The sequence below is a fragment of the Siphateles boraxobius genome, unplaced genomic scaffold, assembly GCF_051911475.1.
Source record: "Siphateles boraxobius isolate OS27281-9 unplaced genomic scaffold, OSU_SipBor_1 63, whole genome shotgun sequence".
Lineage (NCBI taxonomy): Eukaryota > Metazoa > Chordata > Actinopteri > Cypriniformes > Leuciscidae > Siphateles > Siphateles boraxobius.
Genome location: NW_027509190.1, coordinates 2,410,409 through 2,698,766, shown reverse-complemented (window position 1 = coordinate 2,698,766; position 288,358 = coordinate 2,410,409). Strand labels below are relative to the sequence as shown.

The window sequence follows — 288,358 nt, the reverse complement described above, 5'->3', positions numbered from 1 at the left end:
CTCGAGAAGCGTGCGTGCTGCTTCGGAACGCACAGCAAAATGAATCGTATTGGCGCAGAAAAAAGAGTGTCCTCCAATGCGTTGCGTTTCCTTCTTCGAAGATTCAGAACGTCCCAATTGCTTTGAATGGGGAACGTTATGTGAACAGGGAACAGAGTTAATGGACTGGCAACAATCTCCATAGAACATGAATTGGCACAGAGAATCGAAATAGAGGATGTAGTTAAGACCTTTGCTGCGATGAAGGCCTGCCGTGCGCGTTTCTGAAATGTAAGTTAAGCTTCATTTGCTCTTTAGTCGTTATTTAAGATGGTGAACCTACTGATGATATAATGTGCTTGCGGACATTTCATTTGTGTGTGTCTATACGCCCTTAAGAAAGTGGTGTAAAGAGATTTGCAACAGTAATTTGAGGAGGTGAAATGTGATTATTTGGAAAATTCCTGTCATGACTGCTTAAAGAAAAATGCCAGCAGGCATTTGCCTCCTGCATAAACTTTAAAATTGTTGACATTTTCGGCACACGAGCGTTGCGCACTATTTGCGTTATATGTAGGCCTATGGCTTATTGGTCTTTGTGTGTTGTTGCTGGTTTTGCATTATATGTATATGGCATATTGGTCTTTGTGTGTTGTTGCTGGTTTTGCGTTATATGTATATGGCATATTGGTCTTTGTGTGTTTGTTGCTGGTTTTGCGTTATATGTAGGCTATATGGCATATTGGTATTTGTGTGTTGTTGCTGGTACGTTGCAAATAGAGGGGCAGCACAATTGTTTTTCGCCTAGTGCGGCAGAAGTGCACTCATTCGAAGTGCAAAAAAAGCTGTAAAGCACAGGGGGGAGCTTCACAGGGGGTATGGCTTATCTAAATGAGATGTATATGAGCCCTATTGTCACTCCCAGCAGCAGAGACAGGTGAGAACTGCACAATCTTTAGAGGTCGTTTTCTCATCTTTGAGCTTTTTTAAGTGCCTACCTTCAAATGGCCACAACTTCTCCAAATATGATCAGATTTCCACATGTTACATGTTACACATGTTTCAGCTGGCTGAAAGGGGCATGTCGTTTGGCTTGGTGCCTTGTAGCGTCGCTGCCCGAGGCCAGTGTAGATCAGCAAGAACTCAACAACAAAACGTACCGCTCCACAAAAAGAGGCTCATTCACCCGAACAGGGACTTGAACCCTGGACCCTCAGATTAAAAGTCTGATGCTCTACCGACTGAGTTATCCGGGCTCTTGCTCGAGAAGCGTGCGCGCTGCGTCGGAACGCACAGCAAAATGAATCGTATTGGCGCAGAAAAAAGAGTGTCCTCCAATGCGTTGCGTTTCCTTCTTCGAAGATTCAGAATGGCCGTCAAAACGTCTGCTATGTCAAAATATATTTGCTAATTAGTGGGAATGCAGCCTAGTAGACTGATGATAATAGCAATTAAAGGAAAATAATGCTAGGAAAAAGAACAAAAACTCACTGCTACTTGTCTGGAAAGCCTCTTCACACGCTTCAATGCTGTTGACTGGCCGCGCTCTTATAGTTATTGTAAACTTGTGTCAAAGGCGCAGTTGTTTGTAGCAAATAGCAAGCCCGCGGCACTCTAGGTAACAGCCAGCGAGTGTACTGACACCTAGCGATTAGAAAATGTACACGCACCATATTCTCTCTGAAGCAAGATTCTTCCGAAATAAATAGGAGCGTTTCGTTTTCAGTCTTTTCTCTAAGGGTTCGAACCTGAGAGCTCATGCTTTCAAAGAAGGTCCCAGTTTCAATTCACTCGAACATCCAGAGCACATCAAGGGCACGTGCCGTGCACAAAAAGAGTAGTCCGAAGGACGGGGTGAGGAGAGGTGGTTACATGGAGCTCAATTTCAATGGCACCCAGAAAATCTTGCCGTGACCCGGATTCGAACCAGGGTTGCTGCGGCCACAACGCAGAGTACTAACCACTATACGATGACGGCGAGCTACCAATCTACCTGGCGTGTCCTTGACTACAAAGGGGCCTCGTCATCTTTAGCTTGCAGACAAAACTGTTTCTTACCAACATAACTCTTTTCAAGGGTAATCCTGTAACAGTGACTTTTTTTCCTTTAATAAAGTTTAAGCTAGGCCTCCAGAAGGTTACAAACTAAAGCAGGCGCATGCTGTCAACATAGTCGGCATGATTTGTACCTGCGCGGGGAGACCGCAATGGATTTCTAGTCCATCGCCTTAACCACTCGGCCACGACTACAAGCTGGCTGAAAGGGGCATGTCGTTTGGCTTGGTGCCTTGCAGCGTCGTTGCCCGAGGCCAGTGTAGATCAGCAAGAACTCAACAACAAAACGTACCGCTCCACAAAAAGAGGCTCGTTCGCCCGAACAGGGACTTGAACCCTGGACCCTCAGATTAAAAGCCTGATGCTCTACTGACTGAGCTATCCGGGCTCTTGCTCGAGAAGCGTGCATGCTGCGTGGGAACGCACAGCAAAATGAATCGTATTGGCGCAGAAAAAAGAGTGTCCTCCAATGCATTGCGTTTCCTTCTTCAAAGATTCAGAACGGCCGTCAAAACGTCTGCTATGTCAAAATATATTTGCAAATTAGTGGGAATGCAGCCTATTAGACTGATGATAATAGTCATTAAAGGAAAATAATGCTAGGAAAAAGAACAAAAAAATCACTGCTACTTGTCTGAAAAGCCTCTTCACACGCTTCAATGCTGTTGACTTGCCGCGCTCTTATCGTTATTGTAAACTTGTGTCAAAGGGGCAGTTGTTTGTAGCAAATAGCAAGCCCGCGGCACTCTAGGTAACAGCCAGCAAGTTTACTGACACCTAGCGATTAGAAAATATACACGCACCATATTCTCTCTGAAGCAAGATTCTTCCGAAATAAATAGGAGCGTTTCGTTTTCAGTCTTTTCTCTAAGGGTTCGAACCTAGGAGCTCATGCTTTCAAAGAAGGTCCCAGTTTCAATTCACTCGAACATCCAGAGCACATCAAGGGCACGTGCCGTGCACAAAAAGAGTAGTCCGAAGGACGGGGTGAGGAGAGGTGGTTACATGAAGCTCAATTTCAATGGCACCCAGAAAACCTTGCCGTGACCCGGATTCGAACCGGGGTTGCTGCGGCCACAACGCAGAGTACTAACCACTATACGATGACGGCGAGCTACCAATCTACCTGGCGTGTCCTTGACTACAAAGGGGCCTTGTCATCTTTAGCTTGCAGACAAAACTGTTTCTTACCAACATAACTCTTTTCAAGGGTAATCCTGTAACAGTGACTTTTTTTCCTTTAATAAAGTTTAAGCTAGGCCTCCAGAAGGTTACAAACTAAAGCAGGCGCATGCTGTCAACATAGTCGGCAGGATTTGTACCTGCGCGGGGAGACCCCAATGGATTTCTAGTCCATCGCCTTAACCACTCGGCCAAAAACGGGGCAAAAGGAACTGCCCGGCGGGGGGGAGAGAAGAAAAGAGAGAGGAAAGAGGGGGGAAAGAGAGAAAAAGAAAAGGAGAAAAAAGGAGCAAAATGTACACATATATCAATTTTTATCTACTCTCTTATCTTCTCAACATTGTTTACACCCAGTTCTGTACTTATTGCAAGGTTTATCATCACTTTAATTTCATGTATCTTGTGGGATTCGAACCTGTGCCGTGGCAATATCGCTTGCATCTTTGCATACCAGAAGTACTACATATAATGTATTTTGGGTAACGTTGTACTTTTTAACACAGGACCTCTTTTCCATTAAATCACCACAGTAATAACCCTGTGATTATGCAATTATGGACATGCATGCATTTAAAGCAAAGAGTGTTGGGTTTTGTGAATAAATGTAAAATGATTCTGCAAGTAATTCTGGCTTTAGTTTTAAAAATCACCTTCAATGGTCCTGGTATTCAAGAGGAAAATAAATAAAAACATGAAGTCTGTTCTTGGCTCAAATAAAATTATGAAACTTTATTGTAACAAACAGACAAACCACATAGAGACAGACAGAGAGATAGAGACGAACAACAGAGACAGACAGAGAGACAGAGACAAACAACAGAGAGAGACAGAGACAGAGACAAACAACAGAGAGACAGACATAGAGACAGAGACAAACAACAGAGAGACAGATAGAGACAGAGACAAACAAAAGAGAGACAGACATAGAGACAGAGACAAACAACAGAGAGACAGGCAGAGACAGAGACAAACAACAGAGAGAAAGACAAAGACAAACAAGAGAGAGACAGACAGAGACAGAGACAAACAACAGAAAGACAGACAGAGAGACAGAGACAAACAACAGAGAGACAGACAGAGACAAACAACAGAGAGACAGACAGAGACAAACAACATAGAGACAGACAGAGACAGAGACAAACAACAGAGAGACAGACAGAGACAGAGACAAACAACAGAGAGACAGACAGAGACAAACAACATAGAGACAGAGAGACAGAGACAAACAACAGAGACAGACAGAGAGACAGAGACAAACAACAGAGAGAGACAGAGACAGAGACAAACAACAGAGAGACAGACATAGAGACAGAGACAAACAACAGAGAGACAGACAGAGACAAACAACAGAGAGACAGACAAAGACAAACAACAGAGAGACAGACAGAGACAGAGACAAACAACAGAAAGACAGACAGAGAGACAGAGACAAACAACAGAGAGACAGACAGAGACAGAGACAAACAACAGAGAGACAGACAGAGACAAACAACATAGAGACAGACAGAGACAGAGACAAACAACAGAGAGACAGACAGAGACAGAGACAAACAACAGAGAGACAGACAGAGACAAACAACATAGAGACAGAGACAAACAACAGAGACAGAGACAAACAACAGAGAGACAGACAGAGACAGAGACAAACAACAGAGAGACAGACAAAGACAAACAACAGAGAGACAGACAGAGACAGAGACAAACAACAGAGAGACAGACAGAGACAGAGACAAACAACAGAGAGACAGACAGAGACAAACAACATAGAGACAGAGAGACAGAGACAAACAACAGAGACAGACAGAGAGACAGAGACAAACAACAGAGACAAACAATAGAGAGACAAACAGAGACAGAGACAGACAGAGAGACAGAGAAAAACAACAGAGAGACAGAGAAAAACAACATAGAGACAGAGACAAACAACAGAGAGACAGAGAAAAACAACATAGAGACAGACAAACAACAGAGAGACAGACAAAGACAAAGACAAACAACAGAGAGACAGACAGACAGACAAACAAACCATAGAGACAGACAGAGAGACAGAGACAAACAACAGAGAGACAGACAGACAAATGACAGAGAGAGATACAAGTTATACAAGATTATACACTCTTCCTCCAGTCATCCAGGGTCAGTCCTGAGGCTTGACAGTACCACCGCCCCTTCAGCTGGGTGTGTCCAGTTCTTTTATTTTTGTCCTGGCCACACCCCTTGCAGGTGTGGTGGTAACTTTCTTTTGTCAGCCTCTTCCGTGGCGGTTCCCCCCTTGACGCTAGCTCCTCATCCTCCTGTGCAGCTTTATTCAGCCTCCAGGCACGTTGCCTTGGCTGGGATGGAAGGCACTCTGGAGGAGCTTGCTGCAATGGAGGAGCATGGGTATATGGAGGAGCATGCAGATATGGAGGCGCATGCGGATATGGAGGAGTATGGGTAAATGGAGGAGCATGGGTAAATGGAGGAGCATGGGTAAATGGAGGAGCATCGGTAAATGGAGGAGAATACGGAAATGGAGGAGCATGCAGAAATGGAGGAGCTTGCTGGAATGGAGGAGCATGCAGAAATGGAGGAGCTTGCTGGAATGGAGGAGCTGGCTCAAATTGTGGAGGGAACTGGGGAGGTGGAGATGGCGGAGAGAACACAGGCTTGCTGCTAGAGTGCGCTGGCGGGGGAAAGCTTCCCCCTTGTGGTTTTCAGGCTCCTCAAATGTCATCGCTTCATGTGCATATTGCACAGGGGCAGCTGGAAGTGTGTTCATTGCAGGGAGAGGCTCCTTGGCCAGGTGCAGCTGTTTGGGAAGTACAGTGCCTTGCAGCAGCATGTCCCTGTCCTTCCTTTTATCCCTCCTAAGCAGCCTACAAGACAAACATTCATTATTTTATGCATGTAAGCCTATCCTCCCTCTCTAAGGTTATTACATACTTTCTAACAAGCATGGAGGTGGAGGTTTTTCTTGAGGTTAAATCTTTATATACTGTCTTGACTGTATGGGAAAGGTAAATGAAATAACACATACCATGAAGAGACTGTGGTGTTGTTAACCGGCACCAGAACCAGGTTTGTCTGGTCCAGGACAACCCTGGTGTCCTCCAGCAGCTGTCTGATGTGGCTGTAGACGCTGACAATGGACTGAGGGATGGGCATGGTTTTCCCCTTTGTGTCCTTTGGCCTGTTGCGTGACTGCTCAAACTCTTTGGCAAGTCTGAGGCAAACACACTCACTGACCCTGTATACTTCGGGGTCCTGGCTGCTTGGCCGTGAGTCATGTATTGTCTGTGGGAGAGAAGGATTATATGATCTGGACTGTGAACAAGGATGTTAAGTGATGAACCACCAAGTTACAATGTCAATAGGGATTGCAATAAAATAATTTACACTTAATAAATACTTTTCACAGTGACACGTGCTGTCTCTTAATCAATGATTTGTATTGAACCAAAATGATAGCAAATTGTGGTCAAGCACCTCTCTGCCGCCTGCTGTCCAGGAGCAGAGCCACTCGGCTTCCTGGGTGCTCTCCACGGTCCTCCTGACACACATGCTTTTTTCCTTAGCCTTCTGGGTGTACCTGAACGGTGAAAGAGACATCCATATGCTTCATTCATTCCATGGAATTTATGTTTAATTTTGGTGTACAAAATAATTACTATTTTGTACTTTGAAGGTTTCTTGTCCATGGCATGGAGAGCTGTGTACAGGTGGACTATGTCCGCCTCCTCCTTGGCTGACAAGGCGGTGATGGTACGATTCAAGCCAACTAAGTAGGCTGCAAGGGCATCAACTGCCTCCCATCCCACAACGCCCCTCGAGTCACATTGGCTGGTCTGAAAAGTGATAAGTGAAGAAAAAAAAACAAGCAAATAAATGTAAACTCTTGTTTCTAATATGTGAGTAATGCTGATTTTACATTCATGTATGTTATTAAAATGTAACCACATTAACTGCAGTTAAATATTGTGTTTTTGAGTAAGGTGTTACAGAAAGTGTTATTGACCTCTGTGACGAGGGGTCCAGGTTCAGTGTCACCCGCCACAGCACTTGGGGGACCACCAGCCCCTATCTCAGCTGACTGGCAGACAATGTCAAGCATGCTGATGGTGTCATCTGGCTCATCCTCCTCCTCAAGCACCTGCGAGGGGATTTCAGAGACCTGCAATGGCACCCAGAAAACCTTGCCGTGACCCGGATTCGAACCGGGGTTGCTGCGGCCACAACGCAGAGTACTAACCACTATACGATGACGGCGAGCTACCAATCTACCTGGCGTGTCCTTGACTACAAAGGGGCCTTGTCATCTTTAGCTTGCAGACAAAACTGTTTCTTACCAACATAACTCTTTTCAAGGGTAATCCTGTAACAGTGACTTTTTTTCCTTTAATAAAGTTTAAGCTAGGCCTCCAGAAGGTTACAAACTAAAGCAGGCGCATGCTGTCAACATAGTCGGCAGGATTTGTACCTGCGCAGGGAGACCCCAATGGATTTCTAGTCCATCGCCTTAACCACTCGGCCACGACTACAAGCTGGCTGAAAGGGGCATGTCGTTTGGCTTGGTGCCTTGCAGCGTCGCTGCCCGAGGCCAGTGTAGATCAGCAAGAACTCAACAACAAAACGTACCGCTCCACAAAAAGAGGATCGTTCACCCGAACAGGGACTTGAACCCTGGACCCTCAGATTAAAAGTCTGATGCTCTACCGACTGAGCTATCCGGGCTCTTGCTCGAGAACCGTGCGTGCTGCGTCGCAACCCACAGCAAAATGAATCGTATTGGCGCAGAAAAAAGAGTGTCCTCCAATGCATTGCGTTTCCTTCTTCAAAGATTCAGAACGGCCGTCAAAACGTCTGCTATGTCAAAATATATTTGCAAATTAGTGGGAATGCAGCCTATTAGACTGATGATAATAGTCATTAAAGGAAAATAATGCTAGGAAAAAGAACAAAAAACTCACTGCTACTTGTCTGGAAAGCCTCTTCACACGCTTCAATGCTGTTGACTTGCCGCGCTCTTATCGTTATTGTAAACTTGTGTCAAAGGGGCAGTTGTTTGTAGCAAATAGCAAGCCCGCGGCACTCTAGGTAACAGCCAGCAAGTTTACTGACACCTAGCGATTAGAAAATATACACGCACCATATTCTCTCTGAAGCAAGATTCTTCCGAAATAAATAGGAGCGTTTCGTTTTCAGTCTTTTCTCTAAGGGTTCGAACCTAGGAGCTCATGCTTTCAAAGAAGGTCTCAGTTTCAATTCACTCGAACATCCAGAGCACATCAAAGGCACGCGCCGTGCACAAAAAGAGTAGTCCGAAGGACGGGGTGAGGAGAGGTGGTGACATGGAGCTCAATTTCAATGGCACCCAGAAAACTTTGCCGTGACCCAGATTCGAACCGGGGTTGCTGTGGCCACAACGCAGCGTACTAACCACTATACGACCACGACGAGCTACCGGTCTACCCGATGTATCCTTGACTACAAAGGGGTCTCGTCATCTTTAGCTTGCAGACAAAACTGTTTCTTACCAACATAACTCTTTTCAAGGGTAATCCTGTAACAGTGACTTTTTTTCCTTTTATAAAGTTTAAGCTAGGCCTCCAGAAGGTTACAAACAAAAGCAGGCACATGCTGTCAACGTAGTCGGCAGGATTTGTACCTGCGCGGGGAGACCCCAATGGATTTCTAGTCCATCGCCTTAACCACTCGGCCAAAAACGGGGCAAAAGGAACTGCCCGGCGGGGGGGAGAGAAGAAAAGAGAGAGGAAAGAGGGGGAAAGAGAGAAAAAGAAAAGGAGAAAAAAGGAGCAAAATGTACACATATATCAATTTTTATCTACTCTCTTATCTTCTCAACATTGTTTACACCCAGTTCTGTACTTATTGCAAGGTTTATCATCACTTTAATTTCATGTATCTTGTGGGATTCGAACCTGTGCCGTGGCAATATCGCTTGCATCTTTGCATACCGGAAGTACTACATATAATGTATTTTGGGTAACATAGTACTTTTTAACACAGGAACTCTTTTCCATTAAATCACCACAGTAATAACCCTGTGATTATGCAATTATGGACATGCATGCATTTAAAGCAAAGAGTGTTGGGTTTTGTGAATAAATGTAAAATGATTCTGCAAGTAATTCTGGCTTTAGTTTTAAAAATCACCTTCAATGGTCCTGGTATTCAAGAGGAAAATAAATAAAAACATGAAGTCTGTTCTTGGCTCAAATAAAATTATGAAACTTTATTGTAACAAACAGACAAACCACATAGAGACAGACAAAGAGATAGAGACGAACAACAGAGACAGACAGAGAGACAGAGACAAACAACAGAGAGAGACAGAGACAGAGACAAACAACAGAGAGACAGACATAGAGACAGAGACAAACAACAGAGAGACAGACAGAGACAGAGACAAACAAAAGAGAGACAGACAAAGACAAACAACAGAGAGACAGACAGAGACAGAGACAAACAACAGAAAGACAGACAGAGAGACAGAGACAAACAACAGAGAGACAGACAGAGACAAACAACAGAGAGACAGACAGAGACAAACAACATAGAGACAGACAGAGACAGAGACAAACAACAGAGAGACAGACAGAGACAAACAACAGAGAGACAGACAGAGACAAACAACATAGAGACAGAGAGACAGAGACAAACAACAGAGACAGACAGAGAGACAGAGACAAACAACAGAGAGAGACAGAGACAAACAACAGAGAGACAGACATAGAGACAGAGACAAACAACAGAGAGACAGACAGAGACAGAGACAAACAACAGAGAGACAGACAAAGACAAACAACAGAGAGACAGACAGAGACAGAGACAAACAACAGAAAGACAGACAGAGAGACAGAGACAAACAACAGAGAGACAAACAGAGACAGAGACAAACAACAGAGAGACAGACAGAGACAAACAACATAGAGACAGACAGAGACAGAGACAAACAACAGAGAGACAGACAGAGACAGAGACAAACAACAGAGAGACAGACAGAGACAGAGACAAACAACAGAGAGACAGACAGAGACAGAGACAAACAACAGAGAGACAGACAGAGACAAACAACATAGAGACAGAGAGACAGAGACAAACAACAGAGACAGACATAGAGACAGAGACAAACAACAGAGAGACAGACAGAGACAGAGACAAACAACAGCGAGACAGACAAAGACAAACAACAGAGAGACAGACAGAGACAGAGACAAACAACAGAGAGACAGACAGAGACAGAGACAAACAACAGAGAGACAGACAGAGACAAACAACATAGAGACAGAGAGACAGAGACAAACAACAGAGACAGACAGAGAGACAGAGACAAACAACAGAGACAAACAATAGAGAGACAAACAGAGACAGAGACAGACAGAGAGACAGAGAAAAACAACAGAGAGACAGAGAAAAACAACATAGAGACAGAGACAAACAACAGAGAGACAGAGAAAAACAACATAGAGACAGACAAACAACAGAGAGACAGACAGAGACAAAGACAAACAACAGAGAGACAGACAGACAGACAAACAAACCATAGAGACAGACAGAGAGACAGAGACAAACAACAGAGAGACAGACAGACAAATGACAGAGAGAGATACAAGTTATACAAGATTATACACTCTTCCTCCAGTCATCCAGGGTCAGTCCTGAGGCTTGACAGTACCACCGCCCCTTCAGCTGGGTGTGTCCAGTTCTTTTATTTTTGTCCTGGCCACACCCCTTGCAGGTGTGGTGGTAACTTTCTTTTGTCAGCCTCTTCCGTGGCGGTTCCCCCCTTGACGCTAGCTCCTCATCCTCCTGGGCAGCTTTATTCAGCCTCCAGGCACGTTGCCTTGGCTGGGATGGAAGGCACTCTGGAGGAGCTTGCTGCAATGGAGGAGCATGGGTATATGGAGGAGCATGCAGATATGGAGGCGCATGCGGATATGGAGGAGTATGGGTAAATGGAGGAGCATGGGTAAATGGAGGAGCATGGGTAAATGGAGGAGCATCGGTAAATGGAGGAGAATACGGAAATGGAGGAGCATGCAGAAATGGAGGAGCTTGCTGGAATGGAGGAGCATGCAGAAATGGAGGAGCTTGCTGGAATGGAGGAGCTGGCCCAAATTGTGGAGGGAACTGGGGAGGTGGAGATGGCGGAGAGAACACAGGCTTACTTGCTGCTAGAGTGCGCTGGCGGGGGAAAGCTTCCCCCTCGTGGTTTTCAGGCTTCTCAAATGTCATCGCTTCATGTGCATATTGCACAGGGGCAGCTGGAAGTGTGTTCATTGCAGGGAGAGGCTACTTGGCCAGGTGCAGCTGTTTGGGAAGTACAGTGCCTTGCAGCAGCATGTCCCTGTCCTTCCTTTTATCCCTCCTAAGCAGCCTACAAGACAAACATTCATTATTTTATACATGTAAGCCTATCCTCCCTCTCTAAGGTTATTACATACTTTCTAACAAGCATGGAGGTGGAGGTTTTTCTTGAGGTTAAATCTTTATATACTGTCTTGACTGTATGGGAAAGGTAAATGAAATAACACATACCATGAAGAGACTGTGGTGTTGTTAACCGGCACCAGAACCAGGTTTGTCTGGTCCAGGACAACCCTGCTGTCCTCCAGCAGCTGTCTGATGTGGCTGTAGACGCTGACAATGGACTGAGGGATGGGCATGGTTTTCCCCTTTGTGTCCTTTGGCCTGTTGCGTGACTGCTCAAACTCTTTGGCAAGTCTGAGGCAAACACACTCACTGACCCTGTATACTTCGGGGTCCTGGCTGCTTGGCCGTGAGTCATGTATTGTCTGTGGGAGAGAAGGATTATATGATCTGGACTGTGAACAAGGATGTTAAGTGATGAACCACCAAGTTACAATGTCAATAGGGATTGCAATAAAATAATTTACACTTAATAAATACTTTTCACAGTGACACGTGCTGTCTCTTAATCAATGATTTGTATTGAACCAAAATGATAGCAAATTGTGGTCAAGCACCTCTCTGCCGCCTGCTGTCCAGGAGCAGAGCCACTCGGCTTCCTGGGTGCTCTCCACGGTCCTCCTGACGCACATGCTTTTTTCAGAGACACACCTCTGAAAAACAACCATTCTTAATAACATAGACCACAACACCTGTACTTACACCATGATTAAGTAAACTCTGTGTGTGTGTGTGTGTGTGTGTGTGTGTGTGTGTGTGTGTGTGTGTGTGTGTGTGTGTGAGAGAGAGAGAGAGAGAGAGAGAGAGACAGAGAGTGTGTGTGTGTGTGTGAGAGAGAGAGAGAGAGAGAGAGAGAGAGAGAGAGAGAGTGAGTGAGAGTGAGAGAGTGAGTGAGAGTGAGAGAGAGTGAGTGAGAGAGAGTGAGAGAGAGAGAGTGAGTGAGAGAGAGTGAGTGAGTGTGAGAGTGAGTGAGTGTGAGAGTGAGTGAGTGAGAGTGAGTGAGAGAGTGAGAAAGTTTTTCACCCACCTGACTGGCTGCAGCAATCCCGGTCGACATAGATGACCTCAGGTTCAGCTTGGCCCGCATTCTTGTACCTAGTGACGATGCCTTGGCACAACTCTTCCAACCCTGCACCATCACCCGTCGCAGGAAGAGTTTAACACCTGGCCAAACTCATTGCCGATGTTTGACATCCATGCAGCACTGTCCCCGATCCCGCCAGCCAGCTTTTTGGTGATCTGTAAAACAAACACAAGCAATGTCCAATTTCCAATTTCCTGTTTTGTTGTAATTATACATGTTCTATTTGATATACTTTTTTACTGTTGAAACCCTAACCTTCTTTGTTGAATCCATTTTAAGAATTCTAGAAGTGATCACTCCCTTCATCTCATCCACATGGCTGAGGATTTCGTTGGAGTGGACCGTCTCGAACCATTGAGCAAGTGGAAGGGGCCTGAAGGGTGGTGGAGGAAGATATACAGCTGCAGAGGGGACGAAGGTAGCCATCTTCATGTAATGCTCACAGTCTGAGAGGTAGCGGATAGTCTGGCGTGCCCACTCTTTGCTGTGCGCTTCCTCTATTGCAGACTGGAGGTAGGAGGAACTGTTACCACTGGTCCTTGGCTTCAGGAAAGTCATACATTTCCTGTCCAGAGCCAGCTGTGTTGTGAGGACAGCGGGAAACAGGCTCCTGTGTGCCACATCCACCTGAGAGAGTATATCCTGGCTCCATGGACAGACCGGCTGAGAGCACTTGCTGCAATGTGGATAGTCCCCTCCCACTAGGTAGTAGCGGCTATCTACATCAATCACCTCCCTGACCTTTCTGTAGATCCCTGAGCTGTTCATTTTACGGGAACATTGTGGGCATTTTAAAGGAATCCCCCACATCCTCATTGGTGCCCAGATGAACATCCTCTGCCGGTAGTACCACCCAGGCTCAGGAGGAGATGGTTTGGGCTCCAGTGAGGGGTGAAACCAGCAGGCTTGGATTTTTGGTTTCAGCTGGCCTGTAGGCTCATATAGGCATTTGTAAATCCACACCTGATCTGCTTCCTGTACTACTCTCTGAAACTGGTCAGGAAGAAAACCTTTCCAATTGTTTGAAGATGGTTTTGGTTTTGAAGTTGGTAAAGTTGCAGTGTGGTGTAGGGTCTGGACCAATCAGACACACACTAATTATTCATATTCACTATATTTAATGAATATAAAGGTCTATGAAACTCTCCCCCAAAACTAACCTCACAAATGAAGTTACTTTGTCAGCCGGGTGTCCGGTTACAGAACACTTTAAGACTGATAACAGACTTTACGACCTCAAAGGAATGTGGCCACATGCGCCACATGCTTAAGAGAGAGAGACCATCTTTAATTAAATAAACTTTGCGGTGTTACTCTGATCTATGAAGGAACATGCCTCACAGAAACTGTGATGATTTACTGTCTTGTGTACTATTAGGTATAACAACATGGTATGTTTGATTGGGGTGTATGTGGTTGAACAACCACCCAACGGTCAATATAACCTCACCTGTATCATGCTTCCTAGCAAATTAATCCTCATTTAATGACACACACTTTGATGTACATCACCTTCTCTTAGAATGCAATGTGAATTTGTTATGTCTATTTGAGCTTGAATGAACAGTCTAAGCATGCTGGGGACAAAGACCATAAATCAACTAAGAGCCGCTTCCCCTCTCGGACATGTCACCTTACTCATAGGTCCATTCAAACCTTAGGGGTTGGTTCTTTTCTCAGGGTATATCAGAGGCAGGCAACAGTGACCGCCCTCTCTTAGTTTTTTCATCCAGCCGCAACACTGTTCTGGTGAGACTGGGGAGCCCCCTCCCCCTCCACGGGGGCCCCAGGGCCCAGCAGGCCTCGATTCCAACCAGATCCGGCCTCATGGAAAAGAGAGAAGACTCTCTCACAAAGAACCAAGGACAATCTCAGGAGTTTTGGAACAAAGACTCCAACCAACAACGACTCCAATCACCCATCCTTCCGACTTCCTCACTTCTCCTGGGTGCTCGGCGTGGCCTCAACAGAGTCCCAGGCCTTCACCAAACCAGTCATGCGTTCCTGGAGAAAGAGAACGCTCAACCAACTTCCACTTGACACTGCCGGAACCATCAACGACTCCAATTTTCAACAACTTCAAGAATTGTTCCCATTACAAATGCAAGTATTTAATTCAATGAAATGTGAAAATGAAATTCTGATGGTTCTTCTCATAGACCCTCTTCCGGTTTCCAATTTCATCCTATCACTAACCTATTTATGTATTCATGTGTGTATGTTGTTTAGTTTATTTATATTCATATAAATATCTATATTTAGTTAATAAAACTTGTACATAATATGTATTTGGTTCTGTTTTGTTTGCAATACAAGTCACTTTACGATCACGGTTTTTGCTACTGGCTCAAAGTACTGTACAGGCGAAGAAATAATTATTCTTCGGTGGCCATGGAAGATACCCTTTATTAGAATAAATTAATAATCAAAATAGTTCGTTGGAAGAACTGATTAATTGATTGTAATATTAATTCAGCCACATCAAGTTAATCCAATTAACTGACCCAAATATTTATAATTAATAATAACAAGATATTATTGATTATTAATATTTCCAAAAAGCTGAGTTCCTTACAGTGGTGTGGCATGGCAGAGCTACTTAACGGAGGGAGCAGAGATGGCGTTGTCTGTGATGGTAGCACTTTTGTGGTGGTAGTGCTTTTGTAGTGCTTTGGTGGTAGCTTTTGCGGTCATGGCATTATGAATGCTGCATAGTGAACCAGTTGGATATGGTTCAAAAGACCAACAGTACCCTGCACCTTGGCCCCACAGGTGTCACACATCTCCTCCGTGTGGTGGTCAGACAGGTGCTCTGAAAATTTCTCTGCCTCCACAAGCTGGTTGCACTTGTACCACTGCACTCCCTGTCCTGCCACTGATGCTCCTGTGTCTGTGTCTCCTCTCCCTGTCTCTGTGTCTCCTCTCCCTGCCTCTGTGTCTCCTCTCCCTGTCTCTGTGATATCTCGGACTCTCCCTGCCTTTGTGTTGTCTCGGACTCTCCCTGCCTTTGTGTCTCATCTCCCTGCCTCTGTGTTGTCTCGGACTCTCCCTGCCTTTGTATTGTCTCGGACTCTCCCTGCCTTTGTGTCTCCTCTCCCTGCCTCTGTGTTGTCTCGGACTCTCCCTGCCTAAGTGTCTCCTCTCCCTGCCTCCGTGTCGTCTCGGACTCTCCGTGCTTCCGTGTCTCCTCTCCCTGCCTCCGTGTCGTCTCGGATGGTAGCCTCCGTGTCGTCTCGGACTCTCCCTGCCTCCCTGTCGTCTCGGACTCTCCCTGCCTCTGTGTTGTCTCGGACTCTCCCTGCCTCAGTGTCTCCTCTCCCTGCCTCCGTGTCGTCTCGGACTCTCCGTGCTTCCGTGTCTCCTCTCCCTGCCTCCGTGTCGTCTCGGGTGGTAGCCTCCGTGTCGTCTTGGACTCTCCCTGCCTCCCTGTCGTCTCGGACTCTCCCTGCCTCCGTGTCGTCTCGGACTCTCCCTGCCTCCGTGTCGTCTCGGACTCTCCCTGCCTCCAAAAAGAGGGACATGCTACATGCAACTAAGAATCCTACACTACTAGTTTTCTCCAGAATTGTACAGATACATATTGTTCAATAAATAAATCCACATGCTACAGTGACTCATCATGACTTAAAATAGAATAATGAAATTTTAGGACTTTATATACTTATAAGAGTGTTGTGTATGTAATGCAATTACATGTACACATTTCAAGAATGTAATTAACCCTTTTTTTTGGTGAATCAGTTATTTTTCCCCATGAAAATTCCTGGGTAACGTAATGAATTTTTAAATTAATTACATTGCTACCATTGTTGGCATATACAAATGTACTGATATCCATAATTGGAGCTCAACAAACAATTAGTGCTTGGAAAACTACATTTTAATAATAATTAATATAATCAATTTGGGATTTCATATAGACATGGGCTCATTTTTGGCTGCTGATAGCTCACAATTTAGAACCAAATAAAAAAAAAAGCTGGGAAATGTTTAAAAATGTTTTCCAATAAAGTAAATAAGACTTGTTTTATCCTTAACTCAACAAAAAAAATGAATTGTGTAATCTAACACACAAATACGGGTTAAATTAATTTCCTGTGTCATTGTTAGCCGGAATGACATACTGTTAGACGGAAGGACATTCTGCAATATTTTTCAGGATTACCATGAAAACCAGCCTCGGTATCATTTTTCTTTCCAACACTTAAACTTGAAACAAAGTAAGAAATACTAAAACTTTTTTTAAATCGTTAAAAACGTGTCAATCAACATTTGTTTATGTAAATTGGTTAATTCAGCCAACACTTAAATGCAACAGCATTTCATACATTTTGTGATAAAACATTAACATATTTTATAAATACAGCTATAAATGCTTTATTCTTGATTTAAAAGCATTTCTATAATGTTAAAAAATTGTATTTTCATACTTTTACATTATTTATCAATTTATCATTTCTAAATGAAGTATTGCATTATTTACAAACCAGTTATGTAGGAACTGTCAGTGGTTCATAAGATCACTTAGAAAGTGTATGTAAATGATTAATAAACTATTAAAATGTACATTTTAATACATTCCAAGACTACTCCACAGACTCTGGAAGATCCTGAAGGTGATTTGGAGGAGGGGAAAGGTAGTAGACCAGTGGAGACAGGCAGAGGGTGTTTGGATCCCGAAGGAGGAGAAGTCTCAGAAGATCGAGCAGTTCCGGACCATCTCACTGCTGAGCGTTGAAGGAAAGATTTTCTTCAGCCTCATTTCCAGGCGACTGACAGACTACCTCCTGAAGAATTCCTACATCGATACAGCAGTCCAGAAGGGAGGAATCCCAGAGGTACCTGGATGTCTGGAGCATACAGGGGTGGTCACTCAGCTTATCAGGGAAGCCAGGGAGAACAAGGGGGACCTGGCTGTGCTGTGGCTGGACCTCGCAAATGCCTATGGATCCATACCCCATAAACTGGTCGAAGAGGCACTGAACCGGCATCATATCCCGAAGAAGTTCAGAGACCTCATCCTGGACTACTATACCAACTTCCATGTGAGAGTCTCCTCCGGAACAACAACTTCAGACTGGCACAAGCTTGAGAAGGGAATCATCACTGGCTGTACAATCTCAGTCATCCTTTTTGCACTCGCCATGAACATGCTGGTGAAATCTGCGGAGATGCAGTGTAGGGGGCCCCTCTCGAAGTCTGGAGTTAGACAGCCACCCATCCGAGCCTTCATGGATGACCTGACAGTGACCACAACATCTGTCCCAGGCTGCAGGTGGATCCTGAATGGCCTTCAGGAGCTGATGTCCTGGGCTCGCATGAAGTTCAAGCCGGCCAAGTCAAGGTCCCTCGTGCTGAAGAAAGGGAAGGTCACTGATAAGTTCCACTTCTCACTTGGCACCATCAAGATACCATCACTGACAGAGGAACCTGTGAAGAGCCTGGGGAAGGTGTTCAATTGTAGCCTGAGAGACGCAGCTTCCACAAAAGCGACCAACCAAGACCTGGAGACCTGGCTGGCCGCGGTGGACAAGTCTGGCCTTCCTGGCAAGTTCAAGGCCTGGATTTACCAGCACGGCATCCTCCCTAGGATCCTCTGGCCCCTCCTGGTATATGAAGTCCCCATTTCAACGGTGGAAGGCTTTGAGATGAGGATTAGCAGGTTTCTGCGCAGGTGGTTGGGACTGCCTCGAAGCCTGAGCAGCATCGCACTATATGGGCAGAACAACAAGCTGAAGCTTCCCATGAGCAGCCTGAGCGAGGAGTTCATGGTGACACGGTCCAGGGAGGTCCTACAGTATCGGGATTCCAGTGATCCAAAGGTTGCCCAGGCTGGGATTGAGGTCAGGACAGGGCGGAAGTGGAGGGCTGCCGTGGCAGTGGACGACGCAGAGTCAAGGCTACGGCAAAGGGTGTTGGTGGGTGCAGTGGCACATGGGAGAGCTGGCCTGGGAAGCAGAAGAACTCCTCGTTACGACAAGGCAGAAGGGAAAGAGAGGAGGTCCCTGATCCTGGAGGAAGTGCGTGCAGGAGTTGAGGAGAAGCGAGCTTGCCAGATGGCTGGGATGCGTCAACAGGGCGCCTGGACAAGATGGGAGCGAACAGTGGAGCGCAAAGTCACATGGACTGAGCTTTGGAAGGCTGAACCCCACAGGATAAAATTCCTGATCCAGGCGGTCTATGACGTGTTGCCAAGTCCATCCAACCTCTTCTCCTGGGGAAAAGTGGAGACACCAGCATGCCCCCTCTGCCAGAGGAGAGGAACGTTGGAACACATCCTGAGCTGCTGTCCAAAAGCCCTGGGTGAAGGGCGTTACCGCTGGCGGCATGACCAGGTCCTAAAAGCCGTAGCGGATTCTATCTGCAGTGGAATTAGCCACAGCAAGAGCCTTCGCCCAGTGAAGACCACAGCCTTTGTCAGAGCTGGGGAGAAGTCAACACCAGCTGCCCGGGGCACCTCCTCTGGCCTGTTGGCAACAGCGCGCGACTGGGAGCTGGCAGTTGATCTGGGTAAGCAGCTGAAGTTTCCTGAAGCAGTTGCCATAACAACATTAAGGCCTGACATTATACTCACCTCAGAGGCCTCCAAGCAGGTAATCCTCTTAGAGTTAACAGTGCCTTGGGAGGACCGTATGGAGGAGGCCAATGAAAGAAAAAGGGCAAAGTACTCCCAGCTTGTGGAGGGTTGCCGGAGCAATGGGTGGCGGGCAATATGCCAACCTGTCGAAGTGGGATGTCGAGGGTTTGTGGGCCATTCCCTCTGCAGGGCCTACAAAATGCTTGGCATCACAGGGGCGAGTCAGCGAAGGGCCATCAAGTTGGCCACTGATGCTGCAGAAGTAGCATCAAGGTGGCTGTGGATCAGGAGAGGAGAGGCATGGCGTGTAGGGTAGTAGCGCTACCTGGACATAAGCTGGGACTTGATCACCCCGGCTGGGTCGCCTAGGGGAGGGGGTCTGATTGTTGAAAGACCCGAAACCCCCCGTGATCCTAGGTTACATCACCGATGATATGTCCAGGTGCACCAGACGGTGTATCAAAAACCTTAAAATGTACATTCATACATATGATTATTTAGACATTGTAATAGTTACTTAGTGTGTTAGTAAATGCTTTATTTACATGTATTTCTACTGTAATTTAGGGTTAATTCAAGTTGTTATAAAGCATTTAGTAGTGGTCAGTTAACTATTTTGTGAGCTCATCTAAAGTGAGGACTAGTTATGCCTCGTAAAGCATATAAAGGAGATTTAAAGACTCAGTTATCTTCTAAACAGAAAAAGGAAACAAACACAACACAGTGATTCAGAACATAGAAATATGACATAGAACTGAGCCTTTAAATCTCCTTTATATGCTTTACGAGGCATAACTAATAAACAAATAAATTAGTTATTATTGGTCTTCTGATTCTGTCATATCACCAATATCCGCACCATAGCCACCACATAGTGCTAGTATGTAGCCTAGCTGCTACAGCGAGTATTGAACAGCAACGCTATTTGTCCTCACAACACAGCTGGCTCTGGACAGGAAATGTATGACTTTAGACGCTAACTGCTATAAATATTAGCATGATATAACCCAAGTTTCCAAACCTTTTTCCCGTGTTTTGTGTTGATGTGTTTGTGTTGATTTTGTGTTTGTGTTGTAGAAAAAATGGCCGCCACTCTAAAGCGATAACCGCGCCTCCTCTCGCGTCACGTGACCTAGACTGTTTGGACCTGTGTTCGGACCTCGTTTGAAATTCTTTGATCTTGTTAGGAATGAGTTCGGACCTGGTTAGGAGCTGGTTCAGACCTCGGTCGGACCTCGTTCTACTGTTAGGAACTCGGAGGCAGTCCAGAACATGGAGGGTACGGCCACGACTACAAGCTGGCTGAAAGGGGCATGTCATTTGGCTTGGTCCGGGTTCGATCCCCAGCAAGAACATGAGTTTTCTTCATGCTGGGTCTAATGTCTTTTTTATTCATTTCAAGATTTATTTAGTGCAATATAAGGGATGCAGTTCAGCTTGCAGGCAATTAACCATGTATTTAATTATTAACACATTGCATTTAAATTTTTTCTTCTTTTGATCAAAAGGAGGTACTGAACCACATTTTTAGGGACTTCCCAATGATCTAACTTTATAAACACTCTGCATTGATGACCCAGTATTATCAAATGGTAGAATGGAAGAACATTTAGTGTACTGATATATTGCAGGAGTATCTAATAATGATTAATAGTACACTACCACCTATTACTGTAACCTTCATTTAAAAAATAAATAAACAGTATGGGCATTCTGCATGTATCTCTTCTTTTATGTAATTTGACTTCGAACACTCCACCTAAGCCTGCTATATCACATCACTGTCACTATCAGCCATTAACTAAACAATAAACATAAAACAGATCAATAAAATATTTAAAAAATATTTTTTATTCTTTTCACGTCGAAATATAAAACATATAATGTACACTTTATAATATACATACAAATATACAACATTCAACAAAATATGTACAAATAAATCACGTTTGGTATAGTATTTAAAATAAATCACTATTTACAAGTAAAAAGAAAACAAACAAACAGAACTGAACTATATACAACCCATTAACCTAGAACAAATACAATAGTTTGTGTATATGTTGTGGGCAGCACAATGAATCACAATCAAATTGAATAAAAAAAAATTATAAAAAATAAAAAAATCAAATAAAAAATAGTGCAATTATTTCGGTATTAGTTTTGCAAAACAACTAAATATTTTACTATAATAAAAACAAAATCTTCACAACAAAAAATACAATGATGTACTATTTTCTCATCATTCTAAGCCACTGCTCTTTGGTTAGGGTCTCCCTGTTTGGGCAGTAAATTCTGCCTTTGAACTGGCTATGGCCAGTGTCTGTGGTGCGTGGCTCTCCACATTTAGTGCATCTGTTGGATGTGACTGTTCTAGTGTATTTACGCTTTTCTTTTTGTGGAGTGTCTTGCATTTGACAAGGGCCAGTTGTGCTCTCAGAATGTGGTGTGCAAACTCTACTGGGTGCAGTGGTCTGGGGTGGCGGCAGAAGCAGAATGCTACTTGCTGTAGTGGTTGGTGGCACTATTAGTGGCATGTAAAAAACTCCTGGCTGAGCTGTATGTTGTTTTGTCTGTATGGTTCTCAGCTCAGCTCTATCTTTGACAACTAGCTTGGTTTTTGCCAACCCAGCCGTGTCAGGTGGCATGTTGTAAGTGTGTTCATGCATGTGTGGTGTGACTTGAGTGGGCCTAGTGTTTACTGGGAGTAGTGGTTCACTGGCAACAGGGCGTTCATCAGGCAGTACCAACCCTTGCATCAGAATTGCAACTTCTTGTGCCTTGAATCTTTTGTTTTGCCACTGTATCAACGTGGTCTGATTTACAGTAACAAGTTGCAGAGTTGTATCTTTCATAATAATGCCGTTGATTAAAATGAGCTGTCAAATCTTTTTATAATCTTTTAGAATTAGTGACCATCTTGAAAGGGTTTGGTGTCCAATTTTCTTGGGGCTATTATGAATGTTGCACAATCTGATAAATATTGTTTCTACAAGACGGCTGCAGTTTGGCCACTGAGCAGCTGAACCAGTAGAACCAAGTACACACCTTTTTGTGCTTTCAACTCCTGCAAATACAGCCTTCTTTTTCGGAGACCTAAACCGACCAGTGAGCAGTCTCTCCTGATGTCGAGCAGCGTAAGAAATCCGGTCCTTATCATGTTGCTCCAAGTTCTGCCAAAGACCCACAATGGTGCTGGCCTGCTGATTGGTAAGAGTGAGGCCTTTTTCATTTCTTAGCTCCACCAAGTATTCCGCAAGCTCATCAACACGATCCATTCCTGCCAAACTCTGTTCATCCACGGCCTAGAAGGAAGTATTACATTAGATTTGAAGTATTTCAAGAAGGTCAAACATCAATAAATATAAAGCATACTGGTATTTCTCTTACAACTTGCTCTGAAGATGTAGATTGTCCAGGTAACCCAGACGGGACCCCCAGCAGGTGAGTGGACTGGACAGGAGGAGCAGACGCATGTTGGACCCCCAGCAGGTGAGCGGACTGGACAGGAGGAGCAGACGCATGTTGGACCCCCAGCAGGTGAGTGGACTGGACAGGAGGAGCGGGTGCAGACGGGACCCCCAGCAGGTGAGTGGACTGGACAGGAGGAGCGGGTGCAGATGGGACCCCCAGCTGGTGAGTGGACTGGACAGGAGGAGCAGACGCATGTTGGACCCCCAGCAGGTGAGTGGACTGGACAGGAGGAGCGGGTGCAGATGGGACCCCCAGCAGGTGAGTGGACTGGACAGGAGGTGCAGACGCATGTTGGACCCCCAGCAGGTGAGCGGACTGGACAGGAGGAGCAGACGCATGTTGGACCCCCAGCAGGTGAGTGGACTGGACAGGAGGAGCAGATGCATGTTGGACCCCCAGCAGGTGAGTGGACTGGACAGGAGGAGCAGACGCATGTTGGACCCCCAGCAGGTGAGTGGACTGGACAGGAGGAGCAGACGCATGTTGGACCCCCAGCAGGTGAGTGGACTGGACAGGAGGAGCAGACGCATGTTGGACCCCCAGCAGGTGAGTGGACTGGACAGGAGGAGCAGACGCATGTTGGACCCCCAGCAGGTGAGTGGACTGGACAGGAGGAGCAGATGCATGTTGGACCCCCAGCAGGTGAGTGGACTGGACAGGAGGAGCAGACGCATGTTGGACCCCCAGCAGGTGAGTGGACTGGACAGGAGGAGCAGATGCATGTTGGACCCCCAGCAGGTGAGTGGACTGGACAGGAGGAGCAGACGCATGTTGGACCCCCAGCAGGTGAGTGGACTGGACAGGAGGAGCAGACGCATGTTGGATCCCCAGCAGGTGAGTGGACTGCACAGGAGGAGCAGACGCATGTTGGACCCCCAGCAGGTGAGTGGACTGGACAGGAGGAGCAGACGCATGTTGGACCCCCAGCAGGTGAGTGGACTGGACAGGAGGAGCAGGTGCAGAAGGGACCCCCAGCAGGTGAGTGGACTGGACAGGAGGAGCGGACTGACCAGAAAGCTCAGGAGCACAAGAAGCAGGTAGCACTGAGATCATATCAGATGTGTCCAAAAGTAAATCGGCAAGAGTGACCTCAATATGTTCAAGTTCTTCTGTGTTCTGTCTCTACTGGCTCTTCCAACTGCTCCAGCAATGTATTTGCCTCCTCGGAGTCTGGCGCCATACACTGTAGAGGTTCATTGTTCTGCCTCTAGACTATCCCACTCTTTTGCTGCGAGACCCCAGATACCAACCAAAAAACGCCAGGCCCCACAACCACCAAAGCCTACGGGCCCAGCTCGCCCTCTCCCTCCCCCTGTGAGAGCTCTTCGGCCTCTGCCACAGCGCCAGGGCCAACACCCTCCTCCAGCGGCTCGAGGTGAACCAAAAACAACTGATACCAGCTCTCAGTGATATGTGTCGGGTCCCCGCCATGATAACAATAACTTTCTCAAATGTTTACAGAACAAGCGGGAACCCAGTGTGCCTGTATCTTTTTCTATTGCTGTTCGATTACATGATAGAAAGTCTAATGCCTTCAAAAGCGGTACTGCAAACCCATCTAATCTGGTGCCTATTACACGACATACCAAGATTGCTGTGGGGACAAAAAGTAAGACTGTTAAGTTAGCACTTTTAAACATCCGTTCACTTAAAAATAAATCACTTTTAGTCAACGAATTAATAACCACATACAACCTGGATTTTATGTTGCTAAATGAAACTTGGCTAGAAGAAAGTTGCAGTGCCACAGTCCTCAATGAAACAGCCCCTCCTAACTTTACTTTTATGAGTGTCTGCAGAGCTGTAAGAAGAGGCGGAGGTTTAGCTGCTCTTTATAAAGATGTCTATCAATGTAAGCAAATATCATTTGGGAATTACCCGTCTTTCGAATATCTGGGTATTGTGTTAAAAGGTGCTCCACGCATTTTACTTATAATTGTTTACAGGCCTCCACAATACTCTCCAGCTTTTGCTGAGAACTTAACAGAACTGTTATCAACAATTTCCTCAGAGTTTGACTGCTTTGCCATTGCTGGAGATTTTAACATTCACATAGATAATGCAGAAAACAATATGGCAAAAGAAATCAAAACTGTTTTAAAAACTTTTGATCTGACTCAGCATGTACAGGGACCCACACATAATCGTGGACACACTCTAGATTTACTTATCAGTAAGGGTCTAAACATTTCATCAATTGTTATTAAGGATGTAGCACTGTCTGATCATTTTTGAATTTTCCTTGATATATTGATCTCTCCTGCCATTGAAGCTAGATCTGTGTCTGTCAAGAAGAGATGCTTAAATGAGAACACTAGTGTACTATTTATGAAGGCTATATCTTTAACACCAAGCATATCTGCTGACTCTGTTGATTTTCTCCTTGATTCTTTTAACTCAAAAGTTAAGAGTGTAATTGATGATATTGCTCCTGTGAAAGTCAGGAAGAAGAGTGGCAGACAAAAAGCACCTTGGAGAAACTCAACAGCAGTGCAAAATATGAAAAGACAATGCAGAAAAGCAGAGCGCATGTGGCGGAAGACAACACTTGTAGTCCATTATAACATCTACAAAGACAGCATCCATGCTTTCAATAAGGAACTAAGCAAAGCTAGACAGACTTTCTTCTCAAATATTATAAACAGCAATATAAACAACACACGCACTCTTTTTGCTACTGTAGAGAGACTGACAAAACCCCCAAGCCAGATTCCCAGTGAAATGCTCTCAGTGAGAAAGTGCAGTGAGTTTGCTTCTTTCTTCTCTGATAAAATCAATAATATCAGAAAGGTGATCAGCTCATCCTTGAGTTGCGCTGGGGTCAGGCAGATCAGACAACAGCCTGAGAAAGTAGCCACTATGTCTGATTTCGAAGAAATTGATGGCAAAATTTTGGAAGAAACCGTACAGCACCTAAAAACATCAACCTGCCCCCTTGACGCACTTCCCACATCTTTTTTCAAAAATGTGTTACACAGCTTAGAAGCAGATCTCCTAGAAGTGGTAAATGCCTCACTTTTCTCTGGGAGTTTTCCGACCTCCCTGAAAACTGCTGTTGTCAAGCCCCTCCTGAAAAAGAGCAATCTGGATAACACCATATTAAACAACTATAGACCGATCTCAAATCTTCCTTTTCAGGATTCAGAATGGCCGTCAAAACGTCTGCTATGTCAAAATATATTTGCTAATTAGTGGGAATGCAGCCTAGTAGACTGATGATAATAGTCATTAAAGGAAAATAATGCTAGGAAAAAGAACAAAAACTCACTGCTACTTGTCTGGAAAGCCTCTTCACACGCTTCAATGCTGTTGACTGGCCGCGCTCTTATCGTTATTGTAAACTTGTGTCAAAGGGGCAGTTGTTTGTAGCAAATAGCAAGCCCGCGGCACTCTAGGTAACAGCCAGCAAGTTTACTGACACCTAGCGATTAGAAAATATACACGCACCATATTCTCTCTGAAGCAAGATTCTTCCGAAATAAATAGGAGCGTTTCGTTTTCAGTCTTTTCTCTAAGGGTTCGAACCTAGGAGCTCATGCTTTCAAAGAAGGTCCCAGTTTCAATTCACTCGAACATCCAGAGCACATCAAAGGCACGCGCCGTGCACAAAAAGAGTAGTCCGAAGGACGGGGTGAGGAGAGGTGGTGACATGGAGCTCAATTTCAATGGCACCCAGAAAACTTTGCCGTGACCCAGATTCGAACCGGGGTTGCTGTGGCCACAACGCAGCGTACTAACCACTATACGACCACGACGAGCTACCGGTCTACCCGACGTATCCTTGACTACAAAGGGGTCTCGTCATCTTTAGCTTGCAGACAAAACTGTTTCTTACCAACATAACTCTTTTCAAGGGTAATCCTGTAACAGTGACTTTTTTTCCTTTTATAAAGTTTAAGCTAGGCCTTCAGAAGGTTACAAACAAAAGCAGGCACATGCTGTCAACGTAGTCGGCAGGATTTGTACCTGCGAGGGGAGACCGCAATGGATTTCTAGTCCATCGCCTTAACCACTCGGCCAAAAACGGGGCAAAAGGAACTGCCCGGCGGGGGGGAGAGAAGAAAAGAGAGAGGAAAGAGGGGGGAAAGAGAGAAAAAGAAAAGGAGAAAAAAGGAGCAAAATGTACACATATATCAATTTTTATCTACTCTCTTATCTTCTCAACATTGTTTACACCCAGTTCTGTACTTATTGCAAGGTTTATCATCACTTTAATTTCATGTATCTTGTGGGATTCGAACCTGTGCCGTGGCAATATCGCTTGCATCTTTGCATACCGGAAGTACTACATATAATGTATTTTGGGTAACGTAGTACTTTTTAACACAGGAACTCTTTTCCATTAAATCACCACAGTAATAACCCTGTGATTATGCAATTATGGACATGCATGCATTTAAAGCAAAGAGTGTTGGGTTTTGTGAATAAATGTAAAATGATTCTGCAAGTAATTCTGGCTTTAGTTTTAAAAATCACCTTCAATGGTCCTGGTATTCAAGAGGAAAATAAATAAAAACATGAAGTCTGTTCTTGGCTCAAATAAAATTATGAAACTTTATTGTAACAAACAGACAAACCACATAGAGACAGACAGAGAGATAGAGACGAACAAGAGAGACAGACAGAGAGACAGAGACAAACAACAGAGAGAGACAGAGACAGAGACAAACAACAGAGAGACAGACATAGAGACAGAGACAAACAACAGAGAGACAGACAGAGACAGAGACAAACAACAGAGAGACAGACAAAGACAAACAACAGAGAGACAGACAGAGACAGAGACAAACAACAGAAAGTCGGACAGAGAGACAGAGACAAACAACAGAGAGTCAGACTGAGACAGAGACAAACAACAGAGAGACAGACAGAGACAAACAACATAGAGACAGAGAGACAGAGACAAACAACAGAGACAGACAGAGAGACAGAGACAAACAACAGAGACAAACAATAGAGAGACAAACAGAGACAGAGACAGACAGAGAGACAGAGAAAAACAACAGAGAGACAGAGAAAAACAGCATAGAGACAGAGACAAACAACAGAGAGACAGAGAAAAACAACATAGAGACAGACAAACAACAGAGACAGACAGAGAGACAGAGACAAACAATAGAGAGACAAACAGAGACAGAGACAGACAGAGAGACAGAGAAAAACAACAGAGACACAGAGAAAAACAGCATAGAGACAGAGACAAACAACAGAGAGACAGACAAACAACAGAGAGACAGAGACAAAGACAAACAACAGAGAGACAGACAGACAGACAGACAAACAAACCATAGAGACAGACAGAGAGACAGAGACAAACAACAGAGAGACAGACAGACAAATGACAGAGAGAGATACAAGTTATACAAGATTATACACTCTTCCTCCAGTCATCCAGGGTCAGTCCTGAGGCTTGACAGTACCACCGCCCCTTCAGCTGGGTGTGTCCAGTTCTTTTATTTTTGTCCTGGCCACACCCCTTGCAGGTGTGGTGGTAACTTTCTTTTGTCAGCCTCTTCCGTGGCGGTTCCCCCCTTGACGCTAGCTCCTCATCCTCCTGGGCAGCTTTATTCAGCCTCCAGGCACGTTGCCTTGGCTGGGATGGAAGGCACTCTGGAGGAGCTTGCTGCAATGGAGGAGCATGGGTATATGGAGGAGCATGCAGATATGGAGGCGCATGCGGATGTGGTGGCAATTTTAATGATATTCATTGATCTTTAGTAAAATATAGATGATTCAAATAATGTCACATGTGTGTCTCTCACTTGTAGTGAGAGAAGATTCTGTTTATGTACCTGGGGAGGCAGAAGGGGGAGACACTCCAGAGAACAGACGAACAAGGACCTCTGACCTAGATGTCAGAAGGCCATTTGGTGCAGGGGAGCTTAGTGGGCCAACTAGTGACGTCTATGGAAAACTACTGGGAGGAAGGCTCTGGAGGGAAGAAGGCCTTGAAACTAAGATAAAAGCTAGTTCAGTCTGTCTGGGGGTGTGTCACTCTTCTGCACAGGGTAACAACTGTGTATTAGACTGCTCCTATTCTTGCAAGAATAAATACTTCTATTTTATATAATTTGACTCTGAGTGTCTCTTACGCAGTGATGTTTGTTTGAGATGAATTTTTGCCACAACAGATTGGTGTCAGAATAGTGGGATTCCTTGGAAGTGCCTTCTGGACCTGAGAGCGGACGGTGTTTGGCCACCTGGACTGAGCAGTTCCAGCTCTACCTCGTAAATTTCAGAGAGAGGGGCCGACCGCTATCAGGGCCAGGAGAAACTCCACTGGAATCAATTGAAAGAACCCGGTGGCAACAGAAGCATCGCTGGTAAGAGACAGTTCAATTTATTTTCTTTTGGGTAAGTTAATTAAATTCAGTTTAATTGGGGAGAAGAGTGAAATTGAACCATATTGGCTGAAGGCTGTTTCTGTGGTACGTAATCTGAGATTAATTGAGATCTATATAGATCAAGAAATTTCAAACAGATACGAGGGAAAATGATCTGAGATTAATTGAGGTCTGTAACAGAACAAGAAATTTCAAGCAGATAAATAATCTGGGATTAAGTGAGAACTGTAACAGATCAAGAGATTTCAAACAGATAGGTACCCTGAAAATTAGTTGTTCCACGACGGAGCAAATTGTTTTTAGGTACTGAGGCTAATTAGGGGGAACCAGAACAGTTTTTGGTAAACCTTAATTAGGAGGGCACTAGTAGTGCAACCCGACCGATTTGGGTTAAAAGAAAGAATCGGGTCTGTTGGGGACGCCTAAACAGATTAGAGAAAACGCGCGTTGAAGAGAAATCCACAGGGAACAGAAAACAGCCAGTATGGGAAAATCTCAGAGTAAGCATGCCAAATTTGATAGACCGGTTTTCTGTAGAACTAGGAAAGTATGGGGGGAAATGTAGGGGAGAGCGGGGCACAACCTAACACATTTTGGTTTTGGCTCAATTATTAAAAAAATAATTAAGTAAGATTCATCTTTCTTTTTACACAAGCAACATACACATCTCTGCTACAAATGAACACTTAAAGTTTTTTTCTAGGACCTACCATTTTCGTACAGTTGCACTGAAAGTGACAGAAGTCTAAATGTTACAACTTACCCCATACGCGGGGTTAATTGTAACAGACAGAGGGGTTAGTTGTAACACTTGTGTGAAACACACATCATTCAGTACTATTGTATCTGTATAGTTTGATATTGTTTGTGCATCTGTATAGATAGATATCCATACATCCATCCCTAATCCAATCATCATTCTGTTATGGATCAATATCATGGATAGAGATATAGGAAAGGGCTGCACAGTTTTGCAATAAATAAATAAATAAATCAATAAAATCATCAAATATTGTAATTGCAATAGAATTACATTTGTGTGTGGCAGCTGCATGTAAAATTATTATTATTAATAATAATAACAGTAAAAATAATAAAAACGAGCTTAAAATTAAATTTTAAATGGTTTATTGCATTAAAAACAGGCTAAACAAGTGATCAATGCATAGTAAACTAATAATAATAATAATTCCAACATTGTTTGTGAAAGTCCAACAAAGTTAAATATATAAATAAATACTCAAACCTGAAACGTTGTGTGGCTCCCGTTTTCATTTGATTATCATTGTACACTTGGCGGCTTAGTTGTAACACTGTGCTACAACTAACCCCGTTCTGTAAAAAATATTTTAAGCCTAGCTAACAGTTGCTAGGAGTTGCTGACATGTTTCAAAACGGTGCTATGTTTTAGCCAACAAGACAGTGATTAATGTCAGATAAAGTTAGATTTGGTGACGTACACACCACACTCAGAAACCAAAAAATACCTATGATGAAAAAATTTACTTGCATGGTGTCAAAACACTCTTTGTCCAGTATCTTCACGAAATCTTATCAAAACTTTCCACAAATTTGCGGGAGAGCGTCTTCTGGCAGCAGGAGAAAAAGAGCGGAAACACAATCTGCTTGATCCTGACTAACTATGTAAAAGGTCCGCGTTACATTTAACCCCGTGTTAGGTTGTGCCCCGTGCTCCCCTATGTTTTAGATATTGAAGTAGGAAGAAGCAATAAGGCTGTCTGTGTGAAATAGAGGGAACTGTAAGTGAGACTTGGTGGAAGAGGGAAGTGAAAAAACAAAAAGGTGGTGTGTGAGACATGTGTGTGTGGGGATTGTGCAAACAATCATGTACTGGTTAGATAATGAAGGAACTGGCATGTTTGAGAAAAGAAAGGAGAGGATAATGAAGGAACTGGCATGTAGGGAAAAGAAAGGAGAAATATAGTAGAAAACTATATGTGATGAAAATAGACATGGTCTGACAGAATTTATGGAAGTCAAATTAACTGTTTAAATGATATGAAAAGTTTTAGAATAAAATAAGGCATTGTATGATTGACAGGGATTAACATGATATGAAGAATGTTTTAAGCAGAATGGGGAACAATTCTAGATTTTGATAAAATAATGATTGAAATGATGATATATCTGCTTTATTTTATTAATGTTAAGAAAATAAGGGTATTGAAGCAAGTAGCTATAATGGTTGTCTGTGTAATTTACGGACTGAGTAATATAATCTGTTTTGGAGAAACAGTAGAGATAAGACTGAGACAATAATGATAATATTAAGTTGAATCTGCAGACTAACCATGTGATGGAAGGGAAAAGGCTTCAAACCAGTTGTAATGAAAATAATGATGTACAAATTGTTACACTTTATGAAGAGTAACTGAACAGTCCAGGAAAATAAATAAATAAATAAATAAATAAATAAATAGTGAGACAGAAGAGAGCAAATGCTGTAAACAGCTCTGCTCTGAAGAACTCATTTTGAAGAGATTTGCAGATGATGTTTTGTAAAAGATAAGCTGGGATAACAGCAACAGTACTTGTAATTAGTGTTGTTGATGATAATACCAAGTATTCTTATATATTATCAGTATTCTTTAGTAAGGTAAAGACAGAAAACAAATTCGAATATTTTGAGCATTCTCTGTGCTGCTCATGAAATTATGTTCTGCCAATAATAATGATGAAGAGTATGAGTTGGCTATTGTGATTGAATCCGCCATTGGTGGATGGTCAAAGGAATACAGAGAACTGCTTATCAGTGGGTCTGTTTACATTCCTGAATGGGACACACACTGCTTCAAGGGTGTGCAGTTAAGTTGAAGCCCTTTGGAAGCTCACAGTGATCAAACTGCAAGGTGTCTGATGCTGTAGTTGAGGCTGACACACGAACCAACCAGATGACAGAGAGTGTCTTGATTGTGGTCAGCAGGACCATTTAACACGTGACACATTTCTGATAATAATGTGGGGTTGAAAATAGATCAGTGTTTAAATGACGACAGTGACAATTTTTGGTCTGAGAAATAAGAGATAAAAAAACAAGGTCAAAAGATTGAAGTCTTAAAGTGAATCCTTTTGTGACTCCAACAAATGTGAGTTGCAAAATATGTAAAGGTAATGTAGAGAGACAGATCTCAAAGATGATTTATAATAACTGCAAAAGATGCAGAGTAGCCTTGTCAAAATTAGTGTGAATCCTAATTGGAGATTGATAAACTCCAAGAGAAAACTTAAGTCAAATATTAAACTATGGTTGAGAACTTGACAATTAAAATTGAGATTGAGAAATGTGAAACGTTATTGAGAACTAGAAGAATTATTTTTATGTAAGAACAAATAAGCAGAAGCAGTAGGCTACTGAATTAACAGTTGCTAAATGTAAAATGTGTTGAAAGGCATCTGATTAAACAAACAGCTTGAAAAGTTGACCATGAAAGAACTAGAAGCTGATGTTTTGCTTCCAAAAGATAAGTCTGCTATTGGCTGTAATGAAACAGTTCGCTTATCTAAATCTGATGTGTGCTGTGGCTGAAAGTGCCAGTGCGACAGAGACTCAATCTGAGTGGAAATTTGTAATGTCTAAATTCCCTGAGGTGGGCAAAAGACAAATATAAATAATATGTTTATTTGAAACCCAAATTAAGTGAAATGGGGTCTTGCGCACCCAAACGCACACGACCGCCCACACCGCAATATTTATGAATATTTATGAAGGCTATATCTTTAACACCAAGCATATCTGCTGACTCTGTTGATTTTCTCCTTGATTCTTTTAACTCAAAAGTTAAGAGTGTAATTGATGATATTGCTCCTGTGAAAGTCAGGAAGAAGAGTGGCAGACAAAAAGCACCTTGGAGAAACTCAACAGCAGTGCAAAATATGAAAAGACAATGCAGAAAAGCAGAGCGCATGTGGCGGAAGACAAAACTTGTAGTCCATTATAACATCTACAAAGACAGCATCCATGCTTTCAATAAGGAACTAAGCAAAGCTAGACAGACTTTCTTCTCAAATATTATAAACAGCAATATAAACAACACACGCACTCTTTTTGCTACTGTAGAGAGACTGACAAACCCCCCAAGCCAGATTCCCAGTGAAATGCTCTCAGTGAGAAAGTGCAGTGAGTTTGCTTCTTTCTTCTCTGAGAAAATCAATAATATCAGAAAGGTGATCAGCTCATCCTTGAGTTGCGCTGGGGTCAGGCAGATCAGACAACAGCCTGAGAAAGTAGCCACTATGTCTGATTTCGAAGAAATTGATGGCAAAATTTTGGAAGAAACCGTACAGCACCTAAAAACATCAACCTGCCCCCTTGACGCACTTCCCACATCTTTTTTCAAAAATGTGTTACACAGCTTAGAAGCAGATCTCCTAGAAGTGGTAAATGCCTCACTTCTCTCTGGGAGTTTTCCGACCTCCCTGAAAACTGCTGTTGTCAAGCCCCTCCTTAAAAGAGCAATCTGGATAAGACCATATTAAACAACTATAGACCTATCTCAAATCTTCCTTTCATAGGCAAGATCATTGAAAAAGTTGTGTTCAATCAGCTGAACAAATTCTTAAGCTCGAATGGATACTTTGACCATTTTCAATCTGGTTTCCGACCGCACCACAGTACAGAGACCTGTCTTTTATGAGACAGAGGCTCATAATAATAATAAATGAATTCGCTTAAATACTGATACAGGCAAATTATCAGTGCTGGTACTACTCGACCTCAGTGCTGCATTTGACACTGTCGATCACAAAATACTTCTTGACAGGCTGGAAAACTGGGTCGGGCTTTCTGGGATAGTCCTAAAATGGTTCAGGTCATACTTAGGAGGCAGAGGTTATTATGTGAGTATAGGAGACCATAAGTCTGAGTGGACATCAATGACATGCGGAGTCCCGCAAGGCTCAATTCTTGCGCCACTCCTATTCAACCTGTACATGCTCCCAATGAGCCAAATAATGAGAAAGAACCAAATCGCTTACCATAGCTATGCAGACGACACACAGCTCTACTTAGCCCTATCGCCTAACGATTACAGCCCCATTGACTCCCTTTGCCAATGCATTGATGAAGTAAACAATTGGATGTGCCAAAACTTTCTTCAGTTAAACAAAGACAAAACTGAAGTCATTGCGTTTGGAAACAAATATTAAGTTCTCAAGGTGAACGCATACCTTCAGTCTAGGGGTCAAACAACTAAAAATCAAGTCAGGAGTTTCAGTAGTCATGTCAAAGCAATAACTAAATCAGCATACTATCACCTGAAAAATATTGCAAGAGTTAGATGCTTTGTTTCCAGTCAAGACTTAGAAAAACTTGTGCATGCTTTCATCACCAGTAGGGTGGATTATTGTAATGGACTCCTCACTGGCCTTCCCAAAAAGACCATAAGACAGTTGCAGCTCATACAGAACGCTGCTGCTAGGATTCTGAGCAGAACCAGAAAATATGAACACATCACACCAGTCCTCAGGTCTTTACACTGGCTGCCAGTTACATTTAGGATTGATTTTAAAGTATTATTACTGGTATATAAATTTTTCAATGGCCTAGGACCTCAATACATTGCAGATATGCTCAGTGAATATAAACCCAACAGATCACTCAGATCATTAGGATCACATCGGCTAGAAATACCAAGGGTTCACTCTAAGCATGGCGAGTCTGCTTTTAGCTACTATGCCAGCCGCAGCTGGAACCAGCTTCCAGAAGAGATTAGATGTGCTCCTACAGTCACATTCAAATCCAGACTCAAAACACATCTGTTTAACTGTGCATTTACTGAATGAGCACTGTGCCACTGTTCGTCCGACTGTTTGCACTGTATTTTATTTATGTTTTAATTATTCTGATTTCATTTGATTATTTCTGTATTTTATCTTTTATTCTAAACTGTTTTAATTATTCTGATTTCTTTTGATTATTTTAATTTCATCTATGTAAAGCACTTTGAATTACCATTGTGTATGAAATGTGCTATATAAATAAACTTGCCTTGCCTTGCCTTGCCTTGCCTTGCCTCAACAGGTAATTGGCCAATCAGTCGGACAGGGCCATTCCCCAGACCACCTTCCCGTAGGAGGCGTATCACCCTGATGTCACAGGCATATCTGTAATAAGAAATAAATTAAATATACATGGATAAGCAACTGACGATAATCACACAATAATGTAACATACTGGCGGGTAAGAATGACCCTAAACTCAGAACGATGGGCCATGTCCAGCTGCTCAAGTATTTCCCTATTCCAAGACAGGTAGCTGCGGCGGCACTTGGAGCAAATCAGAGTCTCCGTGACCAGGTTGTAAAAGCGGTCAATGTCAAGGACCTGACGCACCCGTCTGTGAAGACCTCCACTAGTCAGAGGGCTTTTACAGGCTTGGTCAAATAAAGACAAAAAAATACTAACCAAACATAGTAACAAGTGCAATGTTTTACCACATTCACTCCTAAACTCTGCCCCTCCACTGGCCGATGCCGTTGTTTTGGAGGCGGTAATGGAGGAGCAAGAAAAAATGATTCTGCACTTGGAGGCTGTGGTGGAGAGATGGTTTGAGGAGGACCACCTGCTAGCACTGGAGCCTCACACACACGGGCAGCTGCATTTGTAGCAGTGGTTGAATGAGTCTAGAAATACAAGGTACAAAAAAAATTGTATCATTGGAATTTTTTTTTGTAGCAAAGAAATAATAATTATTCATTACTTACATGAGCTTTCCGTCCAACATGTAAATTTGGCTTGGCACTCTCCACATGCTTTCCACCAAATCTGGACTTATTAAACTTTAAAGAGAGAAGTATTAATATGACAACTGTGAACCATTTTAAAACACATGCCATCATATATACCGAGGAAAGGGTGAGCTTGGGCCTTTTCACCAAACTTGCGGGTGTAGTGTCAGCTGTGGGACGTTCTACTGGAGCAGTGGTTGGGAACTGAAATATGACAAGAATATAAAATATTTCCGTTATGAATTCTCTCTCACATAAAGCTATAAAATCTACCTACCATTAAGGAGCTACATTGACCACTAGTTGATTGGTCTGCACTGCTTGTGGGTCTAGATGAGGCTGTAGGCACTTGCTGCTGCATAACAAAAATGTATAAAACAGTGCATATATACAGTATGAAATACAGTATGAAAGACTTAGAAAGATGATGGACAAAATCACCAGTGAGTTAAAGAAAGCACAATACTACTGTTCTATTCTATGTTAATAGTATAAACAATAATGTATAAGAACCCCTTTCATGCAAATGACGTGACAAATTTAGATGTGGGTTTTTTATTCAGTTATTAGTGATGTAGTTAGTTTCAACCTTATGACCTTCTTTTACCTACTACGCAATTTCCTCTGCTGTGGAACAGACCTGTTGCCAAACCAACCCAGATAGAAACAACAGAAATTGTCCAAGAATACATTAATGTTAAGAAATACCACATCTTTATATTGTGTGCACACATATAACACACACATAATCTGTGGCTGGGAGAAAAGCGTTAGCTGTCCTCTCAGCTGAAGAGGGCACTTCTCTATCTGTAAAAAAAACAAAAGATGCCACTTATATTTATTTGAACAAGTTCTTGTTTTATGCTCATACTGTACATACTGAAAATATAATATGTCTACTACTCAAAATTAATATATATATATATATATATATATATATTCCTTTTGATACTTTTTCTACATACCTTCTGATACAGACTGTACCACTTCTTTTGCCTTGGAGCAGGTCGGTTACCTGCATCTGATGGCCAGACACCAGTGGAGGCAAAAGACCTAAAGCGCGAGACCCACTCAGTATCATCCATAGCCTTGTGGATTGTTGTTTGGACATTTTCTGTAATGACAGATACGCAGTTTTATTCATGTTATAGTGTAATTACATTAAGTCATCATGGCAAGGGCCCAAAATGAGGGATTACAGAGATGTTTTACGGAGGCAATCTTACTATTCCTAAAAAACAGAAAACGTAAGCCATTTCATTAACAATAAATACAATAACTATAAATAACATACCTGAGCGGAATATAAATAACAGCGGGATATAAATAACTTAAGCGGTGTTTGTGCTCAAAGATTGACAAAAATTGACTACGTAGTCATTTTTCCTGGTCCAAAATGACCGCCACATTATAGCAGTTTATAAATCCAAAATAATGCATACTGTATATATCATCACCTAATGTTGTGATAGATCTTGTGATAGAGTTTTTGTAAACATTACAAATTTTGAACTTCTATTTGCTATTTATGGCCTGTATGCCTCATTGACCTGGGCTCTTACAAATTGTTTTGTAGTAAAACGTATAATGTAACTGTTATGGATTATTTTGACTATAACAAATACTCAGATTAAACATTGTGTTATTTCAACTGTGCCCATGTGTTAAAATGAACATGTGCCTGAATTTTATTTTATATACTTATTGTATTCTCATCCATTCACTTATGACTGGTCATTTTTTACCACAAGTGTATAAAAGTTAAACAAACACCCAACAGTTAGAGACATTATCCAAATTTATTTTGTTACATTTTATGCCAGTGTTACAGTAGACTAGTACAATGAGATTTATTGTACATTGATTTATCCATTTCCTATAAAGTAACAAACACTATCAGATATGCTATTTTACTAGTTAATCCTGTCAGAAAACAAAATAAGTTCCGTTACTGACAAAAATGTACAATTGCCAAGCTCGATGATAACGTTAGCTATAGCTAACGTAACGTTAGCTAACGTTACCTATACAAAAAAATAAGGTTTGCTTGCTGACTGAAGTTACACAAAGTCAGACAAAAGCGTTTGACAATTATACCCTATTACTTACAATTACAGCTAACGTTAACTTACCTGATCGTTTTAAGGAGCAATCTTGCTATTCCTAAAATACAGAAAATGTTTATTAACAATAAATACAATAACTATAAATAACATAACGTTACCTGAGCGGAATATAAATTACAGCGGTGAAGCGTTTATGCTCAACGTGCGGTGATTGGTGTATGAAAAATGGACATTGCCATTTCATTGGACGGCCAAAAAAGAGAATATGAGCGGAGATTGGATGGAATCTGCTCAAACTCATAGATGGACAAAAATGGACTATGTGCGGTGATTTGTCTTTGAAAAATGGACCTTGACATTTCATTGGACGGCCAAAAATGGAGCTCGTAACGTAATTGGTTTTGTAAAAGATGGAGCTCGACATTGTATTGGGTAAACTTTACAGACGCACGGCGTTCAGGTCGCAGTCTCCCCTGGAGGCGTGGGTTCGAATCCCACTTCTGACAAGTTTATCCAGAAATGCAGTAATGTTGACAAAGCACTGCAATTCAGTTCATGCTAGAATTAACCAAACATTAAAGTAACACTGACCTGCAGTACATGACCTTTATAGTAACACTTTAGTGCAATGTATGGGATTCTATGGCACTTGGAATTTCAAGTCATGACATTTCAGAAAAAATGGACATGTTGATTGAATCGGATTCAACTGAAGTAGTTATAACCATTCGGCTTATGTCAAAATGATTTATGACCCTATGATTGACAGGTGGGCGGGGCTAACCTTTGACCTTCCGGAGGGTGTTCCGGAGGTCCTTTGATGTAGGGGATTAACCTTTGACCTTCCGGAGGGGTTGTTCCGGAGGTCGCTTAATTTAGGGATTAACCTTTGACCTATCGATCGATCAAGTTGACAGTACATTCCGGAGGATGTTCCGGAGGTCCTTTAATGTAGGGATTAACCTTTGACCTATCGATCGATCAAGTTGACAGTTGTCTTTGCCCTATTGACTTTTGTATGATATATGAAGTTGCCAGTTGTCTTTGCCAGTTGTCTTTGCCCCATTGATTTTGACCTATTGACCCCGGGGGGAAATAACTTCTTGGTGTGGGAAATCCCCTCCGTGTCGGGGTGAGAAAATAATTTTTCTAATGTTGCATATAGATTAGAATAGATTAGAATTACAAAAGTAAAATCATCTTACCGTTTCACTATGGTGAAGAATTGGATTAAAGTTGACAGTCTCCGCACTGTGTGTGTGTGTGCGTCTGTGAGTGTGTGCGTGTCATCCGATATCCTGGCATTCCTGAGCACGCTATATAAATGGGGATAGTGAGAAAATATCTCCCAGTAACTAAAGTTGAAACACATTCTGTTCTTTAAAAAGTATATAAATGAAATGGTTAATACAATATCTTTTCAAAACAAAAATAAATATCTTACTAAAAATCTACTGAAGCAGTCATTTCAGATTAAATAAGTTTAAAGTTTTTAAACACTCTGTGTTTTGACACACTGTGATTCAGAGTGGAGGAGGAGTGTGTGTGTGTGTGTGTGTGTGTGTGTGTGTGTGTGTGTGTGTGTGTGTGTGTGTGTGTGTGTGTGTGTGTGTGTGTGTGTGTGTGTGTGTGTGTGTGTGTGTGTGTTCATGACACCCTCCCTCCCGTCAGTCTCTCAAACACCAGCGCATGACAGCAATGGTCACCGCGCTAAGTGTGTGCGTCTGTCTGTGAGTGAGACACCACCCTATTCCTGCACCCCCTGCTGGGGGGTGAAAGTGAGAAAATATCTCCCAGTAACTAAAGTTGAACAACATTGTTCATTTAAAAGTATATGAATGAAATGCTTGCATCATTCATTGTAAATAAATAATATTCCAATTATAGCAGTCCAAAAATAAAAATCATCTTCCATTTAGACTGTTGAAGAAGCTATACAGTATGAACGGATGATCAGAAATAAAATCATAACGTATTTCATGCAGTTTACGAACCGATGACAAAAATAAAAATCAGCTTACCGTTTCAGAGTACTGAAGAATTGGATTAAAGTTGACACTCAAAGCGCTAAGTGTGTGTGTGTGTGTGTGTGTGTGTGTGTGTGCTTGCAACACTGGGAGATGTATCCATGGTCCGTCTTTAGCACCTGTTGTTTTCACGATTCATACTAATTTATGGTCGCGAGCATATCCTGAAAAACAACAACTGTATAGAAAGGACTCAAAGGAGCCTGTACCGCTGTACGTGCCACTTCACCCTACCGATACGCTTTCCAATTAAAAAAAAATCGTATCTCAAGAGAGGAGTGTCTCTTTTGTGACAGTTTTGACCTTCTATCCGTGAAATACGGCGACAAATGTTGGATAGATCTCTGAGAACGACCTCTCTGTGAACTCGCCTGTACCATTCATAGAACACGCGCGCCATCTAGCGGACACACATAGTTATATCTTTCCCATACATTTTCACTGCATCTCAGAATGTATATATATATATATATAGATGACGGCTCGAACCCTGGCAAACCATATCTTGTCCAAACTTCAAGACTGCACAGCTCAACTCATCAACATGCAAAACAGTGAGTATTTTCTCTTTGTAATTCTTTTATGCTATGGTGTTTTAAAGATTGTTTTTTCACATAGGGTGTGAAACAATAGATGTGAATTTTTAAATATGTAAAATTATATTAATAAAGTATGATTTTTAAAAATATCTGGGTACAGATATTAAGTATCATAAACTATGATTTTAAAAATATCAGTCTGCATATGTACATTTTAAAAAATCACATCAGTCTTTATTTCCATGCTTATGGGGTTATGCTACGGTGATTTAAATATTGTTTTCACATGGTGAAAAACAGTAGATATGATTTTTAAATAAGTAAGATTATATTCATAAAAGTTTGAAATTTAAAAATATGGAACATTGGTGTTTTTGTTTTGTTTTTTTAAATCACACCAGTCTGCATACCCATGCTTATGGGGTTATGCTACGGTGATTTAAATATTGTTTTCACATAGGGTGAAAAACAGTAGATATGATTTTTAATAATATGCAACATCACATTCATTTATCATAAAGTTTGATTTTTAAAACATGGACCATTGGTGATTTTAAACCAAATCAGTCTGCATATCCATGCTTATGTGTATTAATATGGATTATCATCGGATGTACTGCTTATGTGAAACTTTTTATGTGAAAAAGCTTTTATTATGAAAATCATGGATCAGCCGTCGGCTTACCGCAACATACTTCACTCTTCTACGAATGGTATTTGTGTGTTATAATGCAGCGCTATCTTTTAATGTGAAAAGACGGTGATATATACAGCGTTATAATTTAGTAAACCGATCTTTCGGATAGCTAACCATGCGGCATGGTGATAGAACATGTGTGTTGGTTAGCATCTCGTGCTACGCTGCTAACGGGTCTCACACATTGTTATGGGCGCTATATCATTTTGCTTTTGTCTGTATATGTTTCAGAAAAACATTGCTGATGCTTCTGACGGTATACTGGTATATATTTTACCATATAATCATCGTTTTAAACACTTTCTGAAGCGTCACATTCAGGTATGGAATGGATATGGTTGCCCATGAGTTCAAACAACATCCAGTTCACAGGCAAATAGCGCCCCCACCAGTCCCGGAGTTCAAACAACATCCAGTTCACAGGCAAATAGCGCCCCCACCAGTCCCGGAGTTCAAACAACATCCAGTTCACAGGCAAATAGCGCCCCCACCAGTCCCGGAGTTCAAACAACATCCAGTTCACAGGCAAATAGCGCCCCCACCAGTCCCGGAGTTCAAACAACATCCAGTTCACAGGCAAATAGCGCCCCCACCAGTCCCGGAGTTCAAACAACATCCAGTTCACAGGCAAATAGCCCCCCTAGTGCCCTGAAATGATATACAATGCACTCCTTACTGTGATAGGTCATACTATGGTTGGATATGATTTTGTTTAGAGCAAATTGTTTTAATCTAGCTATTTAAATGCTGATGTGATGTATTTAAATTTTCCAAGTTGTATGATTCATAAATTATAGGTGTGTGTGTGTGTGTGTGTGTGTGTGTGTGTGTGTGTGTGTGTGTGTGTGTGTGTGTGTGTGCGCGCGTCATCAACCATATAAAACGGCCCCACCAGGCGGCTTCAAATCATAATATGTTTTTCCCCCTCAGATTCAAACGTCGAGCGGAACGCCTTTGATGCCATTAATTCATGTGAGAACTTATTTTCTATTCTTTATAAATTAAATGTACCAATTTTTATGCGTCTTTATTTATTAATTTTAAGTTTTACTTATTTTTAATTCGTAGTGGCTACGCATGGGTTTGATGGAGACAGCACTGCCAATGGTAAGAACAAGATCCACCTTCAACGTAATGTTTTACGTTTAAGGAAATCTAACGTTTTATTTATTTTATAGATTTCATCCAATTCGTCACACAGCCTGGATTCCCGGTGGTCGACCTTACTGAAGACGAGAATGAACAAGACACCATCGTCGTAACAGATAGGCGAGACATAGTCGGAGATCAAATAGTTCCTACCCCCACAGCTTTAGACCAACCAAAGAAAAAGACTAGAAAAACGAATTATTCTGTACCCCCATTTAGTCCTGAGCTATTTAATGGTGAGGCTATCTACATGTATTAACATTTAAACTCAAATTTGTCATACCATTATGATTGATTGTTATATTTCCATACAGCAGGTTCGGATAGAATCCATGATGATGATGATGACGATGTGACTGACTGGGGTGTGGCTCAACTCCACGCTTGGGATCAGAGCTCTTGGACGAGCGAGCGTGGCGAAGCGTCGAACGCCGGTCAGACGCCATTTCATTTTCACCAATCGTCGGAAGAGATAGATGTTGAAGAAGTAGCACTGACCCCTCAACCAGTCGATGAACCATCCAACGATAAGCCTCTGATTCGCCAGCTCATTAATTCAATAGATGCATTTCGCAGTGAGTTTCGTGAGGCGAATGCGGATATAAACAGGAAAATTGATGCAAATTCTGCAAGGCAGGAAGAAAACCGTAGCAGAATAGATGCCTTACGTAACGAGCTACGATCCTTTCAGCCAGAGATACATAGCAGATTCGATGTTCAGGATCGTTTTTTTCAGAATGTGAGCGATGAAATATTTCACCGCATCCATATTATCCGATTAATCATGGATGAGGATTCTGATATAAACGAGCATATGTCAACGCAACACCATAGTGAAATGCTGCTCAGGCTTCGTCTTCTCCATACCCTCATAGATGAGATGTCTGCTACAATTAATAGTTTACTCACGATCCATTTTGTACCGCGTTAGATCATGTATTGATTGTTATATACACTCTTTGATTTTATACTCTTTGATTTATATTCCTTTTATATACTCTTATTATATTACATGTATACACTATGCTATTTTATCTATGCTCTATGATTTTGTAATATCTCACGTTTTATACTCTGTGATTGTTTTATACTCTGTGATGTTAGTCTGAATTTCAAAAATGGATGGATCAAAATACTTCTTTACAGACGCTCGTCAATCAGACCAATCTGACACAGAACTGTCTCCGGATGAGCTTGAAACGATAAGTATGCTTCCAGATTCTTTAGAACAGTATCTTAATGTAGAATCGTCACACCAATCTGCTGATTTGGATCTTTTTGAATTAGCCGTAAATCCAAATATGAATCTCTATGACCCACCCATACAACACGGTGCAGGGTTAAATACCGCCGAACCACCCCCAGATCCTGACGACGATAGTGTAGAACATCCTACCGACAATGATAATACTTTCCGCGAAGGTAATCCTCCTACACATGAGCGATTAAGTCCCCTCGACATTGATGCGTTGATTCGCCGGGGTGGGTTCGTTAACGGATATCACGTTTTACCACGACCTCGTTTCAATAGCGTATCGTTGAGAAGGAGCATGAATCTGAGAGTCATCAACTCTGCAGATCTGGCCGATTATCATCGTTACTTACACGACACACTGAGCGGGATTGTTACTTTTGCTAGAGATTTTGGTGGGGATGTACCCGTGATCAATTTGACCGTGTCAGCCTCCAGTCTACAAATACCCATCAGCGCTGTTTTAACCGATGGAAATAATTATGACCCCAATTTGCTTTACGACCAAATTGAAAAAGTTTTACAGAGCAACGATCAGTTATTATCGGACCAGGCCGTTGAGATAGAAGCTACCGTTGTTATGAACAGGCAAGGAGGTGGGGGTCAACGACGTAAACTTATGGATCTGGCCATTGGTGAGGTGATCAAACGAAAAAAAACCAGTTTATTTTGCCCCACAAATATTTCGAATAATTTGTGCTTCTCCATTTGTCTCGCCCGTTTTCTTAACCCACAACACCCCGAGACCGAGTTAGAAAATCTGGCTACCACCATCCAAAACAGTGCAGGCTTCTCAATCCAAGATCCAATCGCTTTTAGCGACATAGCCTCATTTGAACGAGCTCTAGGCATTAAAATTGTTGTATTTCACAGATCTAACGCAGCTGTCTTAGAAACGTACAAAACTTGTGATGAACCCCATCCGAAAACGGTGTTCCTCTATCACCATAACGATCATTACTACATGATAACGAGTTTGACAGGGTTCATCGGTTCGGAATACGTATGCGAATTTTGTTACAAAAGTTACACCAGTCGCAGAGACCATCGATGCAAACACGTCTGTAACGTATGCTTCGACTCAGAATGTTACACCTACCCTAAAACGACCATACACTGTCTAGATTGCATGCGTTACTGTAAATCGAGCTATTGCTTCGAAATGCATAAAAAAAACCCCCCTCCGGGTCACGAAAACCCCGCCTGTGATCTTATAAAATACTGTAAACTATGCAACAGACGCTACCAGGTTAAACCGGGAAACAAGAAAACCAAACACGTATGCGCTCCGGACAAATGCGACCATTGTCGCGAAATTCTGGTGGACGAGGGAGAACACCAATGCTTCATACAGCCCCTAGCGCCTAAGGAGTTTTGCGAAAAATACATTTTCTACGATTTTGAAACGCGTTATGAAAATGGGAGGCACGTGGCTAATTTTGTTTGCGCGATCACGTTCCAAGGGGAGAAATTTGTAGCTCGCGGTACAGGCTGTATAGCTAAGCTAATCAAGCGCTTCAGACAGCCGCGATATGAAGGCTGCTGCTTCATTGCTCATTACGCCTCCAGATTTGACGCCTTTCTCATTCTGGAGTATTTCTGCAAAGCTGGGATTGCCATCGAGGTTATCATGCAGGGATGTAAATTAATCTTTATGTATGATGAAACGTTTGCGCAGCGATACCTCGACAGTTATTCATTTTTCCCGTTTGCCCTAGCCAAAATGCCAGCTGCGTTAGACTTGACGACGACTGAAAAAGGCTACTTTCCACATCTTTTCAACAGAGTGGAAAATGCGAAGTATTTCGGACCTTACCCCGACAAAAAGTTTTACAACTACGATAACATGTCGGATAAAGACCAACAAAAGTTCGATGCCTGGTACAGCACGGTTGAGGGTAAGTTCTTTGACTTTAAGAAAGAACTGTACGAGTACGGCGTTAACGACGTTGTGTTATTACGCGAAGGTTGTATGAAATATCGCCAGTCGTTCATCGAATGCACCAAACTTGACCCTTTCAGTTTTACGACGATCGCTAGTTGTGCGATGGGGATCTTCAAAACACATTTCCTTAAGAAAAATACGCTGGCTCTCACGCATAACAAAGCGTACATCCGACAGAGCAAATGCTATTCATCTGGTTCAATAGAATGGCTGGAGTATGTCAAAAAGACTCGAAACGTCGACCTACACCACGCCTTGAACCATGGCGAAGTATCCTTCGGTAAGTACTTTTTAGACGGTTACTACGAACAGAACGGGTTGAGGTTTGGCTTAGAATACAATGGTTGTGTACACCATGGACACTGCTGTCGCTTTGAACCCCATCAGACACACCCCTTGTCGCGAGTACCTTACGGGGTTCTCAGGAGACAGTTTGACGATAAGGTCGAAATTCTGCAGAACGCGTACGGTTTGCAAATCGAGGTTCTTTGGGAATGCGAATGGAGCAAAATGAAAAAGACCGATCCCTCCGTGATAGAATTTATGGACAATTATTCGGCCCCCGAGAGATTGAAACCGCGAGACGCTCTGTTTGGTGGTCGAACTAACGCTTATAAACTCTATCACAAGGTGACCGAAGATGAAAAAATAAGGTATCTCGATTTCACCAGCCTCTACCCCTTTTGCCAGGCTAGGAAAAGCTATCCGATCGATCATCCACAAATCATTTTCAAAGATTTTGAACCGATTGAAAATTATTTCGGCCTTATCAAAGCGACCGTGTACCCTCCCCGCAAATTACTGCACCCGGTTCTCCCTTACAGATGCGAAGGAAAACTCATGTTCCCGTTATGTAGAACTTGCGCTCACGAGCAAAACCAGACCTCAACCTGTACCCACACGGATCAGGAAAGATCGCTGTCGGGCTGTTGGGTCAGCATCGAGCTTTTAAAAGCCGTCGAGAAGGGTTATGTGGTAGCCAAGATAGACGAGGTTTGGCATTTTCCTCAGCGGTCAGACGCATTGTTTGGCGATTATGTCAAAACGTTTCTGCGTTTGAAACAACAAGCGTCAGGGTATCCGTCGAATGTGGTCACGGAGGCTGAGAAAGAGACTTACATCCGTGAGTATTTTGAAAAAGAGGGGGTTCAACTCGACCCCGAAAAGATCAAGTACAACGCCGCCCAGAGGGCAATCACGAAATTGATTCTCAATTCGCTTTGGGGTCGGTTCTCGTTAAGACAGAACCTGCCTCAAACGACTCTGGTGAACGATCCCGAAGATTTCACCAGAATCGTTTTTGGTAATACCGACACACTGACCTATTTCACATTCGTCTCGGACGACGTAGCTCTCGTTCAGCATAAACCTGACAAAGACGATGTTTGTAAGGCGCACGACGTTAACGTGTTTCTAGGAGCGTTTACAACGGCTCATGCACGACTGGAATTGTACGAATTGATGGACAGACTCGGCGACCGGCTTCTTTACTCAGATACGGACTCCGTCGTCTTTGTGTCTAGGGAGGGGGACTGGGAACCGCCTCTAGGGGATCATTTGGGGGAGCTGACGAGCGAGCTAGACGACGGTGACTTCATAACGTGTTTTTGCGCGAGCGGGCCTAAATCTTATGGTTACAAGACGGCCAAAGGTAAGACGTGCATGAAAGCTAAGGGTATAACATTGAATGCAAAAAACTCCCGAGCCATCTGTCTGGAATCCCTGATTGGTCTTGTTGACGGTTATGTGACGTCGCAGGATAGCGCCAAACACATCCTGGCTCACACCGAAAATATTGTGAGGAATAAAAAGACTCTCACATTGCACAACAAATCAGTCGTTAAAAAGTTCAAGGTGGTGTATAATAAACGCAGACTTTTGCCCGATTTCACCACTCTTCCTTATGGCTACTGATCAGGTGATGCACAGAGGGTCTCAGGTTGTTTCCGATTTTGATTTCAGACTTCAACATCCATTTAGTTGTGTTATAAGTGGGCCGTCCAATTCTGGAAAGTCTTATTTTGTAAAACTTTTGTTGGAAAAGGGTTTGACTATAATCTCCAAGAAAATTGAAAACATTGTATGGTTGTATGATTGCTGGCAGCCTTTGTACGACGATGTACTGAAATTGTACGACATTAAATTTGTGCATGGAATACCCGAGAGTCTGAATGATGATGATTTACTCCCTGTTCATAAAACAAATCTTCTCATCGTGGATGATTTGATGCAGCAAGCTAGCGCCAACCTGGAACTCCAGCGCGTATTTACGCAATATTGTCACCATCGGAATCTCAGCAGCATCTATATAGTGCAAAATTTATTTGCACAGGGTAAGTCCAGCCGAACCATCAGCTTAAACGCCAATTATATGATTTTGTTTAAAAACCCCAGGGACGTCAATCAGGTAGCGATGCTAGGACGACAAATGTACCCGGGAAACACAAAATACTTTATGGAATGTTATCACGACGCGGTCAACCGATCTTTCGGATACCTATTGATAGACTATAAAGCTAAAACTCCGGAGCAGTACCGTCTCAGAACAGGATTGCTGTCCGACCGTCAAGTGGTTTATATCCCGAAAAAAAGGAGAACGTGATAAATCGTCATGTCCGCCAGACTTTGTAAACATCTGCCGGTGTTAAAACTGCTACATAAAGCGTCTCCTAAACAACGACGTGTTATTTTACAATCGGTGTCCGACGAATTCATTTTATCGCTGTGCGAATTGGCGCTAAACATCCTCTACGGCACGATCCCGGTCAATCGCCAGCAGTACCAAAAACTGAAAAAGAGAAAAGCGGAAATCAAATTTGTGGCCGATAAAAAAATTGGCATAGCGGCCAAGAAACGAGTCATCAACCAAAAGGGCGGCTTCCTTTTACCTTTATTAAGCGTCGCCGTCCCGTTCCTGACAAGCTTGATAGCCAATCGATAGGATGGAGTACGCTGAGAAGATGTATTTAGTCCCGCAGCATCAGCTGGATAAGATGAAAACTGAGAATGTACGCGAGAGCATTCAACAGACTGTGGAAAACGATTTGGACGGTGCCATAAGAAATATTTTACATCGCACCGATTTGAATCCGTACGAAAAAGCCAAACTTTACACCAATACCCTAAGCAGGTTTTTGACCATCGTTAGACAAGGGGATCGTGAGAGCGGGGTTTTAACCCTCTCGTTACCCCATAGTGACCCTGAGCCTAAAGATGCGCAAACGCCAGCCGCTCCCCGCACTGCTAATGTTGAAGACGGTGTTGCTGAGGGGGCTGTGGTGGACGAAGTGCTGAAGAATGTCCCTTCGAGAAGCGTGAAAAACAGTAGATACATATTAGACAAGATGTCTAAAGCTAAAGGACTAAGCGGGTGGAACGAATCGGGGGAGTTTGTGTTCAAGGGTAAAGTCGTACCAGGTTCACACATGGTTGATTTGTTAAAAAATGTGACGGGCCCCCAAAAGGTTCGGGATGACCGGAGACCTCTGGGATGGACGGAGTTTCTACAGGCTTTTGGCGAGTTAAACATTCCTTTTTCTACAGTGCCGAATCAGCAGGTCAGGAGCGTGATTAAGTCTCTAAAGAGTAAACCCGCCACCCCCGCCACCACACCCGATGTTAGACCTTATAAAAAGGCACGGAAATATTCATGCTACAGGACTCCGAAAGACTCTGTATTTAAAATATCGACCGGTGATCCGAGGCAATGGTTGGAATTTTAACGAATGTATCTTACGATTAAATAAAGACGATAAAAAATAAAATGTTTTAAGATTTTTTATTTATAGATCAAACACGTTTGCACACAGGATGACATTTTATCATTACACACATGCGGTCTTAATCTCTTCACAAATAGGGATACCATTTTATCATTTTTAATATAATCGTCGGTGTATAGTTTCAACACACGGTCATAGTCACAACCTTTAGTTAAATGATATAGAAAAAACAAACAGTGCTCCCCACAGGTATTGGATGAATAATCCTGGACTTGTCTGTCGGAATATAATACTTGGGGGTGGTTGGTCGCTAGAAAGTGATCGATGCTGGTTGGGAAGCGGGTGCTGTTGGGTGGATTGCCAAAGCTGTCGAAAAAACAAGCGGGCCCCTCTTCGGGTAAATAAACGGCGATCCAATGCTCACCGGGTAGCCGAGCGGGGTCGGTGTTAATGATCCCCATCGCAGGTAAGGTCCTCACAGGTTTTTTGGGTAGTTGATCGCTCGGTAGAACCCCAAGAAAATGTGTTCTGCACGTCATTTTATCCACGATAGCTGTGAGTTGAAGCGTGTTCATCTCTCAATAGTAATCGATCAGCACCTGTCTGCGGTTAGACACTTCAATGAGAGAATCAAAAACGGCGTAAATGATTAAGTTAACGGTATTTGGCAGCGGTTGTCTGAAACGAGCTTCGACTCTGATATTTCCGGACTTGATGAGCGAAATGTGCTGTCCACACTCTTCATCCGGGGTGAGGTTAAACGCATAAAGCGTGTATCCGTTTATGAAATCGTTACTGTCGATACAGAGTGCGCGGTCTTTAAGGTGTCTACCGGTCGCCATCGAAAGCTGATAAAATTCACGCGCCGCCAGACCGGCTTCGAAATTAGGTTGTAGAGGTTTAGCGGGGAATTGCTGAGAGTCGACGTAGACGGCTAAGAACTCCAGATTGTAATGTTTGAACGCAAATGGATTTTTTGTGTAGGATCCGGTGAATGCATCGTTGTCGACCATGGCGATGATGATAGACTTTGGCAATGTTCCTAAAAACAGATTTTCTTGATTCAGAACACGAGACCCAGTAGGGATTGAGAACGTTTTTAGACAGACCCTGTCGACGGCGTACTTGGCCGTTGTTGACAGTAACGCCTGTGCGTGAGCCAGTCTCACCGGGGGTGATACAGACACTTTCTTGACAAATAGGGATGCCGCCGTTATATTTAATTTGTAAGCAATGTCGTCGCCCCTCATCAGGCAGAATTCATCTTTTGCTCGAATAAATCGCAACTTAACATCCACCCCATTCAGTAAAAGTTTCTCCTGGAAGAATATATCGGCGTGTATGGGGGTAAACAGTTCCACCTCCCTGCTCCGGCTGGTATAGGTCGCCCTCTTTGTCAGTCCCGCGTTATTTCCAGGGGGGTCATGCACATCCATCTGACCCGCCGAATCTTTGTGAAACAACGATGTGGAGAACAGAGATTCCAACGTATCCTTACCGTAGTTGAGCAGACTCTCTATGATACAGCGATAAGGATAGGTGCTTGAGCTTTGAGATATCAGGCGATCACCCAGGGTTATGTCGACTTGCGAAAATATTGTAGCGCCCGGGTAGTTAATGAGTCCAACCCTAGCCGGATGCGGGATATCGTCTCCGTCAGGCTGCGTGATTTTCACCCGTAGATAGAGCATGGTGTTATTGAGATCCATATAATCATCCCCGTTTCCCGCGATAAAAAACTCTATCGGGGCAGAGGCCGAAAGGGCCGATAACGGAGCTACTTCTAAATAGCTGTTTTTCTCGATGATGGTCTGTGTCAGAGGTACCGTAAATAAGTCCAGCTCGGACTTGATGCACTCTCCCGACATACGATGCAGTAACGCCATGTTAGAATATGGTTTTTACCCCTCTCTTGACCGACGCGTTTCGCCTAACAGTCTTCTTACGCTTTCTACGTACGAGTGAGCGTTTGTTTGATACATGTGTTGTTTTCTTCCTTTTCACCCCCGATTGACCACGCCTTCTCACACCGGGAGGTTTGGACGTTCTCTTACGTGCCATGACCATCAGACCAGATCCGCCTTGAGCTTTAGCATCAATGTCGTGGGAACGCATCAATACATTTGAGAAGACGTCGGATACTATATTTTTAGCAGCCGATTTTAGGTGGGGCTTTGCAATGCTGAAGCCTCTTTTTAACAGAGGTACGGCCATCCTGAACAGACCTCTAAAAATACCCCCTAAGCCGCTACCATACATAACCCCTCCCCCGGCATAACCCGGTAAAGCTCCCCCGGCTTGGTTTTGATAGTAGGCGACATAGTCCGGACTCTCTCTAGGTCTATAATGATAATTCATTTTTTGGTTTAAAGTGTAGTTTTACGATGACTTTCCCGTAAGTGAAGGGTACCGGTTTGTTTTGATCGTCCTTAACCTCTATGGTGATGTCAGTGATGTGATCCTTGGCGATCGATGCGTAATGCGGCTTGTCGTATCTAGCAATGACCGTCTCGTTGGTTTTACCCGATATATGTACGCATCTCAAAAGGGGTACGTGAGAATCGCCGACCACTTGATATTGGATAATGTCCGTGTAGACGTAGAGTGTGTAGAACCCTGCGTTGATGTCGCATTGATGGGGGGCGTACATCATAATGGTTTTCGTCAAATCTGTTTCTTTATCGTAGCTCGATTGTCCGAGATACCCGCCTTTCGCTAATCCTAAAATAATGCCGAGTCTCCCTCGGAAGTAGAGTGAAACGTTGGGTTTTGCCACCAGAAACAGTTTGTTTTTTATTTCATCATGAGTCAATACCCCATGATTTAGGATAAGTTGATTTATAACACGTACGATGGCGCGAATATTCGGGTAGTACCCTCCAGCTATGTTTAATTGCTTCGCTGTGTTTTTTTTAACCGTATCACCATCCGACGCAATGTTTAGGGTGAAATATCCTTCTTTGTCGTTAAAGCTATACCAACTTCTAGGATATTCGATTTCGACTAGTCCGACTTGCCAGGGTCCTTTCAAGCTTATAGCTTTTGGTAGTCTGGTTGTATAGCTGGATATTCGATTTTGGGGGTAAACCCACGACGATGCATTGCATGGTAGCGTGACGTAGAACCCGTGCTCGTCCATGATGGTATGATCTCATCCGTTATGGTCGATGCGTTTTAAGGAGATTGCAAGTCCACCACAGTTTTTTTATCTACATAGCTGTTGAATTTTGAAGGCCATCCTAGCCATTTCACTAAAACAAGCGTAGATTTGCCTTGTTTTTTCTGACCTAAAATCTTTTCCACCTTAAAAGATTTGTTTTTACTCACAATTATTTTTTGCAGCTCTTTTTCATAAAAAACCCCTTCAAGGACTTCGCCGTCATAATCGCTGAGTCTGTAGACCGGGGGTTGGCGCGGGATACATGAGGATACAGTGAAAAACTCTTCAGTGTAGTTCTGCTCATAACCTTTGGCAAACGGACCTCTCACTTTAGAAATCCTGACGACGTCGCCGACTTTGAACTTTAATACGGGTTTCTCGGTCTTATTCTTCTTTACATCCCCATACAAGTTTTGAAACACTTGACCCTCATTGACTCTGCTGACGTCCACGGGTCTCATTCTGATACTGCGATGATAACTGGTATTGTACCCTTGAATAATGTCCTGTAAAACATCTATGTATCGTCGTGAATTGGTAGCCGTTAAAAATCTCCACATGCGACTTTTTAACGTTCTATTAAATCGTTCGACGACGCTGGCTTTCAAATCGGTAGCGGTAGCGAAATGATTAATGTCATGCTTTTTCATGAGATTTTGAAAATGTTTGTTAAAAAATTCCTTCCCCTGATCCGTCTGCAATTTCTGCGGGACACGCCCCTCTTCGAGTATAGACTCGAACGCTTTGGTAACCTCAACCCCGCTCTTATTCTTCAACACCCTGGTCCATGCGTGTTTGGTGAAAACGTCCACGCAGGTCAGCAGATATTTATGACCGTCATTATCCTTGGCATAAGCGGTCATGTCGACCAGATCGGCCTGGAACTGAGTATCGATTCCGTATACAACCACCCTATTTCGTTTGTATTTTATCGGCGCTGTTTTGTGTAATGTGTAAGCATCCTCACCAGCCAGCCATTCTGAAACCTGTTTATCGCTTAGACGGACTCCGCTATCTTTTAAGACGGCATCTTTTAATCGTTTTTTACCCCCTAAAGAACCTGGGTTGGACGGTGTATAATAAGCCTTTTTCATGAGCTCGGACATGATGATGATGATGTTTCACCCGCTGTGAAAGAATGAGAGGTACGGATGATTTGAATCAATCTTTTATTAAAAAAATATGGATATAATGACGTTACAGAATATACAGGCTAAGTAAAAATGGTTATAATGACATGTCTGTACACGCTAGGTAAAAAAATGAATATAATACAACAAACATTAAGTAAAAATGGATATAATCATGCTACATGCACACTCAAGGTTAAAATGAATATAATACAACATAGTAAAAAAATGGATATAATGACGTTACAGTTTAAGTAAAACGGATATAATACAACGGTCTAATCACAATCTAGCCAGAATAAAAAGTAAAATATAATTTCAAACGGGGAATCGGATGCGTCCTCAATAATCTTGTTCATAAGACCGATGATCTGGTCTTTGTAATGATCTTTAAACATGGATGCTATAAAGTGTGTTATACTCCCCACAACGCCCATGTCGGAGGAGGTTTGGTCACTCGCCATTCACGATGGAGAGACCTTCCCAGAGATCAACGACGTCGTAGATGATCTCCTTGCAGGGTTTGTCCAGAAGTCTCCCCCTGATTTCTTCTAGCTTGGCTGTGATGAATGGTTCGTCTTTTAATTCATGCAGAATACCCCCGACTGTTCCTTGAATACGGTGGGGTCGAGATTTTAACCCACACCGGTTGAGGATAATAGTAATGATGGTATGAAAATTGGGTTTAAACAGCTTGCCTGACAGTTCATCAAAGTGTGTGTCGAAGAAGTAGTTGGGAGGGTCAAACAGGCAGGAATGCTGCAGCTGGCTAGGATGATCAATCGCACACCCCTCACATTCCTCCTTGAGCTTATCACCAATGAGATGTTGCAGCAGCACCACGACCGCTGCTTTTATGATTTTGAATCCAACGTCGCTGAAACATCCGTCTGTAGCGTCTAAATTGGGTTTAGCATCGGGGTCGTCGGACTCGTAAGTCAGGTTCTGAGATCCAAGCTTTTTGTCGGATGGTGGTGAAGGTTTAGTGCAAGCGCAGTCGCACTCGATCTCCAAATCCCAGTCTAAGCGACGTTTGGTAGTTTTAGTCTGACCCCAGTCGTTTTCAAAGCACGGTGCCAAGGCTATGCGACGTCTGGTAGTTTTGGCCGGGGCCCAGTCTTTGTGGAGACCCGATGGTCCGGCGTCGTCGGTCAGAATATGGTCGATCACGCTATCGTCAGGGTCGAGAATGCTGCCGAAAGAGATACCGCAGCTGCACACGTGTGTGGGTTCTGGACCTCCGTCTTCAGCCATGGTTTATATGTGTTTGCTCGGGAGGGTCTGGTCGCTGGAATTTATGAGGTTGTAGAAGAGGGCGGAACATTCTAGACTTTTAACCACGGTTTATATAGACGCTTGGGAGGGTCTGACAGTCGAGCTTTAGGATGACTGTAGTGAATGGGCGTGGATGGCTTAGTAAACGAACTGCTGCGCGCGCATCTCTCGGGGTGGAACAGCTGCACTTTGATTTTGTTGTATCCGTCGTGCAGGTCACACCATTTGAACATTTTGTTGATGGCTGAAAAAACACTAGTCAGCAGATTCAGATCGCACCAATTGAACACAAATTGCATTTCGTACAGATCGTGATGCTCGTTAGGCCGGATAACTCCTGATCGAGTGCTGTCGAGCTTTGTCTTGTCTTTACAGCAGAATATGTAGACAGAATCATTCGGCTTCTTTTTAGTATGGTCACCTACCACACGGTACCGGGTGTTTGGGCTTACACCGTCCCACTCGGCAGTGTACAAAGGCTCTTCGCCGATGTCGTGCAGATCCTTCCAGACAAACGTGTAAAATAGAGTCCAGTCTTTTTCAGGAAATACAACACACGGATCTTCCCCAGGCTGAAACTCACCCACGCCGTCGGCGGTGTAGAGTATAACAATTCGTGAGGGTTTATGAAATTTGTACCCGAATACACGGTTACTACACATCATATATTCAGCTTGAGTCCATTCCGAAGTTTCATGGAGAAAGTTTGTCAAACGGACGTGTCCAATGGCCTTTCTCGGTGCCATAGTCAGACTTTCCATCATCTTGCTGGTCAGCGCCATCTCTGGGGTTTTAGGGGAGGATGAACCATCCATGCTCATGTAGCTCATGGTTCTCTTTCTGGTCTGGCTACAACACACTATCCCCATTTATATAGCGTGCTCAGGAATGCCAGGATATCGGATGACACGCACACACTCACAGACAGACGCACACACACACACAGTGCGGAGACTGTCAACTTTAATCCAATTCTTCACCATAGTGAAACGGTAAGATGATTTTACTTTTGTAATTCTAATCTATTCTAATCTATATGCGACATTAGAAAAATTATTTTCTCACCCCGACACGGAGGAAATTTCCCACACCAAGAAGTTATTTCCCCCCGGGGTCAATAGGTCAAAATCAATGGGGCAAAGACAACTGGCAAAGACAACTGGCAACTTCATATATCATACAAAAGTCAATAGGGCAAAGACAACTGTCAACTTGATCGATCGATAGGTCAAAGGTTAATCCCTACATTAAAGGACCTCCGGAACATCCTCCGGAATGTACTGTCAACTTGATCGATCGATAGGTCAAAGGTTAATCCCTAAATTAAGCGACCTCCGGAACAACCCCCTCCGGAAGGTCAAAGGTTAATCCCTACATCAAAGGACCTCCGGAACACCCTCCGGAAGGTCAAAGGTTAGCCCCGCCCACCTGTCAATCATAGGGTCATAAATCATTTTGACATAAGCCGAATGGTTATAACTACTAACTGAATTTCACGAAATAACATGTTGTGATGTTTACCGGAAGAAGATGCAGTAGAATTTCATGGCAAGGATTCTTGGAAATTTCTTGGAATGAAATGTCATGGGTTTGGGGGCATGGGGTGGAGTGTCATGACACAAGATTCAAGGAATGTCATGTAAAACATCACATTAGCATTAACAAGACATGCCATTAGAATGAAAGAATGATATAAGCCTTAACAAAACATTGTAACAACACTGACACATATAACATGAATATGAGAGTAATACTATTACTGCATTTGTTCAACATTAGTCTTAAAGAAACACTGGATTTCAATTACAGTGCATATGAAGAAATGGACAAAGGCATAAAAGGGAATACAGAAAGCAGCTCCTTTATTTACACTGTCCCGTGTATCAAAAAGCACCATTCTGCCCCGTGTGAGGCTCGAACTCACGACCTTCAGATTATGAGACTGACGCGCTGCCTAACTGCGCCAACGAGGCATGTGCTCTGACTCGGGTGAGCGGTGAAGCCCTAGATTCTAGATCATCTGCCATTCCGTGTAGGTGCAAAAATGCTGCTGACCACTGGCCGTCGTGTCAGGATGGCCGAGCGGTCTAAGGCGCTGCGTTCAAGCTGGGGAACAATAGTCCAACAAAGGTGGGGAAGAAGGGAAGAAAAGGGGGAAGGAAGAAAAAGAGAGGGGGAAGAAGAGAAAGAAAAACGAAGAAAAGAAAGGCTGAAATTTGATGTTCAAAGATATGCCTTCATTAGCATAGATCTTATGGTACATTTTCCGGTTTCTTCGTGTGTGAAAATCACGCATTTATATCACACTGTTTTCTATTGCAGGTGTGCACCAAGACAGGGGTTCGAATCCAGCTAAAGACAACTTTTTGTAATATTTATTATTTGAATAAATGATCATTATTTTTGAATGCATACTGTTCCCGTTTTAATAAAATATACATATTTAATTTGTTTGTTGTGTTTTTTGATATTCTATCATGAAAAATAATGTTATTTGCATTATTATGCAATGAACAAAGATGCAAATCATTAATTAGTAACTTATATGCTGTAAAATGTTTCACAAGAATAACAAAATGTACAAATTATATTTTTATATACAAATGTTATATTGTTGCAGTGTACTGATAAAATATTGTTATAATAAAGTAAAAGTAAATAAGCTAAATTTTTTAATGCATACTGTTCCAGTGTTTATAAAATATACATATGTAATTTGTTTGTTGTTTTTTGATATTCTTTCATTAAAAAAAAAATGTTATTTGCATTATTATGCAACGAACAAAGATGCAACCCATTAAATAGTAACTAATATGAAGAATGTCTGTCACAAGAATAACAAAATGGACAAATTATCTTTTTAAATACAAATGTTATATTGGTGCAGTGTACTGATGAAATATTGTGTTATATGAAAGTAAAAGTAAATAAGCAAATTCTTTTTGAATGCATACTGTTCCAGTGTTAATAAAATATACATATGTAATTTGTTTGTTGTGTTTCTTTGGTATTCTTTCATAAAAATATATAATTGCCAATGGAACAGTGTTATTATTTAGTAGTTGTTGTATTATTATTGATCTGATTAAGTATTTTTTTAGGTTACATTCAAACAAGACACTTGCAAATCTGTTATTTGTAATGAACAAAGATGCAACCCATTAAATAGTAACTAATATGCTGAAAATGTCAATCACAAGAATAACAAAATGTATAAATTATATTTTTTATATACAAAAGTTATATTGTTGCAGTGTTCTGATGAACTAGTGTTATATGAAAGTCAAAGTCAAAAAGAAATCACTTGCCAATTTGTTTTTATTTTCCAGTCATGCCAACAGAACTGTAATGAATATTAAAATGTTAAATACTGGTAACATGTTTTAAAAATAAATAAATAAAATGAAGAGTTAAATAGGTTTTCAAAAACAAGAAATAAAAAGTTAAAATGTTAAATAACGTTAAAAAAACAGTTAAATAATATTCAACACAAGTATTAACTATTTAAACAACTGTTCACACTATATACATGATGCTATATACATGAAAATATATACATTATTTGGAAATGGTTCTCCGCATTTCCTCTAACCACACCTCTTTTGAAACAGTCTCAGTCTGTGGGCAGTACACCCTGCCCCTGTACTGGCTATGTCCTGTAGCACTTGTTTTAAATTGCCCACATTTTTTGCAAGTGTTGGCCTCTACGGTTCTCCTGTAGGGTCTCTTGGGCATGGCGTCTGGATTGGCAGCTGGTGAAGCGGGTAAGCGGGTGCCGTGTACAGCTGTTGGCTGTAACAGTGGCTGTACCATTTGCATCCCCTGGGCCATTGGGATGCCCTGGATCATTTGCACTCCCTGGAACATTGGCACACCCTGGCACATTGGCACAGCCTGGAACATTGGCACACCCTGGAAACCTGGTGCTGATGGTATAAGTATATTTGGTACCATCTGCAGTGATGCTCCAGATGCAGATGGTGTCAGCAACGTCTGACTCTGCGCTGGTGCCTTGGGTCTGAGAGGGGGTCGCCCAACAGAAGTCTGCCTCTGCTTTGCCTGACCAGCTGTGCTCTCTGGTAGCTTGTACTGGTGCTGCTCCCCTGGTTGTTCTGGCTCAGTCCGTAGACGTTTGGCTACCTGGAGAGGCTCATGAGCTTCAGGGAGGGGCTGAGGCAACTGAATGCCCTGAAGCAGCACAGACAGCTCCTGCTTTTTCTGTCTTTTGTTATACCACTGAATCAGGGTGTTCTGGTTAACCTCCACCAGCTGCATGGATGTTCCTCTCATCACCAAGCTGTTGCCCAGTAAAAGCTGCCTTATCCTGCGATAGTCTTGCAGGATCAGAGACCATCTTGACAGGGCTCCCTTGCCTTTTCTTTTGGGGCTTGGGTGGACAGTGCAAAGTCTGATGAAGATGGTCTCCACCAGACGGCAACAGTCAGGCCACTGAGCAGGTGCGCTGCTTGCACCCAGCACACATCTGGTGGTGCTCTCTACACCAGGGTGAGTGGGCTTCTTCGGGACCTTGAAGCGTCCACACAGCAGTCTCTTTCGGCATCGACTGTCATACACCATCCGTTCCTTGTCCCGGTCATCCAGGTTCTGCCAAAGAGCAATTATGGTGTTGGCTTCCTGGTTGGTCAGGCTGAGGGCTGGGTGGTCCCGGAGATCCACCAGATATTCTGCCAGCTGGTCCACATGTTGATAACCCGGGATATTTTGGTAGTCAACAGCCTATTAAAAAACACAAACATGCAATACAATTATTACATCACATCTGTCTAATGCATAATTCCATAACTGATTGTGTTATTTTCCTGTTTATCACCGTAAAGCACTGTATAGTACAAAGCAGAGAGCGCCATTCTTGGCATTTTACAAAGCACCAAATAAATAAAGATGACTTGACTTGATGTGTATTTGCAGCTTACAAATGAGTTTAGGCTGTACTTTTAAATGTAAAATATGTGGAAAGTCTGGATTTAAAGCACTGGATGTTAATTCATCATAATTATTCTAGTTAATTTGAAAGACATACAAAGGAGTAGTATTTACCGTCTCTTCTTCATCAACATCCTGACCAGCATCCTCTGGCTCTGCGGGGAGAGTTGAAACAGATGTTTCAGAGGGAACAGGTGTGACAGCAGTCCCTGAGGGTCCAGGTGATGAAGGAGACTGTGTGAGGACAAGTTTGGGGTCAGGGATCAGTGAAGGGGATGTGGAGCCCAGTACAGGTGTGGCACTGCTGGTGACCAGGGTGGAAGAACCCAGTGTCAGTGTGGAAGAGGGTGGTGACAGAACAGCCTCCGGATCTGCTATTGTGTGATCCTCGCTGATGTCACAGAAGCCCTCATCTCGCTCCTCCACACTGAGGTCCTCAATGAGCTCTGCTGTCTGCTCAGAGTCAGGATTCATGTCCTGCAGTGCCTGACCAGTCTGCTGGAACAGATACTGCACTCCAATGAGCTCACCTGAAATAAAAACAATAAACAAACGGAAATTAAATAGAATGTTGTGTATCATATTTGATACATTAGGCTTTTGTAGTAGCTCATATAGTGTGAGAATATAGAGCTCATCGTCAAGGAGAAAAAAAACAAAACAGTTTTATTTAGAGGCCCAACACGTTTAATTATGTGGGCAAAACATGAAATGAAATGCAATACAATGATGATTGAGAGAAAAGTCTGATGATCATTTTGATATTTACATGTAACATGATTTTCTAATCAAGTGAACCCAAGCGGATTCAGTCTAGTAACTAGTCATTAAATATTAGTAACAATATAAAAGTTATTCTTACAATTACTTTATAAAATCAGTAAAGGTTTCACAATGAAAAGAAACGTGAAGCACGAGCTGAAGGTGGACACTTTTACAATTATACTAAAAGACTATAATCAATCAGACGACAGAGGGCATGTTTCCTAAAAAGTTTTGATCATGTTGATCATTTAGAGTCCTTTAGAAACTTGCATATCAATTATGATACAATCGACTCTATAGGGTTAAATCTGACATATAGACGGAGGTTACACAGAAATTGCAAGTTGATAAAATAAAAAATATATAAAATAATTCTCACCGGTGTAACACTTTTCATAATTGCCGTTTACACAGTGAACAAGTTCTCCTGTGTAGCTGCGCAAAGCTGATGGCTCCGATGACAGGGAAGCAGCCTCCCGGTCCTGGTCCACCGGTGTAGACCCTCAAGCAGATAAATCTGAAAGTTCAGACTGTTTGCACTGGTCCCTGTAAATAGACACAGCAGTGTTTAGGAGGTGTTAAAGGAACACACAAAAACACTTAATGCTCTTTCTTTACACATGCACAGTGTGTGTGACAAAGACAATACCTGGGATGAAACGGTTCAGGTGTAAATGAAAGGACTCGAGAGAAGTGGAGCCTCTGGCACATCTGTAGGTCTTTAGAAGCACACCTCCCTTGTTTAGGCTCCCTGTCTCTGTATAGAGCACAACACCAGGGGGGTCTTGAATGCATTTCACATGCTTCTTCTGGACATTCCAGATGTGCTCCATCCTTTCTCGGTCCAGGAGAGGAACACCCAGGGAGTCTTTGCCCTTGCTGCTCAGGAGCTCTGTAAGCAGCCGCTCAAGGAAAAGGATGGTAGTCTCCTCTCCACAGGTCCTCCTCCGGCAATGGAGTGCCAGCTCATTCCTGGTAAGATGCTTGTTGACATCTTCATCTGTCAGCGCAGGCCAACCCTGGGATATCAACAGCTCTCTCTTTGCTTTGCGAAGCATAGAAACATCAGCCGCATCCCACTCAAAAATGCACGCTGACAGCCGTGACATGAAGATGGGATACAGCTGATGGGCATCAGTTGTACACCCCATGGCAATCCTGCGCATAAAATGCCAGATGTCCAACCGAATCATGAGATCAGGCCACCCTCTGAATCTGGTTTTCAGCTTGGTCTCACCCACATCAGTGCAGCAGCCACAGTCCACGTACAAAACAGCAGGTGGATCCACACTAGCCTGCTGGTACCTTTTCACCAGACCATCGACCATCATGTCCAGTCCTGCTCCTTCCTGTGCTGTCAGCACACTCATGAGCACCTGACCAAACTCATTGCCAACAGAGGTAAGCCAGAGTCCCGTTCCCCTTGCCGTCCCAGCCAGCTTCTTAGTGATCTGCAGTAGATGACAGGAAGCACCATGCAACATCACACCATGTAGAATATGATACTCATGCTCTGACAATGATATAACAGTAAACACCATAAATTAATAAAAATCCCCTGCTAACCTTTTTAGTGGAATCCATCTTCAAGACTGAACCATACGTAGATGTTATCCTTGCATGGATTTCATCCAGCCTTGTCAGGATGTCTTGGCTGTACACTTGCAGCTTGGGACCACTGTAGGCTCTGGGGGTTCCTGGAATTGTATTTGCAACACCCCGGGTCGTTTGAGGAAGTCCACACATTGGGTGGTGTACCGGGCCATACGCTGGAGCCACTCCTCACTGTGGTTCTCACGCAGCTGTTTGATGACCCGCGTGGGACTGTTGCCTAGGCCACGCTCACGCAGCAGCCGAATGACTCTAATATCACAGGCATACCTTAGGAAAAGCAAAATCCACACATTCATATATTTTACATAATTGATTTGTAAAGTATTTGCAAACATATGTGATGATGGGCTATCAACTGGATGTGGAATTAAAGTGCCCTTACTTCCGCGTGAGGATGACCCGAAATTCAGAGCGATGGCCCAGATCCAGCTGTTGCAGGACAGTCTGACTCCAGGACACATGCGAGGCTTTACACTTGGTACAGATGAGGGTTTCTGTGACCATGTTGTACATCCTATCGATGTCCAGAACCTGCCGTGCCCTTTTGTGCAGACCGCCTCCAGTCAGCTGATGCTGCCCGCAGGCAGAATTGGGACAGAGAGCCTTGATCTTCCACAGCTTGTACGGCATCCACAGCAACAGAGCATGACAAAAAAATCTGTCTGGAGCTGGAGCCTGGTTGTAAATAAGTGCTGGCTGTGGTGGGTAATACCCGAGCTGTAGGTTGTCTCGAAGCTCTGGTTTTCCCTTGGGCCCCATTTTAAAAAGCCTGCTGGCAATCCACCTGTGATCCTCTGGTGGCAAAGTGTCCGACCACAAACGATGCAGTCGAACTGCAGATGCATCTTGCAGTAATGCCCCCGAAGGAGTAGTCTGTGAAGGAAAAAGACAAAACATTTAGTCTAGCAGGTCATTTATTTAATTACCGCTTTATCTATCCAAGACTACCCTCATATAAAATAGAAAATATTGGATGTCAAATACGTACTTAAGGTTATAGAATAAAATGTATACATTTGTTCCAATAGTTTTCAGAATTGTGTCAGCTGCTAGCACTAATTTGTGTGACTCTACTGAGTTGTGACAGTTAATATGCAAATTCAATTATTTTGGACCAATAAAATTTGAAATTACTTACCGAGACAACATGCAATGAAATATAATATATGTTGCATATATAACAAGAGAAAGAAACAGTCATAACTGTCCAATAATTTTAACTAATCCTAGATGGAATTATACAATACTGTTTAAAGGTCTATGTTCAGTAAGATTCTTTTTGTTTTTGAAATATGATTAAAATACAGTCAAAAACAGTAATAGTGGGAAATAATATTGCAATTTAGGATCGCCGCTTATTTGAATCTGTTTTCAAAAGTATTTACAGTTTTTTTAAATCGCTAACAAGCGCTTACCCATACTTCAGATACTTTTTCCTAAACTCTTAACACAGACTCACACCAACAAAACACAATTGGCCAAATGGATAATTTTCTTCTCAAGAACACATTTTGTTACAGATTTTTATGATTGTTTACACACTAAAATAAAAATTTCCACGCAATTTGCAAAATTCTACTCCAATGAGCAAAACCCCTCCACAGATTTGCACAACATTACACACAATGTCTGCTTTACCCTTTTAGCAAAACATTACACACAGTGATTTGTAAAACTCTACACACATTTTCACACCTTAGACACAGATAAGGATTGTGAGGTTACTTCCTTGTCATTACAAAGCCCCGGATTGCCATTGACCACACTAATGAATGAATTGGATATGCACATCCATCAGGCGTGGAAGCACACATGTGCTAATTTGAAAACGCATCACTCAGGAGTGCTATAAAAGGCAGCAGGTGAGTTCACCTGTCTTCAACAAAAATGGAAGGAGCTAGAAGAAGAAGAAGAAGAAGAAGAAGAAGAAGAGTGAGAATAAGAGGGGGGGCTCAAAGAGAAGGAGGTAGAGGAAGAGGAGAAGGAGGTAGATGAAGAGGAGAAGGAGGTAGAGGAAGAAGAGAAGGAGGTAGAGGAAGAGGAGAAGGAGGTAGAGGAAGAGGTGAAGGAGGTAGATGAAGAGGAGAAGGAGGTAGAGGAAGAGGAGAAGGAGGTAGAGGAAGAGGTGAAGGAGGTAGATGAAGAGGAGAAGGAGGTAGAGGAAGAGGTGAAGGAGGTATAGGAAGAGGAGGAGGTAGATGAAGAGGAGAAGGAGGTAGAGGAAGAGGTGAAGGAGGTAGATGAAGAGGAGAAGGAGGTAGATGAAGAGGAGAAGGAGGTAGAGGAAGAGGAGAAGGAGGTAGAGGAAGAGGTGAAGGAGGTAGATGAAGAGGAGAAGGAGGTAGAGGTTTTCAAAATTGCGTGTAAACAATTGAAAAAAACTGTAAATATATACTAACTCTTCATTTCAAAATAGAAATAGAAATAGAAGCTTTCTCTGCACACACTAACTTTACCAAAACACTGGAAATCTGACTCAGAATGAAATTATTCTGTCAAAGAATAACACTTGTTTTCACTTCACAAGGTACATGCAGTCAATCAAAGTACACCAGGTTTCAAAATACTGGCTATTGTATTACAAAAACTTCATAGACTTTTGTGTTTCAGTTTTACAGGTATTTGCATACAAAACATGCAATCCACCATTTTTACACTAAATTTATTGGTTGGGAACTGTATGTCCACATGTACAGTATTCCAGTAAAAAGCAAATCAGTTTTTTTTCCCTTTACTGTGTACCAGTCTCTCTTAGCGAAAGACCGTGGTTGATTACATGGTCAATGATAGTGGCACGAATTTCATCACTGACTACTGTTCTTCAGCCCTTGGAAGTCCTTAGGCCTGCTCTTCTCCCTGGCCCTGCTCCTCTCACTGCACCTCTCATCTCTCACTGCACCTCTCACTGCACATCTCATCTCTCACTGCACCTCTCACTGCACCTCTCATCTCTCACTGCACCTCTCACTGCACATCTCACTGCACCTCTCACTGCACATCTCATCTCTCACTGCACCTCTCACTGCACCTCTCACTGCACCTCTCACTGCACCTCTCACTGCACATCTCATCTCTCACTGCACCTCTCACTGCACATATCACTGCACCTCTCACTGCACCTCTCATCTCTCACTGCACCTCTCACTGCACATCTCACTGCACCTCTCATCTCTCACTGCACCTCTCACTGCACCTCTCACTGCACATCTCACTGCACCTCTCACTGCACAACTCACTGCACCTCTCACTGCACATCTCACTGCACCTCTCACTGCACCTCTCACTGCACATCTCACTGCACATCTCACTGCACATCTCACTGCATCTCTCACTGCATCTGTCACTGCACATCTCACTGCACATCTCACTGCACCTCTCACTGGACATCTCACTGCACATCTCACTGCATCTCTCACTGCATCTGTCACTGCACATCTCACTGGGCCTGCTCTTCTCCCTGGGCCCCTTGCTCTTACTCTTCCTCGTCCAGACATTACAGTGTTTGTCTTTTTCTGTTTCCAAAAACATCACTCCTCAAAGTCCTCCTTTTAATGTATAAGTGTCAATGTAACAGAAAAAAATAACCCCTGCCACTGAGTCTAAGCCAGACTGGAATCAGCTATGGTTGGCTCAATTTACCCAACATAAATCAGGTGTGTGTCAATTATTCAATTGTTTGTTTATTATCAGCTGAGATATATTGTTTTTGAACTGATATCATTGAAGAAGCCGAGGTTTTTATACTGTATCTAAGGTTTGGAATATTGTTTTTGCTATTGTGGGGTGGTGTGTGTTAACATTTGTAAATACTACAAAACAATCCATAATTTTGTTGGGAGGTATAGCTTGTCTGTTAAGAAAATGTAAGCATTGTGGAAATGTGTTCACTGACTGCATATTGTGTGAAAACTGTATAGTATTGCTCTTAATTCATTATGATAAGATTTCCTGCATACAAAATATATTTCTAAAAAGTGCACAGACGTGGAATGTGTCTTAGAATGCAAGTTTCTAAAAAGTGCACAGATGTGGAATTTGTCTTAGAATGCAATGTGGATTATGCCAGTACTTACAGAGACAGTGGTGCTTGGTGTAGGGGCACTGGACACTGCTGCGCTGGGTTGGTCAACAGCCTGAGATGGTCTCCTAGCCACACTCAGATTTGGCTTTGCAGCAGCAATGTGGGACCCACCAAATCTTGGCTTGGTAAACTAAAAAAGGGCAAAACAATTTCAATGAAAATACAAATTGAATTGTAACAGCACATTGGCCAAAAATATAATAAAATGTAAAATGAGAAAATATCTATTGATCCTATCATTCATTATATAACTAAAGGACCTGCTTTCTTTCTTTAACTTATTTTTTTGTCTGTGTATTACCACACTCTACTACTTATACAGATTGAAATAAGCACAGTTAGAATAGAAAAATGTGTGGGAAGGTATTGCTAGAATGTGAGTATATAGTAATTTAACAAGTACCTTTTAAAAATGACTTAAAATCAAAAATTGTTTGCACATAGTTTGTAAGAGAAAGCGTTTATTAACAGTGAAGGGGGTGGATTGGAATCCACTGCTGCTTCAATGTATATGTAATGATTGATTATAATTAAGGTATTAATCAATAATTTTCCTTCTAAATATCAAATGAATTGAATGACTTCTCTGGAGATTTTACTTTATTTATATAAGTTACCAGTGTGATTACTGAAATGTTCTTTTCATGTATTCTTTAATGTCTGTATTTGATATCTGAATGCAGTGCTTGCTTATTTAACACAGCTTCCAGAAATGAAATAGGGACTTGTTTTGTGTTTGAGAAAGGTCTTCAATGTGTTTAAACATATAGGGGTCATTGAAGCCAATCGTTTAAGGGGCCATTTCTTTGTTAAAGCCTTTCTTTCCAGTTAGACTAAAGTTTAGCTATCCTTGAGAGAAAGAAGGTTACACTTGAAATGGCAACAAAGCAGATTCATGATGACTTAATTAATAATACGTGTATAATTAATTGTGCATTAGTGGAATGTTACCTGAGAAATACAGAATGAAAGACGTAGCTTCAATAGCCAGTTGGAAAAATCAACAGAGATGCCATGAAGGACGCGAGTGTCCTTTAACCCATAATGGCAAATCCCAATTAGAGAGGAAGAGGAGAATGCAAGAGCAGAGCCCAGAGAAGAAAGAGAGATCACATAGGTTACATTGTTCTTTCACCATTTTACTTGATCTAAACCAACCTGAGACAGTGAAACTGACCAATAAGCAGACTACAGCCGCCCCTGTACAAGGTGTCACAGCTGGCAGGTAGGTGTAAAAACATACCAGCCATTTCCACTGAACTTAAACCTTTATACTAAACGTATATTAAAACTGCAATTATATATAAAAAAAATGTTATTACCTTTGACAAACTTGGTATAATTTTAGAAGTAGGCTGGGGTGGGAGCTGACGCTGACTCTGCGCCATGACCTCCTGTGCTGGTCCAGTAGCGGCAGACTGTTGTTCAACAACCCTTGGTGCTTGTCCAATAGAGGCTGTGGCCTGCTTAAGACAACCACAAAAATACATAGGCTACAATAATTGTTGATCGAGAAGAATTTGTTCAGTAAATTATATATATATAAAAAAATACAAGTTACATCTTTACATTGTTACCTTTTGAGTGTGAAAACCACATATGCACTTTGGGACCGCTCCGAGCAAGGTTGTCTGGCCGCGAGACTGCATCGGACATCTTTCAATCTGTAAACATTATCACACATATAATATAGAATACATGCATTTCTAACTTATCAGTATGAATGCTACATTAATTTATTGAAGTGTGTCATTTATTTTTATTCATGTTCTTTGAAGGGGAGATACAAACTGTAAAATTAGAGATAAAGAGAGAGTAAAGTTTGTATCCTCCTTTAAAAGAACAAGAGAGGAACATTTCACACCTTCAAAAAAACATCCATTCACTCAACATCCCCACCCCCACTGCCTCAAATCTCTGAATCTCCCAGTGCAAAAAAAAAAGGTTTTTTTTTACATAAATAAACATAAATCTCAAATACCTGCAACATTATCTACATACATATCTATAAATAATGATGACATTGAATTAAATGATTAGGATTACAATTATTACATCATGCAAAGGTGACAAAAGCACACTCACCCTTTGGTACACGTCATGCCACTTTTTCTGTCGAGGAGCTGGCCTGTTACCCTCATTTGATGGCCAAACTCCTGTGCTGGCAAACTGTTTTAGCCTTGCAATCCAGTCAGTATCTGACATGGCTTTATGGGATTTTTTGCCAGACATTTTTTTGTTGGGGGGCTAACGGTTAGGTTATATAGTTTTGAACAAAACTACTATAATACAAATTATTTCTTTAAAAAAAGCACACACGAAATTTACAATTATAATATATACAATTATATACAAATATAAAATTACATTGTCCGAAAATACAGTTAAAGTTACCGAAAAATAAGTTTCGCAGTCCTCCGTTAAAATGATGCTGTCTGACCTCCGTGACAGTGATGCTCGACGTCTGAACTTTTTGACCTCTGACACGCCCCTCAGGATATGTCATTACTTCGTACACCTTCGGCTCAGTTCGGCAACTTGATTGACACTCGGCTAGCTTCCTGACTCCTCCTCCTAGCGGTGCTAAGCGTAAACGTGCCATCGATATTTCCTTGTACTCTGATTGGTCAAATGTCGAAAATGATAAGGAAAAAGTCAAGAATGGCGCTCTCTGATTGGCTGCAAATGTTATAATGTCGAGAATGGCGCTCTCTAATTGGCTGCAAATGTTGTATGCGCGTCGACGTGATTGGCTGTGGCGTTCAACATTGTTCAACATTATCCCCATTTTGACGGACTATCCTTCGGCAGCTGGCGTTCAAGTCCCAGTCTCCCCTGTAGGCGTGGGTTGGAGTCCCACTTCTGACAAACCTAACCTTTGGCTGCGGGCTCAAGCTAGAGTCTTTAACCCTCTGGCAAGTTTATCCAGGAATGCAGTAATGTTGACAAAGCACTGCAATTCAGTTCATGCTAGAATTAAGAGAGGAACATTTCACACCTTCAAAATATCCATTCACTCAACATCCCCACCCCCACTGCCTCAAATCTCTGAATCTCCCAGTGCAAAAAAAATTTTTTGTTTACATAAATAAACATAATTCTCAAATACCTGCAACATTATCTATATACATATCTATAAATAATGATGACATTGAATTAAATGATTAGGATTAGAATTATTACATCATGCAAAGGTGACAAAAGCACACTCACCCTTTGATACTCATCATGCCACTTCTTCTGTCGAGGAGCTGGCCTGTTACCCTCATTTGATGGCCAAACTCCTGTGCTGGCAAACTGTTTTAGCCTTGCAATCCAGTCAGTATCTGACATGGCTTTATGGGATTTTTTGCCAGACATTTTTTTTGTTGGGGGGCTAACGGTTAGGTTATATCAAACAAAACTACTATCAATAAAAATGATTTCTTAAAAAAAAGCACACACGATATTTACAATTATAATATATATACAATTATATACAAATATAAAATGACATTGTCCAAAAATACCGTTAAAGTGACCGGAAAATATGTTTCGCAGTCCTCCGTTAAAATGATGCTACCTGACCTCCGTGACAGTGATGCTCGACGTCTGAACTTCTTGCCCTCTGACATGCCCCACAGGATATGTTATTACTTCGTACACCTTCGGCTCAGTTTGTCAACTTGATTGACACTTGGCTAGCTTCCTGACTCCTCCTCCTAGCAAGGCCGGCGCTATGGGCAGGCCTTAGGGGGCCGGGCCCGCCTAGAGAGCTCCTGTGCCACCCCTCCATCCAATTTGCATTTAATAAATTATTTTAATAATAATAATAATAATTTACGTGCAGTATTTATATATTTATTGATGTGTATTTAAGTGCAATGTTTGACTTATAGGCTAATCTTATAAAAAAAAACTCCCGGAAGTTTGACTGATTGTTTACAAAAAAGGGGTTTCCCGCTGAGCCGCTCTGACCGCAGCATCTCGGTAAAGTTATAGCGACGCGACGTGCTCGGTTTTGCCTATTCAGAAACGAATGGAAAGAGAAACTCATGAGATTCCAATCCCAAAAACGTCGACTTCAGCTGTATTTAGAACGTGAGTAGGACAGTTGGTTTTATTACTCTTCGTAAGTTGCACCAGACGTGGTGTAAATTATGCATTTGACACTGATATGCAATATGTGTGTGAGTGTGTCGTAGTTGATTATGCATGGTTGATTTAATACTTAACTTGAGATTTGTGACTATTTGGCTGTTATTATAGGAAGTTGGCTTATAGCATGCTGTGTTCACGGAACAATGCAGACAAGGTTCAATAGTTAACATTAGTTAATGACTAACATGAACTAACCATGAGCGATACATTTGTTACTGTATTTGTTAATGTTAGTTAATAAAAATACAGCTGTTCTTTGTTTGTTCATGTTAGTTCACAGCCTATAGGCTATAACTGTAACATGATATCTCATGATAGCCGAAATATGATTGGGCAATAGGCTAATTATAGTTAGGATATTGAAATCGCTGTGAAACTGTTGTAGCTAGTGTTACCACCCGTCCCGGTTTTTCCGGGATTGTTCTTCTTTTTAACAACCTGTCCCGGGAAATGTATAAACTCTCCCTGATATACAAAAGGCTCATAAGAATTATGATATACAAAAGGCTCAAAAAATTTTCAAAAGGCTTTGTGAATATGTCCCGGTTTTCGAAAGGCTACGAAGAATATGTCCCGGTTTTCGAAAGTCTACGTGAATATACGTTCAAACAGCGCGCACGGCAGAGAGGTAGAGAGCGCGAGACCTTGCGTGCATGAAGCGCATGTAAGCACCCCCCCCCACAATTTATTTGTTTGTCATAATTAGGCCCCCCCAAGAATATTAAATGCCCGTCCATTGATTTGTTTCTGCCGCCGGCTCTGCCTCCTAGCGGTGTTAAGCGTAAACGTGCCATCAACATTTCCTTGTACTCTGATTGGTCAAATGTCGAAAATGTTAAGGAAAAAGTCAAGAATGGCCCCCTCTGATTGGCTGAAAATTTTACAATGTCAAGAATGGCGCTCTCTAATTGACGGACTATCCTTCGGCAGCTGGCGTTCAGGTCGCAGTCTCCATTGGAGGCGTGGGTTTGAATCCCACTTCTGACAAACCTAACCTTTGGCTGCGGGCTCAAGCTAGAGTCTTTAACCCTCTGGCAAGTTTATCCAGAAATGCAGTAATGTTGACAAAGCACTGCAATTCAGTTCATGCTAGAATTAACCAAACATTAAAGTAACACTGACCTGCAGTACATGACCTTTAAAGTAACACTTTAGTGCAATGTATGGGATTCTATGGCACTTGGAATTTCAAGTCCTGACATTTCAGAAAAATTGTAAAGCAAACGTGTTATCCACTACACTACGGAAACCTATTGTACGGAAACAGTCTTCATGTTGCAGACATAAATCTTTAGGTGCACGCTTGTTAAAAAGCATATAAAGGAAATGAGCGCTGCACCCACCTAGCGTGGTAAACAGTTTAAATTTTCGGTCAGAATCCAACCACTGTTTCTGCTCGGTTGCGAACCGAGGACCTTTTGCGTGTTAGGCGAACGTGATGACCACTACACTACAGAAACCTATTGATGTGAGACATGTGCTTTTTAGAAGATGGCTCCTTCCCATAATCTGCTCTGCAAGCAGTGTGACAGTCTGTAAATTCCACAAACAACAGAACAGAGGTCATTCGGCATGGCAGTCTGCCTACAGCTCCTTGGTACGATGGCCTTCACCTGTCTCAAAAGTAAAGGTTTTGTAGCGAATTGCAGCATTTATATTTAAAATGCATCCACTTGTTTCCGGACAGTTTTGAACTGAGGACCTTTCGCGTGTAAAGCGAACGTGATAACCACTACAATACAGAAACTTGATTTGGACGTCAGTCCCTACGCTTCTAGGGTACGCTTGTTCAAAAGCGACTGAAACTATAGACTGCCCAGTGTTTTTAACATGGCAAAAAGCTGCTAATTTTGTTGGCAGACAAAACATGTTTTATTACTGTACAGGAAACCTCAAAGGTCGTTTGTTTTATTTTTGTCCTTTTCTAAAGAGATTAAACCACAAACATCTCTGCAAGTGTACAGACCTGCTCAACAGAAAATCACATACGATATTTTTGCAAAAACCACCCATAGTTTCCACCCAGTTTCGAACTGGGGACCGTCTGCGTGTAAGGGGAACGTGATAACCATTACACTATGGAAACACATCTTCAGGGTTCAGACATAAATTAAAGTGCACGCTTTTTAACCCCTTAACTGTCACTTGCCCGTATACGGGCAACCGAAATTTACTTCAAAATATTACTATTAAATCCTAATTTAATCATGACAAACTATATATCGTTGGAATGGTCTAAGACTCCTGAATAGATATTTTAGCGCTGTTTTATTCTTACAAATTTTGTATGAACAGTAATATATGAATTTATGACAAGAGTGCACCTCAAAAAATCGACGTCATTACAGGAGTTTCTGACCTTTGTCACAAAAAGTCGACGTACACACTTTTAATAACTGAAACTTTGTTTTCATAATAAAACATAATCTAGTATTTGTCAATAAAAAAAGATAAAATTATATTTTAAAAAGTAAAGTAAAAAGTCCTCTAAAAAGTATATTATATATTATATATATATATATAATTTTTTATTTAATTATATCACATATTTTAGTAGTTATCATAAATTAGGTATCATTTGAAAGCTTACGAACTCAGAATTCATCCTGTAAAAACCGTTTTGAAATTGGACGTTGCGTTAGCATAGAAACGGTATTTTTTTATTAGGCCCCTCCCCTTTTGGGCATCATCTTTCATAATTTATTATCAAAAATGTTCTAATCTTGACAAAACACATATTGTCAGAAAATTCTGAGTCTCAAGGTTCCATATTTAGTGACAGAAGTGATATTTGGATAGAAATGTATTAATTTGTTATGGCAGAATGCATACAATTAAATTCAATGGAATGCAATGGCACCCGGTGGCTATTTTTGGTATAACGCCTAAACAAAATCTCATGGGAACTTCAATTTTTGTGATATCAACTTTAAATTTGGAACACAACTTGGTTAGATATATAGCTTTCATTTTATAGTAATTTTATAGTAAAAAATATTTTGTAAAATATTTATTTTATATTAAAAAAAATATATTAATAAAGTATATTTGATTTACTGTAAATTTTAACTTCCATAACTTTTTCATACTTTAATTTTTTGAAGTGCTTTCACTTCAGTAATAATCTGCCGATTGTTTTCTTTAAAACAAGACCAAACTTAGGTCTATATTCCAAAGCATTCTTGAATTACAACCATTTAGGTTTGTATACTGCATTTTAATGTCAATTATCAAAAGGGGGATGACAGCTAAGGTAAAAAGCGTATAAAGGAAATGAGCGCTACACCCACCTAGCGTGGCAAACAGATTAAATCTTCTGTCAGAAGACAACTGCTGTTTCTGCTTAGTTTCGAACCAAGGACCTTACGCACGTTAGGCGAACGTGATGAACACTACACTACAGAAACCTATTGATGAGGTCATTCGGCATGGCAGTCTGCCTACAGCTCCTTGGTACGATGGCCTTCACCTGTCTCAAAAGTAAGGGTTTTGTAGCGAATTGCAGCATTTACGTCTAAAGTGCCTCCACTTGGGAGATCCAGTCCTTTACTGCTGCCAAAAGACCGGTACAAAAGTTTTGCTCCAGCAAACAAGTTACAGGAGGAGCTGGCCAGGGTCCCCAGACAACTGTTTTAATGACAGCTTGAGCAAAATGCAACGTGTTGGCCAGGAATCGAACCCGGGTCAAATGCTTAGAAGGCAGATATTCTCACCACTATACCACCAACGCAAGACCATTGGGTGTAGGCTTAAAAAAATTGCATGAACTTATTGACCTGACCTACCAGGCACCATATTAAAAAAGAGGTCTCTAATATAATAATGTAACATGTTTTATACAGACACTTCATATTTAAATGGTATTAGATTATTTTTTGGATTCACTGGCTTCTGTGAAGCGTTGAGTTAAAATGATGCATGACGCCGTTCCTGGAAATCGCGCTGTTCGGGGACAACTACCTGTCTCTGCAACTCCTCTTTAGTATAGTGGAAAGTATCTCCGCCTGTCACGCTATAGTCTGGGGTTCGATTCCCTGATGGAGAGATCCAGTTCTTTACTGCTGCCAAAAGACATTAACAAAAGTTTTGCTCCATCAAACAAATTACAGGAGAAGTTGGCAAGGGGCCCGGACGACTGTTCTAAAGACAGCTTGAGAAAAATGCAATTCGTTGGGCGGGAATCGAACCCATACAGCAAGAATGGACAGACCCAGGAATTGAACCCATACAGGAAGAATTCTCATAATCAAGGTATTTAATTTAAAAATGTGAGACTTTTTATACAGACACTTCATATTTAAATGGTATTAGATTATTTTTTTTGGATTCACTGGCTTCTGTGAAGCGTTGAGCTAATATGACGCTGTTCCTGGAAATGGGAAGGCTGTTTGTAGCGAGCTGTAGTCGCGCTGATCGGGGGTGACAACCTGTCTCTGCAACTCCTTGTTAGTATATGGGAAAGTATCTCCGCCTGTCAAGCGTAAGACCGGGGTTCGATTCCCCGACGGGGAGATCCAGTCCTTTACTGCTGCCAAAAGACCAGTACAAAAGTTTTGCTGCAGCAAACGAGTTACAGGAGGAGCTGGCCAGGGTCCCCAGACAACTGTTTTAACGACAGCTTGAGCAAAATGCAATGCGTTGGCAGGTAATCGAACCCAGGTCAACTGCTTGGAAGGCAGCTATGCTCACCACTATACCACCAACGCAAGACTGTTGGATGTAGGCTGGAAGCCCTGTTGTGCGGTCAGCAAAGAAATTTTGCAATACATTAGCAGCTGGCAGGTGCAGATGAACTGAAACTCTCTTTGTTTGGACCTGGCACTTAAAAAAAATTGCATGAACTTATTGACTTGACCTACCAGGCTCCATATTAAAAAACAAGGTCTCTAATTTAATAATGTAACACGTTTTATACAGACACTTCATATTTGACACATGACGCCGTTCCTGGAAGTCGCGCTGATCAGGTACATCTACCGGTCTCTACAACTCCTCGTTAGTATAGTCGAGGTATAGTATAGTAGTATAGTATAGTATTTTTAGAAGATGGCTCCTTCCCATAATCTGCCCTGCAAGCAGTGTGACAGTCTGTAAATTCCACAAACAACAGTATAGAGGTCATTCGGCATGGCAGTCTACCTACAGCTCTTTGGTACGATGGCCTTCATCTGTCTCAAAAGTAAGGGTTTTGTAGCGAATTGCAGCATTTATATTTAAAATGCCTCCACTTGTTTCCGCCAGGTTTTGAACTGAGAACTTTTCGCGTATAAAGCGAACATGATAACCACTACACTACGGAAACTTGATTTATATGTCAGTCCCACCTCTTCTAGGGCACGCTTGTTCAAAAGCAAATTAAACTATAGACTGCCCAGTGTTTTTAACATGGCAAAAGCTGCTAATTTTGTTGGCAGACCAAACATTTTTTTATTACTGTACAGGAAACCTCAATGGTCATTTGTTTTATTTTTGTCCTTTTCTAAAGAGATTGAACCACAAACATCGCTGCAAGTGTACTGACCTGCTCAACAGAAAATCGCATATGAAATTTTTACAAAAACCACCCACAGTTTCCGCCCAGTTTCGAACCTTCGCGTGTGAGGCGAACAGTCTGCCTACAGCTCCTTGGTACGATGGCCTTCAACTGTCTCAAAAGTAAGGGTTTGTAGCGAATTGCAGCATTTATATTTAAAATGCCTCCACTTGTTTCCGGCCAGTTTTGAACTGAGGACCTTTCACGGCGGGAGTCGAAAATGGTTAAGCTTAACTTCCCTTAACTTTTCCCATTCATTCTCTATGGTAGTGCTTAACACTACGGATGCAATATACCTTTGGCCACACGTAGACTTCCTGGCGCTGTTCCGCTTTTCCGTGGCGGGGAGTTTAAATAGCATAGTGTCATCTGTCAGTCATTCGCAGTGGAGGAGGGGAGACCCGTTTTACGAACGGAGAGATATTTGTTTACCGACTTGTCAGCAAACTTGTTTTGTTTTGTTGCTGTCTAAACTACCTGCAGACAGATTTTCCCTCAGGTGACCGCATATACATTATTATTCAAATATTTTATAATTTAAATTGCATGTATATTGTCATGTAATCGTATTGTTATCGTGTTGAATGGATTGTGACGATAAGAAACAGTAAACTCCTCGTTGTGAATACAGCTGTTATTTTATAAGAGTATCTTTGTTTGTAAAGGTGAATGTTTCATCCTAATCTCTCACTATGCTTAAAATATATGTTAACAGTGCAGTAAGATGTAATGTGCAGTAGTATGGAGGACCAAACTTGCAATTAAAAATGAATGAATAAATAAATGAATAAATAGATAGATAAATAAATGTGATAATAGGAAAATAAATAAAGGAATAAACGACTTGATAAAATAAATATGATTCATTTTAATCAAATGTATTTTTGTATATTTTTCCCCTAATTTATAATTTTTTGCTTTTATATTTTAATGTATTTGTATAATTTTTAATTGTATTTATTTATTATTTTATTTATTTGTTTGTTCCATTTATTCTTATATTTATTTATGCATTCATTTATTTGTATATTTGTTTATTCCAATATGTATTTATTTCCAGATTTATTTATTTTAATCTTTATTTATTTTTATTTTTATTTCTTTATTTTTATATCTATTCTTATATTTTTTTGATGTGCATGATAATTAGGTTGGTTGGTCTTGCTTACCAAATATAAATATTAATTAACAAATAAATAAAAGCAGAAAATAAATTAAGGGAAATAATACAAAAATTAGTTTGATAAAGAATAAATCATATTTATTTTATCAAGTCGTTTATTCCTTTATTTATTTTCCTATTATCAAATTTACCTTTTTATTTGTTTACATGTTTATTTATTAATTTAATTTCTGCGGGTTTGGTCCTCCTATAATGTAATTATCAGACACACACATATATTACATTTAAATTACAAACAAATATATATATGTGTACAATTTAATGGTATAATTTAACATTTTTAATTAGTTAACTTGTTAACTTTTTATATATACATATATACATTTTTAAAGCAATTTAAATAATGAATATTAAATAATGCAAATAAACAGTACGTGCTCTAAGGCTGCATTTATTCAGTTAAGAAACAGTAATATTATAGAATATTATAGCATTGTAAAATAACTCTTTTATATATATCACTGATGCTTTAGTATTAACTGTCTTATTTCATTTTGTTACTGTAAGTATTTAAATGCTTATGCTGAGACGCTAATGAATACATTCTGATTTCAGAACAGCATCATGAAGAAAACAGTGTTCTTCCCAGGGAAAGTCAAAGTGTCTTTCAGGAAAGGCCCATCAGGCCATTTACGCCGGGACCCATCAGAAGAGGCAAAAAGAATTAAAGACAACCCTTCACTGCAGGACAAGTCAACACCTCAAAGAGAAGATCTGGTCAAGTTGAACGCCCGTTCTGTTGTGTTACATAGAGGAGGGGATGTCTCTGACAAGCAAGAGGTGTTGGGAGAATGCATTCTTCAGTTCGGCAAGTACAAGGGCAAGTCTTTCAAGTGGTTATTAGAGAATGATGGCAGCTATGCTTTGTACCTGTCCGATAAGGTTGAGGAAGAAGAACAGGCTGGGCAGTTCAACCCAGAGGGTCCATGCAAGGATAGCCTCATTTCCTTTCTTGAGTATTCAAGAAGCTTCAAGGAAATTGAAGATCTTAAACAGTATCTGTCTCAAAGGCCAGACGCAGTGCCAGTTTTGACAGAGGATGACAATACTGTTGGATTTGGATCCAGAGCACAAGACACTTGGAGGAAGATTTGGGATACCAGGGCAGACGGATATGCTTTCTTTATAATGAGGCAGAAGTGTGTGCCAGGCAGCAAAATGTACAATTTGCAGCAGTATCTTTTAAAACAGCAGCAAAAACAGATGACCAAAAACACTCCTCCGATGCCCTCACCATCAGCTTCCGCTGCAAGACCACCTGTTCCTTCCATTACTGACTCTGATCAGCCTGGTGAGTTAATAAAATTCATGCAAGTTTGCTTATATTGATTCTTAAAGCCTGCCTAGCTACTGATGCATTTGTCATATTTTATAGTAATGGAGGAGGATGAAGAACTGGAGAGGATGATGCTTAGTATTTCTCCAACAAAATATCTCACACAGCTGAGTAAGTAAATCAAGTATCGTGTCATGTGTGTTATATATACCCATGTCAAATTCTTATAAAATTGGTATAAAATTGTACATACTGGAGAGAAACCATTCAAATTATAATGCTTAATTTTCAAGATCATCTGCAGCCACAGGATCCACAGTCTTATCTACAACAGGTTACTTTACACATCAGTTTTGGAGGCTTATTCGGTTACATACAGACTTATCTTACATTTCTGTTTTTTAATTATCTTATTTGTTGTTTTGGCACTGTTCTTGCCTGTTCTAAAAAACATGTTATTTTGTTCTAACTACTGTTAAGGTTTGAATATACCAGTGGTGAGGGTGAGTGCACTTCATGAATTGTATGCATGCTATTTAAACTGTTTTTATTTGTTGTGAAAAAGTGGACTGTTTACTTACAGACATTTGAACATTATCAGAATGTGCATTACTAGAATAAATAACAAAATACATAGAATAAAATAATAAATAATGATTAGTCATTTAATGTAGTCAAGACAATCAAATACATATCATGTACATTCAGTGTTTTAATATGTTTTTAATTTCCTCCCTGTGCTTTTCCTTGCAGCTCTGCCGCAGCCTCCATCAACATCAGCTCCTGTGTGTAGGCCTTCTACACAGGGTGAAGGCTTTATACCACCTCAAGCAGCACAATCAGCACCTACACCTGCACCAATGCCGTCTGCACTGACTGAAACCCCTGTTCCCAGCTACTTGAACAAAAAAAGTAAAGACAGTTAAACACACGAGCATTAAATGTGTTATACACGCATATATATATATATATATATATATATATATATATATATATATATATGCATTTATTTCCTTTGCTTTGTGTTCCGTGCAGTTCTGCCACAGCCTTCACCACCATCACATGCAGTCTCTAGTTCTCCCAATCCACCAGCTCCTGTGTGTAGACCTTCTTCACAGACTGATGGCTCTGTACCACCTCCTGCAGCACAATCAGCACCTACAGCTCCTGCATCAATGACGTCTGCACAGACGGAAGCACCTGTTACTAGCTACTTGCAAGATATTAGCCACTGGAACTGCTCTCTTCATCAAAGAATTTGGATGAAAACAGAGATGGAGTCCATGGGGCTCTGGCCAGGATCACATCCAGTAAGACACCTAATGAATATGGTCTCCTTGTGGCGCTATCCACCTCAGCCTGAGCTTATAGAGACAAACATGGGCCTTCCGTCACCAAAGTACTTCCAGCTCCATCCCTTTTTCATTTGGAAACCTGAGCACAGTATAAATGAAAGGCTTAGAAACAACTACATCCTGCCCTGACTCTACAGCTGTCCAAATCCTCATGTTGTGTCCTCAGGTGTGGGAAGACCCAGAGTGATCCTTGGCACTAGTGGGCAATATTACATCCTTGCTTCACGTCTGTGCTGTAAGGCATGTAAAAAATACTGGTTCGCTGATAAACCTCAGTGGGTGGACATGCTACCACAGCAATTCAGAAACATCTTGCCAACCTTCCTCACTCATAAGAATGCAATCTGTAAAACTGTGATGGATGAACTGAGGCGCTCTGGAAAATCCCCTAATGACAAGGCCAACCAGCTGTCTGAGGTGCTTCACCTTAAGTTTGAAAGAGCCCACCTTGCATACCTTCTCATTGTGCAGAACGTCAGGGATGCTGAAGCAGGGCTGTATGGCCAGAAAACCATCACAGGAGCATTGAGGAAGGATGACACACCTGCTTCGTTTGGGGGTTACGAAGATACTGATGGGTGGCATGGGGTGTCTGTGTCTGCACATTATCTGGTGGAGTGCCTGCTTCAGGAATATCACCGGCAAGAGGCAGCTCTCACTCAGCTCCTTCAAGGGACTTTTGGACAGGTGTTCAGATCAGATCACACACGCAAAGTTGCTAGAAAAGTGACCCTCTCATCTGGCACAATGTCATCCTACGCTGTGATGAACGAGAACTGGATGATCCTGTCCTGGGTGATGCTGCAGTCTGAGAGTGAGCAATCCTTGAGTTCAATGTACTCTGGGATGGCCAATCGCTACAGTGCTGCTAGCATACCCAAGGCCAAGTACCAGTGGGTGGACAGGTAAGAATAATCACATCTCATCACACATCACATCAAGATGTGTAAGCAAAGGTAATGAATACATTAAAATTAAAATGTATTTCCCTTTTATGTACTTAGGGACTGCTGTGCTGCTTTCAGAGTGATGGACCCAGGACCGTATGAGCACCAGCAGTGGGAAGCTTGGAGGACCACTGAAGCTACTGTGGCAGAGGTTACATCAGAAAACCTCAAGAATGTAAATGCCGCTTGCCAGAAGTACAATGAGGACATGGTGGTTAAACTAGACTTGTTTCACTGTATGCGGCGATTCACCAGGGAATGTGTTTCGGAGCACCATCCTCTGTAAAGCTCGTTCTGCCAGTTCCTCTCTTCTGCCGTAGTAGATCAGAGTGACCTGGAGAAACTGAGGAACGCATACAAGTTCTGTGGAATTGAGCCTGCTAATCCCACAAAGCAGCACATCAGAGCGCACTGCAGGACAAAAGTGCCACATCCTAGAGAGCTGGTCCAAAGAGTGGAAGAAGTACTTCACCATTTCCATCTTGCAAAGGATCCCAACAACATCTTCCTTTTTAAACCCTCGATGCTAAAATTTCGGTACAACTGAATCATGTCAAGGGTGAAGGAGCTGCTGTTCCCATCGGGATCCCTGTCAGAGGCACTTCACAGCAAGAGGGGTTTCATTTCCACCAGGCTCAGTGAGTAACGGGTAATCGCGTCTCTCCTGAGCTGTTCCGGGCGCAGGGTATGACTGGTGTCGCACGCTGGAATTAACAGCGGCTGGTGGACCTGAAGCAGCCTGGGCTTGTCTTACCTGGAGTGTTTGACCCTGTTTTGATGATGGAGTTAAACAGGGCATCTATAAGAGTGACTGGGTAACCCAAATATCCAGCCTTCCACATCTCCAGCTGGGACACAAGAGAGAGGTTTGGCCTACAATATGTGGAGCCAGGCTGTCGACCTGTGCCTCTTGACTTTGACAAACACAAAAGCAGGAAGACAGACCTAGGGATGCAAGAAGAGTCTTCATCTGGCACTGAGTTCTCATTTCCATCTCAGGTAAGCCTTTAAAGTTCTTTGATAACAAACTTTTTATTAAAAAACAAATACTTAATAATTCTCGCTCGCATATAACACTAATTTTGCTGAATTTCAGAAATGCTTAGAGGATTCCTCTTCTGCTGAGACCCCTCTTGCTCCTGAACCAGAGGCCACCCCACAGACTCTCATTTTCAATGTTTTTCTACTCCGAGTGCTGTGACAGTGAAGGAACAAAGATCTGAGGAGTTTCTTTTAGATGCAGGTAATTATATTATTCATACAGGCACCAATGTGTGTAATCTGTTTGCCTAATATATGCACACAAAACAAATACTTTGTTTAATAATTTTTTTTTTCTTTTATCAAGGTGGTGATGTTAAATACTTCTACTGCTCCAAGAAAGTTTTTGACACATATTCCGCAGAGGGCCTGACCAACCCCAGAATGCCCTTTGAAGACTTTGCAGAGACTCCTTTTTTTCAGCGAGAACTGGAGTCCTCGAAGCAGAGAGGGGCAGAAAATAGGAGGGTGATTGAGGAGAGAAGCAAGAGAAAGTCAGTAATGGAGCATCCTACTGGTCGTCTGTGCAGATTCTGCCACTTGCCACTGAAACAAGGACCCAACAGTCCTCATATTCACACTGGTTTCCCTGGAGTGGCAGGCAAATACATTTACTGTCCTGCTAAAGTGTTTTCCCTTTATCAGGCTAAGGGAATGAAATTTCATGGAAAGACTTTCAGCAGTCTCCATTCTATGAGGCTGAGAAGCAGAGGTGGATTGAGGAAAAGAAAAAATGACTTCACTGACAAATGACATGCCCAGACCTCAAATACTGTTTATAGCTCAAAGACATTCCTTGACAATCTTATGCATATATGTATATACATATTATTGCACTTTTAATATATATATATATATTTTTTAAATATTTAATTTATTTCCATTTGTTCATTAAAATACCAAAAGTATTGTATTTTATTGTATTTTAGTGTTTTTTTAAGTTCATTTATTGACTTGCATTATTTTATCTTGCTCAGATTTGAAAAACACTAAATGTTAAGCACTGGTACTATTATACTCTGTACATAATTGTTTAGTTTAAAATACTTTTTTTCTTGTTTTTTCCTGTTCTCCTCAACTTTAGATATTATTATTGCTGTTGTTTAATCTATAATCTATCATTTTAAATTGTTACATTTATTTCCATTGTTCATTAAAATCAAACAATTGTGTCCTTGTTTGCATTGTACTTTAGTGTTTTTAAAGTAAATTTTATTGACTTGCATTATTTTATCTTGCTCAGATGTGTAAACACTAAATGTTAATAACTGTTGTCATTAAACACTACATAATTATTTGATTTAAAAAAATCTTGTTTTTTTCCTATGTTCTCCACAGCTTTATATTTTATTATTATTATTATTAATGTTATTGTTGTTTAATCTATAAGTATTTAATACATTACCTTTTTCAGTTTTACATAATAATATGTATATTTCTGTACTATAAATAAAACGAGAAACTTACTATTTGGTGTTTACTGGTTATATTTCATATATATATTGGATTTCTGTACATAGTTAAACAAATATAATGTAAATATCTCAATGTAAAATGTAAAGGTCTAAAACATTATCAAAATGTTCTTTACAATTATTCACATTCAAATATTTTCTATATTAAAGAAAACTAAACCCTATTATAATGTAAATGTTTATTAACCCTTCGGAGTCTTGGGCTATTTTGGCCGTTTTTGAGTACTTTTATTTTTTTTAAATTTTGCAACATAAACAAATGTTTACCATACCAATGTTTGATATAATTTTTTTCAGCACAACATCACCTATATGACCAGACAATTAGTTTTTCACTTTGATGTACTCTATCAACATACTGGACCCAAAATCACACAAAAAACACAAAATCCGAATAGAAAAATTATAGCTTTTCTACTACAAAAAACACAAACATGCTCAATGAAGCATTTCAAAAGGTTTAAAATGTAAACACAAGTTGTAAATGTCAACATATACAGGTACAATTCAGATATAATCAAGCTATATATAAAAAAAAATATGATTTACAAAAAAAAGCGGGTGTAGCATAGGCTTTTTTTCTTTCTTTTTAGCTCAGCCACTTTTTAAAAAATGTTGTGCACACAATTATTCAGAGAGCTATATTTAAGGCCTTGCATTCCCAGAGTAAGTGAGTTCCCAAATAGTGCAAATACAACATAAAAAATTTAAAATTGAGATAAAATTAAACTATATGCAGCAAAAAGCAGGTGTGGCAATAGGCGTTTTTTCTTTTCTTTTTTGCTTAGAAACTCTTCAAAACACTTCATGTACAATTACACAGATAGCTACATTACAGGGATTTCATTCCTTGAGTAAGAGGGGTTCCTCAATAGTGCAAATGTACCATACAAAAGGTAAAATGAACACAAAATCAAATTATACATACAACTATTTACAACAAATATCAGGTGTTTTTTTATTTTTATTTTTTATCTGTGCCTCTCCTCAAAACAGTTTATCTAAATCTACTCCTAAACTACTCCTAAACTACCTAAACTATCTACACTACTCCTAAACTACTCTCAAAATCTACTCAAACTCTTCCAAAAACTAGCAATAATCTCTCTCTCTATAAATAACGTATATATGTCTCTCTTTATCAACTCCGTAAATCCTCTGCCTTTCAATTTTGCGTCTTAGCTCAGTTGGCTCCTCCTCCATTCCCTAAAATGTGCAGCCTGAATAGCAGAGTCAGCAGATTCACACATTTTTCTCCGTTTTGTTTTATGACAAAAACCGACGAATTTATTAGAATAAATGCAACGGCTGTCGCATCCCATCTGGCGTTCTTTTACGAACGCGTCAGTATTTTTTTATATAAAGTTTAAATGATCATATCTCCGTTTTTACTTGGTCTATCAACACAAAACAAAAAGTAAAATAGAATTTCAAGCCAGCACTTTCGACAGAAGTGGACGGCAGCGCTCACCGTGACTTTGTTTTTATGCTTCGACGTCTTAAACTGGTCATGTAACTTGATCACGCCGGCGTGATCGGCGACCCCGAAGAGTTAAGGTAGTTGCACATTTTGTACATTCTACACAACAACAAATCTTACACGTTTTATTCTATTTTTGTGCACAAAGTTAGTTTATTATATGTAAATCGTACTTAACATAAGTTTCTAATAATTTTTTAATCTAGATACACTTTATGGTAGTTGTGGTCGAGACGAGACTCGAACCTGTAATTTCGTGTATTTTTTCAGGCCCGCCTCCCTGGAATTTCCTGCGTTCTTATTGGCTAGCAACGCTCTACACCTACATGCGACTGGCCCTCCCTGGGATTTCCTGCGTTCTTATTGGCTAGCAACGCTCTACACCTACATGCGACTGGCCCCCGCGTGGAAGGCAGCTATGCTCACCACTATTGAAGACTGTTGGATGTAGACTGGAAGCCCTGTTCTGCGGTCAGCAAGAATTTTCGCAATACATTAGCAGCTGGCAGGTGCAGATGGACTGAAACTCTCTTTGTTTGGACCTGGCACTTAAAAAAATTGCATGAACTTATTGACCTGACCTACCAGGCACCATATTAAAAAACAAGGTCTCTAATTTAATAATGTAACACGTTTTATACAGACACTTCATATTTAAACGGTATTAGATTATTTTTTGCATTCACTGGCTTCTGTGAAGCGTTGAGCTAAAATGACGCCGTTCCTGGAAGCTGCGCTGATCGGATACAACAACCTGTCTCTGCAACTCCTTGTGGAAAGTGGAAAGTATCTCCGCTTGTCACGCGGAGACTGGGGTTCAATTCCCCGACGGGGAGATCCAGTCCTTTACTGCTGCCAAAAGACCTTAACAAAAGTTTTGCTCCAGCAAACAAGTTACAGGAGAAGTTCGCAAGGGGCCCCGGACAACTGTTTTAAAGACAGCTTGAGAAAAATACAACACATTGGCCGGGAATCGAACCCGGGTCAAGTGCTTGGAAGGCAGCTATGCTCACCACTATACCACCAACGCAAGCCTGATGTATGTAGACTGGAAGCCGGTTTGTGCGGTGAGCAAGAATCTTAGCAGCTGGCAGGTGCAGATGAACTGAAACTCTCTTTGTTTGGACCTGGCACTTAAAAAAAATGCATGAACTTATTGACCTGACCTACCAGGCACCATATTAAAAAACAAGGTCTCTAATTTAATAATGTAACACGTTTTATACAGACACTTCATATTTAAACGGTATTAGATTATTTTTTGCATTCACTGGCTTCTGTGAAGCGTTGAGCTAAAATGACGCATGACGCCGTTCCTGCAAGCCGCGCTGATCGGATTCAACTACCTGTCTCTGCAACTCCTTGTTAGTATAGTGGAAAGTATCTCCACCTGTCACGCGGAGACTGGGGTTCGATTCCCCGACGGGGAGATCCAGTCCTTTACTGCTGCCAAAAGACCTTAACAAAAGTTTTGCTCCAGCAAACAAGTTACAGGGAAGTTGGCAAGGGGCCCGCACGACTGTTTTAAAGACAGCTTGAGAAAAATGCAATGCGTTGGCCGGGAATCGAACCCATACAGCAAGAATGGACAGACCCAGGAATCGAACCCATAGCAAGAATGCTCGTAATCAAGGTCTTTAATTTACAAATGTTATGCGTTGGCCGGGAATCGAACCCTGTCACCTGCTTGGAAGGCAGCTATGCTCACCACAATACCACCAACGCAAGACTGTCGGATGTAGGCTGGAAGCCCTCTTGCGCGGTCAGCAAGAATTTTCGCAATACATTAGCAGCTGGCAGGTGCAGATGAACTGAAACTCTCTTTGTTTGGACCTGGCACTTAAAAAAAATGCATGAACTTATTGACCTGACCTACCAGGCACCATATTAAAAAACAAGGTCTCTAATTTAATAATGTAACACGTTTTATACAGACACTTCATATTTAAACTGTATTAGATTATTTTTTGGATTCACTGCCTTCTGTGAAGCGTTGAGCTAAAATTACGCATGACGCCGTTCCTGGAAGCCGCGCTGATCGGATACAACTACCTGTCTCTGCAACTCCTCGTTAGTATAGTGGAATGTATCTCCGCCTGTCATGCAGAAGACCGGGGTTCGATTCCCCGACGGGGAGATTCAGTCCTTTACTGCTGCCAAAAGACCTTAACAAAAGTTTTGCTCCAGCAAACAAGTTACAGGGAAGTTGGCAAGGGGCCCGCACGACTGTTTTAAAGACAGCTTGAGAAAAATGCAATGCGTTGGCCGGGAATCGAACCCATACAGCAAGAATGGACAGACCCAGGAATCGAACCCATAGCAAGAATGCTCGTAATCAAGGTCTTTAATTTACAAAAGTGATGCATTGGCCAGGAATCAAACCCAGGTCAACTGCTTGGAAGGCAGCTATGCTCACCACTATACTACCAACGCAAGACTGATGGATGTAGGCTGGAAGCCGTATTGTGTGGTCAGCAAGAATTTTCGCAATACATTAGCAGCTGGCAGGTGCAGATTAACTGAAACTCTCTTTGTTTGGACCTGGCACTTAAAAAAATTGCATGAACTTATTGACCTGACCTACCAGGCAATGTAGTGATCTTTTCTTCGTAGAAAAGTTAGAAGCTCAGACCAGGAGACGGTGGAAGTTTTCCAAGCAGAAGTTCTTTATTGCTTGTCGGTAGCTGCAGTCATTCCAACATCGTCTAACTAAGGGAACTTTACATTGTAGTTTATATACATTTCAAGGGGGAGGGATTACATTGTGAGGAACAAAGCATGTAAATGAGTTGAAACATGAGAACAGAACGGTGCAGGACTTCTCGCACTGAGATAAGAACTCCAAGACAAATGGTCTCAGTAATAAAATGGCAGGTGTTCAAACTTGCTCAGCATGCCTCTTCACCCGGTAAAACAATGAGAACAGGAAAAGCCTAGCCTTCTCGTACTTAGATGGGACAGTCAGGAATATCCTGCTGGGAACCCCTACCGTTTGCAGGGATTTCCTGGTCTCATCATTTATAAACTTTCTCAATATAAAATACTATTGTATTGGAAATCTAAATTAAACATTTAAATAAAATTTGTAATCCTACAACACCATATTAAAAAACAAGGTCTCTATTTAATAATGTAACACGTTTTATACAGACACTTCATATTTAAACGGTATTAGATTATTTTTTGGATTCACTGCCTTCTGTGAAGCGTTGAGCTAAAATTACGCATGACGCCGTTATGGAAGCCGCGCTGATCGGATACAACTACCTGTCTCTGCAACTCCTCGTTAGTATAGTGGAATGTATCTCCGCCTGTCATGCGGAAGACCGGGGTTCGATTCCCCGACGGGGAGATCCAGTCCTTTACTGCTGCCAAAAGACCTTAACAAATGTTTTGCTCCAGCAAACAAGTTACAGGAGAAGTTGGCAAGGGGCCTCGGACGACTGTATTAAAGACAGCTTGAGAAAAATGCAATGCGTTGGCCGGGAATCGAACTCATACAGCAAGAATGGACTGCCCCAGGAATCGAACCCATAGCAAGAATGCTCGTAATCAAGGTCTTTAATTTACAAATGTGATGCGTTGGCTGGGAATCGAACCCGGGTCAACTGCTTGGAAGGCAGCTATGCTCACCACTATACCACCAACGCAAGACTGTTGGATGTAGACCTGAAGCCCTGTTCTGCGGTCAGCAATAATTTTCGCAATACTTTAGCAGCTGGCAGGTGCAGATGAACTGAAACTCTCTTTGTTTGGACCTGGCACTTAAAAAAATTGCATGAACTTATTGACCTGACCTACCAGGCACCATATTAAAAAAAAGGGTCTCTAATTTAATAATGTAACACTTTTTATACAGACACTTCATATTTAAACGGTATTAGATTATTTTTTGGATTCACTGGCTTCTGTGAAGCGTTGAGCTAAAATGACGCATGACGCTGTTCCTGGAAGCCGCGCTGATCGGATACAACTACCTGTCTCTGCAACTCTTTGTTAGTATAGTGGAAAGTACCTCCGCCTGTCACGCGGAGACTGGGGTTCGATTCCCCGACGGGGAAATCCAGTCCTGTACTGCTGCCAAAAGACCTTAACAAATGTTTTGCTCCAGCAAACAAGTTGCAGGAGAAGTTGGCAAGGGGCCCGGACGACTGTTTTAAAGACAGCTTGAGAAAAATGCAATGCGTTGGCCGGGAATCGAACGCATACAGCAAGAATGGACAGACCCAGGACTCGAACCCATAGCAAGAATGCTCGTAATCAAGGTCTTTAATTTACAAATGTGATGCGTTGGCCGGGAATCGAACCCGGTCACCTGCTTGGAAGGCAGCTATGCTCACCACTATACCACCAACGCAGGCCTTAGAACGTAGACTGGAAGCCCAGTTGTGCCGTCAGCAAGAATTTTCGCAATACATTAGCAGCTGGCAGGTGCAGATGAACTGAAACTCTCTTTGTTTGGACCTGGCACTTAAAAAAATTGCATGAACTTATTGACCTGACCTACCAGGCACTGTAGTGATCTTTTTCTTTGTAGAAAAGTTAGAAGCTCAGACCAGGAGACAGTAGAAGTTTTCCAAGCAGAAGTTCTTTATTGTTTGTCGGTAGCTGCAGTCATTCCAACATCGTCTAACTAAGGGAACTTTACATTGTAGTTTATATACATTTCAAGGGGGAGGGATTACATTGTGAGGAACAAAGCATGTAAATGAGTTGAAACATGAGAACAGAACGGTGCAGGACTTCTCGCACTGAGATAAGAACTCCAAGACAAATGGTCTCAGTAATAAAATAGCAGGTGTTCAAACTTGCTCAGCATGACTCTTCACCCGGTAAAACAATGAGAACAGGAAAAGCCTAGCCTTCTCGCACTGAGATGGGACAGTCAGGAATATCCTGCTGGGAACCCCTACCGTTTGCAGAGATTTCCTGGTCTCATCATTTATAAACTTTCTCAATATAAATACTATTGTATTGGAAATCTAAATTAAACATTTAAATAAAATTTGTAATCCTACAACACCATATTAAAAAACAAGGTCTCTAATTTAATAATGTAACACGTTTTATACAGACACTTCATATTTAAACGGTATTAGATTATTTTTTGGATTCACTGGCTTCTGTGAAGCGTTGAGCTAAAATGACGCATGACGCCGTTCCTGGAAGCCGCGCTGATCGGATACAACTACCTGTCTCTGCAACTCCTCGTTAGTATAGTGGAAAGTATCTCCGCCTGTCACGCGGAAGACCGGGGTTCGATTCCCCGACGGGGAGATCCAGTCCTTTACTGCTGCCAAAAGACCTTAACAAATGTTTTGCTCCAGCAAACAAGTTACAGGAGAAGTTGGCAAGGGGCCACCGACGACTGTTTTAAAGACAGCTTGAGAAAAATGCAATGCGTTGGCCGGGAATCGAACGCATACAGCAAGAATGGACAGACCCAGGAATCGAACCCATAGCAAGAATGCTCGTAATCAAGGTCTTTAATTTACAAATGTGATGCGTTGGCCAGGAATCGAACCCGGGTCAACTGCTTGGAAGGCAGCTATGCTCACCACTATACCACCAACACAAGACTGTTGGATGTAGACTGGAAGCCCTCTTGTGCGGACAGCAAGAATGTTCGCAATATATTAGCAGCTGGCAGGTGCAGATGAATTGAAACTCTCTTTGTTTGGACCTGGCACTTAAAAAAATTGCATGAACTTATTGACCTGACCTACCAGGCACCATATTAAAAAAAAGGGTCTCTAATTTAATAATGTAACACGTTTTATACAGACACTTCATATTTAAACGGTATTAGATTATTTTTTGGATTCACTGGCTTCTGTGAAGCGTTGAGCTAAAATGACGCATGACGCTGTTCCTGGAAGCCGCGCTGATCGGATACAACTACCTGTCTCTGCAACTCTTTGTTAGTATAGTGGAAAGTACCTCCGCCTGTCACGCGGAGACTGGGGTTCGATTCCCCGACGGGGAGATCCAGTCCTGTACTGCTGCCAAAAGACCTTAACAAATGTTTTGCTCCAGCAAACAAGTTGCAGGAGAAGTTGGCAAGGGGCCTCGGACGACTGTTTTAAAGACAGCTTGAGAAAAATGCAATGCGTTGGCCGGGAATCGAACGCATACAGCAAGAATGGACAGACCCAGGAATCGAACCCATAGCAAGAATGCTCGTAATCAAGGTCTTTAATTTACAAATGTGATGCGATGGCCGGGAATCGAACCCGGGTCAACTGCTTGGAAGGCAGCTATGCTCACCACTATACCACCAACGCAAGACTGTTGGATGTAGACTGGAAGCCCTGTTCTGCGGTCAGCAATAATTTTCGCAATACTTTAGCAGCTGGCAGGTGCAGATGAACTGAAACTCTCTTTGTTTGGACCTGGCACTTAAAAAAATTGCATGAACTTATTGACCTGACCTACCAGGCACCATATTAAAAAACAAGGTCTCTAATTTAATAATGTAACACGTTTTATGCAGACACTTCATATTTAAACGGTATTAGATTATTTTTTGGATTCACTGGCTTCTGTGAAGCGTTGAGCTAAAATGACGCATGACGCCGTTCCTGGAAGCCGCGCTGATCGGATACAACTACCTGTCTCTGCAACTCCTCGTTAGTATAGTGGAAAGTATCTCAGCCTGTCACGCGGAAGACTGGGGTTCGATTCCCCGACGGGGAAATCCAGTCTTTTACTGCTGCCAAAAGACCTTAACAAATGTTTTGCTCCAGGAAACAAGTTACAGGAGAAGTTGGCAAGGGGCCTCGGACGACTGTTTTAAAGACAGCTTGAGAAAAATGCAATGCGTTGGCCGGGAATCGAACGCATACAGCAAGAATGGACTGCCCCAGGAATCGAACCCATAGCAAGAATGCTCGTAATCAAGGTCTTTCATTTACAAATGTGATGCGTTGGCCGGGAATCGAACCCGGATGAACTGCTTGGAAGGCAGCTATGCTCACCACTATACCACCAACGCAAGACTGTTGGATGTAGGCTGGAAGCCGTGTTGTGCGGTCAGCAAGAATTTTCGCAATACATTAGCAGCTGGCAGGTGGAGATGAACTGAAACTCTCTTTGTTTGGACCTGGCACTTAAAAAAATGGCATGAACTTATTGACCTGACCTACCAGGCACCATATTAAAAAACAAGAGGTTAATGACACAATATCCTCAAAATCAGGAAATAATAGTACCCCAAACTAACACATACAAGACATAGAGTGCAGTCACCATCACACACACACATATTAGACACATATTTTAACTGTTCATTTTTAATGTTCGCTTTTCATTATATCATCTCTAAAAAGATTTAAATTTTAAGTAAGATTTTAAACTTCACATTTTACTGTAGCTTTTACCAGCTGCTTTGATCTTAGAAAAGTCAGCTGGATTTTGGTTCATTATCACTATTTTGCTTCAGCTTGCTCTAGCAGGCCGATAACAGAAAGACAGACACAGTTACCATCCCTGCCTCCACTCAGACAGTCTCTCTCTCTCTAATGGCGCTTTTCCACTACACAGTACCAGCTCGCCTTAGCTCGGCTCGGCTCGACTCGACTCGCCTTTGTTTGGTTTTCCACTGTGTAAAAGTTGTACCTGTACCTGCTTTCGGGTACTTTTTTTCGTACCACCTCCGACGAGGTTCTAAGCGAGCTAAGGCGATACTAAAATGTGACGTAATACAATGCCGACTGCTGATTGGTCAGAGAGAATCGTCACTATTCACTGCGTCATCATTGCACGCCGCAGACGGAGTATCCAGAATAACCAGAGAATAACCCCGCCATTTTTAAATAGTTTGCCCAGATATACTAAACTTACTATTATGGCAACTCGGAAGAATACGCCGTGGTCAAACGAGGAGGTGCAGACTTTCCTATGTTTGGTTGCCGAAGAAAGGATCCAGCGAGAGCTTGATGGGGCAACGAGGAACGAAAAAGTTTATCAAGAAATCTCCGAACTGCTGTCCACACATGGCTACAACAGGACTTTCCAGCAATGTAGGGAAAAGTTAAAAAAACTGAAAAGTGACTACAGAGCTGTAAAGGACCACAACGGCCGCAGTGGTTCAAACCGAAAAAGCTGGAAGTGGTACGAACAGATGGACGCTATCTACGGCCATAGACCGGCGAGCAACGGGAGGGAGGGTGGACTTGACTCGGCCACCAGTTTGTTGGAGTCGCTGTTGGAGGATGGTAAGTGTTTAAAATTTACATTACATTAATCATGTAGGCGCACTCTGCTTGAGAGTTTTGTTTTCTGTAGGCTGGCTTTTGAAAAGCTGAAGCTCACTTATAACATCGAAGACTGTAAACTTGTGTCGCAGATAACAATTGCTGCTACCGCTAACTATCTGCCATTGCTATTTTCGTATTGTGTTGACTTTTGTATGATCTTTCTATCTAGATTCCTTTTCGACGAGCGAGAATGGTTCAGTGACTCCCACTGATGCCACCTCGGCACCGGAAACAGCGGCACCATCGACACCAACAAGATCAGCAGCGTCGACACCGAGACCCGCAGCAGCGTCGACACCGGCAACCGGTTAGTATAATTGGAGAAAAAGTAAACTCTTCTAGCCTGTTGTCTGTGAATCTATACACACTTTTTAATATATCATTAATCGTATCAATAACTCATTAATATAACGTAAACGTACTTGCATAACAACAGGAAGCATTCCCAGTTATGGGAATGCAGGATTCATTAATAAACCTGTTCAGTATTTTTATAACTTTCCAGACGTACACCTATACTGTACACATGGTATTTTAAAGTTGACATTTACTAAAATAGATGTTTAATAAATACATTAAATACATTTACTCAGATGTTAAGTCGTTATATACTATATAAGTAATAGTAAGTTGTGGGCTTGTCTTTTTTTATGTAGAAGCTGTAATGATAATACATGTGAACAATTTACAACACACACACAACCTTTGAATGAAACGTGACTTGTCCGTTTTTCTTTATAACTCATTCATTGTAATTATTTTTTTGGCCAGGACGGAGGAAACGAAAGAGGGAACAGGAGCATCTGACTGTCCTGAGGGAGATGCAGACATCGGATGTCGAGCAGCTGGAATTGAACCGGGCACAGCGGGAGCGCCATTTACAGATGGCACTCGATGATGCAGCACATGCCCGAGAACTAGAAGCGGCTTTAAGGAGAGAGGAGATGGCTGCAATGTCGTCCTTCAACCAGGCCTTTCTGGGAACCCTGAGCCAGCTTGTCCAGGCACTGAACCGGCGGGATGCTGTTCCACCGCCCCTGGACTGAAACCCCTTTGTTTATTTTAATTTAATGTTTGCACTACATGTAACATATGTATATAGTTGGATGTGTGAATTTATATTAATATTATATTTTTTTCTATTTGTATGCGTGTTTAAATAAAACCTTTTTGAAACTTATTACAAACAGTGTCTTTTTTTGATGGTTTGCCTTTTTACAAGGGTTTAAACAAGTATTTTCAGATTTTATACTGTGATAACCTTTAATAAAAAACAGCAGAGACAACATATTTAATGATAATGTATTTATTTAGCAATTAAAATAACGCATCAGACCCTCCCGTACATCTCTGCCCTCCTCCTCAACACCCTGTGCCACTGGCACCACAGGCTCTGCTACTGCAGGTGCATCCCAGTCATCGTCATAGTCCTCTCCATGACTCTCACAAAGGTTATGCAAAGCACAGCAAGTAAGAATCATAGATTTCACGATTGTAACATCACAGTCATTTCTTTTCATGAGGCAACGCCACCTTCCCTTCAGTCTACCAAAAGCGTTTTCAACCACTACCCGTGCTCGACATATTTTCTTGTTGTAGATCTGCTGTTCTACTGTCAGCCGTCCAGTGTCAGTGAATGGCTTTAGGAGCCAGTTCTGCAGGGGATAGGCAGAATCTCCCAGGATGTAGTAGGCAACATTCACCCCACCAATATTCCTGGTGTAAGCTGGAAAGTGGTTGCCACGGCTGGCCAACTCCCACAATGTGGACAGTCTTAAAACACGAGCATCATGCAATCTGCCAGGCAGTCCTGCAAACACGTTCCAGAACAGTCCTTTTCCATCTACAACACCTTGAAGGACCTTGTCTCTACATCACTGGACGCAGTTTGTTGTACAAATATATGAATGTTTCTTCCGACATTCTGAAGTTCTGAACCCACTGCGCGTTTGTGAAACCAGGAACAATAACATCCCACCACTCGGTAGCTCGGTTGAAAGCCCAAACAGACGGTTTGCCGCGGCGACTTTGCAAAGCTAAACAGATCTGAAACACATAAACCATGCACATTTTAGTACGTAATACTGGTAGCTATAAAGTTGATTAAATACTTTGCATATAGTATAGTATTTACACATATGCAAACGTTAGCTATGTTAGCATAACTTACCCTCTTGCGTCGGCTTTGAACAACCGGATTCGTCTCGTAGTCTGAACTCTGTAGTAATTCCCAAACTCTCCTGTTTTTTTCAGCAGTGTTTCGTTTTTCTGCCCTCAGCCTCTCATGAAACAACGTTTGTCTTCTTGCTGTGAGAAACAGCCACATCCCGAGGATCAAAAACAGCATATACTCGATTTCCCCCATTGTCCTGTGTGTGTGGGTAGCGGATGTGTGTCGCGTATAAGATTACGTCACGGCAGTTTCCTGCGGCGTCGCTATGACTACCGGGTACTATTTGTGGCGGTACTATCTGCAATGGAAAACGGAGCGAAAAGCGAGCCGAGTCGAGGCGAGCCGAGGCGAGTCGAGCCGAGTCGAGCTGGTACTGGTAATGGAAAAGCGCCATAAACAAATAATCTTTTCAACAGCCTCCTAAGACTGTAATTTAGACAAAATGTAATATTAAATTTATTACATTAACCTTTTACCATTCACCTTTGTTATCCAGACTCTTCTCAAACCTACAAAAGCCTGTCTTCATCTTTAGCCACCACCATGCCTAACGACCTTCAGGAGTTAAAACTATGTTATAGACATATTAGCTCAACATTAACTCTTCTATACATTTTACTTGCCCATATGGCAACCAACATCATGTCCCTCATATAATTAAGTTTTGTTACTGTCTCCGCAGCAAATAATGGCAATCACCTCATGGAATCAGCTGGCTCCTGAAAGCCCACTCCCGTTAGCTATTTATCTTTAATTTTCTTCTCTTCAGGGTGTCGTCCCCTGGCATAGTTGCAGACACTTGTCACAATGAAATACAAGCCATACAATCAATGCGGTTTCTGGTGAGTGGTATAGAGGAACTCACATTTCTGGGTCAGACTGCCGTAACATTAATTTTAACCTCACAGCGCATCTCACCTCTCAATGCTCTGCTGACCCCGGTGGCCTCCAGTAATCAGCGCTCAACTCTCATACCTTTCTCACAAATAACACCTCCATCCGGAGGTGCCCAATGTTCGTGACCCCCTGCGTTAGGCTGTCCCCTGGCCAGGAAGATCATCCCGTCATTGAGTAGCCACTCGTACACACGTACACACTGGTGACCGCTCTTTCCCAATACAATCAGTTTTCTTCAACAGAACTCAGCTGTTTTCTGGAGCTTAGGAAAGGCACGTTCAAGAGTCACCAGAGCCATTCCGATTGCCTAATAGTGTTCACAGGGAGACAGGTTAATAACAACAGTATTTAATCACTTAAATCCATTAACTATCTTAAAAGCAGCAACCTAGCTACTTAGACTATACTCAGTGAATTTAGATCACAGCCGTACATTCAGTGTACTTCATCTGTAGCCGGAGCCATCGGTCCTGAATTGTGGAGACTAAATGAGACAAAGTTGTTACTGGTCCTAAAATACGCTAATCAAAATGTCACCTCTATCGTTTAAGGTCTGTATTATTTTAAAGACTTCTTTAAAGTCATTCAGTTTTACTTTTAACATTTTTAACATTTAAATACAAATTGCCCTCTGAATGGTAATGATTTCTTTTAACATCTCTGTGTCTATGGTTTTCAACTGAAACACTGTGCTTTACTATAAATAGCTTATTATCACTTATGACACAGGCTCAGATAACAGCTTTTAGATGACATTGAATGAGAGAGAGACTCTGAGGCATTCAAGACTGGTACACTGCTCTCTCATATACTTCTAACATCAAACTTTTATCTACCATCTTTTAACTCTATCCCAGCTTAAGGCATCTTTGCCAGAAATTACATGTGTTTTCAAATAAACATAGTTTTACAGTTGTCTTTTGCCCACGTCAGGGAATCTAGACATTACAAATTTCCATTCAGATTGAGTCTCTGTCGCACTGGCTGTTTCAGCCACAGCACACATCAGATTTAGATAAGCGAACTGTTTCATTACAGCCAATAGCAGACTTATCTTTTGAAAGCAAAACATCAGCTTCTAGCTCTTTCATGGTCAACTTTTCAAGCTGTTTGTTTAATCAGATGCCTTTCAACACATTTTACATTTAGCAACTGTTAATTCAGTAGCCTACTACTTCTGCTTATTTGTTCTTACATAAAAATAATTATTCTAGTTCTCAATAACGTTTCACATTTCTCAATCTCAATTTTAATTGTCAAGTTCTCAACCATAGTTTAATATTTGACTTTAGTTTTCTCTTGGAGTTTATCAATCTCCAATTAGGATTCACACTATAAGTTTGACGAGGCAAGCACTCTCTGCTTGTGATACTTTTGCAGTTATTGTAAATCATCTGTGAGATTAGTCTCTCTATATCATCTAAAACCTTTTTAAAATGTTTAATTACAACACAATCATCCTTTTAGTTACTTTGATATATTTTGCAACTCACATCTGTTGGAGTCATTAATTTTACATGAACCTGTATTCATCAATTCACTTATAAAAATTACTATTATAGAAATTACTATTATAGATATTTTCTTCAAAAGGATTCACTTTAAGACTTCAATCTTTTGACCTTTTTATCTCTTATTTCTCAGACGAAAAATGTCACTGTCGTCATTTAAACACTGATCTACTTTCAAACCAATATTATTACCAAAAATGTGTTGTCATTTTATCACATTTTAAACACCTTCTCGGTGGGCATTTACAGTTACGTATTAAATGGTCCTGATGACCACCATTAAAACACTCTCGGCTCCAACTTACTGCACACCCTTGAAGCAGTGTGTCCCAAACAGGAATGCAAACCGAGCTGATAAGCAGTTCTCTGTATTCTTTTACAGTCCACCAGTGGCTGATTTAATCATAATAGCCCAATCATAATCTTCATCATTATTATTGGCAGAACATTAATTGTCATAAGCTGCAAAATATTCTAAGTTGTTTTCACAAAGTGTCTGTTTAACTTTAGTCACACTTGTCCAAGGAAATGATCTTCGACCCATAATTTAATATACTTGCTTTTTGTAATCATCGTAAGCAATACAAGGCTCAATATTTTAATTTTTCAGTTTCTTTGTTTGTTTGTAGCCAGTCAAGTTGTTGTTTAAATTTCCAAACAGAAGCAAAACTTATCAAGACAACCATTTACTTAATAATTTCTGCAAATTTCTCTGAAGTGAGGGCTTCAGAGCACAGCTGCTTACAGCGTTCGCTCTTTTCTGTCTCACTATTAGTTTCAGGACTGTTCAGGTTACTGATCAAGTTACTCAGTTTGTCTGCCATATCTTAATAACAGTTCAAACTCACCTGAAGTCATTGCAGAAATGGAGGCGGCGATCTTTGAACAACACAGCTTGGCTTCTCCGTGATGAAACTGCAGAGTATACTCCAAAATCACAGTTACATATACTGGTCCATGCCAATTTGGGTCACAACTTTTTTTTCTTTTTTTTTTCTCTCTCGGGATCGTTCCTGATGCATCCCTGGCAAACAACCCTATTTTTGTTAGTATCCCTAACTGCCTGATTCACTAAATTCGGGGATCCCCTATCTGAGATGGAAGAGATTGAGCAGGTTTACGGTGATACTGGACCTCCCGTCCAGGGACGTACTCTGCTGGGGTGGTGCTACACCATTAATGCCCAGCGGGGCCCACACAGAGCACGCTTCGCTTGCGCTGTCTGCTGCCATTACCCTTAACGACGCTCTCAGCGACTTCTTATCCTCTCAGCAGTAGGCCTACAACTTACTCCTTCACTCGCCTCATCGGAGTGAAGGCTACTTACTCCTTCACTCGCCTCATCGGAGTGAAGGCTCTCCCGCTCTCCTTCAAAATCTCTTCCAGTCAGACAGCCCTAACAATTAATAAAAGCTTACTACCTTGTGTGTTGATTTGCCAGAGATGTCACCACGGAATGATTGCCCGCCGCATCCTCCACCAAACTGTAAGGGGTATACAGTTAAAGACCCAGAACCAGATATGAAGAATGAAGACCCAGAGTCAGAATTATAAAAAATTAAAGAAAATATTTACTGAAGATAGTTTGCAGTTTCATCAGCAGAAGTCAGCTTCAATACTCGCACAGGAGTTCGTAGGCCGCCCCGCTTACAGTTACAAAGATCACAGCAGTTATACGATTTCCAAGGTCTAAGCGACGTCATTGCTTACAGGATGAATGATTCTCATTGGCTATGAAATAGATAAACACAGTAATTTTCCACACATATACAGATAGACTGAAGCATATCTCCATCGATTATGCAGCTGAAGTTAGGCACGTCATGACCTTCCAGGTCGCAGATTTGGGTTGCTGGGCGCCAGCATGTCCAGAACAACAACTCAGTCAATCTCCAATAATGCCAGTGGTTCCTTAACCTGTAACCAAGAAGACTAACACACACACCGACACACAGCTTTTCCAAGGTTGGATTTGGCCAGGCTCTCACTATAAACAGGAGAGTCCTCTCAAAACATCAAGATAATGCGTTCTTTCTCTCAAGGATAGCTAAACTTTAGTCTAACTGGAAAGAAAGGCTTTAACAAAGAAATGGCCCCTTAAACGATTGGGTTCAATGACCCCTATATGTTTTAACACATTGAAGACCTTTCTCAAACACAATACAAGTCAAGTCAAGTCAAGTCATCCTCATTTATATAGCGCTTTTAACAATGTAGATTGTTTCAAAGCAGCTTTACAGAGATAAAGATATAATTTAAGGTAACAGAGATTGGTTTGGTTTTATAGTGGCTCTTGAAAAATGTTTTTTCCAGCTAAAGTTAGTTTTGATTGATTCACTTCCATCTAAATGATAGTTTGTTATTAAGGGTAACCTTCTTTCTCTCAAGGATAGCTAAACTTTAGTCTAACTGGAAAGAAAGGCTTTAACAAAGAAATGGCCCCTTAAACGATTGGCTTCAATGACCCCTATATGTTTAAACACATTGAAGACCTTTCTCAAACACAAAACAAGTCCCTATTTCATTTCTGGAAGCTGTGTTAAATAAGCAAGCACTGCATTCAGATATCAAATACAGACATTAAAGAATACATGAAAAGAACATTTCAGTAATCACACTGGTAACTTATATAAATAAAGTAAAATCTCCAGAGAAGTCATTCAATTCATTTGATATTTAGAAGGAAAAATATTGATTAATACCTTAATTATAATCAATCATTACATATACATTGAAGCAGCAGTGGATTCCAATCCACCCCCTTCATCTTGCAGCGGAAGCTGATGGTGAGGGCATCGGAGGAGTGTTTTTGGTCATCTGTTTTTGCTGCTGTTTTAAAAGATACTGCTGCAAATTGTACATTTTGCTGCCTGGCACACACTTCTGCCTCATTATAAAGAAAGCATTTCCGTCTGCCCTGGTATCCCAAATCTTCCTCCAAGTGTCTTGTGCTCTGGATCCAAATCCAACAGTATTGTCATCCTCTGTCAAAAAAGGCACTGCGTCTGGCCTTTGAGACAGATACTGTTTAAGATCTTCAATTTCCTTGAAGCTTCTTGAATACTCAAGAAAGGAAATGAGGCTATCCTTGCATGGACCCTCTGGGTTGAACTGCCCAGCCTGTTCTTCTTCCTCAACCTTCTCGGACAGGTACAAAGCATAGCTGACATCATTCTCTAATAACAACTTGAAAGACTTGCCCTTGTACTTGCCGAACTGAAGAATGCATTCTCCCAACACCTCTTGCTTGTCAGAGACATCCCCTCCTCTATGTAACACAAGAGAACGGGCGTTCAACTTGACCAGATCTTCTCTTTGAGGTGTTGACTTGTCCTGCAGTGAAGGGTTGTCTTTAATTCTTTTTGCCTCTTCTGATGGGTCCCGGCGTAAATGGCCCGACGGGCCTTTCCTGAAAGACACTTTGACTTTCCCTGGGAAGAACACTGTTTTCTTCATGATGCTGTTCTGAAATCAGAATGTATTCATTGGTGTCTCAGCATAAGCATTTAAATACTTACAGTAACAAAATGAAATAAGACAGTTAATACTAAAGCATCAGTGATATACATAAAAGAGTTATTTTACAATGCTATAATATTCCATAATATTACTGTTTCTTAACTGAATAAATGCAGCCTTAGAGCACGTACTGTTTATTAAATTTGCATTATTTAATATTCATTATTTAAATTGCTTTAAAAATGTATATATGTATATATAAAAAGTTAACAAGTTAACTAATTAAAAATGTTAAATTATACCATTAAATTGTACACATATATATATATATATTTGTTTCTAATTTAAATGTAATATATGTGTGTGTCTGATATTAATTACATTATAGGAGGACCAAACCCGCAGAAATTAAAAATTAATAAATAAACATGTAAACAAATAAAAAGATAAATTTGATAATAGGAAAATAAATAAAGGAATAAACGACTTGATAAAATAAATATGATTTATTCTTTACCAAACTAATTTTTGTATTATTTCCCTTAATTTATTTTCTGCTTTTATTTATTTGTTAATTAATATTTATATTTGGTCAGCAAGACCAACCAACCTAATTATCATGCACATCAAAATGTAAGAATAGATATAAAACTAAAGAAAGAAAATTAAAAATAAATAAAGATTAAAATAAATAAATCTGGAAATAAATACATATTGGAATAAATAAATAAACAAATAAATGAATGCATAAATAAATATAAGAATAAATGGAACAAACAAATAAATAAAATAATAAATAAATACAATTAAAAATAATACAAATACATTAAAATATAAAAGCAAAAAATTATAAATTAGGGGAAAAATATACAAAAATACATTTGATTAAAATGAATCATGTTTATTTTATCAAGTCTTTTATTCCTTTATTTATTTTCCTATTATCACATTTATTTATCTATCTATTTATTAATTCATTTATTGATTCATTTTTAATTGCAGGTTTGGTCCTCCATACTACTGCACATTACATCTTACTGCACTGTTAACATATATTTTAAGCATATATTTAACAGAATAAATTAGTGACGGAATAATGTTCTTTGACTTGTTAGGTGTACTGTTTCTTATCGTCACAATCCATTCAACACGATAACAATACGATTACATGACAATATACATGCAATTTAAATGATACAAATATTTGAATAATAATGTATATGCGGTCACCTGAGGGAAAATGTGTCTGCAATTTGCATACCCTTTGGTAAATGTATTTCATGAACAATGCTCACCTAACAAGTCAAATAACATTATTCCGTCACTAATTTATTCTGTTAAATTCATATTCAGTCAGTATAGTTCTGACAGCATGACTTAAGTATTACTTCATTCATTTACTCATTTATAATCATCCAGTCATAATGCAGCTCCTTCTTTAAAGATCTTCTAACATCTAAATAATGAATTAAATCAGCTCATCTTCATCTTCAAGTCCACATGGGTGTCCTAGCAGAGTAACAACATGTATTGTGCACATGAACCCAAAATTAAATGCCACTTCGGTTGATATTTTGTAATAAAAGGCAAGAACATTCAAACAAATGTCCAAACACATTTTTCGGTCACTTCATTTGAAATAGTATATGTATAAAGACCATAAACTTACTTGTAAAGAATGTGGGCTCTTTTCCAGGCATGGGTAGTGTGGAACTATGTGTAGGATGAGGTGCAGTCGGTCTCAAAGATAGATTCTGTGAAATTCTATCTCCAAACCGAGAGTCTAAAGGGGAAATCTCTCCTTTATTACTTTTAACCTCTGTAAAAAGCAAGAAAGAGTAGAATAGTGAGAAAGCAAACATAGTTATTTTTTCTACTGCTGCTGAATCATTTACAAATTTGGTAACTATCATGCGGTAATTGTCAAAATTCCTGTCGATTTGGGATGGGCCACAGTTGCTAAAGTTCACTCACGTGTCTGCCTTTTAATTTTATTCTTAAAGCGAGTTCCTAGAGTTTCACACAATAAATGTATATATTCACACTATATACTAGAATTACATCTCTTGTGCCTTAATTTCAAAGGCAACATAAGTAATTTTCAAATAACTAAAATAACTTCAAAACAATAATAAAACATTAATTATACGCTGTATATTTTCTAATCGCTAGGTGTCAGTACACTCACTGGCTGTTACCTAGAGTGCCGTGGGCTTGCTATTTGTTCCAAACAACATGGCTTTTGACGCAAGTTTACAGTAACGATAAAACCATGTGAAGATGCTTTCCAGCATTGACAGCATGCGCCTGCTTTAGTTTGTAACCTTCTGGAGGCCTAGCTTAAACTTTATAAAAGGAAAAAAAGTCACTGTTACAGGATTACCCTTGTAAAGAGTTATGTTGGTAAGAAACAGTTTTGTCTACAAGCTAAAGATGACAACGCCCCTTTGTAGTCTGGGACATGTCGGGTAGACCGGTAGCTCGCTGTGATCGTATAGTGGTTAGTACTCTGCATTGTGGCCGCAGCAACCCCGGTTCGAATCCGGTGAGTTTTACTCTTTTTGTGCACGGCGCGTGTCCTTGATGTGCTCTGGATGTTCGAGTGAATTGAAACTGGGACCTTCTTTGAAAGCATGAGTTCTCAGGTTCGAACCCCTAGAGAAAAGACTGAAAACGAAACGCTCCTATTGATTTCGGAAGAATCTTGTTTCAGAGAGAATATGGTGCGTGTATATTTTCTAATCGCTAGGTGTCAGTACACTCGCTGGCTGTTACCTAGAGTGCCGCGGGCTTGCTATTTGCTACAAACAACTGCGCCTTTGACACAAGTTTACAATAACGATAAGAGCGCGGCAAGTCAACAGCATTGAAGCGTGTGAAGAGGCTTTCCAGACAAGTAGCAGTGAGTTTTTGTTCTTTTTCCTAGCATTATTTTCCTTTAATGACTATTATCATCAGTCTAATAGGCTGCATTCTCACTAATTTGCAAATATATTTTGACATACCAGAGGTTTTGACGGCCGTTCTGAATCTTCGAAGATGGAATCGCAATGCATTGGAGGACACTCTTTTTTCTGCGCCAATACGATTCATTTTGCTGTGCGTTCACACGCAGCACGCACGCTTCTCGAGCAAGAGCCTGGATAGCTCAGTCGGTAAAGCATCAGACTTTTAATCTGAGGGTCCAGGGTTCAAGTCCCTGTTCGGGTGAACGAGCCTCTTTTTGTGGAGCGGTACGTTTTGTTGTTGAGTTCTTGCTGATCTACACTGGCCTCGGGCAGCGACGCTGCAAGGCAGCAAGCCAAACGACATGCCCCTTTCAGACAGCTTGTAGTCGGGGCCGAGTGGTTAAGGCGATGGACTTGAAATCCATTGGGGTCTCCCCGCGCAGGTTCGAATCCTGTCGACTACGTTGACAGTCTTCTTTAGTTTCTAACCTTCTGGAGGCCTAGCTTAAACTTTATAAAAGGAAAAAAAGTCACTGTTACAGGATTACCCTTGAATAAAGTAATGTTGGTAAGAAACAGTTTTGTCTGCAAGCTAAAGATGACAAGGCCCCTTTGTAGTCAGGGACACGTCGGGTAGACCGGTAGCTCGCCGTGATCGTATAGTGGTTAGTACTCTGCGTTGTGGCCGCAGCGAATCCGGGTCACGGCAAGGTTTTCTGGGTGCCATTGAAATTGAGCTCCATGGCACCACCTCTCCTCACCCCGTCCTTCGGCCTACTCATTTTGTGCACGGCGTGTGCCCTTGATGTGCTCTGGATGTTCGAGTGAATTGAAACTGGGACCTTCTTTGAAAGCATGAGCTCTCAGGTTCGAACCCTTAGAGAAAAGGCTGAAAACGAAACACTCCTATTTATTTCGGAAGAATCTTGCTTCAGAGAGAATATGGTGCGTGTATATTTTCTAATCGCTAGGTGTCAGTACACTCGCTGGCTGTTACCTAGAGTGCCGCGGGCTTGCTATTTGCTACAAACAACTGCGCCTTTGACACAAGTTTACAATAACGATAAGAGCGCGGCAAGTCAATAGCATTGAAGCGTGTGAAGAGGCTTTCCAGACAAGTAGCAGTGAGTTTTTGTTCTTTTTCCTAACATTATTTTCCTTTAATGACTATTATCATCAGTCTAATAGGCTGCATTCCCACTAATTTGCAAATATATTTTGACATAGCAGACGTTTTGACGGCCGTTCTGAATCTTCGAAGAAGGAAACGCAATGCATTGGAGGACACTCTTTTTTCTGCGCCAATACGATTCATTTTGCTGTGCGTTCGCACGCAGCACGCACGCTTCTCGAGCAAGAGCCCGGATAGCTCAGTCGGTAAAGCATCAGACTTTTAATCTGAGGGTCCAGGTCCCTGTTCGGGTGAACGAGCCTCTTTTTGTGGAGCGGTACGTTTTGTTGTTGAGTTCTTGCTGATCTACACTGGCCTCGGGCAGCGACGCTGCAAGGCAGCAAGCCAAACGACATGCCCCTTTCAGAAAGCTTGTAGTCGTGGCCGTACCCTCCGGCGAATGGACAGCCTAACTATTCCTAACCATTTGTTACAAGTCCTAACACAAGTCCTAACACAATCTAAATAAGTCCTAACAATTCCTAACACAATCTAAATAAGTCCTAACAATTCCTAACACAGGTCCTAACAATCCTAAATTACGTCCTAACAGTTCCGAACAGCGGGTCCTAACAGTTCCGAACAGCGGGGCAAAACAGCCATTGGCTGGACGGGCCAAAACAGTCATTGGCCGAAACATAGTCTCGTGACCACCGTCATAAAGAGCGACGGCGCGAAAAGGACTCGTCATTCACCCCATCACTACCTGAGACGGTTTTGTGTTTTGATGCAGGCAAGTACAGTTTAATTAACATTTTAACGTGAAAGAGAAAAATTATCTATTCGTTGGACATTACAGTTCAAACTCGGTTTAGGTTGCACACGTTTAATTCAGCTATCTTTATTTGTAATTCGTTGTTTTAACACTTATATAGAGTTCGGAGGCCATGTTTTGATATAGTGATATAAATCGCGGCCTTCATACTGCAAAAGCTTAGCCGGACTGGTTTAAGATAACAGTATATGGACTATAAATGAGGATAATAATTCCTATGATGATTAATGTTAAAATACAGAGTGGTGACTTGTTTTGTATTAACCATAGAGTGTACAAATAAAACCGTAATAAAAAGCCTAATAACTTTAGAAACTAATTATGTTATAATTTTTACATAATGAACTGCTTTATTTTTACTCTCTGTTGCTTTTTACTGTTTTCAATTTATTAGTTTTTTTTTTTCAATCGCTAACAAGCGCTTACCCATACTTCAGATAATTTTTCTAAACTCTTAAAACAGACTCACACCCACAAAACACAATTGGCCAAATGGACGATTTTCTTCTCAAAAACACATTTTGAAAAACACACTCTTCATTTCAAAATAGAACACATCTTTCTCTGCATACACTAACTTTACCAAAACACTGAAAATCTGACTCAGACTCAGAATGAAATTATTCTGTCAAAGAATAACACTTGTTTTCACGTCACAAGGTACATGCAGTCAATCAAAGTACACCCAGTTTCAAAATACTGGCTATTGTTGACATTACAAAAACTTCATAGACTTTAGTGTTTCAGTTTGAAAAACATGCAAAACATGCAGTCCACCGTTTTTACACTACATTTCTTGGTTGGGAATTGTATGTCCACATGTACAGTAACTTTACTTTTTTCCAGCCTCTCTTAGTGAAAGACCGTGGTTGATTACATGGTCAATGATAGTGGCACGGATTTCATCACTGACTACTGTTCTTGCAGCCCTTGGAATGCCACCACCACACATTCTTACACCTTTACCTTGCCCTCTCCTTGGGCCTTCTCTTCTCCCTGGCCCTGCTCCTCTCACTTCACCTCTCATCTCTCACTGCACCCCTCACTGCACCTCTCACTGCACCCCTCACTGCATCTCACCTCTCACTGCATCTCACCTCTCACTGCACACTGCACCCCTCACTGCACCTCTCACTGCATCTCACCTCTCACTGCACCCCTCACTGCACCTCTCACTCCATCTCACCTCTCACTCCATCTCACCTCTCACTCCATCTCACCTCTCACTGCATCTCACCTCTCACTGCATCTCACCTCTCACTGCATCTCACCTCTCACTGCATCTCACCTCTCACTGCATCTCACCTCTCACTGCACACTGCACCCCTCACTGCACCTCTCACTGCATCTCACCTCTCACTGCACCTCACCTCTCACTGCACCTCACCTCTCACTGCACCTCACCTCTCACTGCACCACTCACTGCACCCCACCTCTCACTGCACCTCTCACTGCACCTCTCACTGCACCTCTCACTGCACCTCTCACTGCACCCCTCACTGCATCTCACCTCTCACTGCACCTCTCACTGCACCACTCACTGCACCCCTCACTGCATCTCATCTCTCACTGCACCTCTCACTGCACCACTCACTGCACCCCTCACTGCATCTCATCTCTCACTGCACCTCTCACTGCACCACTCACTGCACCCCTCACTGCATCTCACCTCTCACTGCACCTCACGTCTCACTGCACACTGCACCTCTCACTGCACCTCTCACTGCACCCCTCATTGCACCAATTTGAATTTAGTGCAACGTAATCATTCATTCTATTTACCATAGTTTAAAAATTGTCTTTTAACATGGTTAAATTAACAAACATACATAATTTGACAACCATCCATGTGTAAAATCCCTCTTCTACATAAAATTTGTCTTAAATGTTTTCCCCTAAGCCTTTTCTTTAAATTTCATTTCATTTGTATCTCTCTGAAGTTGTTCTCAAGTTGTCTCGTATTTAGCCTGTTGTTTCATATTTATAGACATGACTAAGACTGGTAAACCAGACTCATACTGGCATGACATCATGTGCAAGTATGCCCAAGGGAAGTACCACTTCTCAACAGGCAAGAAGCCAGGGGCGAAGAAGTGGAAGCATGCCTTGGAAAGAATTAATAACTGTCCATTACACAAACAGACCTGTGCATATGATATATTTGGGAAAATAATCACTTGCAAATGTGGTTATCATAAGGTATGTAATGAATGTGATTATTTTACCTATGCTGGTGATCATTACTAATTTAAAAACATTTTTTAATAAGAGAAAAATGTTCATTATTTGAGCTGTAAAGCCTGACATGAAATAATAGTCAGAAAAAGGTGTGTGTGTATATATATATATATATATATATATATATATATATATATATATATAATGCGCACAAACTGAGCAAAGCTGTGCAATTTAGTGCAAATGCTGTCAGTACACTAGATTAATTTCTTAGCTTTTAATGTAAATCAGTGAGGTCTTTATAATGGTATAACAGGTTACTTGAATAAAATGCATATAAATGTCAATTTAACTCGCAGTAAAAAGATGCCTGCACAAAGACCTGAAGGTGGGTGTTTTTACAATTCTACTTAAAGGTGTATTACTTTCCTTAAAGAACAACAACCTATGAATCAGACGACAGTTTGCATGTAGTAATTGTGTACAACATGTTTTTCAGCAAAGTTTTGATTTTGATAATTTGCAGATTTTTAGACCTAGGGAAAACACTAATCCTAGGGAAAACACTAATGCTTTTTTTACAGTCAGCAGAGCAGACAGTGTTAGGCATGCAAGCAGGACCACAGAGCAGTGCAGGCATGCAAGCAGGACCACAGAGCAGTGCAGGCATGCAAGCAGGACCACAGAGCAGTGCAGGCATGCAAGCAGGACCACAGAGCAGTGCAGGCATGCAAGCAGGACCACAGAGCAGTGCAGGCATGCAAGGAGGACCACAGAGCAGTGCAGGTGCAAAACCTGCCTCATGGAGCAGTGCAGGTGCGCAGGCAAGACCAGCCTCATGGAGCAGTGCAGGTGCGCAGGCAAGACCAGCCTCATGGAGCAGTGCAGGTGCGCAGGCAAGACCAGCCTCATGGAGCAGTGCAGGTGCGCAGGCAAGATCAGTCCCAGAGAGCAGTGCAGGTGCTCAGGCAAGACCAGCCTCATGGAGCAGTGCAGGTGCTCAGGCAAGACCACTGAGCAGTGCAGGCGCAAAACCAGCCCCAGAGAGCAGTGCAGGCTCAAGATCAGTCCCAGAGAGCAGTGCAGGCTCAAGATCAGTCCCAGAGAGCAGTGCAGGCTCAAGATCAGTCCCAGAGAGCAGTGCAGGCTCAAGATCAGTCCCAGAGAGCAGTTCTTCAATAAAGTGTGGTCTTTGTGGTGAAGACATTGATGTGGACTGTTTCTCCGAACATCTGTCAGATTACCATGTCCAAGAATGTTGTGACCAGTGTGGTGCAAAAGTCTGGGGTGCGGTTGGACTTCTTCACCACATTGAAACTAATCATCCTTGTACCAGTCTTGCAGGGACAGAATCTGTGGATCCACCAACACCTTCTCCAACAACATCATTTACTGAATCACCCGCATACATTGAAGAGCAGCAAGGCGTTCCACAAACTGCACCTCAAACACCATCCCTGGAAATTAACCTGAGGCCTCCAGTAGTGAATTGGGTGAGTTTTCTCCCCAAACAGTTCTGTCGAGTTATTAAGCCAGCAGACCAGAAGTGGATCGCGCAGTGTCTATATGACGCCACAGGACGACTTAAGCAGCAGTTTTCTCAAAACTGGTTTCATCCACCAAGTCCCAGCAAGCCTACAACTTCACCTCCTGATCCTAACACCTACTTTAGACAGCGTATGTTTCTGTGGGCCCCAATGAGAATGTGGGGTATTCCTCTGAAGTGCACACAGTGCAATAGGAAGATGCACCATTCAGGAATCTACACAAAAGTGAGGGAAGTCATTGATATTGACTCGAGATATTATTTAATTGGAGTAGACTACCCTCGCTGCAGTAAGTGTAAGATTCCTGTCTGCCCTTGGAGTTCGGAGATCCTCAAACAACTAGATCCCTCCCACAGAAACAAATTCCCCGCTGTTCTTACCACTCACCTTGCACTTGACAGGAAGTGTGTGACTTTGTTGAAGCCTAGAACTGCTGGGAACAGCTCCAGTTTCTTGCAGCAGGCGCTTGAAGAAGTTCACAGCGAGGAGTGGGCAAGACGTACCATTAACTATCTGACAGACTGTGAATTTCACAAAAAGAAATGTGCCCTGACACAGGCTGAAGTGGTATATCAGCAGCCACCGCCTTTTTGCCCCCTACCTCTGGCACAGTGGTTTGAGACGGTTCATGCCAACGAGATCCTGAGTCACATTGATGAGCTAAAGGGTGTCATAACATCAACATATGGTAGCATCCTGAAGCTTGATTCTACCAAGAAGGTAAATGTATATAAAAAGAGGCAAATGCATGTTAATTTCAACTTGATGTTCAGAGATTTTTATCTGATTGTAATGTTTGTGTATTTATATAGATAACTAAAAAGCTTGCTGGTGGCATTGCGGACACTGCTACATGGATGACCAATGTTGGCAATGAGTTTGGCCAAGTCCTGAACTGTGTCCTAACCACTGGTGAGGGAGCTGGCATAGATGACTTGTGTCAGGGCATCGTAAAGCGATACAAGGATGCTGGGGAGCCAGAGCCAGCTGTGATTTACGTTGACCGGGACTGCTGCAGCGAGACAGGTTTGTTACATTAAGTCTTTACCTAATATGAATGTGTTTGTATTTCTAATTCATATTAGCAACCATTTCAGGCATGTTTCTAAATTACTAAAAACTAAATTTCATTCCTGTACATGGTTTTTCTAGGTGTTTGTTCATATTCTTTAAGAACACTCATAAAGAGAATTTTTAGAACTATTTACTATAGAAATTTATATTTTTTTAGATCTATTTACAATGGTTCTAAAATTCTTAATTTCTATTTACAGTAGCAATTTACTATGAGAACCCTGTTCAGTGTTTGCAATCAAGTAGACAAAAGCTTATGTAAAACAGCATTATTATATTTCTTTAATGATGCAAATGTAAATCTGAGAAAACAATCACTCCTTGTTTCTCATTGGTGTAGGCGTGACTCCAGTTCTTACCTGGTTCCGACCATGGAATATCACAGTGCGACTTGATGTGTTCCACTTCATGCGGCGGTTTACTGCTGGCCTTACAACGGAGCACCATCCACTGTATGGCACTTTCTGCTCCAAGTTGTCCAGCTGTATATTTGAATGGGACAAGGATGACATCTCTCGTCTTAAAGAGGCGAAAAAGACCATGCTTTTAAAAAAACATGGGGGTCATATTTCAACATAGGCCCAAATCCTGTCAAGCATCACCTCCAGTGAGCTGGCCAAGCACTGCAGGAGGAGGACACGCGGAGTTGAAGAAACTCGTGTCTTGATACAAGGACTGCTGGACTCCATGTGGGAACTGACCGACACCACTGATTTGCGCCTCATCAATCCAGAGAGCATGACACGTGTGTGGGAGGTACAGCAGAAACACTTACCTTGCATCCAAGATCCACCCGGTGTTCAGTTGTACACAAAACTGGGCTCCGGTTTACAGAAGGGTGACAAGGTTCTGGATGTACTGAGGTGTGGCAGAGGGTCCTCCTCTCTGGAAAGCTTCCATCGCCACCAGTGCACTTTTATTCCAGGTAAATTGAAATTATAAAACAATATTATGCATATATTTAAATAGTGTTGTCACAATACTGAAGTTGCTGACTTCGAAAATTAAAGGCACCAAATTGGAAACAAACCTTTTTCTTAGGCCTGGTGGTTCTGAGTGGGGGGTTATATAATAGTATTTTAATCATGTGAAACATTGTCTTTCAGGTTGGAGATGTAATGCACTACATACGCAGATGTACATGCTTGAGGGTGCATCTAGGTGGAACATCAACCGAGCTCATCAAGCGGTGGACATGAGTGGTACATCACTTACTAAAATGTATGATGTACGTTTAATGTCCCACATGAATGTCCTCAGCAACAGAGTCCTTGGATGTGCACTCCTGCCAGAATTCAAACCTCCTGGGAAACCCACTGGTAAGATTCACCATTGTACACACTATTACGATGGTGATTCCAGGCATCACTGTGTGTTTTCAAAGGCTTTGCATGCTGCCTGAACGCTAACCAATCAGACCATCGTTTTCATGACTGATCAATGCTGTAAAGGTGCTTGTTCCTAGTTATAAGATATGTCAGTTTGTGAAGTTGAAGTGTATTTGTTTTAGTTTTTCTTTTGTGATTTTTGCTTTTACATTTTTCATGTTAATCGCAAAATAGATTTTTCATTAGCAACACTACATTCATCACATGCACTGTAGCCTACTGCTTTAGCCTGATATATAGCTCTTATTACAAAATGTTTATTGAATCTTTATGGCAGATGAGCGTATAGCTGTGGAGTACTTGCTGGCACAGTCTGACAGAGGAGACCTGCTTTCTCCACTGGAGCAACATGAAATCGCCTTGCCAGAGATGGAGGTTGAAGTTCAGGAGGATGAGTGTCTGGATGTCACAATATGTGATGCGGCAGACCTCAATTTGGGCACACACACCCTTGCAAGTTCCAGCAGTCATGGTGATTCATTGATCTCACCTCTGGTAATGTCAATTTTCTTGATCGTTTTGAATTAAAATTACATAGGAATGTTAATGTTTTTAGGAGCAATGAATGAGTTGCTTCATGATTAAACGTTCATTTAATTAAAAGATTAATAATAGTCAATTTGAACAGTCAATTTTGTAACTGAAGTTTATTCTTCTCTTTAAAATGTTTTTAAAAAATCTAGGAAACCAGTGTGCCAAGTGGTGGCTCTTACAGTCCTGACATTGAAGACATTTCCTGTGCTGGGCCCAGCACACCAGCTCCGGTAAAGTTTCTAATACCTGATGCTTGTAATTTGTGAATGGTTTATCAAAGTATCAAAATAATTTCCTAATCCAGGATTCTGTTTTTGTTTCCATTTCTAGGACAGTAGATGTGATTCAAGGGGTGTTCCTGGATGGGAGGCAGTGGATAACCTGGCAGGCTATCTCGTCAGTCTCAACCGCACGATCACTGGTTTATCAACTAACGAGATAGCAGAGATCTTGCGGTTGTATTCGTATTTGCATACCATTGATCAGTCCCCCTCCAAGTATTCCCTTAAGTGCAAGAAAAAGACCTTGGAAGGTCCTTGGAGAGCTTCTCGGAAGCGTAGTGGCTCAGCCCCTGGTCAGCAAGCACCTGAGGGGTGAGTTAAATTGTAATGCACCGGTGTTAAATTTGAGTCTTGTTGAATGCTCCCTGTATAATTTAATTCCTTTCAAAGGTTAAAAATACTTTCAAAAAACTGTTTTGATGAGATCCAGGATAGATCATAAAGTCTATCTCTCATTGCCATACAATTCCAAAACATAATCAGTCTATATGTTTACAAAGCTTTAATGAACCATAGAATACTAATCATACATAATACAATCATGCATCTTTTTATTCACAGACTGTTCATGACTCATGGTCAGGCTGCCCAGAGACCTGATGCCAACAGGGTTTCAGAATGTGTTGCACTCAAGCTTCTGAAGGAATTCAGGGAAGCCAGAAATAGGCCTAAAGATAACAAGGGCAAAACCTTTCCCATTCCTCAGGCAATTGTGATGATTTATAGCCACATCAAGCAGCTGCTTGAAGACTGCAGAGAGCTACTAGACCAGACCAACTTGGTGCTAGTTACTATAAACAACACCACAGTGTCTTCATGGTGAGTTGGATTTCAGCTTCCTAAATTCACTTCAGTAATATGAAATCTATTCCTATGATGAACGACTGCACTTCTGAAATAATAAATCTTTTGAACTATTCTCTATTCCACATGTATTTGTATATAACATACATTAAATGTATACATTGTTTTCAGACACCGTCTCATTTTGAAACTTGCAACCTTTTATATGTCTGCCAAAAAAAGGATTTAAAAAATTTGGTAATAAATGCATACATTGTTTCACAAAAGCTTTTCAGAAATTCAGAATGTTACGGTTTAGAATACGTTATTGCTTATTACACAGCTTTCTGAAATGCTTGATTCTGATTTGTCAGTTGAGACATTCCACAGTCTGTTTTTCTCTGATAATGTTCACAAAGTGCGAAGTTCATCAATTACGAAATGAGGTCAATTCGGCTATAAATCAGCTGTAATGTTATCAGTTTAGTTATTGTCCAATAATGTCAGTATAGTCAAATTGATAATATTGCTGAATGTTAAAGGAACACGCTGACTTTTTGGGACTTTAGCTTATTCACCGTATCCCCCAGAGTCAGATAAGTCCATACATACCCTTCTAATCTACGTGCGTGCTGTAACTCTATCCGACGCCCCCACCGCTGGCCTAGCTTAGCACAAATACTGGAGGTAAATGGCTCCATCTAGCATACTGCTCCCAATAAGTGACAAAATAACATCAACATTTTCCTATTTACATGTTGTGATTTGTATAGCAACAGTGTGTACAAATAACAAGGCCATATGAGACGCAGGCTTCTTCTAACCATATACATACTGGGAAGTATATTCTCAGAAGGTGAAGCACTGCTACTTGGACGGAGTGATTTACTCGCAGCACCTGAGAACTGGTGAGGAGCAGAGAGTTTGCTCAGAGTTGGAGTAAATCACTCCACAGAAGTAGCAGTGCTTCGGAGATACGGTGAATAAGCTAAAGTCCCAAAAAGTCGGCGTGTTCCTTTAATGCTGAAGTATCCAAGTGATGGATAGTTTTTGAATAGTTTAGTGTACATAGTTTATAAAAACAAATCAGTAGAGATGTTTTGTAAATGTACTGTGGGTAAAGCTAAAAATGTCTGTTATTCTTTCCCAGGCTTCTCGACAGACAGAAAAGAACTGACCGGGACACCTTGCTACAAGGAGTGGAGCTTCCCCAGCCTGTTGGTTTGGCAAAGGAGCCACTGCCAAAGCCTAGAGAACTCCCATCTGCACCTGTTGAACATGGACATGTTGCCATTGAGTTCCAGGAGCCTGAAAATCGGGAGGGTGAGGCAGTTATACGCCAACGTAAATGTGCACGAACTGGAACTGCAGTGTCTTCTATTACGCACACAGACACTGGGCTTGTAGACACATCTCCATCTGGCACAGACTGGCCTGGGGCCCAGCACTTTCCTGGGTGGCATGTCTGGCCTGGGAATTCTGATTTGTCTTTTCCACCATCGCACTCTCAGGGTTGGTCGTCTTTTCCACCAGGCCAACCGCCATCAGTTCCACCATCGCACTCTCAGGGTTGGTCGTCTTTTCCACCAGGCCAACCGCCATCAGTTCCACCATCGCACTCTCAGGGTTGGTCGTCTTTTCCACCAGGCCAACCGCCATCAGTTCCACCATCGCACTCTCAGGGTTGGTCGTCTTTTCCACCAGGCCAACAGCCATCGGTTCCACCATCGCACTCTCAGGGTTGGTCTTCTCTTCAGCCGTGCCAACAGCCATCGGTTCCACCATCGCACTCTCAGGGTTGGTCGTCTTTTCCACCAGGCCAACCGCCATCAGTTCCACCATCGCACTCTCAGGGTTGGTCGTCTTTTCCACCAGGCCAACAGCCATCGGTTCCACCATCGCACTCTCAGGGTTGGTCTTCTCTTCAGCCGTGCCAACAGCCATCGGTTCCACCATCGCACTCTCAGGGTTGGTCTTCTCTTCAGCCGTGCCAACAGCCATCGGTTCCACCATCGCACTCTCAGGGTTGGTCTTCTCTTCAGCCGTGCCAACAGCCATCGGTTCCACCATCGCACTCTCAGGGTTGGTCGTCTTTTCCACCAGGCCAACAGCCATCAGTTCCACCACCTCCTCAGAACCGACAGCGTGCATGGAGACAGCACAAGGCAGCACTTGAGGATCAAGAGCGTGTGGCAAGAGGGGAGCCCCCGAAGAAGCGTCACACAAAGGAACATTACCATTATGAGTGTAAAATATGTGGCCAATCAAAAAGTAAACTCACTGGCCATTCCCAGGTTAGAGGAAAGTGGTACTGTCCAGCAGCTGGCCAGACCATTGCAGAGTGGAAAGAGTCTCTTTAGGATTTATTTTGTCTTTCATTCACAATTATATTTAATTTTTTATTTTTTATAATTGTGATAATTTTAATTTTAGAAAATTTTATATAATTTTATAAAACTTTAAATTTTACGTTAGTGCATTAAGTACATTTGAAGGAAAGCTCTTAAAAATATGTTTATGTATATATATTTTATATATAACAATTTTTTCTACATTTTTATTAAACTATTTGTGGAAGTTATATTATTACTATTATTATATCTAGCCATTGCAATTGTGTGAGTGTGTATGTGTATCTAAATGGCTAATTATTATTAATATTATTATTATTATAAAACTACCAAAAAAACTAATTATATATATATTATTATTCATTTATCAAACTATTTGTAATTGTACTACGTTTTTATTATCATTACATGTAGCTATTTAAATTTGTATTTATTATAAAGTTATATAGATTTGAGCTTTTATTTGTGAATGTGTATATATTATTATTATTATTATATGTAATGTATATATTATTATTATGAAACCAAATTTGTGGTAGTGTTTATTATATATGAAACCATTTTAATTATATATATATATATATATATATATATATATATATATTCCTTCTATTGTAAATGTTGGATTTGAGATTTTGTGGTAGTGATTGTATAATAAATAATTGTATTTACATATATTTGTACTTGTATATATTTTTTTATTTTTTTATTACATATAACGTGCGTTACATTCGAGCTTTTGGAATAAACTATGTTTGTGCAAAGTATGTTGTACATTTTATTCTTGCAAATTGTTTTTTAATTGGGTAAAATAGGTCTAAAATGCGTCTAAATGTGTAAAATAGGTCTAAATATTGACTTTTCTATCATTTATTTTTAATTTTTTACATTTTTACACTTACATTCACACATTTGACAGACACTTTTATCCAAAGCAACTTAAATAGCATTTCAAGGAACACATTTTACATTATCAGTTCTTGCTTTCCCTGGGACTCGAACCCATGACTTTGGCGCCTTTTCCCCCTTCTTTCCCCCCCCATTGGCGTTTTTTTTCCTTCTTCCCCCCCCCCTTAGCAGTCCGTTTTGCCCCATCTTTGGCCGAGTGGTTAAGGCGATGGACTTGAAATCCATTGGGGTCTCCCCGCACAGGTTCGAATCCTGCCGACTACGTTGACAGCATGCGCCTGCTTTAGTTTGTAAAATTTTGGAGGCCTAGCTTAAACTTTATAAAAGGAAAAAAAGTCACTGTTACAGGATTAACCTTGATTAGAGTTATGTTGGTAAGAAACAGTTTTGTCTGCAAGCTAAAGATGACAAGGCCCCTTTGTAGTCAGGGACACGTCGGGTAGACCGCTAGCTCGCCGTGATCGTATAGTGGTTAGTACTCTGCGTCTTGGCCGCAGCGAATCCGGGTCACGGCAAGGTTTTCTGGGTGCCATTGAAATTGAGCTCCATGTCACCACCTCTCCTCACCCCGTCCTTCGGCCTACTCTTTTTGTGCACGGCGCGTGCTCTTGATGTGCTCTGGATGTTCGAGTGAGCTCTCAGGTTCGAACCCTTAGAGAAAAGGCTGAAAACGAAACGCTCCTATTTATTTCGGAAGAATCTTGCTTCAGAGAGAATATGGTGCGTGTATATTTTCTAATCGCTAGGTGTCAGTACACTCGCTGGCTGTTACCTAGAGTGCCGCGGGCTTGCTATTTGCTACAAACAACTGCGCCTTTGACACAAGTTTACAATAACGATAAGAGCGCGGCAAGTCAATAGCATTGAAGCGTGTGAAGAGGCTTTCCAGACAAGTAGCAGTGAGTTTTTGTTCTTTTTCCTAACATTATTTTCCTTTAATGACTATTATCATCAGTCTAATAGGCTGCATTCCCACTAATTTGCAAATATATTTTGACATAGCAGACGTTTTGACGGCCGTTCTGAATCTTCGAAGAAGGAAACGCAATGCATTGGAGGACACTCTTTTTTCTGCGCCAATACGATTCATTTTGCTGTGCGTTCGCACGCAGCACGCACGCTTCTCGAGCAAGAGCCCGGATAGCTCAGTCGGTAAAGCATCAGACTTTTAATCTGAGGGTCCAGGGTTCAAGTCCCTGTTCGGGTGAACGAGCCTCGTTTTGTGGAGCGGTACGTTTTGTTGTTGAGTTCTTGCTGATCTACACTGGCCTCGGGCAACGACGCTGCAAGGCAGCAAGCCAAACGACATGCCCCTTTCAGAAAGCTTGTAGTCGTGGCCAAGTGGTTAAGGCGATGCACTTGAAATCCATTGGGGTCTCCCCGCGCAGGTTCGAATCCTGCCGACTACGTTGACAGCATTCGTCTGCTTTAGTTTGTAACCTTCTGGAGGCCTAGCTTAAACTTTATAAAAGGAAAAAAAGTCACTGTTACAGGATTACCCTTGAATAAAGTAATGTTGGTAAGAAACAGTTTTGTCTGCAAGCTAAAGATGACAAGGCCCCTTTGTAGTCAGGGACACGTCGGGTAGACCGGTAGCTCGCCGTGATCGTATAGTGGTTAGTACTCTGCGTTGTGGCCGCAGCGAATCCGGGTCACGGCAAGGTTTTCTGGGTGCCATTGAAATTGAGCTCCATGTCACCACCTCTCCTCACCCCGTCCTTCGGCCTACTCTTTTTGTGCACGGCGCGTGCCCTTGATGTGCTCTGGATGTTCGAGTGAATTGAAACTGGGACCTTCTTTGAAAGCATGAGCTCTCAGGTTCGAACCCTTAGAGAAAAGGCTGAAAACGAAACACTCCTATTTATTTCGGAAGAATCTTGCTTCAGAGAGAATATGGTGCGTATATATTTTCTAATCGCTAGGTGTCAGCGAAAAAAAGTCACTGTTACAGGATTACCCTTGATTAGAGTTATGTTGGTAAGAAACAGTTTTGTCTGCAAGCTAAAGATGACAAGGCCCCTTTGTAGTCAGGGACACGTCGGGTAGATCGGTAGCTCGCCGTGATCGTATAGTGGTTAGTACTCTGCGTTGTGGCCGCAGCGAATCCGGGTCACGGCATCAGACTTTTAATCTGAGGGTCCAGGGTTCAAGTCCCTGTTCGGGTGAACGAGCCTCTTTTTGTGGAGCGGTACGTTTTGTTGTTGAGTTCTTGCTGATCTACACTGGCCTCGGGCAGCGACGCTGCAAGGCAGCAAGCCAAACGACATTCCCCTTTCAGAAAGCTTGTAGTCGTGGCCGAGTGGTTAAGGCGATGGGCTTGAAATCCATTGGGGTCTCCCCGCGCAGGTTCGAATCCTGCCGACTACGTTGACAGCATTCGTCTGCTTTAGTTTGTAACCTTCTGGAGGCCTAGCTTAAACTTTATAAAAGGAAAAAAAGTCACTGTTTATTTCGGAAGAATCTTGCTTCAGAGAGAATATGGTGCGTGTATATTTTCTAATCGCTAGGTGTCAGTACACTCGCTGGCTGTTACCTAGAGTGCCGCGGGCTTGCTATCTGCTACAAATAACTGCGCCTTTGACACAAGTTTACAATAACGATAAGAGCGCGGCAAGTCAATAGCACCTAGCGATTAGAAAGCATCAGACTTTTAATCTGAGGGTCCAGGGTTCAAGTCCCTGTTCGGGTGAACGAGCCTCTTTTTGTGGAGCGGTACGTTTTGTTGTTGAGTTCTTGCTGATCTACACTGGCCTCGGGCAACGACGCTGCAAGGCAGCAAGCCAAACGACATGCCCCTTTCAGCCAGCTTGTACTCGTGGCCGAGTTGTTAATGCGATGGACTCGAAATCCATTGGGGTCTCCCCGCGCAGGTTTGAATCCTGCCGACTACGTTGACAGCATGCGCCTGCTTTAGTTTGTAACCTTTTGGAGGCCTAGCTTAAACTTTATAAAAGGAAAAAAAGTCACTGTTACAGGATTACCCTTGATTAGAGTTATGTTGGTAAGAAACAGTTTTGTCTGCAAGCTAAAGATGACAAGGCCCCTTTGTAGTCAGGGACACGTCGGGTAGATCGGTAGCTCGCCGTGATCGTATAGTGGTAAGTACTCTGCGTTGTGGCCGCAGCGAATCCGGGTCACGGCATCAGACTTTTAATCTGAGGGTCCAGGGTTCAAGTCCCTGTTCGGGTGAACGAGCCTCTTTTTGTGGAGCGGTACGTTTTGTTGTTGAGTTCTTGCTGATCTACACTGGCCTCGGGCAGCGACGCTGCAAGGCAGCAAGCCAAACGACATTCACCTTTCAGAAAGCTTGTAGTCGTGGCCGAGTGGTTAAGGCGATGGGCTTGAAATCCATTGGGGTCTCCCCGCGCAGGTTCGAATCCTGCCGACTACGTTGACAGCATTCGTCTGCTTTAGTTTGTAACCTTCTGGAGGCCTAGCTTAAACTTTATAAAAGGAAAAAAAGTCACTGTTTATTTCAGAAGAATCTTGCTTCAGAGAGAATATGGTGCGTGTATATTTTCTAATCGCTAGGTGTCAGTACACTCGCTGGCTGTTACCTAGAGTGCCGCGGGCTTGCTATTTGCTACAAACAACTGCGCCTTTGACACAAGTTTACAATAACGATAAGAGCGCGGCAAGTCAATAGCATTGAAGCGTGTGAAGAGGCTTTCCAGACAAGTAGCATTGAGTTTTTGTTCTTTTTCCTAACATTATTTTCCTTTAATGACTATTATCATCAGTCTAATAGGCTGCATTCCCACTAATTTGCAAATATATTTTGACATAGCAGACGTTTTGACGGCCGTTCTGAATCTTCGAAGAAGGAAACGCAATGCATTGGAGGACACTCTTTTTTCTGCGCCAATACGATTCATTTTGCTGTGCGTTCGCACGCAGCACGCACGCTTCTCGAGCAAGAGCCCGGATAGCTCAGTCGGTAAAGCATCAGACTTTTAATCTGAGGGTCCAGGGTTCAAGTCCCTGTTCGGGTGAACGAGCCTCTTTTTGTGGAGCGGTACGTTTTGTTGTTGAGTTCTTGCTGATCTACACTGGCCTCGGGCAACGACGCTGCAAGGCAGCAAGCCAAACGACATGCCCCTTTCAGAAAGCTTGTAGTCGTGGCCGAGTGGTTAAGGCGATGCACTTGAAATCCATTGGGGTCTCCCTGCGCAGGTTCGAATCCTGCCGACTACGTTGACAGCATTCGTCTGCTTTAGTTTGTAACCTTCTGGAGGCCTAGCTTAAACTTTATAAAAGGAAAAAAAGTCACTGTTACAGGATTACCCTTGAATAATGTAATGTTGGTAAGAAACAGTTTTGTCTGCAAGCTAAAGATGACAAGGCCCCTTTGTAGTCAGGGACACGTCGGGTAGACCGGTAGCTCGCCGTGATCGTATAGTGGTTAGTACTCTGCGTTGTGGCCGCAGCGAATCCGGGTCACGGGCAAGGTTTTCTGGGTGCCATTGAAATTGAGCTCCATGTCACCACCTCTCCTCACCCCGTCCTTCGGCCTACTCTTTTTGTGCACGGCGCGTGCCCTTGATGTGCTCTGGATGTTCGAGTGAATTGAAACTGGGACCTTCTTTGAAAGCATGAGCTCTCAGGTTCGAACCCTTAGAGAAAAGGCTGAAAACGAAACGCTCCTATTTATTTCGGAAGAATCTTGCTTCAAAGAGAATATGGTGCGTGTACATTTTCTAATCGCTAGGTGTCAGTACACTCGCTGGCTGTTACCTAGAGTGCCGCGGGCTTGCTATTTGCTACAAACAACTGCGCCTTTGACACAAGTTTACAATAACGATAAGAGCGCGGCCAGTCAACAGCATTGAAGCGTGTGAAGAGGCTTTGCAGACATGTAGCAGTGAGTTTTTGTTCTTTTTCCTAGCATTATTTTCCTTAGTGACTATTATCATCAGTCTAATAGGCTGCATTCCCACTAATTTGCAAATATATTTTGACATAGCAGACGTTTTGACGGCCGTTCTGAATCTTCGAAGAAGGAAACGCAATGCATTGGAGGACACTCTTTTTTCTGCGCCAATATGATTCATTTTGCTTTGCGTTCCCACGCAGTACGCACGCTTCTCGAGCAAGAGCCTGGATAGCTCAGTCGGTAGAGCATCAGACTTTTAATCTGAGGGTCCAGGGTTCAAGTCCCTGTTCAGGCGAACGAGCTTCTTTTTGTGGAGCGGTACGTTTTGTTGTTGAGTTCATGCTGATCTACACTGGCCTCGGGCAGCGACGCTGCAAGGCACCAAGCCAAACGACATGCCACTTTCAGCCAGCTTGTAGTCGTGGCCGAGTGGTTAAGGCGATGGACTAGAAATCCATTGGGGTCTCCCAGCGCAGGTTCGAATCCTGCCGACTACGTTGACAGCATTCGTCTGCTTTAGTTTGTAACCTTCTGGAGGCCTAGCTTAAACTTTATAAAAGGAAAAAAAGTCACTGTTACAGGATTACCCTTGAATAAAGTAATGTTGGTAAGAAACAGTTTTGTCTGCAAGCTAAAGATGACAAGGCCCCTTTGTAGTCAGGGACACGTCGGGTAGACCGGTAGCTCGCCGTGATCGTATAGTGGTTAGTACTCTGCGTTGTGGCCGCAGCGAATCCGGGTCACGGCAAGGTTTTCTGGGTGCCATTGAAATTGAGCTCCATGTCACCACCTCTCCTCACCCCGTCCTTCAGGCTACTTTTTTGTGAAGGGCGCGTGCCCTTGATGTGCTCTGGATGTTCGAGTGAATTGAAACTGGGACCTTCTTTGAAGGCATGAGGTCTCAGGTTCGAACCCTTAGAGAAAAGACTGAAAACGAAACGCTCCTATTTATTTCGGAAGAATCTTGCTTCAGAGAGAATATGGTGCGTGTATATTTTCTAATCGCTAGGTGTCAGTACACTCGCTGGCTGTTACCTAGAGTGCCGCGGGCTTGCTATTTGCTACAAACAACTGCGCCTTTGACACAAGTTTACAATAACGATAAGAGCGCGGCAAGTCAACAGCATTGAAGCGTGTGAAGAGGCTTTCCAGACAAGTAGCAGTGAGTTTTTGTTCTTTTTCCTAGCATTATTTTCCTTTAATGACTATTATCATCAGTCTAATAGGCTGCATTCCCACTAATTTGCAAATATATTTTGACATAGCAGACGTTTTGACGGCCGTTCTGAATCTTCGAAGAAGGAAACGCAATGCATTGGAGGACACTCTTTTTTCTGCGCCAATACGATTCATTTTGCTGTGCGTTCCCACGCAGCACGCACGCTTCTCGAGCAAGAGCCCGGATAGCTCAGTCGGTAGAGCATCAGACTTTTAATCTGAGGGTCCAGGGTTCAAGTCCCTGTTCGGGCGAACGAGCCTCTTTTTGTGGAGCGGTACGTTTTGTTGTTGAGTTCTTGCTGCTCTACACTGGCCTCGGGCAGCGACGCTGCAAGGCACGAAGCCAAACGATATGCCCCTTTCAGCCAGCTTGTAGTCGTGGCCGAGTGGTTAAGGCGATGGACTAGAAATCCATTGGGGTCTCCCCTCGCAGGTTCGAATCCTGCCGACTACGTTGACAGCATGCGCCTGCCTTAGTTTGTAACCTTCTAGAGGCCTAGCTTAAACTTTATAAAAGGAAAAAAAGTCACTTTTACAGGATTACCCTTGAAAAGAGTTATGTTGGTAAGAAACAGTTTTGTCTGCAAGCTAAAGATGACAAGGCCACTTTGTAGTCAGGAACACGTCGGGTAGACCGGTAGCTCGCCGTGATCGTATAGTGGTTAGTACTCTGCGTTGTGGCCGCAGCAACCCCGGTTCGAATCACGGGTCACATGCCCCTTTCAGCCAGCTTGAAGTCGTGGACGAGTGGTTAAGGTGATGGACTTGAAATCCATTGGGGTCTCCCCACGCAGGTTCGAATTCTGCCGACTACGTTGACAGCATGCGCCTGTCTTAGTTTGTAACCTTCTAGAGGCCTAGCTTAAACTTTATAAAAGGAAAAAAAGTCACGTCGGGTAGACCGTTAGCTCGCAGTTATCATATAGTTGTTAGTACTCTGCAATATGGCCGCAGTAACCCCGGTTCGAATCCGGTTCATGGCAAGTTTTTCTGGGTGCCAATGAAATTGAGCTCCATGTCACCACCTCTCCTCACCCCGTCCTTCAGACTACTATTTATGTGCACAGCGCGTGCCCTTGATGTGCTCTGGATGTTCGAGTGAATTGAAACTGGGACCTTTTTTGAAAGCATGAGCTCTCAGGTTCGAACCCTTAGAGAAAGGACTGAAAACGAAACGCTCCTATTTATTTCGGAAGAATCTTGCTTCAGAGAGAATATGGTGCGTGTATATTTTCTAATCGCTAGGTGTCAGTACACTCGCTGGCTGTTACCTAGAGTGCCGCGGACTTGCTATTTGCTACAAACAACTGCGCCTTTGACACAAGTTTACAATAACGATAAGAGCGCGGCAATAATAAGACGGTCAGAAACCTGATCGCTATGTTAATTATTATTTAATATGAAATTTATACTATTTTTAACAAAAGATAGAACTGACAGCGCGTTAAACTGTCAAATGGTGTAACCACAAAAAATGACCAATATCTAATATTTCACACCTCCTAGAGTTCATGCAATTGCATGAAATTAGTAGTTTATTTAGTAATATCCTATGAGAATATGTTTTATTATAAATGATATGGGTTTTTCGTTGTACTGAGCAAGACCATATGCTGTAAACATCTTGTTTTATGTCTATTCTTTGACCATTTGAGTACAAATGGTTTAAACACCCATTATTACAGTGTAGTAGAGTATTAAATTATTATTCATATTAACTTTTTTTGTAAAATATTAGTCTTTTAGACAAAATATTGGTTACACCAACTGACCATATAACATCTATTGCAATAGGACAAGAAATTGACACAGAAAATAGGCATCAAGGTAAACTGAATTGGATATTTTTTATTTATTTATTTATTTATTTATTTTCAAGGATAGCCCCTTGAGATGAACCATCTCATTTTCGAGGGGGTCCCTTCTTTACAACAAACAAGATCATAGTCGAAAATCATAAATAAAGTAAATACAACACAGGACTATTACAAACATTTAGATACATTGACATTCTCATTCATAAACACACACACTCAAACAATGCTCTCATAAACTTACTCCCATCCCATTTGTCCCATACCATCATCAAAAACAGGTCAATAAACCATCTGCGAAAAATGAAAATACACAAACAAGATATGGATATGCTTACAAACATCCATAAACCCATACAGATATCTGAATAGAAGAAAAAAAAGAAAAAAAGAAAAAAAAAAAAGAAAAAATGGAATCAAAAACAAGAACATATTGTTTGAAGATAAGTAAAAAGAGATGATTTGAAAACATAAAAAGAGGTTATAGATCTGAGCGAACAAGGAAGATTGTTCCAATCTGATGTAGCTTTAAATTTAAATGCACGACGTCCTAATTCTTTATTAATTCTGGGTATATGAAAAAATAACTGATCCGTGTGCCTTAAATTGTACTGAGTGTTAAAAGGAATTAGGTAATATTTCAGATATGAAGGGAAATTAAAATGAATGCATTTAAAAATAAGTAATGACCAATGAAATTGCCTCCTTGACTTGGGTGCCAGCCAGTTCAAAGACTCGTACAATTGACAGTGGTGAGTTCTGTAGGGACATCGAAGCACAAATCTACAAAGACTATTATATAGTACAGAAATAGGACGAAGATTTAAATCTGAGGTGTTCCCATAAATGGCATCAGCATAATCAAGTATTGGAAATATTAGATGAGTAATAATTCTTTTGCGAACCTGTTGTGAAAAGCAATCAGCAGAGCGATAAAGTGATTTCAATTGCCCGTATACTTTCTTGCAAATTGAATCAATATGAGGTTTAAAGGAGAGCTGAGAATCAAGCCAGAGACCAAGATATTTATATTCTTCAACTTTTGTTAATGATGTTCCATCCTGGAAACTAATAGACCAATTTTTAGATAAAGGTAAAGAATTAAGTCGAGTGCAAAACAACATACTTTTAGATTTGCTCCTGTTCAATAAGAGTTTATTAGAAGAAAACCATTTCTGAACTAAGTTGAAGTCCATTTGTAAAGAATGTTGGATTTGTAAAATGTCAGAACTGGAAAAGTATATTACAGTGTCGTCTGCATATAAATGAATTGAACAGTCTGAACAAATTTGCGGTAAGTCATTAATAAAAATGGAAAATAAAAGAGGACCTAAAGCTGAACCTTGCGGAACACCTTTATCTATGATTTTAAAGCCTGACTGGCTGCCTTGAAAAGTAACACACTGACTTCTGTGATGAAGAAAAGAATTAAAAAATAATAAAGAGTCAGAGGAAAGTCCAATAGCATACAATTTATCCAAAAGAAGATAATGATCAACCATATCAAATGCTTTGGTAAGATCAATAAATATAGCTCCTGTCGGCATATTACTGTCAGAAGCTGACAGTATGTCATTTGTGAATTTTAGAAGAGCAGTGGTGGTCGAAAAATTTGATCGAAAACCAGATTGATGTGGAGATAATAGATTTTGGTCATTAAGATATTTAGTAAGTTGGTTAAAAATTAGTTTTTCAAATATTTTTGTTACACTATTGATAATTGAAATAGGTCTGTAATTGTTAATATCTGTGATATCACCTCCTTTATAAAGAGGAATTACTCTGGCGCATTTCCATGAACTGGGTATTTCACAAGTTGCCAACGATAAATTAAATATATCAGCCAGTGGGAATGATAGAACACAAGAGGCGAGTTTATAAAACTTAATCTCCAGCCCATCTGGGCCAGCACTGCTTCCAGAGTTTATGCCATCAATAACCTGCTGAACATCAGCTGGAGTAACAATATTAAAGCAAAAGGATCTATTGCACCTGTTCTGGGTCGCAAAAGAATCCAGATGAGAAGAAAAGGAAAAAGAACTGCCAATTGTAGAGAAATGCTGACTGAAAGCTTCTGCAATTAATAAAGGTTCGCTAATTGTTTCATTGTTTACTCTGATATGAGAGAAAAGGCTTTTTGTGGTTTTATTGGTTATAGAATTGATTTTCTTCCAGAATTGCTTTGGATTCTTGAAGTTAGTTGATAAACAGTTATTGTAGTAATTTGCTTTGGCATTTCTAGTATTGGTTTTACATTTATTTCTTAATTCTTTGTAAGTACCCCAATCAGCAGGATCATTTGATGTACGATATTTTTTCCAAGCCTTATCTCTTTGTTTAAATAAGCATATGAGATCTCCTTTGATCCATGGTAAGTGACGACCCTTAACTTTGATTGATTTCCATGGAGCATGTTTATCTATTAGCTCAACAAATTCAGAGTAAAAGTAGTTCCACGCATCTTCAACAGATGGAATTAACTGAAATCTCTCCCAATTTATGTTTAATATATCTTGAATAAAATATTCAGGATTAATATTATTTGATTTCCTTACTCTGATTAATTTAGGAGGAAGATGAGGCATTTTGATTTTCCAGATGCAAAAAACAATAGAATGGTCACTAAGAGAGTCAGGTAATACCCCAGATTTTAAAATTCTACCAGGATGAGAAACTAGAATCCAATCAATCAAGGAAGAAGAGCTAGGACCAACTCTGGTAGGTTCAGTTATAAGTTGAGTTAAATTTATGCTGTTAAAGTGATTGCGGTCTTTATTACAAGAGTGAACTAACCAATTGGAGTTAAAGTCCCCTAATATAATTTTTTCAATAGCACCGTTTAAATAATTAATGGTAGACAGCATACATTCAGTGGTTTCAGCTGGAGCATTTGGAGGTTTATAAATATTTCCTATGATAAGAAGTTTATTTTCATGAAAAATTAATTTAACAAAGAGACCTTCAAAGTGCTGAGGATTCTCACTTGGCACTACAAGTTCTGCAGTCAAATTTGAGGATACATATGTTAAAAGGCCCCCACCTCTTGTGCCCCTGTCTTTCCTAAATAGAACATAGTTGTCAAGTTTGATTTCATCATCAGAAATATCACTGTTTAACCAGGTTTCAGAAAGAGTAATTATATGTGGTTTATTATAAGTGAGCCAGGCTTTTAATAAATCAATTTTAGATGGCAAACTCCTAATATTCAAGTGAATTACTAGTAAACCTTTAGTATTAGAAGTCATTACTCCTGAATAATAGGATAAATGTACACATAATGCGTAAGCAAAAATGAATATAAAGCATCAACGCAGATTATAGTATAATACATTAGTAGGGTAGGTGATGAGAAGGACAATAGGAGAGCAAAACAAACAAACACACACACACACACACACACACACACACACACACACACACACACACACACACACACACACACACACACACACACACACACACACACACACCCAAAAAAGAATATACATAAGTGTGTACAGAGTGTACAGCTCTTACTGCATGCCCCTATAATGAACATAACAGAATAACAATTCTAGGTCTATTAATGCTATAGTAGTAGCTTCATTAAGACTGAATGAAATCATCAAATAACATAACATATAAATAATAATATTACTGATCAAAAATAACAATAGGAGACTGTAGATGCTATAATATTTAATGTGTTCAGACATACGAACTATTAATTGCCTATACAGCGTATAGGTATCCATTCCTTCCCATTTAGATAACATAAACTAACCCATCTTTTAGCGTTACGCCATTTTACGGCAATTGCATCAAATTATACGGCAAACAATAGTAAGGCTGCTCACAAGTCACAACCAAGCTCCCAACATTGATTTGCAAAAAATAAGAAACAAAAAGAAAGCAGCCACTCAAACAGCATTTATGCCAGTAACAACACAAATGATAAATAATAATTTGAATGCCAATCCGGCAAGCTAAAGAGTTAGATAGTCCATCAACAAGCTGAGTGTAGCAGCACTATTAACGCTAGCCTTCGATCGCTAACTTTAGGCTGTCATATCAGAGTCAATGGAGGAGTTCATAATAGAGAGTTCACCAAGGAATTCCTCAGCTTCCTCATGTGAGCGAAAGAATTGTGTCTTACCAGCAAAAGCAACTCTCAGTGTGCAAGGATACATCAGTGCATACTTAATGTCCCGATCACGGAGCTTTTTCTTAATCGCATCAAACCCTCGGCGTCTCTGGACCAAACCTGCGGAGAAGTCCGGATAAATAAGGACACGAGATCCTTTATACTGTAAGGGCTCCTTATTCTCCCTGGATAGTTTCATTATTTTGAGCTTATCCTGGAAATAATGGAACTTTACCAAGATCGGCCTAGGACCCTTGACTCTGGAGTTGTTTTGAATACCTGTACGATGACAGCGCTCAATCACTGGAGGAGTGGGGAAATTCTCTTCACCTAGAAGTTGTGGAATCAGATGTCTCATGAAGCCAAGGATATCTTTAGTCTCGGCCCTCTCTGGAATGCCAATGAATCGTAGATTCGAGCGTCTGCTTCGGTTCTCAGCATCCTCAGCCCATGCTTTCAGGTCAGTGTTTTCCTTTTCGAGCACTTTCACACGTTTGACCAGATCTGTTATATTATCCTCGTTTGAGCTGACTCTCTGCTCAAGCTCGATGACCTGCTCTCCAAACATTTGAAGCGATCCATCTATTTTGGTCAGATTGGCTCCAATTGAGTCAATTTTAGCATCCATGTGTGAAATCATATCAAGCTTCATTTGATGCATCATGTCCAAAATGCTTTGGAGAGTAATTGTCTCGTCACCCATTGAGAGACTAAACTCTTTCCACTTACTCAAAAGAAAATGATATGGTCCAGTAACTAGATGGTTTACAGCTGACGATTGGTTTAGTTTGCCTTTCTTACTAAACCACTAGTAGATCATTGCACAGAAGGGGGAAATATATGTCACATTAATCTTAATAAGCAAATTGTAGAGGCAGCAGACTGCAGCTTGTAACACAAACTCACACCACGGCGGCCATTTTTAATATATATTCATGTCATTCATCATACAATTTCAGATACCAATTGTTTTCAAAGAGAGTGCTATAAAGTGTGTGTGAGAGAGAATAAGAGTGAGTGAAAGAGTGGGTATGATCATTTCTTAACAAACATGAAGAAACAGGATTGGCTTGTGTTGTGATTTCAGTTCAGTTCTCATACAATTTCAGTTTGTAAAATAACAGCCATTTTTTTCAAAGAGAGAGTGAGTGAGTGAATGTGTGTGTGTGTGTGTGTGTGTGTGTGTGTGTGTGTGTGTGTGTGTGTGTGAGAGAGAGAGTGAGAGAGAGAGAGATTGTGAGTGAGAGAGTATCATTTTTTTCCATTTCTTTCATCACTAAACTGTTTTGATTACATTTTTAATAACCGACAACCATCCGTGTGAGTTCATGCCATCTGATGAGATCTGAACAAACTATTTCACATTAGCATAAAAATATAAATGAAACAGTGTCTCAGAAACTTAAGACTTGAAATATTCCTGACCAAATTAGTTGAGACTGTGGAAAAAAACATACAACCTTATATTGTAGTTGCATAATTTCCTATCTATCTGTCTGTCTGTCTGTGCATGTAGACCTACATGTTGCCTACAACAGCCTAATGACTGCCTCTTGTCCTATAGAGATGCCAAAGGAAGGAAAGCCAGATTCATTCTGGACCGGCGTCATGATGCTGTTTGCCCAGGGGAAATATAAATTTTCCACTGGCCAGAGACCTGGGAGCAGACGTTGGAAGGCAGTGTTAGAGAGGATAAAGAATTGTCCCCTGACCCCTGCATTTGGCCTAACGGTCAGAAAAAAAGACATTTTTGAGAAAAAGATCCCCTGCAAATGTGGCTACCATGATGTAAGTAATGTCATTGAATCCTTAAACATATGATATGAGACAAAGATGCTGACAAATGCTTCCTCTACAGCTGTTTCCCATGGCTGGTTCTTCGTTGTGCTTGATTCTCCAAATCACTGTTTTGATGCAGAGTTTTGTGTGATTTAGAGGATAAGAGGATATAGAGAGTAAATACAAAATATTGTTTCCCTCAGTCAGGACAGCAGACAGGGACCGCAGCAGGTCCACAGCAGACAAGCACCGCAGCAGGTCCACAGCAGACAGGGACCGCAGCAGGTCCACAGCAGACAAGGACCGCAGCAGGTCCACAGCAGACAGGGACCGCAGCAGGTCCACAGCAGACAGGGACCGCAGCAGGTCCACAGCAGACAGGGAGCGGTGATAATACCATGACATGCTCCCTTTGTGCTCAGGAAGTGCTCTTTGACCAGTTTACTCAGCACCTGTCAGACTTCCATGTCCAGGAGCAGTGTGAGCACTGCGGCACAAAGGCCATGGGTGCTGTCAGGTTATCAGAGCACCTTGAGAAGTGTCATGTCTCAAAATCTCCCACAGACCTCCCAAACATTTCTCCTCTAACCCCTTCAGCCCGTCCCTCCACTACCCCAGCCCAAGAGATGACACCGACACCAATCGTCTCTCCCCGAGATGCTCCAGCTCCAGTCTGCCTCACAGCCCAAGAGACGACACCAACCATCTGTCTCCAAGTTGCTCCTGCTCCTAGCCCTTCCACACTATCTGAGATGGCACCAGCGACTCAGAGTGGCACACCACTTCTTCCTTCTCCTGCTTCTGCTCCTCCTCCAGCAGCACCAGGGCTCCCAGTCCCTCTGTGCTTTCCAGAGGTAAGGCGGGCCAGGTTTTTGCCAAAGCCGTTCCTCCGGGTCATCAAGCCAGGTGATCGGGAGTGGATTGCCCACATCCTCTATGACGCAAGTTGGCAGCTGAGACAGAATGTCAGGGAGAATTGGCACCACCCCCCAAGCCCAATCAGATCTGTGGCACCTCCAAACCCACATGATTACTTTCGACAGAGGATGTTCCTGGGCACCAATGCGTATGTGGGGCATCCCTCTGAAATGCACTCTGTGCAACCGAAAGATGCACCACTCTGGCATTTACACCAAGGTCAGAGAGGTCATTGATGTGGATAGCAAGTACTATTTAATAGGGGGAGATTACCCAAGGTGCAGCCAGTGCAAACAACCTGTCTGTCCTTGGAGTAGTGACATTTTAAAGCAACTTGACCCCTCTAAACCGCAACAAATTCCCTGCTGTGTTGACTACACATTTGGCACTGGACAGAAAATGTGTGACACTTTTGCGTCCTAGAACAGCAGGGAATAGCTCCAGTTACCTGCAGCAGGCCTTTCAAGAGGCACACAGTGAGGAGTGGGCTAGGAGATCCTGTGACTATTTCACAGATTGTGAAATTCACAAGAGATCCTGCCTGAAGCAGTCCCAGGCTGTTTATCCCCCACCACCACCACCCTTCTCTCCCTTGCCCCTGGCCCAGTGGTTCGAGACAGTGCATGCCAACGATGTTGTCGGTCACCTTGATGAACTCAAAGGTGTCATCACTTCAACGTTTGGCAGAATTCTGAAGCTCGATTCCACTAAGAAGGTAAATGTAAACCTATATAAGCTTGAGCTCATTTGTTCTTTTAGGGTTTGATAAGAATACATATGCTAATGATGTATATACTTTTGTTATAACAGGTTACCAAAAAACTTGCTGGGGGGATTGAGAACACGGCAACATGGATGTCCAATGTGGGGAACGAGTATGGTAAGGTCCTCAACTCGGTCCTCACAACCGGCGAGGGGGCTGGGCTGGATGACTTGTGATCGTTCAACGGTACAGGGATGCTGGTGAGCCACAGCCAGCTGCTATCTATGTGGATAGAGACTGTTGCAGTGACAGAGGTGGGTTTCCTGTAATTTGTGTTGATGTTTTTTTTGCCAAATTAAGGCAGTTGGTGACAATACAAACCAAAAAATGCTTTTACACAGGAGTGAGCCCAGTTCTCCATTGGTTTCGGCCATGGACGTCCACTGTGCGGTTGGATGTGTTCCACTTTATGAGGCGATTCACAAACGGTCTCACCACAGAACACCATCCACTGTACGGTACGTTGCTCCAAATTGTCGAGTTGCATTTTTGAATGGGATTACCAGGACATCTGTCATCTGAAAGAGGCGAAGCGGTCAGAGCTGAGGCAAAAGCATCAGGGCCACAAGCCAACAGATGCCCAGGTGTTGGCGAACATCAGCTCTAAAGAGCTAGCCAAGCACTGCCGCAGGAAAACCCGTGGAGTGGAGGAGACTCGTGCCCTCATCAAAAGTCTTCTTGACTCCATGTGGCACCTTGTGGACGGCACTGGGCTGCACCTTATAAACCATGAACGCATGTCTCAAGTGTGGGAGGTACAGCAAAAGCACCTTGCCTGCATTCAGGATCCACCAGGAGTGCAGCTTTACACAAACATTGGGTCAGGGCTGGAGAAAGGAGAGAAGACACTGGATGTGCTAAGATGCAGCAGAGGGTCCTCCTCTCTGGAAAGCTTTCATAAGCACCAGTTTGCTTTCATTCCAGGCATGTTAAAACCTCACACACATATGGTATATTTTGCTATTGAATGTTGACATAATATTGTTTTAATTTGTTGTAATCAGTGATCCTGTTTTTTGTCTCATCTGGGTGGAGATGCAATGCATTGCACACTCAGATGTACATGCTTGAGGGTGTGTCAAGGTGGAATTTAAACCGGTCAGCACAAGCACTTTCTATGACTGAGACATCCAGGACAAAGCTGTATAACATTCGTTTGATGTCCAATGTGAATACGCTCAGCAACAAAGTGTTGGGAAAACCTCTTCTTCCAGAGTTTATCCCCCCTGGGAAACCTAACGGTAAGAAAAGTCTGCTGTTGATGATGATCAGACCTATATTGTGACATGGTAGGCAAGTAAAAGAATAATTTTTCCCTTGGTGAATACTTATTGCAGGAGAGCGTATTGCTGTAGAATATCTTCTGGCACAGTCCAACAGAGGAGATCTTATGAGCCAGCAGATTGGTATTGGTGAGGTACATCCTGCCTGAGATCTTGGATGAAGTCCTCGAGGACGAATGTCCTGATGTGACCGTACCACAGGCTCATGACCTCACATTGCAGGTAATATTATATCAAGAGTATATCAGATATCAAAAAAAATTGGAAAACTAATAAACAGTTCATTTTTAATGTAGAAGAGACACAAAAAATGTAAAAGATTGTTTATTCTTTATTTATTCTTTATTCTGTGTATACTTTTATTAATCACCTCAGCAATTTGGAAGCAGTGGCCCTAGGCCCTAGGCCCTGGCCAGATCCCAGGTCCCCATTGGAGGAGAGTGATGCCTCTGCTGGGCCCATCTACTCCCCATTGGAGGAGAGTAATGCCTCTGCTGGGCCCATCTACTCCCCATTGGAGGAGAGTAATGCCTCTTCTGGGCCCGTCCTCACCCGATTTGATGAGAGAGATGCCTCCGCAAGTCCCGTCCTCACCCCATTTGAGGAGAGTGTGCTCGTCACCCCAGCTACGGTAAAGTGGATAATGTTTCACCATCAGAAATGTGGGCTTCTTTATATTTGCTCTTGTACCAGATGTTTAAAATTTTATGGTGTTTATTGGTTCAATTCTTGTAACAGGACACTAGGTGTGATGCCAGAGGGATTCCTGGATGGGAGGCAGTTGATGCCTTGGCAGGTTACCTGGTTGGGCTTAACCGAACTATAACAAAACTCTCCAATGCTGAAGTGGCAGAGATTTTGAGGTTATACTCACATCTAAGTGTCTTTGACCAGACCCCCACCAGATACACCCTCAAGAGCAAAAAAACAACGTTGCCAGGACCTTGGAGGGCTTCAAGAAAGTGCAGTGGCTCTGCTCCAGGCCAGCAAGCAGCTGAGAGGTATCCACATCTCATATAGCTATATTCTTTAGTATTTGTATCAATGTATTTATGTCAATATGTGAACATGCATATATAATGAGCACTATGTGATCTGGTCATCTATTTGCAGATTGTTCATGGTCCATGGTCAGGCTGCTCACAGACCAGACCAAAACAGAATTTCAGAGTGTGTTGCTCTCAAGCTGTACAAAGAGTACAAGGAAGCCAGAAATAGGCCAAAGGACAATAAAGGGAGGACATTTGCCATACCCCAGTCCATTGTCATGGCATACTCTCACATCAAGCAGCTAGTTGAGGACTGCAGAGAGATCATGGACAGGAGTGACCTGGTACTGGTAAACATTAACAACACCACTGTGTCCTCCTGGTGAGTTCATCTTTAATATCTTCATAAATTGATTGAATTGCATATTTGAACAAAATTTTTAACAATTAACACACTGAAAAATGTTCTGAAAAACTCTTGTGTGTGTTTTGTTTTCTGTCTCTGCAGGCTGCATGATCGCCAAAAGAGAACTGAACGGGGTTCTTTACTTCAGGGTGTGCAGCTTCCACAGCAGATTGCTGTGGCTAAAAAATCCCTCCTGGAGGTTTGTGACCTACCATCACAGCCAGTTCAGCATGGACACACTCTTTTGGAGTTCCAGGAGCCTGAGAACCGTGAGGGCAAGGCAAAAATCCGCCAGCGACACAGTTCCAGAACACCTGCTATTCCACACACAGGTGGGGGAGACGCAGCTATTGCCAAACACGATGCTGCTTCCTCTCAAAACAGGTGTATGGAGGGCTGGTCCTCTGCCTACAAGCCATCCCCAACACACTACCAGAGCTGGTCTTCTTACCAGGCACCCCTGGCACACTCTCATGTTTGGTCCTCCACCCACCCACAACCCTCAGCATCCACCCAGGGCTGGTCTGCAACCCACCCACCAACCTCAGCATCCACCCAGGGCTGGTCTACAACCCACCCACCACCCTCAGCATCCATCCAGGGCTGGCCTGCCACCCAACCACCACCCTCAGCATCCACCCAGGGCTGGTCCTCCAACCAGGGCTGGTCTGCAACCCACCCACCACCCTCAGCATCCACCCAGGGCTGGTCCTCCAACCAGGGCTGGTCTGCAACCCACCCACCACCCTCAGCATCCACCCAGGGCTGGTTCTCCAACCAGGGCTGGTCTGCAACCCACCCACCACCCTCAGCATCCACCCGGGGCTGGTCCTCCAACCAGGGCTGGTCTGCAACCCACCCACCACCCTCAGCATCCACCCAGGGCTGGTCTGCAACCCACCCACCAACCTCAGCATCCACCTAGGGCTGGTCTGCAACCCACCCACCACCCTCAGCATCCATCCAGGGCTGGCCTGCCACCCAACCACCACCCTCAGCATCCACCCAGGGCTGTTCATCCACCTCCTACTGTCCCGACCAACCTAGGTTCCCTCACCAAGCACTCGATCCCTTTAATCGCCAGCGTGAATGGCGATTACGCAAGGCAGCCCTTGAGAACCAGGAGCGACTGAGGAAAGGTGAGCCCCCAAAGATGAGAAAGGCAAAAGAGAGCTACCACTATGAGTGTAAGCTGTGTGGTCAACCTAAATCAAAGCAAACTGGACACTCACAGGTACGTGGCAAATGGTACTGCCCTGCATCTGGACAGACCCTTGAGGAGTGGAGAAGCTCTTTGTAAATGCACCTAATACATTCTTTTTTATAAATTTTTTTAATAATATTTTTTATTTATTTTAAGAAAATGTTCACATTCACTGTTCAAACCATCTGCAAAGAAAAAACAAGCAAGAAAATAAAGTAGAAAAAAGTATGTTTGCTGTTGCAAATAGAAAAAAAAAAATTAGTTGCTGTTGCAACTATTTTCAAAAAACAAAATACATAGGATAGTTGCTGATGCAACTATTTCAAAAAACAAACAAAAAAAAACAACTCTTGGGGTGTAATAGTAACACGTCCATCCTTTGGGTGGGAGACTCCAGGTGCAAATCCTGGCAAGAGTGTGCAACTTGTTGGCCCAATCAGTATTTAATTAAAAAATAATTTATGACATAATTTAATATGCATTTTCTCCTTCTTTTCTCATTATTATTACAAGATGTAGCGGCGGTCATAATTATTATCATAACATTTTGTTAATAATAAAGCATTATTACTCATACCAATCCTATTTGTATCTGATTTTATATATATGATAGATTCATTGCAATCTCTAATAGTTTACGTTTATTGAGACATGTTCCAATAGCTGAAAAAAGCTGCCCAGGAGGATGAGGAGCTAGTGTCAAAGGGGGAACCGCCACGGAAGAGGCTGACAAACGAAAAGTACCACTACACCTGCAAGGGGTTTGGACAGGACAAAATAAAAGGACTGGACACACCCAGCTGAAGGGGCAGTGGTACTGTCCAGCATCAGGACTGACCCTGGATGACTGGAGGAAGAGTGTATAATTGCTGTCACCATTACTTGTCTGTCTGTTACAATAAAGTTTAATAATTTTATTGGAGCCAATAACAGTCTTCACGTTTTTAAGTAATTTCCTCTTGAATACCAGGACAGTGAGTGTCATCCATTGAATGTAATTGTTAAAACTAAAGCCAGAATTACTTGCAGAATCATTTTACATTTATTCACAAAACCCAACACTCAATTTGGAATATGTTTTATTCACTTGTGCTGCACAGATGTAGTCTTTCAAATAATTGAGTTTACAAAAAAGGAGGGGAAACATGATGGGAGAGTTATTTACATTTATACACTGTTAATACTGTTATAGCTTTAAATGTAGCATGTGACATTTTGAGTTAATTATTTGAATATTTATTTGTTAACATCACAAAATATGTTTACTTACAAGAGCGTTTGCTTTAAATGCATTCATGTGCATAATTGCATAATCACAGGGTTACTACTGTAGGGATTTATATGGAAAAGAGTTCCTGTGTTAAAAATGACTACGTTACCCACAATGCATTGCATGTAGTACTTCCGGAATACACTTACGAGACTAGAGAACAAGCGAAGATGCAAGCGATATTGCCATGGCATAGGTTCGAATCCCGCAAGAGACATGAAATTAAAGTGATGATAAACCTTGCAATAAGTGCAGAACTGTGTGTAAACAATGTTGAGAAGATAAGAAAGTAGATAAAAATTTATATATTGTACGTTTTGCTCCTTTTTTCTCCTCTTCTTTTTCTCCCTTTCCTCCCTCTTTTCTTCTCTCCACCCCCCCCCCCCCCCCAAGCAGTCTCTTTTGCCCCTTCCTTGGCCGAGTGGTTAAGGCGATGGACTAGAAATCCATTGGGGTCTCCCCGCGCAGGTTCGAATCCTACCGACTACGTTGACAGCATGCGCCTGCTTTAGTTTGTAACCTTCTGGAGGCCTAGCTTAAACTTTATAAAAGGAAAAACAGAATCCTTTTCTTTTCAGTGACTTCTTCTCCAGAGTCACTGTTACAGGATTACCCTTGAAAAGAGTTATGTTGGTAAGAAACAGTTTTGTCTGCAAGCTAAAGATGACAAGGCCCCTTTGTATTCAAGGACACGTCAGGTAGACTGGTAGCTCGCCGTGATTGTATAGTGGTTAGTACTCTGCGTTGTGGCCGCAGCAACCCCGGTTCGAATCAGGGTCATGGCAAGATTTTCTGGGTGCCATTGAAATTGAGCTCCATGTCAACACCTCTCCTCACCCCGTCCTTCAGACTACTCTTTTTGTGCACGGCGCGTGCCCTTGATGTGCTCTGGATGTTCGAGTGAATTGAAACTGGGACCTTCTTTGAAAGCACGAGCTCTCAGGTTCGAACCCTTAGAGAAAAGATTGAAAACGAAACGCTCCTATTTATTTCGGAAGAATCTTGCTTCAGAGAGAATATGGTGCGTGTATATTTTCTAATCGCTAGGTGTCAGTACACTCGCTGGCTGTTACCTAGAGTGCCGCGGGCTTGCTATTTGCTACAAACAGGGGCGCAACTACCCAGTGTTAGAGGGGTATGCAGCAACAATTTTGGCGCCCCCCCAATACACACACACATATCATATATATATATATATATATTAACAATGTTAACAAATAATAAAAAGTTACAGAATAAACAGTTACAAACATACACATATACACATACATACACACACACACACACATATATATATATATATATATATATATATATATATATATATAATAATCATATTGTGTGTAGCTGTCATTTGTATCAAAATGATTATCCATCAAATCTTCCTTATCCCAGAAAATGTTCTTTTTTTCTTTGCAAATCCCTGTACTTGTGACAATGACAACAATGATGACATAAATTATGTCAGTGAAAAAAAAAAAAAAAACAGAAACAGATTTTGTCCAAGTGGTCAACAAAAGCCTCGTTGCTGTTTGCCACTTGATCATACATATTATATAGCACAGATCTTTAAAGAGAGAGAGAGATCTGACCCTAAATACAGCTTCCATGTCACCCAGCAGATGTAACTATAGCTTGTATGTCTGATAGCACAGCTAACATGAACATACATGAATGGTAAAACAAAATCTATTTGTTTCCATGATAAACCAGCCTTATTGCATAAGTCATGTTTTCCAGCTTCTAGTCATTTATTGTGCATGCTACCTTATATTTTCCAGTTGTTATTTTACTTTAATAAAATTGAGATATGTCATGCATGGGATTGGTTTAACCAATAAGGTTTAACCAAAATCTAAATGTAGATATCAGCAATATTATTTTGCATTAAGTTAGCAAACACTTGCTGTTAACATTAATATTTGCAAGCCTCCAAGCTTGGTAGCAAATCTACGCATGATTCCATGGTAAACCAGAGATATTGCATTAGTTGTTTTCCAGATTCTTGTCATTTATTGTACATGCTACCTTATATTTTTTAGTTTTCAGCTCATCAACCTCGGTTTTGCATATTCTAAACTAGCTAGCTCTGGCTGCTACATTCCCAGAGTTAGCAAACGTTAGTCTGTTAACATGAATATTTGCAAGCCTCCTCCAAGCACAAACATCACATACCTGTTGCATTTCACCATCCACTTATTTAGCTGCTGTCGCATCCCTTGACATGCCATCTCCTTTAACCTCCTTCTTTTTCTATTTTTAGCCCCCGACCGCTTTTTTGCTTCATTCATCTTTTTCGAGTTTCAACGATAACGCACTCCTGTGCTGCTCCTCAGCGCTCACGCGCGCGCCCCCGCCCGCTCGCGATACCCTTCTATGTCAAAATAAATTGAATGATGGAATATTATGAGGGCACCGACGCCTACTCTAGCCTGTTAGTCCTCTAAAATTTATATAACTTTTTTTATATTTAACTTGTATAAATTTTATATAAATGTATATAACTTATAAAAAAAAAAAAAAAATGTAACCATCGCTTTGGCGCCCTCATGATGCGGCGCCCCTATGCGCCGCATATAGCGCATACCCACTTTTTGCGCCACTGGCTACAAACAACTGCGCCTTTGACACAAGTTTACAATAACGATAGGAGCGCGGCAAGTCAACAGCATTGAAGCTTGTGAAGAGGCTTTCCAGACAAGTAGCAGTGAGTATTTGTTCTTTTTCCTAGCATTATTTTCCTTTAATTACTATTATCATCAGTCTACTAGGCTGCATTCCCACTAATTAGCAAATATATTTTGACATAGCAGACGTTTTGACGGCCATTCTGAATCTTCGAAGAAGGAAACGCAAAGCATTGGAGGACACTCTTTTTTCTGCGCCAATACGATTCATTTTGCTGTGCGTTCCCACGCAGCACGCACGCTTCTCGAGCAAGAGCCCGGATAGCTCAGTCGGTAGAGCATCAGACTTTTAATCTGAGGGTCCAGAGTTCAAGTCCCTGTTCGGGTGAACAAGCCTCTTTTTGTGGAGCGGTACGTTTTGTTGTTGAGTTCTTGCTGATCTACACTGGCCTCGGGCAGCGACGCTGCAAGGCACCAATCCACAAACGACGTGCCCCTTTCAGCCAGCTTGTAGTTGTGGCCGAGTGGTTAAGGCGATGGACTAGAAATCCAATGGGGCTCCCCCTGCGCAGGTTCGAATCCTGCCGACTACGTTGACAGCATGATCCTGCTTTAGTGTGTAACCTTCTGGAGGCCTAGCTTAAACTTTATAAAAGGAAAAAAAGAATCCTTTTCTTTCAGTGACTTCTTCTCCACAGTCACTGTTACAGGATTTCCCTTGAAAAGAGTTATGTTGGTAAGAAACAGTTTTGTCTGCAAGCTAAAGATTACAACGCCCCTTTGTATTCAAGGACACGTCAGGTAGACTGGTAGCTCGCCGTGATCGTATAGTGGTTAGTACTCTGCGTTGTGGCCGCAGCAACCCCGGTTCGAATCCGGGTCACGGCAAGATTTTCTGGCTGCCATTGAAATTGAGCTCCATGTCGCCACCTGTCCTCACCCTGTCCTTCAGACTACTCTTTTTGTGCACGGCGCGTGCCCTTGATGTGCTCTGGATGTTCGAGTGAATTGAAACTGGGACCTTCTTTGAAAGCACGAGCTCTCAGGTTCGAACCCTTAGAGAAAAGACTGAAAACGAAATGCTCCTATTTATGTGGGAAGAATCTTGCTTCAGAGAGAATATGGTGCGTGTATATTTTCTAATCGCTAGGTGTCAGTACACTCGCTGGCTGTTACCTAGAGTGCCGCGGGCTTGCTATTTGACACAAGTTTACAATAACGATAAGAGCGCGGCAAGTCAACAGCATTGAAGCGTGTGAATAGGCTTTCCAGACAAGTAGCAGTGAGTTTTTGTTCTTTTTCCTAGCATTATTTTCCTTTAATTACTATTATCATCAGTCTAATAGGCTGCATTCCCACTAATTTGCAAAAATATTTTGATATAGCAGACGTTTTGACGGCCATTCTGAATCTTCGAAGAAGGAAACGCAATGCATTGGAGGACACTCTTTTTTCTGCGCCAATACGATTCATTTTGCTGTGCGTTCCGACGCAGCACGCACACTTCTCGAGCAAGAGCCCGGATAGCTCAGTTGGTAGAGCAACAGACTTTTAATCTGAGGGTCCAGGGTTCAAGTCCCTGTTCGGGCGAACGAGCGACTTTTTGTGGAGCGGTACGTTTTGTTGTTGAGTTCTTGCTGATCTACACTGGCCTCGGGCAGCGACGCTGCAAGGCACCAATAGACAAACGACGTGCCCCTTTCAGCCAGCTTGTAGTCGTGGCCGAGTGGTTAAGGCGATGGGCTAGAAATCCATTGGGGTCTCCCCGCGCAGGTTCGAATCCTACCGACTACGTTGACAGCATGCGCCTGCTTTAGTTTGTAACCTTCTGGAGGCCTAGCTTAAACTTTATAAAAGGAAAAACAGAATCCTTTTCTTTTCAGTGACTTCTTCTCCAGAGTCACTGTTACAGGATTACCCCTGAGTTATGTTGGTAAGAAACAGTTTTGTCTGCAAGCTAAAGTTGACAAGGCCCCTTTGTATTCAGGGACACGTCGGGTAGACCGAAAGCTCGCCGTGATCGTATAGTGGTTAGTACTCTGCCTTGTGGCCGCAGCAACCCTGGTTCGAATCCGGGTCACGGCAAGATTTTCTGGGTGCCATTGAAATTGAGCTCCATGTCACCACCTCTCCTCACCCCGTCCTTCAGACTTGTCTTTTTGTGCACGGCGCGTGCCCTTGATGTGCTCTGGATGTTCGAGTGAATTGAAACTGGGACCTTCTTTGAAAGCACAAGCTCTCAGGTTCGAACCCTTAGAGAAAAGACTGAAAACGAAACGCTCCTATTTATTTCGGAAGAATCTTGCTTCAGAGAGAATATGGTGCGTGTATATGGTTGGAGATATTGCCTTTGTGTTCAAACCCTGTTCCTCAACGGCATCTGCTGAAGAAAGGGAGTGGACACACTCGTCGATGGCCCCAGAGTACAAGCATTAAAAAAAAGAGTTGGCAGGAAAACTGATAGTGCGCTATAGACATTGGAGATGCACCAGTTCGTGACACAAGAGAACAAGAATGAAAACAAAGAGTGGCAGGAGGGGATGAATCAAGTCCAGTGAAGCAGGCTTTGATCACAGCTGCAAAAATATGGAGCGCTTCACGTATTTGCATGTCATTCTTTCGCTCTGTGCCCAGCAATGTTCTCTGGATGCCGGCCAATCAGCAGCTCGGTTTGTCGAGCGTTTGTTGAGCGTTTTCGGTTTTGGGCCAATCAGCAGCTCGTACCCCTACTTCACGTGTCGGCTGTTCCTCTGGACGCCCCTGCGTCTGTGTCACCAAGTGTGGGCTCTACAGGACCATCCGGAGGGTCCTGGACATCGACGGCTGGTACTTGATGGCCACCGAGTACCTGGAGTGCCGTCGGTGTAAGAGGAAGGTAGCTGCCTGGTCGCAGGAGGTCGTGGGTCAGCTGGGAGAGGGGCATCGCGCCCTCTTCCCGGCAATCCTCACCTACAAGTAAGTAGCTGTCTGAACACTGTCACAGTGTGTCTGTGTGTGGCGTCCTCTTGCCGGCAATCCTCACCTACAAGTAAGTACCTGTCTGAACACTGTCACAGTGTGTCTGTGTGTGGCTCTTCTGTAACACATGATGTGCTCCTCTCTGTAGGCTTGCCTGCGACCGGCGGGTAATCATCCAGCTGCGTGAGCGTCCTCGGGGGAACAGCGCCACACAGCTGTACAAAAAACTCTGTGAGGCACACACAAAGGCCTGGATGCGGCGGTCCATACACTACCTCAGCGTCATGGAGCCCTTCACGTCGCGAGGTGTCGTGCGCATGTGCACCCCACCACCAAAACCGCCAGCCGTGCCCCAGTACGCATGGCTGTTAATGGTGTACTGCCACGACATCCTCTCCCGCCTGGAGGACGTGAAGGCCCGGGTCACCTCCGTCTTTGGAACGGTTTTGAAGATGGATTCGACCAAGAAGGTAAATGTGGTGCTATGTATGTATAAATATATATGTATATAAATGTGGTGCGGAGTATCACGCTCTAGCTATGTGCGTGCAGCCTTACTGAGATGCTTTATTCTTTCAAACAGGTGACCCGGAAGCTCGCCGGTGCTGCTGCCCAGACCGCAGCGTGGGCAACGAACGTCGGCAACGAGCAAGGACAGGTGCTCATGTCCGTGCTCACGGACGCCGAGGGTGCCGGCCTGTTGCCCATGGCTGCTGGGTTAATACGGCAGTATCGGGACGCTGGGGTGGAGCCGCCTCAGCTCCTCTACGTCGACCGGGACTGTTGTTCGTCCCACGGGGATCCAAGACAGCTGACATGTTCGGGAAGTGGGACAAGCTGGTGGTCCGGCTGGACATCTGGCACCTGATGCGGCGGTTCGCGTCAGGTGCGTTGTGGCAAAAACAATAATTAAACAAACAGCATCACAGTAAGAGACATCATGGTTCCATAACTTGATATAACATGCATTTTTCCATAACAGGTGTCACCACCGAGAGCCACCAGCTGTATAAACCCTTCCTGCAGCAGCTGTCTTCGTGCATCTTCTTGTGGGACCCAGGGGACGCAGCCCGGTTGCTCAAGGCGAAGAAGAGGATGCTTGAGGCGCAGGGGATGACCTTCTCGTCCGACGCCGGAGTGTGGAGGCACGTCAGCCGCAAGAATATGGCTCTCCATTGCCGTCGCTGCACGCGTGGAGCGGAGGAGACGGAGCGGCTGATCGGTGACCTCCTGGAAACCTTCGGCGGTGCCAACGGACGAGACACCATGGAAATTTCCCTGCTGGACCAAGACCGCATCCAGAAGATCTGGACGGAGCAGCGGCGCCACCTCCATTGCATCCAGGACCCGCCGGGCGTGGAGCTGTACACTGAGACCGGCAGGATGACCAAGGGGGGGATCAGCCTGCCGGTGTACCGTTGTGCACGAGGCTCCACGTCCCTGGAGTCGTTCCACCTGCATCTCAACCGCTTCATTCCAGGTATGTTTCACATGCTTCACTGTCATGTCAATCTTTCACTGTCATCGACTCGCTGTCATTCACATTGTGTGCACTGAATAAACTGCTAAACAGATCTGTGTTCCTCCTCAGGAGAAAGTGCCAATCCCTGGCACTTCCAGGCATTTCTCCTGGAGGGGTTGACGCGGTGGAACGCCGACAGGGCGGCGTCCGTGGCACAGGAGGGACGGCCGCTGCTCCGCTCCTACAATGGCCCCCTGCAGCACTCCCTTGACCAGCTCAGCCAAAGGGTGCTTGGCACGAATGTGGTCAAGGATTACACCAAGCCCAGGGAGTACACGGGTAAGAACACTCAAGCCACCGCGCTTACACCTGTCCACACTGAATGATATTTGTACCAGACTGACTGATGCGATTTGTGTTGTTGTACTTCAGGGGAACTCATCGGCATCGAGTACCTGTACTCCCAGACGGGCAGAGTGCTGCAGGACGTCAGCTTGGACCTTGACATTCCGGACGCGGGGGGGGGGACGTTCCCCAACTTGTCGAGGATGACGAGCTCACCGACGGCCCGCAGGAGGTGGAGGACCTCACCCTGCACGTGCCTGGCGAGTTCCCAGCTCCTCAGACGGACCCGCGGTCAGGGCGACCGGCTGACGCACCCGCGCCCGAGCCATCCAGTCCGACCGGTGCCCACGAGCCCGCACCCCACTCCCCCGGCCGGTCCTCGCCAGAGCCTCAGCAGGCTGCTGAGGTAAGCACGCCACCTCTTTGTGGTCTGCGACTGCAGTGCATCTCGCATCACCAAAAACTGCGCTCGCTCTGTTCCATCCAACTGACTTATTGTTTTCCATCTCTTCTTGTGTGTCTGCAGGACTACAGAGGACCGGATGACCAGCCGGGGTACCTGGCCGTGGTCCAGTTGGCCACGGCCTTGGTGGGGTTGCGTCACGACCCGGCCTTGTCCGAGGGGAGGGTAGACGAGCTTATCAGGCTCTACGAGGCCCTGTCACCGTACGACAGGGCCCGAGTAGTTTACCCTCCCCGCTACAGGGACAGGCCAGCTCAGGGGCGCTTCATGGCAGCCAAGCCAAGCCCTAGGCAAGGCAAGGCAAGGCAAGGCAAGTTTATTTATATAGCACATTTCATACACAATGGTAATTCAAAGTGCTTTACATAGAAGAAATTAAAATAATCAAAAGAAATCAGAATAATTAAAACAGTTTAGAATAAAAGATAAAATACAGAAATCAGAATAATTAAAACATAAAATAAAATACAGTGCAAACAGTCGGACGAACAGTGGCACAGTGCTCATTCAGTAAATGCACAGCTAAACAGATGTGTTTTGAGTCTGGATTTGAATGTGACTACTGTAGGAGCACATCTGATCTCTTCTGGAAGCTGGTTCCAGCTGCGGCTGGCATAGTAGCTAAAAGCAGACTCGCCATGCTTAGAGTGAACCCTTGGTATTTCTAGCCGATGTGATCCTAATGATCTGAGTGATCTGTTGGGTTTATATTCAGTGAGCATATCTGCAATGTATTGAGGTCCTAGGCCATTGAATGATTTATATACCAGTAATAATACTTTAAAATCAATCCTAAATGTAACTGGCAGCCAGTGTAAAGACCTGAGGACTGGTGTGATGTGTTCATATTTTCTGGTTCTGCTCAGAATCCTAGCAGCAGCGTTCTGTATGAGCTGCAACTGTCTTATGGTCTTTTTGGGAAGGCCAGTGAGAAGTCCATTACAATAATCCACCCTACTGGTGATGAAAGCATGCACAAGTTTTTCTAAGTCTTGACTGGAAACAAAGCATCTAATTCTTGCAATATTTTTCAGGTGATAATATGCTGATTTAGTTATTGCTTTGACATGACTACTGAAACTAAGGTCTGACTCTAGAGACACACCCAGATTCCTGACTTGATTTTTAGTTGTTTGACCCCTAGACTGAAGGTATGCGTTCACCTTGAGAACTTCATCTTTGTTTCCAAACGCAATGACTTCAGTTTTGTCTTTGTTTAACTGAAGAAAGTTTTGGCACATCCAATTGTTTACTTCATCAATGCATATTGATGAAGTAAACCAGTATATTTCCCTACCAGTATACCTGGTGTGGAAAGCTTGAGACGGTAAAGCTACGCTACCATCATACATTTCCCTGGTGTACAAACAAGCTGCTTTATGTAATGTTGCCCATTATCATGCTCATATCTGTCATTGTTTTTGTCCATTGTCCACAGCTGCCTGGTCGGAGAGACCTCTGGACCTGCCAGCAGTCCCAGCGCAAGCCGGCTGGTAGAGGCAGTATGCACCCAGCTCTGCCGCTTGATCCCCTCGGGCAGCCGTGCGCGCGGTGCCCGGAGGTCGCGGTGGGACAGCATACTGCTTCGGTACCAGCACATCCGGGACCTTGTGCTGGGCCACCAGAGGCTGATGGCTCGGGCGCCCATACAGCTCTTTGAGCTGAACGCCAGGACCCTCTCGCTATTGTATGTTTGATGCTTTTGATGTTATGGTAATGACATGCTTGAATGGCATGCTCTCAAAATTGAACATGTAACTAAAACACTACGTTGAAATCCGTTTTCAGGTTCACCAGGATGCAGCGGGAGAAGGAGAGGACTGTGCTAGCTTCAGGCGTTGCAGCAGAGGGACGACCACCAGCGGCAGCGGGTTCGGCGCCGTGCCCAGCAACAGCGGTGGATCGTTCTCCGGCAGCAGCAACAGGCCAGGCGAGGACGGCAGCGCCAAGGGCGGCGGGACCTCTGGCAGCAGCACCGGCTGTGGCAGCACCGGAGCCAGTTCTGCCAGCGCCAGTGCGCCCACTGGCGCCTTTACCGCATGCCCCCTCAGCTGTTGTCCTGGCCATACCACCGGCTGCTGCAGCTGCAACAGGACCTTTTCCGGCAACACAGCCTCTCTTTCTGGACCTCTCACTGCCCCAGCAGAGTGTGAGGGTGCTCCCCATCCCAACGCTCCCTCGGACAACGCCAGCCCCACACGTCCTCTCTCTGCCGCTGGCCGCCGCACATCACGCCGGCCCTCGGCTGCCTGCACCACCTCCTGCTCCCCCTCCTCAGCCTCGCTCTTCGTACAAAACTGAATGGCTGAGGAAGAAGAGGGCTGAGCAGAGGGCAGCGGCAGGAGCAGTCGTCGCTGCCCGGGCCGGCGTGCCACAAGAACAAAAGTGCAGGAGATGCGGCCAGCCAAAGCGGAGGGAGACCGGACACACCCGCTACGGCAATGTACATTTTTGCTCTGCCGCCGCGGCGGGTAAGAGTGTGGAGGACTGACTGAGGGAGATGAAGGACCAGGGTCGAGCCCCGGACTGATTTCGCATTCTCGCTGGGGCAGGTGTATATAGTTGTTTCAGTGTTTATTTGTTTTTTAAAGACATTGACTTTACCCTCCACAAGGACCGGGACCTTGGCGCGGTGTGGAGGCTTCCTACAAACACCGGTCCACACCTGCCACAACTTTTCTACAGCAAAAAAAACATTGTGTATCCCATTCACACCTGTACAACATTGCCACTCCTTTGTACTATTCTGATTCTTTGCACTGACAAGTTATACGGGCCTATACTGTGTGTGTATGCTGCCTATCATATGGCTTAAGAAAAAGAAAAGAAAACATTGTCTGTCCCATTTACACCTGTATAACACATTCACACCTGTATAACACATTGTCATGCATTTGTGCTGTTGTGATTTTATGCGTTGACAAGTTACATAGGCCTTTTGGACATGTGGGTATGTTCAATAATGTGGTCACTGTCTTTGGAGTTACGTCCAGTTGCCACTGGCTCTGTTGCCGCCGCGTTGGTACTTCACACTGTATGCTGCTGCTTTATGTATCCATGCATGTGTGTAATGAGCCCTTATACTATGCGTCTGTCTGCTGTGATTTATGTGGTTTAAAATAAGAGGAATGAAGCCTTGTGCCACTGTTCTGCATCACTACCACTGTTCTGCATCTCGCCCCAGAATATTTATGCCATGTGTCTGCTCTGATGCTCTATTTTTATTATTATTATTACTATCATCATCATCATCATCATCATCATCAAAATCATCATCATCATGTTTTATTGTATTGTAGTTTGAAATAAATAATCTATTTCACACTGTAGTCTACTGCTGCTGTGTTTGGTGTTTTCTGCATCTATACATCATCATCATCATCATCATCATCATCATCATCAACAACAACAACATCAACAACAACAAATATTTAATTGATATTTTTTTTACTGAAGAAAAAGGTGAAACGAATAATACACGGCATGTAACTTTTATTTATACATCGAAATAAAATTATTGACATAATATAAATGTAATATAATGTTTAACATAACAAATTGTAATATATATGCAGAAAAAGGTAAAACAATATAAATACAATATATCTATGCAGAAAAGGGTGAAACAATATAAAAAGGGGAAACAATATGAATACAATATATTATTTAACATACATTTTAATAAGGTGACACAATATAAATACAATATAATGTTTAACACAACAGATTTGAATAAAAGGTGAAACAAATAATACACAGCATGTTACTTTTATGTATACACATGAAATAGGCATAATATGAATATAATAGTGTGTAATGTAATGTTTAATATTTGTGCTTCGGTCGGGATTCGATCCTGCGTTTTGATGGTGTCTCGTTTGTACCGCGTTTGTGCGACTGGGCATGCGCGAAGGCACTAATGCGCATGCGCGACAACAGAGAAGAACGATGGCTGAGCTTTTCCCAGGGGCCATGTTAATCTGCTCTGTATCGATCCAATTTTAGTATATATGCTGCCTTAGCAAGCACAAGTTTGGTGCCCAGCTCAAGGCATATCTACACCTCGGGTTCCAGCGAGCTATCACCAAGGTGGTAGGGCCCAGCGAGCCATCTCGCCTCTGCATACCTTTGCTTGACACAATGATTGATGCAAAAGCTCAATCAGTTTAGGAATAGGACACCTTAGAGCTTTAGGGTTCATAAATGGCCAATTCCACCATGATGTATGAGAGCATCTACTGAAAGAATGGGTTGGGCAGACTTATGGATGGTACCAAAATACAAGCTCTGAATGGGCTGTGTCCTCCAGGTTTTCGAGAAAAAACCGAGTTGGCAGAAAAACGGAAAGTGCTTAGCGGATGGTGACAGAATCAACACAAAGTGAGCATTTAATGTTGTGTTTAGACTATTGTCTTTATATCTGGCATTTATAACCACCTATCTTGTGGAACTGCGTTATTTGGACCAGTAACATTAAAATGATCACTTATTTTAAGGTGGATAAAAACATGTGTACAAAATGTTTTGAGCAAATGTATCACATAGTCACACACAGACGTCAAGATTTTGCATATGATTCACAACAACGGTGACAACCAAAACAAAAAAGCTTGGGAATCAAGGATGTTTTGTACTTTGAAAGCTACCCATCATGCATTGCAGCATGAAGCTTTTTTTTATTGTCACCATTGTTGTGAATCATACGCAAAATCTTGATCTCTGTGTTTGACTGTATGATGCATTTTCTCATAACATTGTGTAAACATGCTTTTCTTTTATCCACCTTCAAATAAGTGATCAATCTAATGGTACTGGACCAATTAATGCAGTTCCACAAGATTGGTGGTTATAAATGCCTGATATAAAGACAAAAGTCTAAACACAACATTAAATGCTCACTTTGTGATGATTTTATCATCATCAACGAGGAGCTGATGACAGTTGATCTTACTTTTTCTTGGCTTTCTCTGCCACAACAATGGTGTTATACAAACACACAGTTACAACAGCCACGGTAAAGTTAAAGTAAGAAGAACTGGGACCAAGAGCCCAACTAAAGCAAACACTCATCACCACAATGGTTACTTAAAATAAAACATGATGTTGAAAATATGTCCACAATGGCCACATTTGAACTAGTTTTTAAACTGGTACGAAGGTTCGATGGACGTCTATATCGCACGTGCAGAACACGTCAAAAAAAGACGTCATAAAAACGTTCATTCTGGCTCCTCAGTGGACGTCTTTTCAACGTCCGACTTTTGTGACAAAGACGTTGAAAAGACGTCTTTTGGACATCATGTTGTTTAGTGGGTACTCCGTTGCCAACCAACACTAGCAGAGCTAGCTTCTCTCTACCCCATGCCTTGTCAACAAAATTATTCTAGTCGTGATTTCTAGTGTTTAATCCTAGGTACGAGAGACAGATGTGTTGAAAACGTCAATGAGTACATGAAGCGTCTGACATCAAATGTTTTATTTAGCTACAAGTCCAACGCATACTAGAATCCTTGATGTTCAGCTCAGGGGAAAAGATGTAACGTTAGTTCACTGCACAGGATGGGAATGGAATCCTATTCCTCCTTCCCAAATGCCCCCTCGCCCAAATAGTGAACTGCCGGTACGCTGTTAACCTTAACAGTCTGAGAAGAGGATATAAGTTAGCCTAGCCTAGCCCAGTTGCCAATTCGTAAAATACACTGTTACATACGAGCTACTTATGGGGCGCTCCAGCGTCTCAGCTCGGACATCCCTTAGAGATAGCATAGCCTCCTCCAACATGTCTCTCTCACCGCACAGCATCCGAAATGAACGGTGCATGGTGATGCATTTTCGCCGATCAATAAATGTTCCAGGTTGACCTCTCTGCAACAGTTCGACTCCGGTGCAGTGTCCATGCTCCGGCAGCGCCCGCGCCCACACACTTCCCCCAAACGATCCTGTACTGTATGTGGAGCCTGAAACTGGTTCAGATTTTTAGTTACTCTTGCTTTCATATTATAGTTTGAATTCATTTTCTACAATATTTATTTCATAATTTAATTAAAAATTAAAAGGTTTTTAATTAAAAATTAATAACAACCTGATAAAAAAAATTGGACCAGGCACAGGGTCCGAGTGTTTGCAAAAACAGGTATTTCATTTTACTTTAAAGGATCATTCAAACAAAATGTTAGTGCAACTCTGTTAAGGAATGCTAAATTATACTCACTGTATTTTTACTTCAGGTGACTATGAAACTGCAAAGAAGTGGTCCAAAAGAGCAGCTGTGCAGTCTTCTGTGGAGAGCTCTGATGACGTTCCCAAGAGAAAAAAACGACCAGTGTGTCTCAGCAGCTCTGATGAAGGTATGAATATTTACAAGTAAACAATTAAAGTCATTCTAAAATCATTTTTATTCATTTTTTTAAAAGATACTTCTTCAGTACCTCACCCCAAAAAGAAGAGCCGGGTGAACTGTACATCAACTGGTAGGCCTTTCTTAGTTTTAATTATTTTACTTTACCACTTGTGCACAATTTCATATTAAAAAGTGTTTGGGGGTTTTCAGAATACCAAAATTTCATTAGTTGATTGATACCAATACCAGTACATTTCATCGTTTTTCGTTTGTTCCTATTTTTTAGTAATTACCTTCTAATTTACAGTGGAACCTCAGCTGCCATTTCCCCGAGCATTTAAACCCAACAAACAAACCACACTAACACCAGCAAGACCTGAAGATTATACCATTCTTGATGCATCATTAAGACCAGTGCCTCCTAGAGACATCCAGAAGAATGGTAAATGCAAAACATAATTTGAAACTTAGTTTTTACCTTTATTTGAATGAATCAATCTTGATTCTCCCAGATCAACTCCTGAGTTACTCACTCAGAGAATCATCAGCATTGAGAGTGAGATGAAGGCGATGAGGAGCTCAACAGCAGCCCTGTATGAACTGTGCTCGTGCCCTGGGTGATGGGACTAGTCAGCGAGTGGAGGAGATGAGCCTTGATGTGTGTGGCACTATGGAGGAACTCCTCTCTCTCTCGAAGAAAAAATGAAGAGGAGACATTTCGGAATAGTGTGGTATGTTAATAGTGAACTATCCGTGAAATGCCAAAAAAGTGTTAGAATTAAGTTAAATAACAAAAGTTATTACCATTTTGAAAATGTATTCCATCTTGTAGACACACCATTTAAGTCTTGTTGGAGGTCCAAACCCTGGGGAAAACACCCGGCGGGTGATGCGGGCACTGGCCTCCTACAGTGTGTGGAAGGAGTTTAGTCTGAAGGGGAAGAAAGGGAAGAGCAAGTCCTATATGTTAGTGACACAAAAAACCTGTATTACCAGTACTTTTTTAACCATTGCTGCATAGTTAAGGAATTTAATATTACAGAGGCAGTGATGATGTCCAATCCTAGAATCCAGCAAGCAACAGTGGAGGACATTGTGGCAGACACACTTAAGCTCCAGCAAGCTGTCAGAATGTAAGCTCCTTTGGTGCAGTTTTCTATAAAATAGTTATTATATTCTAATTACATAATTAAAAAAAAAAGGGAGATTACATGTTTGTCAGGAACCAATCAGACACCACATCCTTCACAACACAATGATCACTCTCACCAGAATTCTAATCACCTGCACCTGTTCACAATCAATAGCCTCTGAATAAAAACACTCACCACAGCTTCATTCACCGTCAAGCCTCCAACAGGAACAGACCATTTCCCGCTTGCCCCAAAGTCTATCTCCTCGTCATCGCCGACCAAGTAACGTATACTCACCTGTGTATTACTGACCTCTGCATTCCTGTTCCACTGTCTTCAGACATCCTACCCGAGTCCTGGTTTCCTGCATTTCCTGTCTGTATCCCTGTTCCCTAGAATCCTGTATTTTCCTGAGTCCCTGTGTTCACGCCGAGTTGTCTCATCCACGACGACACCTGAAAGAGAAAAGACAAGTATGAATGATCTGTGACCGCTTGACATCCAATTAACCTGAAGAGGACCTGCTCACCTGTTATCTGCCCCGCACGTAGAGACCCTCACCGCATCTGCACCTGAACTCTGAGAATACTCACCTATGCACTTGTGTCACGTTCAATAAAGCTGTGTTTGGATTCACTTACCTCTGTCTCCTTGCCTGTATCCTGACAATGTTCAGTTCACTTAGTACTTTTCTTTTACTAAAAGTAGAAACAATGTGAAGTTGACCGTTTAGTCACTGGTTTGATTTACTTAAAGTTGCACAAACAAAGAACATCTGACTGTACATGTGAGTGGAGCATTTCACAGTCTGTCGTTTAGGTCAGTTAGGCTTGGGGTAGGTTTGAATTTTAATTATTCCAATTCCGCTCATCCGAATCTAATTAACGGTAATTTAGGTAAAACAAAAGTTTGGATCTCGTGCTATAAGCTAACATGATTAGCGCATCTCACCTCGTCATAATTTACATATAGTTGACATCTGACAATCCTAACAACAAATAAAATATCAAAATGAAAAATATAATTCATGGTTACTCACATAGAGCGCAGCTGGAGTTTTTTCTTATATCGTTCAACAACTGCTGAACAACCGTCCTTCTTCATTTGGTGTAATGGCGGGTTGCGAACCAACATCAATAGGTGCATGTCGCCACCTACTGTCATGAAGTGTGAAGAGAACCGGTTCTCACGTAATCCCTATATCCGATTTTGTAATCCACTAATCCTAATAAACTCACTATTGCATTTATTTGTTTCCTGCATTTTAACCATTTAGTATATACAATTACTGGATTTATAGTATATTTATAGTTATCTTACATGATTAATACAATGAAACCATCATATTTTAAATAAATTATATTGACCAGCTACTTTTCATTTTGCAGCAGCAAGACCAGAGAAAATGTGTGCAGCAGCAAGATGAAGATGATGAAACACTCCTACTTTTGGAAAACAAATAAGACTTTTTGATTTTTTTGTTGTTGAAATTTTCGTATTTTTTTCCTTAAAGTAAGATCAAATTAATTAAAATGAATGTATATGCCAAATTTTCACTTCTCAATAACTTGTTAACTTTTAATATATATATATGTTAAAAATTATATGTTAATTATTTATTATCTTGAGGTGGAGAATGTCATTAACTAACTGCTGATTATTAAATGATATAAATGTTTTCTAGGTGATTGATTCTTGAGGCACACATGTGTGTGACACATTGATGCATGCGGTGCATACACACAATAGTACAGGTAACACTGAATAAATGCTGATTAAATGTATGCAGTGTTTTTTGTTGTTGTTTTTACGTGGTATTTTGGTCGTTGTTACGACTAAAACGGTCCTTTGATGTTACCTCCTCAGAACATACCAGTTAGGTCATTGAGACGTAGGGCCTACTCATCACGTTCTTGCTGACGTACCACAATAACGTTGCCACGACGAATACAGGAATCACAAAGTTACGTGCTGGAACGTTATTTGGCACGTCGTTACGACGAATATGGGCCGGTCCTGTTACGTCTTCACAACGTAACTGTGTTAGCTGGGATATATGATAGCTAGCTAGTAAGTTAGGGTAGTTAGGTAATAAATGTTTTATATCCTTAAGTTTGTGATTAGTTTATTTATTTAATCAACCAATCAATAAATCAATCTACATTCTGAATCTTGCAGGGCTTATAATTTCTGTGGGATGTTATCAATCCTACAGGACAGTATGTGGACAAACCTACAGGACTCAGCAACAGGCGCGTCTTAGACATGGGCATTCGGGGCTTCAGTCCCGGATGTTTTTTTTATAGCCCCGGATCTCAAAAAATGTAATTTATTGATAATTATTATTATTATTTAATAAATTTGTATTTATTTAAAAAATGAACAGGTCTTTTAATCTATCCTTCGGAATCATGTATTAAAGACGATTAAAATGTGTTCAAGCAGATCAAAGTTACTGTGGTTACAATAATATGCTTGCATTTAGAGTGCACACCAGAGGAGAGAGAGAGAGAGAGAGCCTGAAAGAGCCATTGGTTAAAGGGTAGAGTTATAGAAATTCTACTTGATTTAAAAAAAAAACTGCGCTGGTATCCGATCGGTATCGGTCGATACTCAAAATTGTTGGTATCGGATCGGATCGGTTCAGAAAAAATGGTATCGGGACATCCCTAATAATTTCTGGTAGGCTATATCTAAGTTACCCAGGAGCTTTGTTCACATAGGCTTAGCTTGATGAATCGAGTCATTGAACACAGCAGGAGAGAACGCAACGTTAGCCAGCTAGCTAAAGCTCCAGTGAAAAATTATTAGCTAACGCTACGGAGGCCATAATATTTTTGACTCATGGCTGAAGTTAAGTTTCTCCAGCTCTCCCCAGGTTGGCAAAAATGCATCTCAAAATGCATCAGATTGATGGTTTCAAATATGGAATATTTAAATTTTTCTTACAGGGGGAGCGTGCCCCCGAACCCCCCTAGAGGGGTAATATCCTTCTCACCTTTTTCACCCCTGGCCCGCTTTCATGCCTGCTATAGTTCCTTTTCCAGACTTATACAAGCAGACTGTTGGAGTGATGTGTGTGTGTGTGTGTGTGTGTGTGTGTGTGTGTGTGTGTGTGTGTGTGTGTGTGTGTGTGTGTGTGTGTATAAATAGATGTAGATAAATATAGATAGATAAATATCTAAATACACAGTATATATACATAGTTTTATATTCATTTTTTAAAATATTATTTCATATTCATGTATTATTTATTTGTGTTTCTGTGAATAGCTGTTACAGTTCTACAAATAAAGCATTCTATCTTTTTACCTATCATTTAAAATGCTACAAAAAATGCACCTGAATGCAGGAAATGAAGTGTTTAATGCCCAACGTTCCCTGGGGGAGGTCCCCCAGACCCTCCATTGATGATATTATTGCTTATTATTATGTGCCTCTGAGTAGAAGTAGTAGTTACCAAAAGCGGGGGTGGGTGGTGCGGACTGGGCTAAGCCCCCAATGTATCAAGACCCTAGCAACGCCCCTGCTCAGCAATATCCTGTTCTGTAGGATTTTCATTCTGTCTTGCAGGATTCCTGCATTAACCCCGCACAGTGAGTGCAGGGTTTGAAAGGGTTTTATTCTAACTATCCCATAGTAACTATCCCATAATGACCTCGGCATGAATGCTATTGAGTCTCGCGCGGTCGTACTTTTTGGTCGCGCTCGAGCGCCGTAAGCGAAAATCCAAAGTACATTGTGAATGTTTTTCTCTTCAGTCGCTGAAACTCTGACTGAAGTCCTGCAGAAGTGAACGAGAGTAAACGCGTTTACTCCAGACGCGCGCGAAGCAGGTAGGAGTTTCACTGTGAGAGACTTAATGTTACAGTCATTCTACCGATGTAAACTAACAAAGCAGTTGCAAACGGATATGAAATTTGCATGAAGGAAATAGCGCGCTGTATTCAGTTTTATCTTTTTGCAGTAGTGAGAGTGAATTAACTAACGTAATGACAGTAATGAGGGGAGTTCACCCAAATATTAACCCATGTGTGTGTCCGTCTGTCTGTCGCTGTGTGTGTGTGTGTGTTTGTTTGTCTGTCTCTCGCTCTCTCTCTCTCTCTCTCTCTCTCTCTCTCTCTCACTCTTGAGCTGCTGAGAAAAGGAAGTTATGCAGCCATGTTTGTCTGTAAATCTTGATATTTCAATAAAAATAAAAAAACTCCGTCAGATCCTTTGACTCTGACTTCCTGTAATGAGAGCTGTCAATCAAGGTACAAAGATGTCCCTGTGGTTGTGATTACGATTAAAGTGACCAATCATAAGAGGGTCAGTGCCCTCCTTGGTTCCGCCCCCAAATTGTCAAAAGTCATGTAGACTCGAGGGAGCAGAAATCAGCTGAGCGAGCAGAAATCCACTGCGCGAGCAAAACAGCACTCCGCGAGCAGAAGCCCGCTGCGCGCGAGCAGGATTCCACTGTACAAGCAGAGTTAACCTATGAGAGTATGCCAGGCGCTCGCTCGCAGCTACCTCTACACCTCTCGGTTGTTGAATTTGTGCGCGAGTACTTTTATCATGCCACCTGAAGGTTCATTTTTGCGCGTGTGAAATAACATAATGTGCTCGTGAGCATGTCTTACACGCTCATAACTTTTGACTAAAAAATAACGCCATAGTGGCTTCTCACTCCGGATCCAGCGATGCGGTGATGCTTCGCTGAAGAGATGAAAACCAGTTGTACCAGCCTAATCGAGCTATGTTTATAGGGCGTGACCACGCCCTTTCTGGCGGGACGTGATGAAATGGGCGTGAAATGCCCCCATTGGATATGTGTCACGCAGAGCCACTCTCGATAGGCTGCTGCTGTTGGCGCAGGGCAGCCAATAGGCGCGCAAGCCGTCTTAACCTATGTCTGCATGCTGCTGCACAGCGTTTTACATTAATTCAAAATTAAGGATAATTTTTGGCTTCAATATCTCGTGGAAAAGAGGTTTTCCTCATAGCGTAAGATATTACGCAGTACTCGTTCCCTCTCTAGAGAGAACCGAGGTTACGTTAGTAACCGAGTACGTTATAAAAACAGTTTAGTTATGTAAAAATAAACCTTTGTAGATCCTATAATTAGGCACATTGCTGACACCTTTCTTTTTGACATTTTAATGGAGTCAAAGCTGTTATTTAAGGGGTTCCAGAGCCCCACGAACACCTGTATTTTGCACACTGATTCTAACCCAATTTGACAATGATCCTGCTTTATGTTTGTAGTTATAGCTATTACTTCAAAGTGAATTGACTAACTGATTGATTGAGTGATTGAATTACATTTCCCCCAGGGTTAGGGTTAAGAGAATAGTTATGAAGAGAAGCAGAGATATTCAGAGCTTCTTCAAAAAAGAAAAGAGTCAGAGGCAGCCACAGCTTCTACAGCAGCAGTGAAACGGCTCAGTATAGGTACAGCAGTATTGATGAAGAGCAGTCAGCTCCTCCTGCACAGGTTGGTAGGCTAAGGCCCCATCCACACTACTGCGTTTTAGTTTAGAAACGGAGAATTAAAACGAAGACGATCTCCGTCCACACCAGCGTTTGAGCTGCGTATTAGAACTGATCTCCTTCCACATTAAAACGACTGAAAACGCGGATCACGTGACCATTCACCTACACTGGGCATGCGCGTGCCGGTGTAAACAGGAAACGGATTGATTATTCCTCAGATTTCTCTGAGGTTGTTAAGTGCCGATCTGGACATTCAAGAGTTTTCGCACCATTCCTCAGGAACCACAACTTCATTGATAAAATTGTCCCACCATGTGCTGGTTCGTCCCGGCTTAACCCATGACCGACGCTCCATGTATGGTCGATACCGCCGCTGCACACGGGAACTGTCACAGGTCGCTGGAATAATAGCTTGCCTCCGGTGCATGTAGGCAGTTATAGCATTGTGAAATGCAGAATTTACTTGCTCTAACGTAACTGGTAGTCCAGGCTGTTGTTGTGCGTTTTATTCCGTTGTATGACATCCAATCAGAGAGCCGAGCGTGAGCCTCTGCGTCATCGTTTCTAAAGTCCTCCGTTTTGACCCGTCTTCACTAAAACGCCCTCCGGAGATTCAAAACGCAAAACGGGGTCGGCAGCGTTTCTAAACTTCTCTGTTGTAGGTCTTCATTTTTGCCGTTTTAGTGTGGACGGGAGGTGCAAACGTAGCAAAAGGTCTCCGTTTCTAAACTAAAACGTAGTAGTGTGGATGGGGCCTAAGTCATGCTTGGATAGTTTGAATTTACCATGTAGCCTCACATTCAAGTTGTTTGTCACTCCAGTTATACAATTACAACTGTCTGAAACATCGCTACACTAGAACAATAGTTAAAACAGTTGTAAAAGACAGAAGAACAATAATAAAATGTGCATAATACATAAATACACACACACACACACACACACACACACACACACACACACACACACACAAACACACACACACACACACGCACACACACACACACACACAAACACACGTGTGAAGAGACAAGGACTTTAATCCACAACAAGGAAATAGCTCTTAGAAAATGTGTACCCTATCCTGAACATAATTACTGATTAAAAATAGACGTTAAAATAACCAGAGATACTTGAGGACTATGATAGGTGGAAATGGAATAAAAAAATGACTTTTTAATTTGGTTGGTTGTTTCTTTACCCTATAATTATCGCTCTTCCGATGTTGTGAGCTGCAGGCTCCCGTCGGATGCAGCGCGACCCCTTCCGGTCGAGCGAAGTAATAACCAAACACATAAAGCCTTGTTTATACCCGACGCGTCCGCTAGAGCGCGAAGGTGCGCGCGGCAAAAATGACGTTATTGCGGTGTGGGCGGTCGTGTGCGTTTGGGTGCGCAAGACCCCATTTCGCCTGGCGGTGTGCACGGCACTTTTTGTAAAATCTTGCTCGGCGCCGCATCCGAAGATGAACGACTTTGAGCCGAATCTGGCCGAACTGGTACGTCTGTACCAGCATGTTTATGATCCTTCTATACACAGAGACATTTGCATTTTGTGAATAGGAATACATTTGCATTAAGCACCCAGTTTGCACTTGTCTAAAGTAACTGCTTACATTTACAAAATAAGCCTACAATAGCAGAAGTAAGCCCTGCTGATGAAATTAAGGTTTAAACACTCTTCAATAAGGCTTCAGTTGTTTAACTAGTTTACATGCAGTGAAAGTACAATAAACCTACTGCATTTATTACTCTTTTCATATGAATTTCAGCAATTAATAACCGGCAAGCTACTTCTTCACTGCTGATTCCTGGTGGTTTAGAGGAGAATTACTCCAAGTCGCCCCCTGTCGTTTCACAGAATAGCACAACGGCGAGCGCGTCAAGTATAAACGCCTCGTCTGTTTGGAGAGGTGCGCACGCAGTCAGCCGAGACTCGCGCTCGTGCGGACGCGTCGAGTATAAACAAGGCTTTACCGATCTTGCACACCCGTCGCGTCATTTTTGCCGCGCGCATCTTCGCGCTTGTGCGGACGCGTCGAGTATAAACAAGGCTTTACTCCGTGTCAGCGCGCGCTCTGATCGGTAAAGTGGCACAGACTTCTCTCGAATCATCTCCTGCAGCAGTCTCCGGCCAAGCATCACTTAACTCCGCCTCCGTTTCCCTCGTAAGCTGATATTAGTATTTATACATTCTGAATTACAAACATTACATTACAAACAAAACATGTTTGTAAAAATAATTTAAATAACACGGTTTTGGCGGTTATAGAGCTCTAATGACGGTGTTTAACTATAACCGTCGGTCTCACGGTTATATAATAACTGTCACACCCCTATATGTAAGTGTGAACTCGTGAAATGATGTTTTATTAACAGAGTTCGGGAGAAGCACTTTCAGATAATTAACCTAGTAATTGTCATGGGAGTCATCCAGGCAACTCAATTAACATAAGGAGGTATACATACAGTAGATTTTACCGCTGTTATATGACAGTTTTCCAGCGTCCATCCACCACCCCATCTCCTCACTTAGTTGTCCTATCCCAAACCTGGGATTACTCTGGGTTCGGGCCAAAATCTGTTATCCAAATACAATGTATTATTACAGTATCAACTGAGGGTGCTCTTGCTTGTGTTTGAGGGTGCTTAGCACACGTGTGTGTGTGTGTGTTTCCGCAGGTGTCCAGTGAGATGAGCAGGTATTATGTGGCGGTGGATGTGGGCACTGCCAGTGTTTCGAGCGGCTCTGGTCACTCCAGACGGTCAGGTCAAGCACACAGCAGAGGAGCCCGTTGTCATCTGGGAGCCGCGTGCGGAGCATTATGAGCAGTCGTCAGCTGATATCTGGAGCAAGTGCTGCCGGGCCGTGAAGGTGGGTCGACCATCTGTCCGGCAGGCACATAAACTGTGCATCATCATTGTCTAGGACTCTGTTGGAGTTGTGTTGGTCAAACGGCTGTTTGCGTTTATTTTCAGGGAGTGACTCAGGACATTGACGTGACGTGTGTTCGAGGGCTCGGGTTTGATGCCACCTGTTCACTGGTGGCTCTGGATCGGCACTTCCAGCCCGTGGCTGTCAATCACACAGGTGAGGCGTGTTCATCACTCGTGCGGAGAGCGTGAGCCAGCGCTCTGACCCAGTGTTACTTGCAGGCGTCCGAGAGAGGAACGTGGTGATGTGGATGGACCACCGGGCCGCAGAACAAGCCGCTCGGATCACACACACCAAACACAGAGTGCTTCAGGGGGTCGGCGGGGTGATGTCGCCCGAAATGCAGCCGCCCAAACTACTGTGGCTCAAAGAGGTGAGGAGCGCTGGGATCCTGAGGAAGAGCGAGAGAACTATAAACACTTGTGTTTCAGACGCTTGTTTCTTCTTTTGCGGTTAGAATCTGCAGGAAACCTGTTGGAAAGACGCGGCACATTTCTTTGACCTTCCAGACTTTCTATCCTGGAAAGCTACAGGGTCCTTATGCAGGTGAGATGCAGGATCCGCACAACTGTTTCATAGACGACATTCATTCTGTGATAAAAACAACTTTAGGGTTGTAGATCTACAAAACTGCTGATGCAGCTCAATATATGTAATTGACTACAGTAATGTATATGAAATTACTTCTTTAAATCAGATCCATCACTTCAACCACTTTAGCCAAGTCAAATCTTTAAAGCAGATTTTTACAAAAGATTTCAAAATGTTCCTTGAGGTTCACTTAGCTTTTTTGCACAAAGAACACAAACAAATATACAGTTATGTCACAAATATTTTATATATTTCAAATATGAGGGAAGAAGAAAACACTAAAACTTGTTTAAAGGGATAGTTCACCCAAAAATGTAAATTCTGTCAGGATTTACTCTCCCTCGTTCCAACCCCGTAAGACATTCGTTCATTTTCAGAACACGAATTAAGATATTTTTGATGAAATCTGAGAGCTGGATCACTCCTCCATAGGCTTCTAAGGGATTGAAACTTGTTCCTCGAAAAGTTATTAAAGACATCGTTAAAATAGTCCAAGTGAATACAGTGGCTCAATCTTAAGTTTATCAAACGATGAGAATACTTTTAGTGCGCAAAAACAAACAAAAATAACGACTTTATTTCAACTATTAATTTCCTTCTCTGTGGGCCTCGAGTCAGTTAACTAGTGTAACAGCGTATGCTTCTGTTGTTGTATGTCACACGCATCACCCACATGACCAGCGTCGGCCAATAGTGAGCCTATGTGTGACGTAGATCTAAGCAATCACACTACGTTGACTGACTAGAGGCCCACAGCGATATAAATATATAGATATGCCTGTTCTGGTAAATTCTTACTGAAGTCCTTAAGTGAGTTTGCTGCCTTTGCTGTGAGGGAGATGCTCACAGAAGCTGCTGCACACCAAGACCTGCAGGTAGAAAAAAATAAGAAAAGCCTTAAATATAAATATGGTAAGCCTTACTAGTAATGTGATAAATATTTTTAAGGTTCTCGACATTTTTTAAATAAATACTGTAATAATAATAATAGTAGTTCAAAGTATGAATAGTTTTTAGTCAAATGACATAAAAAGACCAGGCCCCTCGACACTCTTAAAACTTTTCTCCCTCAAACAGCAAGCTAACGTTACTTATGCAGGCTACACACAGCAATATAAACAACATCTCTTCACGTCGTTCTTGTAAAATAATAACAATAATAAGTAAACAAACCTCAAAATCACTTTGCTGAGAATGATACACCAGCAGCCGAGGTGTTGAAGATATCCTCTGGTAGTGCGCGCGATATTAAAAAATGCGCGTGCGGCGTGTCATTCGGGTGAGTTCGTCAGGTGAAAGGTCATCATGTGGGTCATTTTATTTACGGCTAAATTATTCATTAATTTTACTAATAGTTAGATTGGGCAGGCATCCACAAAAGGGCCTTTAATTACAAAAAAAGGATAGGAAATTTTGCCTTGACAAAAGGGCTCTTTGGGCACCAAGGGGCAAAGGGCCAGGTGCTCAAGCAGTGATCCACACAGCATGTCTTGCTCTCCTGATGCAGGTCTCTCTGTACTCTTGTCTGTAAGTGTACGTATTCTCCGTCTGAAGGCTGGGACGACACCTTCTGGAGCGCCATCGGCTTGGAGGACCTGATGGAAAACAGCTACTGTAAAATCGGTGGGAGAGAGTAAAGCTCAGGTGTCTGTCTGTGTTCAGCCGGTCGTGTTGACTGATAGTGTGTGTGTGTGTGTGTGTGTGTGTGTGTGTGTGTGTGTGTGTGCAGGTGAGCAGACTTGTATTCCTGGGACTCCTGTAGGACGATGACTGACCGCAGAGGCGGCTGCAGATCTGGGCCTGAGACCGGGAACGGCTGTGGCCGCTTCACTCATAGACGCACACGCAGGAGGGTTAGGTATGATACGCCACACCAGCTGAGTGCTAATGCAGCGCTCGCTCATCCACGGCTCTTTGAAATGAAGAGAAAACTGTGTCATGGCCTCGTTTACACTGCAGGTCTTAATGCCCAATTCTGATTTGTTGCCTATATCCAATTTATTTGACTGTCCGTTTACACGTCTTTTTCAATTGTGACCCATTTCCGATTTGACATACTATCTGAAACATCGCGCATGCTTAAAGTTGGTTCTTGCACAGATGGACGAATGCGAAATATGCTTGATGCTAGCTCTGCGATATATGCGAAGTTCGCCAAACATCAGCATGATTGTGAGGCGGAGGACGACGAAAAGGGCCATCATCGCAGCAGCGCATGTGCTTCAGTTATTGTGTGCGAGAGATCTCGGGACTGCTGGGAACATACAACACGATCTCATGAAAGTGCGTAACTAATTTTATTTCTCGCGCCATTTATACGCCAAAAATAGTTTTGCGTGCATAATACGCACTGTAAACCCCTTGGGTAGGATTAGGGGTGTGGAGTGCGTGCGTATTACACACCATAAAGAACATATTATTGAAATTACCATTGTTTGGAAGCGCTATATAAATGCCTCATTCATTTATATCATATGCACTCAAAAACTATTTTTGGTGTAAATGGCACGAGAAATAAAATTAGTGGTATAGATATGCACTTTCATGAGATTGTGGCGGGCTTTAACGAGAAGCAGTGGGTCCGAAATGTTAGGATGAGCTAGCCAACTTTTGATATGTTGTGTCATCGTGTGTCCACATTCCTCTCCTATGACGACACCATCCGTCCCTTCGCAGATGCGTGTCGGGGTTGTCTCTCGTCATTAAACCGCGGAGACGTAATGCCTCAGAAAATCCTGCCTTTTACATGACAGTCGCATTGGCACATATATCATTTATATCTGATTTATTTCCACATATGAACGAGGCCTGAAACAGATCTCGAAATATCCGAATGCATGCGTTTTTTCCCTGTTTACACAGTCATATAACACATCCGATCTGTGTCACATATGAGCAAAAAATCTGAATTTGGTCTCATTTCACTGACAGTGTAACCAAGGCCATAATGAATGCATTTACACTGCGTTAAATACGGTGTCACTCCACTTCTGTTTGAGTGTGTGACCTTCGACAACCCGCTTCACTCCTAAATAGATCAGGTCTTTATATTTTTATCACTACAACACATATTGTTATTTTGATTAAACAATCATCATGTGTTCTAAAATAGAAGCAAAGAGACTATACATGTAATATAGGTCTACATTTATGTAATTTTAATGCTCTGGCCTTTGCAGATATTTAAAATATGGCCATCTTTAAGCATGACTCTTTGGATTTATATGAAATGGTAACACTTTACAATAAGATTACATTTTTTAGCATTAACTTAGGTTAATAAATGTTGTATAAGTATTATTCATTGTTAGTTTGTTAATTTCAACATTTACTAATACATTTTAAATTGAGTTTTAATTTTTATTTTATCTGTTATTACCTTAGTTAATGTACTATGAACTAATATGAATGATCAAGGTACAATTGTATTGCTCAAATATTAATACATGCAGTAAAACATATATTGCATAATGCATATAGTTCATGAAAGCTAGCTAATACATCCTTGTTAACAAATGGGACTTCCAAAGTGTTACCTATGAAATTTATATAGGTTATGTTTCTAGGTAATAGCTAAAGAAACACATATCTGCAATATTTTAATGTCTAAATTTATTTCTGTATAGTTAGTTATGTAGAACTTCTCATTTTAATATATTCATATTTATATATTTATTTAATTTAGCACATTTCAGTTCAGCACTGTTTTACTGGAGTGTTATGTTTGTTTTTAATCCAGTATCCATTTAAAAAAATATTGGTTGAATAATCGGTTATCGGCATGTACGGTCAAACCTAAATATCTGTATCTGTAAAATCCACTATCGGTCGACCTCTACTGTAAACAACAAGAACAAGCAGGAACACTTTAATTTCCTCATAATATCCACTGCAGCATCAGCTTTTTTCTCTCTGTGTCTGAAATGCTTCGATCAAGGATTCAGTCTCTCGAAACCCCGCCTCTCTGAGAGCTGCTCTGCTCTGATTGGTCAGATGGCCCAGTCTGCTGTGATTGGTCTGAAACCAAACCCTCATTATCATATCTGAATCTCAGCTCTTGATATACACTGGGATGCGAACATTAACAATACCGTGGGTTTTACCATATCAGGAAGTGAGACTGGAATTACAGGTTGACTCATTTCAGTTCAGAATCGCTTTCTTTTTGGAGACAAAAAATCTATTTATCGGAACTTTGATCATTGAAACGATACTCGGTTACTAACGTTACCTCGGTTCTCTCTAGAAGAGGGAACGAGTATTGCGTAAGCTAGCGTAAGCTAAGCTAAAGTCATCTTTGCTCGAGATATTGAAGCCAAAAATTATCCTTAATATTGTATTTATTGTCAACGCAGTACAGCAGCCAGCAGACTTAGAGCAGGCCATCTTGTGTGCTCATTGGCTGCCCTGCGGCAACTGCTGCAGCCTACCACTGAACCTCGCGTGTGACGTCACGTCCAATGAGGGCGCTTCGCGCCCTTACGTGTCATAGCCCGCCAAAATGGGGGTGGCTTAGCGTATAAAAGCCAGGCTCGTTGGCTGTGTCCTGGTTTCAGCAGCTGAAGCGAAAAACGCTCGTGGCGCCTGCACAGTCAGGTTACGCAATACTCGTTCCCTCTTCTAGAGAGAACCGAGGTTACGTTAGTAACCGAGTATCGTTCTCTTACGAGAGGTTCTCTCGTATTGCGTAAGCTAGCTTACACTACGGGAACCCATTGTCAAGGCCGTGCGCCCAGCCTCCACTTCATGAGTCCCAGGGATTCCCGGGGAACATAGATAAGTGGGAAACAGGTGGCCAGCAATGCGGGCCAGCACATGTTATAAGCACATACAGGGTATACAGAGCGTCGTCGCCGGTCCACATAACTATTCACTATATAGTGCAGCTCAACCAGGAAGGCGAACGTCGCGTGAGAGAAGTCTGCGCATGATCATCTGGGCAGGACAAACACACTGCTCACACTGACAGAAGTTTAGCCTGCAAGGCGGGAACTTCCAGGTTATAAAACCTAACAAATGTGGAGGGAGAGGCCCAGCCTGCCGCCTCACAAATGTCATGAATGGAAATTCCGCTGGACCAAGCCCACGACGAGGCCACGCCTCTGGTGGAATGCGCCCTGATGCCCAAGGGGCATTGCAGACCTTTAGACTTATAAGCAGATGTGATAGCTTCCACTATCCATCTGGACAGGCTCTGTTTAGCGGCGGCGAGACCCCTGGTGCGCCCACCGAACGAGACAAAGAGCTGTTCCGAACGCCTGAAAGAGGCGGAGCGCGTAATGTAAACCCTCAGTGCCCTGACGGGGCAGAGGAGATCCACATCACCCTCACTATCGGATGCTGGCAGAGCCGAAAGAGAAATGACCTGCGCTCTGAAGGCGGTGCCCAACACTTTAAGGACATAACCATGTCATGGCTTGAGGATGACTTTAGAGTCATTTGGCCTGAACTCAAGACACGCTGCGCTAACAGATAGCGCGTGTAAATCCCCCACACGTTTAACTGATGACAGAGCTGTCAGAAAAACGGGTTTGAGCGAGAGGTACTTTAGGTCCACGGAGTTTAATGGTTCTAAGGGGAAAGCTTTCAGGGCCTCTAGGACCAGTGAAAGATCCCACATGGGAACCGACGAGGGTCGCGGGGGATTCATCCGTCTAGCTCCTATAAGGAAGCGAATGACGAGCTCGTTCCTTCCTATTGACTGGCCACGCGTCGACTCAGTGAACGCTGCGACGGCCGCCACATAGACTTTAAGCGTGGGTGGGGACCTGCCCTTATCCAACTTCTCTTGAAGGAAGCTAAGCAACCCCGTGACCCCACACATTCGTGGGTCTAGATCTCTATCAGCACACCATTTGGAGAACACGACCATTTAGACGCGTAAAGTCGCCTCGTAGAGGGAGCTCTGGCTTGCGTAATCGTGTTCATCACTCCTTCTGGCAGTACAACGGGTATCCGTTGATTAACCATACGTGCAGAGACCAGCGCTCTGGATGGGGATGCCAGATTGAGCCGCGGGCTTGAGAGAGGAGATCTCTCCTCACCGGAATCGGCCAACGGGCTGTTTGGGGCAGCCGCATAAGCTCCGGGAACCAGGTTTGATTCTGGGCTATAAGGAGCACCGAGTGGCGCGTTTCCCTGATTCTCTTGATTACCTGTGGTAACAGAGAGACCGGAGGGAAAGCATAAAGTGGGAGGCTGGGCCAGATTTAGGCCAACGCATCCTCGTTCTTTGAAAAGAACAGCGGGCAATGAGTGTTGTCTTTTGACCCAAACAGGTCGACTTTCGCTTTGTCGAAGAGGCGCCACAGTAACTGGACTGTTTGGGGATGCAGGGACCATTCCCCTTGGGGAACGTAGTTCCTGGACAGTTTGTCTGGATCGTCGTTCAAGTGGCTTGGCACATGCGTGGCTCTCAGCGAGCGCAGGCGGCCCTGAGACCATATAAGAAGGCGTTCCGTCAGATGGCAGTGGTTTCTGGATCTGACGCCGCCCTGACGGTTTATGTAGGACACCACAGACATGTTGTCCGAGCGGACCAGTACATGGTGGTCCTGTATGAACTATCACTTGGGTGTTCAGCCAGCGTTTTAGCGGGCGGATGCGCAGGAGGCCCAGCTTAAGCACAGCCGCAGCTGATGCCATACAGCCTAGCATCTTCTGGAATGTCTTCAGAGGTGTAATGCTGCCCTCCTGGAAAGACGCGGCTAGCTGTCGAACACGGCGGGCGTGCTGTGTCGATAAGCGGGCCGTCATAGCCACAGAGTCCAGTTCTATTCCTAGGAAGGAAACCTGACTGACTAGTGGGCAGTAATGACCTCTTGGTCCAGTTGACCATGAGACCCAAGCTTTCCAGATGGCTGAGAAGCACAGCTCTGTGAGATAACAGTTCTATCTCTGACTGACTCCGCGATGCGGAGAGCTTCGCTGAAGATGATGAAATCAGTGACGCAGCAAACGAGCCTGGCTTTTATACGCTAAGCCACCCCCATTTTGGCGGGCTATGACGCATAAGGGCGCAAAGCGCCCTCATTGGACGTGACGTCACGCGCGAGGCTCAGTGGTAGGCTGCAGCAGTTGCCGCAGGGCAGCCAATGAGCACGCAAGATGGCCTGCTCTAAGTCTGCTGGCTGCTGCACTACGTTGACAATAAATACAAAATTAAGGATAATTTTTGGCTTCAATATCTCGAGCAAAGATGACTTTCCCCGTAGCGTAAGCTAGCTTACGCAATACGAGAGAACCTCTTGTAAGAGAACTGCAGATCTTTCACATTCGCAAACATATTTATTACACACTACATTAAAGGAAATACACTAAAAAGCATAATTGGGGCTTTTTAAATCCTGTTGACACAGGAGGAGCATTGCAGTGTTTGTGTGCTCCTAATATGGCCCTGATGTTTAGTCAGCCTCTTCTTGGTTTCATCACAGTGTTCCTGTAATAACTGTCCTGACCTGCTTAATCTAAACCTTCAGATGATATATAGCAATAAATAAACAGGCAAAACATGTAAACTAGTGCAAGATTTTACAGGCAAAACCAGGGTTTTTTCATCCACTTGTCAGTTTTGAGCTCTGACTGCTTCCATAGCTTGTCTTCTTTCAAACTAGTGGAAAGAAAACAAGTGCTTATTTTATTTCACTTTATCTATTAGTGTCTGTAAATTTTAATCCTTAAAGACGGTGAACTTGAGTCCGAAATCTCCAATTCAGCAGCTTCACACACGCCAAAATTTTAGTTTATATGAAATCTATATCTATATGAAAGTTTGTTCATATATCATTCACCACATTTATGCAACATTTTTATACAACTGCTAAAAACATGATGAAAATGTATTTGTTTCTGTCTGTTGACAGTCTTTTCTGATTTATAGAGTGATAAAAAGAAAAATCCAAAATCCCTGCTGGAAAAAAACAGTAATATGTCAACAAAATCAAATAAAAATGATGAATCTGGTTTCTGGACAGGAAATATATGCATATGAGTGCATATTTAATTAGATAGTGACTCATTTGCATATTGCAATGCAAAAACAATTGTGTTACTGTACTGTGACTAATTAGCTGGGTAATTATCGTAAGATCTGTGAGTTTAAATTTATGTAGCAGTGTCAGTTATATTTTCTGTAATTTTATTGTCTTGTTGTAGAGGTCATCGGGGCCGATGTGAGGGGACACCAGCTGCCCTGTGAAGAGCAACCAGTCACATCCCGTTTGGCTGTCATATGTGGGACGTCCTCATGTCACATGGCTGTGAGCTTCAGTTCCTGTACTTGTTTGTGTTCAAAGCATGTGACTGTTGATGTCAGCGTGTGTCTGTATCTCTCAGGTGAGCACACAGCCGCTGTTCGTCCCTGGGGTCTGGGGCCCATATCTGTCCGCCATGCTGCCGGGACTGTGGCTTAATGGGGGAGGTCAGAGCGCCACGGGACGACTGGTGAGTCAATCACATCTATCTTTAATATGGAAGGAAATCCCAGAATGCACTGGACAAAATACATTTAGATTTTATTCAATACTGAAAGCATAATTGCAAAACAAACCAGTCTAAGAGACCATTCACACAGAACACATTTTTGTGGTTAAAAATGCAAGATGTAGCGCAGTGGAATGGAAAAACACACTCAAAACACTTCAAGCCCCTTAACATACTAAAACAGTGACATTAAAAGTGTAATTTAGTGTACAGCTTATTGATGATGCAGATGAGCACAGAATGTTAACACAATACTAAATGTTTAAGAATTTCCTCTATATTGGTTTCCTTCCTAAACGTTTACTCGTATTGCGTCTTTGCTAGACGCTATGGGGGAAAACTTAGTTTTGAAAACTTAAATGATTTATTGAAGCCTTTTTTCAATAACGCAGTGCTACTGCACAGCCATAATAGTGCGGAGATGCACGCATGCTTTTGGCTAGGCAAGTGGGAACTGCACAAACCTATGGCCAACTGGCATGTCTGCGCGAGCCCATCCGGGGCTGGGGGGGGGGTGTCCCGCCGAACCGTGCGCAGAGCCCGCCAAAGAGGCGGGGCTTCTGCCTATACAGCTGCTCATTTTGCCATGGGATTTCAGAAATTTTTCTACTTCAGTAATGATCAACTGCCCTTCATTTATTCCACATGAGTGAAGCTTTGGCACTCTCCGGCGACCAAGAGCCTGATCGTTCGGCGCACGCCCTCAAAACCTACCTACCAGACCTAAATGGACATCGCGTCTTAATCCGGTCGGACAACATGGCGATAGTATCCTACATAAACCACCAGGGTTGGACTCAGGTAGAAGCCTCTGTACAGGGTAGCCAGACGTCTGCTCTTTTGGGCACAACACAGCCTGCGCTTGCTGAGAGCGATGCACGTGTCTGGCAGATTGTCTCGCGACAGCATGTCTGCTCCCTGATTCAATGTGTCCCCGGGAGAATGGGCCCTCCAGCCCCAGGTTCAAACAATTTGGAGTGTCTTCGGCAGGGCAGAGGTTGACCTCTTCGCCTCCAAAGACAACTCTCACTGCCCAATATTCCATGGCCCACAAATAGCCCAGTCTTCCCCTTTATGCTTTTCCCTCAGTCGTGCTCTTCCCTCAGGTCATCAACAGGATCAGAGAGGAGAGATGCACAGTCTGTCTGGTGGCCCCCCTTTGGTGGACCCAGCCTTGGTTTCCCGAGATGATTCAGCTGCTAGCAGCAGCCACATGGCCAATGCCATGGGCTATCCATGTGGGCTATCCACGAGGTTGTCCTAAACACTATATCTGAGACCAGAGCCCCATCCACGAGACTCGTCCACGTACTTAAGTGTTCTGTCTTCTCCAAATGGTGCTCAGCATGGAGCCAAGACCCTACTTCATGTGATATACCGCTCCTATTTTCCTTCCTACAAGTGCTGCTGAACGCGTGTCGTACCCCTCCACGCTCCGACTATGTGGCGGCCATAGCAAAGTTAGATGCTCCTGTGGCCGGCCAGATGTTGGGTAGAAGCAATTTGATTGTTCGCTTCCAGAAGTGGGCAAGGATGCTCAACCTGCCTCGCCCCCTCACAACACCTTCCTGAGACCTATCAGTCCTGTTACAGTCTTCAGGGCCCTCAAGGGGCCCCCGTTTGAGCCGCTACAGTCGGCCGAATTAAGGGCACTTTCGCTCAAGACCGCACACTTGCTAGCCTTAGCATCGGTCAAGCAAGTGGGCCTGAGATTACGGGAACGAGTATTGCGTAGACAGCTGTGCTATAGGCAGATGCCCCGCCCTCTTTGGCCGGCTCTGCGCTCGGTTCGGCGGGACGCAGCCTGATTGGCTCGCGCAGATGTGCCACTTCGCCATAGACATGTGCCGTTCCCACTGCCCAGCCAATAGCGTGCGTGCATCTCCGCATTATTATGGCCGTGCAGTAATACTGCATTATTGAATAAAAGGCTTCAACAAATCGGACAAAAAGGAATTTTCCCCCATAGCATCTAGCAAAGACACAATACTCGTTCCCGTTATCTCAGGGAACCGAGGTTATGTTAGTAACCGAGATGTTTTATATGGGACAACACTTGAGGAACGTTTCATCTGCTCGCCTGTACACAGTATGCATCATCAATAAGGTGTGTATTGAATGTGATCTTTTAATATCTCTGTTTTGCTACATTAGTACATAGGAAAGCCTTGCCCTCAAGGTGGGTGTGCCTATAAGGGTGTGTTAGAATCGAAATGAAATGGTCCAAACGAGAAGTGCCCCAATTATTGGTCTTTTATTATGAATAAACAATTCACAACCCCAGCGCCGGAGGGAGACAAAACGCTCAGCTCATAATGTCTAAATTAAAGTCTTACGGGGAGGAGTATAAGTCCAGTTAGTATAAATTCATAGAAAAGAATGTGCAAACGTGTCAGTTTTCGGCGGAACAAAGAATCCTTCTTATGTTATAGATTTATGCTGAGGGAGAAAATATATTTCTAACAATGGCCCCATTGATAAGATAATTATCACATAATAGAATTATCATATCACATCATTCTCAGCATATTCATTCTAGTACAATAATACATGCAATATTCTTCAATCAAACATTTCCTTCAAAATCATTAATATTTGACAGTTCTTTTCATCAAAGCATATACAAAAAATTCAAAAGTATTCATAGCACGATGAATCTTAATAGATTCAGTTATAATTATTGCTAATATCAATCAGCAATCTCGTTCTTCGTCTACTTCTCTTCCTCGTTCTCCTTTCGATCAGTGCTTCCACATAGGCTTGTGCGTTCCCCTGGGATGGAGCTGCCTTAACCCGGCTAGCATGGACCCACTGCGGCTGGTGGTCAGTCAGAACACCGGTCCTCGTCACAGCGATAACAGTGGATGGTCCTGAATAGTTCGGCTCACCGAGTTACGTGGGCTTCAGACACCTTATCAGCACCTGTTGTCCTGGAACGAAAGGATGAGTCGGCTTTTCTGAAGGAAGAGGGAGAGAGAGAGAAACATCACCATTTATGCCTTTTAACGTTCTAACTAAGGAATCCACGTAATCCGAGATGATCACCTCCGTGTCACCTGTGGAGAGATTGCCAGCAGGTCTACCCATCAGAATTTCAAATGGAGACATTTTTGTGGTTGCTGATGGGGACATTCTCATTTCCGTCAATACGGCAGGCAGCAAATCAACCCAATTTCTGCCTGTATCTAGACACGCATTATTGAGACGTTCTTTTATCGTCTTATTTGTCTGTTCTACGTTAGCTTATAATTGCGGCGAATAGGGAATGTGGAAGTGCCAATTAATATTAAACTCTTTGGCTAACAATTGTGTGACTTTTGAAGCAAACGGAGTTCTATTATCACTCGCTATAACGGTTGGAATACTGAAACGCGGTATAATTTCTTTTGCAAGAACCTTTACAACCGTCTGAGCGTTTTCTTTACCACACGTAAAAGCTTCAGGCCACTTAGAAAATCGATCAACAATCATGAGCAAATATTTGTGATTTCCACATGGAGGCATGTGTGTAAAATTGATCTGTAAATATTAAAAAGGAACCTCAGGATGCGGTAAAGCTTCCTGCGGGTTGCCTTGTGTCTGTTTGTTCGTGCACACACCAGGCAAGCATCCAATATCAACAAAGTATTCTTTCGAACATTTGCTATGCAGTATGATTGATTCAAATTTTGTATCACTTTTTCTTTTGACACGTGTGATACACCATGATAATGCCTGCACAGCATTACAACGGTGGATGCTGGTAGAGCGATTCTACCCTGCTTGTCTCTCAGAATACCAGCTTGATCTGGTTTTACTTCGTTCGCAGCCCAATGAATCAAGTCAACTTGCGTAGGGTTAGCTTGCAGTACTTTAATGTCCAAATCATTAATCAGCGACAAATTCATCATAGGTACATCGTTGCTCTTTTCATTTACGTATGGACTAAGTATTACTTCTTTAGCAGCCCATTTCGCGACTTCATCTGCAAACCTGTTTCCCTTAGCCTCATCCGATTAACCTGTTTTATGACCAGCTACTTTAATAACAGCAAGTTTCGATGGTTTCGATGGTCAAAATTGTTTTTCCGTCGGAGGTTTTGAAATTTCTTTCTTCCCACAATTTAGCAAAATCATGGACAACGGCGTACGCGCATTTGGAATCAATGTATATATTGATGCACTGAACTTTTGCCAACTGACAAGCTCTTGTTAGAGCAATTAATTCTGCTACTTGAGTTGATTTATATGGCAATGAATATGCCTCAATTACACGATCAGGTAATTTGACAATAGCATATCCACACAAGTATAAATTGTCATTTGGCTTGAAACAGGATCCGTCTATATACCAATTATCTCCCTCCTCCAGGAAAGATGTCGACACATCTGGCCTGCAGGCAGTCGAAGTTTGGATTCTGGTAAGGCAGTCGTGGTCGTCACTCTCAAATTCACCATCTGTCAACAACCTGTGCAGATGTACAGTAGGACCATGAATAACAGAAGTTACTTTCAACGTTAAATTAGCAGTTGCTAATAATATAGCCTCATAGCCTGAACGACGTTGAGCAGTCATGTGTTGAGTAGAAATGTTATGCATAATTGCTCCTACCTGATGTGATGTGTGAACTGTGAGTGGATATGATAAAACAACCCTTTCAGCATCCTGTACCATGATCGCTGCAGCAGCCACTGCACGTAAACAGGCCGGGAGTCCCCGAGCCACTGAATCAAGAGTTTTAGACAAATAAGCTACTGGACCAAAAGTGCCCCCATGCTCTTGGGCCAGGATTCCTGCGGCTGTGCCCCCACCTTCGTGCACGTACAGGTGGAAATCTCGCTTGTAGCAAGGAAGGCCGAGGGCGGGAGGCCTTAACAGAGAGGATTTCAAATGTCTTAACGCTTGGTCCATCTCACTTGTCCATGTAATGTCCTCTTTATCATCCAGCGTAGCGTCTCGCAGGATTTTGTCATACATGGAGCAATTTGGCACCCATAATCGACAGTAATTGACCAGTCCCAGAAAGCTTTGCATTTGCTTCCGTGTTGAAGGGTGCTTGAACAAAGCGATGGCTTTGACTCTGTCCGCAGACAGGCGAACTTGGCCTTGTGACAGTTCATTGCCGATGTAATTGACTTTCCTCTGCACCCACTGAAGTTTCTCTTTAGATGCCTTGGAACCAGCCTCTGCTAAAACGTTGCAGACAATTGTAGTGGCAGCAGCACACATGTCCGCAGAGGCACCAGTGACGAGAATGCCATCAGCGTATTGGAGCAGGCAGGTGTCAGGAGGGAGTCTGACATCCTTCAGCCTTGCGTGCACTACAGCGGAGAAAACAGCCGGAGAATCTCTGAACCCTTGAGGGAGTCTTGTCCATATGTACTGGCAATTCTGAAAACAGAAACCAAAAAGTGGCTGAGTTTGTTGGTCAACAGGAATGCTGAAGAAGGCGGAGCATAAATCAATGACAGAATAAAATGCATGTTCTAAAGGAATAGAATTAATAATAGTTTGTACATCTGGCACAATAGGAGCATGTGGTTTTATCAAATCATTAATTTTTCTCAAGTCTTGCATTAAGCGCCAAGAACCATTTGCTTTCTTGATTGGATTAATTGGTGTGTTGTAAGGTGAATGAGTGCGAACCAGAATGCCTTGAGCCAGAAACTGATCAATGAGGGGTCGAATTCCCTCCTCTTTTTCCTTTGAAAGCGAATGTTGTTTTAAAAAAAAAAACAGGCCTATTCATTGTCAAATTGGCCACATAAGGTTGGATATCAAGAAGTCCCACGTCATCCTTATGGGCCGCCCACAATTTCGGGTTTACATCAGCTACTTCCTGTCCGAGCTCAGTTGCAGATACATCCTCGAAGAGAGCACTTCCTGTGTCGGTCGTAAGAGAAAAGGCTGCTGGAAACATGAGTTGCAAAGAGTCAGAGTCAAATCCTAATTTAACACCCAACTTATGCATTAAATCTCTACCTAACAAGCAGAATAAAGAATCAGGTATAATTGCAAAAAATCATGCATTTTGAACAATGATGGTATATCATTAGAAGTAACAAATAAAGGTGGTGTCAAATTACAAACCACTGGAATATTATCTATTCCTATAGAATTTAATGTCCGTCATTCCTTTCCCCATTCAGTCGGATACACAGGTCTCTGTCTTTCAGAGGGAGAAAGAAAGGGAGGCCATCAGAGCGCCTAAACATCGGTTTCTCATTAGTTTGCTGAAATCTCTCAGCTTTTTTTCTGCAAAATCGCTGTGTGTGTCCGCTGTGTGTGACATAAAAAAACACTTTATGTCATTCCTAACATTGGGTGGCGGGCGATTTTGGACAGTGGAATTTACTTGGAACATTGCGGGAACTTTTCCTCTGGAGTTTTCAAATGCCCCAGCAGACGACAGTTCACGCAAGCGTCTACCCAATTCATCAACAGAAATGTTACTAATGTTGGTTATAGTTATTCGAATCATTTGTGCAGTCTCGTTGTGCATGTTATTCAAAAATGTGTTCACAAATAGTAAATAATTTTCATCAACAGGGTAGGATTTATTTTTTATAGGTTCCGAGACAGGAGAAGTTTGAATGCTCTCATATCTGGGAGGGAGGGGCGCTCTGACTTCAGCAGGATGTGAAATAACTTTCTCCTTCTCAGGCTGTTGAGCTTGAGGGGGAGAAAGATTTTTGTTGTTATCCACTTTTGGACCACGATTCCAATAAGATTGCATGTCTTTCCAGATCTTATAGGTACGTTTCATATACGAATAATCCCAATCAGGATCGCCCCAATTTCCAAAAATCATGTATTTTGCTTCACGCATATATGTGTCTTTAAATGAGCCGTCACGAGGAAACGCATCTAATTGTGTTTTGCCAGTTGACCAGCCAGCTAAATTTGACACATATGGCTCCGTAAAAAATGCTTGATTATTTCTAATCATAAAATCTTTCGGAGATTCATTTTCTAACGGTGGACTAATTTTATTCCCCTTTGTACACACACAAAAATTTCTCCTTCATGCAACTTAAATAAATTGCAATATAGCCAAATGGAACTGTAGGGTATGGACCAATCAGACACTAATTATTCATTATATACAAAGGTTTATGAAACTCCAAAACTAACAGCCCAAATGAACGAACACAAGGGGCAGAAACAGTGTCATGTTACAGGGCATGATGAGGAGATTTTACGACCTCCGAGGAATGTGGCCACATGCACAAGAGAGAGACTATGAAACAGAAACCCTCTTTAAAACAGACTTTGCTGCATTAATCATAGACTAACTGATCTATAAATGAACATGCATAAAACTGTGAAAGAAACAGTGTAAATGGTTGACTGTCTCGTGTACTATTAGGTATATATTATGGTATGTATCCTGGTATACAACCAACTAACGATCAATGTAACCTCACCTGTATCATGCCTCCTACCTAATTAATCCTCATTTAATGACTCACACTTTGATGTTCATCACCTTCTTCTAGAATGCAGTGTGGATGTGTTATAGCTATCTGAGCATTAATGAAGGTATAACCACGCTAGGGACAAAGACCCGTAAATCAACTAAGAGCCACTTTCCCTCTCAGACATGTCACCTTTCTGATTGGTCGAGTTCAACCCTTAGGGGAGGATCTTTTCCAGGCTTTATTAGAGACAGCCCACATGTGACCTCCCTCTCTTAGTTCTTTCATCCAGCCACAACACTGTTCTGGTGATCCTGGGGAACCCCCTCCCCCTCCACAGGGGCCCCAGGGCCCAGCAGGCCTCGATCCAACCAGATATGGGCACAGGCAGGAGAGAGAAGACTCTCACAAAGAACCAAGGACAATCTCAGGAGTTTTGGAACAAAGACTCCAACCAACAACGACTCCAATCACTCACTCTTCCGACTTCCTCACTTCTCCTGGGTGCTCAGCGTGGCCTCAACAGGGCCCCAGGCCCTGACCAAACCAGCCATGCGTTCCTGGAGAAAGAGAACTCTCAACCAACTTCCACTTCACACTGCCGGAACCATCAACGACTTAAATTTTCAACAACTTCAAGAATTGTTCCCACTACAAATGCAAGTATTCAATTCAATGAAATGTGAAAATGAAATTCTGATGGTTCTTCTCATAGACCAGGGGTCGGCAACCTTTACCACGCAATGAGCCATTCGGACCCGTTTCCCACAGTAACGAAAACGCTGGGAGCCACAAAACCCAATGAAATAACACTGCATATAAGTTTATTTATTTATGTATTGTCTTTATTATGTATAAACAAACTATAATGTGTTGCATTTATTAAATCAATGAATGACTGCAGAGAAAACGAAATTACATTTCTGCATGCAACAAAAACATTTTGAACTCCGAAAAAAAGACGTTGGCTTGAAGGTTACTTTCAAGTAAAATAAATTAAAATACTCAATGACTAAATTTATGAAAAAACGCCGAACTTAAATTATCCACCGGCAGCAAACCAAAAATGCCGTCCTCTCTCTGTGTGCCGTCATCATTTTAGCTACTGGCGCGTGCAGTCAGCTGTCAACCTGAATAATAAAAGGACTACTTTAATGAACAATAATTAAAAAAAATATGAATATACGGTATACAAAATAATAGGCAATTAAAATATTTATCATACTTGGTTAATGTGATTTCTGCTCCTGAACCTCAGCGCACAGCGTCTGCACATCAGGGCTGTATGCCGTCACCTTCATCTTTACGCAGGATCGTAAGCTGTCATCTGTGAGGCGTGCGCGATGTTTGGTTTTAATATAGTTCATGTTGGAGAACACCTGCTCACATACGTATGTGGATCCAAAGATCGACAGGACTCCAAGTGCATACTTTTTCATGTTCACATAAACGTCGGGGATAGCATTCCAAGTTTCGAACACAAGTTTGTCAGGTTTGGGGAGGTTTTCAATATCACGCCATTTGTGATTCTGAGCAAGAACGGCCTTCTGACGGGCAACATCTTCAAGGTCTGCTGTCAAGCGTTTAAACTTGGACACCCATATGTCTTTGTCGGCTATGTCGGCCAGTTCCATCTCAAGATCAGGTTGACTCACACCTGCCAATGCAGTCGTATTCAGCAGGGATGGATCGATGCTTAGAGGAGTGACAGGGAAGGATAATGTGTTTTTTTCCTCTCTGAACTCACAGAATCGTTTCCCAAACGATGTTTGCATTGCGATGATTGCAGATTGTAAATACTCCGAATTTATCATGTGAGCTTCTTTGAACTCTCTCAAATTGGGGAAGTGTGATAGTGTACCTTTCTGTAAATCTCTGGCGAGCACTGTCAACTTGCGCTCGAATGCCAAAACCTCCTCCAACATGTGCAGGGCTGTGCGTCCTTTCCCCTGAAGAGCTGTGTTCAGCGTGTTCAAATGCGCTGTCATGTCTACCATGAAGTGTAGCTTTTCCAGCCACTCAGGCTGTTCCAGCTCAGGAAACGTGAGCCCTTTGCTGCCCAGGAAAGTTTTCACTTCTTCCAGACACGCGGCAAAGCGTTTCAGCACCTCCCCTCTGGACAGCCACCGGACTTTGTTGTGCAGCAGGAGATCAGAATATGTGCTTTCCATCTCGTCCAGTAACGAACGGAACTGACGGTGATTTAAACCTTTTGCCATTATTTTATTGACAATTTGAATGACAACATTCATTACTTCTGTGCATTCCGGAGGAAATGTTTGAGCACACAGTGCCTCTTGGTGCAGGATGCAGTGAAAAGTCAGCAGCTTTCTGTCCAGCGACTTCTGCAGTAAAGCCACAAAGCCCTTATGCGTTCCTACCATACTTGGTGCCCCATCAGTAGCCACTGACATCAGGTGGGTGGTGTTTATTCCTTTGGTTCTTAAACAATTCAAGACAGCCTCACAGATGTCCTCCCCCCGTGTTTGGCCTTTTAGTGGTATCAACTCAATCATTTCTTCCTGTGGCCCAGCAGAGTTTACATAACGGCAGAACAGCGCTATTTGTTCAATATCACCTTTGTCTTTAGATTCATCGCAGGCAATTGAGTATGCCACAGCTGAATTAATGTCTTTAATTTGCTGTCTGGTGATGTCTTCTGCCATTTTTATGGTTCTGTCTTTGACAGTCTTTGCAGAGAGGGGCATATCCCTGATTTTCTGCACAATTTCACTCTTGTTTTTAAAGTCTGTAAATAGATGTTCTGAAATCTTAATGAAAGATTCTTTTAAGTATTCTCCATCTGTGAACGGCTTCCCGTGCCTGACTATTTCCTGAGCGGCTACAAAACTAGCATATGTACTTGAATTTGCAGACTTCATCCACTTCTTGAAGTGATTTTTGCTCAGATCAACCTTCCGCAGCAGTTCCGAAATTACCTTTTTTCTCTCATCTCCATCCGGATATTTTTGAGCAAAGGCTGCGTGTTTATTCTGGAAATGTCTTGAGACATTTGACTTTTTATTGTTTGCTAGTTTTTCAGTACATATTAAGCATACTGGTAAACCAGTCTCGTCAGCAGTGAAATCATATAAATGAGCCCATGTAGCATTGAACGTTCTGTTTTCTTCCGACACTTTTCTTTTCTTAGAATTCTCCATAGTTGGCTCATAGACATGAAATATTTTCCATTGGACAAGTTCAAAAAATCGCGCGCTGGTGGGTGTCGCACATTGGCGGTTGTGACGCATATTAAGAGCGACAAAAGATTTTAATACGTTTTTGTGTTACAAATGAGATGTTACAAGATCACCATAATCTTCAAATTTAGAATTACATTTTAAACCTTTCACACACGTAAAGTTAAAATATTGTGAGTGTTTCTAATCTAGGCGACCGTTATTTAGAACCTGTCACTTTAATGTTTCCATGGTGACGCGTCATTGCTTGTCACGTGCGCAACCACATTGTCATTTTTCCTTTATTCAAAATATTCACTAATGTATTAGCTATAACAAGAAACACCTATATTCCGACTGTCAAATATGTGACAGTTCTCTGAAAGCGGCACTAAAACTTCCACAAAGACCTCAAACAGAAAGCACAAAGCCTTTCTTTAAAGTGAATTTCGTTTTGTATTAATTGTATCTTAATTTTAATAAATGTTTCATCGACCAATTACCTGTAGGTTTTTAATTACCTATTTAACAAATAAGAAGTAGGCCTAAATATAGCAGACAATAGATAATCACGACACGGATTATCACTAACCCGTCCAGATGCAATGCTACCACATCTTTAAAAAAATTGTTTTTCGTGTTCGCATTTATGAGGAAAAAACAATGTATTATAACGTGCACGTTAGTTGAGCTGTATGTGCGTCTTGTGCGATATGGGCTGCGCGATGCTATTTTACAACACGTCAATTCCTCAACTTCTCACGAAATACGTGAAAGTGGCCGGTGAACTGGGAGAGGAATAGGGTAAAATATAAAGCTACTTACACAATGTGTATCTGATATGAATAAAACGTGTTGTCTTTTTATAATGGAAAGGACCATTATTGCCGCTTCCATAGACATCAGTGTGTATTTTACAAACTCAAAATATATATTTTTTGCTAGTACTTATGTGTATTTAAATGTCTGAAACCTAAAATAAACATTATGTGGTTGAAAACACTGAATAGTTGTGATATATGACAGCACTGAGCGCGTCTGTCTCTGGCTCAGCGCCAGCCAACTCGCAACAGCACGGTTGAATTTAGCAGTTGATCACGTGATGCACTGACCGTTCTAGCGTACGCTCCAGGGACCAGCCAAGACTGATCACACCGGTGTGTGATCATACGTGCGAAAATGTTAAAAACGAACGAATTAAAATTAAATAAATTTTAATCAATTAATTACTCATTCATTATTTTCAAAAGCCACAGGGAGCCGCATCACAGAGATGAAAGAGCCGCATGCGGCTCCGGAGCCGCGGGTTGCCGACCCCTGTCATAGACCCTTTCTCCGGTTGCCAATTTAATCCTATCACTTACCTATTTCTGTATATGTGTGTGTTTAGTTTATTCATGTTTATGATTTAGTTAATAAAACTTATGCACTTTATGTATTTGGTTCTGATTTGCTTGCAATACGAAGTCCCTTTATGGTTTCGGTTCTTGCTACATGCTCAAAACGCTGTACATATTAAGAAATAATTATTCTTCTGTGGCCAGGGAAGATACCCTTTTCTTAGAATAAATGAATAATCAAAAGAGTTCGTTGGACGAACTGATTAATTGATTGTAATATTAATTTAGCCATGTCAAGTTAATCCAATTAACTGACCCAAATATTCAAAATTAATCATAACAAGTTATTATTGATTATTAATATTTCATATAGCTAGGTTCCTTACAGAACTCAAAGAAAAGTATACAATTTCAAATTAATTGTGTTAGTAAATTGGCAAATAGAGAGAGAAATAAGAGAGAAGAAAAGAAAAGAGAAAGTTAAAAGAAAAAAAATAGTGATTTATTTATTCATAGCCCTAGACCAAAGGGAAATTAAAATAGACTTTGCAAAAGAAAACAAATTATCTGTGTAGCAAATCTATTTTTTTCTTGCAAAAAACGGAGGAAAGTGATCAATTTTCCTTACGTTCTTCCCGCATTTATCGAAAACACGAGAATAACCGGTCCCGTATCGTTTTAAACAAAGACAAATAACATCGAAAGAGGGAGCTCAAATCTCTTTTGCTTGTTCTTCTCACATTTTTTATTAAAAATACGAGGCTACCGTCCTGTATCGTTTTATACAAGGACAAATAACAAAAAGAGAGAGAGAGATCAGTTCCCTTTTTTCTGCTCTTCCCGCATTAATTAAAACACGAGGCTGATTTCACCAAATATGGTAAAAATCACGGCACTACAAATACGTTTTCTCAGCAGACAGTAAGAATCAACTTTCTCTTTTGTAAAAAAAAAAAATTCTTACCTGTCTGGAGAAATCCCTGACGACGCCCCCAAGTGTTAGAATCGAAATGAAATGGTCCAAACGAGAAGTGCCAAAATTCTTGTTTTTTTATTATGAATAAACAATTCACAACTCCAGCGCCGGAGGGAGACAAAACGCTCAGCTCATAATGTCTAAATTATACATTATATAGGCAAAGTATTACAGGGAGGAGTATAAGTCTAACCAATAGAACCAAACATTACATCATTGGCATATCATATAGACTTTATATTACAACTTCTTTATATGGGCAGTATGCGCTAGAATCTCCTTGCAATCCTGGAGCTCAGAGGAAGCTCTTCAATGTGTAACATAGAAACACAAAGAAAGAAAAGGAAGAGAAAGGAGAAGGGAGGGGGCTCCCTTCCTCATTAATGAATACCAGATGTTTAACTTTACATACATAGAAAAGAATGTGCAAACGTGTCAGTTTTAGGCTGAACAAAGAATCCTTCTTATGTTATAGATTTATGCTGAGGGAGAAAATATATTTCTAACAGGGTGTGAAGATTTTCATAGTGAAAACAAGGGTTGTGTACCGAAACCTGGTACCAATATGGAACCGGTACCTAATGGCTCGTTTCCACGGAGCGGTACGTTACGGTACGGTACAGTACAGTACGATTTGGGATGGTAAACCCTGATCTGGCTTGCATTTCCACCGCCAACAGTACCCTTACTTGATAGGCGTTGTAGTGTTACAAATTTATTAAAATGTTTCAATTTAGGTTCAACAGTATTTTAACTGAGGAAGTTACCATTTTGAGGCATAGGACATTAACCGTTTTGTTACTTCTCATCTGATGTCACAGACCTGCCTGTTCCTGTCTGTCCTGCTCTTTCTATTGTAAGTTAAATTGATCAGAGCACTGAGACTATCACCTTTTGTCTTTATCCACTGCCTGGCCATTAAGCTCTATGATAATGTGAAGGTATCGGTGAAGAGTCAGGCTGATTGGATTAGGATATTTACATTACACTGTTATGCTGATTGGATTAGGATGGGTAACACTCTCAGTCTAGGGCAAGTTCCTAAACTTGTATGCCTCATTTACATGCTTTTGTTTCAGAGTGTCTCCACCTTTATGTAATTCCTCCCCCTGAAAGGGTATATGAACTAAAATGTATACTGCCTTAGTTAGACTTGGGTAAGATTTTGGACGAAGCAGACTAAAGCAAATAAAGAATCCTGCTTAAAAGATAAGCCAAGTTTCCTGGTCTTCGCTTCTGAGTTTTTCTACACTTAAGAAGAACAAGGTTTACAACAGTATCCTCTCCCCAAATTTGTCACTAATAAAACTCAATAAAAAATATTTAAAGAAAAGGCTTATATTTACCTTTTAATAGTTTGTTTACATCTACCTTGTAAATATATTTTTTTATTAAAAATGTTACAATTACAACAACAATTCAAGTGCAATCTTTCTTTGTAAAAACTAAAGTATACATTTTATCATACATATTTCAAAGTTAAGGATTCATTACTTTGGATATAGCCTAGGCTACATTGGAACAAACACATAATAACATATTATTTGATTACTTTATTTTTGACAAAACATACTATAGGCCACCTATTCTTAACCATAGGGCCGCGGCCCGAGCGCCACCTGGAGGGCCGCGAAAACTTTACGTTTTTCACCTGTGGGCCGCGAGGGCCGCGGGACCAAACTAGTTATCAATTGAAGACACCAGAATGACCACTGTTATCCATGAGACAGTTACGGCCGCTTCACACCGCAAGCGTCAGCGGCACGTGAGCAGCGCATATTTTTTTCTTGCATGTTAATCAATGAGTGCATTCACACTGCGAGCAGGAGCAGCGCGTGAGCGTCAAGCCGGAGCGTCGCGTGAGCAGCAGTGAAGCGGGGGATTCGGCGCCGAGTCTATTTTTGCTGCGATGCTCACGCTCCATTAAAGTGAAAGCACACTTTAGATGGACAAAATAAATTTTATTTCACACAAAAAGTGCCCAAAATGCACAGAATAAGCATGTCTAGTGAGTTTTAACAAGAACTAGAGTAGGCAAAAAAGGCAAGGAATATAGGCAAATTCAGTTTGGGTGAAAGTATGGTGTATTATAAAAAACTAAAAAACCTAAAGTAAAATAGCCAGAAAATATTATATAAAAACTTTCTTTTAGTTTATGAAATACACAGACAGCTACATAGGCTAGCACAACCCAAATCAAACCCGAGTGTGCGGTTTTGTGTGTGTGTGTGTGCTTTATCTGCGGAGTTTGCATTCTTGTAAACCTATTGAAAATATGCTATGACTGAAACGACAAGATTGGAGCTGTTTTCTTGGTTGTTTTGTTGTTTACTGACATTTATATGGTTTACCAACTTCTAAAATCAAATGTATAGTTGTCTTTGTAAATAATTGTTCACTTATATGTAGCTTTGGAGCCGCTACTGTGACACTGTACAAACGCTTCCAGTGTGAATACTCTCGCGTGTCTGCAGCTGCAGTGACGATGTAGTTACGCTGACGCACTGCTCAAGCCCCGCTCACGCTTGCGGTGTGAAACAGCCGTTACAATGCACCATCCCACCACTATCTGTGAAGCAGGCCCAAGTGTCTCATTAAGAGGGGAACATAAATAGGGAGTTGTAGCTTGTTCAAATTGGACTATTGTTATTGTTCATTTATAACAGATATGAAGAGCAACTTCAGGTTCTACCATGCAAAAATGTAGACTGCTGAAACAATTATCAAATTATTTTGCAGATTATAAAGCTATACTTTTTAATTTGCACTTTATTTAAATTTTAATTTACAACTTATTTATTTTGAAAAATATTATTATGCATTTATTTATTTAAGCAACACATTTTATTGTTTTTATTTTTATTTATATACATTTTCACAGGCAGTGACATTCACAGGCAGTGATTCAAGTGATGCAGCAAATTCTCTTTTGTCTTGTCGCGAATGAATGGTTCAAAAGCATTCGCACGAATAAGAGCGGGATCATGTAACACTTGTCACGACTACCTGGCTCACAGTAGCAATGACATAGGGGAGACCACACCGTTTGTTAAGTTAAAGCAAACATAATTTATTAAACATTAATTTATACGATGAAATCATAATTTAGATCAATAAATGTAACAAGTCAGTAAATGAGAAACGAAATAAAACTAATCAAAAGTGTGTTGCAGATCAGTAAAGTGTAGACTATGTGTAATGCATACAAAGCAAAAAGAAGTGGGATGATGCTGCTGCCACCAGCATGGAGACCCGAGCAATGCCGAGCCGCGCAGCACAGAGCAGACCAAACAACCGACAGGAGATGTTTTTAAATAGTCCCTCCAATCAGCTGTTGTCGGATGGACCTAAAACAAACAGCTCCCCCTTCAGACTGGGAGGAGAGAAACGGCCCAAACATAATACTATCCATGGTGGAGTGAGCACACCCCACACGGCAAAGCCGGGCGTGACATCACTCCCCCCACAAAACAGAGACCCATGTGGGACTCTGTAAAACTACATTCTACTCACTACCATTTCCCATAAACAATACTAAAAACAAAAACTATACCCAAAAAACAATAAAATGTCTAAACCCATTACCCCTTTTAACCAGTATCCCGAAAGACTAAGGTTAGATTAAACCAAACTCTCGACCCCATTCATCCACCCCTTTAATACAACAGCCACTACAAAAAATTAACCCATACTCACCTCCCATAATCCCCCCCCCCCCCCCCCCTCCTTCCCACCCAGCAAATCCTGGCGCCTGGATAGCAATTTAAGAATGGAAAGACCGGAGGCAAGAGAGAAGAACTAGAGACTGGAGAAGAGATAGGCACCCCTTAACAGTCATCAAGAGCCCGTGACAAAGCATCAGCCATGACGTTCTCAGACCCCTTGATGTGTCTAATAGATAGATTATAAGGCTGTAGAAAAAGAGCCCAGCGCATAAGGCGCTGGTTAGTATTTTGAAGAGAAGAGAGGAAAGTCAGAGGATTGTGATCAGAAAAGACCACCACAGGGTGTAACCCACCACCAACATACACATCAAAATGTTGGAGTGCCCAAATAAGGGCCAGGGCCTCTTTTTCGATGGTTGAATAGTTAAATTGGTGACAATTAAATTTCCGAGAAAAATAGGAAACTGGTCTATCTATCCCATTTTCATCCTTTTGAAGGAGAACGGCACCTGCCCCTACCTGGCTGGCATCTACTTGCAGCTGGAAGGGCTCCTCCAACCTAGGAGCAGCCAAGACAGGTGCAGAACTCAGGAGAGACTTGGCGTTTTCGAATGCGTGTTGGCAATCAGCAGTCCAATTGAATTTAACTGAACCCTTCAACAGGTTAGTTAGTGGGGCAACGACAGATGAAAAATTACAGCAAAAATTCCTGTAATAACCTATCATTCCAAGGAAGCGCATCAATTCTTTCTTAGTGACAGGACGTGGGAATTTGTCAATGGCCAGGACTTTCACTCTCACAGGCCGAACGTTCCCTTGTCCGACCACCTTTCCCAGATACACCACTGTAGCCTGAGCAAACTCACACTTTGCTAAGTTAACAGTGAGATTTGCAGCCGCAAAACGTTCAAATAATGAACGTATGCGAGCCAGGTGGATCGTCCAAGTGTCTGAATAACAGACCACATCATCAATATACACAGCGCACCCCTCCAGTCCCACAACGACTCGATTCATGAGCCGCTGGAAACTAGAAGGGGCGTTTCGCAACCCAAAAGCCATTCTCGTATAAGAGTAGAGACCCGACGGCGTAATAAAAGCAGAGATCTCTTGTGCCCTAGGAGTAAGAGGAACCTGGTAATAACCTTTAAGCAAGTCAAATTTGCTCACATAACGAGCCGCACCGACTTGATCAACACAATCTTCTATCCTAGGCAATGGATACGAGTCTGGTTTTGTTACACTATTCACTTTTCTGTAATCCGTACAAAATCTGTACGTATGATCAGGTTTTTTGACTAACAAACAGGGCGAAGCCCAGCTAGAGTATGACTGTACGGCAAGACCATTTTCCAAAAGATATTGGACACTATCATCCAGACTTTTACGCTTATCAGGACCAGTGCGGTAAAACCTCTGACGTATTGGCTTTGCATCACCGACTTCTATGTCATGCTCGATTAAAGTTGTGCAGGTCGGAGTATCTGAAAACAGACATGGAAATTCAAAAATTAGAGCTTTCAATTCTTCCCGCTGTTGCAAATCCAAATGATCTAAAACTCCCTCTAACTTGCCCAACGTCTCTGAATTATTTAGACGAGCATGCAGCATGGAATCGTCAGGGCCCTGCACATCATCCTCTAACTCTGGAGAGGCTACCGACGTGCTTGCCACAACTAAGACAGACGATTCACCCTTACAACTAGGTGACCGTGACGATACATAATATGGCTTAAGTAAATTGATATGACATAACTGTGTCGCCCGCCTACGGTCAGGCGTAGCAACCACATAATTAGTCTCTGACACTTGACGAACCACACTGTAAGGCCCTGAATACTTTGCCCCAAAAGGAGAACCAGGTATAGGCAACAATGCCACAACCTGATCCCCTGGACTAAAGACACGAGCTTCTGCTTTACGGTCATAATTTTGCTTCATTTTTCTTTGGGCATCAGTCAAATTTTCGGTTGCCATTTTACATGCCAAAAGTAACCTGCGGCGGAAACCATACACATAACTGGGCAAACTCTTTGGTGGTTCATCTGAATCCAGATCACTTGACAACACAGACAATGGGGTACGAACCTTGTGACCAAATACCAGTTCATTGGGACTAAAACCTGTGCTTTCTTGCACAACAGCTCTAGCCGCCAACAAAAGCCATGGTAATCCATCCTCCCACTCCCGTTTCATCTCTATGCAATATGCACGCAAAAGAGACTTAAGAGTGGCGTGGAATCGCTCCAAAACCCCCTGACTTTGCGCATGGTACGCGCTACTCAAGTTATGCTGGATACGCAGCTGTTTCAAGGCTGCTGCGAACGTTTTTGATGTAAAATTTGAACCACGATCACTTTGAATGACTTTAGGAAGTCCAAATATTGAAATAAACTGCGACAATGATTTCACCACAGACCTTGTCGTAATGGTCCTCAGAGCATACGCAGCAGGATAGCGAGTCGTTTGGCACATGATGGTAAACAAATAAACACAGCCTGATTTTGACTGGGGTAAGGGGCCCACACAATCAATGATCACATGCTCGAAAGGCTTACCAACAGATGGAATGGGCTGTAAAGGCGCAGGCTTAATGACAGCATTTTGCTTACCTGCCACCTGACAGACATGGCAAGTTTGAACAAACCGTGAAACGTCCTTCTTTATCCGTGGCCAGTAGCAATGTTGTAACAGTTGATTATATGTTTTCCTTACCCCAAAATGACCCGCTGTTTCCCCATGAGCTGTTTTTAGTGCCACATCACGAAACTTTTCAGGCATCACCACCTGCAAAATTTGATCTCTCACATCATTTCCCACAGTAGGTGACCACCTTCTTAGCAACAAACCATCCTTCACAAGATAACAGCGATCTAAATTGTCATCTACAGCCAACTCAAAGTATTTCTTTAAGCTTGGATCACTCTTTTGAGCCTCAGCAAAGTCAAAACGAGACAAAGGTACTGGTAACTGCGGAATAAATACCTGAGCAGACGTGTACTTGGATACATCAGACGAGTTTACATCCTGCTTATTCGCCATAGCGCGCGTCACAGCGCACGCTGTAAAAACATCTGGAAAATCTTTTTGACAACTATCTGACTCATCCAATAAAGAAGCTCCAATCTTAACCACAGGAGGTGGTGAGACCTGATCAGGAAAAACACGATCATGAGCAAAATTATTACCCACAATCAGATCAACTCCCTCTATAGGTAAAGAAGGACGCACCGCAATGGTTACATCCCCATTCACAAAACCAGAAAACAATTGAATTTTGTGCAGCGGCACTGGAAATGACTGAAGACCAATTCCCTGTATTAAAACACAATTTCCTGTATCAGATTCAGACGAGAAAGGCAAGACAGATTGACAAATGAAACTTTCTGATGCACCCGTATCACGCAGAATTTTCACTGGAACGCGACGTGCGTCTCCAACCAATGCCACAAAACCCTCCGTAACAAACGGTGCATAATCCGTTATCATAGATGCAGAAAATTCAAACTCATCACTCTGTGCATTACCTTTATCAACTGACGCAGTACATTGTGCACGATCCAATGTCTTTTCTGGAATTTTCTTATCTTTACTCCCTGAGCGCACACCGGGAACAGATGAGATACAGAGACCAATTTTTCCTCCATCAACCTTCCCCCGATTTCGCTCCAATAACACTGGGCAATTTTTTTTCCAATGATTTTTCCCAAAACAGTAATTACAGTCGGTTTTAATATCGAAATCTGATGGTTTACCACGTGCACTTGAATTTGAAAACACAGATGTGTCCGTATTAACACGACTATAGCGACGTTCTCTGTAATTAATGTTAGGACGCGGACAAAAATCACGAGCTGGAGTCTTGTCTATGAGAGAAAAATTATCAGCAAGAACAGCAGCATCTGCTGCTGTTTTCACGTGATGTTCGCTAATATAAGTAGCTATGCGATCAGGCAATGTGTTCTTAAGCTGTTCCAATATTATAATATCACACAACTCATCAAAAGAATCAACCTCTTCAGCTGTAAGCCAACGATGAAAAAAACTGGTTAATTCACCAGCCCATTCAGCGTAAGTCTGCTTGTCTTACTTTTTCCATGATCGAAAACGCTGTCTATAAGCCTCGGGAATTAACTCATAACACTTTAAGACAGCTGTCTTAACGGATCGATAGACCCTCTTTTCAGAAGACGGTAATGCCACAAATGCCTTCTGAGCACGGCCAATTAACGTAGTTTGTAACAATACAATTTTATCCTCATCACTCCATTTTTGCTCAGTAGCAATATTCTCAAATAACGAAAAAAACACATCTGGATCGTGCTCATTAAATTTAGGCAGGAACTTGATCATACCGGCCAGACCAGATTGCTGCGATTTGCCAAGTTTACCTTCAGCTACTAATTGCAGCCTAGTACGCTCAATCTCACGTTCCTGCTCTAAATTTTTAAGCCTTTCCCATTCCAACTCACGATCCTTGTCTTTCTGTGCAGCTTCTAACCTTTTAAGGTCCATTTCGTTATCAAGCCTTCTTTGAGACAACTCATCATCTAATTTTTTCCTTGCTAATTCTTGTTCCAATTCCAATATTTTTTTTTTTTCTTGCAAATCATGTTGTAGTTTTAACATTTCGACTTGCTGTTCAAATGTTAATATACTGGATTTTGGCTGTGGGTCCACAAACAAACTCGGAGTGGGCTCACTATCTGAACTCGACTCTCCCTGACCATAGCGCTCCGGCAATTTCTCGTCAGGTAACACGTTATTGTCAATCAAACACGCACGAATAAAGTCAAACAGCTCATGCTTCTTAGCTCCCCTCGGCAATGTTACATCAATTTTATAGTGCTTAGCCACACTATGCAATTGTTTCATTTTCAACGCCGCAAGCAAGACCACTGAAGGAGCAACCAAAAACGCCTCAAGTGTACTCATTATTACAACTTAAATTACGAGTCACCCATCACAATCAAACCAGGCTATGGTCTATAAACAGCCAACAGCAATAAATCCAGTCAAATAATCAAAACTAAACCTCAACGTCTTTCGGGTTACTAAACAATTCCAACCACACAAATTACATCGGGTGAAGCGGAATGCAGCTCATGTTACAGGACAACAACGGAGTTTCCCCCTAAACATTTTCCCCCCTACTATTCTAACCTATCTTCACACTAAGTCCAAGAACAAGGCTCATTTACTCACCAATACCGATGGAATCGTACTGTCCCGACAAAAGTGATTCAAGTGATGCAGCAAATTCTCTTTTGTCTTGTCGCGAATGAATGGTTCAAAAGCATTCGCACGAATAAGAGCGGGATCATGTAACACTTGTCACGACTACCTGGCTCACAGTAGCAATGACATAGGGGAGACCACCAATGACGTAGCACTACCCACGCAACCCAGCCTACACAATATTGCGAATTATAGTAGTCTACTTACAATTCGGGATCCAAATGGCTAGACGAGCCCCCATATGTCACGACTACCTGGCTCACAGTAGCAATGACATAGGGGAGACCACACCGTTTGTTAAGTTAAAGCAAACATAATTTATTAAACGTTAATTTATACGATGAAATCATAATTTAGATCAATAAATGTAACAAGTCAGTAAATGAGAAACGAAATAAAACTAATCAAAAGTGTGTTGCAGATCAGTAAAGTGTAGACTATGTGTAATGCATACAAAGCAAAAAGAAGTGGGATGATGCTGCTGCCACCAGCATGGAGACCCGAGCAATGCCGAGCCGCGCAGCACAGAGCAGACCAAACAACCGACAGGAGATGTTTTTAAATAGTCCCTCCAATCAGCTGTTGTCGGATGGACCTAAAACAAACAGCTCCCCCTTCAGACTGGGAGGAGAGAAACGGCCCAAACATAATACTATCCATGGTGGAGTGAGCACACCCCACACGGCAAAGCCGGGCGTGACACACTAGCCAAAGGATGACAAAAATAACAGATGCTGCGTTAATTGCGTTAATAGCCCTATTTGTTTATTTCATATAAAATAGCAGCATTTTGCTTCATATAATCGCATTGGCTTGACATCGCGATTGCGATACGATTAATCGTGCAGCACTAGTTAGGCTAATATGCCTGACTTGAGCCTTTAAATTTGTTCTTGATGCAGATTGATTTGTTCCATGAATTGTTGTGTGTTTTGCATCTTGTTGTAGCCTATGTGCAGGTTTACATACACAATAACCTGTTAAACTGCAAGTGGATTTCATTTAGTTATTGAATACAAATCAAACCAATGGTGAGATCAATAAACCAATACAGTGCTAATATTTGAATGGGCCCTGGGCCACTTTGTACTGTAAAATTTGGGCCCCGACATCAAAAAGGTTAAGAACCCCTGCTATAGGCTATTTAACATATGAGCAAAATTGGCAAACAAAAGCTTATTTGAGATGGCAAAGATTTTACAGTAAAAATGTATAATCTATCCAAAACTAGTCAACGAAATGTTGTCTTTCATATGTCTGTAACATAGGTCTTTCGTTTATATTAGAAATATAAATGTTAATTTGCAGTTTAATACGTTGCTTATACAAATACATTTTATTTCAACATATTTCAGTCGATTTTTACTCATCTCAGTATAGCAATATAGTTTGCTAAAAGCGGATCATTCATTCACACACAGAAACGCGATTCAAATTTAAACTGTCTTTTTGCGAGTTGTGGTAAACAGCGCATCTCTGCTGTTCATTCATTCACACACAGAAACGCGATTCACTTGAGAATGAAAAAAACTTACTACAGTATTCCTCAGTATTATCCTACAGTATTATAATACATATTTTAAAGTTAAGGATTCATTAGTTTTTATATAGCTTACATTGGAACAAACACTATAATAACAACTTAGTTGATGAGTTTATTTTGACAGAACATAGCCTACTACACTGTAAAAAAAGATTAGTTGACCCAACTTAAATAAGTCAAGTCATCTTGTTGCTTTGACTGAGTTAATTTGAGTCAACTTATAATGTCAAGTTTCCTACACTTCAAAGCACGAGTTGATGCAACATGCCGTCTGTTGACTCAACTTCCTGAATCAAGTTGGCTCTACATGGAATACATAATTGATACAACTCGCGATTTGTTGACTCAACTGTCTGTATCAAGTAATGTGGACTGGAAAATATTACTTGAGAGAACTAAAAGATGTTGGTTTAACTTATTTTATTAAGTTTGTCAAGTTACTTGAGTATACAGAAATTGCTAGATTTAAAAAATTTAAGCAAATATCTACATGAGAATTGGCCAGTCAAACTTAAATATTAACACATGAAAAAACCAGATGAAAAGACAATTCAATAAGGACCTTTATTAAAACCCCAACGAGTCCAACTTCAACCAGCCTTGCTTTACAATAAGTGACAATGGATGTCGAGACTTTCCTTGGGACATGTTCAAATTTTTGCCTTTACACCCTCTAACACACTTTTGCTTGGGGCTGCACACAAACTGAAATTATACTGTTCCACACATAATAATATAATACATTAAAATAAATGCAGTCTTCCTTTGGAGAAAAACAATAACTCTCCGAATTCAACTCAGTCCATTGTTGTGGATGTTCAGAGTTGCTGCAGTAAATTGCAGAAAGATTTGTAAAAACAAAACTAAAAAATTTCTGAGAAACTTACTCAAAATGTTGAAAATGAAAACAATTCTAAAATGTCCACTCTCTTGACAATTTCTCTGTAGCATCACATGGACGTTAAAACCTTTGAAATAAGTCAGAACATGAAAACAAGGTGGGTGACCCTAAGAAGGGCGATACATTTCATCTTTTACTAAATAGTGTAAAAAATGAAAACATTACTAAAATGTCCACTCTCTTGACAATTTCTCTGTAGCATCACATGGACGTTAAAACCTTTGAAATAAGTCAGAACATGAAAACAAGGTGGGGTGACCCAAAGAAGGGCGATACATTTCATCTCTTACTAAATAGTGTAAAAAATTTGAATTCTTCCTCCGGGACATGCATACAAAAGCTTTCACACCCTCTTAAACATCCTCTTCCAACTCTTTCAGGGCTGGTCAAAAACAGAAATTAAACTGTATCCCGCAAAAAAAAAAAAAAAAAAAAAATTACTTCGAGAAAAATATGAAAATAATAATTTTGATCCATTCTAAGTAAATGTTCAGCATTGTTGCAGTAAAATGCAGCAAGATATACATACTAAATTGTATCTCTCTGAGAAACTTGCTGAAATGTCAGCCAGAAAATGAACACGTTCAAACATCACAGAAATCTCCACTGTTCAGGTTTGCTCTACAACATAAAATACAAATTAGTGTCTGCAAGAGACATTTTCTCTACAGTGACAAATAGACATCTGTTAGGACATAAAAACTGTTGTGACCCACAGAAGGGCTTTACATTTCTTTTCCTCTTACTACATGAACAAACACTACATGAGTGAACAAATGCCAAGAAAATTAGAATACTTCCTCATGGCCAAATACAGAAACATCCTCCTGAGCCATCCCTCTAACTGAGCAGTTTATTCTTTAGAGAGTATACCCTGGGAGTGCACGTCTCAGACCCGATTCCCATGAACAGGCGCTGAATCACCTCAAAAGTGTATTTCATCTCTTTTGGATAGTCAAGGTTCAGCATGTACAGCAGGCCCATTAGGTTCACAACAGCGTTGGGTACATCAGCAAGATGACGCATGACAATCTTTTCCTCAATGACAATGGCAACATCATTGTAGGAAACTGGAAGGGGTTCCTTCACATCTTCAACGACCAAAAGGATTCCAATTACCATTCCCTTGATGAAGTCCTCTTCAGGATCTGTTGGCTTCATGCGAAAACAAAAACAAAATGGTGCCTGTGCTTTAGACATGTTTTGCTATATAGTGTATCCACACAGAGGATGCCTGAAAAAATGATGTGTAACCATGCCCATTGTGAACTAGTTTTTGTATCATTAAACAACATTTTTCTGCTTACCTCACATCTCTTCATCAATGTAGAAGGATTTTCCTTCATGTACCATGGCAGTCCCTGCAAAGCTGCTGCTCTCTTCCTTTGGTTTGATGCCTGCAAAACAATACGTGATATCAGAACTGATTTTTGTCAACCATCAAATGACAGAGAACGAGCTTTCAATTCAAAGAGGTAACTTGAACTCTGGCCTTCTCTCCATCTACTCCATCTTACAGAGCCATTTTCTTATTTATTCTGTCTGTATCAAAGTGCCTTTCCAAGTACATTAATAAGAGGAGGTTTACTGTCTATCATAATCTACATCCTGGTCCCTCTTCTCAGTGGAGTTGTACAATTAATGTGGACCACAACTACAACAAATATGCACTTACATCCTTATCGAGACTCTCCATTAAGGATGTCATTTCTTGAACTTCCTCGAAGCGCTTCAACCGGAATAACTGAAGAAGTTTATGCAGATGGCTGTCCAGACCCTCATAGAACTTATTGATGTGCATTGATGTGAGCCTGGTGAATTCCTTGGCGATCTATGTGGAGAAGTAACATTACAGTTTTAGTTCAAGTTAAGTCACCTAAATGTTCACATTTCAGCACTACAACCGACATGTTGTCAGACATGTGACGTACAGTGGAGACCTGTCTCAAGGTGCATATTTCATTAATATTAACTATCTGTGTCCTCAGACTGGAAGATTGGCTTGTCTGACAGGTTAAGTTTTCTTAATGTTTACATCAGACTGATTTGTCATGGCTTTGCTGAGTTGTCATGATAATTCATACATGCAAAGTAACAAGGCTGTGAGTTTATTACATTTTACCTGTCTTTCAGTAAAAAGGGCAGGCCATCTGACTGTCATTTCGGCCACAGGTGGCTCCTCTTCAACGATCTCCTGTCTTCTCAGTGCGTATGTGGCATTCATTGCATCATCGATGTAGGCCAGGTTTGGGGTTGTTTTTCTCATCTCTTGGACCATCTTTTCTCGATCTTCTTGAAGACTTCTGCTGTCTCTTCCCTGGGGGAGATCTGGAAGAAAATTTGTTTCAGAACGTCTAGGTTTCTTCACTTTGTTTCTCTTCCCTCGCGTGTCCCCAGCACCTCTTTTCTCAGAATTAACCTCCAGTTCTCGGCAGCCCACAGCTTTTAATTTCTGTCTGTAATTGCCCATTTTAAACTTTATGCTATGTTTCCATCCATACCATCCAGATGTGGAGCCAGGTTCTGTAAGGCAAGGGTGTTTTTCAACAAGGGCCTTAGCTACACATCCAAAATGTTCAAGTGTAGGGTAGGTCATGAATGAATAAATTGTTTCAGCAAGTTTGAGCAGAATCTCAGACTTCATGTCCCTTGAAATGGATAGAAGTGCTACACTTTCTCTAAAAGCATCATTGCCCTGCCTGAGCCTCAGCTCAACATCATATGAGAAGGTGGGAATGGGAAAATAAGCTGGCCATTGCTGTGAACGCCGACCTGGAAAGCACTCTGTTTGGCTGCTCAATGAAGAGGATGTCGTCGGAGATGATGAATGAGCTAAAGAGGATTCTGCCAGAGATGATGGTACAGCAGAGCTAAAAGTATCCAAACTTGAGTCTGAAGAGACAGGGCAGAAAACGACTTGCAATGTCACCTTGTCCTTTGGTAGGTCATCCACACACGTGAGGTTACAGAAGTCTTTGAAGTCCTCATCTTCATATTGAAGGTCAAATGAAGAGCGTAACTGCAGTTTGTTTTTCAACACCAGTTTCAGGTCATCAACCGAATCTGGAATAGAGTCCAAGCGGAGCTTTCTAATGTCCTGTGCTGAAATGATCACACGCAACAGCATCTTCTTGCGACTGAGAAACTCTCAGGACTTCTCTGGTGATGAAGAAAAAAAGAAAGAATGTAAGAAAAGACAAAATGAACAATAAAGAAACATTAATAAAAATGAACATTCATACACATTTTATTCTGTTTAAAACCTGTTTTTACGTTTATGGACACACTGCATTTGTTTTTTAGAGGAAGGAAAAGAACACAACATTTTAAGTAAAATAACAGCTCAACTATACCTTAATGTAGCAAAAAAGCTTTTGATGTCACCATCAGTTTGCCTGCTTTTTGGTATGGATACAGGGGTTGATATCCATTCAGTTCGTGTAATTCCACAATCACCAGTTCAGAAGACTGTTTTTTTATCAACTCATAACTCCGCAGGTGCTCCATGTACCATGCCTGATATGGTTCTATGAGGAAAGACACTTTGCTGGACACAACTACAATTTTAACCAGCTTCCCAAAGTCAGGCAGGCCACTGGTGTGACCCACTGACAGAAACATACCCTCTGAATACTTAGTGCCATAAAGGCAGGCATGGGTTGCAAGAGACACAAGACTTATGTTTCCATATTTCAGCTCTACAGCCCGCCTCATGGAGTGCTCGAGTGCATCAGGTGAAACAATTGCAGTGTGTCCAACTTCCAGATCAGGTCTGAAAAGACTTGGCAAATCTAGATGGTAAGCTAAAGTAAGCTGGTGTTTTGTTGATAGTGTGAGCAAGATGTTTCTGAAATTGTGAGAATCACGCACCACCCTTTTAAAAAAGCTGTGCTTAGCTTCAAATCTAATAGTCCAGAAATCAACCAGGGGACCAAATCTCCGAATCAGTTCGGGATAATGTTCCAAAAAGTGGTGCTTGGGCAGGAGGTGGAAATCAGGAAACACCTCTTTTAATAGGCACCTGTGATCGGAGATTTTACACTCCAAGTATGCCAATGTCTCTTCTGAAAAACGTCCACTAGCTAGAAGCTCTACTATTTCTTTCAAATCTAACAGAATCCCCCAAGTTTTGTCATCTTCTGGTATAATGTGACCGATCATCAGAGGTAGAAGTCTCAATAGTGTCCAGTTTTCATGGCAATTCCCACCAATAGATTTTTTCGATGCAAAAGACTTTGAAATTGGATTAGGTCTGTTGGTTTTATCTGTACATTTGAAAGGGAAGGATTCAATGATGGAATTAAGCTCATCTATTGTAAAGTAACGTTTAGATATCAGAGACTTTATGCATAGACTTAATTCCCGTGGCACTATTCCTTCAAAAAGGTCGTGCATAAAATCTGGGGGGAAGCCCTGGATTGTGTGGAAATGAGAAAGTCTATCGAGAACACAATCACTCTTTACTCCATTCACGGAAACTAACTGATGTCGGTTTAATTCCAGAAGGTCCTGTTTGTGAGCTTCAACTGTCCGGAGTGGAAATACGCTCTCCTTTACCTCGTGATTGTCAATATCTTGTCGACTAGCTAAACAAAAGCGACAAAATTTGTCGACATTAAAACTCTCATGAAACCCAGCAAGTGAGTGTGCCCCCAAGTTGTCGGCAGACACGTACAGCACAGTACCTCTAACAGTTGTTCCCAATTTCTGAACATACAATCCTTGCTGCTCAAGTACTTCAAGGTCTTTTAGCAGTGGTTCAAGAATGGCTCCATACCCATATTTCTTCACATCATTGCTATGACACAGACATGCGAGGTAGATTGACTGTACAGATGATCTATATCTTATCGGTAAATTTGAAATCACCCAATAGACTGCACAGACCTTGTGCTTTTTTTTTGATGTTCCTAGTGGGTTGCAAACTTCAAAGTCGTCTATATACAGTCCTAGGGCAATGCTAAGATCTTCTGAAGAGAGCAAATTATTGTCTTTGTAATATAGACCATCTCTGTATGTCTTGTACTGAGACAAGTGTTCAATTGTTTCAATATGTCCTGTCTCCAAGACTTTATCTAACACATCATCACGACTTAACAGCTCTGTCAGGACTTTCAAAACCGGAATATAAACAAATTTCCGTCTTGAAGATGCATCTAAAACATATTCAATCGGCTCAATGACTTTAAAATTTTTCTTGTAAAAAGTTTCTCTTTTGTATTCAGAGCCAAAAGGCCCGTCTTTTGACAAGAAACTTAGGGGGTTTACTTGTTTAACTATCTCGCTTATAGCAGCAGTGACTGCACTGTTTACTGCACAGTTATGCTTGATCAGTACACTTTCAATTACTTTTGGTGTGCACTCTTCTACAAATGAGCTAATACTACAAAGCTCATTTATTATTTCCTGAGTTGTTGTTTTGGACACATGCAAATGTGTTTGCATGCGCAGTAATAGAGTTGCAATTTTGTGTTCAAGTAAATCATGCAGATCTTGATCCTCTATTAAATCATCTGTTAAGTCTAAATTGTCTGAATGTGTCTCAAAGTCTGTACTTTCAGAGTTTAAAGTGCCTTGAATAAAAGTTTGATACAGGTTTTCTCGAAAATTGTCAACGGTACAGAGGTTATGTTTCTTACTCTTATGTGCACGAAAAGTACTGTATACGCTCGACTGAAAACTACAGTCTTTAAAGGGACATTTCACAGTTTCCTTATTGTGTAGGTGTATTTTCAAATGTGCAAAATACTGTGCATCACTACAAGTCTCTGAAAAATTGCACAGTTCACAATTTAACCTTGCAGTCACCTGCTTTGAACGGGCCTGACTATGGTCTCTGGTTAAATGTTTTTTCAGAGATGATTCTGTCCTAAAGGAGCACACACAGTCTGCATAGACACAGGGAAGAGGATAGTTCCTTGCCTGATGACAGTGCTTCAGCTTATAATGGACAATTAGTGTGCGTTGGTTCGGTGAGGAGAAATTGCAACACTTGCAGGACCACCTCATTGAAGGGCAGTTGCCCCAAACAGCGCTGTGCTGAAGTGAAGTTCTACACTGAAGTGAAGTAACCCTGTAAAAAAAAAATACAAAGAAACAAAGAAAAAACATATACAATCGTTATCAGCAAAATTGGGTTGATTGCATAAATATTTTTCATGTAGTATGAAATACTTTTTTTTTTCAACCCGATTTTAAACGGAATACGGCTCCTTTTATACTGGCCAAAAAAACGTAGACAGTAAAAGAAATGGAAAGAGTGACATCGTAGCTTTGAAGTGTTTTTACCAGCAAAGTCTTGTCTTTTTACAAGTCTAGATCAGTGAAGTCTTTTTTACAATTTTTTTACAAAAACATCTGCTACGGAGCAATAACGTGAGATAAAAGGTAATGGAACCTTTTATACATCGTGATGTATCTTTAGAAATAAACAATGGACAAATAAAGTCTTTAAACGCTTCAGATGTTAATTTATTCGCAAAGTGACGTAAAAATGAATGGCAGTCAATGGAATGCTAACGGCGGGCGAGTGCCAGCATCAAAATGGCGCCATAGGAGGTACGAGTTGGAGAGAGGCAATTTTAAATGTACTTACTTGGACGGCTAAACTAAACGGATTATTGTGAGTTTTTAATGAGAGTTTCTATAGTTTTTTTCATAGTTTACTTTCCTCCTTGCAAAAAACCCACGTCTGGTGATCTCCGGTCTGCGCAGCGCGACCGTTACACCCCCACTGCTGCGCGTTGACATTGATACAGAGCGTAACGGCACACATATCACTACGCACATGAAAAAAAAAATCACCTTTCACTTCGTATTGATAACGCATCTAACTCAACATAAAATATATAGTTTTGTTTGCTGCACCCCTCTTACGCACGGACCATGAGTTGCTCTGTTATCTCACCGTCAGTTAATGCTGTGCCAGGTTGAATGAGTGCGAGCAATGCTTCTTTTAGCTACGAGTCGCGACGTCATGTAAATTGGCGGGTTGACCCGGGTATAATGTTCCCATTGTTCCCACATTTTTCCATAATAAAGAGGACAGGTCTCGCACAGTTTCACTTGTATAACAGTACATAATCGGTGTCGAATACTTGTTAATTGTCGAATATGAGGCTCAACCCTACATTAAATAACTTACTTGCTGTGGCACTCCGGCGCCAAATAACTAACGAACATGAAATATTCATCACAGGTTATGTTTACGGATCATTTGAGACAGAGAAACATTAGACGACGAATGCACATTACCAACAGATGAACTAACTAAGTTAAAACAATTTTAAATGTACTTACTTGGACGGAAAAATTATGGCGGTCGACTCAGATTTTCAGATTTCAAAACTGCGCGTGATGTCACTCCAGGCGCATGCGTGTTGGTTGAAATGGCCACCTTGATCTATTTTCTAAAGTGAACTGAAAGGATTATTGTGAGTTTTTAATGAGTTTCCGCGCTTTTTTTCCAAGTTGAAGTTGTTGGAACTCTTCATACTTCCCCCCTTGCAAAAAAACCCACGTCTGATCTCCAGCTGGCGACCCCCACTGCTGCGCGTTGAAATTGATACAGAGCGTAACGGCACACATATCACTACGCACATGAAAAAAAAATCACCTTTCACTTCGTATAACGCATCTAACTCAACATAAAAAATATAGTCCATACACTACGGCAGACCCCCTTTGGACCCCTCTTCCGCACGGACCATGAGTTGCTCGGTTATCTCACTGTCTTTTTTAATCCTGTGCCAGGTTGATTGAGTGCGAGCATCTTGTACGAGTCGCGACGTTAACGTTACGTAAATTGGCGGGTTGACCCGGGTATATTGTTCACACATTTTTCCATAATAATATGGACAGGTCTCGCACCGTTTCACTTGTATAAGAGTATATTATCGGTGCCGAATACTTGTAAATGTCGAATATGAGGCTCAACCCTACATTAAATACTTGGTGTGACACTCCGGCGCTAAGCTACATACTAACGTATTTCCAAAAACCTACGAACATGAAATATTAATCACAGGTTATGTTTACGGATCATTTGAGACGGAAAGACATTAGGCGAGGAATCTACATTACCAACAGATGAACTAAGTTAAAACAATTTTAAATGTACTTACTTGGCTCGGCTCCGAGGAAAAAAGATGGCGGTCAGCTCGGATTTTCAGAGTTCAACACTGCGCGTGACGTCACTCCAGGCGCATGCGTGTTGGTTGATATGGCCACCTTGACCTATTTTCTAAAGTGAACTGAAATTATTATTGTGAGTTTTAAATGAGTTTCCGCGCTTTTTTCAAGTTGAATTTGTTGTAACTCTTCTTGCTTTGTTGTAATGGGCAATGAGTTCTCTCAGCTTGACAACAATAGTCCCTCTGACTAAAAGCCCAAATCATTTTTAACAGTGTATATATTTAAAATATGAGCAGAAACTGGATGACAAAAGCTTATTTGATATTTTAGAATAAAATCTTTATAATCTATCCAAAACTACGAAATGTTATCTATGGGATCAAATTACCGCCAAATGTATTGCGGCCACGGATCAAAATATATTAAGCGTGAATCAAAAAATAACAAGCATGGAAAAAAAAAATTTAAACACATTAAAAAATATTTTTCATGCTTTCTTTAAAATGATGTTTTCCTTGGTTTTATAACTCTGTACTTTGCGCTCTCTTTCATTTTCTGCTCATAATTTATTTTTTGGTACGCTTGTGCTGTTTTCCTCTTCGCTCATCTTTCCATGTTCTGGGCTTGCTCTTCCAAATGTTGCAGTTCGAGTTTCATGTAAATTAGGGCTGGCTTAAGCGTCACCATTGGTCCACTGGTTCTAGATTGACAGCTCCTCCTCTAGCCAATCAAACGAAGAGGGGAGTTGACGTCACTCCAATGCGACTCGCGCTACTGTACTGATGTTCTCTCGTAGCTACAGGTGAAGATAACCATCAGCTCAGCTGGCAAAAATCTTTCCGTGGCAGGACACCGTTAAACTGTATGTGTGCCTGGAACTCGACCTGTTACGTCTACCTGGCGATCCGTTATCGTTAAATTCGTCACTTTAACGACGACGACCTGTTGTGTCGTTAGTTGACAGTTGTGCCTGTCTGACGATCCATCATATTAACCTTTAAAGATGAACTGAACTGAAAAAAATCAACGTTGATAACATGTTGTTTATGACAATTAAAAGTAATTTACATTAAAAATTGTAACTAAAAATATCAATATAGCTTTTTTTAAGCAGCACAAAAATTGCGTTTGTTACGCTGGCAATTTCGATGACGTCACTGGCATGGTAGGACCCGCGAAGGTATATAGGCAACAGCTGCAAGTCCTATATACACACACGAAAATGAGTAATTTTAATGGCATGAGTTACGCATTTGAGCATGTGAGGGACATGCCAGTTGTATCTGACTACCACCACATGGAGAACGACCAGTTTCAGGCTCCACATACAGTACAGGATCGTTTGGGGGAAGTGACTGGTGTGGGCGCGGGCGCTGCCGGAGCATGGACACTGCACCGGAGTCGATCTGTTGAAGAGAGGTCAACCTGGAACATTTATTGATCGGCGAAAATGCATCACCATGCACCGTTCATTTCGGATGCTGTGCGGTGAGAGAGACATGTTGGAGGAGGCTATGCTATCTCTAAGGGATATCCGAGCTGAGACGCTGGAGCGCCCCATAAGTAGCTGGTATGTAACAGTGTATTTTACGAATTGGCGACTGCGCTAGGCTAGGCTAACTTATATCCTTTTCTCAGACTGTTAAGCTTAACAGTGTACCGGCAGTTCACTCTTTGGGCGAGGGGGCATTTGGGAAGGATGAATAAGATTCCGTTCCCATCCTGTGCAGTGAACTAACGTTAACGTTACATCTTTTCCCCTCAGCTGAACATCAAGGATTCTAGTATGCGTTGGACTTGTAGCTAAATAAAACATTTGATGTCAGACGCTTCATGTACTCATTGATGTTTTCAACACATCTGTCTCTCGTACCTAGGATTAAACACTAGAAATCACGACTAGAATAATTTTGTTGACAAGGCATGGGGTAGAGAGAAGCTAGCTCTGCTAGTGTTGGTTAGCATCGGAGTAGCCTACCATTCCAGTGACGTAGTTGAATGTTGAAATCCAACATGGCGCGCCCGTGTAACAACAACAACATTTTCAAAATACCCTTTTATCCCTTTCAACAAATTCTGCCATTTAAATAATTGTACCAATGAGAATAAATAAAATACATCTGTTATATCACATTTTTTCAAATTTCAGTTCAGTTCATCTTTAAAGCCCTGGCCTTACTTCTGGACCTTGCACTGTGAGCGTCGATCACCTGCGAGCCACACAACAGTGTTTCATTAAAGAATTCCTGATTTGAACGAGAAGTTTGAATGAATGACTCACTTATAAAGACAGTAACTTGCCACCACCTACTGGCCGCTTTACTTTCATATTTAATCTATGACATGGAAGGGCAATGTCGGTCCTCCTGGATGCAGAGTTTAGCTCCTCCAACCCTAATCAAACACACCTGAACCAGCTAATCATCATCTTTAGGATTATTAATACTGCTAGCTAGGTTTTTATCGGAGTTGATGCTAAATTCTGCAGGACAGCGGCACTCCAGAAACGTTACCTATCCCTGATCTTTTCAATAATTTTCATGTTGCTGTATTAAAAATTTAAGCTATATTTAAAACATTAATCCTAGAGTAATATGCAATTATGTAGCTATGCAAATGAACACAATAACTATAATAAATCACTGCATATCAAATCCACCTGGTTTCTGTAATCTCCTCTGTACACTATCATTTTAATTAATCTTTAGTCAAATGGTACATCTATCTAGTCTAGAATTAATTTACCATGCTACCTAGGCTATATGATCGCTTAACAACAACAATTAAGAAAATATTTCAGGACGGCGTATTTAACTGTAACGGATCACCAGGTAGGCTGTGCATCTTTTTTCCTTTTACAAAGGCTACAGGTTTATTTTAAATTTTAGTTGTTGTTCTTTGTTTTACATACTCTGAACTGTACCACAAATGCCTTTGTATTCGTCTTGTACTTTTTGCACTGTATGCCTTGTCTGTAATGGAACTAAATAATATAAAGGCTGTGTGTAGCATTGAAAGGTCAAAGTCCTAAATTCTTCAGACGGGTAAAATGGTCGTTTTTAACTTAATTTTAGCAAAGAAATGTAGTGTTTCAAAACTGCATGATGTTTTAGAGCTGCTTTAGGATAATCATGAGCCATTGTCTAACACCAATTACCAGTGTGCGCATTAAAATGTAGGCTACCTCAAAAAAGGAGGAATTTAATTATTTGTATATGTCCAGAGTTCAGATAGCTTTACTGCTTAAAAGTCCTTGTAAAGTTTAAAATAAACTTTTTGTGAAAAATATTTTTTAATGTGTTTAAAGTTTTTATTCATGCTTGTTATTTTTTGAATCACGCTTATTATATTTTGATCCGTGGCCGCAATACATTTGGCGGGAATTTGATCCCATTTTTGATTCACGCTTATTATATTTTGATCCGTGGCCGCAATATATTTGGCGGGAATTTGATCCCATAGTTATCTTTCATATTTCATCTGTAACATAGTAGGCTAAACATAAACAACAGCGCCCATCTGTGCCGTTAATTCATTCACACACAGAAACGTGATTCAAATTTAAAGTCTTTTTGCATTTACAGACATTAGAACAAAGCACAAGAATAAAAAACTTAGGGTAGCTACTCACAATTCTCGGCTAGATCGGTCGCTCTTTAAAATGAAAATAAACCAGTACATGTTCTGAGGTAAATGTCCCAGGATTACTCCTCACAGTCACAGCCTCACAAGCCGAAAAGGTACATTAATCTGATGATTAAATTTGTTGTGTTATCGCGTTTATGAGGGACGTTGACACGTTTGCATGTGTCGCTTCAGATCATTTGCGTTTGAATACCGCGCGCTCTCCGTGGGCGTGTCACATTAGCAGAATAATGAGCTGAGAGAACGATAATGAGATCGGCTGACACCCCTCTCTTTTTTATAGATTACATAAACAGAGAATATTTATTTTAGTTTTGAATTAGATATTTTAAAAGTACAAACTTAAATGATTATAAAGATATATTGCTCATGCTTGGGTGAATAGTATTCGCTGAGTTTTGTTTAAGTTTAGAGACGTGCTCCAGAAAAAAGGTTAACCGAGATGGAGAGACAGAAAGCACACCCTGTTTATTTTCTTTATTTTACAAAAGCACAATGTTTTATTTCGATTGTAAGTGGACACATAAAAAAATAGACATTCAACAGTTTATTTTTTTATATTTCTTAAGTGTGTATGACCAAAAATGACAGAGTATTTTAAGTCTATTTTCCTGCTACTGTATGTGAAAAAAATCGAGCAAAACGTGCCGGCGCGTTTGTCGACCCCAGAGGGTTAAAGAAATCTTAAACATCATAGCCACACAAATGGGGTTCAGGCAATGCGTATTGGTTATATTCACTGCATGCATAACGTTAGCCTATTCATAACAAAACGAAATATAAAACAACCCTGCCTCTTTTCATTTAAATTCTAAAAATATTACAATTATTAATATGGTCCAGGCAATATGTGCATTTGTACTAAACAACAAATGTTGCAGTAAACAACATTACAGTGCTCATCTTCACTGTAATAAAATTAAAAATGACAAAACTCAACTCTGTCTCTTTTTGTTAAACTTCAGTTTTATCAATAATAGCCATTATAAAAGTATAAGTAAAAGGTACAAGAAGCTATACAATAAGAAATAAAGCAAACCATTCAGTCAAAAGTCAGCGCTCTAGTCTAACGTTACAACAGTAAAGTTAAATAGCCTAAATATATAAAGTTTTGAAACTTCACTTAGCCAGGGAACAAATTATAGATTCACGAGACCAAAGATCGCCCGTTAGGTCTACACAAGACGAATTATATCTCATATTTAACCACTACAGAGACGTCAGCGGCAAACATCAGAACGACTAGCCGAGGAAAGGCTGTTCCAGGCGGGGTACATGAGCGCCGAACGCCCTGTGATCGCCTGGAATGAATCTCACAACCTAGATCAAATTTTCATAAATCTTTATAAATAAACCACAGATTTCAGCTTTAAACAACTACATTCTCACCTGAAAAACTCTTAAAATGACATTTTGAGACACAATGACAGTAATATATTTCAACTGTATATTAAAAAATGGTGCTTCTTATGTTGTCATTCCCCTTTTAGCACGTGCAAGTGACTATTCTCTGTCAACCAATCAACATTCTGCAGTGAGTCTAGCTCCACCCTTTAGGTACCGTACCACTGTGCTAAGTACCCCAACGGAAGGGTACTGAAAAAGTGGTATGGCTTTTGGCAGTGGAAACGGAAATAGTTGCGTACCATACTGTACTGTACCGTACCGCACCGCTCGGAAACGAGCCATAAGTTACCGACATGTACTCGGACTTATGCCTCAGCTGTCGGTTGAAATACTTCCCTCTGGTTCTCCGAAACGGACGTAAGAAGCATCATCACCGCACGTGATCGCTAGTTAACCCTTTAACACGTACGATCGTTCACGCCGGTGTGATTAGACACATAAATAGACTACCTACTAGCAAACAATACATTTATTGTTTGTAAAATACACAACGATGTCCATGGAAGCAGCAATAACAATCCTTTCAATTATAAATTGAAGACGTGTTTAGATGCATATTGTGTAGGTAACTATAAAATTTACTCTATTCTTCTCACACTTCATTGGCCACTTTCATGTATTTTGGGAGAAGTGGATGAATTGACGCGCTATAGGCCTAAATCTGACAGATGCAATTCTCTGAACTGCGGTGCGTACTAACATGGCGAACATTATGCGTTAGATCAACTAACATGAGTCATGACCATTATAAAGGTTTCTTAAAAGACAAAACACATTCACTTACATGTATTTAAGAATAAAAAATATCAGCCAAGGACTGACTCGCCCGTCACGCAACCAATCACTATCACGTTTTGTTCCGCAACATGTTTAGTGTGAAAATGTAAAGTTGATGTCCCTACAATAACAGACCTACATACATCTAATAAATTAGTCAGGAGTCAGGAGAGGTGTCATATTTGGCCAGAGAAGACAAGAAATGTGTTAATATTTCTGCAAAAGAGAAGCTAGTTTGTGGCACACCAAGAATACACACTACTTTGCTGTTATTAGAAATGTAACTGCTATTTAGTGTTAAATTATTGTAGTTGGGTTAGGTGGCTTGGGTTTTATTGTGAATTTATTATGAAAATTTGTTGTGTTTTGTATTTAGTACACTTTAAATATTTCAGTATACTTTAAAAAAATCTATATATTGTTAATTTTTAAGATTATTTTATTTATTTATTTTTCAATAAAAAAGCCGTTCTTTAATGTCATTCACCATCGTTTTGAGGCTCTTTTTTTAAAGTATCGGTTCAGGCACCGTTTAGGCAGCGGTACCGTTTTAAAAGTATTGATTTGGCACCGAAAAAAAAAAAAAACGATAGCCAACTCCAGTGAAAACTATGAATAGTTGTGCGTTCACTGTGTTTTTATCCTTGTTCGACTCCTTTGTGAGTCGAGTCTCCTGTGCGATCTGTGTTTGTTTGATGCTCAGAGCTTCAGTCATTTATGAGGTTGTGCTTTGTGTTAAGACGCTGCTTGAGAATGTTGACAGAAAGACAGTTTATTTGGGTTTGAAACAGAGCCATGATGTCTTGGTTGATTAATTGATTGATTGGTTGGTTGATTGATCGATTTGATTGGTAACTTGGTTGGGTTTTTTTCTTGATTGATTTATGATTGTTTTGATTGGTTGGTTGTTTGTTTTATTGGTTGATTTTTCTTGGATGATTGGTGGTTTGTTTGTTTTTTCTACTTGGTTGGTTGTTTTTTTCTTGGGTTGATTAGTTAATTGATTTGATTGGTTGGGTAGTTGGTTGTTTTTTTATTGGTTGGTTAATTGATTCGATTGGTTGGTTGTTTTGTTATTTTCTTGGTTTATTGGTTGGTTGGTAGATTTTGATTAGTTGGTTGGGTTTTTTTCTTGGTTGATTGTTTGTTTGGTTGATTGATTCGTTAGTTTTTTTCTTGGGTTTGTTGGTTGGTTGATTGATTTGATTGGTTGGTTGTTGTTTTTTCTTGGTTTATTGATTCGATTGGTTGTTGGTTTTTTCTTGGGTTGGTTGATTAATTTGATTGGTTGGTTGGGTTTTTTTCTTGGTTTATTGGTTGATTGATTGGTTGTTTTGTTCTTGAAAGGAGTGGTTGTTTGGTTTTTGTTGTTTTTCTTGGGTTGGTTGGTTGATTTGGTTGGTTGTTTTTTTTTCTCGGTTTATTGATCGGTTGATTGATTCGATTGTTTTTTTGGTTGATTGGTTGTATTGTTCTTGGATGATTGGTTAGTTTTCTACTTGGTTTGGTTGATTGATGGATTGTTTTTATTGGTTGGTTTAGTTGATTGGTTGATTAGTTGGGTGGTTATTTTCTTGGTTTGGTTTATTAGTTGGTTGGTTGTTTTCTTGGTTGGTGGGTGGTTGGTTGATTGGTTGTTGTCTTTATTGGTTTGTTGGTTGATTGGTCGTTTTTTTACTTGGTTGGTGGTTTTCTTGGTTGTTTGGTTTATTAGTTGGTTTCTTGGTTGGTTGGTTGTTTGTTTGGTTATTTTCTTGGTTCTTGGTTGGTTGTTTCCTTGGTAGTTTGATTGATTGGTTGGTTTTGTTGGTCGTTAGGTTGGTTGTTTGGTTGATATTTTAAATTGGTTGTTTGGTCTGATTGATTGGTGTAGTTGATTGGTTGGCTGTTGTTTTTTTAGTTTATTGGTTGGTTGGTAGTTTGGCTGCTTGGTTCCAGACAGTCATCACTGTACTACAGGACATTGTGACAAACGTTACAATAAACACATAATACGCTATATATACAGATGGTTTACATGAAAATATATGAATATCTTAATTAGAGCGATGTCATGTGCTTTCAGGTGGACCATGTGGTGAACGGACACGCCGCTTCCAGGCAGCTGAAAGAGCAGGCGGAGAAGAGGTGAGCATCAGTCGCTCTGATGCGTTTCTGTTCTCACTCAGTCTGATCGCTGAGCTTTTCTCTGCAGTGGGAAACACGTTTACTCCTGCCTGAACCTCCATCTGGAGCACATGTCTGGAGACGCAGCACAGCTGGAGCAGCTGACGGCCGGCCTGCACATCTGGCCTGATTTCCACGGCAACCGCTCTCCTCTGGCCGACCAGACATCACGGGGATCGGTGAGGAACGCTGTGCTTGTTACAGTGCTGATGAAAAAATATAATAGTTTTCATTGTACTGCCTTTAATTTAATTTAATTTTTTATTATTTATTAATAAAACTGATAACTGGACGTACATTTTCTGCAGAATATGTGAGTGGTGCTTACTGCGGCAAAATTTGGCACCAGGCAGTTGTTCGGATGTTGTGGGTGGTTGCTAGGGTTGTTAGTGTAGTTGGTAGGCAGTTGCTATGGTGCTGCTAGAATGAGAATATTGAGAATGAACTCCAAATTAACATTTATAGTAATGACAATCTTTTTTTTTTATTATATTTTTGGGCTTTTTTCCTTTATTTCAGAGGACATAAATGTGGATTTAACAGGGACATTTGCTTAATGTCATGAAAATAATGTTAATAGCCCTAGAAAGTACTTTTTTCTTTACGTTCTAGAAAGAAAGATTTTCTTTACGTTTAATATAATTTCTTATTTTTAACCATTAAGAAAAAAGACACATCAGATAGTTTTAGCTTTTATAACTAATGTTTGCAGTGGTGGAGAGTTGATTGATGATGTCACTGCTGGTGTGTGCAGGTTGTGGGACTCACTTTATCACAGACACTGGATGATTTAGCTCTGCTGTATCTAGCAACTCTTCAGGCCATCGCTGTAAGACACACACCACACACACACACACTCTCTCTCACATACACACACACAAACACACTCTCACTCACACACTAACTAAGTGTTCAGTATTACAGTGTTAATGTGATTGTGTGTCTCTGTTGTATGAAGCTTGGCACCAGACACATCCTAGATGCCATGAAAGAGGCAGGATATGACATCACAACCCTCTTCCTGTGCGGGGGGCTGAGCAAGAACGCGCTGTTCGTACAGACACACGCCAACACCACGGGTCAGTGCTCACTCACACACACGCTCATATATCTGACATGACATGACCAACACCACGGGTCAATGCTCACTCACACACACACTCACTCATTTATCTGACATGGTAGAGACCTGCGCGGGACGGATTTTATCCCGTTCCTGCAAAAATATATGTTGTTTTCTCCCGCTGCTGACCCCAACAATCAAGTTTCGTCCCGCTCCCGCCCGCAAAATCCCGCGGGTAAACGTATAAGTACTGCCTGCTACTCTGTGATTTTTTTCACTTGCTCCCCTGTTGAATATAAAAAATAAAATAAAAAATAAACGGAAAATAAACAAATGTTTCGTTTTATTTGCGTTTAATTCAATGGATGAACATGAACAAGGAACTTAGAACAAATAAATACAGTAAAAAAGTAAGAAATGTACATAAATAAAAATATACCATAATGATTATAGTATAGCCTAATAAATTATATTATAATAATAAACCTGGATTTCTTTCATGTTCAAAAGTAGCCTATATATAGGGCCTAATACTGCTTAAGAATGCCGCCTTTGCTTTTAGCAATTCCTTCAAAACATTAAACAAAAACTATCCTTATTCCTCAATAACAAAATATACCAATTTTAAATATTTAGCTAAATAAAAAAAAAAACTGAATTAACTAAAACAATAAAAAAAAAACTGTATGACTACTTAATGTGCCCATGCAGGAATAGCATGTCGTTCACTGATGAGGGCTTCAGATTAATCCGTCTCTGCTCCAGTATGCGACCGCAAATACTGAAAGCCCTCTCCCATGGTGCGCTGGAAGCTGGAATGCAAAGTACATGGCGTGTGTCATGCGGTGCAGACATTTTGCCTCTGTGTGGTAGGCTTGGCTGTTCTGCGCCTATGAACCACGCGAGAGTTAGCTTCCGACCATGTGCCTGTAAATCGTTTTTATTTTAGTTATCCTTGTTGGTTGTGCATTAGATAAATAACGGTTTATTTGTTTCTAGTTATTTTATTTTGTTCTATATTTCCCACAAATAATTTTATTTTCCCGCAACCCGCACACAATAATATCTTGCCGCCCGCACCCGCATTCACCCATCAAATATTGTCCCGCGCCGCACTCGGTTGCGCTGGGTCCCGGGGTAGTCTCGCAGAAGTGCAGGTCTCTACACTCAGGTATCTGACATGACATGACCAACACCACGGGTCAGTGCTCTGAGGGATGTGTGTGTGTGTTTCAGGGCTGCCGGGAGATGGTTCTCACTGCGGAACATGAAATCCACGGGGAGGAGTCGGATCCACTCCTCCCACCTTACATACACCTAAACCTAGCCAACTCCGCCCCCTGATCCCTAAACACACCCCTAATCCCTAAACCCAACCCTAATCCTACCCATCTCCACCCCTTGGATCTTGATCCGACTCCTCCCCGTGGATCTCATGTACTGCATTGAGGTGCTACTGGCTGCAGAACACAAAGCAGCAATTCGTAACAGAAATATGGACTATGAAATTGCGAGGCATTATGTACAAGCTAATCATGGTTCCAGTGCGTCCTTAAAATTTTTGGGTATTGAAAAAATTCTACCCTCCCAGCGAGGAGGTGACATAGTGAAGTCCCTACTACAATGGGACGCTTTCTGGATTTTCACTCTTAACACAGTAGAACCAAATGGCCTTAATGAGGAACTGGGCCTTTCATGCTTTCTATAATTCATGTTTTTTATAATTCACATTCTTAGTTAATTATAGACATGTTGTTAGCGGGTCTGCATGTACACTTTTTTTGTGTATATGTTTGTGTGTGTGTATATATAGGCTATCTATCTATCTACAAACAGGGGGGGTTGGGGTTCGTGTACTTGCGCGCGCCTAGGACTGAAGCACCTTTTAGACAGGACGCGGAACGCTGCGCTGCGCTTTGAAACCTATTAATTTCAAGGACTTCCAAAGATACATAACAGCTACAAGTATATGCACTATGCAAGCACTATATACATGATTCACCCTATTATACTTTATCGACACAAATTGATAAGTCAAACAGCAAACTGCAATCCCCAAATACTCTTTTAATCGACGATTGCTTATGGCTTATAAGTAACTTAAATAAAACTAGCTACATTACTAGTTCTCATTAAAGAACTACATTCGATTCTATTCGATACATTCAGGTGCCAAAGGCTTACTCTCAGTACGGTTGACTCTTCTCAGTCTCTCAGGTGCCAAAGGCTTACTCTCAGTACGGTTGACTCTTCTCAGTCTCTCAGGTGCCAAAGGCTTACTCTCAGTACGGTTGACTCTTCTCAGTTTCTCAGGTGCCAAAGGCTTACTCTCAGTACGGTTGACTCTTCTCAGTTTCTCAGGTGCCAAAGGCTTACTCTCAGTACGGTTGACTCTTCTCAGTCTCTCAGGTGCCAAAGGCTTATTCTCCGTACGGTGAACTCTTCTCAGTCTCTCAGGTGCCAAAGGCTTACTCTCAGTACGGTTGACTCTTCTGATTCTCTCAGGTGCCAAAGGCTTACTCTCAGTACGGTTGACTCTTCTCAGTCTCTCAGGTGCCAAAGGCTTACTCTCAGTACGGTTGACTCTTCTCAGTCTCTCAGGTGCCAAAGGCTTACTCTCAGTACGGTTGGTTCTTCTCAGTACAACAGGTGTAGGAAGCTTACGGCTGTGAAGGAGCGTCGACTGGACAGCAAGTAGGTACTCCACGTACGTTTGGTCTTCCCAATACGTCGGTGCAGTAGGCTTAGGGCTGTGAAGGAGCGTCGACTGGCAGCAGGTAAATCCTCTCAATACAGTTGGTTCTTCTTAGTTCAACAGGTGCAGAAAGCTTACGGCTGTGAAGGAGCATCGACTGGACAGCAAGTAGGTACTCCACGTACGTTTGGTCTTCCCAATATGTCGGTGCAGAAGGCTTGGGGCTGTGAAGGGCGTCGACTGGGCAGCAGGTAACTGGGTTTATTCCCACTCCCAAGAACAGCGAGGATGAGACGAGAATGCACCGGCCTCAGATGGAACACACTCCGAACAGCAGGTAACTGGATTTTCTCCGTCCCCCAGAACAGCATCAATAATGAAGCAGAGTACAACAGGATTTAGATACACAACACTCAGAACAACGGGTACCTGAGGTTTCCTCCGTTCTCCACAACCCCGTCCTCCAGAACAGCATCAATGATGAATCAGAATACAACAGGCTTTGGATATTCAACACTCAGAACAGCAGGTAACTGGATTTTCCCCGTTCTCCAGAACAGCATCAATGATGAATCAGAATACAACAGGCTTTGGATATTCAACACTCAGAACAGCAGGTAACTGGATTTTCCCCGTTCTCCAGAACAGCACCAATGATGAATCAGAATACAGCAGGCTTAAAGTCCGTTTTCACTTAATCTCTTCCTCAGAAAACTCCCGACTGTAACACAAGGCAAGACCGATGGACATGTGACAGAATTCTGTACAGTAAGCATTCAATAACTCCACTTCAACCACACACAGTGGGACACAGCATTAACTCACGTCACTCTCATCCACTCCGTGAAATTTAAGGTCACGGCCAACCTCCTCGCTCTGGACAGCGGGGGTAATTAGACGGAAGAATTCAGCGACTGCAATCACAAATCCTAACAGCTGTCTTCTCATTCAGACATCTGGACTCCGTTTTTTATGTCATTTCTCCTCATATATAATCTTTTCGTGTATAACCCACATATAATACAGCCAGTAGAAGGTTGGTACTTATCTTCACCCCAGTAAGTGGACTCGATAATACTTCATAGATGACTTCGCCCTCTGCCTCTCTGTTCTCCGTCACCCAGTTCTTCGTAGCGGATTCCCTTCCCACGGATCGATCTCGCCAGCCGGTTTGTCCCACAGAAATCTCTCACTCTCTCTCAGCAAGAAGAAAAGTTTGAACGCCGCAGCAATCCCACCCAACCCACTCAGTCTCTCAAAGTTTTGCTTTTGTCTGTTCCTAAAAGCGACATGTCCCAATCGTCACACAGTCACTTAATGCGCCGCACCTTCTGTCACTTTGCCATCAGCGGCTGCTGTTCCTATGGTAGCGACGCATCTGAGGCCGGCTTGGTGTTCAGTTGAAACCGCTCCGGACGGAAACATCCCCCCGTGGGCTGTGTAGTTCCGTCTCTAGTTCGTCACCTTGTGACAACTTCACCAAGGATACGGCTCACTTCAGGACTCAAACGGTAAGTAAGAAGGTAAGAGTTCTTCTCAATACAGAATCCTTTCGTCAGTGCACAGTAGTGGGACAATGATTCAAAGGCTTACTTCACCAGCGATGCTGCATACTTCCAGACTCAGACGGTAAGTAGGAAGGTAAGGATTCTTCTCAGTATAGGATACTTTCGTCAGTGCACAGTAGTGAGACAGTGATTGAAAAGCTTACTTCACCAGCGATGCTGCATACTTCTAGACTCAGGCGGTAAGTAGGAAGGTAAGAATTCTTCTCAGTATAGGATACTTTTGTCAGTGCACAGTAGTGAGACAGTGATTTAAAAGCTTACTTCACCAGCAATACTGCATACTTCTAGACTCAGACGGTAAGTAGGAAGGTAAGAATTCTTCTCAGTACAAGATACTTTCGTCAGTGCACAGTAGTGGGAGACGGTGGTTTAAAAGCTTACTTCACCAGCAATGCTGCATACTTCTAGACTCAGACAGTAAGTAGGAAGATAAGGATTTTTCTCAGTATAGAATACTTTCGTCAGTGCACAGTAGTGAAACAATGATTTTAAAAGCTTACTTCACCAGCGATGCTGCATACTTCTAGACTCAGGCGGTAAGTAGGAAGGTAAGGATTCTTCTCAGTATAGGATACTGTCGTCAGTGCACAGTAGTGAGACAGTGATTTAAAAGCTTACTTCACCAGCAATGCTGCATACTTCTAGACTCAGACGGTAAGTAGGAAGATAAGAATTCTTCTCAGTACATGAAACTTTCGTCAGTGCACAGTAGTGGGAGACGGTGGTTTAAAAGCTTACTTCACCAGCCATGCTGCATACTTCTAGACTCAGACAGTAAGTAGGAAGGTAAGGATTCTTCTCAGTATAAGATACTTTCAGCAGTGCACAGTAGTGAAACAGTGACTTAAAAGCTTTCTTCACCAGCGATGCTGCATACTTCTAGACTCAGACCGTAAGTAGGAAGATAAGGATTTTTCAAAGTATAGAACACTTTCGTCGGTGCACAGTAGTGAGACAGTGGTTTAAAAGCTTACTTCACCAGTGATGCTGCATACTTCCAGACTCAGACGTTAAGTAGGAAGGTAAGGATTCTTCTCAGTATAGAATACTTTCGTCAGTACACAGTAGTGAAACAATGATTTAAAAAAATTACTTCACGAGCGATACTGCATACTTCCAGACTCAGATGGTAAGTAGGAAGGTAAAGGATTCTTCTCAACATAGGATACTGTTCGTCAGTGCAAAGTAGTGAGACAGTGATTTAAAAGCTTACTTCACCAGCGATACTGCATACTTCCAAACTCAGCTGTATCACTCTGGGCTTCTGATGGAGAGCAGATATAATAACTTTTCACAAACGTGTAAGCAGGGGTTGGGGCCGCTTCTCAGTAAAAGCACACCACACTCGTGTTCACTTCAAATCCACAGCCATGAATCAATGTATATAAATAAGGCAAAAACACTGCAATTCACTCACACGATAGGGCTGATCAGAGGCCTCAATCCATTCGTTACACTCCCGTGGGGGATATTTAATCCTCAGTTCCTCCTCAACACACTCTGAAACACATAGCTTCCCCAACAGTCAGATTTACATTCACTGCATCCTCTTCAAGCTTTTCGAATGTTCATAAGATGAAATCAATTCACTTATCTTTCTCTCTTCCCCACATCCAGACAACTTCCCCGAGTAAAGCTTGAGCCCCAAACTGCTCCAAAAACAAAACAGACCTCATCCACGTCCCGTTCCCCGAAACCTCTCTGGATAGCCCTTTTATCTTTGGCTTGTGAAGCCGGACACCTGTGTGAACGCCGCTCCTCTCTCTCTTGCACCTGCAGTGCATTAGCGCTAATCAGGCCGGGCAATGTTTCTGCCACACCTGGAACTGGAGTGGGATGTGTCGCAAACAAATCGTTCCCTCGAGAAACTCGTGACTCACCAAGAGGGTTCCGCTCACTACGCGTTTTTGTCACCCGTGACATCCCCCCCGCCAATCGGTTCTAGTCCCGAGAACCGGTGTTCTTCAATTCCATTCGCCATACCTCTCAGGAGGCTGTCCTCGGGTGTCCCGCTGAGACCGTCGGAGTGGCGAGGGCGGAGCCACTCTTGCTTCAACTTCAGGGTCCCTCGGGACCACAGACCACCCTACCATGAGTACCTCTGGGGCGGGTGGCGCACTTGGGGCCTCGGCCGCTAGCTGCGAATAGTTCGGACATGGACGGAGCAAGTTTCGATGGAGCACCCGTATCGGTCCTGGTTTCCCCTCGGGTCGTACCGAGTAAACTGGAGCATCAGGCCCTTGTCGTCGTTCCACCACATATGGCGTCGACTCCCAGCGATCGCGGAGCTTCCCCTTCCCTGAGCGCCGGTTGTCCCTTACCAGCACTCGCTCCCCTGGTAACAAAGGGGCCTCTCGGGCAGTCCGTCGTATAGCCGCTTGTTCTTGGCGGCTGCTGCACTCAGATGATCTGAGACTCGTCGGTAGGCATCGAGCAGTTGGTGGTGGTGCCGATTCACCCAGTCAGTGGTACTATACCCTCTTTCTGCAGCCTCGGTCCCCAGGAGCAAGTCCACAGGTAAGCGGAGATGGCGCCCAAACATAAGGTAGGAAGGAGCATACCCGGTGATACTGTGCACACTATTGTTATAGGCTTGCAACAGAGAGGGGAGACTCTCGGCCCATTGGCCCTGTTGTTCACTCTCTAGGGTCCCCAATAACCCCAACAGGGTCTGGTTCAACCTTTCGCACCCCTGTTACCCTGAGGATGGTATGAGGTCGTATGGGTCTTCCGGCACCCATAAAGGTGGCTCAGCTCTTGGATCACTCGAGACTCAAAATTTGAACCTTGGTCTGAGTGTAGGGTCTCTGGGGAGCCAAAAGGTTGTATCACTGCCCTCCAAAGGGCGCTGGCTGTGGTAACTGTCGTCTGATCTACAGTGGGGATGGCCTAGGCGTATTTAGTTAATAGGTCAGTCATCACCAGGATATTTTGAAATCGATCCGTCGGCCGACCTAAAGTCAGGAAATCGATTCCTATGATGTGCAGAGGTGCTTTGGGCCACAGGGGGACCAATGGGGCTCGGACTTCCTTCCTGCGTTTGAACAACGTACACAGTGGACAACTCTGAACGAACTCCTCAACTTTCTTTTCCATCCTAGGCCAGTAGAAATACCTCCTCAGCAGAGACAGCGTCTTCTCTTGGCCCTGATGGCCAGTATGGGTGTGGAATGCAGTCAATAGCTCGAGACTTGGCCCTCCGGTACCACCACCTGGTGTACTGTCTCCTGTGTTCGGGGATCTTGCATCGAACGGCAGATTACCCCTTCTCTAAGTCGCAGCCTCTTCCACTGCCTTAGGAGATGTTGTACTCCCACCGTCTGAGCCCGCTTTCCTCTGCTCTCGGCATGTATCCCTGTCTAAGGTACAACGTAACCTGACACAGGTCTGCATCTCCCAGCTGCAGCCTTCTCCACCGCCCGGGGTCCCACCCCCAACTAGACGGAACAGCCCTCAGGGTCCCGGGAGCTTCCACCATTGCCATCAGCAACTCGTCTTCAGGGCCAGGGGTACAAAGGGGTGTTTGGTTGTCCCTCCGGATGACTGGGAGTCTGGACAGGGCGTCCGCATTTACGTGTTCTCTGCCGGGTCGGTATTTAAGCTGTTAATCATAATTTGCTAGTTGTGCCACCCAACGCTGTTCTACTGCCCCCAACTTGGCGGTCTGCAAGTGTACTAATGGATTATTATCCGTAATCACCGTCACCTTGGCTCCCAACAGGTAATCTTTGAACTTCTCCGTCATGGCCCACTTCATTGCCAGTAGTTCGATTTTGAAGGAACTGTAATTTGCCGCGTTCCGCTCTGCGGGATGTAAACTTTGACTTGCGTATGCAATCACTCTCTCCACTCCTTGGTGCTCTTGGGCCAACACGGCTCCCAAACCTGCATTGCTGGCGTCAGTGTACAGAAGGAACGGCTGGGTGAAGTCTGCGTAGGCCAAGATAGGGGCCCTCAGAAGTTCCTGCTTGAGGTTCTGGAAGGTGGTCTCACAGGTGGAATCCCAATGCACTGACGGGGAGCCTTTGCCACGGGCACGTCCGGAACCAGCAAGGAGTTGGTTCAATGGCCAAGCAAGCCCAGATAATCCTTTTATAAAGCGTCGACAAAATCCCACGAACCCCAGGAACGACCGCACCTGTCTCACTGCCCGGGGTGGCTCCCACCCTTGGACAGCCGCCACCTTCTCCGGGTCGGGGGATATCCCTGCAGCACTGACACGATGTCCCAAGAACTGTACCTTCTTCCGCAATAACTGGCATTTGTCTGGCCTAAGCTTTAGCCCATATTTCTCCATGGCCCTGAACACTTCCTGTGTTCCTCCTCCTCCCTAGGTGGTCCTCCTCCCACCTAGATGGTGCAGGTGAGTGCGGAAGTCAGGGGAGAAGACGATCGCATCGTCCAGGTATACCGGCGTTGAGTCGACCAGTTGTCCCCCTAGACAGTGCTGCATCAAGCGCTGAAAGGTCGCAGGAGCATTGCACAGGCCGAACCGCATCTGGTCCCATTCAAATAACCCAAACGGGGTGGTGAAGGCTGTCTTCTCTCTATCTCGGTCGTCTACCTGCACCTGCCAGTATCCACTCGCCAGGTCCAATGTGGAGTACCACGCCGCTTGTGTGAGACAGGTGAGTGAGTCTTCAATCCGTGGCAACGGGAATGTATCTTTCTTCGTTACACTGTTGAGTTTGCGGTAGTCAACGCAGAACCTCCAAGCTCCCGTTTTCTTCTGAACCAGAACAATTGGCGCCGCCCTGGGACTACTGCTCTCTCGAACAATTCCTCCCTCCAGCATCCCTTTCAACAGGGCGCGGACCTCGGCATAGAGGGTGGGTGGCACCGGACGATACCGCTCTTGGCTAGGCATCGCCTCACCGGTAGGTATTTGATGCCTCACTACCCCTGTGCAGCCATAGTCTTCTTCGTGGGTCGAGAACACATGTTGCCATTTTCTCAAGAGCTCCTGGAGCTGTAACACCTGTTCCTCCTCCAGATTTTCACCCTTCAGGGACTCTCCCATCAAATGGGTCGGCACCCCTCCTCCCACAGAGCCTGGTTCTGCCTCAACTGGGCGGACGGCGACTTCCACCACCGCAGAGCTCACCTGCCTGAAGCAGACGTACTGATGCTTGTGAACCTGGGCAGAGCGTACCGAGGAAACTCGAACCAGACGTTGGTGTCGACGAAGGAGCACGGAGTAGGGATTGGCATTCCGCACCTTTACTGAGACTCGCCCACGGTGGATGGCCGTCAGCCCGTGAGCCACTTCAATGGGTTGACAGTCCTCATGGGGCTCTACCAGGACACAGGTACCCGTCCCACAGGGTCCTGCAGGTACTCGGACCCAAAGCACGGTCTCGCTCTGGGCTGGGACAGACAAAGCGTACCGACAGGCTACTCGACCGATGCCTTCTCTCTCCTTCACTTGACTAGCCACGTGCACTCTTCGGCAATCGGCCAGAATCCGGTCCCTGTCCTGCTTCGCCGATGACAGAGAAGTCCGAGCTGGCCGTCCCAGAAACAATTCCTCCGAGCAATCCAGTATAACGTTCATCCCTAGGAGTGCTCGATGAATGCCCAAGCAATGATCTCGGACGATAACGACCCCTTTCTGTTGGACGGGAACCCCTTGGACCAGAAAGTCTACCACGATGTACCCAGTGTAAGGGATGTCCAGACCATTTGCCCCCGTAAAGTCAGACTAGAAGCGTCCACTGCTTGGAGCCGATGATCTGCAACCAACTCCTGGGCCAGGCTCTCCGAAAATAACGTAACTTGAGAACCTGTATCGACCAGACAATCTATAGTGACTCCGTTAGCTTGAACCTCCACGGTGGGACAGCGCCCAACCCTGTCGTCTCGTAAAACAGGAACAGAAGGAGGGTCACACAAAGGGGTCCCGGCCACTTGACCCACAGTAGCCGGTGGGACTAAAAACCCCCTTGAGAACCCCGACGGAGCCCACACTGACGACTGATGTGTCCCGGGTCTCCACAATTAATACAGATGGGCCTTCCCTTGTCATCCCACTGGAACCGGGGGCCCACAGGACGTAGGGGGCGGCGCACAGGAGCTCGCCCCTTCTCCGAATACGACCTCTCTCTCACCATCGATCCGCCCTCGACTCGACCCCGACGAAGTTCACCCAACAGCCGGCCAAACTGCTCCCACAATTTCAAGGAGTATGCCCGAAGAGTCTGCTTAGGCCCCTGTTGATAGTTAAAGAACTGGGCACGAAGAGTGGCCACCGGGGTAGAGTCTCCATATAATCCGGACAGGAAATCGAAGATAGTTTTCGCGGTAGCCCGTGTGGCTTCTGATGCAGCAAGAACTTCTCTTTTGGCTTCTGCTTCCAAAGACCCCAACACAAACTGTACTTTCTATGATGCACTCAGTCCCTGTAATCCGGCCAGATATTCCGTCTGCGCCTTCCAATCGTGCAAGCCCAACTCCGATCCTGTCCCTCCATAGCGCTGTGCCCAGGGAGCTCCCATAAAGATCGGTATGACTTTTGAGACAGGTGAAGGCCATCGTACCAAGGAGCTGTAGGCAGACTGCCATGCAGAATGACCTCTGTTCTGTTGTTTGTGGAATTTACAGACTGTCACACTGCCTGCAGAGCAGATTATGGGAAGGAGCCATCTTCTAAAAAGCACATGTCTCTCATCAATAGGTTTCTGTAGTGTAGTGGTCATCACGTTCGCCTAACACGCGAAAGGTCCTCGGTTCGAAACCGAGCAGAAACAGTGGTTGGATTCTGACAGAAAATTTAAACTGTTTGCCACGCTAGGTGGGTGCAGCACTCATTTCTTTTATATGCTTTTTAATAAGCGTGCACCTAAATATTTATGTCTGCAACCTGAAGACGTGTTTCCGTAGTGTAGTGGTTATCACGTTCGCCTCACACGCGAAAGGTCCCCAGTTCGAAACTGGGCGGAAACTGTGGGTGGTTTTTGCAAAAATTTCTTATGCGATTTTCTGTTGAGCAGGTCAGTACACTTGCAGGGATGTTTGTGGTTTAATCTCTTTAGAAAAGGACAAAAATAAAACAAATGACCATTGAGGTTTCCTGTACAGTAATATAAAATGTTTGGTCTGCCAACAAAATTAGCAGCATTTTGCCATGTTAAAAACACTGGGCAATCTATAGTTTCAGTCGCTTTTGAACAAGCGTACCCTAGAAGCGGTGGGACTGACGTCCAAATCAAGTTTCCGTAGTGTAGTGGTTATCACGTTTGCTTTACAAGCGAAAGGCCCTCAGTTCAAAACTGGGCTGAAACAAGTGGAGGCATTTTAAATGTAATGCTCCAATTCGCTATAAAACCCTTGCTTTTGAGACAGGTGAAGGCCATCGTACCAAGGAGCTGTAGGCAGACTGCCATGCCGAATGACCTCTGTTCTGTTGTTTGTGGAATTCACAGACTGTCACACTGCTTGCAGAGTAGATTATGGGAAGGAGCCATCTTCTAAAAAGCACATGCCATGATATCACATTCGCTTTACATGCAAAGGTCTTCAGTTCAAAACTGGGTGGAAACAAGTGGAGGCATGTTAAATATAAATGCTGCAATTCGATACAAAACCCTTACTTTTAAGACAGGTGAAGGCCATCGTACCCAGGAGCTGTAGGCAGACTGCCATGCCGAATGACCTCTGTTCTGTTGTTTGTGGAATTCACAGACTGTCACACTGCTTGCAGAGTAGATTATGGGAAGGAGCCATCTTCTAAAAAGCACATGTGCGTCATCAATAGGTTTCTGTAGTGTAGTGTTCATCACGTTCGCCTAACACGCGAAAGGTCCTCTGTTCGAAACGGAGCAGAAACAGTGGTTGGATTCTGACAGAAAATTTAAACTGTTTGCCACGTTAGGTGGTAGCAGCGCTCATTTCCTTTATATGCTTTTTAATAAGCGTGCAGCTAAAGAATTATGTCTGCCACCTGAAGACGTGTTTCCGTAGTGTAGTGGTTATCACGTTCGCTTTACACGCGACAGGTCCTCAGTTCAAAACTGGGTGGAAACAAGTGGAGGCATGTTAAATATAAATGCTGCAAATCGCTACAAAACCCTTGTGAAGGCCATCGTACCAAGGAGCTGTAGGCAGATTGCCATGCCGAATAACCTCTGTTCTGTTGTTTGTGGAATTTACAAACTGTCACACTGCTTGCAGAGCAGATTATGGGAAGGAGGGATCTTCTAAAAAGCACATGCTCCATCAATAGGTTTCTGTAGTGTAGTGGTCATCACGTTTGCCTCACACGCGAAAGGTCCCCAGTTCGAAACTGGGCGGAAACTGTGTGTGGTGTTCGCAAAAATTTCGTATGCGATTTTCTGTTGAGCAGGTCAGTACACTTGCAGGGATGTTTGTTGTTTAATCTCTTTAGAAAAGGACAAAAATAAAACAAATGACCATTGAGCTTTCCTGTACAGTAATATAAAATGTTCGTTCTGCCAACAAAATTAGCAGCTTTTTGCCATGTTAAAAACACTGGGCAGTCTATAGTTTCAGTCGCTTTTGAACAAGCGTACGCTAGAAGAGGTGGGAATGAGATCCAAACCAATTTTCTGTAGTGTAGTGGTTATCACGTTCGCTTTACACGCGAAAGGTCCTCAGTTCAAAATTGGGTGGAAACAAGTGGAGGCATGTTAAATATAAATGCTGCAATTCGCTACAAAACCCTTACTTTTAAGACAGGTGAAGGCCATCGTACCAAGGAGCTGTAGGCAGACTGCCATGCCGAATGACACTAGGTGGGTGCCGTCCAAATCAAGTTTCCGTAGTGTAGTGGTTATCACGTTTGCTTTACACGCAAAAGGTCCTCAGTTCAAAACTGGGCTTAAACAAGTGGATGCATTTTAAATATAAATGCTACAAAACCCTTACTTTTGAGACAGGTGAAGGCCATCGTACCAAGGAGCTGTAGGCAGACTGCCATGCAGAATGACCTCTGTTCTGTTGTTTGTGGAATTTACAGACTGTCACACTGCTTGCAGAGCAGATTATGGGAAGGAGCCATCTTCTAAAAAGCATATGCACCGAATCAATAGGTTTTGTAGTGTAGTGGTCATCACGTTCGCCTAACACGCGAAAGGTCCTCGGTTCGAAACCGAGTAGAAACAGTGGTTGGATTCTGACAGAAAATTTAAACTGTTTGCCACACTAGGTGGTAGCAGCGCTCATTTCCATTATATGCTTTTTAATAAGCGTGCAACTAAAGATTTATGTCTGCAAACTGAGGACTTGTTTTTGTAGTGTAGTGGTTATCACGTTTGCCTCACACGCGAAAGGTCCCCAGTTCGAAACTGGGCGGAAACTGTGAGTGTTTTTTGCAAAAATTTCGTATGCGATTTTCTGTTGAGCAGGTCAGTACACTTGCAGGGATGTTTGTGGTTTAATCTCTTTAGAAAAGGACAAAAATAAAACAAATGACCATTGAGGTTTCCTGTGAAGTAATATAAAATGTTCGGTCTGCCAACAAAATTAGCAGCTTTTTGCCATGTTAAAAACACTGGGCAGTCTATAGTTTCAGTCGCTTTTGAACAAGCGTGCGCTAGAAGAGGTGGGAATGAGATCCAAACCAAGTTTCCGTAGTGTAGTGGTTATCACGTTCGCTTTACAAGCGAAAGGTCCTCAGTTCAAAATTGGGTGGAAACAAGTGGAGGCATGTTAAATATAAATGCTGCAATTCACTTCAAAACCCTTACTTTTAAGACAGGTGAAGGCCATCGTAACAAGGAGCTGTAGGCAGACTGCCATGCCGAATGACACTAGGTGGGTGCCGAATGACCTCTGTTCTGTTGTTTGTGGAATTTACAGACTGTCACACTGCTTGCAGGGCAGATTATGGGAACGAGCCATCTTCTAAAAAGCACAAATAGGTTTCTGTAGTTTAGTGGTCATCAAATTCGCCTAACACGCGAAAGGTCCTCTGTTCGAAACCGAGCAGAAACAGTGGTTGGATTCTGACAGAAAATGTAAAGTCTTTGCCACACTAGGTGGGTGCAGCGCTCATTTCCTTTATATGCTTTTTAATAAGCGTGCACCTAAAGATTTATGTCTGCAACCTGAAGACGTGTTTGTAGTGTAGTGGTTATCACGTTCGCCTCACACGCGAAAAGTCCCCAGTTCATAACTGGGCGGAAACTGTGGGTGATTTTTGCAAAAATTTCGTATGCGATTTTCTGTTGAGCAGGTCAGTACACTTGCAGGGATGTTTGTTGTTTAATCTCTTTAGAAAAGGACAAAAATAAAACAAATGACCATTGAGGTTTCCTGTACAGTAATATAAAATGTTCGGTCTGCCAACAAAATTAGCAGCTTTTTGCCATGTTAAAAACACTGGGCAGTCTATAGTTTCAGTCGCTTTTGAACAAGCGTACGCTAGAAGAGGTGGGAATGAGATCCAAACCAAGTTTCCGTAGTGTAGTGGTTATCACGTTCGCTTTACACGCGAAAAGTCCTCAGTTCAAAATTGGGTGGAAACAAGTGGAGGCATGTTAAATATAAATGCTGCAATTCGCTACAAAACCCTTACTTTTAAGACAGGTGAAGGCCATCGTACCAAGGAGCTGTAGGCAGACTGCCATGCCGAATGACACTAGGTGGGTGCCGTCCAAATCAAGTTTCCGTAGTGTAGTGGTTATCACGTTTGCTTTACACGCAAAAGGTCCTCAGTTCAAAACTGGGCGGAAACAAGTGGATTCATTTTAAATATAAATGCTACAAAACCCTTACTTTTGAGACAGGTGAAGGCCATCGTACCAAGGAGCTGTAGGCAGACTGCCATGCCGAAAGACACTAGGTGGGTGCCGTCCAAATCAAGTTTCCGTAGTGTAGTGGTTATCACGTTCGCTTTACACGCGAAAGGTCCTCAGTTCAAAATTGGGTGGAAACAAGTGGAGGCATGTTAAATATAAATGCTGCAATTCGCTACAAAACCCTTACATTTAAGACAGGTGAAGGCCATCGTACCAAGGAGCTGTAGGCAGACTGCCATGCCGAATGACACTAGGTGGGTGCCGTCCAAATCAAGTTTCCGTAGTGTAGTGGTTATCACGTTTGCTTTACATGCAAAAGGTCCTCAGTTCAAAACTGGGCGGAAACAAGTGGATGCATTTTAAATATAAATGCTACAAAACCCTTACTTTTGAGACAGGTGAAGGCCATCGTACCAAGGAGCTGTAGGCAGACTGCCATGCCGAAAGACACTAGGTGGGTGCCGTCCAAATCAAGTTTCCGTAGTGTAGTGGTTATCACGTTTGCTTTACACGCGAAAGGTCCTCAGTTCAAAATTGGGTGGAAACAAGTGGAGGAATGTTAAATATAAATGCTGCAATTCGTTACAAAACCCTTACTTTTAAGACAGGTGAAGGCCATCGTATCAAGGAGCTGTAGGCAGACTGCCATGCCGAATGACACTAGGTGGGTGCCGAATGACCTCTGTTCTGTTGTTTGTGGAATTTACAGACTTTCACACTGCTTGCAGGGCAGATTATGGGAAGGAGCCATCTTCTAAAAAGCACATCCCTCGCAACAATAGGTTTCTGTAGTGTAGTGGTCATCACATTCGCCTAACACGCGAAAGGTCCTCGGTTCGAAACCGAGCAGAAACAGTGGTTGGATTCTGACATAAAATGTAAACTCTTTGGCACGCTAGGTGGGTGCAGCGCTTATTTCCTTTATATGCTTTTTAATAAGCGTGCACCTAAAGATTTATGTCTGCAACCTGAAGACGTGTTTGTTATGTAGTGGTTATCACGTTCGCCTCACACGCGAAAAGTCCCCAGTTCGAAACTGGGCGGAAACTGTGGGTGATTTTTGCAAATATTTCGTATGCGATTTTCTGTTGAGCAGGTCAGTACACTTGAAGGGATGTTTGTTGTTTAATCTCTTTAGAAAAGGACAAAAATAAAACAAATGAACATTGAGGTTTCCTGTACAGTAATATAAAATGTTCGGTCTGCCAACAAAATTAGCAGCTTTTTGCCATGTTAAAAACACTGGGCAGTCTATAGTTTCAGTCGCTTTTGAACAAGCGTACGCTAGAAGAGGTGGGAATGAGATCCAAACCAAGTTTCAGTAGTGTAGTGGTTATCACGTTCGCTTTACACGCGAAAGGTCCTCAGTTCAAAATTGGGTGGAAACAAGTGGAGGCATGTTAAATATAAATGCTGCAATTCGCTACAAAACCCTTACTTTTAAGACAGGTGAAGGCAATCGTACCAAGGAGCTGTAGGCAGACTGCCATGCCGAATGACACTAGGTGGGTACCGTCCAAATCAAGTTTCCGTAGTGTAGTGGTTATCACGTTTGCTTTACACGCAAAATGTCCTCAGTTCAAAACTGGGCGGAAACAAGTGGATGCATTTTAAATATAAATGCTACAAAACCCTTACTTTTGAGACAGGTGAAGGCCATCGTACCAAGGAGCTGTAGGCAGACTGCCATGCCGAATGACCTCTGTTCTGTTGTTTGTGGAATTCACAGACTGTCACACTGCTTGCAGAGCAGATTATGGGAAGGAGCCATCTTCTAAAAAGCACATGCCATGATATCACGTTCGCTTTACACGCAAAGGTCTTCAGTTCAAAACTGGGTGGAAACAAGTGGAGGCATGTTAAATATAAATGCTGCAATTCGATACAAAACCCTTACTTTTGAGACAGGTGAAGGCCATCGTACCAAGGAGCTGTAGGCAGACTGCCATGCCGAATGACCTCTGTTCTGTTGTTTGTGGAATTTACAGACTGTCACACTAGTAGTTATAACCATTCCGCTTATGTCAAAATGATTTATGACCCTATGATTGACAGGTGGGCGGGGCTAACCTTTGACCTTCCGGAGGGTGTTCCGGAGGTCCTTTGATGTAGGGATTAACCTTTGACCTTCCGGAGGGGTTGTTCCGGAGGTCGCTTAATTTAGGGATTAACCTTTGACCTATCGATCGATCAAGTTGACAGTTGTCTTTACCCTATTGACCTTTGTATGATATATGGAGTTGCCAGTTGTCTTTGCCAGTTGTCTTTGCCCCATTGATTTTGACCTATTGACCCCGGGGGGAAATAACTTCTTGGTGTGGGAAATCCCCTCCGTGTCGGGGTGAGAAAATAATTTTTCTAATGTCGCATATAGATTAGAATAGATTAGAATTACAAAAGTAAAATCATCTTACCGTTTCACTATGGTGAAGAATTGGATTAAAGTTGACAGTCTCCGCACTGTGTGTGTGTGCGTCTGTCTGTGAGTGTGTGCGTGTCATCCGATATCCTGGCATTCCTGAGCACGCTATATAAATGGGGATAGTGAGAAAAGGTTTTTCTAATACTCTCACACTAAAGTTGAAAAGCATGCTGCTCCTTTAAAATTATATGAATGAAATATTTATAAAATTTACATTTAGTCATTTACAATTTTCACACTAACTAAAGTTGAACACATTGATCTTTTAAAAAGTATATAAATGATTATAAAAAATCTTTTCAAAACAAAAATAAATATCTTACTAAAAATCTACTGAAGCAGTCATTTCAGATTAAATAAGTTTAAAGTTTTTAAACACTCTGTGTTTTGACACTCTGTGATTCAGAGTGGTGGAGGAATGTGTGTGTGTGTGTGTGTGTGTGTGTGTGTGTGTGTGTGTGTGTGTGTGTGTGTGTGTGTGTGTGTGTGTGCGTGTGTGTTTCATGACACCCTCCCTCCCCTCAGTCTCTCAAACACCAGCGCATGACAGCAATGGTCTCCGCGCTAAGTGTGTGCGTCTGTCTGTGAGTGAAACACCACCCTATTCCTGCACCCCCTGCTGGGGGGTGAAAGTGAGAAAATATCTCCCAGTAACTAAAGTTGAACAACATTGTTCATTTAAAAGTATATAAATAAAATGCTTGCATCATTCATTGTAAATAAATAATATTCCAATTATAGCAGTCCAAAAATAAAAATCATCTTCCATTTAGACTGTTGAAGAAGCTATACAGTATGAACGGATGATCAGAAATAAAATCATAACGTGTTTCATGCAGTTTACGAACCGATGACAAAAATAAAAATCAGCTTACCGTTTCAGAGTACTGAAGAATTGGATTAAAGTTGACACTCAAAGCGCTAAGTGTGTGTGTGCTTGCAACACTGGGAGATGTATCCATGGAGCGTCTTTAGCACCTGTTGTTTTCACGATTCATACTAATTTATGGTCGCGAGCATATCCTGAAAAACAACAACTGTATAGAAAAGACTCAAAGGAGCCGGTACCGCTGTACGTGCCACTTCACCCTACCGATACGCTTTCCAATTAAAAAAAATCGTATCTCAAGAGAGGAGTGTCTCTTTTGTGACAGTTTTGACCTTCTATCCGTGAAATACGGCGACAAATGTTGGATAGATCTCTGAGAACGACCTCTCTGTGAACTCGCCTGTACCATTCATAGAACACGCGCGCCATCTAGCGGACACACATAGTTATATCTTTCCCATACATTTTCACTGCATCTCAGAATGTATATATATATATATAGATGACGGCTCGAACCCTGGCAAACCATATCTTGTCCAAACTTCAAGACTGCACAGCTCAACTCATCAACATGCAAAACAGTGAGTATTTTCTCTTTGTAATTCTTTTATGCTATGGTGTTTTAAAGATTGTTTTTTCACATAGGGTGTGAAACAATAGATGTGAATTTTTAAATATGTAAAATTATATTAATAAAGTATGATTTTTAAAAATATCTGGGTACAGATATTAAGTATCATAAACTATGATTTTAAAAATATAAAACAAATGACCATTGAGGTTTCCTGTACAGTAATATAAAATGTTCGGTCTGCCAACAAAATTAGCAGCTTTTTGCCATGTTAAAAACACTGGGCAGTCTATAGTTTCAGTCGCTTTTGAACATGCGTACCCTAGAAGCGGTGGGACTGACGTCCAAATCAAGTTTCGGAAGTGTAGTGGTTATCACGTTTGCTTTACACGCGAAAGGTCCTCAGTTCAAAACTGGGCGGAAACAAGTGGATGCATTTTAAATATAAATGCTGCAATTCGCTACAAAACCCTTACTTTTGAGACAGGTGAAGGCCATCGTACCAAGGAGCTGTAGGCAGACTGCCATGCCGAATGACCTCTGTTCTGTTGTTTGTGGAATTTATAGACTGTCACACTGCCTGCAGGGCAGATTATGGGAAGGAGCCATCTTCTAAAAAGCACATCCGTCTCAATAATAGGTTTCTGTAGTGTAGTGGTCATCACATTCGCCTAACACGCGAAAGGTCTTCGGTTCGAAACCGAGCAGAAACAGTGGTTGGATTCTGACAGAAAATGTAAACTCTTTGGCACGCTAGGTGGGTGCATCGCTTATTTCCTTTATATGCTTTTTAATAAGCGTGCACCTAAAGATTTATGTCTGCAACCTGAAGACGTGTTTGTAGTGTAGTGGTTATCACGTTCGCCTCACACGCGAAAAGTCCCCAGTTCATAACTGGGCGGAAACTGTGGGTGATTTTTGCAAAAATTTCGTATGCGATTTTCTGTTGAGCAGGTCAGTACACTTGCAGGGATGTTTGTTGTTTAATCTCTTTAGAAAAGGACAAAAATAAAACAAATGACCATTGAGGTTTCCTGTACAGTAATATAAAATGTTCGGTCTGCCAACAAAATTAGCAGCTTTTTGCCATGTTAAAAACACTGGGCAGTCTATAGTTTCAGTCGCTTTTGAACAAGCGTACGCTAGAAGAGGTGGGAATGAGATCCAAACCAAGTTTCCGTAGTGTAGTGGTTATCACGTTCGCTTTACACGCGAAAAGTCCTCAGTTCAAAATTGGGTGGAAACAAGTGGAGGCATGTTAAATATAAATGCTGCAATTCGCTACAAAACCCTTACTTTTAAGACAGGTGAAGGCCATCGTACCAAGGAGCTGTAGGCAGACTGCCATGCCGAATGACACTAGGTGGGTGCCGTCCAAATCAAGTTTCCGTAGTGTAGTGGTTATCACGTTTGCTTTACACGCAAAAGGTCCTCAGTTCAAAACTGGGCGGAAACAAGTGGATTCATTTTAAATATAAATGCTACAAAACCCTTACTTTTGAGACAGGTGAAGGCCATCGTACCAAGGAGCTGTAGGCAGACTGCCATGCCGAAAGACACTAGGTGGGTGCCGTCCAAATCAAGTTTCCGTAGTGTAGTGGTTATCACGTTCGCTTTACACGCGAAAGGTCCTCAGTTCAAAATTGGGTGGAAACAAGTGGAGGCATGTTAAATATAAATGCTGCAATTCGTTACAAAACCCTTACTTTTAAGACAGGTGAAGGCCATCGTATCAAGGAGCTGTAGGCAGACTGCCATGCCGAATGACACTGGGTGGGTGCCAAATGACCTCTGTTCTGTTGTTTGTGGAATTTACAGACTTTCACACTGCTTGCAGGGCAGATTATGGGAAGGAGCCATCTTCTAAAAAGCACATCCCTCTCAACAATAGGTTTCTGTAGTGTAGTGGTCATCACATTCGCCTAACACGCGAAAGGTCCTCGGTTCGAAACCGAGCAGAAACAGTGGTTGGATTCTGACATAAAATGTAAACCCTTTGGCACGCGAGGTGGGTGCAGCGCTTATTTCCTTTATATGCTTTTTAATAAGCGTGCACCTAAAGATTTATGTCTGCAACCTGAAGACGTGTTTGTTATGTAGTGGTTATCACGTTCGCCTCACACGCGAAAAGTCCCCAGTTCGAAACTGGGTGGAAACTGTGGGTGATTTTTGCAAATATTTCGTATGCGATTTTCTGTTGACCAGGTCAGTACACTTGAAGGGATGTTTGTTGTTTAATCTCTTTAGAAAAGGACAAAAATAAAACAAATGAACATTGAGGTTTCCTGTACAGTAATATAAAATGTTCGGTCTGCCAACAAAATTAGCAGCTTTTTGCCATGTTAAAAACACTGGGCAGTCTATAGTTTCAGTCGCTTTTAACAAGCGTACGCTAGAAGAGGTGGGAATGAGATCCAAACCAAGTTTCCGTAGTGTAGTGGTTATCACGTTCGCTTTACACGCGAAAGGTCCTCAGTTCAAAATTGGGTGGAAACAAGTGGAGGCATGTTAAATATAAATGCTGCAATTCGCTACAAAACCCTTACTTTTAAGACAGGTGAAGGCCATCGTACCAAGGAGCTGTAGGCAGACTGCCATGCCGAATGACACTAGGTGGGTACCGTCCAAATCAAGTTTCCGTAGTGTAGTGGTTATCACGTTTGCTTTACACGCAAAATGTCCTCAGTTCAAAATTGGGCGGAAACAAGTGGATGCATTTTAAATATAAATGCTACAAAACCCTTACTTTTGAGACAGGTGAAGGCCATCGTACCAAGGAGCTGTAGGCAGACTGCCATGCCGAATGACCTCTGTTCTGTTGTTTGTGGAATTTACAGACTGTCACACTAGTAGTTATAACCATTCGGCTTATGTCAAAATGATTTATGACCCTATGATTGACATGTGGGCGGGGCTAACCTTTGACCTTCCGGAGGGTGTTCCGGAGGTCCTTTGATGTAGGGATTAACCTTTGACCTTCCGGAGGGGTTGTTCCGGAGGTCGCTTAATTTAGGGATTAACCTTTGACCTATCGATCGATCAAGTTGACAGTTGTCTTTACCCTATTGACCTTTGTATGATATATGAAGTTGCCAGTTGTCTTTGCCAGTTGTCTTTGCCCCATTGATTTTGACCTATTGACCCCGGGGGGAAATAACTTCTTGGTGTGGGAAATCCCCTCCGTGTCAGGGTGAGAAAATTATTTTTCTAATGTCGCATATAGATTAGAATAGATTAGAATTACAAATGTAAAATCATCTTACCGTTTCACTATGGTGAAGAATTGGATTAAAGTTGACAGTCTCCGCACTGTGTGTGTGTGCGTCTGTATGCGAGTGTGTGCGTGTCATCCGATATCCTGGCATTCCTGAGCACGCTATATAAATGGGGATAGTGAGAAAAGGTTTTTCTAATACTCTCACACTAAAGTTGAAAAGCATGCTGCTCCTTTGAAAGTATATGAATGAAATATTTATAAAATTTACATTTAGTCATTTACAATTTTCACACTAACTAAAGTTGAACACATTGATCTTTTAAAAAGTATATAAATGATTATAAAAAATCTTTTCAAAACAAAAATAAATATCTTACTAAAAATCTACTGAAGCAGTCATTTCAGATTAAATAAGTTTAAAGTTTTTAAACACTCTGTGTTTTGACACTCTGTGATTCAGAGTGGTGGAGGAATGTGTGTGTGTGTGTGTGTGTGTGTGTGTGTGTGTGTGTGTGTGTGTGTGTGTGTGTGTGTGTGTGTGTGTGTGCGTGTGTGTTTCATGACACCCTCCCTCCCCTCAGTCTCTCAAACACCAGCGCATGACAGCAATGGTCTCCGCGCTAAGTGTGTGCGTCTGTCTGTGAGTGAGACACCACCCTATTCCTGCACCCCCTGCTGGGGGGTGAAAGTGAGAAAATATCTCCCAGTAACTAAAGTTGAACAACATTGTTCATTTAAAAGTATATAAATAAAATGCTTGCATCATTCATTGTAAATAAATAATATTCCAATTATAGCAGTCCAAAAATAAAAATCATCTTCCATTTAGACTGTTGAAGAAGCTATACAGTATGAACGGATGATCAGAAATAAAATCATAACGTATTTCATGCAGTTTACGAACCGATGACAAAAATAAAAATCAGCTTACCGTTTCAGAGTACTGAAGAATTGGATTAAAGTTGACACTCAAAGCGCTAAGTGTGTGTGTGCTTGCAACACTGGGAGATGTATCCATGGACCGTCTTTAGCACCTGTTGTTTTCACGATTCATACTAATTTATGGTCGCGAGCATATCCTGAAAAACAACAACTGTATAGAAAAGACTCAAAGGAGCCGGTACCGCTGTACGTGCCACTTCACCCTACCGATACGCTTTCCAATTAAAAAAAATCGTATCTCAAGAGAGGAGTGTCTCTTTTGTGACAGTTTTGACCTTCTATCCGTGAAATACGGCGACAAATGTTGGATAGATCCCTGAGAACGACCTCTCTGTGAACTCGCCTGTACCATTCATAGAACACACGCGCCATCTAGCCGACACACATAGTTATATCTTTCCCATACATTTTCACTGCATCTCAGAATGTATATATATATATATATAGATGACGGCTCGAACCCTGGCAAACCATATCTTGTCCAAACTTCAAGACTGCACAGCTCAACTCATCAACATGCAAAACAGTGAGTATTTTCTCTTTGTAATTCTTTTATGCTATGGTGTTTTAAAGATTGTTTTTTCACATAGGGTGTGAAACAATAGATGTGAATTTTTAAATATGTAAAATTATATTAATAAAGTATGATTTTTAAAAATATCTGGGTACAGATATTAAGTATCATAAACTATGATTTTAAAAATATCAGTCTGCATATGTACATTTTAAAAAATCACATCAGTCTTTATTTCCATGCTTATGGGGTTATGCTACGGTGATTTAAATATTGTTTTCACATGGTGAAAAACAGTAGATATGATTTTTAAATAAGTAAGATTATATTCATAAAAGTTTGAAATTTAAAAATATGGAACATTGGTGTTTTTTTTGTTTTGTTTTTTAAATCACACCAGTCTGCATACCCATGCTTATGGGGTTATGCTACGGTGATTTAAATATTGTTTTCACCTAGGGTGAAAAACAGTAGATATGATTTTTAATAATATGCAACATCACATTCATTTATCATAAAGTTTGATTTTTAAAATATGGACCATTGGTGATTTTAAACCAAATCAGTCTGCATATCCATGCTTATGTGTATTAATATGGATTATCATCGGATGTACTGCTTATGTGAAACTTTTTATGTGAAAAAGCTTTTATTATGAAAATCATGGATCAGCCGTCGGCTTACCGCAACATACTTCACTCTTCTACGAATGCTATTTGTGTGTTATAATGCAGCGCTATCTTTTAATGTGAAAAGACGGTGATATATACAGCGTTATAATTTAGTAAACCGATCTTTCGGATAGCTAACCATGCGGCATGGTGATAGAACATGTGTGTTGGTTAGCATCTCGTGCTACGCTGCTAACGGATCTCACACATTGTTATGGGCGCTATATCATTTTGCTTTTGTCTGTATATGTTTCAGAAAAACATTGCTGATGCTTCTGACGGTATACTGGTATATATTTTACCAAATAATCATCGTTTTAAACACTTTCTGAAGCGTCACATTCAGGTATGGAATGGATATGGTTGCCCATGAGTTCAAACAACATCCAGTTCACAGACAAATAGCGCCCCCACAGGCCCGGAGTTCAAACAACATCCAGTTCACAGACAAATAGCGCCCCCACAGGCCCGGAGTTCAAACAACATCCAGTTCACAGGCAAATAGCGCCCCCACCAGTCCCGGAGTTCAAACAACATCCAGTTCACAGGCAAATAGCGCCCCCACCAGTCCCGGAGTTCAAACAACATCCAGTTCACAGGCAAATAGCGCCCCCACCAGTCCCGGAGTTCAAACAACATCCAGTTCACAGGCAAATAGCGCCCCCACCAGTCCCGGAGTTCAAACAACATCCAGTTCACAGGCAAATAGCCCCCCCTAGTGCCCTGAAATGATATACAATGCACTCCTTACTGTGATAGGTCATCCTATGGTTGGAGATGATTTTGTTTAGAGCAAATTGTTTTAATCTAGCTATTTAAATGCTGATGTGATGTATTTAAATTTTCCAAGTTGTATGATTCATAAATTATAGGTGTGTGTGTGTGTGTGTGTGTGTGTGTGTGTGTGTGTGTGTGTGTGTGTGTGTGTGTGCGCGTCATCAACCATATAAAACGGCCCCACCAGGCGGCTTCAAATCATAATATGTTTTTCCCCCTCAGATTCAAACGTCGAGCGGAACGCCTTTGATGCCATTAATTCATGTGAGAACTTATTTTCTATTCTTTATAAATTAAATGTACCAATTTTTATGCGTCTTTATTTATTAATTTTAATTTATTTTAAGTTTTACTTATTTTTAATTCGTAGTGGCTACGCATGGGTTTGATGGAGACAGCACTGCCAATGGTAAGAACAAGATCCACCTTCAACGTAATGTTTTACGTTTAAGGAAATCTAACGTTTTATTTATTTTATAGATTTCATCCAATTCGTCACACAGCCTGGATTCCCGGTGGTCGACCTTACTGAAGACGAGAATGAACAAGACACCATCGTCGTAACAGATAGGCGAGACATAGTCGGAGATCAAATAGTTCCTACCCCCACAGCTTTAGACCAACCAAAGAAAAAGACTAGAAAAACGAATTATTCTGTACCCCCATTTAGTCCTGAGCTATTTAATGGTGAGGCTATCTACATGTATTAAAATTTAAACTCAAATTTGTCATACCATTATGATTGATTGTTATATTTCCATACATCAGGTTCGGATAGAATCCATGATGATGATGATGACGATGTGACTGACTGGGGTGTGGCTCAACTCCACGCTTGGGATCAGAGCTCTTGGACGAGCGAGCGTGGCGAAGCGTCGAACGCCGGTCAGACGCCATTTCATTTTCACCAATCGTCGGAAGAGATCGATGTTGAAGAAGTAGCGCTGACCCCTCAACCAGTCGATGAACCATCCAACGATAAGCCTCTGATTCGCCAGCTCATTAATTCAATAGATGCATTTCGCAGTGAGTTTCGTGAGGCGAATGCGGATATAAACAGGAAAATTGATGCAAATTCTGCAAGGCAGGAAGAAAACCATAGCAGAATAGATGCCTTACGTAACGAGCTACGATCCTTTCAGCCAGAGATACATAGCAGATTCGATGTTCAGGATCGTTTTTTTCAGAATGTGAGCGATGAAATATTTCACCGCATCCATATTATCCGATTAATCATGGATGAGGATTCTGATATAAACGAGCATATGTCAACGCAACACCATAGTGAAATGCTGCTCAGGCTTCGTCTTCTCCATACCCTCATAGATGAGATGTCTGCTACAATTAATAGTTTACTCACGATCCATTTTGTACCGCGTTAGATCATGTATTGATTGTTATATACACTCTTTGATTTTATACTCTTTGATTTATATTCCTTTTATATACTCTTATTATATTACATGTATACACTATGCTATTTTATCTATGCTCTATGATTTTGTAATATCTCACGTTTTATACTCTGTGATTGTTTTATACTCTGTGATGTTAGTCTGAATTTCAAAAATGGATGGATCAAAATACTTCTTTACAGACGCTCGTCAATCAGACCAATCTGACACAGAACTGTCTCCGGATGAGCTTGAAACGATAAGTATGCTTCCAGATTCTTTAGAACAGTATCTTAATGTAGAATCGTCACACCAATCTGCTGATTTGGATCTTTTTGAATTAGCCGTAAATCCAAATATGAATCTCTATGACCCACCCATACAACACGGTGCAGGGTTAAATACCGCCGAACCACCCCCAGATCCTGACGACGATAGTGTAGAACATCCTACCGACGATGATAATACTTTCCGCGAAGGTAATCCTCCTACACATGAGCGATTAAGTCCCCTCGACATTGATGCGTTGATTCGCCGGGGTGGGTTCGTTAACGGATATCACGTTTTACCACGACCTCGTTTCAATAGCGTATCGTTGAGAAGGAGCATGAATCTGAGAGTCATCAACTCTGCAGATCTGGCCGATTATCATCGTTACTTACACGACACACTGAGCGGGATTGTTACTTTTGCTAGAGATTTTGGTGGGGATGTACCCGTGATTAATTTGACCGTGTCAGCCTCCAGTCTACAAATACCCATCAGCGCTGTTTTAACCGATGGAAATAATTATGACCCCAATTTGCTTTACGACCAAATTGAAAAAGTTTTACAGAGCAACGATCAGTTATTATCGGACCAGGCCGTTGAGATAGAAGCTACCGTTGTTATGAACAGGCAAGGAGGTGGGGGTCAACGACGTAAACTTATGGATCTGGCCATTGGTGAGGTGATCAAAAGAAAAAAAACAGTTTATTTTGCCCCACAAATATTTCGAATAATTTGTGCTTCTCCATTTGTCTCGCCCGTTTTCTTAACCCACAACACCCGAGACCGAGTTAGAAAATCTGGCTACCACCATCCAAAACAGTGCAGGCTTCTCAATCCAAGATCCAATCGCTTTTAGCGACATAGCCTCATTTGAACGAGCTCTAGGCATTAAAATTGTCGTATTTCACAGATCTAACGCAGCTGTCTTAGAAACGTACAAAACTTGTGATGAACCCCATCCGAAAACGGTGTTCCTCTATCACCATAACGATCATTACTACATGATAACGAGTTTGACAGGGTTCATCGGTTCGGAATACGTATGCGAATTTTGTTACAAAAGTTACACCAGTCGCAGAGACCATCGATGCAAACACGTCTGTAACGTATGCTTCGACTCAGAATGTTACACCTACCCTAAAACGACCATACACTGTCTAGATTGCATGCGTTACTGTAAATCGAGCTATTGCTTCGAAATGCATAAAAAAAACCCACCTCCGGGTCACGAAAACCCCGCCTGTGATCTTATAAAATACTGTAAACTATGCAACAGACGCTACCAGGTTAAACCGGGAAACAAGAAAACCAAACACGTATGCGCTCCGGACAAATGCGACCATTGTCGCGAAATTCTGGTGGACGAGGGAGAACACCAATGCTTCATACAGCCCCTAGCGCCTAAGGAGTTTTGCGAAAAATACATTTTCTACGATTTTGAAACGCGTTATGAAAATGGGAGGCACGTGGCTAATTTTGTTTGCGCGATCACGTTCCAAGGGGAGAAATTTGTAGCTCGCGGTACAGGCTGTATAGCTAAGCTAATCAAGCGCTTCAGACAGCCGCGATATGAAGCCTGCTGCTTCATTGCTCATTACGCCTCCAGATTTGACTCCTTTCTCATTCTGGAGTATTTCTGCAAAGCTGGGATTGCCATCGAGGTTATCATGCAGGGATGTAAATTAATCCTTATGTATGATGAAACGTTTTCGCAGCGATACCTCGACAGTTATTCATTTTTCCCCGTTTGCCCTAGCCAAAATGCCAGCTGCGTTAGACTTGACGACGACTGAAAAAGGCTACTTTCCACATCTTTTCAACAGAGTGGAAAATGCGAAGTATTTCGGACCTTACCCCGACAAAAAGTTTTACAACTACGATAACATGTCGGATAAAGACCAACAAAAGTTCGATGCCTGGTACAGCACGGTTGAGGGTAAGTTCTTTGACTTTAAGAAAGAACTGTACGAGTACGGCGTTAACGACGTTGTGTTATTACGCGAAGGTTGTATGAAATATCGCCAGTCGTTCATCGAATGCACCAAACTTGACCCTTTCAGTTTTACGACGATCGCTAGTTGTGCGATGGGGATCTTCAAAACACATTTCCTTAAGAAAAATACGCTGGCTCTCACGCATAACAAAGCGTACATCCGACAGAGCAAATGCTATTCATCTGGTTCAATAGAATGGCTGGAGTATGTCAAAAAGACTCGAAACGTCGACCTACACCACGCCTTGAACCATGGCGAAGTATCCTTCGGTAAGTACTTTTTAGACGGTTACTACGAACAGAACGGGTTGAGGTTTGGCTTAGAATACAATGGTTGTGTACACCATGGACACTGCTGTCGCTTTGAACCCCATCAGACACACCCCTTGTCGCGAGTACCTTACGGGGTTCTCAGGAGACAGTTTGACGATAAGGTCGAAATTCTGCAGAAGACGGTTTGCAAATCGAGGTTCTTTGGGAATGCGAATGGAGCAAAATGAAAAAGACCGATCCCTCCGTGATAGAATTTATGGACAATTATTCGGCCCCCGAGAGATTGAAACCGCGAGACACTCTGTTTGGTGGTCGAACTAACGCTTATAAACTCTATCACAAGGTGACCGAAGATGAAAAAATAAGGTATCTCGATTTCACCAGCCTCTACCCCTTTTGCCAGGCTAGGAAAAGCAATCCGATCGATCATCCACAAATCATTTTCAAAGATTTTGAACCGATTGAAAATTATTTCGGCCTTATCAAAGCGACCGTGTACCCTCCCCGCAAATTACTGCACCCGGTTCTCCCTTACAGATGCGAAGGAAAACTCATGTTCCCGTTATGTAGAACTTGCGCTCACGAGCAAAACCAGACCTCAACCTGTACCCACACGGATCAGGAAAGATCGCTGTCGGGCTGTTGGGTCAGCATCGAGCTTTTAAAAGCCGTCGAGAAGGGTTATGTGGTAGCCAAGATAGACGAGGTTTGGCATTTTCCTCAGCGGTCAGACGCATTGTTTGGCGATTATGTCAAAACGTTTCTGCGTTTGAAACAACAAGCGTCAGGGTATCCGTCGAATGTGGTCACGGAGGCTGAGAAAGAGACTTACATCCCTGAGTATTTTGAAAAAGAGGGGGTTCAACTCGACCCCGAAAAGATCAAGTACAACGCCGCCCAGAGGGCAATCACGAAATTGATTCTCAATTCGCTTTGGGGTTGGTTCTCGTTAAGACAGAACCTGCCTCAAACGACTCTGGTGAACGACCCCGAAGATTTCACCAGAATCGTTTTTGGTAATACCGACACACTGTCCTATTTCACATTCGTCTCGGACGACGTAGCTCTCGTTCAGCATAAACCTGACAAAGACGATGTTTGTAAGGCGCACGACGTTAACGTGTTTCTAGGAGCGTTTACAACGGCTCATGCACGACTGGAATTGTACGAATTGATGGACAGACTCGGCGACCGGCTTCTTTACTCAGATACGGACTCCGTCGTCTTTGTGTCTAGGGAGGGGGACTGGGAACCGCCTCTAGGGGATCATTTGGGGGAGCTGACGAGCGAGCTAGACGACGGCGACTTCATAACGTGTTTTTGCACGAGCGGGCCTAAATCTTATGGGTACAAGACGGCCAAAGGTAAGACGTGCATGAAAGCTAAGGGTATAACATTGAATGCAAAAAACTCCCGAGCCATCTGTCTGGAATCCCTGATTGGTCTGGTTGACGGTTATGTGACGTCGCAGGATAGCGCGAAACACATCCTGGCTCACACCGAAAATATTGTGAGGAATAAAAAGACTCTCACATTGCACAACAAATCAGTCGTTAAAAAGTTCAAGGTGGTGTATAATAAACGCAGACTTTTGCCCGATTTCACCACTCTTCCTTATGGCTACTGATCAGGTGATGCACAGAGGGTCTCAGGTTGTTTCCGATTTTGATTTCAGACTTCAACATCCATTTAGTTGTGTTATAAGTGGGCCGTCCAATTCTGGAAAGTCTTATTTTGTAAAACTTTTGTTGGAAAAGGGTTTGACAATAATCTCCAAGAAAATTGAAAACATTGTATGGTTGTATGATTGCTGGCAGCCTTTGTACGACGATGTACTGAAATTGTACGACATTAAATTTGTGCATGGAATACCCGAGAGTCTGAATGACGATGATTTACTCATAAAACAAATCTTCTCATCGTGGATGATTTGATGCAGCAAGCTAGCGCCAACCTGGAACTCCAGCGCGTATTTACGCAATATTGTCACCATCGGAATCTCAGCAGCATCTATATAGTGCAAAATTTATTTGCACAGGGTAAGTCCAGTCGAACCATCAGCTTAAACGCCAATTACATGATTTTGTTTAAAAACCCCAGGGACGTCAATCAGGTAGCGATGCTAGGACGACAAATGTACCCGGGAAACACAAAATACTTTATGGAATGTTATCACGACGCGGTCAACCGATCTTTCGGATACCTATTGATAGACTATAAAGCTAAAACTCCGGAGCAGTACCGTCTCAGAACAGGATTGCTGTCCGACCGTCAAGTGGTTTATATCCCGAAAAAAAGAAGAACGTGATAAATCGTCATGTCCGCCAGACTTTGTAAACATCTGCCGGTGTTAAAACTGCTACATAAAGCGTCTCCTAAACAACGACGTGTTATTTTACAATCGGTGTCCGACGAATTCATTTTATCGCTGTGCGAATTGGCGCTAAACATCCTCTACGGCACGATCCCGGTCAATCGCCAGCAGTACCAAAAACTGAAAAAGAGAAAAGCGGAAATCAAATTTGTGGCCGATAAAAAAATTGGCATAGCGGCCAAGAAACGAGTCATCAACCAAAAGGGCGGCTTCCTTTTACCTTTATTAAGCGTCGCCGTCCCGTTCCTGACAAGCTTGATAGCCAATCGATAGGATGGAGTACGCTGAGAAGATGTATTTAGTCCCGCAGCATCAGCTGGATAAGATGAAAACTGAGAATGTACGCGAGAACATTCAACAGACTGTGGAAAACGATTTGGACGGTGCCATAAGAAATATTTTACATCGCACCGATTTGAATCCGTACGAAAAAGCCAAACTTTACACCAATACCCTAAGCAGGTTTTTGACCATCGTTAGACAAGGGGATCGTGAGAGCGGGGTTTTAACCCTCTCGTTACCCCATAGTGACCCTGAGCCTAAAGATGCGCAAACGCCAGCCGCTCCCCGCACTGCTAATGTTGAAGACGGTGTTGCTGAGGGGGCTGTGGAGGACGAAGTGCTGAAGAATGTCCCTTCGAGAAGCGTGAAAAACAGTAGATACATATTAAACAAGATGTCTAAAGCTAAAGGACTAAGCGGGTGGAACGAATCGGGGGAGTTTGTGTTCAAGGGTAAAGTCGTACCAGGTTCACACATGGTTGATTTGTTAAAAAATGTGACGGCCCCCCAAAAGGTTCGGGATGACCGGAGACCTCTGGGATGGACGGAGTTTCTACAGGCTTTTGGCGAGTTAAACATTCCTTTTTCTACAGTGCCGAATCAACAGGTCAGGAGCGTGATTAAGTCTCTAAAGAGTAAACCCGCCACCCCCGCCACCACACCCGATGTTAGACCTTATAAAAAGGCACGGAAATATTCATGCTACAGGACTCCGAAAGACTCTGTGTTTAAAATATCGACCGGTGATCCGAGGCAATGGTTGGAATTTTAACGAATGTATCTTACGATTAAATAAAGACGATAAAAAATAAAATGTTTTAAGATTTTTTATTTATAGATCAAACACGTTTGCACACAGGATGACATTTTATCATTACACACATGCGGTCTTAATCTCTTCACAAATAGGGATACCATTTTATCATTTTTAATATAATCGTCGGTGTATAGTTTCAACACACGGTCATAGTCACAACCTTTAGTTAAATGATATAGAAAAAACAAACAGTGCTCCCCACAGGTATTGGATGAATAATCCTGGACTTGTCTGTCGGAATATAATACTTGGGGGTGGTTGGTCGCTAGAAAGTGATCGATGCTGGTTGGGAAGCGGGTGCTGTTGGGTGGATTGCCAAAGCTGTCGAAAAAACAAGCGGGCCCCTCTTCGGGTAAATAAACGGCTATCCAATGCTCACCGGGTAGCCGAGCGGGGTCGGTGTTAATGATCCCCATCGCAGGTAAGGTCCTCACAGGTTTTTTGGGTAGTTGATCGCTCGGTAGAACCCCAAGAAAATGTGTTCTGCACGTCATTTTATCCACGATAGCTGTGAGTTGAAGCGTGTTCATCTCTCAATAGTAATCGATCAGCACCTGTCTGCGGTTAGACACTTCAATGAGAGAATCAAAAACGGCGTAAATGATTAAGTTAACGGTATTTGGCAGCGGTTGTCTGAAACGAGCTTCGACTCTGATATTTCCGGACTTGATGAGCGAAATGTGCTAGCCACACTCTTCATCCGGGGTGAGGTTAAACGCATAAAGCGTGTATCCGTTTATGAAATCGTTACTGTCGATACAGAGTGCGCGGTCTTTAAGGTGTCTACCGGTCGCCATCGAAAGCTGATAAAATTCACGCGCCGCCACACCGGCTTCGAAATTAGGTTGTAGAGGTTTAGCGGGGAATTGCTGAGAATCGACGTAGACGGCTAAGAACTCCAGATTGTAATGTTTGAACGCAAATGGATTTTTTGTGTAGGATCCGGTGAATGCATCGTTGTCGACCATGGCGATGATGATAGACTTTGGCAATGTTCCTAAAAACAGATTTTCTTGATTCAGAACACGAGACCCAGTAGGGATTGAGAACGTTTTTAGACAGACCCTGTCGACGGCGTACTTGGCCGTTGTTGACAGTAACGCCTGTGCGTGAGCCAGTCTCACCGGGGGTGATACAGACACTTTCTTGACAAATAGGGATGCCGCCGTTATATTTAATTTGTAAGCAATGTCGTCGCCCCTCATCAGGCAGAATTCATCTTTTGCTCGAATAAATCGCAACTTAACATCCACCCCATTCAGTAAAAGTTTCTCCTGGAAGAATATATCGGCGTGTATGGGGGTAAACAGTTCCACCTCCCTGCTCCGGCTGGTATAGGTCGCCCTCTTTGTCAGTCCCGCGTTATTGCCAGGGGGTTCATGCACATCCATCTGACCCGCCGAATCTTTGTGAAACAACGATGTGGAGAACAGAGATTCCAACGTATCCTTACCGTAGTTGAGCAGACTCTCTATGATACAGCGATAAGGATAGGTGCTTGAGCTTTGAGATATCAGGCGATCACCCAGGGTTATGTCGACTTGCGAAAATATTGTAGCGCCCGGGTAGTTAATGAGTCCAACCCTAGCCAGATGCGGGATATCGTCTCCGTCAGGCTGCGTGATTTTCACCCGTAGATAGAGCATGGTGTTATTGAGATCCATATAATCATCCCCGTTTCCCGCGATAAAAAACTCTATCGGGGCAGAGGGCGAAAGGGCCGATAACGGAGCTACTTCTAAATAGCTGTTTTTCTCGATGATGGTCTGTGTCAGAGGTACCGTAAATAAGTCCAGCTCGGACTTGATGCACTCTCCCGACATACGATGCAGTAACGCCATGTTAGAATATGGTTTTTACCCCTCTCTTGACCGACGCGTTTCGCCTAACAGTCTTCTTACGCTTTCTACGTACGAGTGAGCGTTTGTTTGATACATGTGTTGTTTTCTTCCTTTTCACCCCCGATTGACCACGCCTTCTCACACCGGGAGGTTTGGACGTTCTCTTACGTGCCATGACCATCAGACCAGATCCGCCTTGAGCTTTAGCATCATTGTCGTGGGAACGCATCAATACATTTGAGAAGACGTCGGATACTATATTTTTAGCAGCCGATTTTAGGTGGGGCTTTGCAATGCTGAAGCCTCTTTTTAACAGAGGTACGGCCATCCTGAACAGACCTCTAAAAATACCCCCTAAGCCGCTACCATACATAACCCCTCCCCTGGCATAACCCGGTAAAGCTCCCCCGGCTTGGTTTTGATAGTAGGCGACATAGTCCGGACTCTCTCTAGGTCTATAATGATAATTAATTTTTTGGTTTAAAGTGTAGTTTTACGATGACTTTCCCGTAAGTGAAGGGTACCGGTTTGTTTTGATCGTCCTTAACCTCTATGGTGATGTCAGTGATGTGATCCATGGCGATCGATGCGTAATGCGGCTTGTCGTATCTAGCAATGACCGTCTTGTTGGTTTTACCCGATATATGTACGCATCTCAAAAGGGGTACGTGAGAATCGCCGACCACTGGATATTGGATAATGTCCGTGTAGACGTAGAGTGTGTAGAACCCTGCGTTGATGTCGCATTGATGGGGGGCGTACATCATAATGGTTTTCGTCAAATCTGTTTCTTTATCGTAGCTCGATTGTCCGAGATACCCGCCTTTCGCTAATCCTAAAATAATGCCGAGTCTCCCTCGGAAGTAGAGTGAAACGTTGGGTTTTGCCACCAGAAACAGTTTGTTTTTTATTTCATCATGAGTCAATACCCCATGATTTAGGATAAGTTGATTTATAACACGTACGATGGCGCGAATATTCGGGTAGTACCCTCCAGCTATGTTTAATTGCTTCGCTGTGTTTTTTTTAACCGTATCACCATCCGACGCAATGTTTAGGGTGAAATATCCTTCTTTGTCGTTAAAGCTATACCAACTTCTAGGATATTCGATTTCGACTAGTCCGACTTGCCAGGGTCCTTTCAAGCTTATAGCTTTTGGTAGTCTGGTTGTATAGCTGGATATTCGATTTTGGGGGTAAACCCACGACGATGCATTGCATGGTAGCGTGACGTAGAACCCGTGCTCGTCCATGATGGTATGATCTCATCCGTTATGGTCGATGCGTTTTAAGGAGATTGCAAGTCCACCACAGTTTTTTTATCTACATAGCTGTTGAATTTTGAAGGCCATCCTAGCCATTTCACTAAAACAAGCGTAGGTTTGCCTTGTTTTTTCTGACCTAAAATCTTTTCCACCTTAAAAGATTTGTTTTTACTCACAATTATTTTTTGCAGCTCTTTTTCATAAAAAAACCCTTCAAGGACTTCGCCGTCATAATCGCTGAGTCTGTAGACCGGGGGTTGGCGCGGGATACATGAGGATACAGTGAAAAACACTTCTGTGTAGTTCTGCTCATAACCTTTGGCAAACGGACCTCTCACTTTAGAAATCCTGACGACGTCGCCGACTTTGAACTTTAATACGGGTTTCTCGGTCTTATTCTTCTTTACATCCCCATACAAGTTTTGAAACACTTGACCCTCATTGACTCTGCTGACGTCCACGGGTCTCATTCTGATACTGCGATGATAACTGGTATTGTACCCTTGAATAATGTCCTGTAAAACATCTATGTATCGTCGTGAATTGGTAGCCGTTAAAAATCTCCACATGCGACTTTTTAACGTTCTATTAAATCGTTCAACGACGCTGGCTTTCAAATCGGTAGCGGTAGCGAAATGATTAATGTCATGCTTTTTCATGAGATTTTGAAAATGTTTGTTAAAAAATTCCTTCCCCTGATCCGTCTGCAATTTCTGTGGGACACGCCCCTCTTCGAGTATAGACTCGAACGCTTTGGTAACCTCAACCCCGCTCTTATTCTTCAACACCCTGGTCCACGCGTGTTTGGTGAAAACGTCCACGCAGGTCAGCAGATATTTATGACCGTCATTATCCTTGGCATAAGCGGTCATGTCGACCAGATCAGCCTGGAACTGAGTATCGATTCCGTATACAACCACCCTATTTCGTTTGTATTTTATCGGCGCTGTTTTGTGTAATGTGTAAGCATCCTCACCAGCCAGCCATTCTGAAACCTGTTTATCGCTTAGGCGGACTCCGCTATCTTTTAAGACGGCATCTTTTAATCGTTTTTTACCCCCTAAAGAACCTGGGTTGGACGGTGTATAATAAGCCTTTTTCATGAGCTCGGACATGATGATGATGATGTTTCACCCGCTGTGAAAGAATGAGAGGTACGGATGATTTGAATCAATCTTTTATTAAAAAAATATGGATATAATGACGTTACAGAATATACAGGCTAAGTAAAAATGGTTATAATGACATGTCTGTACACGCTAGGTAAAAAAAATGAATATAATACAACAAACATTAAGTAAAAATGGATATAATCATGCTACATGCACACTCAAGGTTAAAATGAATATAATACAACATAGTAAAAAAATGGATATAATGACGTTACAGTCTAAGTAAAACGGATATAATACAACGGTCTAATCACAATCTAGCCAGAATAAAAAGTCGCGGAACACAAACATGTTTCTGTTTAGGACATAATCGGTAAACAGTTCAATAATTTGGTCGACGTTGTTAATCAATTGACGACGTTCGACCATCTCCTCATCATCAGTGTCTAACCCCTTTGACTTTTTGACCAAATGGATACATACATCAACTACAAACGTGAACATGGATAACGTATCATAGACACCGATGTCAGACTGTGAACCGTACAGCCAATCGAGAACCTGTTTTATCACATAGAATACTTGTTCGTCATCGTCAAGACATGCGGAGATCATAGAGCACCATGTATTGTTACGACCCAGACCTCTTACATTTATCATCATTTTCTTGAGATTGGTCTCACGTGTACTGTCGTCATCATCACGTAAAATTTCAAACGGGGAATCGGATGCGTCCTCAATAATCTTGTTCATAAGACCGATGATCTGGTCTTTGTAATGATCTTTAAACATGGATGCTATAAAGTGTGTTATACTCCCCACAACGCCCATGTCGGAGGAGGTTTGGTCACTCCCCATTCACGATGGAGAGACCTTCCCAGAGATCAACGACGTCGTAGATGATCTCCTTGCAGGGTTTGTCCAGAAGTCTCCCCCTGATTTCTTCTAGCTTGGCTGTGATGAATGGTTCGTCTTTTAATTCATGCAGAATACCCCCGACTGTTCCTTGAATACGGTGGGGTCGAGATTTTAACCCACACCGGTTGAGGATAATAGTAATGATGGTATGAAAATTGGGTTTAAACAGCTTGCCTGACAGTTCATCAAAGTGTGTGTCGAAGAAGTAGTTGGGAGGGTCAAACAGGCAGGAATGCTGCAGCTGGCTAGGATGATCAATCCCACACCCCTCACATTCCTCCTTGAGCTTATCACCAATGAGATGTTGCAACAGCACCACGACCGCTGCTTTTATGATTTTGAATCCAACGTCGCTGAAACATCCGTCTGTAGCATCTAAATTGGGTTTAGCATCGGGGTCGTTGCGTCCGTCGGACTCGTAAGTCAGGTTGTGAGATCCAAGCTTTTTGTTGGATGGTGGTGAAGGTTTAGTGCAAGCGCAGTCGCACTCGATCTCCAAATCCCAGTCTAAGCGACGTTTGGTAGTTTTAGTCTGAGCCCAGTCGTTTTCAAAGCACGGTGCCAAGGCTATGCGACGTCTGGTAGTTTTGGCCGGGGGCCAGTCTTTGTGGAGACCCGATGGTCCGGCGTCGTCGGTCAGAATATGGTCGGTCACGCTATCGTCAGGGTCGAGAATGTTGCCGAAAGAGATACCGCAGCTGCACACGTGTGTGGGTTCTGGACCTCCGTCTTCAGCCATGGTTTATATGTGTTTGCTCGGGAGGGTCTGGTCGCTGGAATTTATGAGGTTGTAGAAGAGGGCGGAACGTTCTAGAATTTTAACCACGGTTTATAAAGACGCTTGGGAGGGTCTGACAGTCGAGCTTTAGGATGACTGTAGTGAATGGGCGTGGATGGCTTAGTAAACGAACTGCTGCGCGCGCATCTCTCGGGGTGGAACAGCAGCACTTTGATTTTGTTGTATCCGTCGTGCAGGTCACACAATTTGAACATTTTGTTGATGGCTGAAAAAACACTAGTCAGCAGATTCAGATCGCACCAATTGAACACAAATTGCATTTCGTACAGATCGTGATGCTCGTTAGGCCGGATAACTCCTGATCGAGTGCTGTCTAGCTTTGTCTTGTCTTTACAGCAGAATATGTAGACAGAATCATTCGGCTTCTTTTTAGTATGGTCACCTACCACACGGTACCGGGTGTTTGGGCTTACACCGTCCCACTCGGCAGTGTACAAAGGCTCTTCGCCGATGTCGTGCAGATCCTTCCAGACAAACGTGTAAAATAGAGTCCAGTCTTTTTCAGGAAATACAACACACGGATCTTCCCCAGGCTGAAACTCACCCACGCCGTCGGCGGTGTAGAGTATAACAATTCGTGAGGGTTTATGAAATTTGTACCCGAATACACGGTTACTACACATCATATATTCAGCTTGAGTCCATTCCGAAGTTTCATGGAGAAAGTTTGTCAAACGGACGTGTCCAATGGCCTTTCTCGGTGCCATAGTCAGACTTTCCATCATCTTGCTGGTCAGCGCCATCTCTGGGGTTTTAGGGGAGGATGAACCATCCATGCTCATGTAGCTCATGGTTCTCTTTCTGGTCTGGCTACAACACACAGTCCCTATTTATATAGCGTGCTCAGGAATGCCAGGATATCGGATGACACGCACACACTCACAGACAGACGCACACACACACAGTGCGGAGACTGTCAACTTTAATCCAATTCTTCACCATAGTGAAACGGTAAGATGATTTTACTTTTGTAATTCTAATCTATTCTAATCTATATGCGACATTAGAAAAATTATTTTCTCACCCCGACACGGAGGGGATTTCCCACACCAAGAAGTTATTTCCCCCCGGGGTCAATAGGTCAAAATCAATGGGGCAAAGACAACTGGCAAAGACAACTGGCCACTTCACATATCATACAAAGGTCAATAGGGTAAAGACAACTGTCAACTTGATCGATCGATAGGTCAAAGGTTAATCCCTAAATTAAGCGACCTCCGGAACAACCCCTCCGGAAGGTCAAAGGTTAATCCCTACATCAAAGGACCTCCGGAACACCCTCCGGAAGGTCAAAGGTTAGCCCCGCCCACCTGTCAATCATAGGGTCATAAATCATTTTGACATAAGCCGAATGGTTATAACTACTCACACTGCTTGCAGGGCAGATTATGGGAAGGAGCCATCTTCTAAAAAGCACATCCATCTCATCAATAGGTTTCTGTAGTGTAGTGCTCATCACATTCGCCTAACTCGCGAAAGGTCCTCGGTTTGAAATCGAGCAGAAACAGTGGTTGGGGTCTGACAGAAAATTTATCCTGTTTGCCACGCTAGGTGAGTGTAGCGCTCATTTCCTTTATACGCTTTTTAACTCTCTTGGGTCGTTTTTTTTCCACATAGCAGCAACATAGACTTAAAATACTCCGTCATTTTACGTCATATAAATAAAATCAATACATGATTATAAACTATAGAGGGTCTTCCTTTTTTGTGTACACTCACATTAACATCAAAACCGTGTGCTTTTGTAAAATGAAGAAAATAAACAGGGTGTGCTTTCTGCCTCTCTGTCTCCGTTAAATTTTTTTCTGGTGCACGTCTCTAAACTTAAACAAAGCTCAGCGAATACTATTCACACAAGCACGAGCAATATATCTTTATAATCATTTAAGTTTGTACTTTTAAAATATCTAATTCAAAACTAAAATAAATATTCTCTGTTTATGTAATCTATTAAAAAAGAGAGAGGTGTCAGCCGATCTCATTATCGTTCTCTTAGCTCATTATTCTGCTAATCTGACACGCCCACGGAGAGCGCGCGGTATTCAAACGCAAATGATCTGAAGCAACACATGCAAAGTGTCAACGCCCCTCATAAACGCGATAACACAACAAATGTAATCATCAGATTAATGTAGCCTACTATTTCTTCTTGCGAGGCTGTGTGAGGAGTAATCCTGGGACATTTACCTCAGAACATGTGCTGTTTTTTTTTCATTCCGAGGAGCAACGGATCCATCTGATAAGTAAGTTCTTTATTATTATTGTTCTAATCGCGATATCATAGTGTATGTAAACCGCAAAAAGACTGTTTAAATATTAATCGCGTCTGTGTGTGAATGAATGAACTGAACAGTTTTTACCAAACCCTATTGCTATACTTAGATGAGTGAAAATCGACTGAAATATGTTGAAATAACGTTAAAATGTCTTTGTATTAGCAACGTATTAAACTGCAAATTAAAATTTATGCCCTAATATAGGCTCATAAAAACAACAAACGATATGCCTATGTTACAGACGAAATATGAAAGACAACATTTTGTTGACTAGTTTTGGATAGATTATTAACTGTTTAATGTAAAATATGCTACTGCCACATTGAATAAGCTTTTGTTCACCAATTTCTGCTCAAATGTTATATATTACGCTATGTTTGTTTTGTCAAAAATAAAGTCATCAAGTAGGATGCTATTATAGTGTTTGTTCCAATGTAGGCTTTATTCAAACTAATGAATCCTTAACTATGAAATATGTATGATAAAATGTATAATTTAGTTTTTACAAAGAAATATGAAATATCCATCTGAGAAGTAAGTTTTTTTATTATTGTTCTAATCGCGATATCATAGTGTATGTAAACTGCAAAAAGACTGTTTAAATATGAATCGCGTGTGTGAATGAATGAACTGAACAGTTTTTACCAAACCCTATTGCTATACTGAGATGAGTGAAAATCGACTGAAATAGGTTGAAATAACGTTAAAATGTCTTTGTATTAGCAACGTATTAAACTGCAAATTAATATTTATATGCCCTAATATAGGCTATCATAAAAACAACAAACAATATGCCTATGTTACAGAAGAAATATGAAAGACAACATTTTGTTGACTAGTTTTAAATAGATTATTAACTGTTTACTGTAGCCTAAACTATAGACTCTTGCCACATTGAATAAGCTTTTGTTCACCAATTTCTGCTCAAATGTTAAATATATTAGGCTATGTTTGTTTTGTCAAAAATAAAGTCATCAACTAGGATGCTATTATAGTGTTTGTTCCAATGTAGGCTTTATTCAAACTAATGAATCCTTAAATTTGAAATATGTATGATAAAATGTACACTTTAGTTTTTACAAAGAAATATTACACTTGAAATATTGTTATTTTAATTGTTGCTGTAATTGTAACCTTTTTAATAAAATAGCAAATAATATATTTACAAGGTAGATGTAAACAAAATCTTAAAAGGTCAATATAAGCCTTCTCTTCAAATTATTTGTATTGTGTTTTATTAGTGACAAATTTGGGGAGAGGATACATATTCAAAACTTTCTGAAAATACAGTATGAGAATTAACTACACAATTACTAGAAATGTTCACCTTGGATATTATACAATTTGCAAGCAAAAATACAAGTGGAAAAATACTATTTTTTATAGATGTTTCCAACTGTGAACCAATTTTGTAGTATATATACACATTTCTTTTCTTGTGTCCTTGTATTCTTTCTTGTGGCTCAGTGACACACCTGTGGAAAGCTCATTATGCGGCTCATTAAGCAGGTCTTTTGTCTTCACAGGTGTGAATCAGACCATTATACATGAGTCACGCCCATTTCGCATATTGCCTTTCCAAACAAAAAGTGTTTTACTAAATTTAAATCAATGTATTGTTTTATGTGAATGATTTGGAAGGATGATTTTCAGATCATTTTGAAGCAAAAATCCTAGGCGAGAACATCAATTAGTCAAAAGTCTTGTGGACACATATTTAGTATGTGTTTTGTGGCCTTATTTCAGAGACTTTAAGTTTTAGTTTTTTCAATAACCATGCATAAACAATATTCTCTCAAAAATACAAACATGTACATACATCTTGCTAACATATTATGGTAGCCCTGTTTGTGCTATATAGAGTGAATTTACACCTTTGCCATTAACATGTTTATAAATAACTGAAAAAAGCTCAAATGTTAGAGCATGTCAGAACACCTCCAGAACCCCAAAAACACTTTGGACCCCAGAGGGTTAACAAGCGTGCACCTAAAGATTTATGTCTGCCACCTGAAGACGTGTTTCCGTAGTGCAGAGGTTATCACGTTCGCCTCACACGCGAAAAGGTCCCAAGTTCGAAACTGGGTGGAAACAGTGGGTGGTTTTTGCAAAAATTTCGTATGCGATTTTCTGTTGAGCAGGTCAGTACACTTGCAGGGATGTTTGTGGTTTAATCTCTTTAGAAAAGGACAAAAATAAAACAAATGACCGTTGAGGTTTCCTGTACAGTAATAAAAAATGTTTGGTCTGCAAACAAAATTAGCAGCTTTTTGCCATTTTTAAAACACTGGGCAGTCTATAGTTTCAGTCGCTTTTGAACAAGCGTACCCCAGAAGCGGTGGGACTGACGTCCAAATCAAGTTTCGGAAGTTAAGTGGTTATCACGTTTGCTTTACACGCGAAAGGTCCTCAGTTCAAAACTGGGCGGAAACAAGTGGATGCGTTTTAAATATAAATGCTGCAATTCGCTACAAAACCCTTACTTTTGAGACAGGTGAAGGCCATCGTACCAAGGAGCTGTAGGCAGACTGCCATGCCGAATGACACTAGGTGGGTGCCGAATGACCTCTGTTCTGTTGTTTGTGGAATTCACAGACTGTCACACTGCTTGCAGAGCAGATTATGGGAAGGAGCCATCTTCTAAAAAGCACATGCACCTCATCAATAGGTTTCTGTAGTGTAGTGGTCATCACATTCGCCTAACACGCGAAAGGTCCTCGGTTCGAAACCGAGCAGAAACAGTGGTTGGATTCTGACAGAAAACTTTAACTCTTTTCCACGCTAGGTGTGTGCAGCGCTCATTTCCTTTATATGCTTTTTAATAAGCGTGCACCTAAAGATTAATGTCTGCAACCTGAAGACGTGTTTGTAGTGTAGTGGTTATCACGTTTGCCTCACACGCGATAAGTCCCCAGTTCGAAACTGGGCGGAAACTGTGGGTGATTTTTGCAAAAAATTCGTATGCGATTTTCTGTTGAGCAGGTCAGTACACTTGCAGGGATGTTTGTGGTTTAATCTCTTAGAAAAGGACAAAAATAAAACAAATGACCATTGAGGTTTCCTGTACAGTAATATAAAATGTTCGGTCTGCCAACAAAATTAGCAGCTTTTTGCCATGTTAAAAACACTGGGCAGTCTATAGTTTCAGTCGCTTTTGAAAAAGCGTACCCTAGAAGCGGTGGGACTGACGTCCAAATCAAGTTTCTGAAGTGTAGTGGTTACCACGTTTGCTTTACACGTGAAAGGTCCTCAGTTCAAAACTGGGTGGAAACAAGTGGATGCATTTTAAATATAAATGCTGCAATTCGCTACAAAACCCTTACTTTTGAGACAGGTGAAGGCCATCGTACCAAGGAGCTGTAGGCAGACTGCCATGCCGAATGACCTCTGTTCTGTTGTTTGTGGAATTCACAGACTGTCACACTGCTTGCAGAGCAGATTATGGGAAGGAGCCATCTTCTAAAAAGCACATGCCATGATATCACGTTCGCTTTACACGCAAAGGTCTTCAGTTCAAAACTGGGCGGAAACAAGTGGAGGCATGTTAAATATAAATGCTGCAATTCGATACAAAACCCTTACTTTTAAGACAGGTGAAGGCCATCGTACCCAGGAGCTGTAGGCAGACTGCCATGCCGAATGACCTCTGTTCTGTTGTTTGTGGAATTCACAGACTGTCACACTGCTTGCAGAGTAGATTATGGGAAGGACCCATCTTCTAAAAAGCACATGTGCCTCATCAATAGGTTTCTGTAGTGTAGTGTTCATCATGTTTGCCTAACACGAGAAAGGTCCTCTGTTCGAAACCGAGCAGAAACAGTGGTTGGATTCTGACAGAATATTTAAACTGTTTGCCACGCTAGGTGGTAGCAGCGCTCATTTCCTTTATATGCTTTTTAATAAGCGTGCACCTAAAGATTTATGTCTGCAACATGAAGACGTGTTTCCGTAGTGTAGTGCTTATCACGTTCGCCTCACACGCGAAAGGTCCCCAGTTCGAAACTGGGCGGAAACTAAGGGTGGTTTTTGCAAAAATTTCGTATGCGATTTTCTGTTGAGCAGGTCAGTACACTTGCAGGGATGTTTGTGGTTTAATCTCTTTAGAAAAGGACAAAAAGAAAACAAATGACCATTGAGGTTTCCTGTACAGTAATATAAAATGTTCGGTCTGCCAACAAAATTAGCAGCTTTTTGCCATCTTAAAAACACTGGGCAGTCTATAGTTTCAGTCGCTTTTGAACAAGCGTACGCTAGAAGAGGTTGGAATGAGATCCAAACCAAGTTTCCGTAGTGTAGTGGTAATCACGTTTGCTTTACACGTGAAAGGTCCTCAGTACAAAATTGGGTGGAAACAAGTGGAGGCATGTTAAATACAAATGCTGCAATTTGCTACAAAAACCTTACTTTTAAGACAGGTGAAGGCCATCGTATCAAGGAGCTGTAGGCAGACTGCCATGCCGAATGACACTAGGTGGGTGCCGAATGACCTTTGTTCTGTTGTTTGTGGAATTTACAGACTGTCACACTGCTTGCAGGGCAGATAATGGGAAGGAGCCATCTTCTAAAAAGCACATCCCTCTCAACAATAGGTTTCTGTAGTGTAGTGGTCATCACATTCGCCTAACAAAATTAGCAGCTTTTTGCCATGTTAAAAACACTGGGCAGACTGTCACACTGCTTGCAGAGCAGAAACAGTGGTTGGATTCTGACAGAAAATTTTAACTTTATGCCACACTAGGTGGGTGCAGCGCTCATTTCCTTTATATGCTTTTTAATAAGGGTGCACCTAAAGATTTATGTCTGCAACCTGAAGACTTGGATGTTTGTTGTTTAATCTCTTTAGAAAAGGACAAAAATAAAACAAATGACCATTGAGGTTTCCTGTACAGTAATATAAAATGTTCGGCCAACAAAATTAGCAGCTTTTTGCCATGTTAAAAACACTGGGCAGACTGTCACACTGCTTGCAGGGCAGATTATGGGAAGGAGCCATCTTCTAAAAATCACATGCACCTCATCAATAGGTTTCTGTAGTGTAGTGTTCATCACGTTCGCCTAACACGCGAAAGGTCCTCGGTTTGAAACCGAGCAGAAACAGTGGTTGGATTCTGACAGAAAATTTTAACTGTTTGCCACACTAGGTGGGTGCAGCGCTCATTTCCTTTATATGCTTTTTAATAAGGGTGCACCTAAAGATTTATGTCTGCAACCTGAAGACTTGTTTCCATAGTGTAGTGGTTATCACGTTTGCCTCACACGCGAAAGGTCCCCAGTTCGAAACTGGGTGGAAACTGTGGGTGTTTTTTGCAAAAATTTCGTATGCGATTTTCTGTTGAGCAGGTCAGTACACTTGCAGGGATGTTTGTAGTTTAATCTCTTTAAAAAAGGACAAAAATAAAACAAATGACCATTGAGGTTCCCTGTGAAGTAATATAAAATGTTCGGTCTGCCAACAAAATTAGCAGCTTTTTGCCAAGTTAAAAACACCGGGCAGTCTATAGTTTCAGTCGCTTTTGAACAAGCGTACCCTAGAAGTGGTGGGACTGACGTCTAAATCAAGTTTCTGTAGTGTAGTGGTTATCACGTTTGCTTTACACGCGAAAGGTCCTCAGTTCAAAACTTGGCGGAAACAAGTGGAGGCATTTTAAATGTAATGCTCCAATTCGCTACAAAACCCTTGCTTTTGAGAGAGGTGAAGGCCATCGTACCAAGGAGCTGTAGGCAGACTGCCATGCCGAATGACCTCTGTTCTGTTGTTTGTGGAATTCACAGACTGTCACACTGCTTGCAGAGCAGATTATGGGATGGAGCCATCTTCTAAAAAGCACATGCCATGATATCACGTTCGCTTTACACACGAAAGGTCTTCAGTTCAAAACTGGGCGGAAACAAGTGGAGGCATGTTAAATATAAATCCTGCAATTCGATACAAAACCCTTACATTTAAGACAGGTGAACGCCATCGTACCCAGGAGCTGTAGGCAGACTGCCATGCCGAATGACCTCTGTTCTGTTGTTTGTGGAATTCACAGACTGTCACACTGCTTGCAGAGTAGATTATGGGAAGGAGCCATCTTCTAAAAAGCACATGTACCTCATCAATAGGTTTCTGTAGTGTAGTGTTCATCACGTTCGCCTAACACGCGAAAGGTCCTCGGTTCGAAACCGAGCAGAAGCAGTGGTTGGATTCTGACAGAAAATTTTAACTGTTTGCCACACTAGGTGGGTGCAGCGCTCATTTCCTTTATATGCTTTTTAATAAGGGTGCACCTAAAGATTTATGTCTGCAACCTGAAGACTTGTTTCCATAGTGTAGTGGTTATCACGTTCGCCTCACACCCGAAAGGTCCCCAGTTCAAAACTGGGCGGAAACTAAGGGTGGTTTTTGCAAAAATTTCGTATGCGATTTTCTGTTGAGCAGGTCAGTATACTTGCAGGGATGTTTGTGGTTTAATCTCTTTAGAAAAGGACAAAAAGAAAACAAATGACCATTGAGGTTTCCTGTACAGTAATATAAAATGTTCGGTCTGCCAACAAAATTAGCAGCTTTTTGCCATCTTAAAAACACTGGGCAGTCTATAGTTTCAGTCGCTTTTGAACAAGCGTACGCTAGAAGAGGTTGGAATGAGATCCAAACCAAGTTTCCGTAGTGTAGTGGTTATCACGTTTGCTTTACACGTGAAAGGTCCTCAGTACAAAATTGGGTGGAAACAAGTGGAGGCATGTTAAATACAAATGCTGCAATTCGCTACAAAACCCTTACTTTTAAGACAGGTGAAGGCCATCGTATCAAGGAGCTGTAGGCAGACTGCCATGCCGAATGACACTAGGTGGGTGCCGAATGACCTTTGTTCTGTTGTTTGTGGAATTTACAGACTGTCACACTGCTTGCAGGGCAGATAATGGGAAGGAGCCATCTTCTAAAAAGCACATCCCTCTCAACAATAGGTTTCTGTAGTGTAGTGGTCATCACATTCGCCTAACACGCGAAAGGTCCTCGGTTCAAAACCGACTAGAAACAGTGGTTGGATTCTGACAGAAAATTTAAACTCTTTGGCACGTTAGGTGGGTGCAGCGCTCATTTCCTTTATATGCTTTTTAATAAGCGTGCACCTAAAGATTTATGTCTGCAACCTGAAGACGTGTTTGTAGTGTAGTGGTTATCACGTTCGCCTCACACGCGAAAAGTCCCCAGTTTGAAACTGGGCGGAAACTGTGGGTGATTTTTGCAAAAAATTCGTATGCGATTTTCTGTTGAGCAGGTCAGTACACTTGCAGGGATGTTTGTTGTTTAATCTCTTTAGAAAAGGACAAAAATAAAACAAATGACCATTGAGGTTTCCTGTACAGTAATATAAAATGTTCGGTCTGCCAACAAAATTAGCAGCTTTTTGCCATGTTAAAAACACTGGGCAGTCTATAGTTTCAGTCGCTTTTGAACAAGCGTACCCTAGAAGAGGTGGGACTGACATCCAAATCAATTTTCCGTAGTGTAGTGGTTATCACGTTCGCTTTACACGCGAAAGGTGCTCAGTTCAAAACTGGGCGGAAACAAGTGGAGGCATGTTAAATATAAATGCTGCAATTCGCTACAAAACCCTTACTTTTGAGACAGGTGAAGGCCATCGTACCAAGGAGCTGTAGGCAGACTGCAATGCCGAATGACCTCTGTTCTGTTGTTTGTGGAATTCACAGACTGTCACACTGCTTGCAGAGCAGATTATGGGAAGGAGCCATTTTCTAAAAATTACATGCACCTCATCAATAGGTTTCTGTAGTGTAGTGGTCATCACGTTCGCCTAACACGCGAAAGGTCCTCGGTTCGAAACCGAGCAGAAACAGTGGTTGGATCCTGACAGAAAATTTTATCTGTTTGCCACACTAGGTGGGTGCAGCGCTCATTTCCTTTATATGCTTTTTAATAAGGGTGCACCTAAAGATTTATGTCTGCAACCTGAAGACTTGTTTCCATAGTGTAGTGGTTATCACGTTTGCCTCACACGCGAAAGGTCCCCAGTTCGAAACTGGGCGGAAACTGTGGGTGTTTTTTGCAAAAATTTCGTATGCGATTTTCTGTTGAGCAGGTCAGTACACTTGCAGGGATGTTCTTGGTTTAATGACCTCTGTTCTGTTGTTTGTGGAATTCACAGACTGTCACACTGCTTGCAGAGTAGATTATGGGAAGGAGCCATCTTCTAAAAAGCACATGCCATGATATCACGTTCGCTTTACACGCAAAGGTCTTCAGTTCAAAACTGGGCGGAAACAAGTGGAGGCATGTTAAATATAAATGCTGCAATTCGATACAAAACCCTTACATTTAAGACAGGTGAACGCCATCGTACCCAGGAGCTGTAGGCAGACTGCCATGCCGAATGACCTCTGTTCTGTTGTTTGTGGAATTCACAGACTGTCACACTGCTTGCAGAGTAGATTATGGGAAGGAGCCATCTTCTAAAAAGCAAATGTACCTCATCAATAGGTTTCTGTAGTGTAGTGTTCATCACGTTCGCCTAACACGCAAAAGGTCCTCTGTTCGAAACCGAGCAGAAACAGTGGTTGGATTCTGACAGAAAATGTAAACTTTTTGCCACGCTAGGTGGTAGCAGTGCTCCTTTCCTTTATCAAGGAGCTGTAGGCAGACTGCCATGCCGAATGACACTAGGTGGGTGCCGTCCAAATCAAGTTTCCGTAGTGTAGTGGTTATCACGTTCGCTTTACACGCGAAAGGTGCTCAGTTCAAAACTGGGTGGAAACAAGTGGAGGCATGTTAAATATAAATGCTGCAATTCGCTACAAAACCCTTACTTTTGAGACAGGTGAAGGCCATCGTACCAAGGAGCTGTAGGCAGACTGCAATGCCGAATGACCTCTGTTCTGTTGTTTGTGGAATTCACAGACTGTCACACTGCTTGCAGAGCAGATTATGGGAAGGAGCCATCTTCTAAAAATCACATGCACCTCATCAATAGGTTTCTGTAGTGTAGTGGTCATCACGTTCGCCTAACACGCGAAAGGTCCTCGGTTCGAAACCGAGCAGAAACAGTGGTTGGATTCTGACAGAAAATTTTATCTGTTTGCCACACTAGGTGGGTGCAGCGCTCATTTCCTTTATATGCTTTTTAATAAGGGTGCACCTAAAGATTTATGTCTGCAACCTGAAGACTTGTTTCCATAGTGTAGTGGTTATCACGTTTGCCTCACACGCGAAAGGTCCCCAGTTCGAAACTGGGCGGAAACTGTGGGTGTTTTTTGCAAAAATTTCGTATGCGATTTTCTGTAGAGCAGGTCAGTACACTTGCAGGGATGTTCTTGGTTTAATGACCTCTGTTCTGTTGTTTGTGGAATTCACAGACTGTCACACTGCTTGCAGAGTAGATTATGGGAAGGAGCCATCTTCTAAAAAGCACATGTACCTCATCAATAGGTTTCTGTAGTGTAGTGTTCATCACGTTCGCCTAACACGCAAAAGGTCCTCTGTTCGAAACCGAGCAGAAACAGTGGTTGGATTCTGACAGAAAATTTAAACTTTTTGCCACGCTAGGTGGTAGCAGTGCTCCTTTCCTTTATCAAGGAGCTGTAGGCAGACTGCCATGCCGAATGACACTAGGTGGGTGCCGTCCAAATCAAGTTTCCGTAGTGTAGTGGTTATCACGTTTGCTTTTCACGCAAAAGGTCCTCAGTTCAAAACTGGGCTTAAACAAGTGGATGCATTTTAAATATAAATGCTACAGAACCCTTACTTTTGAGACAGGTGAAGGCCATCGTACCAAGGAGCTGTAGGCAGACTGCCATGCAGAATGACCTCTGTTCTGTTGTTTGTGGAATTTACAGACTGTCACACTGCTTGCAGAGCAGATTATGGGAAGGAGCCATCTTCTAAAAAGCACATGCACCTCATCAATAGGTTTCTGTAGTGTAGTGGTCATCACATTCGCCTAACACGCGAAAGGTCCTAGGTTCGAAACCGAGCAGAAACAGTGGTTGGATTCTGACAGAAAACTTTAACTCTTTGCCACGCTAGGTGGGTGCAGCGCTCATTTCCTTTATATGCTTTTTAATAAGCGTGCACCTAAAGATTAATGTCTGCAACCTGAAGACGTGTTTGTAGTGTAGTGGTTATCACGTTCGCCTCACATGCGAAAAGTCCCCAGTTTGAAACTGGGCGGAAACTGTGGGTGATTTTTGCAAAAATTTCGTATGCGATTTTCTGTTGAGCAGGTCAGTACACTTGCAGGGATGTTTGTGGTTTAATCTCTTAGAAAAGGACAAAAATAAAACAAATAACCATTGAAGTTTCCTGTACAGTAATATAAAATGTTCGGTCTGCCAACAAAATTATAGGCGGCGAGCTACATAGGCCTACCGTGCACCCCCCCCACCTCCCAACAAAACCATACTTTTCTGAAAGGTCTGGATGTGTAGAATATGAATCTGAATGTTAACATTGAAAATTTTGGGTTGCACTACCTGTTTTAGGCCTGTGAATAGGGAAACCCTAAAAAACGATTTTAAGCGATTTTAACAAGTCGAAATTGGCCTAGTCAATCAGAACTGCTTTTAGGTGACCCATTACACACTCAAGCTTAACATATGATGACTTAGATCAAAGGGCACCCTATACTGCTTCCTGGTAAGTGACTAAAATTAATATAGTTAAGGCCTTATGTTGATTTAATGAGCCCATTTCCTATATACAGCATGCACACACACACGAAGGGCCAATCCCAAAGTGAGCCCTGAGGACTAAGGACTAAAGACTCACAGACTTAATTGATCTCAGGTGCTAAGTGAGTGAGTGTGTGAGACCACATGAGCTCAGATAGGTATAGATGGGATTGGAACAGCACTTCACAATGTTTAATAACAAAGACGTTGCTGACACGTGCACCATCTACGTGTGTCGTGCTGTTGTTTACCTTTGTAATTTCCGGATTTCCCATGCACACAGACACACACTAACTATATACAAAAACTACAAACAGCATGGAAAAGAACTATATACAGCATGCAAGCATGCACCCAGACACACAAACGCACAATAACTATATACTAGAACTACATACAGCATGGAAAATAACTATATACAGCATGCACACACACACACAAATTCACAAGAACTGTATACAGCATGCACACAGACACACACAATAACTATATGCAATAACTACATACAGCATGGAAAAGAACTATATACAGCATGCACACAGACACACAAACGCACAATAACTATATACAAGAACTACATATAGCATTGAAATTAACTATATACAGCATGCACACACACACAAATTCAAAAGAACTATATACAGCATGCACACAGACACACAAAATAACTATATACAAAAACTACAATCAGCATGGAAAATAACTATATACAGCATGCACACAGACACACAAAATAACTAGGCCTATATACAAAAGCTAAAATCAGCATGGAAAAGAACTATATACAGCATGCAAGCATGCACACAGACACACAAACGCACAATAATTATATACAAGAACTACATACAGCATTGAAAATAACTATATACTGAATGCGCACACACACACAAATGCACAAGAACACACATTAACACACAAGACCTATATACATCATGCGCACACACACACACACACACACACACACACACACACACACACACACACACACACACACACACACACACACACACACACACACACACACATGCTGTAAGAGAACTACAGCATACATAGCTTCCCTTTCCCAAAGAAACACTGAACAAATAGTAGGTATAATGACCTACTATTAGGGTAATATGTTTTACCAATCAATAAAATACATGTATATTTCATGCATATGTCAGGTGTAACATGACACTCAAACTGTTTTTCAATCCTGGTCTGACTCAGAGTTGTCATCATCAGATAAGTACTGTTCATCTGTTACGCTATCATCATCTGATTCATCTTCCTCATCCCTGCCACTCACAGATTCAATGATATCTGCCAATTGCTGTGGGAGAACACATCCCTCATACCACAGAGGCTCAATCTTTTGGTCAACCAGTGTCCAACCGTGTCCATTGCAAGCATCAGGGATGTCAGGGTTGGCAATATGGGCCACCTTCCATATTCCAACCTGGTAGTTAACCCTGCTGATGTGTTGCTCTAAACTCCTCCCACATGGGGGGAGTGTAGCCAGGTCCACATTTCTTGAGTGGGCTAGATGCTTGTCATCTTTGGAGCACAGCTCACTCGTTCGCAAGAAACGCAACTCATCAACACTTCGTACTCGTGGTCTACTAAACAGAGCACAGGTGAACTCATTGAGGAGATCAAAGAGATCCCTCGGTACATCCCATGTGTCTCCCAGCCTGGCAAGAGTTTCTCCAAACTTTGGCATCCTAGAGAGGGTTTTCAATGGCCTGACTTTGCCTAACCCCTTGAATGCACTAGTGGTATCACAACCACTGAAGGCGTGAAGTGCCATTAGTTCTGTCAAATGTTGCTGAGAGTAACTACGAGACATTTCACTCACATCAATGAGCCTTTTCTTGTTTCCTGTGCCAGTGTGAAACATAATATTTAAGTCTGACATTGCCAGAGCATAGTGTAACAAGATGAAAAATATGTCAGTATCAGGACTCTTAACGACAACATTGCTGTAGTTGTTGTCTCTGGCAAAGTCACAGTAGAGAATGACTCTAGAATCTGTCTCTTCTTGGGTAGACTTAAGGCTCAGGACTTCTGTTCTGCATGTTGAGCTGCCATCTTCAGACGTTAGCAGATATGCTGTTCCTTCACAGGTTATGATCACTTGTCTCCCATGTAGCTTCCTGGCATATGAGTCTTCACTCCAAAGGCGGATGAGTAGTGCAATAAATTGTTGCTTGTTTTCATCATTGGCGAGGAACTGTTTCCAATCTGCTGGCCTTTTGGTATTTTCACCTTTTATGATAAGCTTTTGACCACAACCCCTCCTCTGTCTTTCCATTGTTTTCACAGAATTGGGGAAGTAACTATCTGTGCTGAACACAACATTGCCTGTCTTTGGCATCATGTCAAACACCTTACTGCATATCTGTTTGAAGCTGCCTGGTACCTCCTTCAAGAAGTAAAAGTAGGCATTTCCATCAATAATTACAAGAGTTTGATCTGTGGATGGTAGGGCAGCATCATTGATGTCTTTTACCAGGTAAGCAAATGACTTTGACTTATCTGTTTTGGACAAGAAACCATCAGCAGTGCCTATACTGTACGGCACAGGAGTCAAGGGGTACGTGAGTAGTTCCCTCATGTCCAATTGTAGACCTTGCTGTTGGGACTTCATGAACAACTGGAAAGCAATGTTCCCTTGCTGCTGATACTGTATTACTTTGTGTGTTGTTGTTGTAACTTTGCTCTTTTTGTTCATGTCCGTGAAGGTTTTGAGGCCAAGGCGCTTGATAGGCTCAAAGAAGTCACAACCTTTTTCCAGGCGTGTCGCAATAAAAATATCCTTGGCAACCTTGCCTGCTTGTTCAGCTCTCAAAACATCTCTTTGGACCTCAGCAGATACTGCAGCATCAGAAGAAAGAATAAACAAGTTGTCAGTGCTTCCCAACTCAAAAGGGTTAAGGAAGCTCTCCACTGCCTCAATTGTTTTTCTCACCAACTTTTCACTCCTCAACATCTCAGCTGGACGAAGCTCATTATGCTTGGTTTCTGCAGCTGTTCCAGACAGCATGTCAGCCATACTGAGGGTTGCATTAACATACTGAGATCTAGCATGGGTTGTTCGTACCCAACGTTGGTAGGCATCATAATTTGTCAGAATTCCTGACACACCAAAAGCATTTCCACCAGCACCCCCATGAGATTTAGCATGTCGCATGAAGGTCTCCTCCATAGTTTTATCTACGGCGCAGCGGTTACCTGGAATGAAGGAACGTGCAACGCTAATAGCCCCTCTTTTCAACAACTCTGTGGCTCCAGGATGTGACACTTCAATGTTCGCAATGAATATGGAGAAGTAAGAGAGATATCTGGCATAATTCTGGCCTCCAAAGCTGAAAAACAGGTCTGCCATAAGGTGCAAACACTGAGCATAAAGGGGAAAATCATTATGTTTCACTGCATGGATGAGAGACAGTACCAACCAGATGTGGTCCATGTAAGATGTCCACAGCTGTGCTGTCTTCCCTAGATGTCCAGCTTTTACACTCTCTCGAAACTGTTGATATCCTTCGATGTACTTCTGCAGTGGAACATCATTCCTTGTTGCATCTAAGGCTTCTTTAGAAGGAGCTTTCAGCAGTTCATCTAGTATCCCCTTTGATCCCTCTGGTAATTGAGAGAATACTTCTTTCTCTCCAATACTTGTGAGGTATTGTGATAGGAGAAGTCTTTCAAGACATTCCAATACTGTCTTATGACAGTGTAGTGATCTGTCATAATGTTTACCAGTAAGGACACCTTGAAGAGAACCTAATGCAATCAGCCCAGCTTCCAACAAGATATCAGAGAGACCCGATCCATCCATTTTCTTGCCCACCATCTTCAGATATGCGCAAGCCAGATGAAATGTACCAATCAATATTATGTGTTTATCATACCTAGATTGATCATTCCAAATCAGGGGATATGCTTTCATGCATACCCCCAAGTCGAATGTTGTAACAACATACTGTTGTTGGATTTCTGCTGTTGCCTCCTCAGCATATCGAAGGCATTCTTTTACTGTCTTGTAGTCTGTAATTGGGCTTGGAATAACAGGGTAATAATCAATAGTTGTCAGACTTTCAGGGGTTCGTCCTGACATTGTGATGAAACCTGTCCATCCTGGAAATTGTTGATCTGATTTGCTGCATGCTGTACGGATCAAGACCCACAGAAAGTGCTTCATGGTAGCATCTTGAAGAGCCCTCTCACCATCAGGAATTACTCTTTGGTGTATGGTTATTTGAGGACTTTTCCGTTGTGTAATATAGCAGTCAGGAAGAGCTTCAGCTGACCCCTGCTCAAAAGAACGTCGTTTTGTTTTCCTGGAAGTGGATGGAATATCGATACGGACTCCGCCATGATTCTCCGGCTTGCCTTCTATGTCCTGTAACATAATGCCATGTGCAGTGTGAATTGAATCCATTCCAGTTAAGTTGTTGAGCAACTGATCAAAATTATCAAATTCTGAGTGGAAAATGGAAGGGGCTCCTGGTGATCTAATGATTTGTGTAGACAAAAGACTGGATGTCTCAGCCACAGCCTCAGCAAGTGCAGTTTCCAGTTCAAGGGAGAATGTATAATTCTCTGAATGGCCCAATCGATTAAATAGGGTAATTCATTTTTCACTCCTGAAAAGGTGTCTAAGTGTCATGCATATAAGCATATGCTTTGGAAGTTTCCATTCTCCATTTGTTGTGGCGCGACATATGTCTTGCCCTATTGAATTTACAAGCCTGTTCATTTTGGAGCTTTGTGATTTTGGTTTGCCACATATCACATGACACAGAAATGTCTCCAAATTAGATGGAATTACAATGTTCATGCTTACAAGATCATGGGCAGAGGGTGGCCATCTCAACTCATCAGCTTTTGCAAAGCTTTCCAGAATCTCCTCATGTAGATAATGGCCAGTCTCCTGGATCATGTCTTTGGAACCAAGTTCATATGCACACTGCACTAGGTTTGTAATGTCACTTTGTGAGTTGTACACAATGTATGTCGAGAAACGGCCTTTTTTGTTTAGCTTGCAGAATGCCACCTTTTCCTTGTATTGTCCATGTGTTTCTAGCTTAGCTTTGAGCTTTTCCCCACGCAATTTGGGATTGGGGAAGTTTGTGCATTCCAGATGAGCTATGTAGATTTTGGTCAGATCAGTCAATTTCATCATTTTGTTGCTGCCGATGATTTCCTTGTCAATTACTCGAGATACAGCACCAAATGCCTCACCGTGAGCTTCTACTAGTTGGATTTGTTTGGCCTTGTTTTCTGTGCTTGCACTTCTCCATTTTTCTAAATTTTGTGTATATTGGACTCTACAGGATTTGTGGTATTTAGCTTCTGTAGCAAATAGATCCTTTCCTCTAATTCTGTGAAGCAAATTTTCATCAAATTTTTGTTCTGCAACTTTGAGGACTGTTCTCTACCCATCACACTCAAACTCTCTTAACCCCTCAGTCGTCCATATCCCTTTATTTTTTACCTTCTTCCGTGTAATTGAGTTGCAGAATATACAGTCAGGTGTGAAGAGCACCTTGTCACCAGTTGAGGCCCTCTGACTTTGCCTTGAACTTGCTGCTAATAGTTCAGGCTTCTGGTCGAGTCTTTTGAGATTCATGGTGAATCTTTGGTAGCATTCTCTGTGATATCCATCACCTTCTGTAAGGGTGTCTGGTGTAAGTTCACAGGTTACAGTCATTCTGTGAGCAGATTCCAGTGGTTCAGCTAATCTCTTGTCACGTATTTCTTTCATTCTGGCTAATCTTGCATCAGAATCTGCGTTTGCCCATAATTGCACGAGTGGTCCATATACAAGACCAGGGACATGCACAATGCATCTGGACTTTGGTTTTGTCCCATGACATCCCCTATGCCTTGAAGGACCTGCAGTCACTTGGCCCACTGACTCATGTCTTGACTCAGACATAACTGAGCAGTTCAGCTATGTTGAAGAAACCAACTATATAACCGACTAGATTATCTATGTGTATGAGATATGTGTGTGTGTGTGTGTGTGTGTGTGTGTGTGTGTGTGTGTGTGTGTGTGTGTGTGTGTGTGTGTGTGTGTGTATGTATAAGCTACTGGACGTCTAAAATTTCCCTTTGGGATGAATAAAGTATATATCTATTAATCTATCAAATGTCATTTAAAATAATTAAAAACAAATATTTAAAGTAAGCATCAATGTAGTGTAGTAAGACGGGTCAATTATATTAAATTGTAAACTAAAATATCAAACATCGAGCAATTCAGTGAAACAAATTTCTTGCTGTATAGGCAGAGGATGCAGACTTGGAGAATCTGTCTGTGTGAGTAAGAACAGTCTTTCAGGACGGTCTTTATATACCTGTCTGACACAGAGGAAACTATTAATGAAAATTCAACAAATATCTTATTTTGTCATTGGATGAACAACCCAGACAGGTTTCTGATTTGTCAATGAAATGACTTGTGAGCCACACACCTTTGATGGAAAGGGTAATGAGGGTTGGAATGTTAGCACGTTAGCATATTAACTGATACTATGGAAATGGACCTTGATCGATTATATCCATACAAGGCCTTAACTATATTAAATAAAAAATAATTAAAAACAACTATTTAAAGTAACTATCAATGTAGTGTAGTAAGAGTATTGGGTAACCTAAAAGCTGTTCTGATTGACTAGGCCAATCTCGACGTGTTAAAATAGCTTAAAATCGTTTTTTAGGGTTTCCATATTCAGGGCTAAAACAGGTAGTGTATCCCAAAAATGTCAATGTTAACATTCAGATTCATATTCTACACATCCAGACCTTTCAGAAAAGCATGATTTTGTCAGGGGAGGGGGTTGGGGTGTATGATAGGCGAATCTAGGTCGTGGCCTATGCATGAAATGGGCTCATTATATCAACATAAAGCCTTACCTATGTTCATTTTAGACACCTACCAATAAGCAGCATGGTAGATATTTGACCTAAGTCATCATATGTTAAGTTTGAGTGTGTATTGGGTCCCCTAAAAGCTGTTCTGATTGACTAGGACAATCTCGACGTGTTAAAATCGCTTACAATCGTTTTTTAGGGTTTCCCTATTCACAGGCCTAAAACAGGTAGTGCAACCCAACATTTTCAATGTTAACATTCAGATTCATATTCTACACATCCAGACCTTTCAGAAAAGTATGGTTTTGTTGGGAGGTGGGGGGGGGGTGCACGGTAGGCCTATGTAGCTCGCCGCCTATTAGCAGCTTTTTGCCATGTTAAAAACACTGGGCAGTTTATAGTTTCAGTCGCTTTTGAACAAGCGTACCCTAGAAGAGGTGGGACTGACGTCCAAAACAAGTTTCCGTAGTGTAGTGGTTATCACGTTCGCTTTACACCCGAAAGGTGCTCAGTTCAAAACTGGGCGGAAACAAGTGGATGCATTTTAAATATAAATGCTACAAAACCCTTACTTTTGAGACAGGTGAAGGCCATCGTACCAAGGAGCTGTAGGCAGACTGCAATGCCGAATGACACTAGGTGGGTGCCGTCCAAATCAAGTTTCCGTAGTGTAGTGGTTATCACGTTTGCTTTTCCCCATTCATTTAAGTTGCCATTGTCAGCACCGACACTTCGAGGTCCGCGTGCTCGAAATGGACGACACAAGCTGCTTATTCAGTGGTGCCGTGTCACTTTTCCAAAATCGCATATAAAGAGGCCAAGATTAGCATATATTACCATAGGCTCTCTGTGGACGCCTCTGGGGGTGCCATTGCACCACGTGGGAGTCCACCAAGTGCTTTTGGGGTACACCAACTACCTACTCTTCACCATAGTCCTCCTCAGTACCACAAAGTGCCTATTTTGACCCCTAACCACCTATTTTCTTCTTCATTGCCACGAAGTGCCTATGGGGTCCCCTAACCACCTAAACTTCACCATAGTCTTCCTCAGTACCACGAAGTGCCTATTTGGACCCCTAACCACCTATTTTCTTCTTCATTGCCACGAAGTGCCTATGGGGTCCCCTAACCACCTAAACTTCACCATAGTCTTCCTCAGTACCACGAAGTGCCAATTTTGACCCCTAACCACCTATTTTCTTCTTCATTGCCACGAAGTGCCTATGGGGTCCCCTAACCACCTAAACTTCTCCATAGTCTTCCTCAGTACCACGAAGTGCCTATTTTGACCCCTAACCACCTATTTTCTTCTTCATTGCCACGAAGTGCCTATGGGGTCCCCTAACCACCTAAACTTCACCATAGTCTTCCTCAGTACCACGAAGTGCCTATTTTGACCCCTAACCACCTATTTTCTTCTCCATTGCCACGAAGTGCCTGTGGGGTCCCCTAACCACCTAAACTTCACCATAGTCATCCTCAGTACCACAAAGTGCCTATTTTGACCCCTAACCACCTGTTTTTTGTCTCAATTCACTGTGTCTCTAACTCTGAGCCGAAAAGTCACAGGGCCTCGAAATTTGGCGTGAGGGTAGCCCAGCGGGCCCCGGGGCGAGATCCTTAGTTTCAAGGTTCTACGTGGTTCCCAAGTGTGCGTTTCGGTGGTTCGGCCTGATCCACACATGGTTCAGCTTTCTACATCCCCCAGGGTCTTTCTGGGCCCCAGTGACAGTAGGCAGATTAAGTTTGGGGCCGCCAGGGCCCCCGGGGGCCAAACGGCAAAGCGTCCCACTTACAACTTATCCCATTGATTTTCATAGGTGTTCTGTGGACATTGGGCAACAAGTATTTTTTTTGTGTGACTAGACGTTCCCCTCTCTGTGTGCTTTCCGGGGCCGAGTGACGCAGCTTTCCAAGAAGTTTCGGGCCCCTAGCACCTCCAGGGGCCGAACGAGGTTCAGTGACACGTGCAACTTATTCAATGCGATTTCACAGGTACTTGGTGGACGGTGGTCCGATTCTAGATCACGGGTTTGGTGGTTCTAGATCGGTTCCAAGTATGTGTTTCAGCAAAACGGTTCGAAGGAAACGCCCGATCGGCCCGAAACTGACGTATGCGTCCCGTCACGGGCCCCTGGGACGGGTTCTAGAGTTCCGCGTCCAAAGCTGCTCGTTTGGCCAAAAAACACCCCCTTGACCTGGAAGCGCCTGTGAAGTTTGAACTGAACAAGTTGCACGTGGGCGGCCGGAAATACAGGGCTCGAAAGGTCGCACCGCCTCCAAATTCGCCGCCCTGGTAGTCGAGGGGCCCCCGGTTCTAGATCCCGGATCGCAGGGTTCTAGATCGGTTCCAAGTGTATAATTTTTTTGTGCAAAAATCTCCTCGCTTTGGTTCTACTGAGCATATTTCTTTCTGTGTGTGCAAGAGGGCTGCCATTAATTGGACCATGTGCTCGGTGAAGGGTGGACAGAAAGGTCCGATCGGCCCGAAACTGACACGTACGTCCCGTCACGGGCCCCTGGGACGGGTTCTAGAGTTCCGCGTCCCTCTGACCTTTTTTCGCGCTAATTGGCCACCAACAGCCCCATGGAATAAGTTGCACGTGGGACGTCAAAAAAACAGGGGCCAAAAGGGGTCGAAAGGTCGCAGCGGCCCCAAACTCGACGCGGTGGGTGTTCGGGGGCCCCCGGTTCTAGATCCCGGGTTTGGTGGTTCTAGATCGGTTCCGAGTGTGTTTTCAGTTTGACCCTTCAAGAGGGAATGCCAGTCTATGAGCTGACTATGAGTGCAAGTGGCATTTGAAGAGAAACTTGAACAAATGTGGAGAAAAAATTAGCCCTGAGCTCTAGAGACTCGTCCACCTGCTATGTCGTTCGGGGGCCCGAGGGGCCCCGGCACGCAGTGTTTGGGGCCCGTGGGACCTCCGGGGGCCGTACAGGGGCCACTGACACGTGTGACTTATCCCATTCATTTCCACAGGTGTTTGGTGGACGTGTTTCAGAAAGGTCCGATCGGCCCGAAACTGACGTATGCGTCCCGTCACGGGCCCCTGGGACGGGTTCTAGAGTTCCGCGTCCCTCTGACCTTTTTTCGCGCTAATTGGCCACCAACAGCCCCAGGGAATAAGTTGCACGTGGGACGTCAAATAAACAGGGGCCAAAAGGGGTCGAAAGGTCGCAGCGGCCCCAAATTCGGCACGGCGGTAGTCCGGGGGCCCCCGGGTCTAGATCACGAGTTTGGTGGTTCTAGATGGGTTCTAAGTATGTGTTTCAGCAAAACGGTTCGAAGGAAACGCCCGATCGGCCCGAAACTGACATATGCGTCCCTTCACGGGCCCCGGGGACGGGTTCTAGAGTTCCGTGCCCAAAACTGCTCATTTGGCCGAAAAAAGCCCCCCTTGACCTGGAAGCGACTGTGAAGTTTAAACTGAATAAGTTGCACGTGGGAGGGCGGAAATACAGGGGTCGAAAGGTCGCACCGCCTCCAAATTCGCCGCCCTGGTAGTCGAGGGGCCCCCGGTTCTAGATCCCGGATCGCAGGGTTCTAGATCGGTTCCAAGTGTATCATTTTTTTGTTCAAAAATCTCCTCACTTTTGGTTCTACTGAGCATATGTCTTTCTGTGTGTGCAAGAGGGCTGCCATTAATTGGACCATGTGCTCGGTGAAGGGTGGACAGAAAGGTCCGATCGGCCCGAAACTGACGTATGCGTCTCGTTACGGGCCCCTGGGACGGGTTCTAGAGTTCCGCGTCCCTCTGAACTTTTTTCACGCTAATTGGCCACCAACAGCCCCATGGAATAAGTTGCACGTGGGACGTCAAAAAAACAGGGGCCAAAAGGGGTCGAAAGGTCGCAGCGGCCCCAAATTCGGCACGGCTGTGGTCCGGGGGCCCCCGGTTCTAGATCACGGGCTTGGTGGTTCTAGATCGGTTCTAAGTATGTGTTTCAGCCAAACGCTTTGAAGGAAACGCCCGATCGGCCCGAAACCGACACGTGGGTCTCGTCACGGGCCCCGGGGACGGGTTCTAGAGTTCTGCGTCCCTCTGACCTTTTTTCACGCTAATTGGCCACCAACAGCCCCATGGAATAAGTTGCACATAAGTTGGAACAAGTAGGCCGTCTAATCCTAACTGCTGAATTAACCCTTGCAGACACATGCTCCCATAGAGATCAATGGGAGACAGAGAGGTGCATAAAAAATAGCTAAAAATAAACTTGGCATGTCTCGACCTAGCCCGCTCTGTCTGTCGCAGAGGGCCACGTGACGCAACTTTTTGTAGAGTTTGGGGCCCCTCGGACCCCCGGGGGCCGCGCGGGAGCCACTGACACGTGCAACTTATCCCATTCATTTTCATAGGCGTTTGGTGGACATCCCCACGCAACGGTCCCAATAGCTCCGAATGGCTCCGATTTGAAATCTGTGGCCCCTCAGGGTCCCCTCAGACGGTCCGCAAAGACTGGGGTCCGTAGTACCCCGTTAAGTTCGTTACAGTTAAAAACAGCATTCCATCTGTAACCTATTTGACGGGTGCCCTAAATGCTGTCCGTGGACAGTCCATTTTTAGGCTAATTATGCATAATTATTAGCTTTAATGTACATCAGTGTGTTGTATTGTGTCCCCTGTGTGGTGTACAGTAGGTTTCACCTCATAAAACCACTGTAATTATGAAATATGACCTGTTAATGCATTGACCACGGACAGCCTATTTGGACCCCGTCAAATAAGTTGCAGGTGGGACTTCACCACATGTGATAAAATCGCCTAATCATTACGGGGATTCATCCGCTGAAAATGTCTAAGTTAAAAACAGCATCCCACCTGTAGCTTATTCGAAAGGGTCCAAATAGGCTGTTCATGGACAGTCCATATTTAGGCTAATTATGCATAATTAATAGCTTTAATGTACATCAGTGTGCTGTATTGTGTCCCCGGTGTGGTTTACAGTAGGTTTGACGACATAAAACCATTGTAATTATGAGATATGACCTATTAATGCATTGACCACGGACAGCCTATTTGGACCCCGTCAAATAAGTTACAGGTGGGCCCTGTTTCAGGTTTCAGCTCCAAATTGTGTCCAGAGGCTGAGATCTGGACGTCCCACCTGCAACTTATCCCATTCAAAAATTTAGGCTGTTCGTGGACAGTGGAATTTCGGGGTTCTGAAGGCTGCTAATTGCTCAGGGGGGCCCAAAGATGAACTTAAAATTGATATTTAATCATTTTTATGCATTTTTATCAATCATGACAACAAAATATAAAAAAGATCCCACCTGTAACTTATTTGACAGGGTCCAAATAGGCTGTTCGTGGACAGTCCATATTTAGGCTAATTATGCATAATTAATAGCTTTAATGTACATAGGTGTGTCGTATTGTGTCCCCAGTGTGTTGTACAGCAGGTTTCACCTAATAAAACCACTGTAATTATGAAATATGACCTATTAATGCATTGACCACGTACAGCCTATTTGGACCCCGTCAAATAAGTTACAGGTATACTTTGCCCACTTGTAACTTATTTGACAGGGTCCAAATAGGCTGTCTGTGGACCGTCCATTTTTAGGCTACAGTGGGCCCTTAATTTGCCCACCTGTAACTTATTTGACAGGGTCCAAATAGGCTGTCTGTGGACAGTCCATTTGTAGGCTACAGTGGGCCCTTAATTTGCCCACCTGTAACTTATTTGACAGGGTCCAATTAGGCTATTCGTGGACAGTCCATTTTTAGGCTACAGTGGGCCCTTAATTTGCCCACCTGTAACTTATTTGACAGGGTCCAAATAGGCTGTCTGTGGACAGTCCATATTTAGGCTAATTATGCATAATTAATAGCTTTAATGTACATCAGTGTGTTGTATTGTGTCCCCAGTGTGGTGTACAGTAGGTTTCACCTAATAAAACCACTGTAATTATGAAATATGACCTATTAATGCATTGACCACGGACAGCCTATTTGGACCCCGTCAAATAAGTTACAGGTGGGCCCTTACTTTGCCCACCTGCAACTTATTTGACAGGGTCCAAATAGGCTGTTCGTGGACAGTCCATTTTTAGGCTAATTATGCATAATTGATAGCTTTAATGTACATCAGTGTGTAGTATTGTGGCCCCTGTGTGGTGTACATTAGGTTTCACCTAATAAAACCACTGTAATTATGAAATATGACCTATTAATGCATTGACCACGCTCAGCCTATTTGGACCCCGTCAAATAAGTTACAGGTGGTTCCTTACTTTGCCCACCTGCAACTTATTTGACAGGGTCCAAATAGGCTGTTCGTGGACAGTCCATTTTTAGGCTAATTATGCATAATTGATAGCTTTAATGTACATCAGTGTGTTGTATTGTGGCCCCTGTGTGGTGTACAGTAGGTTTCACCTAATAAAACCACTGTAATTATGAAATATGACCTATTAATGCATTGACCACGGACAGCCTATTTGGACCCTGTCAAATAAGTTACAGGTGGGCCCTTACTTTGCCGACCTGTAACTTATTTGACAGAGTTCAAATAGGCTGTCCATGGACATGCCATTTTAAGTCTAATAATGTATAGTTCTTCTGATGGGACACATAGGCCATTCGTGGCCACACAGGCGGTCAGTGGGACGAATAGGCTGTCCGTGGTCACTGGGCGGGGCCACGGGCCGTCACTTAAATTGGCCGTGGACAGACGGGCCGTTCGTGGTCAAACAGGCTGTCAGTGGGACGAATAGGCTGTCCGTGGTCACTGGGCGGGGCCACGGGCCGTCACTTAGATTGGCCGTGGACAGACGGGCCGTTCGTGGTCAAACAGGCTGTCAGTGGGACGAATAGGCTGTCCGTGGTCACTGGGCAGGGACACGGGCCGTCACTTAGATTAGCCGTGGACAGACGGGCCGTTCGTGGTCAAACAGGCTGTCAGTGGGACGAATAGGCTGTCCGTAGTCACTGGGCGGGGCCACGGGCCGTCACTTAGATTGGCCGTGGACGGACGGGCCGTTCGTGGTCACATAGGCTGTCAGTGGGACGAATAGGCTGTCCGTGGTCACTGGGCGGTCGGTGGGATGAATAGGCCGTTCGTGGTCACATAGGTGGTCAGTGGGATGAATAGGCTGTTCGTGGTCACACAGGCGGTTAGGGGGACGAATAGGCTGTTCGTGTCAGTGGGCGTGGCCAGGGGCCGTCACTTAGGTTTGCCGTGGGCGAAATGGCCGTTCGTGGTCACACAGGCGGTTAGGGGGACGAATAGGCTGTTCGTGTCAGTGGGCGGGGCCAGGGGCCGTCACCCAGGTTGGCCGTGGGCGAAAAGGCCGTTCGTGGTCACACAGGCGGTCGGTGGGACGAATAGGCTGTTCGTGTCAGTGGGCGTGGCCAGGGGGCTGTTCGCAGGTCACAGGTGGGACGGACGGGCGCTCCGTGGTCGGTGGGTGCGGTCAGGGAATTTCGCGAAAGGGCGGTCAGGGGGACGCGCGTGCGCTCCGTGGACGCCCGCCCGCAACCTGTTCGGCGCGTGTCGAATCGACTGAGGGCGGTCGGCGAGTCGCCCCCCTGTGGCCGATGCCCGGATCGCGGGCGAGGGGGCCGGATTTCGTCGGCACCGTCGGCCGGTCCCCGAAAAATCACCTAGGGGGCGACGCGCGGGGGTCCCCTTCCCTAACCCGGTGGCCTAAAGGGCGAAAGTTCCTAGGTTCGAAACCGAGCAGAAACAGTGGTTGGATTCTGACAGAAAATGTAAACTGTTTGCCACACTAGGTGGGTGAAGCGCTCATTTCCTTTATATCAGTGGTCTCAAACTCAATTCCTGGAGGGCCACAGCTCTGCACAGTTTAGCTCCAACCAGCTCAAACTCACACCTGCAAGGAAGTTTCTAGCAATCCTGAAGACCTTGATTAGCTGAATCAGGTGTGCTTGATTAGGGTTGGAGCAAAACTGTGCAGAGCTCTGGCCCTCCAGGAATTGAGTTTGAGACCACTGCTTTATATGCTTTTTAATAAGCGTGCACCTAAAGATTTATGTCTGCATCCTGAAGATGTGTTTCCGTAGTGAAGTGGTTATCACGTTCGCCTCACACGCGAAAGGTCCCCAGTTCGAAACTGGGCGGAAACTGTGGGTGGTTTTTGCAAAAATTTCGTATGCGATTTTCTGTTGAGCAGGTCAGTACACTTGCAGGGATGTTTGTGGTTTAATCTCTTTAGAAAAGGACAAAAATAAAACAAATGACCATTGAGGTTTCCTGTACAGTAATATAAAATGTTCGGTCTGCCAACAAAATTAGCAGCATTTTGCCATGTTAAAAACACTGGGCAGTCTATAGTTTCAGTCGCTTTTGAACAAGCGTACGCTAGAAGCAGTGGGACTGACGTCCAAATCAAGTTTCTGTAGTGCAGTGGTTATCACGTTCGCTTTACACGCAAAGGTCTTCAGTTCAAAACTGGGTGGAAACAAGTGGAGGCATGTTAAATATAAATGCTGCAATTCGATACAAAACCCTTACTTTTAAGACAGGTGAAGGCCATCGTACCCAGGAGCTGTAGGCAGACTGCCATGCCGAATGACCTCTGTTCTGTTGTTTGTGGAATTCACAGACTGTCACACTGCTTGCAGAGTAGATTATGGGAAGGAGCCATCTTCTAAAAAGCACATGTACCTCATCAATAGGTTTCTGTAGTGTAGTGTTCATCACGTTCGCCTAACACGCAAAAGGTCCTCTGTTCGAAACCGAGCAGAAACAGTGGTTGGATTCTGACAGAAAATTTAAACTTTTTGCCACGCTAGTAGCAGCGCTCCTTTCCTTTATATGCCTTTTAATAAGCGTGCACCTAAAGATTTATGTCTGCAACCTGAAGGTGTGTTTCCGTAGTGTAGTGGTTATCACGTTCGCCTTACACTCGAAAGGTCCCCAGTTCGAAACTGGGCGGAAACTGTGTGTGGTTTTCGCTTGATCAGGTCAGTACACTTGCAGGGATGCAGGCACATTTTCTGTCAAAAATAAAACAAATGACCGTTGAGGTTTCCTGTACAGTAATAAAAAATGTTTGGTCTGCCAACAAAATTAGCAGCTTTTTGCCATGTTTAAAACACTGGGCAGTCTATAGTTTCAGTCGTTTTTGAACAAGCGTACCCTAGAAGAGGTGGGACTGACATCCACATCAAGTTTCCGTAGTGTAGTGGTTATCACGTTCGCTTTACACGCGACAGGTCCTCAGTTCAAAACTGGGTGGAAACAAGTGGAGGCATGTTAAATATAAATGCTGCAATTCGCTACATAACCCTTGTGAAGGCCATCGTACCAAGGAACTGTAGGCAGATTGCCATGCCGAATAACCTCTGTTCTGTTGTTGTGGAATTTACAGACTGTCACACTGCTTGCAGGGCAGATTATGGGAAGGAGCCATCTTCTAAAAAGCACATCCCTCTCAACATTAGGTTTCTGTAGTGTAGTGGTCATCACATTCGCCCAACACGTGAAAGCGTAGCGGAAACTCAAATCAACGAAACACCTTTTACAAACCAATCGCAAAGGTTTTATCAAAAGGTGTAATCAGGTAATGGCAATCCGCGAGCTACCTAATATCGTTTAATATGAGGTGTCTTTCAAGGCATAATATCTTAGTAAACCGTAGGGCTCGTTTTATGAAAGCTTGACTTGAAAGTCAATCAGACCCTTTATCAAATGCGTCATTAAATGTGTACGAATCTATAAAGTGATACGAGATCACATAGAGACCAGATACACAATGGTTCACGAACCGTTGAAATTTAAAACAATTTCGAAACAGCTATGACGCGTAACGAAGCCCAGTTTAATAAAATCACGTGACCTTAGCAGTGATACACTCCGAATGATTTGAGACGAATGATTCACCCTGGTGTCAGAGCTTCACGAAGCACGTCTCATAAGAGGGTTAAACCACCCTCTTCTCTCTCTCTTTCTCTCTCTCGACCCCTTCCTCTTGGTTTCACTTTCAGATTGAAACCCAGATACTTTGGGTTTTTATTTGTGTTTCTTTTATTTTTACTTAAATCTACCCCTATTTTATTTTGTGTATTTACACCTGTTGAGCCTGAATAGTCCTATTCAGTTAAATTGAATTTAATTAAATTGGGAATTTAATTAAATCAATTTGCTTAGTCAAGTTCCCCTCTAGTTACCAGAGCTATGAGAACACACAATGTTTACATACATTTTTTTTATTTATTTTTATTTTATTTCAATTTAGTTATTTACGTTTGTTTCAGCCTGAATTCTTATATTCAGCTAAAGAAAAAAAGAAGGGCTTAACTAAATTTGAAATTTAATTAAATTACTTGATACGCTTCCCTTTCCTTTTAGTTTTCTTAGAGCTATAAGGACGTTCTAACTTTACCTTTACCTTATTTTAGATCACTAGTCACTATCCTCATCTTCTCTCTCTCTATAGGATTACAATATCTAGCGACTGTTGTTTCCATAGCGAGTTACACACGTCATTAATATCCTACTTCCTGTCTGTGTTTTACCCATCCTCACTCCTTAGCACCAAGCTAAGTACATGAAGTACGGCTAAACACAAACGCACAGTAGGCCCCAGACAGAACTGGAAACACTTCCCATTGTTTCTTCTTCTTCTTTTGGACCTTGAGATGTCTGATGTGTCCCTGGTAGCTTAGTCTAACAGCAGCATAACCCATAAGTGACTCCTGTTTACCTATGTCTCCTAGCTAAACCTAAATAGGTAAAACACTCCTTTCTTCCTCTTCTTTTCTGGTTTCATCCCATTGTTTTATTTTGGTTTTGCTCTATCTGTTACTCTCGTAGCACAACATGTGAGAAGAACCATCAGCATTTTTGAGTAATAGGTTATGACATGTAAGAGCCCAGTCATCAGTCGATGCTGCTTAAAGCACGTCAACTAAGATACTCAAAACTTTTTTTTTTTTGTTGTGTGTGCTCACCAACACTAAATTTTAGCTGCTCCACATAGCCATTCTCCCACACAGATAGCTCACCACCTCTGTAGAAACTTGCATTTGCCTTTGCCATTTCTCTCTCGTGTTCCCACAAGTGTTCCAGTAGGCCTCAGACACCCAGCTCTGCCACCAGGACCACCTGAAGACCCGGCAGAGCAGTGTCATGGACATCCTTCAGCCTGAAGCAGGCAACGACCTGCCACGGCAGAGGAAGGAACAGTTAGGCAACAATGAAAGCAGACGTCTGACACCCAGCCTGAGCCACCAAGAGCTGACCAGCATTATCTTCTCCTTGGCCATGCTCCCGCAGGCCTCAAACAGGAGGTAAATGAACTAACGCTGCCAGCCACAGGACTCCACAGAGAACGAACCCTGCTCAACGGGAGAAGGCACAGGACAGATGCAAGGACCCTGACAGAGCAGAGCAACTGAAAGAGATCATCAGTTTTCAGGCGGACGACAGCTCTGAGCACCTGCAAACCGACGGGTAAAGAACTGTTTCACTCAAAGAACTTAAAGAAATGGTTGAACTCAAAGAGAGCTAAAGCCATCAATGTGCAGCGGAAGTCCGAACACTGACTTAGCGATGCTGTAACATTATTGACGCACTCCATGTGGTCCAAAGAGAGCTGCAACAGTCCAACCCACTGCAAATGGACCACACAAGAAAGATGGACCCTGCTGACCTTCACATTAGCAGCGTAAGCTTCCCCAGCCCTGCACAAAGGGGGGGAGGAGCCAAAGCCCTCGGCTTAACACTTCACCAGACAGTGTCCTGAGAGCCCCTGCAGCTGCAGGAGGAAAAGGTAACTCAGACAATCCCTGAAATGGCACATGAAGTGACACTCAACAATCTCAAGTGAAAGGTCAGAGACATCCCTGCCAATCCACGAGACATTGATTTTCACCTGCAGTCTGCACCTGCAGCCGGTGTGGCACACCGAGACAGACTCCATCTGATCTAGACACATCTAGCCCAGCTGGGCCCTGCCCAAACACCAAGCAGGACAGACCTAGAAGGGCCTGTGCTACCACCACCGACTCCGAACGAGTTTTCTGTGGAACTTACAACGAACCTGTGACGGAGGAGGACACCAGCTTCAAGAAACTTTTCCTCCAAAACCAGTTAGTCACCATATTTTCACCTGCCCCCACGCAATGCCCACTCAACGATGCGTGACCTGATGCAGAAGGCCTCTAACACAGAAGGCCTCCCCAGAAAAGGTTCCTAAGACCCCATTGATTCTGAACTGCAAAGCCAGAAGGCACACAGCATGAAAACAATGCAAGACTCTGCTAAAAAGTCCCTGGTCAACATAGGACATAAAACTTTTAAAGTAGATGAAAATGTGTGCTCAAAGAGCAGCAAGACTCTGCATTAGTAAAAGTAGAATTTTACTGATATAAAGGAAATCTTGAATGGACGTGTAAGCCTCACCTGCCAACAGACTATGCACGACTCTTTTGAAACAAACATTTGCTACATGCTGGTTGAATTGGCACTGCTACACATTAGTTTCCATGACAATGAAGGGTTACAGGAAAACTAGCATGACCTATAGCCCCTTCGTAACTACTGTTATCCTAAAAAAGTGCTTATTTGATCATTCCGATCCAAACGGGACATGATATGCGATACACATTTTGATCACTAGCTGCTGGCTTGTCTAAATGCAGATAAAACGATAGCTGGAATTGACATCTCTACTTAAAATAATAATAATAAAAAATAAAAAAAAAGGGGTCTTAACTGGTATCGGTAATTTCAGCATTAAAGCGTAAGTCTGTTTGACAAAGGAATCTCATCTCAGCGGCATGCAAACTGTACCGGTATTTATTAGTCTGCTTTGGTTGAAGGAATCCAAATTGCAGTATTGCTTAATCTGTTTCTGACGAAGGAATCTCAGTACAGTGTTATATACACGTAGACTTGGGTGATGCTCCCCTTTCTACAAAGTAAAGACCTTACAAATTATTGTTAGGTTGATGTAAATTCACCTAAATTTTGGCTGCATCTACAAGCAGAGAGCTACCTAGCGATCAAAACTGTTTACTCGCTGAAAAGTCAGTATTTATGCACGAGATGGACGTAACTATATAGGCTTAGACAAGCTTTGACTTACAGCAAATCTATTTCCTTACTCTGTAAACAAATAGAATAAGTTGCGTACAGTAAAGAGAAGAGTTCCATGAGTAAAATTTGCAAATGCCAAACCACATTTGCATTTTACTGAATGTAACATCAAGTTCTTGAAAGATTTAAAGTATAGGCGCCCCCTTTTAACCCGTTTAAACATGCATAACTCATTTAAAATGTGCGGACATTCTTCATGGACTGTTGAATTGTTCTTACATGCACTGGTTCCCATGACAACGACTTGTCACAGGAAGTGCTAACTCGTGACGTCATCTTGTAAACAAACCAGCCTAGGTGGCTAAGCTAACTTAACCTAGTGTCCATCCAGTTTAGGCTAAGCTAAGCTAACCTAGCATCCATCCAGCTTAGGCTAAGCTACATAATAACTTCTACAGTTAGCGGTTAGCATCATTTACTTGAAGCCTTAATTACAGCTTTTATGTATACAGCGCAAAGTATTCTAAAATACTTTCTTTAACCCCATTTAGGGTTTCTAATTTTTCTCTTTCCTTACTTTCAATTCTTCTCAGCTGAATTTCACCTTCACTAGTTTAGGCATAGTCCTTGCTGAGCGCTGTAGGCTAAATTTGCAGATGCCCTGTCAATTAAACCCAAGTTTAATTACATGTAAGCTGTGTAGCTAGAGAAGAATTCTTATAGTTATGAGAATTTTCATCAGCATGTTGACTAAACCTTTGGAGGGACACACACGGTGTGGTCTTAAACACGCAACAGCTGTGACCCACTATGGAGTTTTGGTCCAGGCAAATCTAAAGGTTAGTCACTAGTGCTATTGATTACTCTCAATTTCAGATCATTCCGGCTGTTTTTATCACTTACTTAAGTCCTTTTTATTTTTATTTTACTTCGATAATAATAGCAGTCAGCTATTCACTTGTCTATACTGTCATGTATATGATTTATTTCCATTTCTTCTCTTGTTCAAATGTGGTTCCATTTCCCATAGGGCCCAGAAAGGAACCAGAGACACCTTTATTTGTGATTTTGTTTATTTTCAACAAGTGCACTAATTTTTATGACCCTGCAACACAAGTAACTTCAACGATTACTAGGGCATAACTATAGTCCCGAGGATTGATAATAAGCATAATTTGAATAGGAAAGCTGTCCTTTTTCCTCCTATTCTTCACTTCGTCAAGCCGTAGTGAACCACCAGTTAAGTCCAGAGAAATATTTTAGTCATAAGAACCATCTTAAGTCATTTATTTCATCTCGGCTATGCCCTTTCCAGGAAATACTCTCGGAACCACACAAGTCTTAGCCTCCTAACATTCACAGCTAAGATGATAAGGATACAATACACACTTCACTAGCTAGCTACACATGAAATACCTAGCTTTATGCTACATATCTAGCGAACCCATTAAACCGTGGCTCTGAACTTTCTAGGGTCATGCATTAGTCTCTCACCACAGGTGTGCCAAAATGTTGCAGATCCTCTGCTTAACCTGACCTTAACCGGTTAGGAGAACGAAAAGACTGACAAGCCATCGCGAGGAACACTGTTCCACCCATGGCTGCTGACATCCGACGGCACCGGAGCCAACGGAACTGCACCATGAGAGAAGAGGACAAACGACCCATGCCCCAAGCCAGAGTTACAGCCACACCGGGGTGATCAAGATTCTCATCTCCTTACCCCACCTTATGGGTATAAAACAGAAGGTAAACAACCTCACATAATAGATCACAGCGTCCCACAAGGAGCGGACCTGTGCCCAAAGCCTTACAGACCAGCTAGACACTGAGGTTCGAACCAGATTCAATGCAGCTGGACTGAGCATGCCCAGGACCAGCACAGAACTGTCACCATGGCAACAACCCAGGTACCAGCCAAGCCCCTTGGAGAAGCCATGGAGGACAGCACCCTGCAAACACCACAGGAAGACCACGGCTGTCAACGACAGCATCCTCTTCCATACCCTTCACACAGGTGTCAATCTGAGGCTCCGCAAGGACAGCTGGACGCACCTGCCTCAGAGTTACTGGAGCCGCTGACACACGCAAAATAGCTCCCTGCACAGGACTCACCCGAGGAGTCCTGTAAGGTACAAGCTTCCGACTCCTTGCCCACCCCAGCTTAGGCAAGCTTGCGTCGGAACCACCATAAGGACAGAACAACACTTCAATCCTTCAGACCTCTCGTGACTGAGAGGCTAACAACCACCTTCTGACCTCCGGCCACCAGCACCATGTCAGCTTGAAAACCTCTCTATGCTACATAGAGGCCTAACCACTTCCTGCAACCACAAGGAAACACCTGCCCCAAAACTAATGAACTTCAGAATGTCCCAACACCTGCTGCCTCAACACCTGCTGCAGAGACCTGGACTTGGCTACTGTCCACATCACCAGCCGTGGAACGACCACCGCTCCAGAAGACACGAGCAACCAGAGGCCACCATGGCCTTCCAGCCTTCTATGACAAGTGTGTGTCCGATCTCTCTGCACTTCCAACTTCGCTCGTGGTTGTCCTTGAGGGGGGACAACAACGATCGAGAGGGGGGATCTGTAGGGTATGGACCAATCAGACACATACTAATTATTCATTATATACAAAGGTTTATGAAACTCCTCACACAGCCCAAATGAACAAACACAAGGGCAGAAACAGTGTCATGTTACAGGGCATGACAAGGAGATTTTACGACCTCCGAGGAATGTGGCCACATACTCAAGAGAGAGACTATGAAACAGAAACCCTCTTTAAAACAGACTTTGCTGCATTAATCATAGACTAACTGATCTATAAATGAACATGCATAAAACTGTGAAAGAAACAGTGTAAATGGTTTACTGTCTCGTGTACTATTAGGTATATATTATGGTATGTATCCTGGTATACAACAAACTAACGATCAATGTAACCTCACCTGTATAGTGCCTCCTACCTAACTAATCCTCATTTAATGACTCACACTTTGATGTACATCACCTTCTTCTAGAATGCAGTGTGGATGTGTTATAGCTATTTTAGCATTAATGAAGGTATAATCTTCCTAGGGACAAAGATCCATAAATCAACTAAGAGCCACTTTCCCTCTCAGACATGTCCCCTTTCTGATTGGTCGAGTTCAACCCTTAGGGGAGGATCTTCTCCAGGCCTTATTAGAGACAGTCCACATGTGACCTGCCTCTCTTAGTTTTTCATCCAGCCGCAACACTGTTCTGGTGAGACTGGGGAGCCCCCTCCCCCTCCACGGGGGCCCCAGGGCCCAGCAGGCCTCGATTCCAACCAGATCCGGCCTCATGGAAAAGAGAGAAGACTCTCTCACAAAGAACCAAGGACAATCTCAGGAGTTTTGGAACAAAGACTCCAACCAACAAAGACTCCAACCAACAACGACTCCAATCACCCATCCTTCCGACTTCCTCACTTCTCCTGGGTGCTCGGCGTGGCCTCAACAGAGTCCCAGGCCTTGCCCAAACCAGCCATGCGGTCCTGGAGAAAGAGAACGCTCAACCAACTTCCACTTGACACTGCCGGAACCATCAACGACTTCAATTTTCAACAACTTCAAGAATTGTTCCCATTACAAATGTAAGTATTCAATTCAATGAAATGTGTAAAATGAAATTCTGATGGTTCTTCTCATAGACCCTCTTCCGGTTTCCAACTTCATCCTATCACTAACCTATTTATGTATTCATGTGTGTATGTTGTTTAGTTTATTTATATTCATATAAATATCTATATTTAGTTAATAAAACTTGTACATAATATGTATTTGGTTCTGTTTTGCTTGCAATACAAGTCACTTTACGATCACGGTTTTTGCTACTGGCTCAAAGTACAAGTACAGGCGAAGAAATAATTATTCTTCGGTGGCCATGGAAGATACCCTTTTCTTAGAATAAATTAATAATCAAAAGAGTTCGTTGGAAGAACTGATTAATTGATTGTAATATTAATTCAGCCACATCAAGTTAATCCAATTAACTGACCCAAATATTTATAATTAATAATAACAAGATATTATTGATTATTAATATTTCCAAAAAGCTGAGTTCCTTACAAGAGTTAGTATATATTTACAGTTTTTTTCAATTGTTTACACGCAATTTTGAAAACCGGGTTCTTTTTTTCAAAATGTAATCACAATTATCCAAACACCACACTCAATTGGCATAATTTCTAGATTGTTTGGAAAATGACACACTTCTGTCAAAACATACACACTTCAGTCAAAAGATATACACATATTTGTGAAAATGCTATTAGTTTTCATTTAACCAACACAGTCCTCAATGATCAGACACTATTGTAACCAGTTTCACACTGTTGTGATAAATAAAAAACACATTTGTAAAAATACTATTTTTAGGAAATAGCATGTGCTAGATTTTTGGCCAGACATTGTTATGTAAGGGATAATTTAGATGAAAAAAAAAATTGTGACACACAAACAACATTCTTCATGATTAGTTTGAGATATAGGGAGAATGTACACAAATAGGCCTACTATAAACTTACCAAGCACTGCACAACACTGATTTCTGCAGACTCATATTTCAAGTATTTATTTACAGTATTTCTTACCATAATCAGTTAAAGTAATCAACCAACAATGAAATCAATGAAAAAAATAAAATCTGTAGACAAATTAAAATTACTGCATGAAGTACATACAGTTTGACTCTGAAGAAAAACTGCTGTAAAAGCAACAAGAATACTGTAACTATTCAGTTACAGTATCAACCAGAGATTTGGTTGAACTCTTTGTCCAGCTTCCATCGGTGTCAGTCCATGGTCCCTCTACCTCCTTCACCTCTTCCTCTACCTCCTTCTCCTCTTCCTCTACCTCCTTCTCCTCTTCATCTACCTCCTTCACCTCTTCCTCTACCTCCTTCTCCTCTTCCTCTACCTCCTTCATCTCCTCTTTGAGCCCCCCCCTCTTATTCTCACTCTTCTTCTTCTTCTTCTTCTTCTTCTTCTAGCTCCTTCCATTTTTGTTGAAGACAGGTGAACTCACCTGCTGCCTTTTATAGCACTCCTGAGTGATGCGTTTTCAAATTAGCACATGTGTGCTTCCACGCCTGATGGATGTGCATATCCAATTCATTCATTAGTGTGGTCAATGGCAATCCGGGGCTTTGTAATGACAAGGAAGTAACCTCACAATCCTTATCTGTGTCTAAGGTGTGAAAATGTGTGTAGAGTTTTACAAATCACCGTGTGTAATGTTTTGCTATAAGGGTAAGGCAGACATTGTGTGTAATGTTGTGCAAATCTGCGGAGGGGTTTTGCTCATTGGAGTAGAATTTTGCAAATTGTGTGGAAATTTTTATTTTAGTGTGTAAACAATCATAAAAATCTGTAACAAAATGTGTTCTTGAGAAGAAAATTATCAATTTGGCCAATTGTGTTT

At 42.4% G+C, this 288,358-nt stretch overlaps 2 protein-coding genes, 52 non-coding genes and 1 pseudogene across 54 annotated transcripts; 46 read left to right on the top strand and 9 right to left on the bottom strand.

Moving 5' to 3' along the window:
• Window positions 1–7,654: 7,654 nt before the first annotated feature.
• Window positions 7,655–7,736, bottom strand: trnas-aga (transfer RNA serine (anticodon AGA)). The gene has a single exon. It is a non-coding gene; the product is annotated as a tRNA-Ser (tRNA).
• Window positions 7,737–7,856: 120 nt separating this feature from the next.
• trnak-uuu (transfer RNA lysine (anticodon UUU)) lies at window positions 7,857–7,929 on the bottom strand. The gene has a single exon. It is a non-coding gene; the product is annotated as a tRNA-Lys (tRNA).
• A 41,920-nt stretch (window positions 7,930–49,849) lies between these two features.
• LOC143719437 (uncharacterized protein F54H12.2-like) lies at window positions 49,850–51,157 on the bottom strand. The gene has a single exon (XM_077209785.1). The coding sequence runs from the start codon at window positions 51,155–51,157 to the stop codon at window positions 49,850–49,852; it is 1,308 nt and encodes a 435-aa protein (XP_077065900.1).
• Window positions 51,158–56,735: 5,578 nt separating this feature from the next.
• On the bottom strand, window positions 56,736–56,809 carry trnam-cau (transfer RNA methionine (anticodon CAU)). The gene has a single exon. It is a non-coding gene; the product is annotated as a tRNA-Met (tRNA).
• Window positions 56,810–87,950: 31,141 nt separating this feature from the next.
• trnad-guc (transfer RNA aspartic acid (anticodon GUC)) lies at window positions 87,951–88,022 on the top strand. Its single transcript has one exon. It is a non-coding gene; the product is annotated as a tRNA-Asp (tRNA).
• Window positions 88,023–88,248: 226 nt separating this feature from the next.
• On the bottom strand, window positions 88,249–88,320 carry trnag-ucc (transfer RNA glycine (anticodon UCC)). The gene has a single exon. It is a non-coding gene; the product is annotated as a tRNA-Gly (tRNA).
• Window positions 88,321–89,875: 1,555 nt separating this feature from the next.
• On the top strand, window positions 89,876–89,947 carry trnad-guc (transfer RNA aspartic acid (anticodon GUC)). Its single transcript has one exon. It is a non-coding gene; the product is annotated as a tRNA-Asp (tRNA).
• A 226-nt stretch (window positions 89,948–90,173) lies between these two features.
• trnag-ucc (transfer RNA glycine (anticodon UCC)) lies at window positions 90,174–90,245 on the bottom strand. Its single transcript has one exon. It is a non-coding gene; the product is annotated as a tRNA-Gly (tRNA).
• Window positions 90,246–90,882: 637 nt separating this feature from the next.
• Window positions 90,883–90,954, bottom strand: trnag-ucc (transfer RNA glycine (anticodon UCC)). Its single transcript has one exon. It is a non-coding gene; the product is annotated as a tRNA-Gly (tRNA).
• A 638-nt stretch (window positions 90,955–91,592) lies between these two features.
• On the bottom strand, window positions 91,593–91,664 carry trnag-ucc (transfer RNA glycine (anticodon UCC)). Its single transcript has one exon. It is a non-coding gene; the product is annotated as a tRNA-Gly (tRNA).
• A 12,441-nt stretch (window positions 91,665–104,105) lies between these two features.
• Window positions 104,106–104,178, top strand: trnak-uuu (transfer RNA lysine (anticodon UUU)). The gene has a single exon. It is a non-coding gene; the product is annotated as a tRNA-Lys (tRNA).
• Window positions 104,179–104,298: 120 nt separating this feature from the next.
• On the top strand, window positions 104,299–104,380 carry trnas-uga (transfer RNA serine (anticodon UGA)). Its single transcript has one exon. It is a non-coding gene; the product is annotated as a tRNA-Ser (tRNA).
• A 12,706-nt stretch (window positions 104,381–117,086) lies between these two features.
• trnas-uga (transfer RNA serine (anticodon UGA)) lies at window positions 117,087–117,171 on the top strand. The gene has a single exon. It is a non-coding gene; the product is annotated as a tRNA-Ser (tRNA).
• An 870-nt stretch (window positions 117,172–118,041) lies between these two features.
• Window positions 118,042–118,114, top strand: trnak-uuu (transfer RNA lysine (anticodon UUU)). Its single transcript has one exon. It is a non-coding gene; the product is annotated as a tRNA-Lys (tRNA).
• Window positions 118,115–118,234: 120 nt separating this feature from the next.
• On the top strand, window positions 118,235–118,316 carry trnas-uga (transfer RNA serine (anticodon UGA)). Its single transcript has one exon. It is a non-coding gene; the product is annotated as a tRNA-Ser (tRNA).
• An 876-nt stretch (window positions 118,317–119,192) lies between these two features.
• trnas-uga (transfer RNA serine (anticodon UGA)) lies at window positions 119,193–119,274 on the top strand. Its single transcript has one exon. It is a non-coding gene; the product is annotated as a tRNA-Ser (tRNA).
• A 442-nt stretch (window positions 119,275–119,716) lies between these two features.
• Window positions 119,717–119,798, top strand: trnas-cga (transfer RNA serine (anticodon CGA)). The gene has a single exon. It is a non-coding gene; the product is annotated as a tRNA-Ser (tRNA).
• Window positions 119,799–120,216: 418 nt separating this feature from the next.
• trnas-uga (transfer RNA serine (anticodon UGA)) lies at window positions 120,217–120,298 on the top strand. The gene has a single exon. It is a non-coding gene; the product is annotated as a tRNA-Ser (tRNA).
• A 528-nt stretch (window positions 120,299–120,826) lies between these two features.
• Window positions 120,827–120,899, top strand: trnak-uuu (transfer RNA lysine (anticodon UUU)). The gene has a single exon. It is a non-coding gene; the product is annotated as a tRNA-Lys (tRNA).
• A 120-nt stretch (window positions 120,900–121,019) lies between these two features.
• Window positions 121,020–121,101, top strand: trnas-uga (transfer RNA serine (anticodon UGA)). The gene has a single exon. It is a non-coding gene; the product is annotated as a tRNA-Ser (tRNA).
• A 901-nt stretch (window positions 121,102–122,002) lies between these two features.
• On the top strand, window positions 122,003–122,075 carry trnak-uuu (transfer RNA lysine (anticodon UUU)). Its single transcript has one exon. It is a non-coding gene; the product is annotated as a tRNA-Lys (tRNA).
• A 120-nt stretch (window positions 122,076–122,195) lies between these two features.
• Window positions 122,196–122,277, top strand: trnas-aga (transfer RNA serine (anticodon AGA)). The gene has a single exon. It is a non-coding gene; the product is annotated as a tRNA-Ser (tRNA).
• Window positions 122,278–123,177: 900 nt separating this feature from the next.
• On the top strand, window positions 123,178–123,250 carry trnak-uuu (transfer RNA lysine (anticodon UUU)). Its single transcript has one exon. It is a non-coding gene; the product is annotated as a tRNA-Lys (tRNA).
• A 120-nt stretch (window positions 123,251–123,370) lies between these two features.
• On the top strand, window positions 123,371–123,452 carry trnas-aga (transfer RNA serine (anticodon AGA)). The gene has a single exon. It is a non-coding gene; the product is annotated as a tRNA-Ser (tRNA).
• Window positions 123,453–123,731: 279 nt separating this feature from the next.
• On the top strand, window positions 123,732–123,813 carry trnas-uga (transfer RNA serine (anticodon UGA)). Its single transcript has one exon. It is a non-coding gene; the product is annotated as a tRNA-Ser (tRNA).
• A 16,871-nt stretch (window positions 123,814–140,684) lies between these two features.
• On the top strand, window positions 140,685–140,767 carry trnas-aga (transfer RNA serine (anticodon AGA)). The gene has a single exon. It is a non-coding gene; the product is annotated as a tRNA-Ser (tRNA).
• Window positions 140,768–140,990: 223 nt separating this feature from the next.
• On the top strand, window positions 140,991–141,062 carry trnah-gug (transfer RNA histidin (anticodon GUG)). The gene has a single exon. It is a non-coding gene; the product is annotated as a tRNA-His (tRNA).
• A 629-nt stretch (window positions 141,063–141,691) lies between these two features.
• trnak-uuu (transfer RNA lysine (anticodon UUU)) lies at window positions 141,692–141,764 on the top strand. Its single transcript has one exon. It is a non-coding gene; the product is annotated as a tRNA-Lys (tRNA).
• A 122-nt stretch (window positions 141,765–141,886) lies between these two features.
• trnas-aga (transfer RNA serine (anticodon AGA)) lies at window positions 141,887–141,968 on the top strand. Its single transcript has one exon. It is a non-coding gene; the product is annotated as a tRNA-Ser (tRNA).
• Window positions 141,969–156,565: 14,597 nt separating this feature from the next.
• Window positions 156,566–219,232, top strand: LOC143719436 (FGGY carbohydrate kinase domain-containing protein-like; annotated as a pseudogene).
• A 3,490-nt stretch (window positions 219,233–222,722) lies between these two features.
• Window positions 222,723–222,795, top strand: trnav-aac (transfer RNA valine (anticodon AAC)). Its single transcript has one exon. It is a non-coding gene; the product is annotated as a tRNA-Val (tRNA).
• Window positions 222,796–222,918: 123 nt separating this feature from the next.
• Window positions 222,919–222,991, top strand: trnav-cac (transfer RNA valine (anticodon CAC)). The gene has a single exon. It is a non-coding gene; the product is annotated as a tRNA-Val (tRNA).
• A 266-nt stretch (window positions 222,992–223,257) lies between these two features.
• On the top strand, window positions 223,258–223,330 carry trnav-uac (transfer RNA valine (anticodon UAC)). The gene has a single exon. It is a non-coding gene; the product is annotated as a tRNA-Val (tRNA).
• Window positions 223,331–224,270: 940 nt separating this feature from the next.
• Window positions 224,271–224,343, top strand: trnav-cac (transfer RNA valine (anticodon CAC)). Its single transcript has one exon. It is a non-coding gene; the product is annotated as a tRNA-Val (tRNA).
• A 948-nt stretch (window positions 224,344–225,291) lies between these two features.
• On the top strand, window positions 225,292–225,364 carry trnav-cac (transfer RNA valine (anticodon CAC)). The gene has a single exon. It is a non-coding gene; the product is annotated as a tRNA-Val (tRNA).
• Window positions 225,365–225,630: 266 nt separating this feature from the next.
• trnav-uac (transfer RNA valine (anticodon UAC)) lies at window positions 225,631–225,703 on the top strand. The gene has a single exon. It is a non-coding gene; the product is annotated as a tRNA-Val (tRNA).
• Window positions 225,704–226,670: 967 nt separating this feature from the next.
• Window positions 226,671–226,743, top strand: trnav-uac (transfer RNA valine (anticodon UAC)). The gene has a single exon. It is a non-coding gene; the product is annotated as a tRNA-Val (tRNA).
• A 337-nt stretch (window positions 226,744–227,080) lies between these two features.
• On the top strand, window positions 227,081–227,153 carry trnav-uac (transfer RNA valine (anticodon UAC)). The gene has a single exon. It is a non-coding gene; the product is annotated as a tRNA-Val (tRNA).
• Window positions 227,154–227,588: 435 nt separating this feature from the next.
• trnav-aac (transfer RNA valine (anticodon AAC)) lies at window positions 227,589–227,661 on the top strand. Its single transcript has one exon. It is a non-coding gene; the product is annotated as a tRNA-Val (tRNA).
• A 670-nt stretch (window positions 227,662–228,331) lies between these two features.
• Window positions 228,332–228,404, top strand: trnav-uac (transfer RNA valine (anticodon UAC)). Its single transcript has one exon. It is a non-coding gene; the product is annotated as a tRNA-Val (tRNA).
• A 2,864-nt stretch (window positions 228,405–231,268) lies between these two features.
• Window positions 231,269–231,341, top strand: trnav-aac (transfer RNA valine (anticodon AAC)). The gene has a single exon. It is a non-coding gene; the product is annotated as a tRNA-Val (tRNA).
• Window positions 231,342–232,011: 670 nt separating this feature from the next.
• Window positions 232,012–232,084, top strand: trnav-uac (transfer RNA valine (anticodon UAC)). The gene has a single exon. It is a non-coding gene; the product is annotated as a tRNA-Val (tRNA).
• A 435-nt stretch (window positions 232,085–232,519) lies between these two features.
• trnav-aac (transfer RNA valine (anticodon AAC)) lies at window positions 232,520–232,592 on the top strand. Its single transcript has one exon. It is a non-coding gene; the product is annotated as a tRNA-Val (tRNA).
• A 12,243-nt stretch (window positions 232,593–244,835) lies between these two features.
• LOC143719435 (uncharacterized protein F54H12.2-like) lies at window positions 244,836–245,993 on the bottom strand. The gene has a single exon (XM_077209784.1). It carries the CDS (start codon window positions 245,991–245,993, stop codon window positions 244,836–244,838), a length of 1,158 nt encoding a protein of 385 aa, XP_077065899.1.
• Window positions 245,994–255,031: 9,038 nt separating this feature from the next.
• On the top strand, window positions 255,032–255,104 carry trnav-aac (transfer RNA valine (anticodon AAC)). The gene has a single exon. It is a non-coding gene; the product is annotated as a tRNA-Val (tRNA).
• Window positions 255,105–256,305: 1,201 nt separating this feature from the next.
• Window positions 256,306–256,378, top strand: trnav-cac (transfer RNA valine (anticodon CAC)). The gene has a single exon. It is a non-coding gene; the product is annotated as a tRNA-Val (tRNA).
• A 1,205-nt stretch (window positions 256,379–257,583) lies between these two features.
• trnav-cac (transfer RNA valine (anticodon CAC)) lies at window positions 257,584–257,656 on the top strand. Its single transcript has one exon. It is a non-coding gene; the product is annotated as a tRNA-Val (tRNA).
• A 2,475-nt stretch (window positions 257,657–260,131) lies between these two features.
• trnav-aac (transfer RNA valine (anticodon AAC)) lies at window positions 260,132–260,204 on the top strand. The gene has a single exon. It is a non-coding gene; the product is annotated as a tRNA-Val (tRNA).
• Window positions 260,205–260,327: 123 nt separating this feature from the next.
• trnav-cac (transfer RNA valine (anticodon CAC)) lies at window positions 260,328–260,400 on the top strand. Its single transcript has one exon. It is a non-coding gene; the product is annotated as a tRNA-Val (tRNA).
• Window positions 260,401–261,048: 648 nt separating this feature from the next.
• Window positions 261,049–261,121, top strand: trnav-uac (transfer RNA valine (anticodon UAC)). Its single transcript has one exon. It is a non-coding gene; the product is annotated as a tRNA-Val (tRNA).
• A 214-nt stretch (window positions 261,122–261,335) lies between these two features.
• On the top strand, window positions 261,336–261,408 carry trnav-aac (transfer RNA valine (anticodon AAC)). Its single transcript has one exon. It is a non-coding gene; the product is annotated as a tRNA-Val (tRNA).
• Window positions 261,409–261,531: 123 nt separating this feature from the next.
• On the top strand, window positions 261,532–261,604 carry trnav-cac (transfer RNA valine (anticodon CAC)). The gene has a single exon. It is a non-coding gene; the product is annotated as a tRNA-Val (tRNA).
• A 666-nt stretch (window positions 261,605–262,270) lies between these two features.
• On the top strand, window positions 262,271–262,343 carry trnav-aac (transfer RNA valine (anticodon AAC)). The gene has a single exon. It is a non-coding gene; the product is annotated as a tRNA-Val (tRNA).
• Window positions 262,344–277,914: 15,571 nt separating this feature from the next.
• On the top strand, window positions 277,915–277,987 carry trnav-cac (transfer RNA valine (anticodon CAC)). Its single transcript has one exon. It is a non-coding gene; the product is annotated as a tRNA-Val (tRNA).
• Window positions 277,988–278,731: 744 nt separating this feature from the next.
• trnav-uac (transfer RNA valine (anticodon UAC)) lies at window positions 278,732–278,804 on the top strand. The gene has a single exon. It is a non-coding gene; the product is annotated as a tRNA-Val (tRNA).
• Window positions 278,805–288,358: the final 9,554 nt, after the last annotated feature.

Coding starts and splice junctions, on each gene's coding strand:
- LOC143719435 (XM_077209784.1), bottom strand. CDS start 245,993: ATGGCGTTACTGCATCGTATGTCGGGAGAGTGCATCAAGTCCGAGCTG.
- LOC143719437 (XM_077209785.1), bottom strand. CDS start 51,157: ATGGCGTTACTGCATCGTATGTCGGGAGAGTGCATCAAGTCCGAGCTG.